This window comes from Topomyia yanbarensis, chromosome 2 (assembly GCF_030247195.1).
Source record: "Topomyia yanbarensis strain Yona2022 chromosome 2, ASM3024719v1, whole genome shotgun sequence".
Classification (NCBI taxonomy): Eukaryota; Metazoa; Arthropoda; class Insecta; order Diptera; family Culicidae; genus Topomyia; species Topomyia yanbarensis.
In genome coordinates this window covers 335,324,799-335,554,222 of record NC_080671.1, presented here as the reverse complement: position 1 = coordinate 335,554,222, position 229,424 = coordinate 335,324,799, and the positions used below count along the sequence as shown (strand labels likewise).

At 40.3% G+C, this 229,424-nt stretch overlaps 13 protein-coding genes, 1 long non-coding RNA gene and 2 pseudogenes across 21 annotated transcripts; 9 read left to right on the top strand and 7 right to left on the bottom strand.

Moving 5' to 3' along the window:
- Positions 1 to 6,333: 6,333 nt before the first annotated feature.
- LOC131684011 (dynein light chain Tctex-type) lies at positions 6,334 to 9,283 on the bottom strand. The gene is made up of 3 exons (XM_058966471.1): positions 9,086 to 9,283; positions 7,330 to 7,495; positions 6,334 to 7,258 (listed from the first exon to the last, which is right to left on the bottom strand). Exons 1-3 carry the CDS (start codon positions 9,104 to 9,106, stop codon positions 7,110 to 7,112), a joined length of 336 nt encoding a protein of 111 aa, XP_058822454.1. The 5' UTR covers positions 9,107 to 9,283; the 3' UTR covers positions 6,334 to 7,109.
- Positions 9,284 to 24,453: 15,170 nt separating this feature from the next.
- LOC131680608 (uncharacterized) lies at positions 24,454 to 27,965 on the top strand. Its single transcript, XM_058961321.1, has 3 exons — positions 24,454 to 24,516; positions 24,574 to 24,747; positions 26,250 to 27,965. Exons 1-3 carry the CDS (start codon positions 24,454 to 24,456, stop codon positions 27,963 to 27,965), a joined length of 1,953 nt encoding a protein of 650 aa, XP_058817304.1.
- Positions 27,966 to 31,897: 3,932 nt separating this feature from the next.
- On the top strand, positions 31,898 to 32,689 carry LOC131684010 (DNA-directed RNA polymerase II subunit Rpb4). The gene is made up of 3 exons (XM_058966470.1): positions 31,898 to 32,135; positions 32,196 to 32,376; positions 32,442 to 32,689. Exons 1-3 carry the CDS (start codon positions 32,072 to 32,074, stop codon positions 32,614 to 32,616), a joined length of 420 nt encoding a protein of 139 aa, XP_058822453.1. The 5' UTR covers positions 31,898 to 32,071; the 3' UTR covers positions 32,617 to 32,689.
- Positions 32,658 to 36,151, bottom strand: LOC131684008 (gamma-tubulin complex component 5). Of its 2 annotated transcripts, none has more exons than XM_058966468.1 (5): positions 36,079 to 36,151; positions 35,889 to 36,024; positions 34,080 to 35,828; positions 32,820 to 34,026; positions 32,658 to 32,763 (listed from the first exon to the last, which is right to left on the bottom strand). In XM_058966468.1, the coding sequence occupies exons 2-5, from the start codon at positions 35,967 to 35,969 to the stop codon at positions 32,720 to 32,722; spliced, it is 3,081 nt and encodes a 1,026-aa protein (XP_058822451.1). In that variant the 5' UTR covers positions 35,970 to 36,024; positions 36,079 to 36,151; the 3' UTR covers positions 32,658 to 32,719. The 2 variants fall into 2 exon arrangements, with proteins under 2 accessions (XP_058822451.1, XP_058822452.1); XM_058966469.1 differs by having other exon boundaries at positions 36,086 to 36,149.
- Positions 36,152 to 43,997: 7,846 nt separating this feature from the next.
- On the top strand, positions 43,998 to 45,096 carry LOC131684007 (uncharacterized). 2 transcript variants are annotated; one of them, XM_058966466.1, is made up of 3 exons: positions 43,998 to 44,271; positions 44,368 to 44,628; positions 44,694 to 45,096. In XM_058966466.1, exons 2-3 carry the CDS (start codon positions 44,429 to 44,431, stop codon positions 45,088 to 45,090), a joined length of 597 nt encoding a protein of 198 aa, XP_058822449.1. In that variant the 5' UTR covers positions 43,998 to 44,271; positions 44,368 to 44,428; the 3' UTR covers positions 45,091 to 45,096. The 2 variants fall into 2 exon arrangements, with proteins under 2 accessions (XP_058822449.1, XP_058822450.1); XM_058966467.1 differs by having other exon boundaries at positions 43,998 to 44,288.
- Positions 45,097 to 45,109: 13 nt separating this feature from the next.
- LOC131684006 (uncharacterized) lies at positions 45,110 to 46,336 on the bottom strand. Its single transcript, XM_058966464.1, has 2 exons — positions 45,980 to 46,336; positions 45,110 to 45,895 (listed from the first exon to the last, which is right to left on the bottom strand). Exons 1-2 carry the CDS (start codon positions 46,124 to 46,126, stop codon positions 45,110 to 45,112), a joined length of 933 nt encoding a protein of 310 aa, XP_058822447.1. The 5' UTR covers positions 46,127 to 46,336.
- Positions 46,337 to 64,075: 17,739 nt separating this feature from the next.
- Positions 64,076 to 86,053, top strand: LOC131684005 (uncharacterized). Of its 2 annotated transcripts, none has more exons than XM_058966463.1 (4): positions 64,076 to 64,173; positions 64,712 to 65,816; positions 65,961 to 68,864; positions 84,576 to 86,053. In XM_058966463.1, exons 2-3 carry the CDS (start codon positions 64,828 to 64,830, stop codon positions 68,818 to 68,820), a joined length of 3,849 nt encoding a protein of 1,282 aa, XP_058822446.1. In that variant the 5' UTR covers positions 64,076 to 64,173; positions 64,712 to 64,827; the 3' UTR covers positions 68,821 to 68,864; positions 84,576 to 86,053. The 2 variants fall into 2 exon arrangements, with proteins under 2 accessions (XP_058822446.1, XP_058822445.1); XM_058966462.1 differs by having other exon boundaries at positions 84,405 to 86,053.
- Positions 86,054 to 97,238: 11,185 nt separating this feature from the next.
- LOC131684003 (probable ATP-dependent RNA helicase DDX55 homolog) lies at positions 97,239 to 99,787 on the top strand. 4 transcript variants are annotated; one of them, XM_058966460.1, is made up of 4 exons: positions 97,239 to 97,355; positions 97,413 to 97,457; positions 97,516 to 97,742; positions 97,917 to 99,787. In XM_058966460.1, exons 3-4 carry the CDS (start codon positions 97,638 to 97,640, stop codon positions 99,651 to 99,653), a joined length of 1,842 nt encoding a protein of 613 aa, XP_058822443.1. In that variant the 5' UTR covers positions 97,239 to 97,355; positions 97,413 to 97,457; positions 97,516 to 97,637; the 3' UTR covers positions 99,654 to 99,787. The 4 variants fall into 4 exon arrangements, with proteins under 4 accessions (XP_058822443.1, XP_058822441.1, XP_058822442.1 ...); XM_058966458.1 differs by having other exon boundaries at positions 97,508 to 97,742; XM_058966459.1 differs by having other exon boundaries at positions 97,298 to 97,457.
- Positions 99,788 to 100,116: 329 nt separating this feature from the next.
- Positions 100,117 to 101,121, bottom strand: LOC131684004 (histone-arginine methyltransferase METTL23). Its single transcript, XM_058966461.1, has 2 exons — positions 100,966 to 101,121; positions 100,117 to 100,846 (listed from the first exon to the last, which is right to left on the bottom strand). Exons 1-2 carry the CDS (start codon positions 101,083 to 101,085, stop codon positions 100,256 to 100,258), a joined length of 711 nt encoding a protein of 236 aa, XP_058822444.1. The 5' UTR covers positions 101,086 to 101,121; the 3' UTR covers positions 100,117 to 100,255.
- Positions 101,122 to 108,436: 7,315 nt separating this feature from the next.
- On the top strand, positions 108,437 to 109,264 carry LOC131681348 (uncharacterized). The gene is made up of 3 exons (XR_009303900.1): positions 108,437 to 108,477; positions 108,538 to 109,035; positions 109,117 to 109,264. It is a non-coding gene; the product is annotated as an uncharacterized LOC131681348 (long non-coding RNA).
- Positions 109,265 to 110,719: 1,455 nt separating this feature from the next.
- Positions 110,720 to 113,857, bottom strand: LOC131680607 (sodium-dependent phosphate transporter 1-B-like; annotated as a pseudogene).
- A 2,864-nt stretch (positions 113,858 to 116,721) lies between these two features.
- On the top strand, positions 116,722 to 141,309 carry LOC131684002 (uncharacterized). Of its 2 annotated transcripts, XM_058966455.1 has the most exons (5): positions 116,722 to 117,158; positions 117,224 to 119,348; positions 137,825 to 139,273; positions 139,338 to 140,051; positions 140,808 to 141,309. In XM_058966455.1, the coding sequence occupies exons 1-4, from the start codon at positions 117,033 to 117,035 to the stop codon at positions 140,018 to 140,020; spliced, it is 4,383 nt and encodes a 1,460-aa protein (XP_058822438.1). In that variant the 5' UTR covers positions 116,722 to 117,032; the 3' UTR covers positions 140,021 to 140,051; positions 140,808 to 141,309. The 2 variants fall into 2 exon arrangements, with proteins under 2 accessions (XP_058822438.1, XP_058822437.1); XM_058966454.1 differs by lacking the exon at positions 140,808 to 141,309 and having other exon boundaries at positions 139,338 to 140,202.
- A 10,470-nt stretch (positions 141,310 to 151,779) lies between these two features.
- LOC131684001 (tubulin alpha-1 chain) lies at positions 151,780 to 154,007 on the bottom strand. Its single transcript, XM_058966453.1, has 2 exons — positions 153,865 to 154,007; positions 151,780 to 153,233 (listed from the first exon to the last, which is right to left on the bottom strand). The coding sequence occupies exons 1-2, from the start codon at positions 153,865 to 153,867 to the stop codon at positions 151,884 to 151,886; spliced, it is 1,353 nt and encodes a 450-aa protein (XP_058822436.1). The 5' UTR covers positions 153,868 to 154,007; the 3' UTR covers positions 151,780 to 151,883.
- Positions 154,008 to 163,540: 9,533 nt separating this feature from the next.
- On the top strand, positions 163,541 to 165,577 carry LOC131683999 (soluble calcium-activated nucleotidase 1). Its single transcript, XM_058966451.1, has 3 exons — positions 163,541 to 164,389; positions 164,451 to 164,734; positions 164,793 to 165,577. The coding sequence occupies exons 1-3, from the start codon at positions 163,846 to 163,848 to the stop codon at positions 165,237 to 165,239; spliced, it is 1,275 nt and encodes a 424-aa protein (XP_058822434.1). The 5' UTR covers positions 163,541 to 163,845; the 3' UTR covers positions 165,240 to 165,577.
- Positions 165,578 to 175,576: 9,999 nt separating this feature from the next.
- LOC131680606 (thioredoxin-like protein 1) lies at positions 175,577 to 177,364 on the bottom strand (annotated as a pseudogene).
- Positions 177,365 to 183,012: 5,648 nt separating this feature from the next.
- LOC131683998 (tetratricopeptide repeat protein 39C-like) lies at positions 183,013 to 228,658 on the top strand. The gene is made up of 7 exons (XM_058966450.1): positions 183,013 to 183,852; positions 212,625 to 212,877; positions 214,633 to 215,096; positions 215,162 to 215,626; positions 215,692 to 216,061; positions 227,646 to 227,797; positions 227,858 to 228,658. Exons 2-7 carry the CDS (start codon positions 212,716 to 212,718, stop codon positions 228,495 to 228,497), a joined length of 2,253 nt encoding a protein of 750 aa, XP_058822433.1. The 5' UTR covers positions 183,013 to 183,852; positions 212,625 to 212,715; the 3' UTR covers positions 228,498 to 228,658.
- The last annotated feature ends 766 nt before the right edge of the window (positions 228,659 to 229,424 follow it).

The window sequence follows — 229,424 nt, the reverse complement described above, 5'->3', positions numbered from 1 at the left end:
GGGAATGTTTCATTTTACTAGATTGCCCTTTGGCTTGGTCAACAGCCCTGCGACTCTGTCTCGGTTGATGGATCAAGTCTTAGGCCACGGGGAACTTGAACCCAAAATTTTCGTTTATTTGGACGACATAGTGGTCGTCAGTGAAACGTTAGAAGAGCATTTGGAGTTGCTTGCCGAAGTAGCCCGTCGGTTAAGAACAGCAAACCTGGCTATAAATCTAGAAAAATCACGATTTTGTGTCAGTGAGCTGCCTTTTTTAGGCTATCTACTATCCACTAATGGACTACGACCAGATCCAGAAAAGGTAAAGCCGGTGGTGGATTATGAGCGACCTGCAACAATTACCAAGTTGCGCCGGTTTCTCGGTATGTGCAATTATTACCGGAGATTTATAGATGATTTCAGTGGAACAACAGCTCCACTCACGGATCTTCTAAAAACAAAAAGTAAGATCATTGGTTGGACAAAGGAGGCAGATGAAGCCTTTGATAAAATTACAGAAAAACTTATTACAGCTCCTATCTTAGTTAGTCCTGATTTTTCTAAGGAATTCTGTATACAAACAGATGCTAGTGATGTAGCAGTCGCCGGAATCCTAACCCAAGAGCAGGAAGGATCCGAGCGAGTAATTGCCTACCATTCACACAAACTAACAACACCGCAACGCAATTACCATGCGTGTGAAAAAGAAACCTTAGCAGCTTTGCTCGCTATAGAAGCGTTCAGAGGGTACGTTGAAGGCACTCACTTTACGCTCATAACGGATTCGTCGGCCCTGTCGCACATTATGACAACGAAATGGAAGTCCGCTTCACGTTGTAGTCGATGGTGCATGACGCTTCAGCAATATGATATGACTATAATTCATAGAAAGGGGAAGGAGAATGTTGTTGCAGATGCCTTATCCCGGAGCATTGCAATGGTATCCGCTAAGGCCTGTGAATGGTACGAGGATACTGTGAAACAAATTCAAGAATCGCCCGACGATTTTGTCGATTATCGCGTGCAGGATAACAAACTTATGAAGTTTGTATCAACGCCTAATTTACCGTTCGATCATAGATACGAATGGAAAACCGTTCCCCCACCAGAAGATAGGGAGGCCATTATTCGGGATAACCATGATGGGGCAATGCATCTAGGTGTCGATAAAACAATAGATCGTATCAAACAGCGATATTTCTGGCCAAGATTGGCCACCGAAGTACGCGAATATGTCCAACATTGTACCACGTGTAAGGAAGTTAAGGGAGCCTCTGTCCCCACCGTGCCACGAATGGGTGAACAGAGAATAACTCGGCATCCGTGGCAGATCATAGCCATGGACTTTATAGGCCCGCTGCCCCGTAGCAAAAAGGGTCATCAATACATTTTAGTGATAGTTGATCTTTTCAGCAAATGGATTATGTTGACTCCAATGCGAAGAATCGACAGTCACTTGCTTTGTATCACAATTAGGGACCAATGGTTTTTCAGAAACTCAACGCCAGAGGTGATAATTTCGGATAATGCAACATGTTTTTTGTCTAAAGAATTCAAAGCCCTACTTGACCAATTTAAAATACGCCATTGGCTAAATGCTAAATATCATTGTCAGGCTAACCCGGTTGAAAGGGTTAATCTCACTATAAATGCAGCAATAAGTACTTATGTTAAAGTAGACCAAAAGTTGTGGGATACTAAATTGGCAGAGATTGAAACTATTATCAACTCCTCTGTTCACGCCGTTACCAAAATGACTCCGTTTTTCATAACTCACGGACACGAAATATTTCTAAAGGGTTCGGACCATAATGAATTGGGGCCAGATAAAACATTTGAACAGTTAGGGGAAAATCAGAGGGAATTGTTTGAGAGCATTTATGACACTGTTCAACAGCATCTCAAGGAGGGACATGAAACTGGGCAGAAACGATATAACCTCCGCCATCGACAGAATGCCAAATCCTTCGAGATAGGACAGCTAGTCTACCATCGTAATATGAAGCAGTCTAACGCGGCACAGAACTATAACGCCAAATATGGATCACTTTATTTGCCATCACGAATAAAATCAAAGATGGGCTCCTCGTCTTATGAGATCGAGGACATGCAGGGTAAATCTCTGGGGGTTTGGCATGGCAGTAATCTCAAGCCAGGATAAACGCTACTAGAACATCTAGCAAAGAATCATAGTTTGGTGTCTATGACCCTTTCCACCTTTCACATCAGAGACAGTAATTAAATTACAAGGGTAACATTCTGAAACCCTTGTGGCGCCCAAAAGGATAATGAGAAAATTAGGAGTTCAAGAAACAATGGTTAGTATTTAGCACTCGGATCCCGCCAATCAAAGGCATGAGGTCGACGAAAGTCAGTAGAAGAAATGAATCAGGTTTATGTTGTAAAAAAAACCTAATATAGCTCAAGAAAGTATAATGGGGAATGTGAGAAGATGTGGAGGTAGATAGTGGCCTCTCGGAAAATTTGAGACCTTTAGGACAGTCTCTCTAGAACCTTCGAAGATAGCTTGGTCTCAAAGTAGCAATTACATGTTAGGTTTAGCTTTAATAGGGTAAGTACCGAGTAAGGTTGTACAGTTAGTTATAAGATAGGATAAGGTAGATAATATGGGTATGAATGAGTGAATGAATGGCGAGGAATGAATGGATTTAATTTGGGGCCCTACTGAATGATTGAGAATGTATGGTTGAACATGAGTGGAATAAAATGAGGTCTGAGTAAGTGCCTATACACAGAGCAGCAAGTTTGATAGGAAAAAGAGGTAGTGTAACAAGAAATCATTAAGGGAGTATCTTTCTGGATGAGAGTGAAGGGGAAAGAGATAAGTAAAGAAAAAAAAAGAATAAAAACGATAAAGTCACATTGATCAAAGCCACAATGAGAACAAGCCAACCCGCGAATAATTATGATCCGGACTAGCTGTCGCCAGTAACGTAAAGATGTCGGGATTAGAAATTGGTCAGTTCCTTAACATACGACAAAATTTTCCCTCTTTAGGTAAATTTTTATCCGAGGAGGGGAACATTGTAACCTTTGAAAAGGTTCACAACCCGAACTTTGAGAATTCGGTGGTGTTTTGGCCATACAAACCTTGAAAGTAAATGTAAATTTTACACAAATACTTAATTTTGCATTATATAAAATTTAATTTAAATAACTTTAGTCGGCAGTGTAGAGACTACATAGTAGGGCATTTGCGTGTTCGAACCAGAGTAGCGTGGATAGGTGGCTATACTGCTTGTTCCCACCACTGAGCAGCGAAGACTTCAACCTCGCTTAGTACAATTAAAAGTACTAAAACCTATGGGTAAAGTTGGCAAACCTGCACCAAAGCATCGTGGGTCATTTTGATTGGTCATAAGATGATGTCCGGTTTCGGGCAAGAACCCAGGCCGGGTTTGTAACAGGTATAAAAAGCCCATCAACCGTAGCTCCGGTCTCTTACACTTTGGACTACAGTGAACAGTAGACGTTGTAATCTGGAAATAAGTTGTGTAATCCAGATCGACAAGCAAGTCGACTGGAATAGTAAAGTGAAGGAAAAAAACCATTTAGACAAAGTGTAGTGATTATGGAAAATTTGGAAGTGAAGTGAACTTTGGCGGCAACGATAGCACAGACAACGCCTCGACCCGGCGGGTGAGCCGACCATTGAAGAGCGGACCACGAACCTCGTGGTGATTACGACCGCGACAAGGACGACGGCATCGGATCGAGGAACGATCGAGCAGTGAGTTAAAAGCCAAAATTTAGTTTTATTTTGATTTTCTTGCAAATAACCTGTAAATAAAAGATTCCGGAAAGAGATTAGTTTGACTTAAGTTTTGTGTACGCCGAACAAACGATTTTCAGGTTGAGAGCTGTATCGGGTTACAATGAGAGAGGTAAGTCTTTCCTAAGCGCAAACGAGCCGACCCTGAGAGGTAAAGACACGCCGGGCAATAAAAAAAAAGTTACAAATAGAGCCCTGGGTAACGCCCGCTTTGACTTCTGTCCTTCGTTCGTCTCGTACAACAGCACTCTGCTGTGGAAGTAGCTCTTCAGAATCTGGCATAGATAGTCGGCAACTCTCATTCTGTGCAGCGCTGCAGCGTTGACTTCCCAACTTGCGCTGTTACATGCATTCTTCTCATCTATCGTGACCACAGCGCAGTATCAATCTCCTCTTCGCTTCTTTTTAAATAGCGTCTCAGCACTCTCGAGCACTGTCCGAATTGCCTCTACTATCGGTACTCCTTTGCGGAATCCGAACTGCATCTTGGACAGTCTGCGCTCACCCTCATTTTTTTAGCCTGTTAAGGATGTTTCTTTCCAGGAGTTTTCCGAGTGTATCCGCAGATATATGGGCCTATACGATGCCGGATGGCCCGATGGTATCCCTGGCTTGGGTAGGAACACCTGCTTCTGTACCTTTCACTTTTCGGGGAAGTTGCCTTCATTTAAACACTTCTACAACACCATCCTGAACATATCCGAATATGCCAGGATCGCAGCTTTCATCACCACGTTTGCTAGTCCATTCGAACTGCGGGGTTTCTTTAATTTCAGGCGCTTCGATACTTCTGCGAGCTCATCGTTAGTCACTTGCCGATCGTCCGTGTTTGCTCCTTCTTTTTCGCAGTATAGTGTCGGTGGCGATAGTTGGATCGTGCCCTAGCTTCCCAAAGCGCTGCCTTGCGCTCTTCTATATCTGGCTCCGATATTACTCTCTGAGCCCGCCTTCTGGCTTTGGGACAAGCAGCGCGTAGCGTACTAAGCTTCTCGTTCCACCAGTAAGCTGGACACCGTCTTTTGCGTTTGGTTTCAATTTTCGCGGCATTGTGGCGTCAGAAGCCGCCACAATCCCTCTTGTTAGGTCAGCCGCATTCGCGTTCTCGGTCCCGTCGTTCGGCCGAAGTGTCTCAACAAAGAGATCTTTGTGAAAAGCTTGCGTCTTCCACTTTCGCTCGCCAGTTATCCATCTCCGTGCTGCAGCAGGGTTCCGTTGAGCTATACGGCAGCGAATCGCCTGGTGGTCGCTATGCATATACCGTTCGCATACTCTCCAATCCATATTCGCTATCAACGAAGGACTACAGAACGAGACGTCGATGATAGACTCCCTCCCGTCTCTCCGAAATGTGCTTACAGAACCTTCATTGCACAATCGTATTTCTAACTTCGCTAGAGCTTCCTCCAGGATACAATTTCTTGTGTTGGTTACTCTACAGCCCTACTGCACAGCCCAGGCGTTGAGGTCTCCACCAACGACTACCGGCTTCCGTCCGATCAACTACTCGATTAATCAAAGTGACATCACACATAGTTTCTGTCGTAGACTGCCACAACAGTTGCTGTATTGTGTCACAAAGATTCAGATTTATCTGTTCTCTACATTAGCCTGCACTCGCCTTCTTGTAGGCAGGGCATTTAAAGCCAGCCGACTGATGGTCATTTCCGTCCACTGGAGCACAAAGCAAGCACTTCGGCCTCTGGTTACAATCTCTCGTTAGATGGCCCTTCTTTCCATATTTCCAGCACATCCTGGCTATATCTGGGCCTTTACATGCCCTTGCCAAATGTTCAAAGCCCAAACACTTGAAATGTTTCTCCGCTTATTTACTCATGGGGCGGCTCTCAATGGGCATGTCAACAATCTAAACGTAACTTTGCCTACCTCTAGCGCCATGTCGGCAGTGGTTACCAGTAAACGAATCATCGTGTCTGAGTTCCCCTCTTTAACCGGATCGTCATATGCACCTCGCCCAGATTACTCTGCTGCTTAAGTGCACCTCTCAGCCCGTCTTCCATCGTGATCTCATCAAGGTCCTTGCACACAATCAACATCTCCGGGTTTAAGGCTTGAACTTCTGCCTTTTTGTCCATTGATTTGGAAATTGTCTCTTGCAAGGTCGAGCTGCTAGTCGTGGGATCCTTCTTCAACTCGAAGAGCATCTCGCCTTTTTTGGTACGCCTGATTCTTGCCACATGTTCCTCAAAGTCCCTCAGCTCTTGCTCATCTCTGACTTTCTTGAGCAACACTGCATACGCCGTCGCGTCATTGGGTTTGACGAGCACGGCTTCTCTTATTGGCACCTTCTGATGAGCTAAGTAGCGGGTGACTCGAGGTATCCCATATCAGCTAAATTGCGCTCCAAAATACGTCAATCGTTGTCAGCGGAAAAAGTGGGAGCGCTGGTTGCTGTAGCTTGACTGAAGTGCGTTGCAGTATCCGATAAAGTCGCTTCCTTACGAAGAAGGGATTTATTAAAACTTATTGATAAATCTTTCCCATCTAGAATAGACTATAAACGAGTACAATTTCGGATCAAACAAATATAGTACAAAGCATTTTATTGATGTAAAAACTACGACTAAAAGTTTATTTTATGACATTAACACACATATCGTACCGTTTGCGAACTGCTCACATATCTAATATTTGTGATAACAAAAACGACCAGCAATCTCCAGCAGAGATGCTGCAAATATCATTTAAATCCATTCATTCGCTCGTTTCGTCAAATCTTTTCAGTTCCATTATCCAAGGCCTAATATTTGGTTTCTCGTCTTACAAGAAAGCCGGATCGTTTGTATGTTGTAACTGGACTTACAGATTAAGGTTAATTTGTTTAATTTTTAGTATCATTTTCTTAAACGAATCTAAAATTACTTCGTTTATCGTTAACATATCGTTTCACATGAAATATGCGAGAAGCTTGTTTTAATGCGAAAGCTATGGAGTTTTGTTTAAGATCAAAATATCGATAGTTTAGATTATTAACAATAACACATTGATCAAGTAAAATAGTATAAAAGAACACCAAAATCAAAATGGACTGTCGAGAAATCGAGTAAGCAGAGACTACTAAAACCCGCTTCGAACGATTTAACATAAAACACGTAAGTTCGGAAAATAGGATAGATTATTTACGATAATTAGTAGTATAACATTGGAATTCATCACCTCCGGTGGAATACAAATAGGGACGATATGATCCAAAATATAGATTAGCATTGGCCAGTCCGGAAAGCACCTGTAAAACAGCCGGGAACGATCGAATCCTGGCCCCTATTAGTAATGTAGTCGTCAAGTGGTTGGTCGTTTCAGGCCGTTGCACAACGATTTAGATCGACAGCCCGAACACCGACACAATGCAATACATCGTTTTGTTCTCCCAGCGAACTGTGCAAGATCCGTCCGTTTCGTTATTCCAAAAGCAGGAGCTGGCCGTATGCAATCCGGCACCGTTCTTCTGCATTATCATACAGGTAACTGAAAGAAGGAATATATTGAAGTTTAGCAACTTTGAGAACAGAAAAGGATTTTTCAATCTAACCACTTACCGATATATTTGTAGGGTTTCTGTAGCTTAGTCAGTACACTGAGGCAGGTCTCCACAACCGCACCGGTCCAGTGATTTACTTTATCGTGCTGGTAGGCATTTCCGCCGATGGTGGTTTCGATTGCTTCCTTGATAATCTTACTGACATCGTCGACCACGAATTGATGCTGGCAAAGAATTAACATGACGTAATTTTTCAATATGTTATTGTTGCCTCCTAACGGTATACTATTACACACTACTAGAACTCCAACCAGTGATATAAAGGGGAATCAAACCATCTACTCGCTCCCGCGAAGGTATGAACGTAGATGGGACTTTACAAGGATTCCCAACAGGCGCTTCAATGAATGTGTTAGCCAAGCATACTTTTTCACTGGTAATAAATTGAACTCGCTGCAAAATGTTGCTAGCTGTAATGTGCGAGGAAGCATAGACGGGAAAGTCAACTTTTACCGGTTCCAGACACGCGATGTGAAAACAATGTCTTCATTTTATTCACAACTTCGCGGATTGCAGGTTATATTGCGGAGACATGAATTTAGAAGGAAAAAGCGATTCTAAAAATTTTGCGTTCGAAGTTTGAGTTGCAGACTAACACAGTTTTAGAATTTCGATGATTTTTGTCCAAACTCAAATGATTTCGTTATGGGATTTGCATGGAAATTAGAATTTCTACAATCTAATTCATAAGCACCTTTTCTGGGTGCTGTTTATGGCCATAATGCACGCAACCAAGATTTGCACAGAAAACACGCCACAACTTTTGCCATAGGGGGAATGTTTGATCAATTTACAAACTACGTCCAGCGTTTGGTGCGAAAACGAGCATGTTTTCCTATGAGACATTAGTCAATATGTACTAGATTATGGGTTTGCAATAATTGAATACATGCTTTAAAAAACGGAAACAGAATCAAAATGTTCTTAGTAGACCAGACAGTATTACGCTCAAACATATTCAGAATTCGAAAATGACAGTGCTACACGTAGCAATCCACCATGATCGATCTGACCTGAAAGACAAGAAATGCCTTCTAGCAGCAGAAATTCCCCAAATACTCGTAGAAATTATTATAATTTGTAATATTATTATAACCTGTAATACTCGAAAATGTTGTATTATATGAAACAACTGGAGATGCAAAATTATTTGACTACACTTTATGCCGATCTTAAGTTAATAAAGCGCAATACATTCCGACAAGGCTAAAAAGCATGTTCTGACATAAAACAAATTCCAGTGCATTCGCTAGGTACACAAGTATCGACTATGCGTGAACTTGACCTTGATAGTTCCATCAACACCTACGAAAAAATTGTTGATGCAAAATCATTCACTACACAAATCCGAACCCAAACCGCAATTGTAATTCTTCGCCATTAACATTGGCTGGGTTCGCGACCTATATTCTAGTTCACTAGAATAAAAATATCTGCACGGCGATTTTCTTTAACAATGAATGCTTGTAGGCAGATATGCACCATCAGCCAATGGGCACACTCAATAAATTTTCGACTATCAAGTTTGGTGCTTGAACCAAGTAAGCACCGTGAAAGTCATTACCATAATCAAACGTAAATTCGGAATGAATAATAGGCCAAAAATGACGCAAGCTTCCTTATACAAAAAAAATCCTACCGCAATCGGTCAACAAGAAGCGACACACAATAAAGCCATGAATTGCAGAGGGAAAATCAACCAACGTCAGCTGCACAAAACAACGACGGGTGGAACAGAATTTGATTTTACATACCTCTTCCCTGCCATCATCCATGATGAACGAAACGATATTTTCCGCGTAAACCGTAGAAACGAACGAATCCGTCGATTTTTTCCAAGGATGAAATCTTGCACAGAATAAACAGAAAACTAGAATTTATTTTCCGTTTAACCTCACAACGCAAAACTATACTGACTGAGGACGAGATCGTTGAAAAAGGCTGGCATAAAAAGTTTGACATTTCCCACCAACAATTAAACAGTGTTGTCAAAGAAACCGACAGTGGTAGCGGGCTCTGGAAGGGGACGTTAAGCGACGGAAACACTAAAAAGCACACTGAAATGAACGACATGGTAGTTTCAACTACATAGCCATGATAAAAATTACCATTTTCAATATAATGTTAAATTTACAGTCTTTTTAATTTAAGCCCCTAATATAGTAGTGTATACCATTGTCTTCGTCTCAGTGTACCAGTGAATTTTGGTAGACAATATATCATGTTTAACCTGAGAATGATTCCTGTCATTCGTACCATATCCATTTTCATATCCAGCCATGGTATGCTTTACTATTTCCTGGTGGTATAATGGTAATTTCTACTATGCCTCTGTTTTTACCTAATAGTCAGAATTACCATGAAAATGGTTGTTTTGAAGTTTGATAGCTGATTGTAATTACTATTGGTTTTTACTATATTATAGTAATACCATAATATAGTATATAGTACACGGACAGTATTCTTCTTTTAGATGAATAAAAAACACATTTTTCTGATTTAATTTATAAATTTCTATTACCTGATAAAATGTTTCATCTCCTACATTCCCTGAAGAATTCAAAGGGAGATGCGGATTAGCACATGCTCTTAGGAACTACTTAGTAGCTATCATGTTTGTCTTCTCTACCGTTTCAACATATCAAGCAAACTGTTTGTGTACGCTTTGGAAGCAGAAACAAGAAACCGTTTGCTTGTCTAGATGTATGCCCCAAATAACCAGATGGACATCGAAAGTTATTGAGCTCCTTTCCATGCAGGAAGAGAATTGTAAAACCGTGACCTGAAACTAATATTCGAAATAAACAGTTTAACCTAAACATACAAGATCTTACCGATAATGATATTACGACCGTCAATTTTTCCAATTTCCAGCTCTAAGCGATAAGCGCATTAAATGCTGGATTTTTGTCGATTTTTGGTGGATGAAGAATAAAATAAGAATAAAGAATAAAAACATACACGGGTCAGAAACACAGTCGTTCCTTCCCGTATAAATAAATACCATTCCCGAAATCTTCGGAACCATTTCCAAACTATTCATATAATACTCACCATATTGGGAATACTACTGATATATTCCACCATTATAATTAAACTGTTTTTCTACCATACCCATTATAGTTACCATTTGCTATACCTTCCGTGTATCCTATATTGGAGATTTGTATACTACATTGTACTTTTGTGCCAGAGGTTAATATTGCTCTGCTGGTCTTTGTTATCCGCATATCTGTTCACGCTGCTCTAAAAACCTGTAGCTTAACATGATCAAAAATCCTCGTCTTACAATATTACGGCGATAGCTCAATTGGATAAAGCAACAGTCCACTTAGCCTCAACGAAGCTCTCTTCAGAAGATTGCGTGTAACAAAATAAAATTTCATCAGATCGTACCAATCACTCGGAGTGATCGGTTGAGTTTACCTTTTTCTCGTTCTGGCCCGTGATTGCCTGGAAAATAAGTGCTCGGCCTACGCCACCCGGATCTTTCCTTCAATCTCGGCCTCAGCCATCCGGCTCCAATCGTATTTCGCTCTCCCAGCGATAGTTCTCGCGAGTGCAGTGTTAATTCTCCCGATCAGTAGTGCGAATATCAAGTGCAGCGAAAGTCGCTTCCCTACGGGTCCGTCCCACCCCAAGGGGCCGCGGAGCCGCCAAAGGGTCACTCCCGACCCAATTTAGCAAAATTCCAAGCCTACTACGGCATTTCCGCGAGAAAATTGGACATCGAAAGTTGTACCAGGTAACAGGAGCGCAGACTCACAAGTAGGTAAACAACTCGCGCCTCCACCGAAACTTCAACTACAAATCGATAAACGCGACCGCGCCTCCACCAAACCAAATATTCAAACTAAGTGAAAAACTTGCGTCTCCACCAAATCGAATTTTCAAACTTAGTTAAAAACTTGCGCCCCCATTAAATTGCCGACCGTCGGCGATTTGTATGAGTGTGAAGCTGCGAACCCTCGAGTCGAACCGGTACTCGCGTGTGTAGTGACTTGTACGAGAGTTTTGTGACGAACCCCACCAACAATAACAAAATGCCGCGCCCTCCTCCCCCCGATTGGGGCGGGGAACCACCCCTTAGTCGATCTCTCCCCGGCTACATGAACTCCGGGGACATAATCGACCAACAGACCCTACTATTAAGGGCAATCGACGAGCCAGGAAACACGGAACAACGTCTCCCCGCCGATCCCTTTCTTATCCTGAAATCGGTACAGGCAGTGCTGGAGACTGACCCCAGAAACCTGGTGAGCGCAACAAAAGAGGCAAAGGGATACAGATACGTATTGAGAACCCGATCCAAGAAAACCTATATAGCACTACAGAAAATGAACCAGCTAATAGGCGGCCAAAAGGTGGAGATCATCCCCCACCCAACACTCAACATAGTACAAGGCGTTATCTACGATCCCGACACAAAAGACGTAGAAGAAGCTAGACTTCTGGAAGAGCTGAAGACTCAGGGGGTCACGAACGTTCGGAGAATTACAAAAATGGTCGACAAAAAACCGACCAACACACCACTGGTTATCCTATCATTCTCTGGTTCCATCCTTCCGGAGCACGTGTATATTGGTCTACTGCGCACCAGTATTCGCCCGTACTACCCACTGCCGATGATGTGCTTCAAGTGCGGGCACTTCGGGCACGGCAGTCGTTTCTGCCCCAACCCCGCCGCCTGCCTGAACTGCAGCCAACAACACGAAACATCAAAGGAAAACCCCTGTGTCAACCCAAGCCTCTGTATCAACTGCGGACAAGGACACCCGACACGTAGCCGGGAGTGTCCCAAATTCATTGAGGAGGAAATGATCACCAAAGCAAAAATCGACAACAACATCACTTATCCCGAAGCCAGAGCCCTAATAACCAAACGATCGCAAATCCCAACCTATGCCAGTACCATCAAAGGAAACACCAAGGACGACGAAAAGGACACAATCATAGCCCAGCTACAAAAAGAACTAGCAACCCTGAAGGAAAGCAAAGCTCAAAGCGCGGAAGACAATAAAGACCAGGTAATCAATATTCTTAAGGAACACTGTGCCAAGCAGGCCAAACAGCTGCAAGCAGCCTCCGCCGAAATAGCCAAACTCCGACAAGCTGTAACCGAGCTCTACAAACATCAGTCCGCTCACTTCTCGGAGAACACCAACGAAAACGCTTTTACGGGAACGAAAGCCAAAAAGGGCAAGTTTATTGAACCAACCTCCGTAGCGGGTACTTCTATCGGCCCATTCAGCCTGTCCGAACCTAGAAGATCCAATCGCCAAAAAGAAAAAGACTCCCGAAAAAGTGGCACTGATAAATCCAGAAGCCCCAACTCCAAAGCAACTCCCGACATGACTCTGCTAACACCCAACAATGACTCCGCAATGTCTTGGTCCCGCTCCAGCTCAACAGCATCACTGAATAACCTAAATCAGGTACCCTCATCGGACCCTGACAACCCATTCACCATCTCGGAATAAACACAACAGCTCGCAAACGCCTAACCCGGCAGTCAGCAAACAACAAAAGCAATTAAATTCAACAGCCGAAACAAAACAAACAACCCTCCCGCGTCGACCCCGACCGGGGACGTTCCGGGTCCTCCCGATGCACCCCCGGCGGCTGTTGACGCGGGCCCGGGTTTTACCCAGGCAAGTACTTTTAGACTAAATGCAACAGCAAACAACCGACTGCCCCTAAACCCTTCCAGCCAACACCTACCAGACGGCACCCAGCCGTCAACCATCGATACCCTGAACTACAATCACTCGCCCGACACGCCAACACGATCAATAGCACACAAAGAACTCAACAACTTGGACTCCACCCCCAAAACCCTAGACCACAGCAACATCAACCGTTATCCCCGCCACCCAAGCCCTATAGCCGGATGCTCGTGGCACCCAGTACGGTTTCACTACGGGAACAGCGATTCGAACGAGCCGCAACGGAACATCAACACCTGTTCCACTAGTTCGTCAGCAGAATCCGTTTGTTTGGATTCACACCAGATCAGCAATAACAACAAAAACGCATACATCAAAAAAGCCCCCCTCCTCGCGCCGCCCCCGACTCGGGAGGTGCCGGAAACATCCGATGAGTCCCCGACGGTTGCCGGCGCGGGGAACCCGGGGCTTCCTCGGGTAAGCTCTACCAACCCCATAACCCGAACGGATCCATCTGTCGCACTCTTCTCCTCTACAGAGTCCCACGGTACAAAATCAGCCGCATCATTGCAGAACGCCAGCGTTACCAAAGAAAGCAACAGACTTCAATCCACCTACAACACAACTTGCTCATCGTGCATCAAAAAAGCCCACCTCCCCGCGCCGCCCCCGACTCGGGAAGTGCCGGAGACATCCGAAGAGTCCCCGACGGTTGCCGGCGCGGGGAACCCGGGTCCCTCCCGGGTAAGTTCCCACCATACTATAACTCACCAGATCCCAATTGCTGTCGCCTCTACCCTTTCCACAAAAGCACAAACAGGCCAAACGCTCCCGATAAGCAAAACACCGGCGGTCCCCCCACCGCCCGTTCTACCAACTTCGACAAGACCCAGTAGTCGACCGGCGAGGAATCGTGGTCCCAACCATAGCTCTGACCCTCTACCCGTACGAACAAACTACACCTTGGCCATCCAGTGGAACACCAACGGCCTGAGAACAAACCTAGGTGACCTCCAACACATGATTGCTCGCTCAGCGCCCATCTGTCTCGCTATCCAAGAGACACACATAAAAGGTGACACGGATCCATCACCGTGGTTCGGGCACCGTTACACCTGGGATTCAGCTAAAGGATCGAACATCTACCAGACGGTCGGCCTAGGAACCAGAGCTGACCTTCCGTCCGAGCTGGTAAAACTGGACACCGACCTGATCGTCGTCGCCAGAAAGATCAACTTTCCCATAAAATGCACGGTGGCATCCATATATATCCCCCAAGAAGTAAAAGACGTCGGAAACAAATTGCGGAATCTGTTCAAGCAACTGCAGACCCCGTTCATACTAATGGGTGACTTCAACGCGCATCACACAGTGTGGGGATCAAAAAGGTGTTGCCATCGTGGCAACGCCATTATCGACGCAGTTGAAGATAGCGATGCCGTGACGCTAAACGATGGCAGTATAACCTTTCTCCGGGGCCGAGCCACATCCGCCATAGACTTAACTATATGCTCTAGCTCCATCGCCGGAGCCTGCGGATGGTCGGTCCTAGCCGACATCGGGAACAGTGATCATCTTCCTATCACAATCTCTCATGGTCGATTGCCCCCATTAACGTCGCGACGCCGCCGTTGGATCTACGATCGAGCGGATTGGCCCACCTACGAAGACAACATTTCGGACGCCCTCGATCGAGACCGCAATTACTCCCCAGAGGAACTCGTAGAAGTTATCACTCAGGCCGCAAAATCATGCATCCCGCGAACTAGCGGAGCACCACCAAACCGGTCGGTTCACTGGTGGAACCCAGAAGTAGCTAAGGCAATTAAAGAACGACGAAAAGCTCTTCGAGCTCTTAAAAATACTCCCCCTGACCATCATCAATGGGATGAGCGATCGGCGGTTTTTCGACATTTTAGGAATCAGGCCAGGCAAGCCATCGCGAAAGCCAAGGAGGCCAGCTGGACAGCCTTCCTGGGCGGGATAAGTTCCGAATCGTCGACCGCGGAACTGTGGAGAAGGGTAAATGCCCTTAGTGGCAAAAGAAGACAAAACGGTTTTGCACTATCGCTCAATGGTACCACGACAGTTGAACCTTCCGAAATTGCAAACGAAATCGGGAAGCACTTCGCATTGATCTCGGGGGACTCTTCCCTCCCACCCTCCTTTCTCAAAACGAAGACGGCCACAGAAGCTACTCCTACAATCTTCACGCCAGATGCGAGTCAAAATTACAACATACCTTTCTCCGGGGTGGAACTTGCCACTGCACTAAGCACAGCAAAAGGCAACTCTGCCGGACTCGACGACGTCGGTTATCCCCTGTTAAGACATCTACCTCCAGTTGCCAAGCGAGCGCTACTAGACGGATTCAACAGGATCTGGGGAGGCGAGCCTCTACCAGACAACTGGAGAACCGCCCTCATGATCCCCATCCCGAAGAAATGCGAAGGAACCAGAAGCCCGAATGACTTCCGACCCATCAGTCTCCTCCCCTGCATTGGGAAAACGATGGAAAAAATGGTGAACAGACGCCTGTTAACCCTCCTCGAGGAACAAGATCTTCTTGATCGTCGGCAGTTCGCTTTCCGAAAGGGACTCGGTACAAGCGTTCATTTAGGCTGCCTCGGCGAAACTTTAAGCGACGCCATAGCCAACGACCTTCATGCGGACATTGCCATCCTTGATCTCGCCAAAGCATACAACACGGTATGGCGCGAAGGAGTGCTTCGCCAGCTACATCAATGGGGCATCCGCGGAAACCTCGGCTGCTTCATAAAACAATACCTTAGTGATCGAAGCTTCAGGGTGGGTATCGGTGGAAACCAATCGGACCTATTTTGGGAGGCAAACGGGGTACCCCAAGGATCGGCGCTGGCAGTTACACTATTCCTAGTCAGCATGAACTCCCTCTTTGCCACGCTCCCGAAAGGCATATTCGTATTCATCTACGCAGACGACGTGATTCTTGTAGCGATCGGGAAAACGACCGGCCGCACCAGACTGAAGCTGCAGGCTGCCGTAAACGCCGTTGGTCGGTGGGCCAACTCGGTCGGTTTCAGCATCTCCGCCCCAAAATGCGCTATTTCACACTGTTGCAACTCTTACCACTTAGCCACCGACCGGCCGGTCAAACTCGCCGGAACAGTAATACCATTCCGTAAAGAGCCAAAAATCCTTGGCGTGATAATCGACCGTAAGATGACTTTCCTTCCACACTTTCGACGGGTGAAAAAGGATTGCGAAAGCAGGAAACGTCTTGTCCGCACCATCAGCTCGAGACACCCAAGGTGGAACAGGCAAAGCGCACTTAACATCAGCCAGGCCCTCATCCACAGTCGTCTGTTCTATGGCCTTGAAATAACCAGTCGTAACTGGGAGGGTTTAATCGATACCCTCGCACCGCTGTATCACGGAGCAATCAGATCAGCCTCAAACCTGCTGCCAAGCACCCCCGCCGAAGCTGCCTGCGTAGAAACCGGCGTCCTTCCCTGTCGGTGGGCAGTGGCAGTAGCCGTTCTAAGACGAGCCATGGGGTTCCTAGAAAAAACATCGGGCGATGAATGCCATCTACTACAGACAGCTAAGAGCATACACACCATGTTTGCCAATGCCCCTCTTCCCACAGTCGCCCAGCTACATCGGGTCAACAACCGCGCATGGCACGAGCGCGGCCCAAACATAGACATCAGTCTGGCTGTATCCACCAGAGCAGGAGATCCTCCCCGGGCTGCCAGAGCCAAATTCCTACAGATGGTCGATCAAAAATACTCAAACCATCTGCACATCTACACCGACGGCTCGAAACTTGGCGAGGAGGTGGGCGCGGGTGTGAGCGGAATCGGAGCGGGCCTTGCCCGTCGTCTACTCTCCGTGTGTTCCGTGTTCTCCGCGGAAGCCGCCGCCATCGTCATTGCGGTGACCAACAAACCTGAAGACACACCCACAGTGATCTTCTCCGATTCCCTCTCAGTCATCAAAGCGCTGGAATCAGGGGAGTCCAAGCACCCCTATGTCCAAGCCATAGAACAATCCTGTGACTCATTAACTACCATATGCTGGGTACCCGGACACAGCGGAATCCGCGGTAACGAGGATGCTGACCACTTGGCCGCGCTCGGCCGGCGCTCTCGCGCCCTGTTCTCTAATGAGGTACCGTCATCCGACATCATCAGGGAATTCAAGGCGAAGACCTCTGAGCACTTCATCACTCACTGGAGGACTCTCCGAGGCTACCCTCAAAAGGTAAAGGGAGACCTCGAAAAGTGGACAGACCGCGAAAACCGAGTCGAACAAAGAGCGCTATCCCGCCTCCGCGTGGGTCATACGAGGCTCACCCATGCCCACACCATTACCCGCGTCGATCCTCCAATATGTACATCTTGCAGCACTAGACTCACGGTGGAGCATCTACTAATAAACTGCAGGGAGTTCGACAACCTACGACGACATCACAACTTGCCCTCCTCGATTCGAGAAACACTGGCAAACGACCCAGTGCACGAAGAGGCACTACTTGCCTTCCTGAAAGATGCCAATCTTTTCGAATCCATCTGAGACAGACCGCGAACCGGCCAACTCCACACCATCCTCTACTGCAACCACTACCACTACTGCTCAGCGGGCCCTCCGCCACACCCGGACCGGGTGCCGGGGAGGTTCTCCCGCGGCCCTTCTACAACCGCAATCCGTCAGACCAACTACTACCACCGCCCAGCGGGCCCTCCGCCACACCCGGACCGGGTGCTGGGGAGGTTCTCCCGCGGCCCTTCTACAATGGCAACCCGTCAGCCCAACTACTACCACCGCCCAGCGGGCCCTCCGCCACCGCCCGGACCGGGTGCTGGGGAGGTTTTCCCGCGGCTCTCCTACAACCGCAATCTGCCAGCCCAATTACTACCACCGTCCAGCGGGCCCTCCGCCACACTCGGACCGGGTGCTGGGGAGGTTCTCCCGCGGCCCTTCTACAACTGCAATCCGTCAGCACTATTACTACCACCGCCCTGCGGGCCCTCCGCCACACTCGGACCGGGTGCTGGGGAGGTTCTCCCGCGGCCCTTCTACAATGGCAACCCGTCAGCCCAACTACCACCACCGCCCAGCGGGCCCTCCGCCACCGCCAGGACCGGGTGCTGGGGAGGTTCTCCCGCGGCCCTTCTACAACTGCAATCCGTCAGCACTATTACTACCACCGCCCTGCGGGCCCTCCGCCACACTTGGACCGGGTGCTGGGGAGGTTCTCTCGCGGCCCTTCTACAATGGCAACCCGTCAACCCAACTACCACCACCGCCCAGTGGGCCCTCAGCCACCGCCCGGACCGGGTGCTGGGGAGGTTCTCCCGCGGCCCTTCTACAACCGCAATTCATCAGCCCAATTGCTATTAACGCCCAGTGGGGCCCTTCGCCACACCCGGACCGGGTGCTGAGGAGGTTCTCCAGCGGCCCTTCGACAGCGACAATCTGCCAACTCATCAATCAGGAACGCTCAACGGGCCTCCCGCCACATCCAAACCGGATGCTGGGGAGGTCTCTCGTCTAACCGCAAATAAGCAAGTCACCCACCACCATCGTTCAGTGGGTCCACTGACATGCCAAAACCGGGCGCTGCAGCTGGGGAGGCTCTCCCTCGGCCCTGGCAAGCTGCCTCCATTCCGGAGCTCAACACCTCATCAATTCAATAGCCAATTGATCTCAAAGAAGAAAAACTAAATCAGTGATATGTATTACAACTATCTCCTTTCTGACGGCGAATGACCCTGTGTGGTTAAAGCCCAATAAATAATAATAATAATAATAATAATAAAATTTCATCAATCGATAGAATTGAAATGTGGAATGGGAAGACGTTTTTTCTCCACCAATATTTTATGCATCGCTAGATCTAAAATATGCATGTCACCATAATCTGTATAGTTCTTGAATGGTATGTTGTCAAAATGTATATGGAAAAAAGCATATTTTGGTATGGTGACCGTTCTTAACAACCCGTTGTTTGTATGGTTGATTATGGAAAAACTACACTGGTTATGTTCGATATTATACCAGGCAATGGTTAGTCTATTGTTGAACGTACCATATTGAAAATGGTTTTTCGACGTTTGATGCAATGGTTGGAATATGGTACAGATTTATGCGGGTTATTATTTCCACTTCCATTAACTTCAACTCTTGAACGTTGGCAGGATTCCTCCTTAATACTGTATTTTGTGAGAATACTTTAGTTACAAGATCGCGGAGAAAATATTTTAGTTACAACATGGCGGAAACCGTCGACAGCAGGTATAAATTACCATAATTTTAGTAATGTTAAACGTAACCCGTGTTCAGCTGAAAAACATTGGTAAATCTTTTCATTATTACCATGTTCGTAGTATAACTGGTAGACGTCGAAACAGCTATAACAAGTCCAGCAGTAGAATTGAACATTTCAGTATAGTTACTTCGACCATGAAATCATGATCAAATTAAACAATCAAGCTCTAATCAAGTAACTTGTATCCAAAGCATTTTTCCTTGTCCTGATACTAGGTGTAAACCAACAGAATACCGTATGCAATAAAATTACAATTACAATTACAATTAAATATGCATAATAGTAAAAAATACCATGAGGTTTTATTCGAGCCGCATGGTAGCTTCAAGTATTTTCTGGTAGTTCATAAAATAATCATGGTAAATTTAACATTATATTGAAAATGGTAATTTTTATCATGGCTATGTAGTTGAAACTACCATGTCGTTCATTTCAGTGTACAGTCTTTTTAATTTAAGCGCCTAATATAGTAGTGTATACCATTGTCTTCGTCTCAGTGCAGGAGTCTCATATGTGTACACTGCAGAAAAAACTGGACAAGTTAACATATAAATACGAGAAATTGTGAATAATTCTCGTTCGAGAGAGAGATTTGAATGATTACCCGCATAAATGAGGACAATAAATGGATCATTTGGTCGGTGTTAAGTCAGAGGGGACTAAGTAGCAAAATTGAAATAATTGAGATAATGATACCATTAGATCAAGAATTATGTCAGCTGCATTTCACTTTCATCAGATTTAGCAAATGTTACCATCAGCGATGATTATGATAAAAACTCATTTTTACTGATCTATGAAAACCGATCATAGTATGCAGTCAGAGTGGACCAAACGTTTACGTCCGTAGCAAGTGGAAAGGGGTCACGTTTTGGTGAAAACGACAAAATGGACGATTTTTCGGATCATTATTCCGATTTTTCTGTATCAGGGGATTCTTCATATCACCCTTCAACGGATACTAGTAAGTTGAGCATATAGAAAAATCATGTTTCGTTTTCCTCGGTATTTTATGTTTTAGAGAAGCTGATTGGCTTTGTGATTTCTCATGTGCAGACAGAGCGAACCATGTGCACAAAAGTAAAAAGATGTAATTACTATTCTTTTCAAAATCGATTGCCAATCAAAATATTATTTTTTTTGTAAAGCTGTAAGGTGGCGTGTTGAAAAGAACCAAAACCCGTTTGTCGGGAAATTACCTATTACCAGTAAATGAAAAATATCACTTGGTTCGCTCTGACTGAGCACGTCATTGAAAAAATGAAGTCCATAGTGTAACCAATGCAAAATTAAACATTTTCTGAATATAACTCTGACACTGAATCAGAAATCGACAGTCTTACTCAAAAATCTTGCTCTACTGAAATTGAAGAATGTGGCGAGTATGGTTACAATAGAGGCAACGACACGACCAGCCACTACATGAAACAAACAGAAGAAAAAATGTTCGAGTCATTTACCGACAGTTACCAGAACATTGAGTCACCCCTCGATAATAACGAAAAATTAATTTTTGCGAAACACTGCTGTGGTTTTCGTATCTTGCCAATCAATAAACTGTTACAGCAAATAAACAAAGCTTAAAAATTTAATAGCCCTAACGCGGAACAAAATTGCTTCTAATGCATTCTTTTGTTTTTGGGATCTACTCCGGAATAATCTAAGATATAAAATCGTCAAAGTGCAGGCGAAAAGCTGTGTGAGGTTTTAACTTTAAAAGCTGCGTGCCTGCTCATCTGTGATGCGAAATCATCAGGATATTATTATATGGTTGGTGGGTGCATTACGGTAGTGCATTTGTTTTAGCAAAATAATAAAAAGTATCCATCATTAGTTAAGCAGAGTTCTCTGAGTATTGGGTTCAAGTGCGATACTGATCCCATCTTCCAGCCCACAAACGAATTGTGTTCCACCGAGAAACAATCTTCAAAATTGACGGCGGGTTTGCTCCAAACCCTTCGACATTGCCATGTTTAATTTTTTGAATCGTGGTTCAATCAATCGTTTGTTGAATGTTTGAGGCATTTTATAATGTAGGGGAAAATTTGGGAATGACAACGTAATGTTTAACAATGATTCCGAACAAGCACTCAAACATCGTAGGTTGATAACAAGGAATGATTTCCTCATTACCGCACACACATAAGTGTAGTCCATTCACCCACACGGAGCCAACCCGACCCATTTTGTCATTTTTTATCTCAAAATTGACATGAAGATTGATTTCACCAATGGCCTGAGGATTGGCAAACGCAAAAAAATGATGAAGTCCTCAGCCAAAAAATAATTTTATTCCCATAACATTTAGAACGAGTATTATTGCAATTTTGTTGTATATTCTAGTAACAGTATATATAATGTGACCAGACGTCTCGGATTAGTCGGAACAGTCCCGGATTTTAAGAACATATCCCGCATGGCACCCCGGAAAGTGTCCCGCGTTTTTCAAATTGCTGATTTTTATTTCAAGGTACCCAATAAATATTAATACTGGACAATGCAGCCAGGATTTGGATCGTGGTATCCAATCTCTGAATAACTTCGGGAAACGTGCAAATTGAGGCTATATAATCTGATTTTAACGATGTCTCTGTCGATTATAAGTATGAATTAGCCCATGAATCTCCGCATCATTGTCTAACGGAAATTGTGCAGAAAACTCGGAAGCGTACAACTAGGTTCCTTGAAAGCGTCCCGAATTTATTCCGAAAACATTATTTACATCCGAACCTTAACTAGGTTCTAGATAGATCACGCCGGCGGAAGTGGCGTTACCCCAAAACATTTTTGTTAGCAAACCTTTACATTCTACTAACTGATCAGCCTCAATCTCGTCCTTAAGGCATTCACAATTTTTCCCTTAAATGTCATGTAACTAATTTTTCCTTAATTTTTCTTTCCATTTACTTTGCTTCATCGATCACTATGCTGCGATTCGGGTGAAGATGAAATACTGCGTCACCATACACCGTAAAATAAATTGGCGACCAAACTGTTCCCATCGGTAGCTACTTTCGCGCGTGAAATATCTCATATGATATTTGAGGGAACAATAATCCAGAAACACCTTACACAATTGCTTTATTATATATAATAAAAATGTATGGGCATGGAACAACAAATCTTGTTTTTCTTAAAAGAAATAATATTATAATTGAATGCCAAATTGCTGCTTTTAGAAGTATATAAATTTTGTTTAATTAAATTATAAATAGAATAAATGCACACAATTATCCATGCAAATTTTGTTTCTGAAGTTCACCTCCTCAAGAACATGGATACTGACTGTCTTCGCGAATCTGATACATGTCGAAAAGCCAGCACATGAACCATTTCAATCCCAACGCGTAGTTCTGAACAATGCATCCACTGATCAATGCTCGGTTTTGTTCTTTCTACTTGTATCCCTCTATTACGTATCGTGCTCCCAGAAACCTTAACGAATCACCAACAATTTCATCTACTTATGTAAAACGTAAATGTAAAATGCTTTTGTTTAGCCGGTGATCTAAACATATAGAATGTTTTCGACGGGAAGCGTTACAGCATTATTAGTTCCTATATATTTGGTCCTTCATTCTCCCTTTTTAACTCTCCGAAATGCTTTTGTCAAACTCGTAAATAGTTCCATCGGAGGGATAAAGCTCTGGTTCAGGCTCTTCAGTTTGAGCAATACAACAAGCAGACACGTTTCTGAATATAGCTGTTAGCTGCGTGTACTTCTTTCCTAAAAAAATCTATCAGTTGGCTGTTTTATTTCTCATACCGCGAAGGGACAGTAAAATCGATATTTACCCAAAATAGTACAGATTGAACAGCGCCAAGTCTCCTTCAATTGGTGTTTGTATCAGTGTCGGGGGCATCACCGGTGCCTTATCACGATTATATCAACGGTCCTATGGCAAAAAATGTTTACCCGTTGGCCTTGTGTGGCAGCAGAAACAACCGCAACATTGCACTGTGTCCCGGTGAATTTAAAAATGGACGAAACCATGTAGGGGCAATAATTACAACTACATTCCAGAACAACTTTTCTTAATAATCGGTCGATTTGTTTTGTTTGTATTTTGCACAGCGTAACCAGGGGTTGCAACGGTATCTACGTACCGGTTATTAGAAAAAATAACAGTTTCATCAGTGCTGCTAAATTCGTGCATTTTTTAACCAAATAGCAAATTTGACAGTTCCAGTTACCGAGTCACTGAGGGGTAGTCGGATTTGCGATACAGTTTTCGAATGCGAGTGTCTAGTCGTGTCGTTGATATAGGTATTAGTCCATTGATCATATTTAAGGAATTCTTCAGTGGATATCACAGATCATGATACAAAAAGGGAAATAATGATTAGTTCTGAGAAGTTTAATGACCGTAAGTTAAATGATGCAAGTTATAATCTGATTAAATTCAAATTTGGCGTACGGTTACATTTAACAGAAACAGAAAGTGATTCAAGCATTACACAACATGGTCCTTCAGAGCGTCCCAAGAAACGAAAATATGCAGAGCCCAGCTTGTGGGAAAAAATCAAAGAAAGAAAAAGAGGAATTCTGGTTTACAATATGTAAACACTCTGGGACGCATCATTCCAATGAAAACCTGCGACGAATTCAACTGCAAATGTCAACTTAAATGTTCGGAAAAGATCACGTTTATGCAACGTCGTCAGAACTTTGAAAGCTTTTACAGCAATGCATCATGGGAAACACAAACAGCTATTCTGATAAGCTCTATCCGAATTAATAACGTAAAACGCAGAAAAGACAAAAATTTGGTTTTTCGAACAAGATACTATTCCCGTCAATACTACCTTCGAGCTGACACGATCGACGTCGAAGTGTGTAAAGTATGTGTTTATCATCTAATAATTAATATTGCTCGCTACAATCATTAATTTCTTCGTATAGGAGATGTTTAAGAACACACTGATCGTCAGTAGTGCAAGGATTCACAGAGCTTTGATGAAAGGTGCCTTAAATTGTATCTCTGATATGAGGGGAAAGCACCGTCCTGGAGTAGCCATATCCGACACAAACATGCTCAAGGTATACCAGCATATTCAGTCGTTTCCATCTTATACAAGCCATTATCGTCGAAGTGACACGCCAGATTCACGCTACCTTTCAGATGATTTGAATCTCACGAAAATGTTTACATTGTATAAAGAGTGGATCGAAAATGAAAAGGAGAACACATCCGATTTGACCGACGTAAGCTTTGCCACATACAAAAGAGTTTTTTACAATAATTACAGTCTTAAATTCAAGAGTCCTAAGAAGGACACGTGCAAGACATGTGACAGCTTGCAAATTCAAATCGAAAGTTTAACCACGCTAAACGATGATTCGAAAACCATCGATGAGCTCGAAAATAAGAAGGACGAACACTTTAAACTAGTCGAATTGATGACCAGCACTCGAGCTAAGGACTCGGAATCGTGTGTAAGTATAGTGGAACAAGATCTCTTAATAAAAGTCAGATTGTGGTAAGTTTTAGTTTGCAATACCAATTTCACCATTGATTCTTCCTATAATTTTGTGGTGATTACTAGGACGTGACACTCTTTTATAAAAATATTGCAGCTGATTTTATATTTTTTATACTCCCCTATATTTATTTATAATTGTCTATAAAAGTTATAACTGTATTCGAATTGTTAAATGTTCGAAGATAAAATTCGAATATAATTCGGTAACCCATAGTTACACGTGTGAATAAAAACAACGAAAAAATGGTGTTGCCTCAACACAAAATGGTAAGAATTCAAAAATTTAAACAAAATTCTGGCCGGTTCTAGTTGGTATCTAATCGGTCGGTAGCAATAACATTCAAGCAACGATTCTGCCATACGGTTTGATGCTAATTCAAAAACAGCAACAATTCAAGCCGATCAGGGTCGAACGGAGAACTAGAATTAAAGTCACTCAGATCAAATTGGTCGCAAATCGCTCAACAGCAGTAACAGGACAAAACCTGTCAGCCGCAAATACAACAGCAAGAGGTTTTTTATTTCGTTAAGTTTCACCCATAAATGTTTCCTTCAATTCTTCATTTCAATATCTAAATACCGATTCACAGAACAAAAAAGTTCTCATCCTCGGTTCTCTGGCACGCTACCGTGAAAATCCGTAACCTAATCTGTAAATTGTTCTCACCATGAAGCTGAACAAGAGCCAGGTAATGTCTCAAACTAGCATAATATCAATTAACCTAACCATCAGTCCGTATTGATTTGGCATTTGCAGGAAGAAGTCCTCCAGGTAGGCGACACGAAAGGGTTAATGGTGGTGAAATCGCAGATCACGCTCACGGAGATTGTTGCGACAGAATTAGCCCGTCTATTCTTGGTAGGGGCTATAATGGGTATAAATTGCTATTTGACTGATTCAATAACAATAAACGGTAGAAGGATAGAAGACTAGGTACGGAACACATGTTGAAATCAACCGCAACAGAGTATTCCTAAAGTTTATTTAGAAAATTATTATAATTGCTATAATCCTATATACGATCCGGTTTTGCCGATGACAAATGAAGTTACCGAGTTAGGAATCAGAATTATATCGAGCACTAAAAAGTTGTAAGTAAATACATGTAAAATCAACAGAAACGATATGAAATAAATAAATGTTTCCAGCTTTAGCTGACCTACACAATACCGTGTGAAAATAGCTGCTGAAAGAAGTTTAGCCGCTCCCAATCTGATTCAACTACTGCTCGTCGTAACATTCTAAAGAACTTTTTAACTAAATCTCGATCACTATCTCTAAGGATTGTGTGTGATCAATAATCAAATGATGGAAGAAAACTGTGGACAGTGCTTATTCCCAGTGGGAAATGATGATAGATTGGTTTGTGCAAAATGCGATACCATATATCATGTATAGGTGCAACGAGTTCGATACCTAATCAAGCTTGGCAGTGTGATACTTGTTTCGCACAGTCAACTTCCATTGACGAAGACAAGCAGATCGACCAACTACAACAACGAACTGCACAGATCATTTTGGATCTACAGCGGCTTGAGGAAGAATTTGAAATGGAGAGGAAAATAATGAACAAAAAGTATCGTGTCTTGCAAGAACACTTAAATGCGTTGAAAGGAGATATGAACAATTTGGAAGGCAGATCAAAACAAAGTCTAGGTAAAAAGATTCCCGTTGCTAAAGTTCCGACTGGACAATCTCTGCTGCCAAATAACAGCAGTGAGCAATTGGCTGAAATGGACATTCGGAAAATGTTTGCTCGTCAGTCGATCTCAGCAGATCTCCCTGTGTTTACTGGAAAGCCAGAAGACTGGCCAATATTTATAAGTAGCTTCAATAATTCGTCCGAGGCATGTGGGTACAATAATGTTGAAAACCTAATTAGATTGCAGCGATGTCTGCGAGGCGCTGCACGAGAAGCTGTGAGCAGCAGACTTTTACTTCCGGAGTGTGTTCCGCAGGTGATTGACACATTGCACATGCTATATGGCAGGCCAGAACTGTTGATAGCTACACTTCTAACTAAAGTACGACAGTTATGCCCGCCAAAAGAAGAAGACCTGAACTCATTAATTGTTTTTGGACTTGCTGTGAAAAATCTCACTGACCATATGATCGCAGCGGAACAGCAGGATCATTTAAATAACCCGTGCCTACTGCAAGAAATCGTGGATAAATTACCAGCTCACTTCAAGCTGCAATGGGCCGTCCACAAACGACGAATTCGATACATCACTTTATCCACATTTAGCGATTTCATGTCAGAGATAGTAGAAGCTGCATGTGAAGTGAGTTCGATAGTGGTAATTGGAAAGTCCGATTCGGAGCAAAGCAATGATGATAATTGTAGAAGGTACAAAACGGACGAGTGTCAGGCTCCATCCACCATGAGTCGCAAGGAGAAACGCAACAGTTGTAACATATGCGAGGGACTAAACCATCGTGTCCACAACTGTGCGGAGTTCAATTCCGCAACAGGGGCTCAACGCTGGGAAATAGTAAACGGTCTCCAACTTTGCTCATCTTGTTTGAACCGGCACCTTCCGTGGCCGTGTAAAACAGCACAATATTGCAACGTTAATGGATGTCGCCTCAAGCACCATCCAATGTTGCATTCAACACAAACAAACTACCCTTCAATGTCTGGAGGATGTTTTTCCAATGCTTCCGCCACCCTCAAGTATGTTCCTGTCACATTATACGGAGCATCTAAAAGCTTGAAAACTCTAGCATTCATCGACGAAGGATCGGACTGTACATTAATAGAAAGTAATTTAGCTAAAGAATTGGATATCGCAGGAGCAAACAAGAGCTGCGAACTTCGTTGGATCAATGGTACAAGATCGAAGGAAATTGGTTCAAAGATTATAAACCTGCAAATATCTGGAGCAGACAAAGGGAAGAGGTTTTCGTTATCTGAAGTTCGAACAATTAGGCAATTGGAAATCCCAGCACAAAGCGTTAATGTTGCCAAACTACGCTTGAAGCATACCCACTTGCAAGATATTGATGTCGAAAGTTATGATCATGCTAAACCTCGTATACTAATTGGACTGCGCCATTCGCATTTAATAACACCTAGTGAAATACGAATGGGAAACTTTGATGCACCGATCGCCTCGAAATGTAAGCTTGGTTGGAGCATCTTCGGCCAGATGGTTTGCAATAATTGACCAAATAAAAACCACACTTAGCTAGTTCTATCGCAAGTATATAAGAGAAACACTTCAGCCGAATAGCTCGTGTTACGGGGGGGGGGGGGAGAATGTTGCGACAGAATTAGCCCGTCTATTCTTGGTAGGGGCTATAATGGGTATAAATTGCTATTTGACTGATTCAATAACAATAAACGGTAGAAGGATAGAAGACTAGGTACGGAACACATGTTGAAATCAACCGCAACAGAGTATTCCTAAAGTTTATTTAGAAAATTATTATAATTGCTATAATCCTATATACGATCCGGTTTTGCCGATGACAAATGAAGTTACCGAGTTAGGAATCAGAATTATATCGAACACTAAAAAGTTGTAAGTAAATACATGTAAAATCAACAGAAACGATATGAAATAAATAAATGTTTCCAGCTTTAGCTGACCTACACAATACCGTGTGAAAATAGCTGCTGAAAGAAGTTTAGCCGCTCCCAATCTGATTCAACTACTGCTCGTCGTAACAGAGATCGTTCCGAAAGTACTACGAGCTAGATCCCTCTCAGCAGTGTGCACTGAATACCCACAAAAATGGTGGAACGCAAGGTGCCTTGTAAACATCTCTCTCGACAAACTTATCCGCTGAACCAGAGCCCAAGGATGCAAAATGCCTACCTTTTCTGCGGCTGTAATTTTTCTGCCTTCATTCTCATTTCTCTTTCGTCGCTGCTGTCGTTCGCTATTGCAGGACGCCCAGCGCTATACGGCAGTCTGTAAGCAAAGCAGTAACATGACAAAGAAATACTGCCACCAGACGCGAGCGGTACAGCTTCTCTTTCCTTATTTTACACTTTTTAATATTTTTAATCTATTTAATCTGTTTTCAATCACAAACGACAAAAATAAATGCGGTTCGTTTGCGCCACGACCGGCATCAACGCTTTCGTGTGCGGGCCTCTCCATTTGACTACGAAGAGAAAAGTGTACAAAGCGAGAGAACAAACTTTACTACGCCACACTCTCACCGAGCAGTCGGAGTACAGCAGCAAAACAAAAATGTATTCTACTGCTCTACGGGAAAATGTACTCGGTTTGGCTACCGTTCTGGCAAGAGCTGTAGTGATACGTCGCTGTAGCGGGTTGTACGGCTTGTGCAAATGTAAATATACCGAAAAAAATGTAGTTTACCAGTACCTTTGGCATCCCTGCCAGAGCCTATTTTGCATTCATAGGTAGATTGGCACAACACAGTGAAATCTTTCCTAATTTAGTGTTGTCCGTTGAAACCTTCCTTTATCTTTTGGCCGGGGCGCTTCATACGTATAAACGCACGCCTCGTTCTGTGCAGTTTTTGACGAAATATGAAATACTTTCATTCTCAGTTTTCTGGTAGAGATTGGAAATCTCATACGTCAACAAAACTGTCTGTACTGCATCTGGAAATTGCCATAATCATGCCACCTGATCCGACCATCATACGGACATATTCGCACTCAACATGAGTTTCACAGGAATATTTGCCGATCGATGCTGACTGGAAAGCTCACCTTCCGCAGGGAATTTCGTGGAAAAAAATTCCATGACGCTGGAGATGTCAGTTAACTCTGGAAGAGTGAAATTATAGTAGATGTATTAAGTACGGTTTTACGACTAGTGTCATTGCTTTTCAGCCCCTACCTGTTCATCCAAAAGTAGTTCTCCCGTGGTGTCGATAATCGGGTCAGTTCCGGATTTCCATTTGTTTGGTACAGGTACATCTGATACTTTCTAGGCGCGAACATAAAGATTTCGATTTTATGTTTCACTTTATATTGGAATTCAACAATGTCAACAATAAAAAAGTCAACCCAGAAATCCAGCGCACACTGAGAATAAGTTCGAAAACAAGTTCGAAAATTCTGCAATGCATATTTGCTTATAAAGTTTATAAAATTATAAGTTGCTCTATAATTTTATAAAAACAATATAATTATATAACAATTTATAATTTATTGGAAGTATCACGCCCCTTGGGTGATTACCTAGTGTACTGATAAGTTTATGTGAGTAGATATGAATCCGAAAATAAGTATTATTTGTAATTTTCATATTAGGCAACTAAGGGCGATTAAATGGCGCGTTCCCTGGGCGATTTGGGAGCGACTTAAGGGCGGGTAGAGCGGCAAAAAATGACGGCGGCAAATCTCCCAAATGTTTTATTTGAAATAGCCCCCTAATTGCCAGCAACTTGCTCAAATACACTCAACCAAAATATCACTTACATTTCATATGCAAAAACATGTAAATATTTTCCATAATACTTTTCACATGAATGTTATTATTTTCACACATAATCTGTTCTCTCTTCCGCCCTATAAAAACCAGTATTGATTACAGATATATCTTACGTGAGGTTCAGTTACTTGCCACCGGAATGCCACATATTTTCTATTTGAAACTTATATACCTTTTATATGATATTCAGATGATTATTAACTGAATGTATAATAGCAATCGTGTTACGTGAAGTGGGTTTATCTAATATTCATGTGATTGTTAGTTGCTTGTATAATAGTATTCAAATGCTTTGGTAGGTAATGTAGCTTGGTTTAATAAATGCGCGGATAATCCTAGTAAAGCTCAGCTGGAAATTGAGCCGGTATTCTGACTGGCTCTAGTTAATAACCGATTCCAGTGACAAAACAATCACTGGAGCCAGGTACTAACTAGAGCAAGCCAGAACTTTGGCACATTTTCCGGCTGGACTTGCTGGTCCGTGTTGATAATTGATTTGTAATGCACTCCATGCCATCTTGGAATCTTCAACCTGGAGCAGAGATAGCGGATATATATGTATTTCTAACGTCTTCACATTTAATTAGAAAAATCAAAAGTCCGGGAGCAATGTATTCACCGCCGTGCTGTTTGTTGACGCCATGTTGAATGTGTCTGATTTTTTCACATTGTATGTACCCGTAATAATAATGTGTTTTACACATAACGCTAGAAGTATGTGATGGACACATAATATGTATGTGGGGCACGCTTGAAAGTCATTCATTTTGTATTTGAAATTCATCGGTGATTGTATAAGTTTTATTTGATGCATATGAATCTGATGTGCATAATCGTTTTTAAAATTTAGGTGTTTTTTCACATGAAACGTACGTGATTTTTTGGCTCAGTGTATAGTTTACTAGCGAAATACCCCAGTCAAAAAGGGCAAGTTGCTGGCTAAGGGGGGCTATTTGCCAACTCGGATGCGCTAATAGCCCTTAAATTTGCCAGCAAATTGCTGGCAATTAGGAGGCTATTTCAAATGCAACATTTGGGCGATTTGCCGCCGTCATATTTTTGACGCCCAACCCACCCTTAAATCGCCCACGGAACGCGCCATTTAATCGCCCTTAATTGCCTAATATGAAAATTAAAAATAATGCTTAATTTCGGATTCATTATCTACTCACATATACTTACCAGCATACTTGGTAATCACCACCAAATTATAGGAAGAATCAATGGTGAAATTGGTATTGCGCTTCAAAACTTATCACAATCTGACGTTCATTAAGACTTTAGGCCAGAGCTCTTGTTCTACTATATACATACACACGATTCCACAATTTCCCACATTCGTTAGCAAAATGAAGTGCACTAGACAAACAAAGTACAAGTGAAAACACACCAATTGTTCAAAAAACAATTTTAAACTTAAACCAAACATGAACCCATGTTTGAAAAACGCGAAAAACAACCAAGTCCATTACAGCCGCCAGAAAATTTGTCTAAGTATTGAAATTGCCTTGAAATCGCATTCGCAAATTGCATTTGTTCCGAGGTGCAATTAGCACAGGTGAGTTGAGTCAAACGTCAAACTTTTTAAATCGCCTGACCATGTTCGTCCGCATTTTTTTGACAGGGAAGTAATGTGTACCAGTCTGAACAACCCCTTCTTGCTGTATGTCACTGTGTCGGAGATGCACTGTCAGTGTGTGTCATCAAATTCAAGAGTTTGAAGTTTTTTCCTATCGATCACTTTTGTTGGCTTGTTTGGCTCTCAATATTCGCAGGTATTTGATTTTCAAATCTCTGAACCGCTGTAACTGGAAAGTAATCACAGGGTTGATCAAAGTAAACTATAAAAAATAATGGCCAACTACAACCCAGTCGATTTGGTTGAAGAGGACGCCGCGGATTTGCAATTCCCCAAAGGTAATTAGACACCGTAGGATGAGGAGGACGCATCACTTACAGCACCAATATAAATTTCAGAATTCGAAAACGCCGAAACTCTACTCATCAGCGAGGTTCACATGCTACTAGAACATCGAAAAAACCAAAATGAATCCTCCGAGGAAGAGCAGGAGTTCTCTGAAGTGTTCCTGAAAACCTACAACTACACCGGTCTTTTCCGGAAGTTTAAAAACAAGGAAACTATTGCCAGTGTGAGAAGGTAGGAAAGGCAGCCGGAAATAACGAGTAACTATTTCTGTTATATAGGAACAAAACTCATTTTAGTCTGCTGATGTCCAAGAAACTACACAAATTCGAATTAGCTGCACTGGGTAATTTATGTCCGGAGGCGCCGGAAGAGGCCAAAGCTTTGATTCCTTCCCTTGAAGGGCGTTTTGAGGATGAGGAACTAAGACAGATATTAGACGATATAGGAACCAAGCGAAGTTTGCAGTATTAGAAAGGTGTTTCTCAAATTTTCGTCCTCGATTACAGAATAACTTAACGAAAGGAATAAAGTTTACTCACCAAAATTTGGAACACTTGATTAAATTAACTTCAGTTTAATAGGGGATGTTGTAGCTGAGGGCATCAGCAAAGGCGGCAACTGTGGGGAAAAATTATTAATAATGAACGCTAACATAGAAAATCTCAAATACTAACGGTGTGCCTTATGTTTAGTATAAACTTCCTTATTCAAAAGCTTCACCAGCTCTTGATGGCACAAACAATAAGTCTGTTCCAACATGCCAACCTGTGCATTGCTAATAAACTCTCCAATCATACTATTATCCTCGATATCTCCGCGTGCGTCCATTTCTGAGTAGACAACATTATTGTTCCATTCATCCCGTACGATGTGTACCAAGTTGAGCAGACGAATGACGCCCTCATGAAACAATTTACTCTCCTCTCGTTGGAAGCAATGTTCGTAGATCGTGCTAATGTAAGACTGATGGACGGCTATCATATCATTAAGATTATCAGCGGCATCCAACCTCTCATCCAGCTGCATGCCAAGCGACTGCAGCACGTGGGTCATCAGATGCGAGTGAATGCACTGGACCGTAAAGATCATCCAAAATTTCAACATCGCCAGTCGCTTCAGATTTAAGTCTAACACACACGGCTCCTCGTATGGCGGTCTACGCTTGTAGCACTCGGGATAGCGCAAAGATTCCAGCGTGCAAAGCGCCCACTTAACCTTCAACAGAAAACGGAATACGCAATTGTAGCTGGTCATTGTTTCTTCATTGATCATATTGCTGAGATCATTGCTCGGATTGTACAGTATTCGGAGTTTGTCGATTGCATCCAACACGGTCGTAGTTTCCGCTTTGTACTCTGACAGAATTTCAATCGTAAATAGCGAGGTCATATCGGTGAATCTCGAAGCCAGGATATCGTTTAGCTGAATCGTTAAAAGATAAGGATTAGCCCAGCTTTCGCCGGCCTCGATGCGACGGAACAAATCACTGTAGAAGTAATACATCAAGTCACTTGCTTCCAACAGCAGCACCTTTCGAATATTTTTCAAATGATTTAGAACGAGAAACTCCTCTTTGTAGATCGTAGTCACGAAATGGTTTGCAGCCTGTCGCTTTGTTTCCATCAAGTTCTTGATAGTGCTAAACAACACCTGCTCTAACGGAAGCATCAGATGGCTCGATATTGAATTGACCCGATTGTACAAGGAATACGCATTAGTAAGACAATCTGCGTTTGGCTCCGATTGAAGTTCAGCTTCCGTTTGTTCATCTGTGCAGGCCAATTGCAAAGAACAATCCAAAGCCATCATTAGCATTTCGTCATCACAAATTTCCTTAATCTGGTTGCGCAGATTTTGCAGTTTTGTTGTGTTGACCGTGTCCTAAAACGACGGACGTCGGATTAAAATTTCTCGGATCAATTAATGAAACTCACCTTTGCAATCCTATCCAACCTCGATACATCATCGCATGTCTCTTCTGCAATCACTCCGTCGTCCGTTCTGAATCCTTCCAGCACTTCCACAATTGTTTCCAGGAAACCGACGTACACCATACTCTCGTCCGATTCGCAACCACTTCTCAAATCGCTAATCCGATCCAACCCATTCAATATATTCAACGTGTAGCCAGCCTCGAGCGAGTGATGCATCAGCAGCTGTATTATCGCATCATTCTCAATCACTTCCGAAATGACAGAACTGACGTAAAACGAGCGCTGCTTGCACTTCGAAAACAACCGTGCGCGATACCCGGTTTCCGTGCTGGCATCTTCGGCATAGGTCTTCTCCACGAGGAATTCCCCCCGCCAATCGTCCAGTCGGCCTCCGGTCCACCAGATATCGATTATATTCATGTAACCTTTCAGAGTCGACAGCAGCAAGGCAAATGCCAGATTAGTCTTTTCCAGGTTGCCACTTAGCTTTACACTTCGAAACAACCCCGAGAGCAAATGAGCGACTGCAATGTGCGCTGGAAATTTAGTCCAGTCTAGCACGGAGAAACGATGGATATCGTTGAGATTCTTGAGAAGTTGAAATTCCGGTTCCAGATCGTGAAACAGTGTGATTATGGTGAATATTCTGTCCGGTTGCTGGGCGATAGCTTGCTTCTCCAGCTCAACAACGGTCGCCTGCAAATGGTCCAGGAAATTGCGGACTGCTGACGCATAGCACTCGAAGCTGTATGGTGCGGGGATGGGGCTGTTTGTTGTTTCTGAAACCCTGAGACAAAAATTACGTAACCGATAGACGATAGTCATATGTTCGGTGAAGTTCAGTAGAAACGTGTGCAGACCACGCTCGGTTGCGCTAGAAAGAGACACGTTTGGGTTTATCCACACTTGATCGTCGTCGATTCGAAAAAACTTGCAGTTGACCGGATTCGTAAACATCCAAAGAATTTCCCGAACCAAACAGTACTCCGAAACGGTTGAAACCGGATCTGGTTTGATGAAGCTATGCGATGCTTTCAGTATGGTTTGGTTCCAATAATCACAAAACGAGGCTCCTTCGTGTGAGCTGTTCACGTCTGCTTTAGCTTTGGGATCTTTCCACCAGCAATTCTGAATGTTCTCCTTTAGCCACTTCTTCGACTTAGATCCGTCGAACTGCTCATATCCTATGTCCCGCTTTGGAGGTTCAACTCGGCTGAAAACGATGACTTCTTTGGTAACGCATTGCTCTTCTATTTTACACGGATTGGCGGCATCTTTCTCTTCGTCATTTTCCGAATCGGACCACTCGCTCAACTCCGAATCGTCATCCGAATCATTCGCTCCAACACTTATATTATCGGCTCGCAAATCTTCCAGCAACTCAATCCTTTCATCGTCGTTCAACGGCACCGCCGGCTGAACATTGACCTCAATCAAAGAAAGCGGAGAACCACGTCTTAGACGTTCCTTCAAAGCGCCAATTGGATTATGTGCCACGGTCATAAGAAATAGCAAAACTGACCACTGTATGTCATGCTCATAATGATTCACACATACCGGATCGTTTGTAAACTGTTCAAACAGCATACGGAATTGTTCGGCTTGTCTTTCCATATTGGAAATCCGTAGGTTCTCCATCAATCCGTCTGCCTTGCGTCGAATTTCATGACTGTTGACCGTGATAAAGCGGTGGTTCCGGATTGTTGCCAGTGAAAACTGCTGGCAGATTGTGAAATTTTCTTCCGTTTCCTACACATAAATTATTTCGGTTCATTATAGACGTCAGTTGCGAAGTTTAACAAAACTTGCCTCGAATCCGGTCAGTAATCTAATTAACTCCGATACGCCTTGCTGAATGGTTGCCTCGCGTCGCTCTAGCGCTTGAGACATTATTGCAAACTTTAGGTTTGAAAACAATTTATGTCATCTAAACTATTTCCTTGACCTGAAATACAGTGTAAACTAACAGGCTTTCGTAAAAATGATAAAATATAAATACAAAATACAAATACTAAAATCGATCGTGATCCGACAAATGGGCGAAACTAACAAATGTACACAAACAGAGATTTCATTAATATCTGAAAGAGGAGTAAAAATACTTTATAAAAAATATAAAAACTCATTTATAAATATTTCACACTTCATGAAAATCAATAAAAAACAAAACGGCGGATCCGACTTTCAACTGTAAACAAAAAGCCAGGCGGGTTACGCCCACCCCGGTGGCACGGTGATAGTTTCCTGAAACCTCCGTTTGTTGTTGTGGTGGCGTTGTTGTCTGCAAATTATTAAGCTACATTCATACTGTTCATACGTATGGCGTACATGCATACTGTTATAAATATTTATTAAAAGGTTCACAATGTTATTCGCATAAATTGAATTTGTTTCGAAACAAAGACTGAGCAGGTGAAATAAGAAACGAGTGGAAATATCGATTGGAGAAGCAGTATATGATAAACCTACACTAGAGTTGCGGTGTGATAGGAAGTTTCAGGGGTATAGAGTAGGCTTTCTAATCTGTAACTGTATTAAGCCCTTTCACCCTCGCTTAACTAAACTGGCTCAACTGCTAAGCGAGAGTGAAGAAACTGGCCCTTAGTGTGTTTAACGATTTGTTTTGATCCACCTACTATAATTTTCTGATAGGTGTAGGAAAACAACTGACCCTAATCAGCCTAATTATTTTTGTAATTGAACCTGAAGGAGCATTTTATGTCTCCGGCTTTAGTTTTACAGGGGCACAGAGCATTTTAACAACATTACAAGTAGGATATGGGACTCAATTCCTATGTTTGAATTGACCATTTAACAATAAAAGTTAGAGAGAAACGAACACCAAGTAGTGTGTGTGTGAAAAATATTGCATGAAACTCTGCATCGGATATCTAACTATCTGATGTGAATTGATGGTTCGAGATGTTATCGTAACTCCATCAAGGATGATTGCTTGAACGAACTTCATGGCAAAAATGCGTGGAGTCCACTACAAATATTATCTAACATTTGAAAAACTTTTACGAATAAGCAATCAAACCTAGCATCTTCAAGACAAGTAAATATTAGGAAACTGAGTATATGCGGATGTGCTCAAGGTGTTTTTATTACGTCCATGCGATTTTGTCGAAGATAGCTCGTAGAGGAAATGTAATGATTGTGCAACTAGTCATTAGGGTGGGACAAAAATTAGATTCCAGCTCCGAGCAACTTTTTAGGTACCATATGAGTCCTAGAACAAGTGTGCAAAAATTGTGCTCGACCTCTGAAACTATATTTTTGTACCCACTGTTTAAAGTTTACATGGGATTTTGCATGAGAAAATTTACTTTCACAAAATAATTCCTCCAGGAGTCACCCATTACTTCCTAAAAATAAATAGTTACGTGGCTTTTATAGGAAATTTAACAAAGAAACAATGTCTCGAAAACCACGAAACGATCTGACGCTTGAGAAAAAAGTTATGGCGAGTGACCGCAAGGCTTGCCAAAGACATGTCTTTGTGAAACAACTAGTTCCATTGTATCTTGCTCGGAAGAAATTGGAACTTGCGGTGACATATATTATGTGACACGCAAATAAGTTTCTAGAATTCCAGGTGCATCGCTGTATTTGGGGAACTGACTTTTCTCTCACGCCCATACAGAACACCAGTGTGGAACCGCCGCATCTACACTTAACATGTACCTTCTGATTGCACGGGTTGCATGGTCCATGGTAACAAATAAAATATATTTATTTTTTCTAGCACCACTGCTATTGGTTGTCCAATTCTACGCAATTTTGTTTTAATCTTCTCTTAATGTGTCTAAATCATTTGTCTATGCTATTTGGCCAAGGCCATTTTGCAAGAGTTTTGAGGGATAAATTGTGGCTTCTTTTGTACATAATAAGAGAAAGTTAAAAATTTTGTAGATAATTCGACCGTCAGAAGTAGTGATGCTATGAAAAGAAAAAAATTCATCAATCTTTAGGGCATCAAATGATTTTTGCTTAATAACTTTTTCCACAGACATCAGATCGCTTAGCAGTCCTCTAGACTTTGTTTCCTTGACAAATTTTCTATAAAAATCAGACATCTGTTTACTTTTAGAAGGTAACGAGCGACTTTTGGAAGAATTAATTTGCAAAATACAATTTCCCCATATGAAGTCCCATGTAAACTTTAAACCGTGAGCGCAAAAATATAGTTTCACCGATCGAGCTAAATTTGCAGAGTTGTTCTGGGAGCTAAATGGAACCCAAAAAGTTACTCGGAGCAAAATTTTATTTTTTGCCTTTCTCATATAGAAAGGTTATGCAATCACTCTGAAAAACGTCAACCTAATCCCGGCCCGGAGGGCCGAGTGTCATATCCCATTCGACTCAGTTCGTCGAGATCGGAAAAAGTCTGTATGTGTGTGTGTGTATGTATGTATGTGTGTGTGTATGTGTGTGTGTATGTGTGTGTGTATGTGTGTGTGTGTGTATGTATGTGCGTATGTGTCAAATAATGTCACTCATTTTTCTCAGAGATGGCTGGACCGATTTGCCCAAACTTAGTCTCAAATGAAAAGTGCTACCTTCCCATCGGCTGCTATTGAATTTTGGATCGATCGGAATTCTGGTTCCGGAATTACGGGTTTCAGAGTGCGGCCACACAGAAATTTCTCATATAAACTATAGGAAAAATTAAAAACTGAATTTTTATTTTTGATGCTAAATGTGTTCAAGGTGCATGAAACGTCGAAATTCGATGCAAACTCGAAAAAAAAATTTGACTGCGATTCACTTTTTTGGATTTTGGCACATTTTTGCCTTTCTCATATAGAAAGGTTATGCAATCACTCTGAAAAACGACAACCTAATCCCGGCCCGGAGGGCCGAGTGTCATATCCCATTCGACTCAGTTCGTCGAGATCGGAAAAAGTCTGTATGTGTGTGTGTATGTATGTATGTGTGTGTATGTGTGTGTGTATGTGTGTGTGTGTATGTATGTGCGTATGTGTCAAATAATGTCACTCATTTTTCTCAGAGATGGCTGGACCGATTTGCCCAAACTTAGTCTCAAATGAAAAGTGCAACCTTCCCATCGGCTGCTATTGAATTTTGGATCGATCGGAATTCTGGTTCCGGAATTACGGGTTTCAGAGTGCGGCCACACAGAAATTTCTCATATAAACTATAGGAAAAATTAAAAACTGAATTTTTATTTTTGATGCTAAATGTGTTCAAGGTGCATGAAACGTCGAGATTCGATGCAAACTCGAAAAAAAAATTTGACTACGATTCACTTTTTTGGATTTTGGCACATTTTTGCCTTTCTCATATAGAAAGGTTATGCAATCACTCTGAAAAACGTCAACCTAATCCCGGCCCGGAGGGCCGAGTGTCATATCCCATTCGACTCAGTTCGTCGAGATCGGAAAAAGTCTGTATGTGTGTGTGTATGTATGTATGTGTGTGTGTATGTGTGTGTGTATGTGTGTGTGTATGTATGTGCGTATGTGTCAAATAATGTCACTCATTTTTCTCAGAGATGGCTGGGCCGATTTGCCCAAACTTAGTCTCAAATGAAAGGTGCAACCTTCCCATCGGCTGCTATTGAATTTTGGATCGATCGGAATACTGGTTCCGGAATTACGGGTTTCAGAGTGCGGCCACACAGAAATTTCTCATATAAACTATAGGAAAAATTAAAAATAGAAATTTTATTTTTGATGCTAAATGTGTTCAAGGTGCATGAAACGTCGAGATTTGATGCAAACTCGAAAAAAAAATTTGACTACGATTCACTTTTTTGGATTTTGGCACATTTTTGCCTTTCTCATATAGAAAGGTTATGCAATCACTCTGAAAAATGTCAACCTAAATTTTTTTTCGACTCGTTTAGGGTTTCTGGATTTTAACAGGGGCGTAGTTGATGGTTTACGGAGAGGGATTACACCCCCCCCCCTCTACTGTCCGCGCCCCTCCTTTAAAAATCTCCTTAAATCACCCCTCAGACCACCACCCCATCCAGCCCTCATACCCCTCCCTTTCAACCCCATCATCTTTAAACCACCACTGTATCACAAAGCATACCAATTTAAGCTGGGGAGTCGTTCGTTCATGGGACTTTCGCCCTCTCCACATACCCAGCCCCGCATGACAAAATGAGTTAGCAAGCAGATAACATTGATCTAATGATGATTAGGCTAATGGAGTATGATATTTTTTTGTTTCAAGTGTTTCACCGTCGACACGTAGCTCATCAAGTTCGTGGCTGGCATGCCATTGTGTATAAGTGCAAAGTGTACTAAGAATCTAATGGACATTTCCACAATTATGTTGAACATAAAAAGCCTCCGTGCCATAGTTTAGAGAAATGAGAAAGGCACAATTGCACCGCTAGGTGGATTAAAACAGGTTTTTTTAATATAACCATGTCCCATCCCAACTATATGAGCGGCCGAAAATAAAAGTCGCAAGGACAGAATATGCTTCGTAAAACCCGTTTCAAATATATTAGAATAAAAAAAATCGGAAATAAGCTTCAAGCGTAAAAATCCGACAGATATCCTTCAGCATAAGAATCGCTTAAAAAGTTCTCACCCAAACTCGGCAAGGATGGACCTCAAGTATAAAAACCGGTTAAAAATAAATAAATCGTATGCAGGAGCATCCGTATATCGTAATGTTCAAGAATAAAAAGTCGGCTAAAAAACTACTTTGTAGTAATCGGATATATTTTTTCCGGTTTTAATATTGAAGCCGACTCTTAAGAAGGAGAGTCCCAGTCCGTTTCTTATGCTTGAAATTTATATTCGGTTTTTATATTCTAACATATTTGAAACGGGTTTTATAAAGCATGGTCTGTCCTTGTGACTTTTATTTTCGGTCGCTCACATTTTACATTTTAACAACATTTTTTACTAACTTTATACTATATGTACTAAGTCAAATCTCAAATACAGTTAATATACTGCAATAACAACGAGTCAGTGTCACGGTTTAGTTGAATGAATTTTACCGCTTCCAAAATGTATTCTTTCACATTCAGTGTATTTTTGACACCGTCAAAATTCAAATGGAAGGATACAAAATGAGGAATTTTTGATGTAAAGAAATGTCATTCTCAAGTTAATTCCAATTAGTGGAACACCCATTGACAGTTTCTTTCTAACTGTAGTAGTTTTTGAACAGACCCAGACATAAGAAAGTACATCTTTTTCGACGAAAAGTCACTACCTCTAGAGGTTCAAACTTGATAACTTACTCTAATTCTACAATATTGAATGTTTGCACAGAATATTAGAATGACAATGAGCCGTTTTCTCCACAAATGGAAAGATGATATTCATGTTTTCGTTATTTTAGTGTAATCATTACGAATCGAAATCGATTTCAAACCCCGAGAAAGATTTGTTTATTAATTGGTACTTGAGATTTTTTGCCCCTGTTTGTGCAAAAATTGTATCGTTGGTTAAACCAGAAAAGAAATTTGCTTGCAGTGGTTGTTTTTCAACAAGTTTTTAAGCTTCGTGGAAAGCCAATAAAATTTAAACACTAAACATATCAATAAAATAATTCACTATTTCTTCAAATGTCGTTGCTCTGCGATTTTGTTACCAACTGCAATCATTTTATACGTTTATTTGAAGTTAAACCATGTTCAGTTAGCATAATGACGGATAAAATAATAAATTGTTTAGTAAATACTTATTACGCACAAAGACGATGTCGTACAAAACTAGATATGAACATAGCTTAAACGCATTTTCTGACAGCCAATTGAACCAAAGAACCAAAATTTTTGGCTTCAAGACAAATGTATGTAGATGACAGCCGTGTCACCGGGGTGGTTACGCCTCTGCATTTCTATGGTAGTGTATACAGGCGAAATTGACAGCATCATTGTTTACAAGATCCGTAAACAGAATCGCCCTAAACAAAAACCAAGTGCTTGTTACGCCCAGGGGGAATAACAAATTTTCCCCTCCAGCGAGCACGGCGAAAGCCACATTTCCATATCAACATTTGAATAGGGCTAATAAGATTTGTAAACAAACTTTTGTTTTGCTGATTTCTCCTAATTTGTTATCATTTCAACGCAGAAAACATTTGAAATTGATTCTACCAAGGATAAAGATGTTGAGTCATGTGTATTTTTCATGAAATTCAACTCGGTAGCGGAATAATGAGCGAAATAAGTTTGTTTACAAAAGTCTCATTAGCCCTTTTGAAGAATTACTATTGATTTGATTTTTGTTTTTTGGCGACACTGCAGGGCGAAATTGAGAGTCGTCAAAACAAGAGGGCGACTCAAAAATGGCCTAATCAACATTTTATAACAACACTCGGCGAAATAATCTGTTTTGAATTTTATCAACGAAAACGTTACTATATAAAACATTTTAGTTATGCTTCCGAAAACTAGTATTGTTTCAAAGTATTTCAATACATTTGAAGGCGCAGTATGCAAACACTGTTAAAATACGATTTAATTTTCTGAACCGAATTTTCAAAGCTATTTTTCTCGATTCGATATCATTGCGACTACGGCCCTTTGGTCGATTCATGATCGAAATGCTAGTTCCTTGACCTGAAATACAGTGTAAACCAACAGGCTATCGTAACAATGGTAAAATAAAAATACAAATCAAGAGTGCTGATTCAAATGGACCTTAGTGACAAATGTAAACAAACTGAGTTATTTGCAGCACAGCATGTGATTACAACATAGCTAACGAATACCGAAAACCAGGATTCATTATACACAGTATTTATCAAAATAACAAGCATTATATAAAAAGTCGCAAAGTTTTCATGATCATATTTTGAAATTTTGCACTTGAGACCTTTTAAAATGAAAGGACCTATGCGCGAAATATTTCAAAACCTCTGCAACTGTTCATAGGCGCCATGCAAAAACGACGCAAGATTCATTTCATTCCATGTTTTCCCTACTGCACATAGGTACCTAGTAAAAACGTCCTAAGCATCAAAATAAAAGAAATTATTTTCTTCTGTTCATGCGACTTATTTTCGAAGTTGAATTTAATAATTATAATAAATTAAATGATAATTGGAAAGCTTAGTTATTCTAAAGTAACATGCCATTCGTTGGTTTTAACCGCTTCCAGCCAATGATTTGTTAATATAAACTAAAGTTTCCCGCATTTTTTTTCTGCAAGACTTCTGTAAATCCAGAGACTTTTCTACGGCTCATGTACGTACACGCCACATGACACAAATACTACATTACAAGCTGGTGGAAAATAATAAACAAAGACGGCAAAAGTAAATGGGTTTGTTTTCAACCAGGAAACATCATTAGTGTTCGTGAGACCGGTCGCAAAGAACTCAAGTGCAACTATTTACCATAGTAATGAAGAACATTCGTATTCCGGTGCTCATTTTGTCGAAAACTTTGAAGAAATTCAATATTCGTCGTAAGAGCTACCTTTGCTGAAAAAAGCCGTATGTACAGCGTCGTATGATTCTTGGGCCCGAAAAGAAGACCTATGTGAAAGGTCCTATAATTTTCAAAAGGACGCATCATTCTAAAGCGCTTAAAAACTACATTAGCACTAAACATTTCATATTTTTAACATTATTTACCTAAAGAGCATAGTCCTTAGACTATATTGGCATAATTGTTCCATCAAAACGCATATTTGTTCTTTAATAGGGATTTGTTTTAGGTCCATGAAACTTCAGCCTCGTTTTTCTCAGTTCGAGCTCAATGTCATTTAGGACCTTTTGAATAAGTACTCTTGTAAATACAAATTGAAAAAACAAACCGATTTTCTGATTGAACGAATTGTTATGAGAAATGAGATTATGCGTAAACATAATGCTGGAGCACTGACGGAACGTCAATGCGATATGCTGGCTATTCGATCATTGCTGGCAATGCCTGTTTAGATGGTTATGAGTGCGCCGAGCGCGCAATAATCAATAGGTTTGTTCCAGTACCAGGAGAAACTGGAAGTACTCCGGAGCAAATAGGGAGAAAATCGTTCCTGTACTATCTTCTTCTCTTTTTTCTTATTGTGGTGGCAAACCGGAGTGAAAAGGAGCAAGAATTTTTTGGAGTAACTTCCATGTACTGGAACAAACCTAATGTTATAAGCATCAGTCAGTGGCAGGGAGGTATACTATGCTATAGTAAGATAGATAACCATAATCTCAGCCCATAACTCATAGTCAACGAAGCAAAATATTTAAGGTGGGTCTGAAAATAAGGTAAAAACACTTTCAGAATTTCGTCGATTCGTCGTAGTTAACTACATATTATCAAAAATTATTATTTATATACCCTTAGTTGCTAATGTACTTTTCTGCTGAAATCGGATGGCTCGTGCTGCAAAGAAACTCCCGAAATTATGCAATTCGTGCAGATGAAAATGATACCATCTAATTTGACCATTCCAACGTATTGCGAACACTACAAACCGCTTATGGTTGAAGAAATAACACTGGTGCAGCATCCCACTATGATGCACTATGGCAAATGTGCTGTAATCGGCTATCGCAAAGGGAACAGTACATCGCTGGACTCTTTGAGGGTTCCTGGTTTACCCGAGTAAATAGTGATAATACAATATTTAGATTATCATCGTCTCTATAATCGAAATTATTTCTTTCTAGGGACCTTCAATTGCCAGACGGAACGTGTCAGCTAGAATTAAGCTTTGATAACTACTACGGACCGTTACCTACCGATTGTAGTGTTCGCCTGTACGGCAGCCTAAAATTGCGGGGTCCAATTGGTACTTCCATGAATTGTTCCAAGGATTTGATTTGTTTCCTACGACAGCTTCACACGGACTTAGAACGGCAAGGTACCACCGATTCCGCTTCAGTCGAGCGTAGATGGCAGGAAGAATTTGATGCCATGGCCGATAGCTATCTTCCCGTACTGGATATCGAAGGGTGTGAAAGAGTGGCACAAGCAAAGGAACTTATTGCCTGTGATCTACGGTTGAGGCGAATTAATCTGCGTCTGGAACCAGCGATACAAAAAATACAAATGGAATTGTCTTAGTTTAAACCTGGTTTTTGATTTATTTCAAATTTATAAATAAGGAAAAGTGAGTTACTAAAACAACAAAATCAACATAACATGAATTTTTAACTTCGGTTAGCAAACTTAATACGAGTGGATCATCCGGATTAATAGCCTCGTTTAAAATAGCGGCGATTGTACTGAGTTTAGGAGAGTATAAATTTAAATATTGACGTTTAGGTAAAGCCGCTTTTACAGTTTTTAAGATAACATTCACCAACGTCTGAATCTTGTCACTGGACGAATTCATTTGTTTTTCCGCTAAACATAAACTAACCCGTCTGAATACTTCCGGTACGCAAACGATCGATGCCAATATTTTGAAGTCTGTATTCTCAGATAGAAAATCAAAATCCATCGAATCGATATTCAGTAAGTTTTCGATCAACTGATCAATCTTACTAGGCTCTATCGTAACTAATTTTGAAACGATACTCGATTTCCCTGTTTCGATGGCGTAATTCCAGATTTGCTGCAGAAAGCCTTTCAAACTGTTGTCAGTACTGAATGATTTGGCAAAGGGTTGTATATGCCCCAGTACCTCTAGTAATCGTTGTTCGTTAGGAACATCGCTAAATTTTAGTTCAGCGAGACCCCAACTCAGCAAAACGGATAATCGACGGGAAACTGCTCGACAATTACACGACTCATTTTTGTTTAAATCGGTTAAAATTATATTTGCTGAGCCGTTTATCTTTTGATGCTGACTGGAATTTAGGACATCAACCAGGTTTTCCTTGGATATAAATGTGGTTTCTTTTTTAGCTGTACTGATGAAGGAGACCTAAAAACGAAAAACAAAATTAACTTCTATTATTTTGACAAATAACAAAATATGCTAACAGTTAAATAACCAAATTAAAATTACCAGCAACTCGTCGCTTTCCTCGTCATCGTCGTCCCACGCTGAATCAATCAATTGGTCCAAGGCTTTGTCTAGTTTTGTCGTTTCCAAAATATCCAGGTAAATATGGCTTTTTAATTCACAACTGCATGTGTATTCATAATTCGTCATTATATTGTATTAATATTGTAATATTATATTATATTATTATTATTGCATTTGCGACAAGCAATTTTATAAATAGAACTTGGGCAAACAAATTATTATTGTAGAGGTCGTATTTATAATAGAATAAAACTTTCTTAACCGGTGCCTGTTTCATTAAATTTTGTTTCGCTTATCTCACTATGCACGTTGCGCTGATAAGCATCAGCTGTTCAACTAAAGCGGTATCAAAGCATCAGTACGAATCAGAACCAGGGCAGGAAATATTCGAACCGAACCTATGTTCGAATACTTTCAAAGCGCGAAGCTTTGCGTTACTGGTTCGTATTCACAAGCTTCGCATCACAATCGCTTACCATCGTAATTGCGGACATTTGGGCGATACTTTTGCATGCTCTTCGGCGAGGACAAATGAAGCTTCTTGTTCATTTCATTGATGTTCGGAAAGATATGTAAAAGCTTTTGCGTAGTTTTCGACGAACACGAGCTAAGCTCTTGGTTCGTGTGATCGATATTTTTGAAACAGTTACACGGAGCTTCGAAGCGATGTTCGCGAACACAGAAAAAAGATTACCTCGAAGTATTTCAGAATCGCGAACACCGAAGGATTATATCAATTTAGCATCGCGAGGGCCATCGCTAACATGTTCGCCGGACGATATTAGTTTTCTTTATTCAAATACCTACCTACTAGTTATGCAAAAAAAAGTATATTCTAGACAGAGGCCTTGTATTAAGGGTGGAATAGGTGAAAAATAATTGTGACAATGTGTAGCTTATGGATGCTGGGGTTAACTGAAAAGTGACGTAACAAGTTTATTTAAGATACCCTACTGATATATTACCAGTAGGGATAAAATCAAGATTTCGTGACAGGGCGGGGATAAATTTTCAAATGAAATAAATTAGGGCTAGAAAATGAAGTTAAACACAATGTACACAACGTATTGAATGGCTCGCTTATCTTAGTCATGTTCCTATGTCAGTTTCTTGAGGATAAAGATATCGATATCCATTCAAAGGAAAAAATCGATTATCAGTTAAATAAATAACGTCATGATGTGTATGATGAATCCTAGAAACGTAAATAAATAACGTCATGATGTGTATGATGAATCCTAGAAATAAATAGGGAATGTCAATAAATTCGACCATTCCCGATTCATATTTGGCAGTTCTGGTCGTTTTGTAAATCTTGTTTTCGACTAACAGTAAAACCATTTTGATTCAGAAGTATGTTTTAGAAGGGCGCATGTTTTTTCGTGCACTTATTTAAAAAAAACGCTTTGAATCCATCTACCAGTGTGATGAGACATTTTTATAACTGTTTTCGAATATTATATCGGTTGAGAACTTTTAGAACATGATATTTCGAGAAATTTTGAAAGTGAAATTAAATCAGTTGTAAAGTTATAGAAAATAGCCTTTTAAAATGAACGGACAATCGAATTATTACTAATACTTTATGAATACATTATCTTCTTCATTCAATGCAATATGTATGCAAAAAGTTAAAAACTGGATTTCCCTTGAGAACTGGGCCAAAACATCGAAAAAAATGTGTTGGCGATCCGAGAACTAGAACAGAAATTGTAACCCTTGGACCTCTGAAGTGCATGCGTACAAAATGCTATAGTCTAATGTTTGTTTTCATTCATTTCATTTAATAATCTTCAGTTGAGCAATTCTGTCGCAAACTGCATTGTGGAGCGAGGGTCATAACTTCCTAAATTTAAGTGTTCCTATTAATTTAGTACACTCTCTTTAACATAAACTACTCTAACGAATGAACGAATGGGAGTTGGTTCGATAAATTTTGAAAGAAGCCGTTAAATCAACCACTTAAGGGATTACACCACCGCAAAATTAAAAAAAAAATCGAAATTGATCTTGATTGATTTTATTATTCCATATCAACATTTGAATAGGGCTAATAAGATTTGTGAACAAACTTTTGTTTTGCTGATTTCTCTTAATTTGTTATCATTTCAACACAGAAAACATTTGAAATCGATTCTACCAAGGGCAAAGATGTTGATTCATGCGTATTTTTCATAAAATTCAACTCTGTAGCGGAAAAATGAGCCAAATAAGTTTGTTTACAAAAGTCTCATTAGCCCTTTTGAAGAATTACTATTGTATTGATCTTAAATATGGGTCTTCAAAATAATATATCAAAATATGGAATGCGACAAAAAGCGAATAATAATGGAAAGACAGTATTCGAAAAAGTTCGAGTTTAGAACGACTTTCATTCTACTTGGAGTTATTTATTTCGCTTCTCATTTTCCGAGATTTCCCTTACATAAAGCATTTCGGCTATAACTGATTCAAAAAAAAAATACAGGGGGCCCTAAAGATTTCTTTCTTTTATTTTTTATTAGTAAAAGTCAAATAAGGGAAGATTACATCATGGAGAAGATAAACCAAATTTTGTCCTTTTCAGAATTGTTTTTGGATTTCCAACCAAAAAAAAATCACTAGAACATTGTTTGTAAGTTCTTTGCGTTTCTCCATCAGTAATTAGTTAACAAATACAATACAAACAAGTTGGAATATCCTTCTCATTATTTATCACAAAACACATGTACAGGAGTCAGGAAATAAATTTCATAAAAGTGGAACATGTAATAAGTTTGACACTTAATTTATTAAGTGAACAGATTCTGTCGAAAATGTTTGAAAATAAATATTTTGTCTCTTGTGATTAGGTAATCAACCAATAAACTTATAAAACAATATTATAAAAATCATTTGGAAGCTTTCCTCTTGGTTTGGTACAGATGCCAAGAAATTATAATTCAATTAATGACAATAATAATGGATTCAAGTATTCATTTGGTAAAATTAAAAATAACATTTAACACACAAATCATCGCATATTATTGAGTGAATATGACTAGCCGATTTAGGAATGTTGCGCAAGAACGTTAGAAACCGCAACAAGTTGAAAACAAAGGCCAATGGACTACGCCTAACTACCCCTCAGTGGATGCAAATAACTGAAGTTCGCCGTCTAACTGAACTCGGACGTCAGCAGTGAGATTCCATCCGAAAATTGTTCTTTTTAGGAAGAATTTGTTTTAGATAGGGAGATTATTAAGAGAGGGGTAATGGTTTTAGCGTTAAAAACACTATTTGCGATTTTTTTTAGAAATTTGGGCGAAGCGAATTGATCAAAACTTTTGTACATTATAATGTATCATTTCATCCAAAAGAGTCATTTCACCAAAAAACATTTTTTCACGATGAAACCCTTACCCCCTTAAACATACTTTATACATCTTCACCTAAACTCCTTGGCAGGGAAAATATACTCCGATTGAAGAAGAAAAGACGAGTTTGCAATCAAAGTAGCTAGTAAACATAATTGTATTCCGAAAAAAAAAAGAATTTGAATTTCACTACCACTACGCTCATTCAAACTCGTGGCTCATAAATTGGTAAGGTATGCGACGCACCTAATCCCTAAATCCTAAATTATAATCTTAAAATAATCCATTTTATTTATACTCAAATTAAGATTTACAGTTTATGATTTTAAGACAGATAGTCATGTAGCGAACATGTTCGCGGTGGCCTCATGATGCTGATGCTTGAAGCGATATAAAACTTCGATGTTCGCGATTCTCAAATAAACGAGGCATTCGCTTTATATGTGTTCACCGAATATCGCTTCGAAACTCTGTGGAAATGTTCCAAAAACGCAAAAACCACGAGCCAAGAGCTTACCTCGTGTTCGACGATATGTGCTTCTAAGGTTAATGTGAACTTTTTCGAACATTGTAAAGAGCGAACTAGATGCGAAGCTCGCTTCGTCCGAGCAGAGATAAGTTTTACCCCTAAATGTTCGCAGCGATTGTGTCAAACTCATCGATTGCAAGTGGTATGCTTGAGAAGGTGCTTCGTGAAGCTTCGAACAGCAATCAATTCATTTTTCGAAATTTTCCTGCCCTGATCAGAACATCGTAAACATACACGGAAACGAAAAACTACCTAAAATTGAGTTCCTTTGACTTAATCTCGTGGTATCGGGGGCGGGGGAACTTAAAATTAGGTAAACCGTGTTAAAGATAGTTTTCATTTAACCACGGCAAAAATTACAACTCATTGATAGGTTTTTTATACTCAAATTTAAGTTGAATCTACCTAATTTTGAGTATACCCCAAACAACTCAAAAGTACATTCCTCCACGGAAGACCTCGACTGAGTCGAATCTCTCGTTTTGTTTTTGACAACACTAATAAGTGCGAAAGCGACGCACAACTCAAAAGTAAGTTAAAAGAACTTATTCTGCAGGTTGTTTTATTTAACCGTGTATTCGACGTATAATATTTTCGAAAAGGGCCCAACGGATTTATTATTTTCGGAAAGGGCCCAAAATCATGCTAAAGACTACTGTACAGTTCTAGAATTAGATCGCGACCCGGATAGAATTTTACAATAGCATTTACCCTACAAACAATCATAAAACAATAAATATTATAGTTATTACTGTTTCAACATTTTTTTTTTTTTATCTTAAAATACGTTTATTTAGGCCCAAATGCTGTAGCTTAACGAGGCCGATAATTCATTTTTTTTATATTACATGTCACATGTTAGTGGGGGAAGGGAAAGCCGTATTTAGGGGCGGCTTGCTCCCCTCTTATGTAAGTAAAGGAAAAAGGTAGGAAGTGGGATACATATTGTGTAATTGACATCGTCGTTTGCTGATTGATCATTGTGGCGGATATGCACACTTTGTTGTAGTGTTGTAGTTTCCAGCCTGTAATCGCAGGGGCGAGGGGAGGGTCGATATTTCGGATAATTATTGGCACTCTTTATCATCTGCATGTGCGGTATGTCATGATGTTCTGGATAGACGGTTATCAAGAAGAGTGTGCACCGAAGACTCGTGAAGCAATGCCATATTGTAGATACAGGGATAGGTTGGTGAGATTCTACTGTGAATGAGAGAGGGTAAAATGTATTAAACTTGGACATCAATGGTTTTCAAAAAGATATAGATAAGAAAAATATAGGGGTGGTCACGGCTTGCCAGGACGTCCCGGACTGGCACATAGGGTGATCTACCTCGGGCCCGAAGGGAATCTATTAGTTGGGACCTGGCAACACAGTACTCTGCGCACAGCCAAACAACATGCTCGATGTCGTGATAGCCGTTCTCACAAACACAATGATTATTTTCAGCAAGCCCTATACGACGGAGATGCGCGTCGAACGAGTAATGGTTGGACATGATCCTTGACATCGTACGAATAAAGTCCCGGTTCACATCCAACCCCTTAAACCAAGCATTCGTTGATACCTTCAGGATAATGGAATGTAGCCACCGTCCCAGATGCCCATTGCTCCATGAGGTTTGCCAACTATCGAGCGTCCTCTGACGAGAGATACTGAAAAATTCGTTGAAGCAAATTGGTCTTTCGTAAGTGTCGCCTTCTAATGCGCCCACCTTGGCTAAAGAGTCCGCCTTCTCATTGCCCGCAATAGAACAATGTGACGGGACCCAAACCAAGGTAATCTGGTAAGATTTTTCAGATAAAGCACTCAGATATTCCCGTATTTTCCCCAGGAAATACGGTGAGTGCTTTCCAGGCTTCGCCGCACGGATGGCCTCAATGGAGCTGAGACTATCCGAAACGATGAAGTAATGGTCTGAGGGCAGGGTGTCAATGATCCCGAGAGTATACTGAATGGCAGCTAATTCTGCGACGTAAATTGAAGCAGGATCATTGAGTTTGAATGAGGCAGCAAGATTTTCGTTGAAGATACCGAAGCCTGTGGACCCGTCGAGAATTGATCCGTCAGTGTAGAACATTTTGGCGCAGTCGACTTGATGGTATTTGTTATAGAAAATATTTGGGACCACTTGTGGGCGAATATGATCCGGAATTCCACAAATCTCTTCCTTCATGGATGTATCGAAAAATACAGTTGGATCAGAAGTATCTAAGAGATGAGCACGGTTGACGTTATATGTACATGAATTGATGTTCTGTGCCATGTAATCGAAGTACAAGGACATGAATCGGGTCTGAGAATTAAGCTCGACAAGCCTTTCGCAATTTGCAATCACCAATGGGTTCAGAATATCGCATCGAATGAGCAATCGATATGAGAGGTCCCAGAATCGATTTTTCAGCGGAAGAACGCCCGCCAGCACTTCGAGACTCATCGTATGGGTCGAGTGCATGCAACCCAAGGCAATACGCAAGCAACGATACTGGATTCGCTCCAGTTTGATGAAGTGTATGTTCGCAGCGGAGCGAAAGCAGAAACATCCGTACTCCAACACTGATAATATCGTTGTTTGGTACAACCTGATTAGGTCTCCTGGATGGGCACCCCACCATGTTCCAGTTATTGTACGGAAAAAGTTGATCCTTTGTTGGCACTTCTGTTTCAGATACCTAATGTGACATCCCCAGGTACCTTTAGAGTCGAACCATACCCCGAGATATTTGAATGTTGAAGCTTGAGCAATAGTTTGATTCATTAATTGAAGCTGTAGTTGCGCTGGTTCACGCTTTCTAGAAAATACGACTAGCTCAGTTTTCTCCGTGGAGAACTCGATACCCAGTTGGAGAGCCCAAGCAGACAAATTGTCCAAGGTATTTTGCAGTGGTCCTTGCAAGTCGACGGCTTTAGGACCTGTAATAGAGACCACACCGTCATCTGCAAGCTGCCTTAGCGTGCAGGAATTGACAAGACATTCGTCAATGTCATTCACGTAAAAATTGTAGAGGAGAGGGCTTAGACATGAGCCCTGGGGAAGGCCCATGTAGCTAAATCGTGATGTCGATAAATCGCCATGCGAGAAATGCATTTGTTTTTCAGACAACAGGTTTAGCAAAAAGTTATTTAAAATTGGCGAAAGACCATGCTGGTGCAACTTCTCATAAAGAATGTTGATCGAAACTGAATCGAAAGCCCCCTTAATATCCAAGAATACTGATGCCATCTGCTCTTTGTTAGCATATGCCATTTGAATTTCTGTTGAGAGCAACGCAAGGCAATCGTTCGTCCCTTTGCCTTTGCGGAAGCCAAATTGTGTATCTGACAGTAAGCCATTTGTTTCGACCCAATTGTCGAGCCGAAACAGGATCATTTTCTCGAACAACTTCCGGATACAGGACAGCATTGCAATCGGACGATACGAATTGTGGTCGGAGGCTGGTTTTCCTGGTTTTTGGATGGCGATGACCCTCACCTGTCTCCAGTCATGTGGGACAATGTTACCCTCAAGAAACCTATTAAATAAATTCAACAAGCGTCTTTTGGCAGAGTCTGGCAGATTCTTCAATAAGTTGAATTTAATTCTATCTGGCCCCGGGGCTTTATTGTTACATGATAAGAGAGCTAGTGAGAACTCCACCATCGTAAACGGTGTTTCGTTCGCGGTATTGTAAGGCGACGCGGCGCGGTAGATTTTCTGTGCCGGGGCGGAATCCGGACAAACCTTCTTGGCGAAATCGAATATCCAACGGTTTGAATATTCCACGCTCTCGTTAGTACTGTTTCGGTTTCGCATACGTCGGGCCGTGCCCCAAAGAGTGCTCATCGATGTTTCTCTTGTTAACCCGTCGACAAACCGGCGCCAGTAACTGCGTTTCTTAGCTTTCATTAAATTTTTCATTCGCTTTTCTAATATCGCGTACACTCGATAACTAGCAACTAACCCGTCGTTCCGGAAAGTTTTATACGCGGCAGCTTTCTCCGCGTACACGTCTGAGCACTCTTTGTCCCACCACGGGTTGGGAGAACGTTTTTGGGTGTTCACGTCGGGTACTCGTTTCGTCTGAGTTTGAATCGCGCTATCGAGAATCGAGTTGGACAAAAACTTATATTCTTCCTCCGGGGGAAGTACCTGTGTTGAATCGATAGTTTTGGATATCTCAGCAGCGTAGCTCTTCCAATCAATGTTTCGTGTGAGGTCATAGGGAACATTGATTGGTGCCGATGGTCTTGAACCAGTGGTGATTGCAATTACAATTGGTAAGTGGTCACTACCGTGGGGATCAGATATTACCTTCCACTTGCAATCTAACCGTAGTGATGTCGAGCATAAAGATATGTCCAGTGCCCTGTGTTCAGAATGGTCATATTGAAGTTGTCACAAAGGTCTTGAATTGTCGAAGATCGATTATCGTCGTATAGACAGCCCCACCCCGTACCGTGAGAGTTAAAGTCTCCAAGAAGCAGGCGGGGCGAGGGAAGGTGTTCAATCACGTTGGAGAATCTTCGATATCCCATCATGGCCCTAGGAGGAATGTAAATAGAAGCAATGCAAAGATCTTTGCCTTTGATTGTTGTTTGACAAGCGACAACTTCAATGCCTGGCGTCGAAGGGAGGTTGATTCGATTGAAGGAGTAGCACTTTTTGATCCCTAAAAGTACCCCCCCATATGAGTCTTCTCGATCCAAGCGGATAATGTTAAAATCGTGGAAGTTGAGGTTTATATTAGAAGTTAGCCATGTTTCACATAGGAAAAATGCATCACAATGATTGTAATTTAGCAAGTGTTTTAATGAATCAATTTTGGGGATAATACTTCTGCAGTTCCACTGTAAAACAGTGATCAGATCCCTGATTCCGTCTAATAAGTTAGCCATCGAAGGATACGATCGCTGTAAGGAGGGGCCATTGTTCAGTCAACTGTTTTAAAAATGTTCTTACTGTTGGTAGAATAGCAACCAGCAAGCTTTTCATAGGATCGGTAATGTTGAAAGCTGTGAATATCCAGTCCACAATGTCAGAAAATTTAAGGAATCCCGTTTTAGGTTGAGTTTCTGACTGTAAAATTGGAGCACTTGGGATTTTTGGTGCCCCGGGGAGTGCTGGGAACTCCTGGTTGTATCTCAATTTCCCAAAACCAGGAGGTATTATCTTCGGATTTGTACCAGCACTTCCAGTTGATGAATTATTTTTATTTTGTACCCTTGTTTGGGACAACCTAGGACCCTTACGAGGAAGTTCAGGTGAGTTTTGATTAGGTCTTTTCCTAGAGTTTCCAAGCGGAGCCAAAGAATGCCCCTCGCAAGGGTCGTTAGAGGCGTTATCGTCAGTTGGCAAGAGAGCGAATGGGTTTTCGGAGATAAGTGGAACAACTCTTTTAAGCATTTCTGCGTAAGAGCGTCTGGAGCGATCTTTGGCGGATCGCTTCAGTTTATCCGCGCGAAGTTTGTACGTTGGGCATGTCAAAAGTGCATGCGGATTCTCCCCACAGTAAACACACTTCTCAGCGGGGCTACTGCAAGTATCATCCGCATGGCGTTCCCCACATTTACCGCACCGTTGCTTGTTGCTACAGTAGGTGGCCGTGTGACCTAGCTGCTTGCAATTGGAACAATTCATGACCCGCGGTACAAACAGGCGTACAGGTAGACGAGCTCCTCCCACTTCAACGTAGCTCGGAAGTGCAGATCCGGCGAAGGTTACGCGAAACGAGTCTGATGGATAGTAATTACCATCTTCGATGGACTTTGAGTGCAATTGCTTGCACTCCAAAATCTTAACTGATTGAAGGTTAGGGTCCTTAAAGCGGCCAGCCCCATCATTCATCAGATCATCGACAGTTAGACCCGCATCACTTACCACACCGTCGATCTCCACATCACGAGAAGGGATGTAGACGCGATACTCCAGCGTAAAGAGGCTATTGCTAACGATATCATTGGCCTGTTTCAAGTCAGTAACGACTACGCGCAGTTTATCTGACTGAACCTTTTTAATCTCGGTTACGGCCGAGTAACGTTTTGTCAGCTCCCGTGCAACAGTTATGCTGTTTAACGGTTTATTTTTGGGCCGAAAGTATACCACCCAAGGACCAGCGGATCCATCCTGGTAAACCTTGACTCGGGGGGGCTGTGAGACATTGGGGGAAAGTGGGGGAAGTGGATCGACCATAACATTATCTGTCTCAGTATCAGATATACGTTCTTCTTCTTCATAATATTCCTCTTCGGAGGGTGATCCTTCTGTTTGTTCCATTTTGTTGCGGGAGCAACACGCTCGACCGCACTGTTTAACTTAAATCAAAATAAAAAATCAAAAGTAATAAAAAGAAAAAAAAAATCGATAAGAAAAGTAAAAAACGAAACACTTCACCAGTTGGTTCCTGACGAGCTGGTAGGTGGATTGATCCTTCGTTTGTTTTATCCGTCACCCGCGTGACCTTCACACAGTAGAGCTGATATAGCTCGTCTAAACAAAGCCGTCTTTCAGGCAAGAAAAATGTTTAGTAACGCACTTCACTGCACTACTTTAACTGATATCGCAGGTAACAATTATCACTCGCGGGACTGTTTATTAGTAATGCTTTACTGCAGCCTCTGCCACAGCAAGCACCTTCGTACCACCGAAAAAACTAAACCACACCGGAGAGAACAAAAAGCACTTGTTTCCCGGTACAAAGTTGGGTTACGAATGAAACCGTTCAGTTGAACTTCAACTTAGTAAAATGTAAAGTTTGCCTTCTTTTCGTTACAGTCTCGTTTATTCAGCTGTGATTTTTATACATTCAAGACCGAAAACGTCCAATGCATAAAATATACGTCTGTTTCAACATTGTTCGATGCCAAGTTCTCACAGTAGATTTACAATGAAATTTAATGTAACAATAAATTTCACTGTTCAGCAAAAAACTGATACAGTGCATTCACATTAAATTTTACTGTTTTCGAGAAAAAAATGTATGGAGAAAAAATGATTTTTTAAATGTTAAGATACATAACCACCCCTCTTTTTCACTGTAAAAGTCTATTTTACATTGAAATTTACTGTAACAACGTTAAAGTTTATTGTTTTTGTATTGTAGCATAACACTAAAACTTACTGTAAATTATTGTAAAATTACTGTACTGTCACAGTAAAAGTCATGGTTTTGTTACTGTACATTTCTATTCGGGGAGATTTAGGCCTGAATTTTGCACCGGATTTTGATCACGGAAAATTTTCTGCCAAAATCACTCCATACTTTCAAACCAAAAGTTCCGCTGCGTCTAAAAAATAATTTTTTTAAACCCTTTCATGCCCATGTTGTTTGTGGACAACAACGTTTTCGAGCTGCTATAACTGTTGATTGAGGTAAGATTTGCTCACAAAAACAAGTAAGGCTAATAAATGTGACTATTGACTTTCATTTGAGTAGTAACAGTTACAAGGATCAGCTCTGGAACTGAAGTTATTGCACTTATGTCGTTTTTGATTGAGAACCTAGAAACTAACCCAGGTTAGTTGCTTCAAACGAACGTTTTTAATGAAACTGAGTTGGGTTCTCGCCAAACAGTGTGAGCGAACCCGAAATATATTTCAGGTTGGAACCCAACCCGGTTTTCAGTTCAGTGGCGCATAACCTAGGTTGGAAACTGGCTTCAAACAAACGGTTTAACAGCAGTTAGGTCCAAAACTGAGTTAGCTTCTGCTTCAAGCGAAAACGACATTAGTCTGATTGAACTCCGATGGAGCAGTGCTGCCAGGGACAGTTTACGTTGACGACGGAAAATGAATTTTTCATATAACTTCGTTATGTTGCAATATTTATGAAAACTGATAAAACTTATCAATTTAGAATATTTTGGCATTTTGGCTACGTTTTCCACGCAGTTGGACTATTGTAAATATTCTAGGAGAATTGTAGTGAGCATTGGAAGGTAAAAATTGAGAAGTTTCTAGCACTGCAAGGGAAGCACCTACCTTTATGAAAAAAAGTTTTTCGAGTTTCTTGACCTCATCGTTTTCAAGAAACAACAGTTTTGAAACCCTACATGCACTAGAAAAAAGTTAGGCATGAAAGAGTTAAATGGCACAGAACTCTAAACCCAATAAATACAAAGTACACATGTTGAATTGTTTCCGGCCCGGTTATTTGTGTGTTCCGCTACGTTTTCCACGATTGGGTGCTCAGATATCTTATGTTTTTTGTGTAGACTTTTTTCCCCGATGGAAAATCTCTGTTTTTTGAAAAGGGCCAATAAGCATACTGTCAAAATTCACTTTGAGTGGAAATTCTGGACAAACCATTAATCGCCGATCATAAATCACAACAGCAGACGAAAGAGAAAACTTTTCTCTTTCATAAAATGTTAACAGCCATTCTCGACGAGCTATGGTTTGTCCGGAATTTTCTCTCAAAGTGATTTTTGACAGCATGCTTATTGGCCGTTTACAAAAAAACACTCGAGAAATGAAAGTTCATCTCCCGTATGAAATCCCACTGAGACGCCCAAAACATTGTATCAAAATCGTTCAACACGGGTCCAACGATGGACGTTTGTGGAACGGTTATTTGGACGTTGTCCAAATTGGTCCAACGAACGTCCTTCATTGGACAATTTTGAAACCAACCGTTCTTAGAGGGATACATGGACGACCAAATCCCGCGATCAGATTAAGTATATGAGGTGGTAGCGGCCCTAATAAACATCTTATGATTCAAGAGCCTAAAGACCTGTTCAGGGTCTCATCCAAACAATATGCGGAATCGTAGGACTATATGGGTTAAAGTTCGCGTGTAATATTTTTTATTAAAGGGGTTGGTCTTAGAACCTGGACTAAGTTTTTCGGTCAAGCAAAAACGCCATATGTTTACGGTACTTTCAAAAATACATCGTTTTAAGTAAAGAAAAATACTGGTTATTCCTTCCATTATCAAGTCTCTTCAAACTTTCAAAGCAAAAGTTCTGTTACTTCTAAAAAATACTAACAGTATCAAAATAGCGCCGAATTTTAAACCTAATGTAACCGTTTTCCCCGGCGGAAACAATTGATATTGAGTTGTTCTAGGCCGGATGTGTAGACTGATTTCTAGCCACGGGATTTAAAATTCCGGGCTCCTTTTAAAATACACAGGGATCCAACCCCCGTGACACGTTTTCCGAACCGAACTGTAAACAAGTCTTTACCATGGTCTTGGTAACTAATAAAAGTTGAAAAAGCTACAGAAAATCGTGCTCAAAAAGCATAGCAAAATCTAAAATTTTAATGGTCATTTCACCAGCGTCTTGCCGCTTACGATTATTTTGTGGTTCAAGTTAAATTCGTCAATAGGTTCTTTGAAATGTCAAACCTAAACATGACGTTTTACTGACATCATAAACACGGGCGTTTTTTTATCGTTGAACGGTATTGTGCCTTGCAGGATACTCGCTCGATATGCGATTATATGAAAGCTCAACTCAGATAGGCGCGTGACAGCCGCCTATATGAATTCATAGGAAGCTTATTCCTTGGAGTTTTCGAAAAGCACACAGCAGGTAGAAAAATGAATAAACAATGCAAGAGAAGACCCTCTACATTCATTTGCAAAAGAGACTGCTTATCACTCCTATAGTTTGCTTATGTTCGATTGTCTCATCAACGACACAACCAGTCACTTCATGTAAAATTGGTCATTGTCTAGTGGCTCCAGTGAAATCGGCTGGCGGGGCAACTGCGGCTATATTTGATGCGCCTTTCAGACGCACGCAATGTGAGATTTTATTATAAGCGCGACAATATCTAAAGAATAAAAGAGCACGAAGGTAACTATGTCGTACCTATCTAAGGAAAAAAATCACGTAGCGAAAATAAACAAAACTTTCACAATAACAATATATCTGCTTTAGAATTTTTTTTTTTTTTTATTTTTCTGTGGATGTGCAAGATGATATTGTGAGAACTAATGACCCAGATAGTTTCGATGATCATCTCACAGAACGGGCTGACCCTGAAATGCGATACAGTCGGGAATCGTTGGTTGGTCCAAAGTCTCTGTCCAATTCCAATTTGATTCGCTAGTTGGACCGACTGCCATATATGAAAAACTATACAAAGGAGACATTAGTATTGTAAATAGTGAACCTCTAATTACTGTCAGATTGATTGTCGAAATAAATTTGGCATGAAATTTTGACATATAGATGCTTTCATGGTCCATCTAACGGAGGTCCAACTAAAAAGTGGTACAGTTAAAAAGTGTCCAACCAGCGAATCACAAATGAAGTGTAAAACAAAAAACTATTTGGAGAAACTAAAGGTATTTTCTGTCGGTTCTAATACCAGATCCAAACCAGATGCGCCGCCTCTATTCAGCAGTTTTCATTTAAGACTGCCATTTTTCTAAATTAAAACGGTGACTTTTCTTGATGGTTGGCATTCCTCGATACATTTAGTTCAATAGTCCACTGTACTGCCGATATTCCTGAAGTAACCAAGTTACAGTACTCTCATAAGTGAAGCACGGAAAGCTTTCGAGAATGTAGATATCGAAGCTGACAATCATGCATCTGTGTGTGATGCTCGTTTGAACAGGTATGACAACCGTCGTTTCCTCAAAAAGCAGCACTTTCGAAACCTTCATGATCTACTCGATGATCTACCACCGATGAAGAAAGAATCTGCCCAAAAGTTACACGAGCTTGTCAAAGAATTTCAATGTCATGTAAGAGCTCTTACTTAGTTGAACGAATCAAGCTGGTGCTGGGATACTTCACTCGTTAGTAATTTCGATTCAGAAACGCTTTGTGCATGGGAGGAAAGGAGCAGTCAAGATATGGAAGTGATCTTCGTCGACATCCTTTATCAGCGAGTATAAATATTGCAATACGTTGCGTCGGTCTGTTATAATGTAACATTTACAGTCGGCTCAAGCAAAGGTGGCCAACCTAAACGCACCTCCAAAGAAGAGTCCATGAATAAAAGCGAATACAGGCAAGTCATCTGTACCTTCTTGTCTTGCCTGTACCGAGAGTCATCTCCAGACAAACATTATGTTGGAACTGCTTCTGCCTCGGTCATAACGCTAGAAGTTGCGCATCCTCAGTTCACGTGCCGCATCTGTCGCGATTATCATCATGTCCACTTCACCAGGCCCCGCAGCCCAATCCACCCACCCTGTAGCATGTGAGAAATCCAGGACCATCCACTTCCCAACTGAGTCAATCTGTCCAATCCCATTCTAGTACAGCTTTGTTGGAAACGGTCGTGGGAAAATCTTCGCAAACAGAGCGTTATTGTATTCCGCCCCGATGTCAAACTTCATATCGAAGAAACTTGCCAATCTTCTTTGGAAACATTGCTTATATTTATTTTCATGCATCTAGGCCTGCGTTGATAATTTTCTTTTTCTCAGAACACACTCAAAAGAAATTTCAAACTGGTGCGCCACCAAGCGGTGGGTGTAGTCAAATCTGAAGATATCGGTGTCACTCATTCTAAAATTGTAAAATGATCTGCAGTCTGCACATTTTTATTATTTTTTTTGTACGATTTACGACTTTATTCTGGTTGCAGTTGAAAACTGGAAGATTCAACCAGCGACAATTGTATTTTCTCTTGTGCTAAGCAACGGAATCACGTCGGAAGTAGTGCGCATTATTCGTAAAATGATGCGCTATAACCCAGTTAAACCCATTCCGGAACCGGTTTGGAAATCTGATGGGGTTTTCGATTAATTGACACCGGTGTAGTGGAGTGCACTGGTTTTGCACTTTCTAGCAGAAGTGTCAATGGAACATATCCAGTTTTCTGCACTACTGCTAGAAAGTGCAAAAACGGTGCAGTTTTAGTGCACTTCACTACACCGGTGTCAATCAATCGAAAACCCCATGAATTAGGCAATCCATGAGACGTTGCTAATCAGCTGATCATTTCTTGTTTACTTCTTCTGACGTTCCTCTGAGGGGAGCGACATCCGACAATATCGTCAGAGACTAATTGAGACGGCGGACTCACGAGTTTTCCGTGGCTCAAGAGGTACTAACTCAGGTAGTACTAGACGGTCCCTCGAAATGTCAAACAGAAAACGCGTTGATCATCGAGGATGCTTTGCTTTTCTTTGCTACGTGTTTTTATTTTTCCTGCTGGGTTATCTGTTGTTTACGAAGCAGTGAAAAAAATAATTGTACAGCTGCTTTTAATGGAACTAACAGAGCTTTTTATGAATCTAACGGTTTTCAATTACGAGTCGCTCACCCCACAAACGATTTTTAGTAAACTTTCCTAGAACCATCCCTAAGTAAAGGTTGATGAATTCTGAACAATTTTTGTTTTCCAAAATATTTTGAAGCAATATGCAAAACACGCAAAGGTTTCATAGTTTTCAAACAACAGTGGCTTGACATTACACCCGGGAGAGAAAACAACACAGTGGCTGAAACATTACAAGAAATAAGATCCAAAAACGAAGTTTATGGTGCATCTTTCATGCACCGAAATGCCTCGGATGCTATGGTACACATTCTTTTTCGAACTTTATGTTGTTAAAAACTTCTTGGGCACAACCGCACTTATAGTTTCAGCAATTTAAATGCATACAAACTGCGATTTGTCATGAAATCCCCGAACGATTACAAATTGGTCTGTGGTTATTGAAAGGGCAGAAAGTGTCGTTGCGCAGATGAAAAACGGAGACATTTTTGCATGTAAACAACAAATGCATGCAGCGACGATTTTAGCAACGGTCAATAAATAATACCTGCTACCAACTTTACAAGCCCGATACAAAGGGGATCACTAGATTGGTTTGTTAAGGTTGGCAAAACTGAAGGGACCGTGATACTTCTACTACTTCTTAAGATCTAGTACAGAGTGTACCACGGAATTTCGATTGTTTCTTCGTCAATTGGTAGTCTCTATTAGTCTCTGATATCGTTGAATCGATCCAACAACAAATGAGTCGTACTAACGAAAGATGTTTGTCGGACGAGTTTTTCTGTTCGCAGAAGTAGATTTGTTGACAGATCCCACCGCTGGATTGTCAACCAAACGTTTAATGGATTGCCTAATGGAGTCAGTATGAATTCCAACCGAAGTTGACTCGATCGGTTTCGGAATCGGTTGCTACATTTGAGCTGGAATCCATACTGACTCCATTCAGGATTCTGAATGGGTTAACCGGGAATGCAGAGACTTACGACGTCCCAGTAAAGTTCAACCGGAATTCCGGCTGGTTCGAATTACTATTCCAGCTCCAGTAACAGTCGCTTGAGCCGGAATACGAATTAGAACCAGCCAGCATTCCGGTTGAACTAAAATGGGGTGATAAATTAGCACCACAGATAACAGACGTTTAGGCTCGATTCGAAAGGTGTGTTAATACCCGCTACTGAAATTCCCAACAAACAATTTAGCTGGATATTGGCTAGAATAGTTATTGTTGAGCTTATCTCCTCGTAATAAATGTTTGTTCAACTTTCGCTGTTTGTTAGGTTCTGAATAAATCGGACTCTGAAACACGTTTGGCAAAACGTGTTTAGGTGGCGCAGTGATCGACGTAATACAGGTTGGACACGTGTAGCAAACAGTTGTATGGATGGCAATAGTGAAGCACGGATTTCCAACGTTTATCAATTTGAAAGTTTACACAGATTTTTTAAGACATTTTGTTCCAACCTAAATGCCTGTTATCTGTATTACACACAGAAAAATAATGTTGGTAAAAATAAGAGTTTTTCACTCTTAGCAAAAAACAACCAACGCATACTCTTAGTTTGAAAATAAAACTTTTATTTTGATAACAATTCTTCATTAGCTTAAAAGGAAAACTTTTATTTTGATTATTATTATTGATTAATTTAAAAAAATTTACTTTCAACCTAAAAGTAGGCGTTGGTTGTTTTTTGCTAAGAGCGGAACACTCTTACTTCTACCAATATTTTTTTCTGTGTGTAGCACTAAACAAGAGAAAAAAATTATTGAATATTAATATCAAATCAAATATGTAAAATAGTAAAATGTGACATGAGTATTTCGTAGACCCAAATCGTATCGTTTAGTTTCTGGTAGTTTTGTAAGTATTCATGGTTAATTTACTTGGAAATTCAACTATTTACTATGTATTTTCTACCAAACAGTATGGTTATTACTACCATGTATTTCTTTTCAGTGTGGGCATTTTGAACCGGGATATACTGGCGTTCGTGGCGAATGGAATATATGCGTGAAAACGTCAACACAGTCTGTCAAACCAGAACTGTCAGTCGGTGAAAACTCAGGCAAGGTCCGTAAGCGAAAACGATTTTATCCGCTGTTTTAATTATTATAAAGGGAGTTAAATAAATCATTCAGGTATGTTTCAAAAAAGTTCGAAATGGCACTGTTAAATAGAAGCAAACCGTCAATCTAAACTAGCAGATATTCGCAATGAAAAGGCTTTTCTCGCAATTTCGCTGACGTTGCAAAACCTCTGATGCTGAAGAGTGTAGTTTCCATTTTCTTTAAATTGCTGCGTATGTTCAAGTTTTATTTGTAATTGATGATAGGGATTCCTGTGTGATCTGATATGTTCTCAGCGTACGTCCTAAACCGGTCTCTAACTGGATTTTACATATTCGCTATTCTTATCTTTAATATCGGCTAATCTGACAGTTATAGTAATGTAAACAAACCTGAATGTTTTTTTTTTTGAGAAAATGATAAGATTATAGTGTATTTTGTTGGCACTTTTTAGCTTAAAGTATCCATTTTTTTGTCTGAGCCAAAGCAGTTGCATCGTGCAACTCCTCAAAGAAACATACATATTCAATCGGCATAACACGCTATCTTCGTGACTGGTACACTTTCTATTCTCCCACACACTGAAAGATACTTTCTCATCAATTCACAGAGTACAGAAACTGCTGCAGCGATTGTTTTGTCGAACAACCGCAACCGACCTGGTGTTCGTTTTTACCAAGGCAATGGATTTGCTGATTTCTGAAGCTCCAGCACTTACCCATTATTATGCCGCAGTATAAGAGTCAACTGGCTGCGCTGATTAAAGGACGTGGACAGGCCGGTTTCAGCGAGTATGAAGTGTTGAAAATATTTTGCGACGTATGTGAATCATTGGCCCAGTTGCACTGTTGCCAAGCGCCGGTCATCTATCGCGATTTGAAGGTGGAAAATGTGGTCCAGAATGATATGGGACGGTTTATATTGGCTGAGTCGGAAACGGCCACGACACGATTCCTAAATCCCATGGCACATGGCAAGAAAATTGTAGAGGAAGAAGTTCAGAAGTACACTTCGTCGTCCTATCGAGCGCCAGAAATGGTTGACTTGAATTCTGGTCACAGCATAACTACTAAAGTTGATATTTGGGCACTAGGATGCATGCTGTACAGGCTCTGCTTCGGGGTGATGCCATTCGGTGAGAGCTCCAAAGCGATTCTACACTGTCAGTATACAATTCCAGAAAATAGTAAATATTCACCGGAGCTGTGTCAGTTAATTCGTTTTCTGTTGGAACCTGATCCCGAAAAACGTCCGAGCATCTATCAAGTATGCGAGTTTGCCTTCAAAACTGCCGGTAAAGATAACCCATTAAGAGTAACACTTGATCGACAAAAATCGCAACCGACAACGGTTTCCAGCAACATTTCTGATCAGTCTGACCGGAGGCTGCAGTACCAGACCATCACGGCAACTATGAGCGGTACTAGCGTCGCCCCAAGATCCAGACCAAAGGCACAACAAACCAATACAGGGTCTGGTTTTCAGCTTGGACCCTTAAACGCATCACCGAAGAATGTCGTTTCTCCAACTTTAGGCATAGAAGCAGTTACTGCAGGAAATGGGCTCGAGAAAAATAATTTTGTCGCTAACTTCAGTGGAAACTTTCCTACGTCAAAGCTGGGTTCTAAAAGTCCGGCGGCCGGAATGGTCAGAGAACAAATGCAGCCCATGGGTAGCGGTGAGCAGCAGCGCAATTCAAACGATTTGAGTTACCGGTAAGTTTAGTCTATCATTGGTATTTGTCATTATATTGTAACCAATTTCGAAAAGTTCTCCTAGAAAGCTCATTTTTGTTTGAGTCTAAATAGTTCACAACTACGTTGATTCTTTTAATCGTAACAGAAATATCTACTTGGCAGGTTTTACCAAACGGACTCCAAACATCTGTTTGTTCCATCAATGGACGCAACTGGCTCGAAGGAAAAATCTACCGCCGCCTCTCCAGCATCGTTACTGCTATCACCTTTCGAACCCGAACAACCTTCATCGTCCTCTTCTTCGACGCGCCCTAGGCCAACAACACTAATGCCATCAACAGTTGTACATCCATCCAAATCATCTCTTCTGCAACAGCAACACGTCCTGAGTAACTCTAACAGCGAAAAATCACTCGTTTCTCCCGTCTCTGGATCGACCTGGAATCCATTCGGAGATCCTTCTTCATTCAGTCCTAATTCAACGCTCACCGAAGATCAATTATTCGGTGCCGAGTTCGATAAGCTCCGCCTTGAAGGCGGTAGTCAAACGTCGATCGTAACATCCCCAGAAGAGATGAAATCTGAACGAGGCGCTACGACGGTACCAGCTGTGTGGCTTCTGCAACCACAACATCAGCGGTTCTCGCTTCCGATCTTATCTCAGGCCGCCTCCACTGGTGCCTTAGCTTCGTCTACCATGCCGAATCATGAAGTTGTGCCCGAAGAGGATCCGTTCGGGTCAGCACCATTCACGCTGCCAAAGAGATTGAAAGACAAAGCAGGTCGCTCGTCCAAACTGACCTCAAAGCTAAGTGAAGTGATCTCCAGTGCTGCAGCTGGCAGTGGCAATCTCTGGAGACACTCTACCGGTGGGGGTAAGGAAAGTTTAATTTCAACATCGGTTGAACATACGGGAGTGCCATGCGAGAATGGCAGCGGGCCAAACGGGGAACTAGAAGGGGTTGATAAATCGGCACTGTTGGGGATCAAGCTGGACGATTTGATTAGTGGTGGCGAAAAGGGATCGCCCAATTTTATAAAGTTGCCGCTCGATGATAGGAACAAGTACGAGAAGTTAAACTCAAACGATGTGACGTCCGATGATAGTGATTCGGAGTTCTATCCGGATTCGGTAGGTGGAGTAAAGAAGCAAAGTTTCAAACAGTTTGTCGAGAGTAATATACCAGAGAAGTTGCAAGCGGTGTATCATAAGGTGGATAAGGGACAGATAAAAAACGTACAGATAGTGAAAAAGTTGCGTGGTAAGGTTGTGACTAAGGATGACGCTAAGAAGAGTCACCAGAGGACGGGTAGGTCTAAAGGAAAACTCGACAAAGGATCGATAGATGAGCGGAAAGAGAAGGGTGGAGAATCTGACGATTCTATTGGATCGGCTAGTGATTTGAGGGCGAACGATGATTTTGTGGAGGGAGAAGAGATTGATGGAGTCAAGGCGACTACTGGCAAACCGGTGAAAAGATTCAACCGCCTTACTTGTGGAGAAGGAAGCGTAGATGATTGTATTAGTGAAAGTATTAAAACGTGCGGATCAAGTGCCTATCATGCCGAATGTGAGAGTGTGACAACAAACGAAGATGACACCAGTCGAATAGTAACAAGAGTACGGGTCAAAAAACGTGAACATGATTCCAAGCATAGCGTTATTGATGAGGACGACTCAGGCGAAGAGGACATGGTTCAAGGCGACAAACCACTGCTTCTCGACGACGAGCTTGACTATGAGTCTGCTCCCGAAAACAACTCTAGCAGCGAGGAAGTACTGATGGATCCTTTTACGCCAGAATCTCTTCCGGACGAATCTGAAAAGCAGACCGAAGAGGATGAAATCGACCTGGATCCATTCGCGATGGCTCCGTTTCGCAAGCCAGCTGTTCCAAAGCGTAACAGTATTAAGTACGTTCCAAACGTTCATCCAATTCCCGAGGCTTGTCCGGCTATTCCTGTTCCTTCATTACCAACTGCCGCCAGCGATTTCTTTACATCTACACCTGTTAAACCGACGCATAATCGATCACAGCCTGAAGTAGAGCTTTTTGGAAAGTCACCGATTTCTAATATTCAACCTGTAACAGTCGTACCAGAAATCACACCTCAGTGTGAAAAATCTCCCAAACCCCGTACTGACATCTTTGGCCTAGAACCGTTCCCTCCACTTATTATTTCACAACCGGTATCGGTCCCAAAGCCGATCCCAGAAAGTGTATCAATTCCAACGGTGACCGTAGAACCGGGATCCGTCGCGTTAACACACATCATTCCAAATACAATGGCAGCCGTTCCCGTTGTTAAACAGGAACCGCTACCGACTGTGGTTCACCACCAGCATCAAAGTTCTCAACTGAATGCCCGATTAAGCTACATTAACTTCAGCCAAGTCTCGGCACAGGGAGGCGGCAGCATTTTGCCGGACAACAACTATGTCAATTTTGATCCCGACGATGATGATGTAAGGAAACTGAAATCGGATGACTATGACGATAGTAGTGATGCGGTTGTGAAGAGTTCCTCCAAAGCTGGTGGTTTTCTCAGTAAGAAAGAGAAGGTTAAATATAATTCCCTTAAAGATAAAACCTCAGTCAATAAGGATGATTCAATAAGTATCTCAACGGGGGCCACTACCACCGGGAATCACGTGCTGGTGATCCCAGCCAAATTAAGCCAAAAAGTTAAAGTAAACGTCGGTGGTTACAAAAAAGTGTCGCTCAAAAGCAGCAAAAAAGATAAATCCAATGGCAGCGGGCTGGAAAAGTACGAAGCCCCAATCGGTAAGCCGCAGTCGTCCAAGGTGAGCAAAAAGATGGGTTTCAGCAACATGAGCTTCGAAGATTTCCCCTCAGATGAGCTAGTCGAGGAGCAACTTTCGCCATGCGCCCGTCAAACAGGCACCGGAAGTAAATTGATGAAAATCGCCCCCTTCGAAGTAGTGCGAAACGAAAAAATGTTACTGGAAGCGGAGAAGAAGTTTGGGTCGCTGAAGCGGCGCAGTAATCCGTTCTCCTGATTATACGCTGAATCTCAGAAACGAAAGAAATAAGCTGAGTGCAGGTAGGTGTGGAGGGTGTATGCTAGTCAATCTAGAGCTATATATTGGTGAAATGCGGCAATTTACTATTTCATTTTTGATGCACTCATCAGTTGTGTTTTTTATGGTTCTAAGCAAACAAAGAGTTGGTACTACATTTCGTCATGGAAATTGAGGACGATTTCGTACTCGATACTGAGCATATGTTTGTTGTCTGTTCAGAGCCGTAGCGTGACCTTTTGTCGCCCTTTTGCAATTTCTCAATTTGGCGCCTCTTCATTCAGGTGTAAAGGTTTAAAGAATTTGGACATGTGAATACAACACAACATACATTGTGTAACATTCGACTGATACAAATTCAAGTTTCAGCTCTATAACACAAAGCTCTTTCGTGAATTTTGAGGGTCAAAGTAATGTCACAATTCAGTCGGATATTTCCTCATTTATAGATAATCACATAAAAAGTTTTGCTGACTTGACAAGACAGTTTCAGTTAAAATTCGTTGGGAATGTCATCCCACATGTTGGCATCACTATCCTTTGACATATCTTTAAATTTATTATATTTCCAGCCATTTCTGTCTCAGCCTATATATATATTTGGCCTGAAAGTTATGCGCTTGGCGCACTATTTTGCATCCTCGAACAAACCGACCAAGTAGGCATCGTTGGCTTCTCGGGGCATCATTATGACTAAGCTTTGTAAGCGTAGCTCGACTTTGCAGTCCTGTACAATCTCACGAACCAGACGCTGGAACGATAGCCTACATATTAGTTGCCCTTTAGTTTGGGCGAAATTCTTGCAGGGTGACAGTTCCGATGAGTCACCAGTAGCTGGGGCACTTTTTCGGACCGTCGTCATTGCCAACTGCTTTCCTTCGGTGGACTGGCTACTAGCTAGTACTTGAACGTTGCCCTTTAGTTAGGGCGAAATACTGACATGGCGACAGTTCCTGTAGCTGGGGCACTTTTTCGGCCTTCGTCATTGCCAACTGCTTTCCTCCGGTGGACTGGCTGCTTGCTAGTACTTGAACGAATACGAATGATGAGAAAAACCGACCGACAGATATTTATATAATCGCGCTAATATGCACTACTATCGCTTTATCGCTCGTTCTCGTGCCGTGCATGAGCCTTTCCTTTCCGTCCGGCTTCTAATGGCCTAACCAAAGGAATATGCCGTCTTTCCCCACCAACTGCTCTCGTCAAGCAACCCAATGCGAATAATCATAGGAACAAACATGTAGTGGACCTATATATAAACTTTTTATTATTTTATTGTTCGGTTGGTCCACCATTGTGACGGCTCTGTGCGGGAAAATTTTCAGTTTTCCGAGTCGTTTACGAAAGATTTTTCAAAACACATTTTTTTGTTATTAGTGCATGTTATACATACTTCAAATTTTAATACAGCATAGAGGAACATATTTTCAACAAATTGGCCTAAAAATCAAATCATTCTGTTAAGTATGATAAAAGTTATTAACGTTCAAAATCTGACGCGGCGCCGCAGCCGATATTTTGAAACGGGACCCCTATATTGAAAGCTTAAATGTATTCTACATTAAAAGATGTTTGCTGACTAGCTCCGCCTAGTGGGTGATATCTAATTTTATCATTACATTATCAAACAGCCCTTGTCGTCCTCAGAAACTTTACAGAAAACATCATTTTCCTAAATTATTAAACTTTCGTGACAAAACATCACCTAACATGTACTGGAAGTAGTATTCTCCCTAGCGCCGCCTAGTGGCTGAATTCTGAAATTATCTATTCGCCTTCGGACAACACTCGACCCGCTGATGAATATTACGTTTGTTCCAGTACACGGAAGTCACTCCGGAGTAAACAGGAGCAAAAAATCTTTGCTCCTTTTTACTCCGGTTTGCTACCAGAAGAAGAAAAAAGAGAAGAAGAGAGTACAGGAACGATTTTCTCCGGAGTACTTCCAGTTTCTCCTGGTACTGAAACAGACCTATTTCCGAAGACACCACACTTTTAACTTATCATGATCTCGAGATATAGAATTTGAAAAATAGTACATGCTCACTTTAATTTGATTTTCCCATAATTGCGTAACCCTTGACCTCCTCTACACACTTAATCTTGTTCTACCGAATTCCAGCTTTTTCGCTGCTTTTACGGAGTTTTACACAGCCTAGCACTCAGCTAACAAAGCTTTTACCAAGATCTCAGTAGAAGTGACGTTTGTTTTGAATAAACTCGGTAAATATATCGCTGAAAATCAGTAAATTAACGACAATTTGCTGAGCTATTAGTTCGAAAATTTTACCGACTGTCCAGCTGTGCGGAAATTACCGAACTGAATTGAGTGTGTAGAGCATTGCCGAAAACACCATCTTTCTAAGTTATTAGACATTTGAGATGTATCATATTCTATAATGTACTTTTAGGAGGTACGCTCATTAGAGCCTCATAGTGAGAGTATCCCAAACTAATCTATCACCATCTGGTAGTCTGATTTCTCGAGCAACTTCACTGAAGACAGTGATTTTTAACAACCTCCTTCCCCGTCGTAGCATTTCGTCACACACCTCTAAATACCCCCTGGAAAATTCGTAGCTTGACGGTAACCCTTCCCCCTTGTCCTCACAAAAAATAAAAAAAGAGATGTTAGATGAAACGGGTAAGATTGTCGTGACATCAGGTCAACCCCAAAGGCCTTAGTACAAAGGTACGCAAATATTGTGCAGTTTGAAACCAGAAAAAGTCTACTTATCGAGCAAAATTCGAATCCAGCTTTGCTGCACAGGTATTAGAGACGGATTCAAGGGGACGGGCATAGCGTAGTTGGTAAATCGATTGCCTTGTACGCAGCTCACCTGGGTTCGATTCCCAACCCACACGTTAGGGTTAGAGATTTTTCCATAAGAGATTTCTCTAACCCGGAAAGAGGCGAATGACCCTAAGGTTAAAACCTCTATAATCAAAATAAAAAAGACGGATTCCAATTGTGCTCGATAGGTAGATTTTTTTACTTCACTCTTTGCGCAACTGTTCTCTATCAACGGTGGTTAACCCCTATTCCCCTTTAAAAAAGCTACGTAGCCTCTTACCCCGAGATGCATTATAGTATAGGTGTTCACATTCGTCATGTTTGAGTGTGTTGGTTTGTTGCTAGTGAAATTAATCATGGCGGCCCAGGACCGCGAAGCAAATAATCAACAAACCGACCAATCGAAACGAAGCTTGTAAGCACGTGGTAAAAATAAGTATGGCGTCCGGGATCGCAAAAGAGCAAATGTTTACATCACTAACTAATCAGAATGAAGTATGGGACCACGTGCTTCTGTTTTCTTCTTCATTTCTTCTTGTTTGACAGCTGATGCACACATAGAAAAAAATGTGTACACCTGTATACACCTCGCTCTTACCCCCCTGCCGTCACACATCATCAGAAAATACAAAACTTCTCCCTCCTCCACATAATGCTACGTCATTTATGAATGATCCCTAAACATTATCGTTATTGAAGCACAATATGCAGATTGTAATTAAATCAAAACAAACACCAATCAATATTCTCTGTTACACCAAGTTTAAAGTTTAGGAAACGTGTCACGGGATTTCGCACGGAATTTGGTCAGGGGAAAATCTAAAGCTCTGCCACTCTAAAGAAATACCAACAATATCAAAATAGCGCCGAATTTTAAACCTTAACGTTTTTTTCGTTTTGACAACAAATTCGGAATCAGTTTCGCGTACGGCGTATTTTGCTATCCTGAATGAGCAAAGCATGTTTGTCAAACTTCTCCATCAACGAGTTTGAAAAACTTTTCCATCAACAAGTTTGACAAACTGCTCCTTCAACAAGTTTGACAAACTGCAGCGTTACGCTGTTTGAAGTTTTGACAAACTGGTCAGTACACTGTTTGACAAATCGACAAATAATCGGCTTGACAAACACGAATAAAAAGTTTGGCAAACTATGTTTGATAAAATATTTGAAGAGCCAGTACACAGCAGTTCCAATTTATTTCACGAATGATATCAAATATTTGACGTTATGACAAACAGTGTACTGGTAGCTTTACCGAAAAATATTAGATACATATTTTTTTATTTCGTCATTAGGGTGTCACTTTCCACGTTAGACTGGTTCAAAAAATCGTGATTTTTCAAAAGTTGATTTTTTTAAATTCATAACTTTTGAACCACTGAACCGACTTTCATTGGTTATAGGTCAAATGAAGGGTATTTAAGTGTAGTTTCAAGAAAAAAGTATTAACTTTAAGAAATATTGAGTTTTGTATGAGCAAAATACGCATTAAATGGATTTTCTTGATTTTCAGTGCGAGGGGCCTTGAATACTCCATACTTTTATATTTTTATTTGAAAGATCATTCAATTCTACACAACATCTCCAAACATATTTTTGAACCAGATCTAGAGGTTTCGGAGATATATTTTTTTGAAAACAAAAAAACGTACTCTTTAAGTCTTCATTTTGCGCACGGCCTCTAGGCCCGGGCATAAATAAAATTTCCTGAAAAGCTCCCGATTTCCCGTTTAAAAACATTGATTGAACTCACTCGGACCATATTTGAGCTTCTTTCGGATCGAAGATAATCCGCTAAGTATTCTAAAGATTTTTAAAGAACTGACGCTGACATATTCAACGACAGCGACAGATATCCCGAAAGTTCGGCCAGATAAGTTCAGAATTGTGATATTCTGTCTAAAACAAGCAAAAAGCGTTAGTGGTGACAAGGCTTGTATGAAGGACTACCGCATCTACATGCCCACTCACAAAGTTAAGATCTACGGTGGGGTCACCGATTCGAAATTGTGCGTAGATCTACTGAAGCACGGGGTTGGCTGTTTCAAGGTCTCTTTGCTTCAATAAGCGAACGTCTTTGAATAGGAATCGCACTGGATGGGACAAAATTGTGTGTCTCTTCAAACTCGTATCGGGTGACATTATATACCATTACTCCTTCTTCGACAAGAATCATCTGCCTGTTTAACTGTTTGTACCGAGAATCATGAGGATGACTCTTGCATTGAAAATGCTAAAAATAGATATTCCTATTGTGGGGAGAGTCCATATGTTCTTTTTGCATGTCCCGTGTACAAGCAGCACCCTAGGAATCTAAATCCCTTTAAAGTTGCCCTAAGCACTTTTGGAGAAAAAACATAACTGAAATCAGCTGGCACTATTAAACGCGTTCTTCACGTCGATCATTCCCACGGTACAGTAGCGATTCCTCCTTCTTTTTTGATTCGATGCTTTCTCTGCGCTCGCGATGACCATGGCGTCCACCGTCGATATCCGTTTCCGGAACCCGAACTGCCTCTACGCTAGTCTGTTCTCACTTTCAGCGTAGTTCGTTTGCCGGGTGGCTCGTGCTTCGGGAAAAAATGCTTTCCACTATAATCTTAATTGTATAAGCGTACATTTCGACAGGCGTCGTTGGACCCTTGGTCCTGGCCAACACGACACGAATAAACATTGCCCCAGGGGTAACAGTCTACTTCCCTGCACAGCTCCTTGTGGTAGGCTCCGCACTATCATGTTGCAAAGCGACCGAGGCCGCCCGGAATGCCACCTTATGCTCTTCTTTGGCTGCCTCAGATTTTCCTCTCTGAACGCGTCTTCTGAGCTTTGTAAAATGAAAGATGTATCCAAATCTAGTCTCAAAATCGCCCTATATCATAAACGGTTCTTAGAAGGAGGTAAAAAGAGGTGCACTCCCCTTAATGACGTTGGCCGTCGTCATCGTATGATCCCGGGGATTGCTTGAGGGTTTCCTCTTCGTTGTACCCTGCGACGCTGTTTTATCTTATTTTCCTCCTAGTCGACCTGGTGGTACTCATGCGGTTGGCTGAAGTAGGCGAGGTGCACTTAATTGGTTCGGCCAAATTGTTTGGCCACGCGCCGACTTTTTTCTTCCGTTACCTTTGCTTAGCAAACTAGCACCATAAACCCGAGAACCGATTCGCGCGATTCCGTCCGTATACACGCACAAAAATCTAAGAAAATCCCGACCGAACTTTCTCCCGAGGCAATATCCAACCCCCTTTTTTCATTACTTTTCTCGAACCGGTTCTTCTTATAGTGGCAGATGTGTGCAAATGAAACTCGTCCGGGCCAAATCATGAGTTTTCCACACCGCAAAATGCTATCGTGAGCGAATTCTGTCAGCTTTTCACCACTATCTCACCAACCTTTCAAAAGGGAGCTGCCTCTTCCACACGCAGCGCTTTTCTTTTATTTCCTGAGAAAACTTGCTTTTTCGCTGGGGGAAATTTGCGGCCGATTCCTTGGCCGTTACCCAAACCCGATGGCACTTGTTTGACCACAACTTCCGGCCCAGGTCTTTCTACTGCACCACTAAATGACCGAACCGGACCGAAAGAAAACGGGCGAACGACACAAAAGGCCGATTCTGTTCGCTCAAACGCGCGGAACCGATCGGCGCACCTTTTCAGATGACGGCCATCCTCTTTCTTTGACTTTTTCACGTTTTTCCTTTCTCCCTTCTGACGATTTTACCTACGTCCGGTCTTTGTTGCCAGACAAATTTTTGCTTATCAAGCGAATGTTTCTAATCGCACACCTTCTTCTGTCAGGTGTGCCGTTTACGCTTATCACAATTACCTCAATGAACTATAATTTATTTTTTAACTTAATTCAATATGCATATTATCTTAACCATTATGTACAAACATAACAGCTTTTAGGCAGACAACACGTAGGATGCTGAGTCTTTCGTTCCATCAATACGCCAGACGCCGGCAGTTTCTCGGCTCCATTTTCATCTACATTGTTACATCACATGCCCTCGCTATTGCTTCCGACAGCTCATCAGCATTCGGTATTAGAGTGAGGCTGCCCGCACGAAGTGCTTCCACCAAAGGTCCTTGTCGAAGCCCTTTATTCTCCACTTTCGCTCTAGTCCTTACTCTTCCCGCTACAATACAATCCCGCCAACCAATCACCATTGGTGGATCGCTTGGTGCTCGCTATGTGTGTGTTGCTCACTAACTCTCCAACTCATGTCGTACATCAGCGAAGGACTGCAGAATGTTATGTCAATGATGGATTCCCGACCCTCTTTACGGAATGTGCTAGCGGAACCTTTGTTGAACGGTCTTACATCCAGCTTCGCCAGGGCTTTCAACAAACTGTTGCCTCTTGCGTTAGTCAGCCTGCTGCCCAAGGGTTTAGTAACGAACTCGCGATAAGTGAAGCTCTTGAAAGAAGGATCCTTCTTCAGTTCGAAGATCATCTCGCCTGTCAGAGTGAGCCTCGTTTTAACAACATTGGCTCCCAGCTCTGGGTCCTCTCTCACTTTCTTGAGAAGAGCGGTGTCTTATCATTCCCTTCGATAATCAGTGCTTTCCCCTTGTACCTCTCCCGAGGAGGCCTGCGTTTCTCTTTCTTCTCTTGTACCTTCTTCTTTTCTTCCTTTTGTTTCCGTTCCTTCCGCTTCACCTGCTGGCTTCCCGCGATCCACCAGTCACGGTCAATCACAACGTTTCTCTTGTCGCTGGTGTCCTCCAACACGCTCTTCTACTCCTTCCTCCGAGCGAGTATTGTAGTGATTTCTTGGTGGCACCTCAGTTTCTGCCACCGCATGTTCTGCGGCTTCCATCAGAGCTCTTTCGGTCGAATCAGCTCTCACCAAGAGCACATTCTACTCGCGTTCAACAACTATTACGGCGGATTTAATACTTGTCACTAGCTGCTTCGTCTTAGTGTGCACGTTGTGCTTGTCCTTCGCGAATTCATAGAGCTCGTTAAACTTTTTATTCACCTCCGGCAAGTCATTCTGGGTGGTGTCGCTACCTGATCTCAGTGTGAACTATCGATTCAGTAATCCCATCTGCTGTGAGTTTCTTCGTGGCTCATTCTGTGGCTGCTGGTACTCGCTGTGGTTACCGGTGATCTTTGCAGCTTACCACTCCTTGCAAACGCAATCGCAGCCTCCTTTGCTCCGCGTGTCTCCAATCACTTTTTTGTATGTCTCCATGCTAGTGGGTCCCAACTCCAGGCCACTATCTCCACTCGTAGTCTACGTAGTCGCCTCTTGTGATCCCATGGTAATCTACGCAAGCAGAGAGCCCATGCTAGGGTTGACACTATCCTTCATCCTTCCTTGTTTAAAGCCGGATCGGCGTAAAATTTGAGGTTCGTCCATCCGGTTTGGCTAGGGTACTTTTATAGATTTCTAAAATCAAAGGATGTGGCACAGACTCGCTTCGTTGGAGCTGAGTTCGGAATTATGGCATTATTGGGAGGTTTAGCAGAGCCCAATGCTACCTCAACTCCACCATATCCTAGCAAATCTCAACTTGCAGTAGGTCCGGGGGGAGGTCATTAAGTCTCCGAGCTCCTGCTGCCCATTTGTATATATGCATAGCTTTTTATTTTTTATTTTGTTTTGCTTTATTTGGTGGTAAAGCTTTTACACCGACTCAGTACACGTTCAGTAGTTACCGATTTCGTCCATCGTGTACCAGAGTGAGGGACTCTGAAAAGAAAAGATAACTCTGAACCCAACTCCTCCAAACTCCAAAAAGGAATTCGACATTTACCTGATCCCCCCGGATTCCATTTAAAAAGACAATTTCGAGAGGGAGGAGAGGAGCTGTGCTCATGCATTTAGCTTGATTCCAGGTCTAGCTGGTCGTGCTAGTTCGCTGATCTCATAACCGCCATATCATCCCTGCATGGCAATATATTTTACATGCGCTTCTCTCTGCGTTGACCAGTTGGATGCTTTGGGCGATGCAGCGATTCCAGTTGGAGGATGGCTTCCGGTTCACTGGTGGCTCGGCGACCCTATACTGGTGGTTTGCCGGATTCGGTGCCACTCGGCGTAATCCTTGGCGGTGGTGCTAGCCTACCTCCGCGGAGAGTACTCTGACGGGCGCGTAATCTTTCTTCGATGAAGTCCGGCAGAGTGCCGAGGTCTGTCCAGGCATTCGGGGTGGAGGATTACGCTCGGTTCACTGGTGCCCCGACGATTCGCTACGGACTACTCGGAATAGTCCCCGGCGGTGGATCTTTCCTACTTCGATGAAGAGTTCCCCGGCAGTGGAAGATCTTCCGAAACCGATTCAACCCGGGCAGATGCCGAGGTCTGTCCTGAAATTCTAGGTGGAGGGCGACTTCCTGTTCACAGGCGCCCCGACAACCATTTGCAGGTGCTACTCCACGATCTACTCGAACTAGTCCCCGGTGGTAAGCCTAGCCTACTCCGATGGAGAAATTTCCTGACGTCGAAAGTTCGCTCGGAACCGTTATATCGATGCTGGTCGATTAGATACCGAGGTCAGTCCTACGATTCCGGTGGGAGGATGACTTTTGATTCTCAGGTGCTCCGTCGACCTATCGTCGACAATGTGTGTTCTCAGTCTAGTCCCGGCGGTGGATCTAGCCTACTCCGGTTGCGCCCACTGGTCTACTTTATCTCCCTTCAACAGATTGACTTGTCTAGTACCAAGGTCGGTTCGGCGATTCCGATTGATTAAGGTATCAGCTTGGGCTCATTTACGGACTTCGCTCGTGCTTCGATCTTTATAACAATCGCTAGCTAGTTGCCTTCACGATGACAGCCAACGTTTCAGGCGGGTTTCAGCCTTTCGTTGCACGGGATTGCAGCTGTTGTAGATATTCGGGGTATCAGCGAGACCAAATTGTTTTTAACCCTTTCTGGGTCAATTCAAGCTGTTATTTGGAGACTACTTGAGATCAGCTTTTGGAACAGTTTGAACATTACACCTGGCGTAAGGACCTCGAGAACGAAGGAATCGTCCGGTAATGAAGTCAATAGGCGAGAATTGAGGCACATCTCTATCTGCGCCAGCAGTACGAGCATGTCCGCGTACGCAACGTTCATGTTGCGGATTGCCTTCAGCAGCACTGATCTCACTGCGGCGGTTCTGATTCCAGACTCATCGACCTTCAGCATGCGGTAGATGCGGTTCAGTGCATTCGAAGCACCTTTGAAAACGGTAGCGTTGTCAAAGTGTAACTCTACCAACTTTAATCTGCGGGTCAACGATCTCGTTGTGAACTGTCTGAGAGAAGCAGACGAAAATAGTCACGTATACATTCGTTGGACCACGGGTACGGACAGCAGACTTCAAGTAGAACGATCCGCAATAGTCGATTCCGCAGATGGGAAACGGTCGGGTCGGTCTGCTCTACTCTGTTGGACTAGTGTGGGCTTGCTACGGAAACAAGGGTGGTAACGCCCACAATCTACAATTTATGACTTGAAGGAGTTGAGGGCCTGCTTCAATCGAAAAAATAGCCAACAGAACAGCCAGCGGATGCTTGGCAGAAACGACATTAAGAGTGCCTTCGGTATCAACGAACAGGTCAACCACTTCAGTGTGGAAGATCTTGCGACAACTCCGCCACTAGCGAGATCGGAAATCATCTCAGCGAAGATGATGACAAGGCGAAAGTTCAACGTGTTGTAGCTCTTGTGCAGTAAGCGGCTGCATTGGGTGCGGATTAACGCTCGGAATGGACAGTGGCTTCTACTTCTCCTTGTCTGAACGACGTTGCGTGGTTCGTTCGCGAAACACATGCAGGTAGCGCTGAACGAAAGCTGCCACTCGGTGCAGCTTTGGGTAGCGAGCGAAAACATCGCTGCAGGAACACAGTTGTGTCATGGTAATGGCGGACTAGCGGTATCCTGCGTCCTTCAACGGACACTTCAGGAGATTCTTTTGCGGACAACGTCGAATTTGATCAAGATTTCGGGGACTTTGATAGCCACGGTATAACAGTCCACCATCGTGTGCGGGTGAGTATGTCGGTAGGGCTCAATTCGCGGGAGAAGAGTTGTCAACTCCAGGAACATGCTTCCAGGCGTTCGAAACCGGGTGATAGGTATATGCGCGAGATCCGGTTTGCGACGAATATCTACCAACGACTCGGGCTACCGGGAAGCTTTTGGAGAACAGTTGCGAAATCCGCCCAGAAATGTACTGTTGTAAGTAGCTTCAACATTGAGTTCAGCTGCATATACAACTGCGTCGACAAATGCGCGGCGCAGAGCTTCGGTCTGGTGATTGTGTGGTGAGTGGAAAGCGGAGCTATCTTAGATTTAGACGGAAACAACTGGATCGAAACTGTGCCGTTCGCTTCGCTTCTAACGTAACACCACGTCCGCGTCATCCGGAGAATTCGATGCCCATTTATTAAGCGGTAATCCAGCGGAAGCTAGCATTGCTAATGTCTCACGGCACCAATTTAATTGTGGATTCTACGTCCGGCGCCCCAGAAACAAAATCGCCGACCTAAAAGTTTTCCACAAGTGGCCCACTCGCGACTGGATGTGACTGCCTGGTACTTTGCTGCAAAGTACGCGCAGCTATGTACGAAGCGCTCGCTGTTCTGTACATTGCTGTCTGCAGTTCATACCTAGCGATAGATTCGGCAGGGTCTGTATGCCAAAGAATTCGATAAAACGGCTGATCATGAGGATGGAGAAATACTTGCCGCTAATGTCCACATCCAGAGCTTTGTGATGTGTTCGAAATTTCATCACGATGGAGAGCACATCTTGCTGAACTACGAATCCGACCAAAGGCGTGGTTCATCGAATATCCTGCCGCCGTCTTGCAGGAGGCTTCGAGCACGACCCTAACCTTCGTCGTGGTGCTCGACTCCTTGAATACGGGATGATGTGTGAGATAACAGTGAGCCTTCACGTTATCTACAGGCTCGTTTGACTGTATTGGGGTACAACCCTTCACAGCGAAATTCGGGAGAGTGGGACCAGTGGAAATCGTTTCTAACTCTCAAAACTTCTGAAGTGCGGCTTCCAAATCTCCGTTGGTAATGGAGAGATTGCAGATCCGGGGAATACACCAGAATGAACCAGAGACCACCTACCCGAATGGCGATTCAATCACCCACGGAAGGCCGCTAGCGAGCGAGATCTTCCTACCAGTGGGAAGTTCCCAGAAGGCCTCACTTCTGATGACGAGGTCAATCCTTCCTGGAACATGAAACTGTGGATCTGCTAATTCAACGTGCAGAAATTTCCACGCCGACGTATCAACCGGCATGGTCGGCAGCTCTATGGATGGCTGCTTCATAATGAGAAATTCGAGTTGCGTGGAGAATGGCTGAGTTCTCGATTTAATAGAGGTGATGGAATTTTTCCACCTTTGCGGTGAGAGACCGATTCCTGCGATCGAAATGTCGATGACTGTGAAGAACCTTTACTAACTGATCAGAGATGGCGTTGGACATCGATGCCGAGATGAGTTGAGCTCGACCCTTGTAACGATAATCAACAACGTTGAGAACAACTGTTTCCAGTAGCACCATGCTACGTGCGGTTTGGACTGCCATGCTGACTTGCGATGGAGCAGAACCCGAACGAAACGAAAGCAGCTGTTGAGCCAGTGGAGTTTGTGTTGATGATCCCGTATGGCAGGATTCGACGACACCCTGGATGGAGGGGAATCGTGTAACAAGGAATAATGCCTTTCGTGGTACGGACGACACATAAATTTCCATACACATTTCTTGGCTGGGTGACCGAAGCTCCAACACAACCGTTTTTTGCGAAACCAGCTATCGGTACTGGCGGGCATCCTTTCCTAGGAACATTAGAGAGTTACGAAGCGAATGGCTGTCTGAATTGGCCATGATGAATCTTGGTTGGACGTAGCAGCTCGTTAGTTGCAAACCTCATCTTCGTGCCCTTACAACCCTGGGGGTCGACCAACTTCGGAGGTGCCGGTTGTTGTATATCTGATCCAACGGAATTGCTCGCACGTGGATTGGTCCAACTTGTACGACAGCATGTTCGCCAGCGGTGTATTCCAAAGCTCCACAGGTTCATCAAATTTTGCTAATGCCCATATATAGCGCTGGGAATCGTCGATCAGACTAAAGGCAGCTCAGTAGACTTCTGCTTGCCCGCAGCTGACGTTTGAGAAAACGGCGATTGTCGTACCTCTTGCGTAGGGCGTATGATGTTGACGCAGAGTTGTCGGCTTCGATGTCACCTGATTCAAATGGTTTCCTTGCGTCTCTGTCAAGCGAAGCTTGACGACCGATGGAATGGCTGAATGCCCAATCAAGTGAAGTGTCCTGAAATCTCAACCAATGTGAGAAATCGCCATCAAATCTCGGTAGGTCAATTTTTTGAAAACGGTGGAATCCTAACAAGAAAGATTGCTGATTTGCCGTCATGAATGTGTTCAACAGTGAGTTGTTCGCTTTTACGGGAACCTTGGAGAGTAGAAAGCACTTCGCAGTGTAGTATCGCTGCTAAAAATCGACAGGTTTCGCCAGTTGTGATGCCAGATATTCCTCCTTGTCCAATCTCGCCATTGCATCATGTGCCTCCATAAACTGCGCATAAGCTCTATCCAGCGACTGTATACGAGTGCTCAACTGACAAGCATCACGTGCAGGATCGAACCGGTGGATGAACTTCACCAATGCATCACGAATCGCCAGCAATTCATTGCGCTGGACTAGCCGGTCTCCCAATACTTTCTCCTCTTTGCGCGGCATCACAACTCACTACGAATGGGTACGGCAACTAAATCGATAGCGAAATACTTCCAGACGCGAACAAACCGACTTACTTTACCGTTCAGACTAGAGCCTTGTTGTCTCTTGCTGTATGCAGAAGCCTCCTCCACTCCACTCGGTCCATCGCTGCTTGTCGCCAGCCTCGCAGTCTTCGAAGGGTCCGATGGTCGTCCTCTATCCGGTCGATCCACCGTGCTCGCTGTGCGCCCCGTCTTCTTGTTCCTGTAGGGTCGCCCTAAAGAACCATCTTCACCGGGTCGTCGTCCGACAGTTTTCCATCTGAACGCCACCATAGATGGTACGCAACACCTTTCGTTCGAAAACTCCAAGGGCGCGTTGGTCTTCCACAAGCACAGTTCAGGTCTCGTGGCCGTAGAGGACCACCGGTCTAATTAGTGTCTTGCAGATAATCAACTTCGTGCGGCAGCGAATTTCGTTCGACCGGAGCGTCCTCCGGAGTCCAAAGTAGGTACGATTTCCCGACAAGATCCGTCTCTGAATTTCTCTGCTGGTATCATTGTCGGCGGTTACCACTGAGCCCAAATACACGAATTCGTCGACCATCTCGATTGCGTCACCGTCAATCCGAACTCGGGATGGGAGGTCCACATTGTCGTCTCTAGAACCTCTTCTTCTCATGTATTTTGTCTTCGAAACGTTGATGACAAGTCCAATCCTACTGGCTTCAGCTTTCAGTCTGATGTATGTTTCCGACATCGTCTCAAAGTTCCGTGCCATTATGTCAATGTCGTCGGCGAAGCCAAGAAGCTGGACGGACTTCCTTAAGATCGTGCCGGTCGTATCTATCCCCGCTCTCCTTATTACACCTTCTAACGCAACGTTGAACAGCAGGCACGATAGACCATTACCTTGCCATAACCAACTTCGAAATTCAAAGGGACTCGAGAGTGTCCCTGATGCTCGAGCAACGCACATCACCCGATCCATCGTCGCTTTGACTAATCGTGTTAGCTTATCCGGAAAACCGTACTCGTGTATTATCTGCCATAGCTGATCTCGATCTATTGTGTCATAAGCCGATTTGAATTCGCTGAACAAATGATGTGTGGGCACGTTGTATTCGCGACACTTCTGCCAAATCGCGAATATTTGGTGCGTGGTAGCGCGGGAACCCATGAATCCCGCTTGGTAGTGCCCCAAGAACTCCCTTGCAAATGGTGACGATCGGCGGCGAACATTTCTAAGCAAATCTGAACAGATCGAGGAGAGAGCTGAAGTCGGCTCTCCACTGTTAGTTGTATGGTTAATTCTAGATGGTTGATCTTTTGAGTCTGTATGCTGTCTGTCGCACAGCATTCCGATGAGAAACGTAAGTGAATCCCAACACGCTTATAAGCCAGCAACTGCCAGCCGAATCCATATATAATAATGGGGAGCGAATCGAGGCAGGTCTTTCAAAAAATGGTCATTTGAGTATTACGAAGAATTGATATCTGAAAATACGAACTTGCAATTATTTACGGAACGTAGAGTTGAATTCAGAACGGCAGACACGGTGACGTCGTATTGAGTCTAATTCCCGATCAACTTTATTTTTATGCTAAGGGTTTGACGTCAATACATATACATTCGCACTCCCAGTTCAGTTATTGTCGCAGACTGGTTGATATTACCCAATCGACGCCCATTCTATGAATCAGATATCATAAATTGACTCACGTGGAGACATGAGATGGGAAACCTATGTGACGAGCTTGATCATTTCCTATAATTTATGGACCAAAAGCATCACACGGTTTAAATTATATTTCTCAGAGTTAATGTGTATGTTAAATTGATCACGTTGATAAAGAAATACCAACAAATCATCTCTGTAATTAGTTAAATGAGTTTCTGGGTTAATGCAGTTTTCTGCGATTCATCATATATAGCTCTAGTATCTACGAAAACACACACCTGTCACACGAAAGAAAAGCACACAAGTTATCAGCTAAGAAATCCCAAAATCGTAAAGACCCGAGAGCTACACACACTATTTATTAATTTTCGTTTGTTTCAGGCTACACAAGTATCTCAGATACCTTTTAAAAGTGGTATATACTAAAATGATTTGTTATTTACTGGTTATGTAAAAGTGCTAGAAATTAGCCCTTGAGCATCTATAGATTTTAAGATATAACGTAGAAATAAGTGCTAATTATGTTTTGGTTATGTATTGTGTATATTACAGCAGCAGCTATTTGGAAGTGTTGAAAGGCAGCGATACAGTGAGACTAATCGTAACGATTAAAGCATCATGTATAGTATAAGTTGATAGCACTATAATTCAGGAGAAATACCCGATCATCAAAATGTCTTGAGTTCTACCAAAGTTATAGTTGGTGAGTGTTATGCCTGTGGAAGTTTTTTGCATATTTAGGATTGCAGTGATGTCCAAAAACCAGTACAAGAGTCGTTGACTCAGCGTATATGACTATTGCAGGAATAGTACAATGATAGATTCAAAATTTGTGTTCTAGCCCACACATCTGTTATTTGTAGTAGGTGCAACAATCCTTCTGTATGTTGCAGCCACACGATTCCTGCTGGTTAGTACTCGAACCATATCTCAATCATGCATTTATATTGAATTTATCATGAGGATCAAGTCTAGGATGCTACCAATTGTTTAATCTTATTGGAGCTGAAAAATTGTTATTTACTTTATTGTTATTAAGCCAGGTCAAAGGAGTTAGGTTTTTTTTTCATCACGAAATACTTAACCTCAACTGGATGTTGCACCGTAAAATATTTTGTTTTCATCACGAAATAATTCAGAGCCTTTTCTTTTTAACCGGAATAGAAAGGTCAATATCTCTTTAAAAGACGTTCATTTTCCTACAAGAACCGTAGCCTCGCTGAACCGTCCATTAAACTCGTCTGTCTTTTTGAAAATACCTTTGCGACGACTACGATATCTCAGAAACCTTCGAATCAACTTTACGCCAAAGAATCTAACTCCTAGCATAAAGAACAGACGTCCATCTTGAGCGTTGTAGTTGTGGTGTGAGATATTACCACCAGGTCACATGGTTATATCTCTGAACTAACCAGATATTCCTTTAAATGTTTACACAATTATAGTTTTATTAATTTATTTGTTCGGTCCCGGATGTCTGGTCTCTGTGACGTAGTTTGACGAGTGAATGTTTTACCACGTGTTCTATCGTATTTTACACTCCAATAGAAATACAGAGATTTTACGAAGCAGAACCTGTCCTTGCAATTTAACATTTCAGTCGTGCATTGGACCGCGTTATTGTAAACAACACTGGTGTTCTTCGTAGTTCGTTCTGGTTTTTGGGTGAACTTGATTATATACAACATTCATGTACACCATGTTGATAAACCTTGATGGTATACCATTTACGGAGATTGTTAAATTTTAATTTTTTGACCGATTCCCATCTATCATAAATGAGAGAACCTGACTGTAGTAGAGGATTAACAAATGTTGTTAAGACTCTTTCCTGGAATGAGTAATTGGACATCACTGGCGGGATTTAGACAAACAAAGGAGTAAACGCTTGTGAATCAAATATTGTAACATTAAACGGCAGTTTTAGAAAAACAAGCATGAAATTCGTATTCTTATGCAGCTATCTCAATGTATACAGTAATCGAAAAAGCAACAAAAATAAACATTCTATATATTTATATTCTATAAAACAGCACCGAATTATTTTCTTTTATCCCTAGTTACATGTTGTAAACGTTAAATATGTGTAACACCAAGATGACAAACCTAGTAAGTTTTTCGAAAGAACATCAGACTAAAAAGGCAAAAACTCTTTCATAACCATCGATAGAGAAAGTTTATGCACGTAACTGATCCTGTCGATGTTTTCGGCTACCATCAGTATAGGCAGAGTCCACAAAGAGGATACAGGTTACGTGTGTGAACTAAATTTGAATGTTTTAGGAGCAGATACTATTTGTATTTAACAATTTGTATTCAACAATTTACGTCCATCTGACAATGAGTCTTAATGAACTAAATTAAAAATAATTAACCTAAGGTGATAACAAACGATTTCTAAACTGTGTAGAACTAATGACGAAGTCGAAGTTGTTGGTAAAATCGTTGAAGCGACGGACCATTGCTAGTATCGGGCTGTTGGCAGCGTAGTCAGTGTTGCGCATTTCAGTCTGCAGCAGTGTTCGAGGACGAAGGACACGGGTTGGTGCGTAGAGGTTAATTTGTGATAGGAGATCGGGAACATCATATTCGGCGAGAAGAAGCTTAGATACGAAGGTGGCTTGCGACGCGTGTCTACGATCTTCTAAAGTGTGCAGTCCTAGTAATCAACAACGGTCTTCGTATGGTGGCAAGTTCAGCGGATCATTCCAAGGCAATTGACGTAAGGCATATCTTATGAATCTGCGCTGGACAGCTTCAATTCTTTGGCTCCAAATTGCATGGTAGGGGCACCAGACGACGTTTGCGAATTCCAACCAGTGAACAATACAACGCTTTGAAGCACAAAGGGTCCCGGAATTCGTTGGATATTTTGAACATAAAACCTAATAGACGGTTAGCTTTGTCAATGATCGTTGGGAAGTGATGAGTGTACGTTAGCCTTTCATCAAGGATGACGCCCAAATCTTTTACATAATCAACGCGTTACAGCTGAGTACCAGCAATGTTGTAGTTGAAAGTAAACATGTTCCTCGTTCGATGGAAGCTGATAACAAAGCATTTAGCAACACTAAGAACCATCATGTTTCTTTTACACCAACTATAAAAGGTATCAACGAGATACTGTAGCTCACGGCAATCGGCTTCTTATAATTAGAAATATTTTCAAGTTGTCGGCGAAGAACAGTTTCCCTCCACGCATTAAGACGAAAACAACATCATTCACGAAAAGTGAAAACAGTAGCGGACAAAGCGTACTACCTTGAGGAACTCCGGAATGGTTGGAAAAGGACGCAGATTCATTGTCACCAATTTGAACAACGACTTTACGGCGAACAAGGTATGATCGAAGCCAACGGCAGAATCGGGCAGTGCATCCAAGTTTATTAAGCTTCGTTAGCAGTATCTCATGGTTAACAGTGTCGAAAGCAGCCTTAAGATCTATGTAGATCGTGTCCACCTGCAGTTGTTTTTACATTTGTTCCGTACAAAAGGATGTGAAGGAGACCAGGTTCGTTTCCACCGATCGACCGGGAAAGAATCCGTGCTGACAAGTGCTTATGTAATGTTTACAAGCAGAGAACAGCACCTCGTTGATAAGCGATTCGAAATTTTTTGACTCGACTCTCAGCGAAGTGATTTCCCGGTAGTTCTCGATGTTGCTTTTATCACCTTTCTTGTGTACTGGAAACATGACTGAACACTTCCAATCATCGGGAAATTTTTGCTGCTGAAATGACATTGAAAAGGTGCGTCAGTGGAATCGCTAAAATATCCGAACATTTTTTCAGAACAGCTGAAGGCATAGCACTTAGTCCTGGGGCATACGACGATTTCGTTTTTTGTATTGCAGAGTGAACCGATTGTTCTGAAATGGTGAATACATCCATATCCACCGCACCAACGGGAACATCACGGGACGCGTTGTCGAGCTCGATGGCAGTTGGCGCATCAGTCGTGAAGACACTCGAGAAGTAACTAGCAAATAGGGAGCACTTTGTCGCCGTCGTAGTCGCTACTTCGCCAATGTAGACCATCCTAGACGGAAGACCCGTTTCCTTCCTCTTCGTATTAACAATAGTCCAGAAGCCCTTCGGATTTCATCGTAAGTTTTGTTGGATGCGGTTCACATATCCTTTTTACAGCAATTTATTATAACAGCGGTACTCATTACTGGATATTGCGAAAAAGCGCTTGAGAATAGGGCATCGTCGATTTGTGTACGCACGTAGAGCTTTGGCACGGATGCGTTTCAGATTCCGAAGCATTGCGTTCGACCAGGGAGGCTTCCTGGGAGGTTGATAATTTGGTACAGATTTTTCAACACAGTCAAGGAGTAACCGATTATAGAGATCAACTGCAACATCTACATCCACTTGAATAAGTAGTACACTCCAGTCAATCAGCCAACAGTGAGCGGCGTAGAGCTACTAGATCAGTTTTGCGAAAATTACGACGATTCACAGCTAAAGCTTCTTCATATAGTGGTGAACTAATGGTGGAAATGGATATTTCTAAAGCGGGATGATAGTTATCCAAAGGAACGATCACACTGGAAGCTTCACTCACAGAACACTCAGGCAAAGCATTCTCATTGACGAAGACAAGGTCAAGAAAACGAGATTGATGGTTGAAAATCGTGCTTACTTGACGTAGTCCGTGAAAAGCCATCCCGTCCAGAAGTAAGCGGCTAGCAGGATTTGTTGTCGAGGATAACGGGTTAGGGTAAGCGTACCCACGTCCAGAAGAAACCCACATGAGTCCTGGTTGGTTGAAATCGCCAAGGACTATCATCACATCGTTTGTATTTGCCTGAGAAGAAGCGCGCTCTATGGAGTTTAGGTGGAACTGCATAATAGAACAATCAAGTCGTTTTTCTGGAGGAATGTAAACAGCTCCAATAAAGTAGTCCTTCGTTTGCGTAGTAATCTTCGTCCAAACTGCTTCAATGCTTGATGAACTATCCACACCAAACTCACAGGAGGCAAGTGCGGAAAAACAGCAATTAAAACTCCCCCGCCGCGACCATGGATACTGTTACGAGCACCTCGATCCGCACGATAAACCGCGTAAGAATCCCCGAAGAGCTGCATCGATGTAATACGATCATCAAGCCAAGTTTCCCTTAGAACAAAGATATCGTAGTCGCCGTCAAGAGCAGCCAAGTACAAGTCCTCGATTTTCGTCCTTAACCCTCTGACGTTTTGGTAATACAATCGCAAACCATCGACGTCACGTGCCAAGCGTCCCGACAAATTGCAAGGACGTGATGTACCCGATGGCAAGCTGGAAACCAGAAGGTTTTCAGGAAGCAGATCGTCATTTAAAGCAAAATACTCGCCTGAACCTATAGATCAGTTCGGTCTATGCGTCGTTCCCTTATCTTCCATCTGCAAGTTAGTGGTCAACCTAGATGAAGACGCTAATGAGACTGAGCTTAAAACGCAGTTCCGTGACGTATTCAAGGTAAACATAGGTCTATGAAAGAAGGCGCAGGTATCACTCAAACGAGATGCACAGCCCGTGTTCAGGCAGAAGAAGTCGGTGGCGTATAGCATGGAAGCTATCGTGGAAGATGAGCTACAGCGCTTGCAAGTACTAAATATCATTACTCCGCCAACGTTTGCCGTGTAGGCTGCTCCCATCGTAATTCTCCGGAAGCCTAGGCCCTATTCTCCCAGTCACATCACTTAGTGACTAGAAGGAAATGTCCTTCTGGTCATTAGGTGACGTGACTGTGAGGTTTGGCCTCTGACCGTTCTGTGCTGATTTTTCCACTGCACCTAGTATTTGAGCCGAACAATCACCCACTTCCACTACCCAAAGACATTTTTGCCATGGCAAACTGCACATTCTTTTTGGACAGATTGACCTGTCTGATGTATATTTACAAGTGGAAGTCGAAATCTGCTAGTTATCAACACCCACGAAGGGTTTTTTTTTCAATTTTAACAGTCTCTCGTGGAATCGACCGGTCCCTGTAGCATTCCAGCAAATAATGGCGATGCTCAGTAGACTGCAATGCTTCTGCCCATATTTGACATCATCATAGGCGAACGCGCCAGGAACCGTTGCAAAACCTGCAACAGGTCTGCAAACGCCTGAATAAGTATGGGTTCGCCGTGAAAATTAGCATTGTCAGTTCTTTATGAATTAAGTGAAGTATCTGGGATAACTGTTGGACGCAGAAGGTATCCGTCTGGATCCGGAGAAAATTGCACCTGTTGTAAATATGCACCCCACGATATCGTTCTACGCAGACTTTGTAAACCAAGTGGAGTCTAATGAAATAGATGAAAGGTTTATGGAATACACCATGAAACATTTCAGCATTACACAAGCAATAGTAGGCAATAATCAACAATAAACAACAGGAAAAAGAACCAGCTTTATTCGGAATTGGCAGATGTAATCTGCCATGACCTTCAAGGTCATACAAAGCAATGTACAGAGCTTACATAAAAATAAGGCAGAAATCCAACGAATACTATCAGGCAGACTTCGTATGCACATCGTCAAGTTTTTTTTGTAAATTGCCCACCACACTCCCCCATACCAAAGAACTCATACAAGAGCCCCCTGGTATTGGACGCAACTTGTCTCAGCCGATTAACAATGGCAACAAAAACAAATAAAACAAACAACGAGCCAAGTTTGTACCTGTGTACCTAATTTCGTACACGCGTTCAACGTCAAACATGCTTCGTCGCGATGTACAGGTTCGACTCGAACATTGAACTGAAGCGAACGATGTACGAACTCAAGGCAAAAAGAGTCAACGCTAGTGATGCTGAGGGTGAGAAAGAGAAAACTGATGCCACGAACCTGTGTATACGCCGTGTACGTAGATGGCGTTCGGTTGTGCAGGCGAACATGTGCACGTGTTCAGGTACGAAATAGTGTGTTCGAGTTCGTGCAAAAATGTGGGTTTATTATGAGCACTGAACCAGAGCGAGCATTGTGTACGATGTTCATTTGAGAAGACTGCTATCAGGCAATCAATACAGCTGGCAATAGCACAGACTAACAGATATAACACTCGCCCGCTGTAACGATCTTTTCAAATATTTCTGTAGTTGGGCCTGTGTTGAAAAACTGTTCCCACGCTTGCTGGTGGGCTACCAAATGGGTGTTTGGGACTGTGAATAAAAAGTGGAGCTAGTGTTCTTGGAAAATAGTCGGATCGATATTTTTTAGCGAATTTCCTCATAGTGTTATGTCTGTTAGTCTGTGGCAATAGTATCAGAAATCTGGACAAATAGCAGCGAAGAAAACACAAATAAGTACATTAGTCTCAAAATATCACATCATATTGAAGTCACGTTTTGACGGATACGGTAGTGCCGGGATTCTTATAGGAAATACAACTTCATATCCATCGCTCTACTACTCTCACGAAAAAAAGAACCGGTTTGTTTTAACTACTGGATACTGAAGTTGAACGTGTCAGTCAGGTTAAGGATCTAAGAGTGATACTATACTCGCAACTTACGTTCAAACAGCACGTCTCCTATAGTTAGCAAAGCATCTCGAATGCTGGGATGCATCCTCAGAATAGCGAAAAAATTTATGGACATTTATTGTCTCAAAGCGCTGTACTGCTCTTTGTCGCAATCAATCCTGGAGTCGAGCCTGGAGTACTGCTGCGAAGCTTGGAGCCCAAACTATAACAACGGTGTTGAGAGAATCCGTATCCGTCCGTGCAACGACGCTTTTTACGTTTTGCGCTTCGTAGGTTGCCGTGGAGAGATGCCGTCCGTCTGCAAGTTACGAAAGCCGCTACCAGCTGATTAGCTTGGAACCCCTGCTTGTTCGAAGGAATACAGCAAGGGCTTTGTTCGTTACTGATACTTTGCGAGGTCATCTGGATTGCCCAGCCATCTTGGAGCAAATTAACATAAATGTCGCACCTCGAACAACGGGTAACAACCTCATGCTCCGGTTGCCATTTCGACGCATTAATTATAGCATGCACGGGGTCATCACTGGCCTACAAGGATTTTCAACCGAGTCGCATCAGCTTTCGACTTTAATTTGTCTCGCCAAACTCTACGTCTATTTTTTCCAGAATCTTCAACGGACCCGCTAAATTCAGCTGATTCCTTCATTGTTGTGTTTTTTTTTCACTGCATTATTTTTATCAAAATTTTTAACGATTTGACTGAGCAATAAGTTTATCATTAAGACATCATTGGGGATTTAAAATGCCTGTAGGTGTACATGGGCATGGGGCAATGAGAAATGCGACAGTAAAGGTGACATTCTAATGGATCATATAAACGGCAATGACGGATCTCCTACGTTCATTCCGCTAGAAATAAACAAAAGGAAAATGGCTCTAGACATCACTCATAGGAAGCTCTGATCTGTTTGCAAACATTACTTGTAGTTTAACAGATTACAGAATCGGCAGCTGGCCATGAAAGGAGTCGTTAAAACTACCTACTATGTTAATCCAAAGCAGCTGCAAAAGGAACTAGGCGCACTAAGAGACACAGATATTAAGGCTCAAGTTACCTTTTTTGAGCTTGTGTTAGAATTGAACGCTGGGTAGTATGGGTAGGAAAAATTGTTTTCAGCTTTGCCATCCGATTATCCATTTAAACCTATTCAGAAACTCTAAAAGAATAATATGAGTCGATTTATTAAATCATCACGATTCAATTCATACAAAATACCTGCTAGAAAAACCATCGGCTTAGCTGAAAGATGCTGTTGAAAAATTGGCCGTGGTTTTTTCATTGCGCAGCATTTAACTAAGCCGATGGTTTTTCCAGCAGGTATTTTGCACGAATTGAATCGTGATGATGTAATAAATCGACTGATATTCTTCTTTTAGTGTTTTGAAAAGGTTTAAATGGATAATCTGGTGGCAAAGCTGAACACAATTTTTTGTACCCATACTACCCAGCGTTCAATTCTAACGCATGCTCAAAAAAGGTAACTTGAACCTTAACTCCATACCAGATTTGAAGCAAAAAGTAAAAGCAAGTCAAAAGAAAAATCGGTTCAAAAACACAAAAATGCCAAAATTTTTGTGATCGATGAGGCATGCACAGCGAAAAAGAAAGGTATAGCTATAGAAGGAATTTCCACAGAGTATCGAGCCAAGAAAACTAGATCAACTATAAGAAAAAAAAAGCAGCAAGCTTCCAGCTACTAAGGCTGTGAACCATTTGGTGAAATTTTTAACATTTAGTTAAAATCTGGCACTTCGAAAGTTATTTGCAAAATAACCCTACTCTGGAGCATGGTTAAAATTGACAGAGCGATAGTTAAATTTGACAGCTCGATGGTTAAAAATTTGCCCATGATGCAGAATAAAAAGGTGGAAACATTTTCTGTACCTAATTGAGGTTGTCAATATTTTTCAATACAAAATTAAGGGATAAAGATGGAAACGATAACGTGTTGTGTTAAGATTTATTTGGGCTATTTCATGATGTGGATGTTTACTTTTCGAGGCTATGACTGTCATACTTAATGTAATAAGAAAAAAACTAATTTTAAAATATCGACAAATGTCCACACCTCTACCAACTTGTGGTTATCGCAGCTGTCAATTCTAAATAACTATCCATATGTCAACTTTTGAAATGGTCGCTCTCTCGGTTAAATTTAAAAAAACTTTAACTTTCGATCTGTCAAATTTTAACTAACGGTTAAAAAAATCGCCAAATGGTTTACAGCCTAAAGCGATTGGAAATGCAGAAAAAATCGACAAGTTCCACGAAGAAGTGGGCTTTTTCACTAGTTCGAAGGAGCTCTGGACGAAGATTGGTCACTTAATGGGACGGAAAATTCAGCGTAAAGACAACTCGATTGTTTTGGAAAATGTGACAGAGGCAGCGATATACCTGGAAATTGCGAATCATGCCGTGCGTTGAATTACGCGCCCATCTAATATGCATCAGCGCGAGTGAGAAAACGTTTTGACGTTTGTTTTTGTTTCGATCGCACTCGAGTGTTTCCAATATAGCAATAACTCGACGAAATGCTATATTATCTCGAGATAGACAATACCCACTTCGGAAGAACGGAAACAGCAACTGTAGAAATCTTTGCAGAAATGATTAAATATTCGATTTTAACCTTGGACAAATGGAATGCAATATCAAATTAAAAAAAACGTCGGTACCAGGTGAAGGTCGCATTAGCTATGAAGATCTGTGCTGCTTGAAACCGGAGGTATCAAAGGTCATAGTGGAAGTCATCAACAAAATGTGGTATACGGAAGTAACAGACGACGAACCAAAAATCATCAAGGTTGTGACCATCCCAAAACCAGTCTTCTCCCGAAGGCAAGAGGCCTATTTCACTCGTGTCAACTATCACGAAAATCGCAAACTCAGTGGTACTGGAACTACTACAGATACATCTAGAGGAAAAGAAGACGCTACCCGACATTTCGTTCGGATTTCGACGAGGGCTATCTACATCAACCTGTAGATCCTATGTGGTAAATGAAGTAAAGCAAAACAAAAGATATAAAATTCTATCCGCACTAATACAGCGAACGGAGATATTGCAAGAAATACTATCTATTATCGTTACAGTTACAACCTGGAAAATCCAACCAGCGACAATTGTTTTTTCTCTTATCTAGTGCTAATGCATGATGTCGGAAGAAGTGCCCTGTATAGCGCACCAATCTACGAATACAGCGCAATACTTCCGATGTGATTCCATTGTTTAGAATCAGAGAAAATACGATTGTCGCTGGTTGGCTTTTCCAGTTTTCAACTGTATTCTGGTTACAGTCCCCAGCGAAATCCAATCATGGATTGCATCATTTTTGCAAAACAGGAAAATCAACTTCCACATGCATAATTGAATCCTCTCTAGAACCGTATGTGATGGACTACCTCAAGGTGACGTATTATCACCGACTCTCTTCAACATCTACTCGCTTTTCTTGCATAAGATCAATGTTAAAGGCGTTGTGCTGGTACAGTACGCTCACGATTTTGGTATCCTGATGGTAGGAAGAAACATCGACGAGATAAACACAGAAGGTCAACAATTTATGAACGAATTCGAAAAAACAGCAACAGATCTAAACTTCAAAATCAACCCGAAAAAGACAACGGTAGTCAGTTCTCTTCCAAAGGAGGAGCAATCAGCCTGCACTCAGGGTCCAACAATGCTGCTAATGTATTTGGTTTAGCAAAGGACAAGTCGTTAAGCTTTGGTGCACATATGAGAACCGTATCAGAAAAAATAAGAGAGAGGACTAACATGGTTAAGGTGCTATCTGGAAAAAATTATAGAGCGCACTCCAAAAGCGTGCTGAAAGTACACAACGGATTGGTTAGAAGCGTCATTGAGTGCGATTGTAGTGTCCATAACAGTGCAAAACCATCTATCAGGAGATCCATTGAGGTACTCAATAACCAAAATCTACGAAAAGTTACCGGAACAACCAAAGCAACTCCTATAAACGCATTATGTAAGAAATCGAAATAATTACCAGCATTCAATGTAATAATTCAATATCTTGTCTCACTTAAATCAAAATTAGTTTGCCCCATTTAGAAATGATAAACTATTTAAGCGCTAAGTGCGTACGCAACTCACAAATCAGGAGACGATATTGATACCAAGCAAACTAATGTAGAATAAAGAGAACAGGCGTAACAGGATCATCTATCTTATTGAGGTTAAACAGGATTATCCGTCTTATTCACCCACGCCTAATTTACATACACAGGCAACTAAGTCCATTCTTTTCTACTTCCTCACATAGTCAGAATGGTAACGTACCTGTAGAAAGCGGTACAAATGCTGCCGCTCATAGGTAGCAGAGAAACCCGTTTAGGGCCAGTGGAAATATAATCTATAAAACCTGCAAATAGAGAAAAACTCCAGGACTAAAAGGGATAAGGAATCGAATAAGATTTTCGCCGCGATATATGAATCGCGGCAACAACACATAGATTTAAGATAACTTCTGTAAATATTTTTGAATAAAGCAAGAGTAGTCTTTGGAAACAGTGCAGCCTTATCACTTATCCGAAAACTTCTTCAAATCTGACGAGAGTTCTTCAGTTTTGATAGTTCTGAACGTTCGTTGTGATAATCTTTTGATTTGAGCCTCGGAGTTTAGAATATATCATCCTAGTTGATCCTCCCGCTTAGATTGAAAACGAACATTATAATTAGTGTTCCATACTCATTCCTCAGGGAATTTGCACGAATTTAGTTGATTGTAAAGGTTCATAGAAGTCTCGCGGTGATTTATCACTGTAAGACGATCTTACGTAAATTAGTGGCAAGTCCTAACTTAATAAAGTCGCCGCCTTCGCACGACTAAGTTGGACTTTCGAAAGCCACGAGTTTACACATTGGTAGCACCGAGCGGACAGGAACCGTTAGCCCTAAGGTTGGAATACATTGCGGCCAGGTAAATAGTAAGGAATTTGTCAAGACACACAGCGGTAACGAAACAGTTACAAGCGTTGCCTGAACTCAATGTAAATGAGATTACAGAAAACTACTTCATTTTCGTAGAATGGATATATTTGGAGTACAGATTTATTTTCGATGCAATATCTCCTATAATCAAATTGGCAGTCATATCTGAAGCCGCAACAAAAATAGTTATGAATAATTCTCGACAAACATATGATTACGGCTTAAAAGCCAATTGTCAAAATTCTCTTTGAATAGAAATTCCGGACAGGGTGGCCAGACCTACCGATTTATCGGTAGTCCTACCGATTTTGGTCTTCCCTACCGATTCACAGACGACCAAGGCAAAACTACCGATATTTTGTTATACCTACCGAAAACTACAGATTTTTATCGATTTTGGACACATCCTACTCAACTTTCCTTTTTTTGGGTTGGATTTGGTCTGAGATCTGTGTTTTCAGTATTTTACAATTCTATGTCAACGATGTCAACACTTCGTTTTTGGGACAACAACCCGGCCTACCGATAAACTTTTAGTGACCCTACCGATATTAAGGGATTCTATCTGGCCACCCTGATTCCGGACAAACCGTTACTCGTCAATCACAGATGTTGGTAGTAAACAAAAGAGAAAGGTTTTCTCTTTCATTAACTGCTATGAACTGTGCTTAACCAGTAACGGATTGTCCGGAATTTCCTTTCAAAGGGAATTTTGACAGTTGCCTTTTAAGCCGTAATCATGTTTGTGAAAAATTCGATTTTGGAAAAATCGCGCCGGCATCACCTATTCCTTTACGACCGTCGCAACTTTTCGACCAAATCGGCTGAACCCACATGTTGACATTTAAGCACGTAAAAGCGAATAAAATAAAAACAAGTGCACGTGCAGCTGTTTTGTTATTTTTTTTTACCTTTTCTGTATAAATTTTGATAACCTGGTTAATTTAATAAATTAAATTTATTATTAAATTTTAGGTATTATTTTTGTGTGGTACTATACTTCGTGTGAATTTCCGAGAGGTAAATATTCGCTGTTTTCGAAAACAATATATAACGAAATAATCCCATAGATTTCCAGATCCGATGTAATTTGTAATTTATTTATCAGCAGAACGAAAACTTGTCAGTTACATAAATTTTGTATCAAGTCAAGTTATAACTAACAGGTTATCGTGATACAAATAAATTACAATAACAACAATGACTAAACCAAGCTCGAAGTGGACTGACTTGCCGAAAGCTCTCAGCACTCCGGTTTTGGAAGTCATTGAGAAGATCGGTTTTTGCAAGATGACTCCGGTACAGGTAAGAAATCATTATTTTTAAAATTCAGACCGTAAAATTTGCACGCTCCTAATGTTATTATCTCTAACCAAAACTACCTTTCCTTGACCTGATGTACAGTGTAAACTAACAGATTTTCGTATGCAATAAAACTACAAATTACAAAATTACATCTAATAAATAAAATAATTTCAGGCGGCAACTATTCCCCTATTAATGTCCTACAAGGACGTGGCCGCCGAAGCAGTAACTGGATCCGGTAAGACGCTGGCTTTTGTTATTCCTCTGCTTGAACTAATGCTCAAGCGCCAGCGGGACTCGGCGTGGAAAAAATCCGAAGTAGGAGCTATTATAGTATCTCCGACACGGGAGCTGGCAGTGCAAATCAGCAATGTTTTGGAAGACTTTCTCGACCACGAACAGCTGAATGTGTTCAAACAAAAGTTATTAATTGGAGGAAGTTCGGTGGATGAAGATGTTGATTCTATTAGAAAAGAAGGCGCGAACATTCTTGTGGCTACACCAGGAAGATTGAAGGATCTCTTAGAAAGAAAGGGTGATCTAAATTTGCCTACTAAGGTGAAAAGTTTGGAATTATTGGTGCTAGACGAAGCTGATCGTTTGCTGGATCTTGGATTTGAAGCTACGATCAATACCATCTTGGGCTATTTGCCACGACAAAGGAGAACCGGATTGTTTTCTGCCACTCAAACAAAAGAGGTGAAGGATTTAATGAGGGCCGGTCTAAGAAATCCAGTGCTGGTTAGTGTTAAGGAGAAAGCGACCGTAAGTACTCCCAAATTACTACAAAATTACTACGTTGTTGTAGAACCAGAGTACAAACTTGCTGTTCTATTAAGCTTCATAAGAAAACAAAAGGTAAACAAAGCTATGATCTTTTTTCCAACTTGTGCCTGTGTTGAGTTCTGGGGAATTGCATTGGCGGAACTACTGCAACCGATGAAAATATTAGCTCTTCACGGGAAAATGAAATCCCAACGAAATCGGATATTGACGGAATTTAGAGAATCCGACAGTGCCCTGTTGCTTTGTACGGATTTACTGGCGCGCGGTGTGGACATTCCTGAAATAGATTGGGTTGTCCAATGGGATCCTCCATCTAATGCAGCTGCTTTCGTGCATCGAGTTGGCCGGACCGCTCGACAAGGCAGCGAGGGAAATGCACTGATTATGCTACTACCATCGGAGGATGCTTACGTGGAGTTTCTCACCCGTAATCAAAAAGTGTCATTGAAGCAGGTGTCGCTTGAAGCTGGTGAAAAAAATCTTGTTAAAGTGCTGAAAGTCCTTCATCGACTACAGATGAACGATCGAGGGGTATACGATAAGGCTAGTCGAGCTTTCGTATCCCATGTGCAGGCATACAGCAAACATGAATGCAACCTGATTCTGCGCGTAAAAGATCTCGATCTAGGTAAGGTTGCTACTAGCTATGGTTTGCTTCAGTTGCCAAAAATGCCAGAAATGAAAGAACATTTCAAACAATCCTTCCGTGGACCGACGGAACCAGTCGACATATTTAAATTGATTTATAAAGACAAGCAGAAGCAAGCATCCTACGAGAACAAGCTCAAGGTCTTTCAGGAGACGGGCGAATGGAAAAACAAAATGAAACTGATGAAACAGAAATCCACTCCCTGGGAGTTGGCAAAGCTGGCCCGTGATGAGCGCAAAGAGACGCGGAAGAAACGGAGAGAGGGCAAACAGAAACGGAAAGCTGCAGTAGATGCAGGTGAGTTGGCACCGGTTAGGAAGAAAAAGGCCAAATTTTCTCAAGAGGAATTGGAAGAGCTGGCAAACGATATACGGGCGCTGAAGAAGCTAAAAAAGAAGAAAATTACTGAAGATGAGTGCGATGACGAGTTAGGAATCGATGGAAATGAAGCAGATGGCGGAAATAATCACGAATAGAAGACAATAAGTTTGAAAGGTAGTGGAAACATCTGATAGAAAACTGAGAATGCCCTTCTGTGGATCATTTTGACCCATGTTTGCAAATTATAATCATCGGCGAATAGTGGCCTTTTATCACTCAATTCTACTTGCACTACCTCTGAAAAGTGGGTTCCGGGGAAAAAGGTATTGTGATAACCGAAATCAATAGTCGAATCATAATGGTCACTGTCACTGTATTTCTACATTACTACAACAAAGCATTGTACATTTCGGTGTAAAATGAGTAAATCAATTACAAATCGCCTAATTATGAGGCGGCCGTTTGAACTTGTAGCAAGCGCCCCTCCAACAAATGATACGGTTCGTTGGTGGCATTACTGTAACCGCTATTATTGCTAAAGGCAATAAACCCAAATCCACGACTCAACCCGGTCGACTTATCGTAAATAACGTTTGCTGATTGGACGTGGCCAAATTTCGAGAAATACGCCTGCAACTCCTTCGAACTGACCGTCCAGGGCAAATTGCCAACGAACAGCTTTTGCACTCCACGTGCAATCACGCTGGGCGCAGACATCACTTTAAACTTACAAACTATCTTACATATATGCACTTGGTTAGGTTCGTCGAGTCACTTCCAATAAATGAATAGTGTGATTTCCCATCAACTCTTGCGGTTCAATTTCAAGGTCGGCACTTAAATTGTCCAAACTAACTACGTTGCATGCAAGACCCCACTTCTTTAGAAGAGTTTCAATACACCAATCCGCACTTCGCTCCTGGTATGTGAAGAGAAACTTGGCAGTCGAGTTGGCTTCCAGCAAAAAAGACACTGTCACCAAAATATCTTCGAAAACGGATGGATCGTAGAAAACGTCTGAACCGATAATTAGATCGATAGAACCCAGCTGAAAGATCCTATCCAAAAATAGACCCCAGGTCAATCCAACTACTTCAATATCTTTCCCTGGGATTAGATTGTTCAATCGACAACACCGTTGTATGTGCTGCAGCGTTTTTGGTAAAGTGCTACAGTCGCTTAGTGTTACGTGAGCACCGCACTTGGCTGCAACTATACCTGGTAGAGATGTTCCGGCTCCAAGCTCCAGGATTCGCTTGTTCAGTAGCGACAGTCGCCTTTGCCACAGAAACCACGCCAAAATCTGTGCTGATGGCCAGGTGTAGAAAGAGTAACCCGGAAGCAAAAGCTGAAATTTTCGGGTAATAAAATATAAACTGACAATAATCCGACACGTTACATGTATTCAGCGATTAGTGATTAATCATTGGAATACACACAAGTGAACTGGTAAACAATGAAACTTACCTCTGGAATTAGTATTTCTAATTTTTCGTTGGTTTCCGACGAGCTTTGTCTGGTTTTATTACCAAAACTAAACGTTTTTATCTGCTCGCCATTGCTTTCCATTTGGGTGAATCTTGTCATTTTTGACGGAATGGAATGCTCACATTATTTTTTTCTTTCACACGCTGTTTCACACGCCTCTCACGAATACATTTATACTACTCAGTTTCATCGATTTTGGTAAATACACAGAGAAAAAAATCATTATAATTACACTCTCCTAATGTAAGATTATACTGTCTGGAAAATGAAATTAAACCTAATTATTTTAAGGGAAAGGATTTTTTGTGTTCTGAATACCTTTTTTCGTGATATGAATTGTAAGCTGGATTTTGCCTCGTTGAAGTTTTGTTTATTTTTCGCCACATTATTCGGTTGCAAGGAAACGAAAATCAAAGCACTTCTGCGTTAAGGTTCAAGTTACCTTTTTTAAGCATGTGTTAGAATTGAACGCTTGGTAGTGTGCGTAGGAAAATTTGTGTTCAGCTTTGCCACCGGGTTATCCATTTAAACCTTTTTAAAACTCTAAAAGAAGAATATCAGTCGATTTTTTAGATCACCATGATTCAAATCATGCAAAATACCTGCTGGAAAAACCATTGGCTTAGCTGGATGGTGCTTTTGAAAAAGTGGCTGTGGTTTTTTCATTGCGCAGTTGTGTTGCGTACCCCAGCTCGGTGTGGTAGTGTGACAAAAAATCAGCTAAGCCGATGGTTTTTCCAGCACGTATTTTGCATGAATTGAATCGTGATGATCTAATAAATCGACTGATATTCTTCTTTTAGAGTTTTGAAAAGGTTTAAATGGATAATCTGGTGGCAAAGCTGAACACAATTTTTCTTACGCATACTACCAAGCCTTGAGGTAACTTGAGCCTTAAAATTTTTTCGTGATTATCGAGGGGTGACTCAATGCATTGTTAATATGTGATAAATGTCTCAGACACCTTTTTATCTGAGTCTTTCATTAAGTAGTACGTCGTGTCGTTGATTATACCAAATATATATTTGATTATACCAACGAGAAAGACAGTGAGTAATTCTGGGTTTTATAGAGCAACTCTGAGTAACTTGTGATTGTGATCAGTCCTCTCCTAGTGTTAATGAAGGCACCAAACACATCGATTCCAGCGTGAAAATTCCACTGGCAGCAACAAAATCAGACAAAGAATTGTTTTGACGGTACCTGTCTGGTTTTGACCCGAAAGCATACACAGAAAACTTGCATTACCTAGCAGTAGGTTATCTTAAATCTGTCCATCCTGTGTCCTCCAACGAAAAACGAAAGAGAGGGAGTCCAAATTTACCCAAAAATAATGAAATATTCCCCAAAGCCGACTAAACTTCATCCCATTAATTTTGAGTAAAAAAATCATTCCTTCTCCCTTGTTTTCCGGCAGTGAAATAAGGACAGCAAATTAAAATTACCTACTGGTAGGTAATGGATTTTAAGTGTAAATACGAAATTAATCGAAGCAAAACCGCATCACCAGCGAGACTGTTGACGTCTGTAAGTTAGTTCCCAAGGGCAAAAATTACACCTCAGCAGATATGAAATAAAAACAACAATCAGCACTACCCTGCTCATTGCATATATCTCGCCAATCGCTAACCCAAATCAGGCGGTACACTCGCAATAGGAATCTTTAATTTGGAAAAGTTGTACCAGTTTTCCATATGTATTGATAGTGGGTATTATTTTTAAACCTTAGTTATTCTTGTCTGACTTATAAATTAAAAAAAAACTAAATTAAATTCAGCCAACAAACTGACAGTTGTCCTACTAAATGACGTATCTGCAAATATCTCGTTCGCCTTATTGTCAACCGGGACAGGATCCCACACAGCATGATGGGGTACTTTTGCAATCCGCTAGCAGCTGTTCACTCTGAATTTGCCTGCAACATCATTCACTGAACATCAGGTACATGCTAATCTTCGGGGGATTAATAATTCCAAGGGTTGGGGTCGGACGGGCTCCAACCATCGTTCATCAAGAAGTGCTCTTCATCTCTGGCGCTACCAGCATCTCTATTATTGAATCGCTCTCTTGCTGCGAATATTTTCCCCAAGAAGTGGAAGGAAGCTTTGATAACTCCAATCCACAAAACCGGCAACCTACATGATGTCACCAATTACAAAAGAATTTCAATCTTGAGCTGCCTCCCCAAAATCTTCGGGAGTATGTTGTTAGATGTTATCTACCCCGCATTAAAACACATCATCACTTCGGACCAGCATGGTTTTGTAAGAAAGCGCTCGACAATTACTAATCTGATGGGCTACGTGACGTCGCTGATCGAAAAATTGGAAAAACGATAACAGATCGATGCGGTGTACATCGATTTCTCGAAAGCTTTCGACCGTGTTCCTCATCAGCTTGTTGTGGAAAAGCTAAGGCAGACTGAATTGCCGGACTGACTGACTAATTGGATCTCCTCGTACCTTGCGAACCGTAGCGTATTCTTCGTGAACGACCTCTGCAGTGAATTGTCGTCGACTAAAGTCATGTATGCCGATGATTTGAAAATGTACCGTATTATAAAAACTATGGTTGACTGTTGCGCTTTGCAAATAGACCTCAAAGGGGTTATGGATTGGTGTGATAGAAACGGCATGAGTGTGAACATCCAGAAATGCAGCATAATCCCTTTCGCACGAGTATTATCGCCCATTGTTTTCGAATACTTGATGTGTTCTGCTCCTGTACAACGATTCGCATCCGTCAAGGATCTAGGAATCACTCTCGACTGTAAACTACGGTTCACTGCACATGTTTTTTCTGTCATAGCCAAATCCTACTCATCAAGCATAACACCCGTAATTTCACTGATGTTACTGTCTAAAATCTCTATACATCGCACTGGTACACAGTATTCTGGAATATGGAGTTACCGTTTGGGCCCCGTATCACACTGTCCACATTAATCGTCTTGAACGGATACAGAAGAACTTCATCAGGTTTGCCTTTCGTCGGCTGCCCTGTCAAAACCGATTACAACTACCTCCATACGAAGATCGATGCGCTCTTATCAATTAATACGGCCAGCATAATCCACTGGACGTCAGCTACCAGCTCTTCAATAACATTTATCAACATTTCTATTTTAGTATAAGAAAAATCTTTTAAATTAAAAATAGTTAGTTTATAGTTTTTTAGTTTGTGCGATGTAATATTTTTAATCGAAGAAAATACATAATCAATCAATCAACTCATGCGCACCTCTTTTCATTTACTTTGCTGTTTACAAAGTTTCCACCTGTTGATTGTGAATTAGAAGAATGTAAATCGAAAAAAGTTATGATTTTTATTAGTTTTTGTTGTCTTTTGACGAACTTTGTTAAATTTGAAATTGCCGGAAAAACAGAGCGCGAATGTTCAAACAAGTCCATTCCACCACAAACTTGCCATATCTGTTGGGAATTATAGAATAAAAGGAATAAAAAAACTATTGCGGACTTCTTTGAGCATTATTGCAGTGATACTTGTATAATAGTTTCCAGTTCAGTCCGGCAATGTAGTCCAAGACATTTTAGCCGCCAAGGTCTTGGCGGTGCTATCACTCATCGGTCTGCTACTAACATCTTTCTGCTGTACTGAACCTGAAGCTCTGACAAACTCCGTTGATTTTATTACTGCTACACTGATATACTGGCCTGTTGCCACCCACACGCAACCGTAGTGTAAACTTTCGCGGGTGATTGCTTAAGATAATTACGCTACCTGGTCACACTACCGGAATCGAATGTATTCCGTTGCGTGTTTATAGTGTTCGCTTGGTAAAAAGCAATACACTTTATACTTAAAGAATGACTGACGTGTTTCAACCAATCTGAACCAACGTAACTGCTTGTATATGGATTGTTAGTTCTTCGTTATATTCGTTGTCAACACTAACGTCTTGCGATACAGTGTCACATTCAATATTGATGAACTCGATGCTCTCTTATGCATTATCTTTGGATAGTTTCTTTGATCGCATCATCAGTTTTGTTTAGTTTTGAATATATCGGAAAGTTGATTATGTCATTGTGCTTATTGATTATGCACAATTTCGCTTCAGTTTCTCGGTTAGTTCTTTTTTTGTGAAATTTACAATCGTTTAGTTGACGGAACAGTTTTTCGCATGGCTGGCTTGAAAGGCACAAAATTTGGAATTGCTCCGGTACTTTGTTATTACGGCTTACTAGTTGTATCTGTAACCTGTTCACAGCCGAAAATATATTCATTCGCCTCGGAATCTGTTCTGATAGTGAAGAACTTACTGGTCAAATTATATGTGAACCTTTTACTCCTCATACAATCGACAAAGCCTCTTTTTGAGTCTGAGGATATTTCTTTTCAGCTTCCATTAGGGCCTTAGATGCGCATGATATAATGCTAGGGGTTCCCACTACATCAAACTGAATCAACACAGCGCCCAATCCGATGGGAGAGGTGTCAACAATCAATTCAGTTTCGTGTTCATGGTTGTAGAACCCCAGTCTAGAAATTGCTTTCAGTTCTTCATGTTTCAGGAAATTGAATTCTTATTCGTCTGTTTACGTCCAGTAAAATACATTCGACTTCGCTTGGTTTGTTAAGAATTTCGTCTTGTCTGCTCTCTAGTATATAAACCGTTCGGAAAAAATCATCAATCCCAAAAAGCTTTTCACTTCCAACTGAGACTGCGGTCTTCGAAAATCATTTATTGCTTTCCATTTTCCTTCCTTGACTCTCCGGTGTATGGATTGATTCTATTTGTGAACGTTTCTTGAATCGGTACATTCAGTCCAATCTGTAGAATACTGTAACGAACTGTAGTATTTTTGGTTAACAGCAACTGGGCATTTATAACAACGTAAAAAATTTTCGAATAAGCAGGGTCATTCCTCAGAAATGAAAAGCTCTGCAGCAAAAGTTGCAATTACTGGAATTTCACTAGGGCTGGCATATGCCCCCAGTGGCCTATATGAACCTTGTATAATACAGAACAATTGAACTCTCACTTGTTCGTTGCTCATGAGCAACTCTCCTGTAATCGTATGTAACGTCAGCACCAGAATCAATCACGAATGTCACAAAAACTTCTGCTATACGACCAACGATAACACCCTCTTCAGTTTTCGTCTTTGGGAGGTGGCTCTTTGCTAAATTCAGACGCGTTTCGCTCTGTAAAAAATTACACTTTCACTACATTGAAAATTAAATTGCCTGTAAAGTTTTTTTATCACATTTCGTATGCTTGAAGTCAAAGGAACAATAAAAAGATCAAATTTACTAAATACGAGTTAGGTTCATTCAAATGAGATCAAGCTATGAATGGAATATTCCATTTATTTAAAAACTTCATGTACGTGTTGCAACAAAACTAAAATTGCAAAGTAACAACCATAATCCACTTGAAACCCAGAATTATTTACTTACTGGTTGGATTTCAATTTGGTGATCTTCATTATCTTATCAACCTAAGAGCAATTTTTTCAGTTTTAAACTCTATTTCATCTTCATTGATGTTTTTTATACTCGTCGCGAGTTGTGTTGACCAGTGGAAACACACATTTTCCTATCAACGTGTACCCTGCATTCGAAGGTGGCAGACAGTGCCATCGGAAATCCACCTGTTAATCATATTCCGGTTGAATGATGGATGCCAAATTCAATACCAACCGCTAGGTCGATTGCGGTTGGCCAGGAATTGATTGCTGGAAGCGTGAAAAGAGAAGAATTGGTTGTTCGAAAAGGACCTTTCACATACTCCGAAGATTATCGTGGTTTTTGTGAGGTCTAGGCGGCAAATGAAGACCTACACGCGGTGCTCCAGCTAAAACGGGAGAAATGAGACTTCGAAACTGTTGGTTTTCTATGAGCTAGAGTTGGTGTACGGATGATTCCGCAACAAACTGTAAGTTGTTTATGGTAGGATGCCGGGCCAATGAAATAACCATGTGATACAGTCGTGATTCGAAAACCATGAAATAACCATGTGATTCGAGTCGTGATTTCTTAACTGGACCGCTTTTTAGTTGGACCTCCGCTAGTTGGAGCATAGTCCAACTAAAAAGCATCTGAACGACAAAATCTCATGTCAAATTAACTTTGACAAACAATCTGACAATATTTAGAGGTGTGAATAGATGCATTTACACTGCCAACATCTCCTTTGGAGAGTTTTTGACATTTGTCAGTCGGTACAACTAGCGAATCAAATTCATTAGTTGGACAAGGCTGTGGCCCAACCAGCGAATCACGACTGTACACAGTCCCAAGTCGTTCACCGCGGCCTTGGAAATTTCGGGAGGATTTTCCTAATGTTGCTGATTATGGTTTCTTATTGTTTCTATGTTTCGTGTTTGTGGGTTTGTTTGAGGAATCAAGTAGTGACTTCTCAGTCGATTTTAAGTGTCGTTTTGGCCTATCGTGAAATATACATCGATTGTTGTTGATGTGTATTTCATGGCCAATCAGAACTAATAAACCATGTGCGGGAGTGGGGGCATGAAGGTTTGCAACAGGTAAAGAGCAGTTATTTATGGTTTTCTACCAACGCGCAACGAACGCCGCGTGAGGATTCTGTTTTCATGATCCTGTATTGCACATTAGGGCATAAGAGTCCTGTATGAATATTCGTCGAAGGTGAGTTGTCTGTTGGTTTGTATTTTTATGGGTTTATTGCTTATGTTTAGTACTTTAGTAACCGATTTCGCCTGTCTTCTCTATCGTTCCAGAGAGCGAGTAAAGGTGCTATACCCTAGGCTCATTAGCCAGGACAGGGCTAAATACTTCTGTCTCATCCTAGGACCAAAGGAGTGACATTGATCCTCTCAGCCAAGTCACTTCCAACGATTTATCAAATCCCCGTCTAATTGAAACGGTCGGTACGGTTGTCCACGTTTCTTCCTTATTCAAGGTTTGTAATAATTCGTTGATCAAATTCTTCATTAAATGAATAATTTAATTGCCGTATAATTTTGAATCATCTTCACTTTGTACGCTGCAAAGTTGGCCTGGTCGCTTTAATGTTTGTGTCACATACCATATGTACCACAAACATTAATATTGACAAGAAAAATTGTAGACGAACGTCTGCAATTTTTCAGGCTTCCATCATGTATTGGCTGTGTATGTGTAGACTAGACTAGACATACACAAAATCATAACGTTAATGTTAATTTCTTCGCCCTCGCTTATTTTTTAAACCAGGTTTATCAATACGTTTAAACTTGGCTTAAACCAAATACAAATTAAATACGCCAAGGTCCCATACAAAAGGGTAATCATTTTTTGGCTCTCCGAAAACTAGATTTAATGAACCCTATGCATGGATTTTGTTTGACAACTAACAAACACTGAAAAGTAATAAGAAATGGCAACACATTTTGATAAATCCGATCAGAGCATGCCGTTTTTAAATTTGATAAATAATTGTTTTTGTTGACATTTGTTTGTGTCTGTGCAGATTTGTGGTACGATATCGTTTAGTGGCCAGAAGTGGTAAGTTGGGTGGTTTCTTTAAATAATCTCTTCTCGCACAATATAATCTCTTCTCGTTAGATTACGATCCGACGTTGGCAGCCGAAACTGAGATGACAAAAGAAGCACAACCTACTCTTAGAAACAAGGATGAACCGGAAATCAGTCGCCTGTTCGGCACTCAACAAATAAATAAATGCCTCAACTGCAACACCGAAAGTGTCAAAAATAATATCCTGGTGTGCAATCTCCTGTATTATACCAACAGCAACAACCGACATGTCGACGGAACATTTGCGTAAATTTTGAAAAATTATATGTCGTTGAAAAAACTACACCGTCCTGGTGTGAGAAGCTCAACTAGTTCACCCCACTAATCGAAAGAGTCGTGTGGCTGATCTGCCGAAAATTCTATCGGTTAGCTGCGGTCTGGAGACGGACAAAGAACTTGAGTATCTAGAAACAAATGCCGCGGCCCTCTGCCTAAGTGTCTAGCGATGGTGCAAACGTAAATAATGGGAAAACGTGTCGTTACGGGATGCATTGCTCTCGGGTAGATTTTCATTTTTTCCATCCGAGGTGAGATTCCTTGAACCTGAATGTTGTTACCACAGGTCCTGTAATATTTTACGTTGTTCGTCTAATCGTCTAATATTACAGAAAACTCCCACCGTCGAATGCGTCTAATCAAGGTCAGCAGAAATCATGCTTCCCGCTAGGCTTCTGAATGACATTGGATGAGAAGAATTTGAAAATTGGATCATTGAAAACTGCTTCCAGCTGTTAAGAAGGTTCTGATGCTCACGAAAGCTGCAAACTAAGCTAGTCAGAGCATATTCCGTAGTAGTACTAGTAACAATTTGAAATCTTCTACATATCAGATAAGCCGTTTCGAAAATCGAAAAGTATCGCTTGTCGGTGACCGTTTGCTACATCAATGACAGAACTCAGCGTAATCAGGTAGCTTTGGTGCACATACCAAAGAGCTATCATGATCTCAAAACGGATCGAAGTGGATTGGAAGGTTCCATGCGTTCTGTTTTATACCAGTACCGCACTCAGGAACGAACAAGGAAAAAAGTAATGTTTGACTCAGTACATAAATCAATTCACAATTGATCTGTTACCATACTCCAAGGAAACCGAAGTGACAAACCGTTGGTTGAATAATAGATCTTTCAATCGGGTGACTTGGTGCCAATGTATGCTGAATTTGTTACTTTGAATCCAGAGGAGAGAGAAATCCGGTCCGATGGTAAAATGTCCACCGTAAAACCTCGTCACATGAGTGTTGCTAGGATCACGTGTATCCGCGGGCAAGGTAAAGATGAACGAGTTCCTTCGTCGATGATTACATCCCCACTCAGGAGCAGATTGTCGATTATCTGACAAAATTCTTCGAAATTAAGCCAGGCGATCTGGATGCTATCTTTAGCAACAAGAGACTGACGACGCTGAAAATGTGTAAATTTATTATTTATGTGTTTTAGGGCCGATTTATTCACCCTCGCTTAACTTTTAAATCAGGTTCACCAGTACGTTTAAACCTGACTTAAGTGCTACGCGAGGGTGAATAAATCGGCCCTTAATCACTGGTTTGAATAAATCTAGAGAAATCGGAAAATAATATGCTTTTATTGCTTGCAAGTAAAAATGTAATTGAAATCGTGGAAATACAAACGTTTACTCGATTGTGACTATTGAAAAGTCAAGTGCAATAACAAGAGATTATAACTACTAGTGGGCGCTACTGTCTCCATGTACTCAAGGTCTGAAACATGGGGTTTCGCTCTATCATATTGTATCCCATTGCTTTGCATTGCCGGGGCAATATGTGTCAAACTAATGGGCCTAATATAGGTAAGAGCAAGATAATAAACCATCAGTGTCAACTCTCAGGCGCTCGCGCCGTTGTATTTAGTTCAACACCTGAATTTCTAGCGAAATCTTTCGGCAACAGCAGCTGCTCATTCAGGGAGCCATTCGCGCGAGTGCTGGAGGGTTAAAAGCGGCATGCGACCTGAAGGTAATAGTTATAATCTTTTTTACAATAGCTCATATCATTCCACATTCCCGGTAAGTTTGTTGTAAACATAATTGCAACTATTCTATTCGTTAAACTTCTAAGTATATTATAGTTCTCATCTGCGTTCTAAATTTTTCTAAGGCATAGTTGTGTTTTCTAAAAACTACTGCCAGCTACAAACTTTCGTTATAAATATTTTTGTTAAATTTGCCTGCGGTTGGTCCACTGATGGCCGATCAACATATGTCACTCGTTATGTTACATTATTTATTTGACTACTGCAAATTATATATTTGTCTAACATTCACCCGCACGTCTTCGCTTCGGTACTAGATCCAATAACCAAACGTGATTGTCATTTGTGACACACCAAACCAAGTTGGTTCCTACGGAAACCTGAGCGGACAGCACACGAATGAAACGATGTGGCGTAGCCACATTAGACAGCGACAATATTTTATTTTTTGTTAATGAGTACTATTCTATTGTTACTAAATAAGACATTGTTAATGCCTAATGCGGCTACGTCACTTCGATTTTTTTCTAGTGCTGTCGGACTTAAACAAGGGTTAGCCCCTATGTTTGAGTATACCGGGCAAACGAGTGGATCACACAGGTGCGATTCCGATGATAAGTAACAAAGCCACCTCGTCCGCCGGATCCTCAACGGCTTTGCGCCGCTTCGGATACGCGGACTCGGTTATGCGGGATAGCCGCATTAAGCTAGCTTCGCCAAAAGCCTTACTTTCGAAAGCACAATAAACATACGAGCAAGGTTAGTAGGTACAATTTATTTTTAAGCTTTTTAATGAATCATTAAAATTTACGCTTTCCGCCCAATTTTTAAGAATCTACAACACTAAATTAGCATATTTTTAAAAGAAAAACATGTTTTCCGCCTACAAGGGAAGAAGTAGAAGTTAATCGTCTCTATGACACCATGGTCCCATAGCGACAGACCTAGTGAGATACCGATGCCACCGTACAGTAGTAATGCAAGCGAAGTTTCAGACTTTTGCAATACTGAGCCTTCCCGGTAGAGTATAAAGAGAGCAATTAGTGGTCCTATCGCGTTACGCACATCGTTACCACTGTGAGCAAAACTTCCGAACGTTGTAGTCAGTATCTGCAGGAACGAAAATAGGGCTGACATTTTCTTATTTTCCTCCTTCATTGGATTGTGTCTGCTCTCTTCCAAACTTTCCTTACCACTAATTTAAGGAACTTTACACGAATTCGGATACAGGGTCGTACTGATTAGTGTATGATCCAATCCAGCTGCATTTTCAATTCTTCCAATATAATTCCTGAGATTTTCGTCGGTACCGTTCAAAACAACATTTGGCGTCACCAGCGTGTAATCGGCTATCGGAAGAGTACTATCATTCTTGGAGTTAGTAGGAGATTTCCCATTAATCGTTGCCTGATACTCATCGATGTAGTTTAGGCTGGATATCGTCAGATTAGTGTTATCCAGACCAATTTGGTTGGCTGAAAGTAGGGTTTTTGCTTTCTTCATAATTTTCGGATCGATCTTGTACGGATTTGGTTTGTTTTTTGATTGCATGCGGAGACGAAAGCTTCTTAATCAATCCGCTGTGCTGGTGCGAAGAGGACAGTTCTACCAGTTCAGTCGTTTCGGTAACAGCTGGTAGAGTTTTTCCATCGCCTATCAAGAAAAGTGGACATTTTGTTCGCCGCGGACTTCCGTTTGACGACGAATCACAATCCGAATCACCGACAATGAATTTAGTGCGTGTGACTTTGTTCTGATTCAGAATCTCGTTCTTCTGCCAAGAAACGACAAAACGCTGCACGAGTACAGCAATCAACAGTCCTACGGAAACACTAATAACTACCGCCATCCAAGTTGGGATATTATCCATGTAGAGCAGCTTCGGTCCATCGTGCACAATACTGAATACGTTAACTGCCATGTGTGGCTCCGTAAAACAGCGGCACTGATAACAGCCCAGCCTTGAGCGGGTTTCTGGCGTTCAAAATGAATCTACAAATGAACCAGAACAACATCACGCTCATCATACCACTGAGCACGGGTCAAATGAACCACGATCCGACGATCGTTCCGAGTAACACAGAATCGACTCAACCTCGGTGCCTTTGTACATTTCACGTCGAAAATGCAAACGAATAACATCGTGAGAAAGAAAAACTTTCACGTAAATAAAAAAACGAATAACAAAAATATCACTAGGATACAATAATAAACAGCTTGGCGTTCTGCGTTGCCAGTTTTACTGATAATTCATCAAAGTATACTGTCACTTTGACACTGTACCTTTCCAGGTACAGGGTAGCGTAAAACGAGTCCTCGAAAAATCATCAGAGCATTCCGTATTAACATATTTGTATTTGCTTAAACGTTTAGCGAGGGTGGAAAAATTTAGCGATCCCAAATAGATCCCAATATTAATTATTCGAACAAATTAGGTTTTAGTGTGCGGTCACACAGCATATTCCCAACTGGTAACCCTATGATGTCCGAATGATGTAATACATATTCAAATACGTTCAACATAACTTGGATTTGCGGGTCTAGATAACTAATTATCAATCAAAGTAGTTTTGACCACATTTGTCACCTATGACGGATCTTGATACCCCCGGGGAGCTCACCGAGCTAATGTCACACCTATTTTTTAGCAAACTCTTAACCGATTTTTACAAACTTGATTTTAAACGAAAGATATAATACTCCCAATGACTACTATTGAATTTCATTCAGTTCTGACTTTTGGTTCCGGAGATACAGGTTGGTTATTGCGGTCACATAGTAATTTCTCATATGAACCGGTACAATCGTAATATTTCATAGGTTTAAAATCTATTGGAATGAACATCAAATTACTCCCATTCGCAGGCCTAGATCACTGATGGCGAATCAAAGATTATTGGAATATAATGTCCACTATCGATAATTCCGGAAGTTCCGGGTTCAGGGCACATTTCAGATTCAAAGCCACTTCGGTGATGACTGAACCAATTTTGATTAACCTAGTCTTAAGTGGAAGCCCGCATAAATGTGTACCGTATGCCAACCATTGCATTAAACGTCTCAAAACCGTTTTCAGTATGGTTCGCTCAACAATAGATTAACCATCGCCTGGTACAATATCGAACATAATCAGTATCGTTTTTCCATACTCGACCATACAAACAACGAGTTGTTAAGAACAGTCACCATATCAAAATGTGCTGTTTTCCATATACATTTTGACAACATCCCGTATAAATAAATACCATTCCAGAAATCTTCGGAACCATTTCTAAACTATTCGTATAATGGTCACCATATTGGAAATACTACTGATATATTCCACCATTATAATTGAACTGTTATACTACCATACCCATTTTAGTTACCATTTCCAATACCTTCCGTGTATCATATATTGGAGATTTGTATACTACATTGTCCTTTGGCGCCAGAGGTTAATATTGCTCTGGTGGGCTTTTTTATTCGTATATCTGTTTACCCTGCTCCAAAAATCTGTAGTTTAAGATGGTCAAAAATCCTCGTCTAACAATATTACGGAGATAGCTCAATTGGATAAGGTGTCAGTCCACAGTCCACGAACCATTCTTCAGAACATGGCGAGAGCGAAATAATATTTCATCAGTCGATAGAATTGTGAAATGTGAAGGGGAAGAGATTTTTTTCTCCAGCTAATATTTTTCCAGAGCTAGACCTAAAATATGCTTGCCACCATAATCTGTATGGTTTCTGAATGGTATGTTGTCAAAATGTATATGGAAAACAGCACATTTTGTTATGGTGACTGTTCTTAACAACCCGTTGTTTGTATGGTCGAGTATGAAAAAACGACACTGGTTATGATCGATATTATACTAGGCAATGGTTAATCTATTGTTGAACGTATTGAAAATGGTTTTGAAACGTTTGATGCAATGGTTGGCATATGGTACACATTTATGCGGGATACCATTCATGAACCATACTGATTATGATGACATGCACATTTTAGATCTAGCGATGCATAAAATATTTGGTGGAGAAAAAAAAATAGCGTTTCATCTTTTCAACTCTATCAATTGATGAAGTTTTATTTTATTACACGTCATCTTCTGAAGAAAGCATCGTTGACACTAAGTGGACTGACGCTTTATCCAATCGAGCTATCGCCGTATTATTGGAAGACGAGGATTTTTGACCACTACAGATTTTTGGAGTAGCGTAAACAGATATACGAATAACAAAGACCACCTAGAGCAATATTAACCTCTTGCACAAAAGTACAATGTAGTATACAAATCTCCAATATAGTATACATGGAAGGTATTGAAAATGGTAACTAATGATGGAAAGTATCAGTAGTATTCCCTATATGGTGAGTATTATATGAATAGTTTGGAAATGATTCCGAAGTTTTCTGGAATGGTATTTATTTATACGGGAGGTATAATATGAAGTTCGGTGTTGAACCCTCCATCTACTCCTCCGCCTCCTACCTCTCAACCTCCCCTACTTCTCTCACCACGCCTCCCTCTCAGACCAACCTCCCTTCTGCATTTCCTTCATCCACCCCGTATACTAAAATAAGTTAGATGATTCCCGACGAATCCTTCCCCTTCCAGTAATTATATCCTTTCCCTTCCCCTTCATGAAGTTAATATGAAGACAACATTGAACTCACGCTGATTAAGTTATATAAATATTATATTTTTGTTTGTTTCAAGTATGTCAGTGTCGACATGTTGCTTGTTAGGTTCGTGACAATCGTGCACTTATATATGCTTATCAAGTGTGATAAGACAGTTTGTCTTCACATCTCGCCCTGAGCAGAAGCAAAAAATCGTCCCGCGCAAGTGAAACAATCAATTCTACCTAAAAATCAATCGGTGCCTATCACACAAGCAGTTCATATAACAATAGCCTATACCTACTGTGCGATATAGTGATGAGTGACGGTGCCCAGCAAAAAGCAACCCAGATGCGGCCGAACTGTGTTGCTGTTGATTTTTCAAAATGCCCCGTAAGACCAGCCATTCGGGAAGTGGAACAGTTATTAAAAGTGCAGATGGAACTCAATCTGGCTGAAGTGAAAACCCTCCAAATGCATCATATCAAACATTGCGTGCTGATTTCGTTCAACAACATTAACCAAGCTGAGTCATTCGCCTCGCAAAACAACATGCAGCACACCGCCGAATGCGGCAATGTTAAATATAGCATTCCCGTATACATCGAGAACGGCGCTGTAGAAGTTCGGGTCCATGATTTGGCTACGCGTACCCCTGACGGCGCGATTAAAAAATGCTTGCAAAAATACGGAGAAGTAGACACCGTTACACATGATACATGGAGGATTTTTTTCTCGGGCATCCCTAACGGTGTTCGTGTGGTGAGAATGCGTGTGACCAAGCCAATTCCCTCTTACATAAGCTTCACAGTGTTAGGAAGGGACGATGCTCTCATTCTACAGACATCACTAGTCACGTACCCAGGGCAAATTCCTACGTGCCAGATCTGCACGAAGAAGCTGCACCTCGGAAAACCTTGCGTAGAAACTGTTAAGGAAAACTCAAATCCAACTGAAATCAGCACACAACCATCTTACGCTAAACCACTAACAGCTACAAAACCAACATCTATGGATCAAGCACCAACAACCAGCAACAACAACAACGAAACGAATGCCGATAACGAACATACTAAAACGACCCTTAAGAGTAAAACACAAACTGGAACATCCGACTGCGAGCAGCAGGAAAGTAGTACGGATGAGGACATGGACGTGAACGATAACGCGAAAGAAGACAAACGAAATGAACCTCAACTTGCAGTGGACAACACTGGCAATATTTCGCCCCCTAGAAAAAGGATCTCAACACGCAGCAGAAAGCTGCGCCTGAACGAGACCAAAAATTTAACATAGCTGTTTTTTTTAATTCATTGTAAAAAACAAACAATCGACCTCGTCGAGCTACCGCATTTGGGCCTAAATAAATTTTTTAATTATAAAAAAAAGTGTGATAAGAATGTAATAAACGTATCCACAATGTTATGTTGAACGTAACCAGGTATTAAATCATAGTTTGGATAAATGAGAAAGGCACAATTGCACCGCTACGTGGTTTAAAACAGATTTTTTTTATTAGTGTACATTTCGTCGATTGTTTTTTGTCGATTTTGTTTGGTATCTCTAATTCACTTCGTCCGACTCTGGTCAACTCTACATGTCGTGAGCGTACGTGCGTTCTGTCTAATGAGGGGAAGGAGAAACTAATAAACAATAATAAGAGTTAGTTAGACATATTTCGTTCAATTTTTGTGGTATTTTTAGCAAAGAATGCAAAATTCCGTATCCGATCGTGCCTGATATTGCACTGAAAGTGTTTCCGCTAGTTAGATTTCCAAATAGTTACAGAATTAGTGGAAAATTTTTCTCGCCGCATTATGACATCAACAAAGAATGGATTTTGCATCGGCAGTAAGTGATAATGGCCGCGAGAGTCATTAGCTGAATGGATTGTCTGATCGCGAAAAGGAAATAAATACCGCTTATAAATGATGCGGTTAAAGCAAGGTATTAAGATGTCCGCCATTCTGGACCAGGGAACGAAACGTTGCCGGCGGTCCGATATCAAGCAGGAAGAGTGTCCCAAAAAGAAAAAGTTGGACCTCTGGAAAAAGGTATGATTTTAAATTCCATAGTTCCGCTCAACGATATTACATTGATTAGCCGTTTTCTTTCTCAGATAATCGCGATACTCAAGAAGGTTGATTCAAAGCGGACTATAGAAGATGAGAGATTGTTAGTCATTCATAAAAGCTTGGTCAAGCAGATTCAAGAACGGAGGAAACGCCGAGTACAATACAAAGAACGGATGCTAGAGACGGAGGATGACCCGGGAGAGATTGAAGGAAAGGCCTTGAAATTGGCACAGGCTATAGCAAAATCACAACATTTGGTTGTTTATACGGGAGCTGGAATCAGCACTTCGGCTAAAATACCGGACTACCGTGGAAGCCAAGGAATTTGGACGTTGTTGGCACAGGGAAAGGACATCGGAGAATATGATTTGTCACTAGCTGATCCAACGTATACGCATATGGCGCTGTTCGAGTTGCACCGAAGGGGAGTATTGAAACATGTCGTTTCCCAGAACTGTGATGGATTACACTTGAGATCGGGATTGCCAAGATTCTCCCTATCGGAAGTACATGGAAATATGTACGTGGAGGTGTGCAAGAGCTGCAAACCAAACGTAGAATACTGGCGCTTGTTTGATACTACCCAATTGACGAATAGATACCAACACAAAACGAATAGACGCTGTAGGAAGTGTGGAAAGCCACTGGTCGATACGATTGTGCATTTTGGTGAGCGAGGACAACTGAAATGGCCGCTTAACTGGGGTGGAGCTACTTCACATACAGAAAAGACCGATGCTATTCTTTGTTTAGGGTCTAGCTTAAAAGTACTGCGAAAGTACACCTGGCTGTGGGCTACGGATAGACCGATGAAAAAACGTCCGAAAGTTTTTATAATTAATCTCCAATGGACTCCAAAAGATAAAGTTTCATCCATCAAAATCAACGGAAAATGTGATGAAGTAATGAGACTGGTAATGAAGCATTTAAACATTGACGTTCCCGAATACAACCGTCTGCAGGATCCAATATTTGCTCACGCAACCTTGTTGCTGCCGGAAGAGCAGCATACGGCTTCTCAACCGATGCTGAAGAATGCGCACAAAGAGGAAGCCGAAGGATGCACTTCCAATGGAGTTAACATTAAGACAGAACTCAAAACGGAAGATTCGGATGTGAAAACTGAACAAGCTCATCAGCAGATTCCATTACTCATCAGTCAGCAATCTTTTCTAACTCCTCAGCAAATGTACATAAACAATCTTCTAATGCAGCAACAAATCAGCTATAATCTACTTTTGAATGCCGCCCAATTGCAGATAAAAAACGAAACGCAATCCAACAACACTTCTCCCTCTGCTGTCAAACTGCCACCGCAATGCGCAGTCCCTCCCCTTGTACCATGCTCGTCCAACGGGTTTCGACCGACTAGTCCCCCGGCTGCAAGATTAATTATCCCTAATATAGCCAACAAACAATCTCCTTCTTCGGTGAATGTGATTAAAATTGATACCACATCAAGTCTGTTTGGAAACCTACGAAACATGTTGAACACCATTGACCAGAATCCATCTAACACCGGCTTAAACCAGCCACAGGAAGCAAAAAAATCACCATTAAACAAAATACACATCGTCATGCAGCCTGTTCTCCCAGCTGCTGCCGATGTTCCCAAACTGGTACCGTTGAAATGTGTGACAAAGGGCAGTCCTCCGAATATCGAACCAACGCATCAGTCGAAAATTATTTCCAACATTGTTGACAAAACAGTTGGTACCGAGAGACCAGAGGTCTTTGATGATCCGGTTAAAGTAAGCGAGAATTTACCGGAATGCATTCTACAGGAGGATTCTAGTGGTAAATGCAAGTCATCTAATTTAGTAGCACGTCCCGGTGAAAATTCAGCGAAATCTGAAAACGAAATGAACAAACAGTGTGCCGGTTCGATTACAACGCGGCCTTCAAATTCAAATGATACAAGCAGCTCTTCCGAAACTTATCCCGATTCGACCGATGACGGGAGTTTAGATTCGAATGTTGAACCTACCAGAACGGTAGCAACTGCAAAAAGTGCTATATTACGGGACGTTCAGGGTCCTCGCGTATTAGGTGGTGTAGATTCGAAAGGCACTGTTGCGGCGGAAAAGGTGGAACAACAACGATCTACGGTTGTAAATTCTCCAGATTCTGCCCCTAGCAGCGCAGAGACAGGAATAGGAGTAGATAAAGGTAAGCTACTTGTAGGATCTAATGGACTGACAAAATTCTGTTTCTAGAGATTCTAAGAATGTTTCGTTGATGGATAAACGTCAGCACGGATTTGTTAAAAACGCTCGACCACTTCGAACTTGATGACATACACAGGTTTTCTAGTTCAAGCTGTCGAGAAGCGCCAACAAATTGATGCTATATATGTTGATTTCATTGAAGCTTTCGACAGGGTGCCGCACAACATTGCTGTTATGAAACTGTAGCGACTAGGATTTCCCCCATTGGTAACCAGGTGGCTACAATCTTTCTGGACGATCAGCTTTTGTTATGAGTGGTGCACATGCTCAGCGTCTTTGAAACGTCAACCGGGTCCCTCAAAGAAGTCATCTATTTTTATCGATCCCTGCACCCGCATCATGTCTGGAGAACTACTCTACGCTGATGATCGGAAAAAATTTCGCTTCGGAGCTCGATTCAGCGGTACCCCAAGAGCATAATATAGTCAATACTTGAGGAGAGGTTCTCGCTGAATCGAATGCAGCAAGGTGATAGTTTTGAGCGCTCGCCTACTCTACACTTCAAGCCTGTGTCATTTTCCTGCGCAGTTCGTTGTTTGGCCCAATGAATCTCGTTCCTTGATCGCTACGCTTCATCTATGCTATCTGCACTGTCCAGATATTCGTTGGCAATGTTTCCGAATTATGGCATCAGCAGCTGCTGGGAACTCTTGGGCATGCTCTTCAGCATTCCGAATTTTGACATGTTGTAATGAGCATGGTGAACACGCTGCCGCAAACGTAGCAACATCTATCAGACACACTGTGGGTTCCATACTGGGGTTATCCTGCCAATTGCGTATGAAGGTCACCCCGTCCAATTTTTACTTGGAGGAACATCTCTTTTAAAACTGCACAGAGAGCCACCCCTCTTTCGCGGAATCCGAAAAGCTCTGGCAAAAGAAGGTTTGGTTCTTTCAACAGCATCGTGTTCAACGAAATGTCATTCACTTTGGCACAAAATGTACGGATTTTCGATGGTTTCTTCGGATTTAGAACGTACCCCTTCGCCTGGTATCGGTAGGTTGCATCACAACACTCACGCCAAACACTGGGTCTATTAAGATTCGTCGCTCCAAACGCTGCAATCGACGAACTGCCATTGAACAGCTATCAGGGAACCCGCAGTAATCATAAAGCCATAGCAGGCCCGCTTCAAGCCGCTAACCGACCCGCTTCGTAGTTTTCTGAAGGATATTGTTCGCACCTTGTACTTTCGGAGATTCGGGACATTCCGCAGCCTCTATACTGACACTTGCAGGTACGGAAGCTGTACTTACGATCCACAGATTTATCTTGTTTCCCATACACAGTCCACCCGAGCCGCAACTTCTCCGCAATCGGCCTTCCAGGCTCGCCATCTCGTATCTTGTGCATGGCAGGGTTGTATACCATTCCCCCGAAAGCCATTTCCCAGAAAGCCATTCCCCAGAATTCCCTTCCCCAGAATGTACCATTCCCCAGAAAGACATTTCCCAGAATATGCTAATCCCTAGAAAACCATTATCCAGAATGCCCCATTCTCCAGAAAGTCATTCCCCAGAATGCCCCATTCCCCAGAAAACTTATGGTTTTTATTCATTATTTGTGGTTAGGTCAAAGGTTTGCGCATACGTAATTAAAAGAACTTATGCGGTGTTAAGCTGCTGAGGATGTGCCGTCGAGAGCGGCGGCCTCTCGCAAGCAAACCTGTTATCCTCTCGTAAAACCGGTTTACTCGAACATAGGAGTTGGATCCTTCTTTCAAACATGAGCAGTTCTTTGAATTTGTACGCCAAGTAACTCTTGCATGCAAACTTGTGATCTTTTCGTCTGCCCGGTTTATTCAAACATATATGTTGATTCCTTCTTTGGAGCTTTGGTTAAATCCATATTAAAATCGAAATGAATGCATATTTTGACAAATGGTTTCGTGGGTTTTTAGAGCATTTATCTTTATTTTGTATTGGGAATGTTTGCTCGGTTTACTCAAACAGGTTGCACTAAATACATTAGAAAGTATTTTCATACCTTACGCCAAATGGTACTTTTACCACAGAGTTAGACATAATACTCGACAACAATTATTCGTCAATGTTAGCGATCATTTTGAATTGAATATATTATTAGTTGGGACTGTTATCGCATTTGCGATTATGGCGCTACTGACATATGTGCAAGTATACGGGGGATATACCAATTGCTCCTGGGCCTGTGGGTTGAGTAATTTGTAAATGAGTGGTTGGAAGCATGTATAAAAGGTGTCTGGTGTTTTGGTCGAACTGGTGCAACGATATTTTTGCGAGGAGCCGCCGCTTTCGACGGCTTATCCGTACCAGCATCATGCATTGACTTAGGTAATGTACAAAGTTTTTGTTTCGCCTTACTTACATAACACTGTTTCATTCTTTTAGATTCTAGGAAGGGGGCTACCGCTTTCTATGGTTTCTGTTGAATGGCACTGAAAAGCACACCTGTACTGAATTTTGCGATTTGTCCTATATTGCTATTGTCTAATGCTGCTACCAGTGCACTTTTCGAGGGGAGCAATATGGGCAACATACTGAAAAAATGTTTTGATTTTCATCAAAAAAATTTCCCACTTCAAAAAAAAATGTCTGGGAAATGGTTATAACTGTGGAATGAACTTATGAGCATTGGTTCATTCTGGATATGGTTTTCTGGAGAATAGTTCTTTCTGGGGAAAACACTTCGGTATCTTACTTTCTGTGGAATGGTTTTTCGGGAAAGTCAGCTATTCTTTATTTAAATTCGGAATATATAATGTCATCCTACCTTCCGGTTTCAACACAACGCAAATCATTTGAAATGTGACCGAATCGAAGAATGTCGTTCGATGGAAGTGGGTACGAGTCTAGGGGCAGATCACTCTAGCAATGTATAACAAATTTGCATCAAATTAGAAAAATGCATTTAATTTCTATTTTTGCATCAACTTTGCACTCCCTCGCAGAAAAGTTTGTTCAACAAACGTCCTACGCTGATACAAGTTGTTCGACGTTTTTTGGAATGTAAGGCTAGTTTTTTCGTAGCGTTTTGACGTCTTGCACGCAACGCAAAAGACATTACAAGCAAAGCAAAATACATTATGAATTTCTATTTTGATGGAAATAAATGCATTTAATTTCGCTGATTTTTAAAAATGCATCACAAGTGATCTGCCTCTTGGAACGAGTAGTACGTTTGAAAAGATCAAATCAATAAAAAAAAGTTAAACTTTTCTGGGGAATGACTTTCTGGGAGATGGTGTATTCTGGGGTATGGAATTCTGGGGAATGGTACATTCTGGGAAATGACTTTCTGGGGAATAGTATATTCTGGGGGATGATATTCTGGGGAGTGGAATTCTGGGGAATGGCCTTCTGGGGAATGATTTTCGGGGGAATAGTATACAATCGCATGGCAGTAACGTGAGCACTGTCGTTACCGATGAGAATATGAGGCAATACGTTCTCGTAAACCTTGATCAGAAGACCTCTCTAATATGGGAACGACTCAGCCAACTCCTCGCATGGCCACTGTTCGCATGCGAACTTTGCCATGTCGGCTTCTCAGCGAATCTTTAACGCAAGCCACTGAGACTCGGGTCTCAATTCAATAATTCAATTCGTTTCATGTTAGCCATCTACTGTAGACACAGGGGGACCAGCGTTCGCTACGACGCATCATCCAAGAAGTTGACACAAAACGTTTGTTTCCATGCAGCTCTACAAGTATAATTCGAAAGAGTGCGACCTTGCCAATGTGGTGATGGTTGGTCACGGCGTTAGATCCTGACGGTTTAAGTTTAAACTTCGCCTGTTTTGACTAAAGCTCATCCTGCTTCTTCTGTGAGTGTAGCAGGGAATGATGTCGTAGCTGGCATCCGTCGATCTCACATACGAATTCACGGCGCGGTCGCTTTCCATGAGTTCCCAAACACATACGGCAAAGTCTAAGCTCCTGAATGGTCTTCCGGCGTTCGTCCAACGTCTTCTTGGCAAGCACACCGCAGATCTTCACCCAACTCTGTGAGTCTTTGCAAACCAGGCATGTTGGATCGGATAAGCATGCAGGCATATCCATTGCCTCATGCTTTCACGACACTTTTACTGGTTCCTCTGTGACGTGTGCACCACAAATATGTTTGTCTTTGCCGCTTTTATCTAGCTTCGTAGACCGCGACTGCTGTTGCAGCTGTCTCGAGTCGTAGTTCTGTTTCACACCATTTGCCGCAATAACCTACGTCGACATGTACTAGGAAAATTACCTGCATTTTTCTTTGTACAATGACCAATCAAGCTTCGTGTGTTGAGTTGAATTGTCCACTAACTGAAACAACAGCATTGGATTGCTCAAAAGCGCCTCATGACCACTGGCTTCCCGGTGATTAAACAGATTTCCGTTGTAAAATTAGAAAAAGGCTAGCTGATCCACAAACGAAAAGCAAAGTAAAGTGCATGAGGAAAGGGAGAAATTTGTGCAGACCGCTCATCCGTCGTGGTTTCCTCGCGTTCCTTTCCTGGGTACAGGAATTCCGGTGTTCGGCTAGAACAGATAATTATCTGCCACTTCCCAAACGATTCTGCTGCTCGCCTAGGTTGACTATCCCCGAGCATTCACTCAACACCTTCGATTTGTTCGCTATTGTTTCACTTCCTCCAGCGAAAAAATCAAACAGCCTTAGTTTAGGTTTAGGAGTTTTTCTCGATATTGAAGGTGCTTTTTGACAAAGCGTCTTTCGAATCCATTTTGGAAGCAGCACGAGGTCATGGAGTACCTTCATATATCACGAACTGGATACACGCAATGCTTAGCAACCGACATCTGCGCTCATCGTTAAGACAAGTAGAGATAAGGAAACTGAGTGTCTGCGGATGTCCTCAAGGTGGTGTGCTGTCACCACTTCTATGGAACCTTATCGCCGATGGCTTGTTGAGGAAACTTAATGAGCTTGGATTACCCACGTATGGTTTCGCCGATGATTATCACATAATGATCACCGGTATTTGCATTAACACATTTTTTGATTTGATGCAACAATCCTTATTTGTTGCTGAGCAATGGTGTCTTCATGTTGGACTATCAGTTAATCTAAATAAAACATCAATGGACTTTTCATGCAACAAAGGATTACACCCGAAGCTCGTCCATTGCAGTTCTGCGACTCTGAAATTATTATCGTCGATCGCGTTAAGTACGTTGGGGTAATTCATGACTCAAAACATAATTGGACAGCTCACATCGATTTCAGGATCAAGAAAGCTTGCATGGCCTTCGGCCAATGTAGACGGGCTTTCAGCAAATCTTGGGGACTCAAGCTCAAGTAAATTCGATGACGATGACTGGTTCAGCGTTCTCGACAACACCTACTGCTGCTCTAGAGGCATGCTTGAACATAAAACCACTACATGTGTTTCTGAAACAAGAAGCACTTTCTTGTGCATACGGTCTTAAGGTTACTGGGCTCTGGAACAGTAACCCAATAGATCGTGTAACTAGCCACACAAGACTGTGGCCCCAAAAGATTACTAGGGTTGAGTATACACTTGCTTTCAGTGACCTTACACTCACATGTAGTTTTCCTTTTAGAACTTTCATTGTGAGAATTTCTCTTCGCGAGGATTCTTTGTTGGAGGGCCAAGCCGGTGCTGGTGTCTATTGTCATGAAATGAGATTAAACCAATGTCATTCGCTTGGTAGATACTGTACCGTATTCCAAGCATCTTTGCCATCCTGTGTGGCGTACAATCAGCACTTCAACAGGAAATTTTCGGTAAAAGAATTAATTTTTGCTATTACAGCCAGGCTGCCCTGAAAGCACTATATTCGGTAGATTCGAGATTGAAATTAGTAATCGCATGTCGAACTCAAATCAAAGAAACTAGCATTTCAAATGGCAACAGCTGGCGCTGCAGCTGACTTCGTTGGTCCAGAACAAGTTCTACCACTGTCGATAAGTTGGATAGAGCACAAGATTCGCTCTTGGGTTGCATCCGAACATGCCAACCATTGGCGTAGCTTGTAAACTTGCGTTCAAACAAAGACTTTTATGCCGGATGTTAGTCCGAAACTGGACATTGCAAACTCAATTATCACATGGCTACTATTCAGCGCTCTGAGTATTATTCATGCGATTTTTGTGAATCCGACTACGGAACATTATATGATTTGATATGCAACTGCCCTGTAATGCAATATCGTATCCGGATATTTGGTTCTCCATACATAAATGAACCTTTATACCTGAAGGATATGCTATTGTTCTTAACCCAGTGTGATAAAGAGCTATAGTTTTAGTTGTATTTGAATTTGAATTTCGGGGTGTTGTCGTTCTGTTATCTCAATATCCCCTCGGGGATGATGATATATCCGCTCACTGCTTAAATAAAAGTTCAAAATCCCTCCGGGGGTTGAAAGTTTAATTCCTGCTAGCACCTGCAGATTGTTCAGCATCCCTCCGGGGGTGCAGAATGCTCTGTTTTAATTGTACTGCGTCGCTATTTTCCTTACCCCCAACTTTACCACTTCCCCTCAGGAAATGATGAGAAGACGATTCTTGGCAAGGCGCAAATCTCCGAGCAACATGGGGAACGTGCCATTTGAGCCAGAGTACTGATTCCTGATTCACTTCCTTAAGCGAAAAAATCAAACAGCCTCTACGAATATCTTAACATCATGTTCACTCGTCCTCGCACTTCTAGCACCGGTTCTGGAACGGGCAAAACGGCACACACAATAACGCCAGAATATTTTACAATTTCAACATTAGCTGTGTGTCACACGATGAATTTTTTCCAGCTGTTCGCTGGGTTTGCCAGAAATCACAGCGGAATGAACGGGATTGTTTAAAGATTTCAACCTCTAGAAGGTTGTCCAAAAACTGAGAGGTTCACACGCTCTCGGATTCACACTGAGTTCCACCAACGTTAGTTCCACCAGTTTCCACTCATACTGCTTTTCGGCTGAATCTCGATGGGCCGTCTGCACTCCACTGGCTCAGACAACTTTTCGACCAAGCGGTTTCTTCCTTGACAGCTCCAGTGCTGCAGTAATCCCGCGACTGACATCCCATCGCGGGTGGGTGCGTTCACGACCTCCTCTCTTTCCGAGTGCGTGCTACACTCTCCCGTATAACATCTCATTATTGCACTTATGGTTCTCCTTTACCCACTTTAAACGTAACGCCGTATCCGATAAACGTGTCGTTCAGTATTGCTTTGGTCCTGGAACGTTACGCACCTTCTGCAGCAATGTGTGGGTTACCAGCTCCGGTCTACCGTACAGCGTCTCAATTGTGGCAATATCATGGGACACAGCTGCCGGTAACAGTAAAATACTTCGTACTACTTCCTTTAAACATCGCTACCATCTTGCCAAATTCTCTGCATCATTATATCAGCACGCTTCTGTCGTGATGACATAAGCGTTGATGAACAGTGGCCAGTCCTCTGGATTTACCGACAGTAGGCAGCCTGGCAACGAGCTACTGCCGATTCGGTCCACCGTGATAAGACAACCGAGGCTGTAGTTCCGTGAGTTTTGAGTTTTATCTTCAAGTAGTTGACGGTATTGCAAACACCCTCTCGCAGGTTGATGGGATTGACGGTATTGTAAACATCATCAAGCCACAATAGATTCAATAGAGTTATCTAAATATAAGGACCTTCGCTCTTTTTAGTTTTTATTTGCACCAAGTTCTACTACTAAAGGTTAATTAGTTCTCATGTTAATAATCCACCAAACATTATGACTACTGAGGATTTGATTTATATAAGAAGCCCGCTTCACGATGTTGATTACAATACGCCTCGATAGTGGTGTGTCGAGGAGGCCGGGAGGGCTGATATGAGCCTTTTTTCTGTTCTATACCTTTCCTCTATTTACCAGCTCATAACCAACAATCAACCAATAACAAATAGATAATTGAGAAAGGATGTGCTATGTGTGGTGATTGGCTATTCAAGTATTAGTAGTGTTTGAAGTACTAATGTATGTCTCATGTGATGATCATAACTTCAGCTGTATCTTGTACCTATCTAATCTATTACGTCTCTCATATATTGTCTTTTATTTCTTCTTTTCGAGTCCTATACTGCCATTATACACCCGCCTTCAGCTGGGTCAACAAAGATGGTGATAGTGAACGTCTTAACACTCACACATTCTCAAACGCGGTCTCAAGCATGAACCTATAAAAAAGCCCTCGCGCACGCGGTTACGTATCGATCACGTCCGGAAGTCTACCCTTGATCCTAGAAGTCTAGGTCCATGCCTTCAGCTGGACCAATTAAGAAAATACGCTCATACCTATTAGACAACACGTCTCATGGCGACATGACCGGGAACCCTATCGATATAAACGATCCCACTCTCTGCCAGAATTCTAACCGCGCACCGAAAATGCAATATCAGACTCACGGTTCGCGCGACCATTCAAGAACACACGTTACAAAATCACGTCAACGCACAAACGTTAGAGCCCCTCGCGATTTTCCAAGCAACCTACGCCCACGAACTCGCAAACGTGATTACACCCCGGTGATAAGGTGAAAATCTCAGCACTCATAAACTTAGCAACACGATCTCAAGCGTCAACCTACAGACTCCCGCGCTCGTGCCATCATGAATCGAGATCGTCCGGAAGTCTCTATCCTCGGTACCAACAATCTATGTCCTTGTTAATTAATAAAAAAAATAAATTTGAAAAATAACTCCCATATCCACTAGACAAAACGTTCCATGGCGACATGATCGGAAACTCTAGTGATATGGGGTAACTCTCTCCCTGTCAGAATGTGATCCGTACACCGAAAGCTAAAGATCGGAATGACGGTCCGCGAATATATGAATGGCCGCAGGGTTTCAAAATCGAATTTATACACGCGAAGTCACATACGCGCGAGCACACGCGACAAACACGTCAACATACGAACACACCTATACCCGAGATCGCGTAAACTTGATAACACTCTGGCAATTGTGTGAACGTTTTAGTACTTACGACGTTACAAACGCGGTCTCAAACGCGAACCCGCAAACGCGCGCGATCATGAATCGGTCACGTCCGGAAATCTTTAGCCTTCATTCTTCTGATACTTAATTTTTGGTGTACGGTTCAGATTCCAGAAGAAAGTGGGTTCTTACATATCATTAGAATTCCCATTCATGTCGCCGTAGAACGCGTGGTCTAGTGGATATGAGCTTTATTTTTTTTTTGATTGATCCAACTGAATGTGAACGGTCCGCGCGCGATCATTCTAGAACACATGCGAATATGCGAAAGGCACACGGTTATCAAATAGAATTTATACACGCGAAGTTCATACACGTTAGCACACGCGACATACAAACGCGTACGCGACATACAAACGCACACGCGACATACAAACGCACACGCGATCTAGCACGTTAACGTACAAATGTTCGAGCCCTTCGCGATGATACACGCGATCGCGAGTCCCTACGCCCGCACATACCTGAACCGTACAATGAATATCACATTCAGAATCACGGCCCGCTACAATTGGCCTGATGCAGTGTTTTATTGGGCGACATTGCCTGTCTCATCTACAAATTGTAGTATGTGATTCTGACGGGGAGCCCTTCCGAGAACCTAGCTCTACAGCTCCAGTAGGACAACTCTCAAAAAAAAAAAGTAGTTGACGGTATTGCAAACATAATTAAGCAGCACCTGACGGACAACAGCTTTCAGATGGTTATTGCATTACGCCTCGATAGTGGTGCATCGAGGAGACCGAGAGGGCTTATGGGCCTTTTTTGTGTTTTTTCATACTCCGCACCAGCCCAAACTAACAGTCAGCCAATAGCCTGTGCACATTGGCGAGGCAGGCTGGTGGATCGCCGTGGATTGGCTTTTTCTGTGGGCTGTGTTTGCAAACATTGTTCAACAGCTTAATGGTAGTGTTTGTAGGCACAGCTCGCAGTGGGGGTCATTGCGTGTCGATTTATTGGTCAGCTTCGTCATCGTGCACAGGTCAATAAAATAAATAAAGAAATGTAGAAGAAGAAACCTATTAGTTAATGTTTAGTACTAGTGTACAATGGTTATGTGCTAGTCGTTTGTCTATCTGTGTGTGTTCGTCTGAGAATTTGTGACAGCTGGATCAGGGAATGGATGTAGAACTGGCGCATATGATAGAATAGTTAGTAAATCCAGTGTTCAGTATGTACATTCGATTCTATTCATTCGGCAAGATTGAATTGGTAACTTAAGGTACAATTAGTACACCGACGCACGTGAATCATCCATTCTCTGTCAGCATAGTATGATAAAATCCTATTTTTGTTGTAGTTTTATTAGTTTGCTTTTCCTCTACTGATGTATACCAATAATAATATCGGTCAATTTATACACTTCTAGTTAATCTCTTTGCATCTTATTTCTTCATTCGGCATGTTCTAAACCCTTTTATTACTATATCCTAAATCAGATTCCTACTAACACTCACTAACACAATTAATTGCACATTCTCTCATATACACTCAAAAAAAAGTAAACGTTATGCCTATTGATTTTACACATAGATTTTTGCAATTAACGGAGGCATATAGACACTATTTGCTGGCACATAAACCTAATGTGTGTATTTACAAGAAATATTAATCTTACATTCACATTTCATAACTATTGGGCACATAAAACCCCATTCTATAACAATATGCACATATAACTTATGTGTGTTCATACATAGTTTATACAGTTGACACATAGAAGATATGTGTGCGCGAAATAACAATAGCATTTCTTCTTCATATGAATTTTAAGCGGTTTGAAGCAAATGGAATTAACGTTTGGATTTTTTTCAGTGTACATTCACAATCGCTCCCATTTCAAACGTACAAACACTCGTTTCCTGCGCGATTACACAAACCTAACCCCAAACACGAACATGCAATTGCAATCATCTACACATATTCAAGCAAACCCACCGCTCGTGCGATCATGAATCGGTCAAGTTCGGAAGTCTACCCTCAGTAATAGAAGCCTAGACTCATACCTTCAGTTGGACCAATCAAACAATGACGCTCATACTCACTAGAAAAAACGTTCCATGGCGACATGACCGGGAACTCTAGTGATATGGGAAAACTGACTCTTCTCGCATCTAGCACTAAAAATAAAGCATCAGACTCACGTTCCGCGCGCAATCATTCAAGAATACATGCGAATATGCGAATGGCCACACGATTATAACTCGAATTTCTGCACGCGAAGTTATACACACGTCAGCGCAAGCGACAAACTCGTTAACATACAAATGCTCGAGTCTTTCGCGATCACACTATCCCCTGGACTCGAACGCAAAAACTCGCACCTTCCACGCACACACCACCACAGGACTCATCATTAGACCAAATACAAATTTGTATTTGATTAGACTTTATATACAATGTCACACGCAATAATTACAGGTTTTCGTCTGGTAACTGGGGGAAGTACATCTCAAACGCAGAACTTATCATTTCAATGATGGCTTTGGATCTGCGTTGCCTGTGTTCAAGGCACCATAGCTTCATCCGTCAGGTCAAGGATGTATGAAACCCGTTAGCAACCACCCTCGACCCTAGTTGCCCATAAAGGGATAAAAAATAAAAAAAGTACTACAAAAACACCGTTAGGAGTACCCGGGAAGAAGTTTCTCCAAGTATCAGGTGTAACGAATGCAACTTCTCTGTATAGCGACATGCACTTTGTAATTAACTCAGGAACGGTACGAGGTGATAGGTCATATAGTCTTACATCTATATAATCATTTTTAATATAAACGGAAATCTTAACTCTTGCGTTGTCACGTTCAACAACGTGTTTAAGTTGCTCTGCAAATCAAAATACGCGGTTTGTGCCAACGTTTTCAATGATACTAACTCTACATTGCGAAGATGATGATAATGGTAGTTTAGCCAACGGATTTGCGCTCTAACCTAGCTGTCCGCCTGATTACCGGTCGGAATTCCTGGCATTGGTGGCGCTCCGAAAGCTGATGAAAACGAGCCGTTGGTGCCGGTAACGATTGACCAGCGGACATCTGCGGTAGATGTCCTCCAGGTTGCCCCGAAAAGGGCTACGGTTCGAATCCTGACCTCGGCATCGGATACCCTCCAGATGGCACAGAAACCGGCTCCGATTTATTGGCTATGGGTGTCAGTTGCGATATATTCCCGGGCTTGGGTCTTAATATTCCAACACTGTTTGCATTCACTCCCGTACCAACAATAATCGGATTGTTTGACAGACTATTTAGAATAGACCGATTTGAGTATTTCTTGGGGCATACTTGAAGAATTCGGTTCATTCTTGGGCAGTGTGAGAGGAGATCTGTGTACCTGTGTAGGTAACAGCATACCACTTATAATCGGTAAGACGGGTTCTAACACTGGTTGAGGTGGATATTTCCACCTATCCAAAACGGTTTGCTATTGCTAGTATACGGCACTCGTGACTAGCTCCTGCCCTGGATGTCATTGTATTCTCCATCTGCTGACCAACCCTAGTTGCTGACTCCGTGGGTCTCATCATAGTCCAGCTCATAACCTCGTACTGGTCACTCCGCCACTACCAGGGTTGTTAATCGATAATTAATCGTCATCGTCGATAACGTTAACCACCCGTCAACGTCATTGGAAACTCCGTTAACGATAATGTATCGTCGGATTCATCGTCATCGTCGATAATTCATCGGTGGTTATCGCGATACATTTTGCGTTACTTCCCCGTTTATTGGAGTTGAAGTTGATGCGGTAAACTTTCAAATGTTTAGAAAAAAATAACTTTTGAAGGACATGTTGTTGGCAGTTGAAAATCAATAGTTTTGGATATTTTATATGCACAGGGGGGGGGGGGGGGGGGGTCCGACGATGTGTCTAAATGGAATTTTTTGTCAACTTTTCGCAAGAGTTTTATATTGAAGGAAAAGTTATTGGCAGTTGACAATCAATAGTTTTGCACATTTTCAATACACAGGAGGTTCGACGATGTGTCAAAATGATTTTTTTTAACTTTTGGGGAAAGTTTATTATATTGAAGAAGTTATTGGTAAGTGAAAATCAATAGCTTTGGGCATTTTCAATATACCGTCGCACAGTGGGGCGAAAGTGAAAAAAGACGGTCAAAAGTCTTTCCTGAGTTTCACAGATGTTTTCATGCTTTGATGTCTTCAGGACAGTTTCCTAGGACTACATCCTAAATCTTTTAGGATAAGCACCTTAATTTTTCTTAAGGTGCAACTGTCATTTAAAAAGAAAGGTTTTTTAGTTCGACGACAAAAAATTTTTTTGCGCGGAATCTTATAGAGTAATTTATTTTGAACAACTTTGATGAACATATCCGCCATCTATATATTTTTCCTTAAGAAATATGTACGTTGCACCTTAAAATCAGTTTTTTATCTTTCTCTTCTACAACTTAATTTTTTCTACATTGGTATGTCCTAGAATGTTTTAGATATCATCAAGACACATAACTTTTCTGAAGACTCCAATGATGAATGACATGTGTTTCGGGATATAAATCGATTTTTCTCTAAAAAATGGTCATTTTCATTACAAAATTTCTCAAAATTGTGAAACATTGTGAACCAAAACTCGGCATGATTAGATTCACCATGTTATGTAGTATATGTAATCGAAATATAGCAATCCGAACTTTTCGGGTTTTTTACTTTTTTGTGCATTATTATACTGCATAATGTGTGGATATTTCACAGTATCCTTAGATTGCCCATTAGTAAATCAACACGTCATAATACAGAATACTAAACTCAATGTAAAATATATCTTCTATTATCAACAATCATCATGTAAAAATAGTGAAAGTGTATAAAGCACTAATTATACATTAGAAGTATTTTGTATTGAATGATTAAAACTAAAACTAAAATCTTGTAAAGATTATGAAATTTTGGCATTATCCCTCTCATTCTTCGTAAGAGTCAGCAGTCCAGTAACTCACGAATCCACAAAACTCAAGCTCTGAGAGTGATTTTAAATGATATTTGCTTTGACGTGTATTTTCTTTTATTTTCAATAATTCACAATAAAATATTCATAACACTAATGCTATTAATTATTGGATTGCTTTTAGCATGTAATATACCCGCGTAAAAAGCAATTTGAGTGTCCTTCGAATGTATAATTATTGCTTCATTTACTTTCATTGATTTACATGTTAATTGTTGATAATAGAAGAAATCACACGTGTTTTTAGGAAAGGCCAATAAGCATACTGTCAAAATTCACTTTGAGAGGAAACTCTGGTCAAACCATTAATTGCCTATTAAAATGTACTCCAACAGAAAAAGCGAAAACATTTCTCTTTCATAAAATGTTAACATCCATTCTAGGCAGTTACGGTTTTTCCGGAATTTTCTCTCAAAGTGAATTTTAACAGCATGCTTATTGGCCCTTCTCAAAAAACACGCAAGATATATTTTGCAATGAGTTTAGTATTCTGTATTATGACGTGTTGATTTACTAATGGGCATTCTATAGATACTGCGAAATATCCATACATTATGCAGTAAAGAATGCATGAAAAGCAAAAAACCCGAAAAGTCCGGATTGCTATACTTCGCTTACATATACTACATAACATGGTGAATTTAATCATTCTGAGTTTTGGTTCACAATGTTTCACAATTTTGAGAAATTTTGTAATGAAAATGACCATTTTTAGAGAAAAAAACGATTTTAATCCCGAAACACATGTCATACATCATTGGAGTCTTCAGAAAAGTAATGTGTCTTGACGATATCTAAAACTTTCTAGAACATACCAATGTAGAAAAAATTAAGTTGTAGAAGAGAAAGATAAAAAACTGATTTTAAGGTGCAACGTACATATTTCTTAAGGAAAAATATATAGATGGCGGATATCTTCATCAAAGTTGTTCAAAATAAATTAATTTATAAGATTCCGCGCAAAAAAAAATTGTCACCGAGCTAAAAAAAATTTGTTTTTAAATTACAGTTGCACCTTAAGAAAAATTAAGGTGCTTATCTTAAAAGATGTAGGATGTAGTCCTAGGAAACTTTCCTGAAGACATCATAGCATGAAAACATCTGTGAAACTCAGAAAAGACTTTTGACCGTCTTTTTTCACTATCGCCCCACTGTGCGTCGGTGCGTCAAAATAGAATTTTTTCAACTTTTCGCGAACTTTTTATATTGAAGGGCAGGTTGTTGGCAGTTGAAAATCGATAGTTTTGGACATTTTCACTTCACAGGAGGATCCACCAGTGCACAGTGTTTCCAAAGTGGCAAAGAGGTGAAAGAAATTCATTGAACCACGAAAAACAATTTTATCTATAGTGACTTCTGCAAAGTTTATTTGTATTTTTTTTGCATTTGAAAAGTTTTAGTTCGGTGATTAATCCCTCTAAAGCTGTGAAGCAAGTTTTTGTTTGGTCATTTATGAAAATAAAAAAAAACTTTATTTGGCAAAGTTGTTGAGAATATCTTAAGTATTAACTTCGCTGAAGAGACTATGTGATTTAAAAAAAAAACTTTTCCTGGTAATTTTGTAAAATTTCGAAATGTCGCAAGATTTTGTTCAGCATAAGAAAATACAGAATTTTTGTAATGTAAGTTTATTTGTATCTCTTACGACTTAGAAGTTATCGAATGTTTTAGTGTTCAAAAAGCAATATTTTGGTATGGAAGCCGCAACGACGCCGTAGACGACGACTAATACGAATCTGTAAAACAAATACTATCAAAATCGTTTGGTGGGCTCTAGCCTACTTTCAAGTCAAATTCGAGTAAATTCATTCTTTAGCATATTTTTCTTATCTTAGAGATGCAAAATATACAAAAATAATAATACTGTACTGTAAGCCCTCCTTAAGGGAAATTTTTACTAAATAATCAGAACGGGTTATGAGGTTTTGTCGAGGAACTAAAGAAGAATATTTTAACCGCTGCGGTTTATTAAAAGAAAAAAATATGTTAGTCCAGGTGTTCGCGTTTTGACTTCGTCTCTTCAAAACCAGAAAAAATATGTGCCGATTTTGTCAATGTCATCGTTTTATCAGCCTAAAATTCGCCTGGGGGCTGAAAAAACGGGTCTTCACTTTATTCAAAAAACGACTAAAACTCTATTATGAGGCCGTTCATAAATTACACTACATATTTAAGGATAAAAGAAGAAAGCATGAAGCATCTTGTAACATAGCGGAGAGAAGAAACGGAGGAGGGGGCTAAAAGCTTCCCAACTAGAAAAGGAAATCAAACATTTGAAATATGCACGTCCTTTTTAAAATCCAAAATCTTCTAGTTTAAATTAAATTGTGAATGGCCTAATAATAGTGGTTTAGTAGTTTCTTCAAAATATGTTTTTTCGCGCTAAAAATAATTACACAACAATTACACAATAGCTCAAAATGTGTTTTCTTCACGGTCAAAATAATTTTGATCACCTTTTGCCGCTTGGAAACACTGTGCACCTGGGACTCTTCCGTGCACCAACTTACTCGAAAAGTTGAAAAAATTCTAGTTTGACACATCGACCTTCTGCGTATTGAAATGTCCAAAATTATTGATTTTCAACTGCCAACAACTTTCCCTTCAATATAATACACTTTCCCGAAAACTTGAAAAAAATCATTTTGACGCATCGTCGGACTCCGCTGTGCATAGGAAATGTCCAAAACTATTGATTTTCAACTGCCAACAACAAGTCCTTCAATAGGTATTTATTTCTAAAAAATTGAAAGTTAACCGCATCAACTTCAACTCCAATAAACGGGAAAGTAACGCAAAATGTATCGCGATAACCGATGAACCGACGATGACGATGAATACGACGATACAATTATCGACGATGACGATGAAGGCGACGATACATTATCGTTAACGGAGTTTCCGATGACGATACATTATCGTTAACGAGTAACGCCGATAAATTATCGTGAAAAATGTATCGTTTTAACAACCCTGGCCACTACCACATTTTGCTGTGCGAGCGTTGATGTGAAATCGCGCTTCTGTCGTCATCGTCCTCGTTTGCCAACTCAATCTGCTCACGAATCCGGAAAGTTACTTCCACAGCTACAGCAGCTTCATTGCAGCGAACTCATTCTCTCGCTTCTCATGTTCCAAATCCAGACGTTTGAGCACTAGCTTCTTCAACGATTCCAGCTTGTCCATCTGCAGTTGAACCAACCTCGATCTGGCACTGGCATTGGTCTCTGCAGAACTGGTTCTGGAACTTGTGTCGCTCTGTGTAGAGGCACGGTCTGGCTTTGCGATGCTGTCGTTGACACCTTCTCAACTGTAGTACCACCACGACTCACAATGGCAGCAGCTTACCATTCTGATATCTGTATCCGCATCGACACAAGCCTGGCAGTGGGTTTTCTTCCTCCGTGTGCTTGGCATCATGACCAATCTTCTAGTTTTGTTGGGGTCGTTCTGGTTGTTATGCTAGAAGTCAAAGGCATTCATTGATTTTGTTGTTTTCTTCGCATTAATTCAGTCACATTAATCACTCTAATTCGTTCTTGCAACAAATTTTCCACTGACAGCTACCTGACCAAAACACACTACTGCAAATATAAACTTATTATTAACATTACTGACTATATTTATCGTCTATATCCATTACCACAACTTCGCTGGAAAAGGTATCGTTTAGCAATTCAATTCAAAATTCACTAATATTTAATAATCAACAATCGAAGCAGAAATCGGTCTGTCGAATTCCTTTTGACAGTTATCGTTTTCGCAGTACCATCAAAATACGTCCGAGAGCTCGTGTCAGTCCTGCACTCGGCGCGTCGCTTTCTCATGAGACTGATGGGTACTCGAGGAATTTTTACGATCCTTCGTAAGAGGTAAGCTAAACGAAAGCAATTATATGCAAAAAAATCAAACCAGTGGCAGGATTCGAGCCTGCAACCCTTGGGACTCCTGCCCAATGTACAAACCCTTAATGCAATCCCTGGGTTATGATAACTTCCCAGGAAGAACACGTGATTATCGCATTGCCGAGACCCAGACAGACTTGTTATTATCGTCTAGTGTCTGATGTGTCTGATTTTAGTTCGTTTCGTATGACTGGATCGAATCATTCGAATTAAATAATTAATTCATTGCTTTTGTTCCTGGAGCGTCATCATAGCCCAGGGATAGCAAAAAAAGTTTATGCTTTGGCCGGAGTCCTAAGGGTTGCAGGGTCGAATCCTGCCTCTGGGGAGATTTTTCACATAATTGCTTTAGTTTAACCAAATACAGATATGTATTTGGTTTAACTCACCATTTCGATCTGTTTTCCTCGTTGCATACCACCAAAACGTCACTAAAACAGTTAGTTCACTTCAAGTCAAATAATACAAGAAACAGCAAAAGCTCAACACATGAGATAAATTGTTTATGAAATTTTATTTTGTATGTGTCATAGGCAAAACGCGTAGTTTGATTATATATTTTGAATTTTTTCAGATCCCGCAATTGAGCCAACACCACCACCAAAACCAGCCACTCAGCCGCAGCCACCGAATACTGTGAAGGTTATCCTCAGCCACAGCTCAGTGTTTCATTTGTACGAAAGCGCTCCCAAATCCGTGGATGGTTGTCCTCCAGCGCTAACGCTTATCAGTCCGTTAAAATTCCAACTGCCAATGTCGCTACAGCATCCAGGTACTGTAACTACGGCCACTGCAGCTCAGCCCCTGGTAATTGGAAACGTTCCAACAAAGATTCTTGGCAACAGCAACAGCAAAAATGTCGTGTCTCCTCCTATCCTCAACCAACCTGACCGCAAGCTTCTAGCTGCGAGCAGAATAATTTTGGGTGGTCAGCAGCCCATTCAACCCCGACTGTTGATACCTCAAACTGCTTGTATGAAAAACTTGCGACTACCAATGACTACACAAGCCGCACCGTTGCGACCAAGTCTTAGTTGCGCAAAGCCCGATATTCCTGGTAAGAAAGAACAAGAAAGCATTCGAACGGGAACTGTTAATATCCCGAAGACGCCCAGTTCATTACCAGTTTCAAACGGTATTCATTGGCGGGCTCCGCTAGTCACGAACGGCACTGCATCCCCGCCACATTTACTGATCAATGGAATGCCAGCAATCATTTCTTCTAATGTAACCAATAACGCCCCAAAAGCGATCCCAGTAAATCCCGCTCAACGGTTTCCGATAGCGTACGTGCTTAACAAAGGGAATCAGGGTGGTAATATTGTTCTACTAACCGCCCCGCCACTACCAATTAGCCCAACCAAGGTGTTGGCCCCTAACGTTCCTTCTGTGGTACCGGCATTCAAAACACCGACAAAATTCCCTCTGACTGCTTCGATCCAACCATCGAAAGAAAAAACAGCGGTTGAAACGTCTCAATCAATGACTGAACAAGCTACAAGTGATTCGACTAAATTGGACGAATGTTCAGACAATGCATCGAATAAAAGTCCAAATCGGTCGAATGATATCGTCTCACAAACTTCAACACCAGAAATAACACCCGAAAAACATGACGAAGCGCGTGCTCACCCTACCCCTGAGTCAACTTCCGAGGATCAGCCCTCGCCATCACCAGGCCGAACACGAAGCTTTCGTATTCGAAAGAAGACTGATTTTCTCAATATCAAACACCCGGAGAAGAAGAAACCACGGAAGGACGCAACGCCGACGACTCCAAAGAAAGATTCTTCCAATGCAGAACCACTAACTCCCCCAAAATCAATAGAGACCCCGATTGCTGTCTCAGTTCCACCTTCGCTTCAGACATTTGTCGTATCGCCAAGTAGTGCTCAGTTGCTTAAAACGCCACCAACCACTCCGGTTACAACGACCTCCGGCATGCCGGTCAGAAGTTTCTTGACTTTCACCCCACCCGGTAGCTACATTCAGCAATTCATCACACCGCTACAAGCCGGTGGAGGTAAGTTTGTTTGTCATTGACACCAAATGAACGTTTGTCAAAGCAGCATTTTCTTTATCCACAGCTGAATCCGCTCAGGACAAAGTGAAACGCATCCTCAGCTACTGCAAGGTGCTACAAGCGCCGTGTGCTGCAACACTGCCCCAGTGGTACGACGTGAACTACGCGTATTCTGGTCTCCATAGTATTATTCATCCTCCCCCACCGAACGTGAACCTTTGGGATGGAGGAGGATCTCCGATCAAGCGCGAACTGCAGATAGAGTGTAAATTCTGCTTCGAAAACTACCGACAGATCGGCTGCCAGTTCTACGCCCCGCAACCGGCTGAGTTTGTAGTAAAATCCAATCGCCGTGGTAAGGTTGTGATCTGCGAGTGCTGCGACTTTTCGGACGAAGAAACAGTAGAGCCTGATTCTGGTAGCACGGAAACCGAATCAAAAGCGCCAAACAGCGCGCTGCAGGACGTGAAGTTGGAAAGCGACCCCGTCCCTTCGACGTCTAAGAATGAGATTAAAAGTGAACCGGAGTCGGATAGTGGGGATGATAAAACGGTATTGGAAAAGCAGCCCGTGATAACGGACAAATCGGAAGAGCACGATAAAAGACCTAAATTCGATGACGAAAAGCTGGGGTTGGCGTGTAAGGAAAATACCAGTGTCGGGATGGTTAAAAAGTGTCGTACGAAACCCGGTTGGTACGGTAAGGGGTATGGTAAGTTGAGAAAAAAGAAAAAACGGCTAGGGTAAGATCGAGCTATCCGGGAATGTGATGCAACAGGTAATCATTTTTTGCATTTGTGATTTCGTCTTTTAGTGTTCCTTTGTTTTTTCGCGACACATTTTTTACGCGTTAGTGTGAAGTACGGCACTAGTTCCGTATGAATTAGTTTTAGGTACCTTATTTAATATATTGTATTCACTTCATTTAAGTTAATAGTAGTTTGTAGATTCCGCAACAATCTGAAGCGTTGGAAGACATCAAAATTCCCTGCCTGTTGTTTTTAGTATCTTTATTTTCCAAATCTTTGTAAGCATAAAATGCTTAGTTTAAGTGCGATCGGGTCAGGTTTTTAGCTGTTTTTAAAAATACGACCAAGAAAAAGCATATTTGCAAGATAGGAAGAATTAATTTAATTAATTTCTTTCTTTGGAACTTTTTAGCCAAGATAAATGCAATCTTTCAACCCAATTGCAGCGAAACGTTACATTCTTCATAGAAAATCCATTGGCTACAATGCAATTTAAACAACCTACGATTTTATTCCTTGTAAATGTACGTGCTTGAGGTTGAACTAAGTCGGTTTCAAGGCCCAATTGCTCTCAAAACGTATGGTTTGATATGAATTATCTTTCGGGTGTTGATTTGGTAGCAACAAGAAAAACAACATTATTCCAGATTGATTGATCAGATTGATCCACTCCAGTAAAAAAATATGTAGTAATTACCACCCTTTCTTTTAAAATATTCCACCCTTTAAATAGGTATAAAAATTTCAAATTCTCTATTACTATAATTATTTATTACTTTATTCAGGTCTTCAGGCCATTCGGACATTTCGGTCTATTAGAAAGACAAGGCAGCTGCTGATATTTCGAACAAGCCAAACATCCAAGATACTTTTGCATATTCATTGCAAACTTCTATTTGCAAACCAAAGGTTCAGATTGAAGAATTGATGCATCATCACATTGGAAACATGTGTCCATTTCAATATTTTTGTTTGATCTCGGTAGTTGTCCAGGATCGTGTAGAACACTCCTATTTAATTTCAGCATACATTTTCTTCGCATAATTACGTTGGAACGACAACAAATATTACTTTAACGGCTTTTTTTGCTAAGTTAAAATTAAGATGAAACGAATCGATAAAATTGTAATAGTGTTAACGCATTGCAAAAGCTGTGTGGGTGTGTTAGAAGTCATTCTGCAGTAGCAGAACTTGAGAGTTTTGTACATTTGACTACATACTGTTAAGATACTAAGTGCTAAGTTTGAAATCGCATTTTCTAGAGTTAATACTAGTAGTAACAAATAAATTCGAAACATGAAAGTGATATGGTAGTCATTTTTGAAATTCCGAAAGCTTCTCATTTTTTGGACAATTTTTAAATTTTATTTTTAAATATACGAGCTCGGACATTCTCATGCTTATTGTAAAACCATTACAGATTCCAGGAAGGAGCGTTCTTGTCAGGTATGGGACGATATGTTATTTTGATGTAGAACACTTACAACGTTTCTATACTGGGGTCCCGTTTTAAAAATTTCTTCTAAGATTTCCCAGTTTTTAAATGCGTAAAAATTCCGTTGTCCTGAATGAAATTGCAATATTTTTGGTTTAAGGTTCAACTGAGAAAGCTAGGAGAGCAGCCATCTTGGAAAACGAAAGAAGCAGTTTTTTCTCACACCATTGAAAAAATCTTCATGAAAATGAATCAGTAATACTCTACCAGTGTTCCAACTACATTGATTCATTTTCATGAAGATTTTCTCAAAGGTGTGAGTTAAAACTGCTTTTTTCGTCTTCCAAGATTATTGAGGTGTTCTCAATCGAACCTTAAATATAGTCAAGTTTGATGATTCGGGAATATGTGTAATCAAAATTCAACCAGCAAGATTCAATCGTAACCGAACGTTGTACCGAGAAACAAGTGCTTTTTGTTCTCTCCGGTGTGGTTTAGTTTTTTCGGTAAAGGTCCTAGGTTGTCCCAAACAAGGGTACAAAATAAAAATAATTCATCAACTGGAAGTGCTGGTGCAAATCCGAAGATAATACCTCCTGGTTTTGGGAAATTGAGATACAACCAGGAGTTCCCAGCACTCCGCGGGGCACCAAAAATCCCAAGTGCTCCAATTTTACAGTCAGAAACTCAACCTAAAACGGGATTCCTTAAATTTTCTGACATTGTGGACTGGATATTCACAGCTTTCAACATTACCGATCCTCTGAAAAGCTTGCTGGTTGCTATTCTACCAAGAGTAAGAATATTTTTAAAACAGTTGACTGAACAATGGCCCCTCCTTACAGAGATCGTATCCTTCGATGGCTAACTTATTAGACGGAATCAGGGATCTGATCACTGTTTTACAGTGGAACTGCAGAAGTATTATCCCCAAAATTGATTCATTAAAACACTTGCTAAATTACAATCATTGTGATGCATTTTCCCTATGTGAAACATGGCTAACTTCTAATATAAACCTCAACTTCCACGATTTTAACATTATCCGCTTGGAGCGAGAAGACTCATATGGAGGGGTACTTTTAGGGATCAAAAAGTGCTACTCCTTCAATCGAATCAACCTCCCTTCGACGCCAGGCATTGAAGTTGTCGCTTGTCAAACAACAATCAAAGGAAAAGATCTTTGCATTGCTTCTATTTACATTCCTCCTAGGGCCATGATGGGATATCGAAGATTCTCCAACGTGATTGAACACCTTCCCTCCACCCGCCTGCTTCTTGGAGACTTTAACTCTCACAGTACGGGGTGGGGCTGTCTATACGACGATAATCGATCTTCGACAATTCAAGACCTTTGTGATAACTTCAATATGACAATTCTGAACACAGGGGAAATGACACGGATTCCTAGACCACCTGCGCAAGCAAGTGCACTGGACATATCTTTATGCTCGACATCACTACGGTTAGATTGCAAGTGGAAGGTAATATCTGATCCCCATGGTAGTGACCACTTACCAATTGTAATTGCAATCACCACTGGTTCAAGACCATCGACACCAATCAATGTTCCCTATGACCTTACACGAAACATTGATTGGAAGAGCTACGCTGCTGAGATATCCAAAACTATCTATTCAACACAGGTACTTCCCCCGGAGGAAGAATATAAGTTTTTGTCCAACTCGATTCTCGATACCGCGATTCAAACTCAGACGAAACGAGTACCCGACGTGAATACCCAAAAACGTTCTCCCAACCCGTGGTGGGACAAAGAGTGCTCAGACGTGTACGCGGACAAAGCTGCCGCGTATAAAACCTTCCGGAACGACGGGTTAGTTGCTAGTTATCGAGTGTACGCGATATTAGAAAAGCTCTTATCATGTAACAATAAAGCCCCGGGGCCAGATAAAATCAAATTCAACTTGTTGAAGAATCTGCCAGACTCTGCCAAAAGACGCTTGTTGAATTTATTTAATAGGTTTCCTGAGGGTAACATTGTCCCACATGACTGGAGGCAGGTGAGGGTCATCGCCATCCAAAAACCAGGAAAACTAGCCTCCGACCACAATTCGTATCGTCCGATTGCAATGCTGTCCTGTATCCGGAAGTTATTCGAAAAAATGATCTTGTTTCGCCTCGATAATTGGGTCGAAACAAATGGCTTACTGTCAGATACACAATTTGGCTTCCGCAAAGGCAAAGGGACGAACGATTGCCTTGCGTTGCTCTCAACAGAAATTCAAATGGCATATGCTAACAAAGAGCAGATGGCATCAGTATTCTTGGATATTAAGGGGGCTTTCGATTCAGTTTCTATCAACATTCTTTATGAGAAGTTGCACCAGCATGGTCTTTCGCCAATTTTAAATAACTTTTTGCTAAACCTGTTGTCTGAAAAACAAATGCATTTCTCGCATGGCGATTTATCGACATCACGATTTAGATACATGGGCCTTCTCCAGGGCTCATGTCTAAGCCCTCTCCTCTACAATTTTTACGTGAATGACATTGACGAATGTCTTGTCAATTCCTGCACGCTAAGGCAGCTTGCAGATGACGGTGTGGTCTCTATTACAGGTCATAAAGCCGTCGACTTGCAAGGACCACTGCAAGATACCTTGGACAATTTGTCTGCTTGGGCTCTCCAGCTGGGTATCGAGTTCTCCACGGAGAAAACTGAGCTAGTCGTATTTTCTAGAAAGCGTGAACCAGCGCAACTACAGCTTAAATTAATGGATCAAACTATTGCTCAGGCTTCAACATTCAAATATCTCGGGGTATGGTTCGACTCTAAAGGTACCTGGGGATGTCACATTAGGTATCTGAAACAGAAGTGCCAACAAAGGATCAACTTTTTCCGTACAATAACTGGAACATGGTGGGGTGCCCATCCAGGAGACCTAATCAGGCTGTACCAAACAACGATATTATCAGTGTTGGAGTACGGATGTTTCTGCTTTCGCTCCGCTGCGAACATACATTTTATCAAACTGGAGCGAATCCAGTATCGTTGCTTGCGTATTGCCTTGGGTTGCATGCACTCGACCCATACGATGAGTCTCGAAGTGTTGGCGGGCGTTCTTCCGCTGAAAAATCGATTTTGGGACCTCTCATATCGATTGCTCATTCGATGCGATATTCTGAACCCATTGGTGATTGCAAATTGCGAAAGGCTTGTCGAGCTTAATTCTCAGACCCGATTCATGTCCTTGTACTTCGATTACATGGCACAGAACACCAATTCATCTACGTATAACGTCAACCGTGCTCATCTCTTAGATACTTCTGATCCAACTGTATTTTTCGATACATCCATGAAGGAAGAGATTTGTGGAATTCCGGATCATATTCGCCCACAAGTGGTCCCAAATATTTTCTATAACAAATACCATCAAGTCGACTGCGCCAAAATGTTCTACACTGACGGATCAATTCTCGACGGGTCCACAGTAGGGTGTCCCGAAATGACATCATGTTAAAAAGTCATCGGGCTCACTTCTTAAATGAAAGGTTAGGGTATTGGGACCATTTTCTTCTTCGGAGTGAGTTTGCTAAAACGCTTCCTACTGGTGGCGACTTTTGATTTTTTGAAAAATGGGCCGATTTTGGATAAAATTTCAAATTTATGCCTTTTGAAGTGGTCCTGAACTGTCTTAGATTTTTTTTCAGCATTTTTCATTTTTCTGGAGATCCAAACGGAGAAGATTGGTTAGTTAGTTTGTACAAATTTTGAATTATAAGAGCGGCAGGGCCATTAAAACTTAGTAAAAAGTGAAATTTTTGGTGTTTTTCAGTATTTTTTCTTCAAAACTGGGTATCTACAAAATTTTAAAAGTACAGAAAACACTTTATATAGTTGAGCCGAATTCAAGGGCGTAATTTTGCTGAAGAAAGTGTACAGCTATGGCTAATTGGGTATGAGTTATTTAAGTTTTTGTTAGATAACCTTTGACATTTTTAGCAATTTATCAAAAATAATGCTGTTCCAAAAAGTAAATCAGTTCAAATGTGCTTTGACCACACATTGTTTTTCGAAAAATAGAAGGAAAATCATGAAAAATGACGTTTTCTGTACGTCTTTAGTATGTCAGGACGAGGTTTAATGAGCATCTGATGATTTTTTTTGTAACTTAAATTATAAAAATAATAACTTTGCTAATGACGCCAAGTCTCTAATTATTTTTTGAAGAGTTAATTCTCCATAATTACTTCTAGGAGACATCTTCAACAAAACGATTGTATCAGAAGATACGCTGTATTCTGTTGTAAAACTTTTTCGAGGATATTTGCCCCGAATTTGACTATTTCGGAATTATGTGATCTAAACAGTAAATATCAGTTTTTCAACACTCACCTCACTCTTCTGCATTTTTCTCCGCTTCAAAGTTCCTAACATGAAAATAAGACTTTATATACAAAATGTAAGTACGTTAATCAATTCAGCCTTCAAATATACGCCATAACCTGTCATTAACTCGACATATTTGTTTAATTTTAGTGATTTTCAAACCCGCTAGGTGGCTATTAGTATAGAAAATATTTTTTAAAACAATCGTCAAATGCTCATAAAAACCGATTCTGATGTACTAGAGACAAGCGAAAAACGCCATTTTTCATAATTTTCCTTCCATTTTCCGAAAAATAATATGCGGACTAAGCCCACTTAAGTTGTTGTATTTTGTAGAACAGTGTTATTTTTTATGAATATCATAAAATGTCAAAAGGTTATTTAACAAAAACGTAAATAACTTATACCCCATTGGCCGTAGCAATACACTTTCTTCAGCAAAATTACGCCCCTGAATTCGGCTCAACTATATAAAGTGTTTTCTGTACTTTTAAAATGTTGTAGATACCCAGTTTTGAAGAAAAAATACTGAAAAACACCAAAAATTTCACTTTTTACTAAGTTTCAATGGCCCTGCCGCTCTTATAATTCCAAATTTGTACAAACTAAGTAACCAATCTTCTCCGTTTGGATCTCCAGAAAAATAAAAAAATGCTGAAAAAAATCTAAGACAGTTCAGGACCACTTCAACAGGCATAAATTTGAAATTTTATCCAAAATCGGCCCATTTTTCAAAAAATCAAAAGTCGCCACCAGTAGGAAGCGTTTTAGCAAACTCACTCCGAAGAAGAAAATGGTCCCAATACCCTAACCTTTCATTCAAGAAGTGAGCCCGATGACTTTTTTAACATGATGTCATTTTGGGACACCCTAGTCCACAGGTTTCGGTATCTTCAACGAAAATCTTGCTGCCTCATTCAAACTCAATGATCCTGCTTCAATTTACGTCGCAGAATTAGCTGCCATTCAGTATACTCTCGGGATCATTGACACCCTGCCCTCAGACCATTACTTCATCGTTTCGGATAGTCTCAGCTCCATTGAGGCCATCCGTGCGGCGAAGCCTGGAAAGCACTCACCGTATTTCCTGGGGAAAATACGGGAATATCTGAGTGCTTTATCTGAAAAATCTTACCAGATTACCTTGGTTTGGGTCCCGTCACATTGTTCTATTGCGGGCAATGAGAAGGCGGACTCTTTAGCCAAGGTGGGCGCATTAGAAGGCGACACTTACGAAAGACCAATTTGCTTCAATGAATTTTTCAGTATCTCTCGGTGGCTACATTCCATTATCCCGAAGGTATCAACGAATGCTTGATTTAAGGGGTTGGATGTGAACCGGGGCTATATTCGTACGATGTCAAGGATCATGTCCAACCATTACTCGTTTGACGCGCATCTCCGTCGTATAGGGCTTGCTGAAAGTAATCATTGTGTTTGTGAGAACGGCTACCACGACATCGAGCATGTTGTTTGGCTGTGCGCAGAGTACTGTGTTGCCAGGTCTCAACTAATAGATTCCCTTCGGGCTCGAGGTAGATCACCCTATGTGCCAGTCCGGGACGTCCTAGCAAGCCGTGACCACCCCTATATTTTTCTTATCTATATCTTTTTGAAAACTATTGATGTTCAAGTTTAATACATTTTCCCCTTTCTCATTCACAGTAGAATCTCACCAACCTATCCCTGTATCTACAATATGGCATTGCTTCACGAGTCGTCGGTGCCTACCCTTCTTGATAACCCTCTATCCAGAACATCATGACATACCTCACATGCAGATGATATAGACTGCCAATAATTATCCGAAATATCGACCCTCCCCTCGCCCCTGCAATTACAGGCTGGAAACTACAACACTACAACAAAATGCGCATATCCGCCACAATATCAATCAGCAAACGACGATGTCAATTACACAATATGTATCCCACTACCTACCTTTTTCCTTTACTTATATAAGAGGGGAGCAAGCCGCCCCTAAATACGGGTTTCCCTTCCCCCACTAACATGTGACATGTAATTAAAAAAATGAATAATCGGCCTCGTTAAGCTACAGCATTTGGGCCTAAATAAACGTATTTAAGATAAAAAACCAGCAAGATTGGTTTGACACCGGCTGAACCAAAACGAAACAAATACTGGAGGCCTGGTGACTTGAAAATAATGACGGGTAAAATGTTATATTGAGAAAGTAGTTGACAGCAGACAGTTTTCGCGTACGGCGGATTCACTCTGTTCGGACAAGCGGAAGAAAAAGGTGAAGCGAGAATTTCGCCGTCGCGAATGTAACACCGGGTAAGTTCACCACATCCCTTGCCCTCTCGGTACCAACCCAAAAATGCATGGAAAAAGACAAAAACAAAAATAAGTGTGGTGAACCCGTTCTCCAAGGGTGGGCTAGCAAAGTCGCCGACTTAGCGAAACGACCAAGTGCAACAGTAAATGCAATCGCAATAGCAGCAGCAACGAGGGCAGCCCAGGGAGGTCATACCGAGCACGAGCGATGACAAACCAATGGGACACCAAGGATAACTCAGGTTTCAGGCTGAGGCAAAACACGCAAAACTATGAATTCGTGGAAAGCAAGAGTAACGTTCACGGACAGAGCGGGTCTAGTGATTAGAATCAAATTCGCCGTAGCAACAGCCGAATACGAACAGATGGCGTTACTGGAGAGAGCTGAAAACGCCGAAAAGACACTGAAGACACGGAGATAGTGAAAGCAGAAGCCTATGAGACGCCGAAGGGTGACCGCTATTCCCGTTCTGTGAAAAGAGTAAGAGAAACACCAAGAGAGGAGGAGGAACCGAAGAAGCCCAAGAAGGTTAGTGGAGGACAATGAAACAACCGACAAATGGAGAGTGAATAGCGAACCGTAGAAGAGAGGAGGAAAAACAGAAAGAAAAGGATGAAAAGAAGAAAAGAACTATGCTATATTTGTGAGAAATTTTGGTGTTTACCCAATTTCCCTCCTTAGGGTGAAATATAGCATAGTGCTTTCGCATAGGCCTGCTAAGCCAAGACAAGTTTCGGCTTCACTGTGTCTCATCGGCATAAACAGAACTGCTGCTCGGACGGGACATCACGTTTGATCAGTCGTTCGATTGAAGCACAAAGTGAGGGATTTGCGTCAAGCCGGCGCTAATCTATTCCGACAAAAAGTTAGTGTCGGTTTCTGATGAGGCGAAGCCGAAACGCACCCGTGTAACAAAGAAAAAGAACAAAGAAGACCTTCGGCCGCGCCTGGAGAAACGCTCTAGTCGTCAAAGCAAACGACGGCGTGACATACTCTGCGGTCCTAAAAAGGGTGAAAAATAGGCGGATCAAGGATCAAGAGCTCCACCTATCGGGAACTCGTGGAGAAGCGGTGGGATTAGAAGCGAATGTGATAGCTTGCCGGACGAATCTCGACGCTCTTCTGGGTAGCTCGTGGGTCGTTGGGGCGCCAGTGAACCGAAAGCTACCCTCCACCCGGAATCGCTACACAGACCCCAACTCCTACTGGCTGGCCCTTTGAGTAGGCTAGATCCACCGCCGGGGACTTGATCGAGTAGAACGGAACACAGAGGGGAGCTAAATGGCTCGCGGAAACGAACATCGGAATCAGAAGAAATCTACCGCTGTGGACTATCCGACCATACCGTGACAAAAATAGGAGCTAATTGGCTCACGAATCAGACATCGCTACCGAGAGAATAATATTGGAGTAGATTTCGATAACGTTGGGAGCTAAACTGCTTATAATCGCAAGTCATTCAGTGTAGATAGAGAATCCCATAGAACATGGGACTAACTTGCAATTGTGGGCAGTAAATGAACCATGGAATTAGCGTCTAAGCGACTCATTGGAAAGTGAGCTAATTGGCGACGTAATAGATGGAGACAAGAAGCAAGAGAAGAGTCCAGAGACACATCAAAACTCAAAGGTCGAGCCATTTCATGGACCAAGTGAGGCTCCGAAATAGAGCAGAAGAAAGAGTTAAACTGTGTTTCAGGTGCCAGACTGGCCAGATGTTATAATCATTATGTGACTCGTTTGTCATGCGCGCAACTCATCATTAAAACGGACATGGACTATTCAACACAATGCTCGAAAGAACGAAATGAAGATCTGGTGTGCAAAGAAACTATATCATCTCCAGATGCTTCTTGGTTTTGTGGACGAGTTTGACATTTCTGGCGATAATCGTACTGATTTTAAACTCTGACAATATAGAGTACATAAGCCAGCTCGAAAGGTGTTGGTGTTCCGTGGTAGAAATGAAGGTTATTTAAGATTGTAAGCCTCCGAGCTATTTGTAAGTTTGCGTATGAATAAATGAAACCTTCCTTTATCAGCAAACTGTCGATTCAGTGAGATTTGGGATGGTTGACATAAACAAATTCTTTGGTAATTTTGAAACTCAAGTACCTATAACGTATGACTAAATTGCACCATGTCACTGAAAATGATAAATAGGTGGAATCTATTTGGTACTAGACTTGATTTAGTCCTGTAAACTGGTGATCTGACAATAAACTAGCGAAACAGACACTCAACATTCTTTAACGGCTTTGCGCAAAGGCTATGGAATAACTAACGATAATTTTCCATCAGCTGTTGCTAGAACCGGTGGACATTTCGTTTTTAAACTCAAAACCTAGCCCAATTCTGGATCGACTGACGCCATGTGCGTTCCGCCACTCAAGCCAACCGTGGCAAACCAGTCAGTCAATATTTAATATGGTCATTGGCGTACTCAGCAGCACTCGTCGCACAAACACGCCCATTTATGGATTTAATAGAAGTTGGCAAGACAACCAAGACAACAAACACGTGGGAGACGATGACTGTTCTCCTGCCGTGTGGGTGTCACCCGTGTCACCACAAACTGGCGACTTTCGTTCGCATTTGAGCATGTTCCTATAGAAGCTGGAAAGTGAAACGAGATTACCTCATCAGTGTTCTCCTCATTAAATGTAAATGCAAATTTTGCGCTATGGTTACGGGATTGATACAAACCATACAAACGCACTATTATACGCGGTAGGAGATGACATCATGTTCGATTAAATTATTGCTTCAACTGGCAAAGTAGCAAGTATATACACATGCTAGAAAGAATGAGAAAACATAAAACGGGAAATATACAACTGCTGCTAGATGCAAATGATAACTTCCTAATGAGCCTTATTCTGCATTATTCAACCTGTCTTCAGTTGGAGGTCAGTAGGTAATTAAACGGAAAAATTAAAAACATACAGTTACTGTTTTGCAACACGATAGTTTGGTGTTTTTTGGCCTTTCCTTAGCGAGTCAAATATACCTAAATAAGGTTACTGCTCCCTAATTCATGTTATTTTACATTTTCCAGGCAAAAATTTTAACTGTACTGCTTCTTAGGAACCTATTTTAGCGCAATTCAGTGTCTCTAAGTCGAGTTATCAACGAAATATTATGACATCCTGACTAATGAGATGAATAAGGGCTCGTCTACCCTACATATGTTCTTCATCCTCCCAATATCGCCGTAACCTGGCCCAAAGCATGTGCAGCAGAGTAGCCAACGTATGCCAACGCATTACGCAAATAAAAGATCTCGATTCACTCAAACATGTTCTACAATTTTGGGCCACTTTTGTCGTTTGTTACATGCGCATTACTTCCCCCGAAAACTAAATTAAGTGCTTAGTCCATCTGCTGTCTGTTCATTTTTAACATCAGTTGGGGTTAGAAAAAGCTTCGCCTCAAGCAAAAATCGCATTAGGAACGGACCCTATTGTTCAATATTTTTCTACTCGTGTAGTCCGCTTTGAAGCTGAGGTGCTATTTTTGAAACCGTCTACTTTCACGAGTTCATTGCCCTAAATTTATGTTCCAGACAAAAACAACCGTTATTAACGGTATATATATATAGAAAGCCATATAAACCAAACAAGCGAAACCAATACTTTTCGGACGGATGGGGGAGAATTGAAAGAAATTAACTTTAATTGATGAATAATTTATTCAACTATTTCGTTTTCTCTGAATCACATGAGCATTCATGCGATTCGTCTGTGAGGCATCTTGTGCGAGTATTTTTTTCTTCTTTAGTATTCCTCAGCACCTTCTCCCTCGCCTTCACCGGAGTCCATACCGACTTCCTCGTAGTCCTTCTCGAGAGCAGCCAAATCTTCACGGGCTTCGGAGAATTCACCTTCCTCCATACCCTCACCGACGTACCAATGGACGAAGGCGCGCTTGGCGTACATCAGATCGAACTTATGATCCAGACGAGCCCAAGCTTCGGCAATGGCGGTCGTGTTGGACAACATGCAGACGGCACGCTGAACCTTGGCCAAATCGCCTCCGGGAACGACTGTTGGTGGTTGGTAGTTGATGCCAACCTTGAAACCGGTCGGACACCAATCGACGAACTGAATCGTACGCTTGGTCTTGATGGTAGCAATGGCGGCGTTGACATCCTTGGGGACAACATCACCACGGTACAACATACAACAGGCCATGTACTTGCCGTGACGTGGGTCACACTTGACCATCTGGTTGGCCGGTTCGAAGCATGCGTTGGTGATTTCAGCTACAGACAACTGTTCATGGTAGGCCTTCTCTGCTGAAATGACTGGAGCGTAGGTTACCAGCGGGAAATGGATACGCGGGTACGGTACCAGATTGGTCTGGAATTCAGTCAGATCGACGTTCAGGGCACCATCGAAACGCAGCGAAGCAGTGATCGAAGATACGATCTGTCCGATCAATCGGTTCAGGTTGGTGTATGTAGGGCGTTCAATGTCCAAGTTGCGTCGGCAGATGTCGTAGATGGCTTCATTGTCAACCATAAATGCACAGTCGGAATGTTCCAAGGTGGTATGAGTAGTCAAAATGGAATTGTAAGGCTCGACCACGGCGGTTGACACCTGTGGGGCTGGATAGATGGCGAATTCAAGCTTGGATTTCTTTCCGTAGTCGACGGATAGACGCTCCATCAGCAGAGAAGTAAAACCCGAACCGGTACCTCCACCGAACGAGTGGAAGATTAGGAAACCTTGCAGACCAGTGCACTGATCAGCCAACTTGCGGATGCGATCCAAGACGATATCGACGATTTCCTTTCCAATGGTGTAGTGACCACGAGCGTAATTGTTAGCGGCATCCTCCTTGCCAGTAATCAACTGTTCTGGATGGAACAACTGACGATAAGTTCCGGTACGTACTTCATCTACGACGGTCGGTTCCAGATCAACAAAGACGGCACGGGGAACATGCTTTCCTGCACCAGTCTCGCTGAAGAAGGTGTTGAACGAATCGTCTCCACCGCCAATGGTTTTGTCCGAAGGCATCTGACCGTCCGGTTGGATTCCATGCTCCAGACAGTACAATTCCCAACAGGCATTACCGATCTGGACACCAGCCTGGCCAACGTGTACGGAAATACATTCACGCTGTGAATAGGAAAAGTAAAACCGTTAGAAATATGACCAGCCACCGTTTCTATTCTATCTAATGCGACTAAACGTATGTTCATCCCTCTATATAATGATTCGCCAATAGAAATGACAGAACCAAATAATTCAAGGGAAATGTTGCTCTAGCCTCATCTGATTAAAGATCGGTTCGCAATGAATAAACAGCAAATTGACCTTTTGCCCAGATAGGCGTTGTTACTCCGTAAAAATATCGATCAAAGTGAGTCATGCCATGCAGTTTTTTTTTGATTATGCGCATGATGGGTAAAGAAAAAATCAAAATGGCGTCACTTTCACCCTTCCGGTAGTTCCGAATTGGGATGAAAATGACTCACAACTGGGCGTGGTACGCGAAAACACCGATATTCTCGAGTAATTGAAAATAATGAAATTTTCTTAATTTCGAACTGGTTAGAAAAGTACAAAACTTAGGAAAATAATTACAAAAAAGAAACATGTTTCCGGTACCAGATGCCGGCATCTCACCAGCGGTCAAGCGATGACGTGGACTTTTCCTTTTAATGTAGAATTTAAACAAAAACTTTCATTTTGCAAATTAAAAAAAAACTACAAATTTATAAATAAAAACCCCGATGCAAGTACTTACCATTTTGAAGAATGTTGGTTTTTCACTAGTACAGAAAAAACTTGAGTTATTTTAAATAGAACGCTTCACTTCAACTCAATTCGGAGCAGCTAACAAGGACGCTTTCCAAACAGAGAATGAGGAAAAAACCGAAGCTGCGAACCTTTTATGTTGCATACTGAAACGTTTGGAAAGTGGACCGATCGTTTTACAACGGTTTTCGTTCGGCTGCAGGGCTACCAGTTTTTTATAATTATTCCAAAATTGACAAAATGCATGGATTATTAAAACTTTTGCTATTTTAAAACATTTAATTATTTTACACCCAAGGGGTTGAGTTCTTCACCCAGCTCTAAATCAAGTTTAATGAACCGTTATAAATCTGGATTTATAGCTTGGGCAAAGAAATATTTTACACAGGCTGTTTAAACTGTGCTATTGTTAGTAAGTTAATAATTTCAGTTTTATTTCATTACGTGATTCGTTTCTGATCAGCTGTTTTTTATACTTCTGACGTTTTATAGATAGGCTGGAAAGTTGTCTATTGTTTTATTCGCGGTAAGAAAGGAGTCCATCACAATATTCTGATTGCAGTTGAAAATCGAAATAGTGAACTTGCGTCTTTCGGTTTTTCTCCTATTTTCAGCGTACGCAACTAAAGCGCAACTGGCGTAGATGATGCGCAACTTGATTCTCTAACATGTACACAAGATGCGCATTAGTTGTCCACTCTGTAAATAGGGAAAAAAGCAAAAGGCGCAAGTTCAATATTTCGATTTTCAGCTGCAACCAGAATACAAACACTCCGAAAACAGCACAGCAAAATAAATGAGTCGTCAAACGCAGATGTCTATTGACAAGAAAATGTTTTTCGAAATGCGTAATTAGTTACACGAAGAAATTAATAATGGTAAAATTAGTTTTTCAAAGAAATGTCTTGATCACCTAATCAAGAAAAATACTCAAAATATAAGCTTTTTATTTTCAAACTGAATATGCGTTGAAAATTTATGTAAATAGCGAAAAATTTATTGTACCAATGAAAACCATCCTCAATGTAGATACTACATATTTATTATGGCAAATTATTGTGTATTTCCCACCGATTCGAACTATGTGCGAACTTGTGTATTAGTTTAATTTGATGTAAAGTTATTTAGTTATTCTTTTTGCTTGAGCGGAGTGCAGAAATAGTTGGTTAAATAAATTAGACATAATGGCAACCCTGGTGCGTCCTTTCGGCGATAAAAATGCGCAGGCTGCGGTGATTCATTGCAATATCTTATATATAGGTGTATCAGAATACAGGGTTTGCTATTCAGCTTTTTGTTGGTGGCTGCGTCCCCAAATGCGCACCCCACTTTGACAAGTCGTCCGTCCAATGTCAATTTTGACAAATCATCAGTCTTGCCAAATTTGACAAACCGTCCTTCAGATTCAATTTTTTGATCGTGGTAGGCGTTCACTTCTGCTCTCAACTAAAATTGAACGTCAAATAAAAATATTGTTTTTCAGTTGAAAAACTAAACTGATTTCGGTACGGATTCGCACAGTCAACTGTAGTCCCATTCAACAGCGGCACTCAACTCGAAATGTGGATACAGAACATTTGCTATTCAAAACTATTCGCTACTCGCAATCGGCAAACAAAAATCGGTCAACCAATATGGCAATTAATCAGTCTTATAATGTAATTGGGCGATTATCATGCGGAGGAAAACCAATCAGCGATACTCAATCTAGTCGTAACTAACAAGACAGGTGGATTGCAACTGATTTCTTCGGTAAACGCAGCTGCAGCTGTAGCTACCAATTGTCAATTCTTGGTGCTAAATTTTGCTACAAATTTGTATCCAAAATCAGGTGTGAACAAACATCGTTTAGGTCTAGGTTTAGGTACTGTATCGTTAGAAGATGCTTTTCCGGGTAGTTTAAAAGCAAGTTTCATGTGCTATTATTAGTCATTTCATGTGATGAATTTTGGTAAGAACAGAGGTTCAAATCGCATAATTCTCTCGACACTTTCAAACAGCTGAGAATATGCTTATAAATAAATTCACGAAGCAATTAAAATCATCGAAAAAGGCGTCAAATTTTAAATTTGACGTTTAACGTTTATTAAGAAAATAAATAAGCAGGATACATGATAGCCGTGAAACTCAAGGCTGATGAGACCGTTTGTCAAAATTGACACTGCTGACGAGTTGTGAAAGTTGACACTGTACAGACAACTTGTCAAAATAGAGTGCGCATTTGAAAACGCAGCCACCAGCAAAAAGCTGAATAGCGGCCCTTACACGCTGAATTTTATTTATGCATCGATAGCATACTTTTCTATCTGCCTCTCGTTTCTTCTGCTGTAAATTTTATGCATTGGACATATTCGGTGTATCCACTCATTGAATGCTTACTAGAAGTATATGCATGAAAATGCATAAAAATCACAGCAGAAGAAAAGAGACGGAAATAGAAAGTATGCTAACCATGCATATTTTTGTTTCTCAGTGTACATCATGTTAACACTACAGAGTTAAAACACGTTATAATAATTAGTAAATAGAAAATTGTCATCAAGATAGCCTCTAAACACATTTTAACTCGTAGTGTGAACGTAATATTAAACGCAAGGGGCGTGACACTTCCAATAAATTATAAAATATTATACAATTATAACGTTTTTGTATAATTATAGACAACATTATAATTTTATACACTTTATAACCATAGAATTTTCGAACTTGTTTTCGAACATATTCTCAGTGTGCGGTGGATTTATGAGCTGTCATTTATTATTGTTGACATTATTGAATAGACTTTTCTACGGCTCATGTACGTACACGGCACATGACACAAACACTACATCACTAGCTGGTGGAAAATAATAAACAAAGACGGCAAAATCAAATGGGATTGTTTTCAACCAGGAAGCTAATGGCGATTTCGCTTGAACCTGAAACTGAGTCAGGTTCTAACCCCAACTGCTGTCAGTTCATACATTTTGACAGCAGTTGGGGTTAGGAACTGACTCAGTTTCGCTTCAAACGAAAACCACATAAGAAAGTGTTCGGGCGACAAGAACTCAATTGAAATCGATCGACAAACGAAAATATCAATCCAACAATGAAAACGGAAGCCTTTGTACTTGTGTCACATACCAAAGCACCGAAACCGACCTGATTACACTGCAGAAGAATAACTACTTGTGATGGAGTAGCAGGTATAAGCAATCCAACAATGATTCCCATCCACGGGTGTCATTTTGTGGTTTACGTGTTGTTTGATTGTCCGATATAAGAAATGAAAAATCTTTAGTGAAATAATGCCGTAAATATGCTCCGCAAAATACCGAACCGAAGACCAATCTGTATTGAAACATCGACGTCTACAGAACGCGCTACGAGCTGGATGAACATTGGGACCTTCGGCGTATTTTCATGGAACGACATCAACACTGAATTCCGGAGGACGAACTCGTATGTTTGCTCAGTGTTTGTGTATGTAGAATTACTACACTTCCACTACTCCCCAGAGACGATGGAACGTCTTAAGCAGCTATTGGACGGGGTTGCCAATAAGTATCGAGCTTCCAGAAGAAATTAACTTCAGCGAACATTCGTTTCGGCTTCGAATGTTGCTGCATCCGAAGTACAACGGAAAGGACCGGAAGATCAGGTTTCTCACAGCGGTGCTCTACTGCGAACGGAATACTCCAGTAAGTTTAAGCATGTGCAGCTTCACATGTCGAGAAATGCCGGAGAAAAAATCTTCAGTGTTTGTTTTTCTTTCAGCGGAAAAAGCAATCCGTCAATCTAGACAACGAAAGCGTCGAATGTAAAGAAATTGACGGAACTGTAGACCGCCGGGTCATATAGATGACTTTAAGGGGAAGAAAATCGACGAAAGCAATTTGGGATTCAAGTAGCTTCAGAAGATTGGTCATTAGGATCTAGGAACGAGGGAATAGTTGATCCCGGGCCCTATTCTCACAGTCACGTCACCTAGTGACTAGAGTAAATTTTGTTCTAGTCACTGGGTGACGTGACTGTGAGAATAGGGCCCCCCATCAATTGTCAAATCAAGATAAGACGCCGAGGTCTTGGTGGTAGATCTGCTGAAACAATGACACAAAACAAGAAAACCGTCAAAATTGATACCCGCAACGAATCCTACGAAATTGATATCAACTTCTATCGGTGGACTATGCAGAATTTTCGAGACAATGGCATACGATTTAGTATTCAGCAATGAGTTTACTAAGTTAGAACGCACATTTTTTGTATTGCAAACGTATTTAAAAACAATCCATAAATACATAAATCGTGCTCTCCACAACTACCTTCGACTCTTCTTGGGATTTAGTTCCACCATTTATCTCCTAATTTTTTAGCATCTTTCTGATCAATCTGTTTTTCTCCACCCAAAGGTATCTCTGTGGGAGAAACCACTGAAACATCAGTATCAATTCGAGCCAATTCTACACCAAAAGGTTCTATCGCGGAAAAAGTTTCATTCTTCAGCTGATCAAATTGTTCATCTCGTTCAGGTATCGTTGATATCGTTTCATGTTTAATCTTTATTCCACGTTCTCCATTAGACGAGTTTAACGGGAGAACCTCCTCCATATAATCTTCCATTAGTCGTTCAATGGGATAAGACACGATTGGTATTGGTGGGACATTCCGGCGGTCTTTTTCGTTCTCCCGAAACGTTCTAATTAAAGAGTCGATGATCTGTTGACGTTCACGCCAAGTGTGAAACTCTTCTAGTTTTGTTAGACATAGCTCATATGCAAAATTGTTGTATACTCAGTCTTGAAAGGTAGTTGAATACCAGCAATTTCCTTACTAAGCCATTTTAAACGACGATTCTACAAGGGTGATGGAAGTGGATGCAGTGCAGACATCAGGGCAATGTTCTCTTGACATAGACGACAGGTTTTTCCATATCCATATATTGGCTCTGCCGTAGGAAGTTACTATTATCTACATTTTCAAATTTTGCATCTACTACATTTAGGAAACTTTCAGTTGTATCCAAGCAGAGGCTTGGAACCCACTCGACATCAGCAAAATCATATGGACTCGCAGTTCTTCCTGTAAAAGTTACTCATAAAATAAAAGAAACAAAACGAATTATGATACAAACCTTTGACGAAATGTTTCTTGCAAATCCAAAGCGATCTTGTGTCCGATTTAGAGGAGAAGCTCGAAGTGGATGAGCAAGTTGCTACATAAGTTGAGGATTGAATCACGTCGACAATATTTGGAAAAACGCGAAGTTGATTAGGTTGCAGAACTTGAAGCCAACGATGTTGTTGAAGCGGTCATTCTGATGATTAGTATCAAATTGAGGCATCGGAGATAGAAGCGGGAACTGCAGAATCGGGATTCAAACTCTGTGGCAGAAGCATAGTTTTTCCTATATCCTGGTCGGATGATGGAAAATCTTAATGTGCTGCTGTGAAATGTTACTGAAGAATGCTGGAATTGTGGTTGTTTGCTGCTGTTGCGGTTGGGATGGCTGAATTATTATCGGCGTTAAGACAGACCTGTTTTGAGGTAAAGAACTTGTAGAAACCAAGATCGGGATTTGACAAAGCTGCGTTTTTGTGTATGGCTCCGATATACTAAACCAGGAGAACCCCCGCAGGTAAGTCCGAGTAAGTCCAGCCAGTAAATGAGCCCGTAATTCTTGCTGGTTCTAGTTAGTGCCCAGCTCCAGTGACACAACTATTCTAAATAGGATCGGTGGTGTAACTGGAGCTGGATACTAACTAAAAACACCCAGAATTATATAAAATATTTGGGTACTTACCATTTCTTGTTTATCCAAAACCATTTTTTCATTGTTTATAATCACTCGCGGTAACTAGGCTACTATGGTAACGGGTGTTCGAATTTTTTTCGAACTTTCTACGATTCGAATACAGTTATAACTTTTATAGACAATTATAAATAAATATAGGGAGTTATAAAAAGTATAAAACCAGGTGAAATATTTTTATAAAAGAGTGTCACGCCCTCGATTAAACGTTCAATATTTTTGTCAATCACAGTATTGGAAACATTGGGCCGTATGAATAAAAGGTAGTAAACTGCTACGATTGTAGTATCTACACAAAAGTAAAATCCACAGAGTAAACTACATTGTTGGTATGAATTAAAACAAATTCGAACATGTAGTTCATGCTACTTTGGAACTTGAGCTTTTGCTATATGCAACACGCAAAATAATTGTCAATATTTGATTCTAAAAATAGTTTATTTTTAGTCGAGAAATTTCTTTATTTTGAACTAAGGAATTTATTGAACTAAACTGAATTTTTAGGTTGGCTCAACTAAAATATCATTTGAAACAATCTTACAAGTTTAGTTATTTGTAATTTTCTAAAATCGACAAAATCAGTAATTGAAATTAAAGCATACTGTTTATTGAATCAAACTTCGGCGACGTCAAGATCGTCCATCAGGATATTAAAGCGTATTCGTGCATCTACTGCGATCTTTCGTCTGGAAAAGCTGAGACTCTGAAACATCACGTTATGGCACATCTACTGGGAAAGAAAACCAAACGACTGTCACCCGTACCGGGCAAACGATCCGTTCAATCAATGGTACTATTCGGCTGGATAAGTTATAATTCATTTCTAAGACTTTATTGCTACATAATGTGTGCCAAGTAAGTGTAAGTAAGTTATTCGTATGCTCAGCAATAAATCCAATTTGATTATCTCTAAAATTATACACTTTACGCGTTTTTTTAATTGGACCAACATTTTCTTTTAGGGAAAGTTCCGTACAATTCGTTATTCGCTAAGGATGGATGTTACTAATTAATTGAAAGACAAAAATCTTCTACTGATGTGATCTATTGGCGGTGAGTATAGGTTTGTCCGAATTTTTTCCTCATAGTAGCTGACTTTTGACCTTTCCAAAAACACACGAAATTATTATAAACAAAATGGGCTATGCTCCCATATTCACAACGCATTGTTTTAAATACTTATTACACTTAAAACAATAAAAAAATACGATTTCAACTAACAGAATTGTTTTTTAATTCAACATCCCCAACAAACATTTCGTGGTTTTATAAACGTTTCAACAGTTTCTTTATTCAGCTCTAGCTGAACATTGGAAATATACGTGAAATCATATATCGTTTATTCCACCCTTAAGCATCTGGATTTGGAGAATTTATTCAGCTTGTCTGACTAAGACACATGAAAGAACAATTCTTCAGCACGTATACAGCCTGAAGAACACCGCAGTTCAGCTTTATCAATAAACCTTTTCGTTACCGCTATTCAGCTGAGAGAATTATCATAGGAAAATTGTTAAAAAAGACATTTATTTCAAGTTACACACACGCCATCAATCTCTTTGGAAGCCATATTCTTTTATTAGTGTTACGTTACAGTTAGAAAAAAATTGTATTACCTTGTTGGATATCATATCACGTACCTGGATCCGAACCAGCAACCTGTTGAATACTAAGCACTTACTTTACTGTCTGCACCAATCTTGCATACATCGAATGCTAAAGATTTCACCAATGTACCGACAAGTCTAGGCTGCTGAATAGAGCCTGTACAAAGGCTACAGTAGCCTTCTATAGATTTGAGTGAACCTAGTTGGCTTGGGTTCGAATCCCAACCTACGATAATTTTTTTATTTCAATTTTTTTTATTTAATAATTTTTAGAACATTCGGGAATTTTAAATTAGATAATTTATTTATTTCAAAAATGATGATTATAGTCGTTTTTGTTTCCAAGGTGAGGATTTATGGTTGTCACAAAACATTTAGATAAGTAAAAATGGGTGTTATATGAAAGTGGTGGTAACTGAATGATGGATTGAAGTCATTTATAATTCTAAGGTGGCAATCTCCTCAATTTATTTACCACTCCCTGCCAAATTTCTTTGCCAAATAAACGAGAGCGCGTGTGATTTGGTAAGCTTGTACATTGAAAAACTGTAAATCGTGTATTTCCCGTGGTGAAAACTCAGTAGATATAAAAAAACTAAATAAACTTTCTTTATTTTTTTTATTCATTTATTGATCTATTGCTCCTTAACTGTAATATATGCAAAACATCTTAATTGGAATATACCGAAATAATAAAAAAAATCCTTCACTTAATAGTAAAAAAATATTGTGTGTGTATTGGGACTCGAACCCAGGTCGGTTGCCATTCCTCAAGATTTGCTAATCGCGCCAATTTTTGTAGTAGTTACAATTACTTTTGTTAAACACATAATTCAGCTAAAAGTCAAAGGTGGTATAACGGCAAATGTAAAGGTAGAAACAACCTTTTGAAGACATGTAGTGCAGCTTAATGATTAAAGGTAATACTATTGGTAACAGCATCATTTATTCAACTCGCAATTCAGTCTAATTAAGATGGTTGAATCAAAGCTTTAATATTATCGCTATTACATTTATTAGCAGTATAGTTCAGCCTAGTTGGAACTGGCGAATACTGGATTTTAAATAGGCTGAATAAACTGTTAATGTTTAAATAGTTCAGCGAAAGTTTTATTCAGCTTACATAACGTTTAATCTGCTTTAAATCAACACGTAGTCTTATAGTTCAGCTCCTAATGTTTGTTCTGGCGTCCATTGATTTAAATCTTTTATGCGTTTAATACAACAAAACGAAAACATTGAAATAACTATGTTGTTTTTTGTTTAGATTGTTGTTATGATAAAATTAACAAAATATTTTTTTGATTCAACTATTTTCCACGTTTGATCTAATAAATTCTTTAGAACTATTTCAACACATTTTTTATTTATATCAACAAGTAATACTCTTTGTCAAAACAAATAGTTTTGCTTTGATTTCAACACGAAAAATGTGTTGAACCAACTTTTCTTAGTTATAGACGTCTCGTTCTGTCACAAATGCTAACAACATTAATTTGTTTTGTAACTAATAAAAATAATTGTTGTTTCAACAAGAAATCTGCATAAGCCCTAGAACAAACCAATAAATTGTTGTTAATAATACACATTTCCTTTAAATTCACAGTACTTTTTTCTGGAACTTACGAAGGAAGGCGTGACCTCAGATTTTTCGCACCTCTGAAAAATCTCAACGACCTCGACTGGGATTGAATCCAGACCAACTGGGGTGGGTGGTGGTCACGCTTACCACCCAACCATCGGCGCCGTCGAAACTTATCTTGACGTTCCGCACAGGTGACGGAAGTCTGATGTATCCCCGTATATGGCACCCCTATCCCGTTTGCATTGAACTGACATAAGTCAACATCTCAGCGGGCAGACAAATTATGGGCCCCACTGACAGTTCAGATTGTTCTGCTCATTTTGCTTGAAGCTCGTTCTGCACTAATCATATACCGTACGGTATAACTCGATCTTTAGATGTTTGTCGAAAAGTGAAAAAAATGGACCGAAAAGTGAAGAAAAGTGTTGTTTTGAACATGTCAGTGAATAACAAAAACTTTTCGCCATGATACCAACAAATTAAATGAGCTGGACCATCACAAAGTTGTGTGGAATGAAATCGATTATGTTTATTGTGGATCGACCTTAACGCGACGTTTTAGATCTTGGCTTTGAAATCATGGCGGCGTAGCAGATACCTGGATGTATCGTGCGAATCGTACTTTATAGTTACCCGGCCCATGCCAATATCTCCCAGATCTATTCATGCATTGACATTTAACGAACCTATCAAAGACAGCAAAGACACGATTTGGTTTTGATTTACTTTTGCTCGTCTTCGGCCAGAATATTTGCATTCGCGAGGTGGAAAAAATTTCATAAAAATAGTGTACAATTTTCATTTACAAGACAAATCACGTCTTAATACACTAAATTAATATGTCCGTTAGCTGTATTTACAAACAGTAAGTGAATGTTAAGCATGGGTGAAATAGTGTAATACATCTACACTCGTTGAATCGTCGAGTCATTTTTATTACCAGCTGGGCGAAGAATATTCCAAGTAAGTTCAACGTTTTTGAGCTAAATGAAAAAGTACAACTACAGTAGGCTCAATCAGCGGGATTTGGAAGGGAATCAGGGCCTCGCATCCACATCGTCGACTTGTGCCAACGGCGCAACCATAATCGACACCGGAATGTACCTAAGGGACTGGCGACAGGCGCTGCGAACTCCACCCTCCTACAGATTGGGCAATCGAACCATCCGGTTGCAAGTGCATTTAATCTGGCCATTAGCAGTGCTGGGCGCGATAGTTGTTCTACTAGTGTACATTATTAGTAGTTCACCACTATCTAGCGGACCAAGCATCAACGATCTGGATAAAAGTACGATGATTTTATACAATCACACATACCCGCTGAGTAGTCCCATTGTAAGCAACGGGATGTATACCTATCGGATAGGAATCATTGCCGATTTAGATACTAGTTCACGAGTCGAAGGGAAGGATGCTTGGAGCAGTTATCTAATGAAGGGTTATCTCAGTTATGTACCTTCATCGGGCACGGTTACAGTTTCGTGGGATGAAACGAAACCCAAAGAGCTGAGATCGAGTTTTTCGTTGAAAGGTAAAGGGATAAATGAACATTACATTGTGTAAATCATTTGATTTATTCAATTTCCAAACAGGTCGCGGCATGGAATTGTCTGAACTGGTAGTGTTCAATGGAAAACTACTAACATTTGACGATCGAACCGGATTGGTGTACGTGATCGACCAAGACAAGGTTTATCCGTGGCTGCTGCTAATGGATGGTGATGGAAAGGCGAGCAAAGGGTTCAAATCAGAATGGGCTACCGTAAAGGACCAAGTTCTGTACGTTGGTTCTATGGGCAAAGAGTGGACCACTGCGGGTGGTGATTTCGAGAACAACAATCCGATGTTTGTGAAGGCTGTTACAGTACATGGAGAGGTACGTACATTAATTATCTAAGTCATGCTTATTGATGGTAGAATATTTTAATCAACAGGTTTACCATCTCGATTGGTCAACCAACTTCAAAGCGCTCCGTAGTGCTATCGGTATTGACTGGCCTGGCTATATGATTCACGAGTCCGGCGTATGGTCAAGCGAATCGAGGCGATGGTTCTTTTTGCCGAGGCGCTGTTCAAAAGAGCGCTACAATGAAACACGAGACGAGCATATGGGATGCAATTATCTTATCACGGCGGACGAGTCATTCCATTCCATTAAACCACTGGAATTGAAACGGAGTAACGTTTCTCCGACGCACGGCTTCTCGAGCTTTAAGTTTCTTCCAAACACAGACGAGCGGATTATTATAGCCTTGTCAACTGAGGAGCTAAATGGTAAAACGTCCAGTTTTATCAGTGTATTCGGCACAAACGGCGATATATTGATGCCGGAAACAAGAATACCGACAAACTACAAGTTTGAAGGGTTAGAGTTTATTTAGACGCATCGAGATTCAAGTGCAAAATATCCAAAGTCGGACTGAATAGGTAAAATGAGTTTGTAAATAGTAAGAAGCATATCTTGATGTGCAGGTATTCGCTGAGAGAGTATATAGAAATAGTATTACGAAGTGTTTGATAGCCACCGAATCATTGTTTTTTGTTGTTTGACATAAAAATAGTAGAAAAATAGAGCATTGTAGTTCACTAATGTCCTTCTTCCGAAGCAATGTTTTTTCAGGTCAGAAGTTTTGCGATTCTTCGTTTGCAATGTGATAGTTACTTTCTAATTTATTGGAAGGCTTCAGTCAAGAAATAAATATCTTTTGTGGAAACTGTGTGATTTGTTTTCTTCATTGTTCAATGGAACGTCCTGAAAAAGAAGCATTTCAAGAAGAGTTTCTATGTAAACTGAATAGTCCTAAAGTGTAATTCTGTTTTTTTGATGATATTGCTTTTAATATCAGTATGGGAGCGTCCTGTGGATTTGGGTAATGTTCACAATAAAACGAACATACTAGTTAGTTCGTATGCCTCTGAGGCCCTATTCTCAGTAGGGTGGCCAGATAGAATTTCTTAATATCGGTAGGGTCACTAAAAGTTTATCGGTAGGCCAGGTTGTTGTCCCAAAAATGTAATGTTCACATAGAATTGTAAAATACTCAAAACACATATCTCAGACCAAATCCAACCCAAAAAATGAATGTTGAGTAGGATGTATCCAAAATCAAAAAAAAATCGGTAGTTTTCGGTAGGGATAACAAAATATCGGTAGTTTTGCCTTGGTCGTCTATGAATCGGTAGGGAAGACCAAAATCGGTAGGACTACCGATAAATCGGTAGGTCTGGCCACTCTCAGAGTCACGTCACCTAGTGACTAAGAGAAAATTCCCTTCTAATTACTGAGTGACGTAACTGTGAGAGTAGGGCCCAGTTATCAGCATCTCTTTTTATAGGTTTGTCTTGTTAGTTGAATAACAACCCATAATCGTCGAGGCCACTCAGAGTGGCCAGACCTACCGATTTATCGGTAGTCCTACCGATTTTGGTCTTCCCTACCGATTCACAGACGACCAAGGCAAAACTACCGATATTTTGTTATACCTACCGAAAACTACCGATTTTTATTGATTTTGGACCAATCCTACTCAACTTTCCTTTTTTGGGTTGGATTTGGTCTGAGATGTGTTTTCAGTATTTTACAATTCTATGTCAACGATGTCAACACTACGTTTTTGGGACAACAACCCGGCCTACCGATAACTACCGATAAACTTTTAGTGACCCTACCGATATTAAGGAATTCTATCTGGCCACCCTGGGCCACATAGCATACACATGGTGGTGGGTGCGAAATAATCCATCCAGCCAGTATTTTTTAGCAGATTACTGTTTCGTTCACATCTCAATTTTCTTACATCTTTGTAAAGAAATTTGAATATGCGGTTAGGTGTGTTGCTGTGAAAATGAGAAGTGTCGGCTGATACTTGTGTGGTATACATTTGGTCCTATAATAAATCTTCAACTGTTGGACGAGAGCTGACAAAACATTACTGGATCGTGAATGAAATAAAAAAAATCACTCAGATAAGCGTATAGTCTCAAACGAGTTGAAACCAGCTTACGGTACTGCTTGAAGTATTCTTTTTACGATATACATAGTATCGTGTTCCTATTACTATTCACAATGTGGAGATTAAAGGTGTGGTCACCAGTGGCGGATCCAAGGGAACAGTTCTGGGGATCCGGACCCCCCCCCCCCCGAAATTTTTTATCTTCTTAAGGTCTGATGATTAAACTATATAGTTGAATTATATTTTGGTTGCTTTTGTATAGCTTTCAAATGGTTTACAATATCGCCTGATGTCAATGGGAAAGTTATAGGAAATGTTATGGGCCTTACGAAAAACTAATTGTTGTTGATAATAAAACATAATAATAAAACAAAATAATTGTGTTGTTAAAACAAAATTTAAAATATCTCAATTACTACATTTCAGAAAATTTTGTTAGAAGCACTTTGATTTAAAATGGCGTTTAGAATCATATTCGAAAATAAAATTGTACTTTTGACTGCAAATTAGTATGAATTATAAAAAATGTCAAAAGTTGTTGTTAGGAAAACTTTTTTATTAAAAGCTTCTCCATGATCCAAATACACTGAAAAAGCATCTTTTATGTCTTTAAAACGATAAACATTAGACTTTCGACAATTTATACTGGGGTAACGCGAATAACTTTTAAAAAGGACATAATTACATGAATTAATTGTTTTTGTTGGAGCAAAATTCCAAATATGTATCTCGAAAACTGTCGCATTTTGGAAGATATTTGTTAAATGCATTTGTAATTTTAATTTTTATCATAAATTTTTGTTTTTGTGAAAAATGACAAATTTTTTTCAGTGAATATTTTTCTCGTGCAGAAGTATTGATTACCTGTAACTCGTTCTCAGATAGTTTTACTGTATAAAATAGTGTAATCGAACAAAAAAATTGAAATTATTGCACGTAGAAACGTTTACGTATTTTTAAAATTAATTCCTTAAAATAGTGGAAATTCATGTATTTTCATGAAGGAATTCGAATCATGCAACGGCCTACTTGTTTTGATAGTGGCGCTAGCATACCATTACCATATGAGTGCCATCGTTGATACATTGTCTCTACTTCCCGTAGATTCTTCTTGCTTGAACCAATATATTTTCCGAAAAATTTACTTTGACTAGGTTTATTGATGATTATCATGAAAAGTAATTCGCAGAGAGATTTTGGACGCGAAACGCTTATTGTTGAATGCTCTCTCATGAGTACTCGCTTAAAAAAGAAAATAATTCAGATAGTTTACGAATCTGAAGAGAAGAAGTTTTATACATGAATAAAAAATACAACAGTTGAGCATCAGAAAATATAACGAATTCTTGCGATTTAAAGTAGGGAAAATTTAGTACAATTATATGTGTTATTCGTATCACGAAGTAAAGTAAAGTAAATAAAGTTAATACTACAAAAAGAGACTGGGTCGAGAATTCGAAAAACCCAAACCCGAAAGTTTAAAATTTGAAAAACCCGAAACAGTAACCCGAGAAATTGAAATTTGAAAACCTGGAACCCGACCCGAACCCGAGAAGTTCAAGTTTACAAAACCCGAACCCGACCCGAAACCCGTCGGGTTCGGGTCGGGTCCGGGTTTAAAGACCCGATCCCGACCATCTCTACTTTCATCGATACGTGTGAGTTTGTGATTCAAGGTTTAATGATGATATGTGCCTGATACGTGCGTATGACAAGAATATGACTTTGTAACTAGAACGTTTTCAGCCAGAATAGAATATGTATATATCAAGCCCGTGCATCAGGTTCACAATCCTTTATATTTCCCTTCAGTGTTCGTTATTATCGCTCGTATACTTGTATTCCAAAAACAATCCGATATGGAAAATAAGAAATATTTTCCATGATTTATAACATCTCGCGCTATCTTTGCCTGTATAATGTGTTATCACTCGGTAGTTTTCAAGCCAATAAATATATCGTAGAGAAGAAGTAACAAATTCCGTTTAAATACTGTTTCAATAAATAGTGATCCGGCCCTTTACGCAGATAGGATTAGCTTACCTAGGCAATACTCCTACGGTCGGCTGTGTGGAGTTCAAATTGCGTTTGTTTGAGGAACATAGGATACTCTCGGTAGCCGGCTGTCCAGAGTTTAAAAAGAACCAAAAACTAAACAAGATCTTTTCTTTTTCGAGTCATCGTGCACTCGAAGACTAACTAAACAACTACCTAACCCTTGTGAAGGCAAGCTAAAATCCTAACATTAAAGGGCAAGCCGGGCCTCTCAGGCCCGTCTAAATTCAAACTTCTTTTTGCCGTTCTCATATAGAAAGGTTATGCAATCGGTCGAAATTTCGACTTTTTAACCGAGACCCGCAGGGCCAAATCTCTTATACCATTTGACTCAGTTCGTCGAGATCGTAAAATGTCTGTATGTGTGTATGTATGTATGGATGTATGTGTGTGGCAAACAATCTCACCGATTTTTCTCAGAGGTGGCTGGACCGATTTGTACAAATTTAGTCTCAAATGAAAGGTACAGCCTTTCCATCGGTCGCTATTGAATTTTTTATTGATCCGACTTTCGGTTCTGGAGTTACGTGTTGAAGAGTACAATCACACAGCAAATTTCCATAGAAACTGATACCACCATGATGTCCAAATGTTAAAATATGTGCAACATTACTTGGCTTTGCATGTCTAGATCATTAATGACCCACCGAAGGCACTTCGATCACATTGGCCAGCTATGGCGGTTCTTGATACCCCGGGGGAACTTACCAAGTTCCTTAGATAATGTCATACCTATTTCTCAGCGAATTCTTTACCGATTTTTACAAACTTGGTTTCAAATGAAAGGTACAGCGTTCCCATTGGCTGCTGTTGAATTTCTAATTGATCCGACTTCCGGTTCCGGAATTACAGGATGATGAGTACGAACACGCAGCAAATCCCGATTTCAGCGTATAAGGCGATAGATGTAAAAAGGTCAATTTTTCCAAAAAGTGAGTACTCGGAAGATCACGTTGACTGTCGATTGGTTCTGAGCTCCATTTCGTTTAAACACGACCAATAAATGTTTCTGGGTTGCTATTAATTTCTTCTGATGCATAACCGGAGTACATATTCAGATTTTTCTTACGAGTCTGCATCAGATTCATCGTCGGAAGCAATATCATTCACATCTTCTTCCTCGCTTTGAAAATCAGTTTCGGAATCGTCTGCTGTTGAATTTGCTCGAATTTCTTCCATTATTTCAGATTCTTTGAGACGATTGAAAACATGGGCATATCGTCTTAAAGCCATTTCAATTTTTTGTTGCTTTTAGATCCTACAATTTGAATAATTACGACAACTATAACACAAAGAATAGACAACAAAAATAGACAATAACGATAGAGTTAGGATATGTTGTATCCAAATAATTGTCAAGTAGACCACAGTGGGTGAAATAAAAGTATTTACCCAAAAAAATATGACACACGTCATTATCGTATGCTATTTTTACATTTCTTATAAAAGAAATGTATAGAATTCGCTCAAACTTTCAAGATTTTTTCTTATAAGAAATGGTAAAAAGATAAAATAAACATGATAAAAATTCCTGCTAATATGAAGATGAACTCATCAAAATGTTTTTTTTAGATAAATATTAATGTATAAAACTCGTGGTATTCCTAGTAAATAATGCATGCACACCGGGCCTGCCAGGCCCGGCTTGCCTTTTTGTGCATGTAAAAAATTCAAACATAGCTGCGCATCACTCCATAGATGAAAATTTCACAATTCTTTTTTGCCTTTCTCATATAAAGAAAGGCTATGCAATCACTGTAAAAATCGAGGGGAACGTCACTTCAGAATGATTGTTTTATTTCGTTCAGTTTTACACGAATTCGTACTTTTTCCGGTTATTTTAGAAAATTTTGACAATTTTCTAACAAATCGAGCATTGTTAAGAAAAATCGAAGAAATTACAAAAAATCTATCCAATCTCAAGCAAATTTTGCTCGAATTTCGACGATTTTGATGGAACTGGCAGCTCTGTATACTTAATGTTTGAATCTTTCAATAATTCTGGCAACAAAATTTATGTTTTTGTTTTGATTTTGTCATGCAGTTATGCTGCTGGAAATGTTTTGTTTTGGTTTCATCGAGCACTGTAGCTGTCAAAACGTGAATTTCGAGCATTTCATTTTGTTTTTCATGACACATTTCAAACCATCTTCGGCCATTTGAAACTATTTTTTGACAATGATGAAAAAGCGAATCAATTTCGAACTAACTAATGTAAATCTTTATCAATCCGTTCAGAAATATAAATTTTATGTTCATTTCATAAACAAATCGAGGAGTGTCGTTCCCCTCGGTAAAAATCGACTTTTTAACCGAGGCCCGGAGGGCCGAGTGTCATACACCATTCGATTCAGTTCGTCGAGATCGGCAAATGTCTGTGTGTGTATGTGTGTGTGTCATTTAAACTCACACAATTTTCTCAGAGATGGCTGAACCGATTTTCGCAAACTTAGTTTCATCTGAAAGGTATAACGCTCCCATAAGCTGCTATTGAATTTTTAGTTGATATAACTTCTGGTTCCGGAGTTACGGGTTGAAGAGTGCGGTCACACAGCAAATTCCCATATAAACTGGTACCACCATGATGTTCAAATGATGTAAAACCTATTAAAATTGATGTAACATTACTCTAGTTTGCGGGTCTGGATCACTAATGATCAATCAAAGCAGCTTTGACCACATTGGCCACCTATGACGGTTCATGACGCCCCCGGGGAACCCGCCAAGTTCCTAAGCTAATATCACACCCATTCCCCAACGAATTCTCTACCGATTTTTACAAACTTGATTTCAAACCAAAGACACAGTAATACCATTGACTGCTGCTGAATTTCATTCGGTTCTGACTCTTGCTTCCGGAGTTACACGGGTATTAGTAAGGATACACTGGAATTTCCCATATAAGTCGGCACAATCGTAATACCTCAGAGGCTAAAAACTATTGAAATGGTCACCAAATTACTTCTAATCGCAGATCTAGTTCACAGATTGCCAATCAAACATTCTTTGAATATATTGTCCACTATGAACGATTCCGGAATTCCGGGCATATTTCACAATTAAAGTCACATCGGTTCTTCGGTGATGACTGAACCGATTTTCTCAAACCAAGTCTCAAATGGAAGGCAGACGCATCCTCCACTCCCACTTTACTAACCCCCCATTCCATCCACTTTCAAACCCATTCCACCAACATTTCAAAATATATTCACATGAAGATAACATTGAACTCATGCTGATTAAGCTAATTAAATATTATTCTTTTGCCTTTCTCATACAGAAAGGTTATGCAATTGCTCCAAAAACCGACTTTCAAATATTTTATATTCTCATATAACATTCGACTCAGTTCGCCGAGATCGCAAAATATCTGTGTATATGTATGTATGTATGAAAGGTATCATATTCCCATAGGTTCCTATTGAATTTCATTTTCAACCGACATCTTGTTCCGGATTACGAGTTGAAGAGTATGGTTACAAAACAAAATTTGTTGATTTGTCCACATCGGTTTCTCGGAATTTTCTGAACCGATTTTGACAAACTTGATTTTAAATGAAAGGTCCATCAGCTGCTGTTGAATTTGTGTGTGAATCCGAGTTCTGGTTCCTGAATTACAGGGTGATACCAAATACAAATTAAACTTTCAATGAACTCGGTCAGTTGCACGGAAAACAGCGCATCAACCTGGTTGCGCTCTCCTGACCGCAGAATCCGTTTGACCTGAGAAAAGTTCTGTTCTCAAAAGTCAAATCCGAGGGAAGGATAACCTGATTCGTAGTACTGGTGGATTACCGATACCCTGTTACGACACTTCGACCGAAAATTTAGATGGACAAAAACAATTAGAATGAAATGTCACAAATTATGAAAGAAAACAACAATGCAATAACTGTGTTGCTAGTTTTAGCATTATTCCATCAAAGTATGCTGTCACTCTGACAGTGTACCTTTATCGGTGTACCTGGGTTATAAAACGTGTCCTCGAAAAATCGTCAGAGCATTCCGTATTAACATATTTGTATTTGGTGATACGTACGATCACGCAGCAAATCCCGATTCTAACGAATTCTGCGATGAATGTAAAAAGGTGATTTTTTTCCAAAATGTAAACACAACTGTTGAATTTGTAGATCTAGGTCACCAACAATCATTCAAAGTCTCTTTGGCCACACTGGCCACCATCGACGGATCCGGAAGCATCCAAATTCAGAATAACGGTTATATTGGTTTCTCGAAAATGGCTAGACCGATTTGATCAACTTAGTCTCAAATGAAAGGTGTTGCGTCCCCGGAAACTGATATTAAATTCCATCTCCATCCGACTTCCGGCTCCGGAGTTACGGGTTGTGGAGTGCGATCACATAGAAAACTCCGATTCAAACCGATACCGCGATGAATGCAAAAAGATTCTCTTATATATACTTCCCAAGTGTGATAAGAATGAAAGACATTTTCATAATGTTATATTGTACGAACCAGCTATTAAATCATAGTTTGGGGAAATGAGAAAGGCACAATTGCACCTCTAGGTGGATTAAAACAGGTTTTTTGTTATATATTTCAAAGCTACTTATCAAAATTTCCATGCCCAAGCTTATACTGCATACACATTTTTTTGTAACTAAAAAATTGTAACGTGCCGGGCCTCTGACACCCGCTTGCCTTTTTGAGGGCTAATAAAATATGCGTTATAGGTCGTATCGCTTGCTTGGAGCGAATCCTAGACCTGATACCCTCCCAAACTACATAGTCCGCGACACCTATGGAAGAGTCTGATGAATCGTCGTCCTTCCGTTAACCCTCAAAAAGGCACTCGGGTCTTCCAGGCCCGGCGGCTATCGATTTCTTAGATAAAAAGCATTATGCATGCAGTAAGAGCTTGATCATGGAAATTTCATAAACTGACGCTAAAATTCATTAAAAAAGTAAGATATTACGGAAATATCACATATGGTGTGATTCATAGATTCGTATAAACTTTTTACATGCACAAAAAGGCATCCGAACAAGTTTGTATTTGGAATGGGGTGTCTGGAGCCAATTACCATGCGATTGAGTGGTGATCCGAGAAAAGTCAATTGTTGTGCCGGTCTAACGCATACTCATGAAGGTATATCACTGTTTGTAACAAATGTTAGGTTCAATCAGAACCTCACAATTTTTCTTCTATGAAATATGCATCTAAAGAATTTTTTTGTGAAAAATCTCATTCAAGAACAGAGTTGCCATTTTTGGGGCCTGTATGGCAGAATAACAGTTTTCGTCTTACCGTTTTATCACATAGCATTGAAGCAAGCTGTGGATTCATAGTTTGGGTAAAATAATGTCAATATACTATCACACAAAGCTGTCATCTCAGAGTATTCAGATGTCACAATGTTACACTGTCTACGATCGCAAATCAGTCCCATAAAGATAGAAAATCCATAGAAAACGGAACAAATATACAATCATGGGCAGTGCAGAAGTTTGAGACATGCGTTTTGAAGAGCAAAATTTTGCTAGGCAATTCTTTTGCTCTTGAGTGAAAACTGTCCAAATTGTAAATTGCCATAATATTGAATTTTTTCTTGCCAGAAAATGGAATGAACGAACGTCGGCCAAGGACAAAGTACTCCATTTTTAGTCTGTGGTAAAACAACATTTGAAAAGTGGTAATTATTTATTCGCATATTTTAAGCTTTTGGCTTCACCCAATGCTTACTCTAGCTAATCCCAAGGGTGAGTATTCATCGGGATTTCGTATTTTTGTGAGAATTTGACTTTATTAGTATATAGCATAGCAAGTAACTACAAGTGTGAGCTTTCATCTTGAATTCTTTAAAATATTCTGAGACAATATACTAGTCCTTCATTTTTCGCTTATATGTTGTTTTACATTGTTCAATAAATTCGAATAGAGAAATTATTCAAACACTCGAAAAGGTTGTATTTCTGAATAAAATTGATCAATATGCTTTGGATTTTTCATGCTTTTTACTGTAAGAAGGTATAAAATCTTACCGGGCCTTAGAGACCCGGATTGCCTTTTGGTGTTAGGATTTTAACTTGCCTTCACAACACTGATAGAATATATTCGTAAATCGCTAGGAATTTGTTTCCTACAGACAATTTTCATAAAATATACGAATTTTTTCGTACATATGATGAATCGTTCGTAGTTCTATTGAAACATTTCTATTTTTTATTGCGAATTTTTCGTGAATAGCACGAAACGACTTTCGTTGGCTTATTACGAAACAGCTTCATTCGGCAAACGAATTGTTTGCTGCTATATACGAAAATCTTTGTAATATTTACGAGTACTATTCGTCAAACCGCCAACGTCAAAAGAGCTTCAATAGAGGTAGAATATGGATTCATTGTTGCTATACGTCAACAATTCATCACGACGGTCTCAGTCTGACTATTTAGTAGCCGTATCCGTGCCCGCCGGTTTCAGGAAGATTTCCTGAACCTCTTTCGTTTCCAGTTGATCCAGAATCCGGAGCTGTACGGATTCAGCTGAGCCATCGCGAACTGCTCGTTGGTTTTGTATGAATAAGATTGAGTTTTTCTCTGCCGTAGCAATATCAAAATAATATGCCATTTTTTCCTGATCATTATTTTATTGAACAATTTATAAGAAGAACAAGTTCACGCGCATCACTATCTTTAGCCTTTTGAGTATACGATCATATATATTCGTCACCGCATCTATCCACCGCCTTCTAACCATCCTTCTCCCGGCGGCTCAAACAATCTAGTGGCTTTCACCCTTCTTCCCAGCCACCCACTGGAAGTCATCCATCTTAGTCGTTGCAATCGGTGACCCGATGAAGGCCAAGTGATCGATAATGGTCGTCTCGTCACCAGAATGGTTATTAGGGTGGGACAAAAAATAGATTCCAGCTCCGAGCAACTTTTTAGGTACCATTTGGGTCCTAGAACAACTGTGCAAATTCTTAGCTCGATCGGTGAAACTATATTTTCGCGCCCACTGTTTAAAATATATATGGGATTTTGCATGGAAAAATTAACTTTTACAAAATAATTCCTCCAGGAGTCGCCCATTACTTCCTAAAAATAAATCGTTATGTGACTTTAAAAGGAAATTTAACAAAGAAACAAAGTCTCGAAAACCACAAAACGATCTGACGCTTGAGAAAAAAGTTATTAAGCAGAAACCGATTGATGCTCGGACGATTGATAAAATATTCATTTTTTCTAGCACCACTGCTGTTGGTTGTCCAATTATACGCAATTTTGTTTTAATCCTCTCTTAATGTGTCTAAATCGTTTATCTACACTATTTGGCCACTTCGCTAGGTTTTGAGGGATAAATTGAGGCTTCTTTTGTACATAATAAGAGAAAGTTAAAAAAAAATTATATAATTAGACCGTCAGAAGCAGTGATGCTATGAAAAGTGAAATTTTCATCAATCTTCAAGACATCAATCGGTTTTTGCTTAATAACTTTTTCCACAAGCATCAGATCGTTTTGCAGTCCTCTAGACTTTGTTTCCTGGACAAATTTCCTATAAAAATCAGACATCTATTTATTTTTAGGAGGAACGGGCGACTCTTGGAAGAATTTATTTGCAAAAGACAATTTCCCCATACGAAATCCCATGTAAACTTTAAACCGCGGGCGCAAAAATATAGTTTCACTGATCGAGCTGAAAATTTGCAGAGTTGTTCTGGGAGCTAAATGGGACTCAAAAAGTTACTCGGAGCCAAATTTTTTTTTTTCATGTAACCATGTCCTACTCTATTGGTTATCCTTCACGAACAGCTGCATATTCTGATCGTTCTGAAATTTAACGAAGTGCAACGGAATCGGCGATCCCGACACAAGATCCTTCTGCCCCAGTACCAGATTGTGCACCGAAACTTGCGATTCGGCCATATCGAAATCGATGGTGTTTGTTTGATTGATGAAGATTCTCACCTTTTATCGGTCCGTGAGAGGGCGGTGCTTTGAACTTGATGGCACTGCTTTTGGCCAGCTGATTGAAGGTAATCGAAATGATCAACTGTTCGTCACAATCGGACACCAGATGACCACCGCTGGAACTGAGCGTATTCACCATCGGGTGGTCGTTCGATTCGTTCAAACATTCGCACTGGTTCTTCTGGATGAAGGTGTTCAAGTCCAACATTCCATGCCCGTAATCTTCTCCAGATTCATACAAGCTGGCGACGTAATGTTTCTGTATTTTGGCTTCAAGTCCATTAATATCTGCACTCTGCATCCTTTCAATCTTTATTCTGGCTCAATAGAAAATAAACATTGGCATGGTCGACATGCCCTGGGACGGCGCCGTTTCGGTACATCTGTCGACGTCCACCTTGAGAAACACAGCCTTTGGATATTTCGCCGGAAGCTGATCGAACAAATGTGACATGTTTCGGCACGGTCCACACCAAGCTGCGGTATAATCCACAACGACCAATTTTCCTCCTGCTGCGGCTAGTTCGGTTTGGAAGTGAGCTTCATCGGTGATTGCTTTAAGGGACCATTCATAAATTACGTAACGCTTTTAGGGGGGGGGGGGGGGAGTACGACGAGTTGTGACAAGTTGTGACATAGGGGGGAGGGGGTGTTAACTAGATCGTTACGTAACATGTTTTCATCGAAGAATAAAATTTTTTTTCTTGGAATTTGTTACGTAACAGGGGAGGGGGGATGGAAAAAATTGTGACAATTTGTTACATAGGGGGAGGGGGGAGTCAATTTTGGGCAATTTTTGCGTTACGTAATTTATGAATGGTCCCTAACATGCTGTATGGTTTCTTGCGCTGCTATCGGTTGGATGAAGATTCTAGTTACAGGGCCACTACTTTACCCGGAGAAATTAACTACTTAATTAACTAACTTACTCCTCACAAAATTTAACTAATCGAGAATAACGAGAGATGAACGATGAAAGATGATTACGAAAACTTCTCTTAGGTGAACGAAATGAATTCGTGCGACCAACGAGATTGTTCGTAATATACACAAATGTTTATTAAAATAAGCAAAACATTTCGTTTCATTCGCGAAAAATAATGTCGTTTTCAACGACAACATTCGTGCAATGTACACTAAATAAGTAAAATTTACGAAAACTTTCGTTCATCAAGCGGCCATTTCTTCACACCACAGTAAAATCGATTTGGCCACATCGATTTTTTTTAAATTAAAAAAAGATGGGTGAGAAATGTCTAGGATATAACCGGAGTGTCGTGACTATTCGTTTGACTTGTAATTCAAATCGAATGATACTCAATGATATATGTGGGAATGTTTCAAGTTATTCTTTATAATAATTATGGTGGTTCTGAAAAGAATCTTTGTTGTTGGCGTCTGCGTTGATAGGGGATGCGCTGGATTCTAAGCTCGTTGAGACATTCATTCATGAAATGAACAATCCTTCGAGTTTGTAGATTAGAAAAACATTTTATTATGATTCACTGTAGTGCAGAAGTACAGAATTAACAAGCGCAAACTTAGTACTAGTTAATAAAAGAAACTTTCTAATTAAATTCTTTTTCCATTTTGCATTCGTCCTAATAAGAACGGTTTGTAGATAACTATGTTGATACAAGACGAGAATCTTTTGAAACAATTCAAATCTTGCCGACGATTGTTTTTACTGCGTACATACATCTTTCCCCTTTCGTAGCTCACACCGAATGAGTACGCTTTGCAGCCTTCGATATTTTGGTGGCAATTTTAGTGGAAGTTACCGCCTTTTCAGTGACTGCGTTTCTTAGCCTCTGGCTTTTTGGCCTTCTCACCGCCATCAACGTTTTTCTTCTTTCCGGTGGTAGCCGATTTGATTGGTCGTCCGATGCAGCTTCTCACGACCACGCACGTCTGTTATGCACTGCGTCTTACACACGTCTGGCTTTGAGAAAAGCTGCGACACCCCTATTTATAGGTTTTATCATTAATGTTGATTCTCATTTAAATTAGTTTTTGAACTATTTAAACAAATTTTATATAGCAAACAACGTATCGGTAGCAAGCGTTGAACGTTTTCCTTCCGATTTATGAAACAAGATTGGCAATCCGTTTAGTAGAAGAAAAGTTATTAAGCTTCAAAATGTACGTAACGCTTTCGCTAATATGCACTACTATCGCTTTCTCGCTCGTTCTCGTGGCGTGCATGAGCCTTTCCTTTCCGTCCGGCTTCTAATGGCTTAACCAACACTAATATACCGGCTTTCCCCCACCAACTGCTCTCGTCAAGCAACCCAAGACGAATAATCATAGGAACAAACATGTAGTGGACCTATATATAAACTTTTCATTATTTTATTGTTCATTTGCTGCACCATTTTGACGGCTCTGTGCGGGATAGGCTGAAAATTTTCACTTTTCCGATTCGTTTTCGAAAGATTTTTCAAAACACTATTTTTCCGTTGATAATGAATGTCCTACATATTCCTAAATTTAATACAACATTGGTACAAATATTTTCGACAAAATGCCGAAGAAATTGATTAAATCCATTCAGTACAACAAAAGATATAAGCGTTCAAAATCTTACATCATTTTTCTTCCGATATTTTGAAAAGGGGCCCCTATATTGAAAGATAAGTCGTTAGTCACGACAAAAAGCGAAGTTGTCAAACATCGATCCCAAAAGATCGACTGAAAACAATAAGAGGCTAACAAATACGAAAACTTTTCTAAAATAAACGAAATGAATTCATGCGACCAACGAAGTCGTTCGTAATATACGCAAACATTTATTGAAATAAACGAATCATTTCGCTTTATTCACGAAAAATAATGTCGTTATCAACGATAACATTCGTGCTATGTACACTAGATAAGTAAAATTTACTAAAACTTTTGCTCCTCAAGCGTCTATTTCTTCACACCACAATCTTTCTAGTCCTCAATAGAGGTGAGCAGGTTGAAATAAAATCGATTTTGCCAGATCGATCTTTTTAGTTAGTTAAAAAAAATCGTTGTTGTCAAACATCGATCCTAAAATATCGATTGAAAAAATAATATGCTAAAGAATACGAAAACATTCGTAAGATGAACGAAATAAATTTGCGTGAGCAATGAAATCGTTCGTAATATACACAAACGTTTATTGAAATAAATGAAACATTTCGTTTCATTCACGAAAAATAATGTCGCTATCAACGAGTGTACATTAAACGTGTAAAATATACGAAAGCCTTCGGTCACCAAGCGGCCATTCTTGTTCATGAAATAAACGAAACCTACTATTTACAATGCACGAAAATACTTCGTTGCAGAAAAGGACGAATGAATTCGTGCTTTGCACGATCGATTTCATTATATTTACGAATTTATATTATCAGTGAAGAGTTAAGTAGGTGGAGCATCAACACTTGTTGTCTACCTTATCCTTTATCCTTCCCCGTGAACGATGAAGATGGGGGCGGCCGGCAATGATGGCTATCATGCTGTTGAGGTTTTAATATGGGTCGGATTGGTATGAATTCCTACTTACCATTTCCTAAGCAACTCTTATTCGATAATCAGCAGTCAAACATGATGAAGTCAGTGTGCAATCCGCCAAAATCATCGTCACAACGCAACGCAAGAACGTTTTCAGCCAGAATAGTATAGTACAGCGTCATATTAAGGAAAGGTATATTTCGATGGGAACTGAAAATTGCTCAATGGATATCAACCGTACACTAGAAAATAGTTGTTCGCAAATCAAAATCTTTGTTCATTGGTATAAATTTGTTTGAAAAGCGAGCGTCGTTGTATTCACCAAAATCACATCCTTAATTCGGCCCTGGATGGCTTGAAAGCTATGTTGCTTATATGCATCATTTTCTAATGTATTGGAAATAAAATCTCAACCGACCCGAAAAACCCTTTCTAAGAGTCAACCATTAAGGCGATTTATGTCACTAATTTACGATTAATGTGTGTGGGATCATCCATAAATGACGTAGCATTATATGGGGGAGGGGGGAGTTTTGTATTTTGTGATGATGTGTGACGACAGGGGGGTAGGGGCTCATGTCATGCTACGTAGCTTTTTAAAAGGGGAATAGAATAGAATTTAAAAAAAAAATGCGGGACAAGGGGGCGCAGAGTTACCGTCAAGCTACGTAATTACCTGGGGGGTATTTACAGATTTGTGACGAAATGCTACGAGGGGGGAGGGGGGTGTTAAAAATCGCTCAAAAAATGCTACGTCATTTATGGATCATCCCTTTTTTGCTTGAACAATATTGTATTTCTAATATGTTTTGGCTTTGCTCATAATTTTTTTTTAAATGCGAATTTGGTTTCACCAAGAGCGCGTGAAATAATAAGTAGATTAAAATATCACTCGATAGGCTCTGATCCGCAGTAAAATTTGATGCTTTATTGGTAATTTTTGATATGAAGAATGATAAATTAAATAAATTAATACATTATTAATAAATTATCAACGTACATTTGGACTTGGTTGTCATTTTTATTTCCACTGGTAACATAATTTTAACATATTTGTATGAAAATATATTACTTTTCAGTTGCAATTGACAGTTCAGGTGAACGGCAAAAGGGTATGATTAAGAAATCTTGTTGCGACCTATATTCAACATGTTTACAACAATATGATTTCATTTAGCTATATTCGCATAGTTATTGCAACGAAAAGGAAACATGTTTTTACTGTTTTGATTAATTATAATTATGTTGAAAATCGGCCTAAAACTGCGCTTTTTGGGTCGCGCTGGAAGTTAGATGTCAGTCTCAACAGCACTTATTCTTTGTTGCCAACTGGTTATGAAATGTTGTTGACACAAAAATTGCTACTTGGGTATCCCATTATGAGTACTTGCTCCACGGTCCATTCGTGACCTGGGAGTGCTGTTTGATAGAAAACCTAGCTTCTCGGATCATATCACCGCAACATCGCCGAAGGTATTCGCAACACTTGGTTTCCTGAAGCGAAATACGACGATTTCTATGCACTAAAATATCTTTATTGCGGATTGGTGCGAAGCATTTTGGAGTATGCTGTGCAAGGGTGGACTCGACATCACAACGGCCAAACAAATGGGTAAGAACGCGCACAAAAATGTTTCGTGCGATGTGCTCTAAGAAATTTGTCGTGGAATAACCCTGCCCATCACACATCTCACGAAAACTACATATGACATAAAGAATATTGCGACGTATTTGTCTATTTCATAATAGGATTTTACATGTTTTGATATGTAAAATAAATATTGTGTTTCTTTTGATGTAAAACTCGGCTGTTAGCTTTTAGGAATTATTAATAATTCAGAATTTATATGGTGAGTTCTATTTTATATAATCAGTACGTTATCTATCAAAGATCGGAACAAATAAATGCAAATAAAAAAATGAGAAAGGCAAAATTACACCACTTGATGGCTTACAACAAGTTTTTTTTGTATCAAGCGTGTCTGCGTCGATATGTTGCTCATCAGGTTCGTGGCAGTCGTGCGCTTGTATATACGTACATTTGGCACGTAATGGACATCTTCACAATTATATTCAAAATAACCATCTATTCAATCATAGTTTGGATAAATGAGAAAAGCACATTGCACCTCTAGATGGATTACAATAGGTTTTTATAAATTTGGGCTCGGATCTAGTCCGAGTTGTACAATTTTCAAACGGATTCGAAAAGAAATGAAACCCGACCATCTTTAGTGTAGGCTAGGAAAAATTCAGGAGATATCAATAAGAGCTTATATTTGCTTAGTTGATATTTAAATTATTACACCATTAAAAAATCCTTTCAATAGTTTTCAATGTATATCGATAGAAGGTGATAGTGTCTAACATATTAAGCAAAAAGCATAGGAGTAAGCATAAAAGCGATCTTGATGTCAACGGAAGAGAGCATTAACAAAGCGAAGAGAGATTGGCCCCGTTGACAATTTTCTCCAAAATAATACTTCTCCAAAGACCCACGCGTCAACGACACGTGCTTCGGAAGCCGGTTATAGTTTGCTTTCCATCCTCATTTTCCGACAACAACCCAAACCAAAACATAAACCGGCAAGAGAGAAACAACTAGTGAGAGTTTCACCAGCGACAAAGACAGTTGAGTATCAAGAGAGAATCATGTATGTATATTCTAGTATGCTTCGAATAGTATTCAAGTTTCTGGCGATCCTTGCTCTCATTCGTGGCTCAAACGTCCTTAGCGACTGACGGACTGGTTGGTGTTCGTGCGATCCGCAGTGCGGGTAAACTCTTTCAGTGCATAGTCCCAACATGGCAAATGGAATTTCCATTTGAGGTTGACTTTCTGCTTTGTTGTTGAACGCTGGCAGGGTGGATATCCTCGGTCAATATTGTTGATTGATTATCCCTGAATATTTTTCATATGTGTGTTACGAAAAACTCGTCAAGGTGCATCGTGGAACGGGGTAGTGCAAAGTTCAATCGAAACGAGTGCTGCTTTTGTTCTATATTGTTAGTTGTGTTGACGCCCCACTTATCGACGATTTGTGATAATTGAAGTGGAAAAGTTAGCCCGCGGTCGACGACCGATGACGCTCCGTCACATGATTGCCGTTTGTGTGCTGTCTCTGGTGCTGCTTTCAACAAGGAAAGCTAGTTACACAGCTGTGCGTGGGGCCATATAGATTGTGGGATGCGTCTTTATACGATTCCGTTTCCGTGTCTCTAACATCCGCACGCCACAACACGTCTGTGTGTTTGTCGCTGGTTGGTGTGCTTTGGAGCAGAAAATGAATGAAAGGATCTGCTGTGTAGGGTAGATTATCTCTTATTCATCTAATTAGTAAGGGTGCAACATTGTTTTGTTGCTTACTCGGTCTACAATGAATGTGTTGCGTTATAAGCGGTATTAATAACATTGTATCAATCCTGAGAACTGGCGTGAAAAATGTGAAATCCTCGTCCAATTAGTTGAAAGTTATTCTTGTAACCGTTATCGTGTGATAAGTACAAGATACATTTGAGACTTCAGAGAACAAGAGGACTAGCATTAGGGTAACCTGTAGGTAGAGTCTGGTGAGTATACATTTAAGCATGGGGAGTGGAGTAGCCTATATAATACTTACAACAATTTTAAATCTTATAAAACTTTTTTCTGGCTAAAATAAAAGATCAAGGAAGTACACCTCTTTTTTTAAATTTTAGTACGATCCTGTCAAATTAACTGCCCATAAAAGCATAGGAGTCCCATATGGATTTTTGTCGAAAATGAGTTATCTGGTGGATTGTATTCTGTATCACCACTGAATCACAATACGCAAATAAGATTACCAGGTTTGTTTAGAAAAGATCGAAAAAAATACCAAAAATTGTTGTCCCATCCATAAGGTTCACTGTAAATGCAAATTTTGAACAGCGTTTTTCTCGGCTTGCTGTTTTTCAATATGGGACTCTTATGCTCTTACGGGCAGTTAAGCATCCAAAGGTAAAAATTGAATCATTCCATTCGGCACAATGCGTTTTAATAATGTGCTACCATACCGGCCAAAACGTTGAAACGGGACTCGGTAGAATGATAACTCAGGGATGATGTAAAAATAGGCTTGACACCTTGTCTGATTCTCTTCCTCGCTTCTTTTATTATTTAGTTTATTCTGGAAACCACATTTCAACAAGAACCGGAGTCTTATCTCTTTATGTTTATGGACTATTGCGTCAGGATGTGGTCGTGTTAATATTACTTGTAACGAATACGACGAGTTATGTATTTAAGTCAGGTTTATCGGGCAAGAGTCGCGCACATGCCGAGCTCAAACCGAATTATCTTTCCGTAGATAAATTAGAATTAAAATCTCAAACTTTTCGAATTTGATCTGAGGACTCCATTATCAGAATTATTATCAGAAGAAGAAAAAATAATCAAACGGCATTTTATGAATGTTATGAGAAGTAAAGGTTATCAATATGATTGCAACTTAACGGAAAAAAACAAAACACAATTTGGTGAATTCAAAACAGTGTTTATGGTTTACAGTTGATGTTATTGTCACAGAGAACAGACGTCCATTACGAGCGTTGAAACTGTGTATAATTTGAGATCTATTCAACAGAAATTGGAACGGACCCATTTGCTTTAAACATGTCTTTGATATTGTTAAAAGACAATCATAATATTCAAATAATGAGCTTATGTCGAAGTATCATCGCCCATTGTTATCTAAATATGTCTAAAATGTAGTCTGCCTTTAGTATCTTAATAACTAATTAACTAGGTATACTCCGATAGTACGTACATCCTCGTTTCGTTTACGTACATCCTCGTTTCGTTTACCACGCACTATCGAAACGTAAATTTACTATCGAATAACAAAAAGATGTTTCAATATGTTGCTTTGTATTTTCAAAACTTGAAAATGAAACTTTGCAAAATTAATATTCATCACTAAATTAATCCCCACATTATGTGATAAACTGTTCTAATATAGCAGTTAATTTCAGAAAATGTTGACTTTCATCATCTAGAATAGTTGGAAAAGGCTTGTAAAATTTTTACTTGGTCTCGGACAGTTCCTTGACGTTTGTAGAGCTTTTCAGAAGTTTGTAGAAAATCTCTAAAATTCGAAAAAAAAAAACAGACCAAAAGCAATAAGACTTCTCTGAATATTGTGGGATCTCTGTGAATTTCGGTTAAGTCCTCTGAATTTGTAGTCATACTACTGGAAAAATTGTGTAAACCAAATCGTAATCTTGTTGCTTAAGAAATGTTGAAGAGCGGAGTTATCCATGATGCCGCGAATCGCTTCCTAGCAGGATTTTCCGTTTTGTTGACGCGGTAGCTTTAACAATTCTTGTTCGTAAAATGGTTACATTTTAGCCTTTATCATATAAAAAATTGTTAGTGATAACACTACTAAAATCGACTTTCCAACCGGCCTACTGTAATAAATATACCATTCGATTCAGTTCGTCGAGATCGCAACATGCCTGTGTGTATGTGTTTTAAATGAACGGTATAACGTTCCCATAAGCTGATATTGAATTTTTCATTGATCCGACTATCGGTGCCGGCGTTACGGTTTGAAGAATGCGGTCACACAGCAAATTCCCATATAAACTGGTGACAGAGTTGCAAATTTTCAACAGGTGGTTTTGAACTTGTAAGAGGAACGAATCTCAAATCATGCCCTACTATGTTAAATTTGCAGTTGTTCGTTTGCATCATTCGTTCAAACAGCCGAGCTGCTCAATCATTTTCCATTCATTTTCAATTTCATTGATTCTGTGAATATCTCTCTACTGTAGTATTGACTAGATTTTTCAAGCAAAACTACTCTGAACATACCTCTTACTGTTCATGTAAGCTTGAAAACGCAAAACATGTCAACATTTAACCAAAACTGTCCTCTACAGAGCAGATGACAGCTTTGGTTGGTGAAAAAGTATCAAATTGAAATGAAGACGTACGGTTTAGTTATGAAAATCCCGCCAACTTAAAACTACGATTCAAATTCAAAGCCTCCCTTAATCAGGCTTTGAATTTGAATCGTAGTTGGGGTTGAATTGACCTGAAAGTGGACTTTTGAAAATGGAAATTTGCACCACTGACTGGTAACACTATGATGCCCGAATTATGTAATACATATTCAAATGGATTAAAAAAATTACGCTTATCCACGGAGCGTTGGGGTTGTGCTACAAGAATTGTCAACGTAGTGTCCTCATTTTTTTCATGCATTTCTATAAAACTTTAAACGCGTTGGCAACTATTATTGCAAAATCAATTCAAACTTTTGCTTCCATAAACATTTGAATCATTATTCTGTATCATTATAAAAAAATCCATCATTCTTGGATTTGAAAGCATGTTGTTGACATTATATTATAAGATATTATAAAATAAAAATCTATGAAAACCTAAAAAGTTCGGTGGACAAAGTTTGGACGATTTTCATTTAATTCTAACGGTTATAGCAAATATCAGCTCTTGAGGATACAGCATTTGGAAAAATGTCTATTTTTCATCAAATTGCAAAATCTTTTTTATGGGATTACTGGACAAAAAAATATACGTGGACATTGTGTGAAGGGGTAGGGGTACTGGATGTTTCCACGCTTGTCCACGAAGGGGGTCAAAAACGAGGGTTTTTTGGTCAACGTGATATACGAACAGCCTCTAAGCTTAAAAGGTTTCAAAAGATTGGCCTGTAATACATTGGCACCAGGTAGGACTCACTTTCGTGCCTAACCTACAAAAACAGTCCTTACTTTTCTTACTTCCTTTTGCCCCACGAGACTGCATCAAACCGTTACTTCGTGGAGAGGCTGATTCGATCTTGAGATATAGCGATCTGAAAAAATTGTATGATCACTTGGGCTACCCAGGGGTGTGTGAGTCATTTAGCTCCCAGTTTTGTCGCAATCTACACGGGGAGTCCATAAATATTACTCAACGGGCCAACCAGTAGTTGGCAATGTCGCTTAGTCTGCACCGAATGGAGCGTAGCTTCCGGTTCGCTGAACCCTCGACGACCCACCATTGGCGCATCAGACGACCTACTCGATCTAGTTCCCGACGATGGAACTAGCTTGCTCACGGACGGCGGTCCGGTGATTGCAGATGATTCGTGACGGCCGGTACGCTGGCGTCTCGGCCAAAGCTGTGTGAGTTACCCTTAGCATAATCGATGAAACAATTAAAAGTCAGTTGGTCGTCGGTTATCACGTCCATTAGCATAATCTCACGCTTTGAGTCGATGATATATTCTCCCACCGCGATTTTCGCCTGTTGCTGGATTGCTCCCCAGCCCCACTGTTAAAAGCATTCTACGCCACGTAATAGCGATATCCCCTTCTCTGCTGTATCCGTAGCTTCCACAACCGTTCGGATGGCATCCACAGTAGCCGACCTATACGCTGAAAGATCTCCAGAATGTTTACCCAGCATAGGCTGCAACATCAGCTTCCGTCCCTTTCAGTTATCTGAACATCCTAAAAATATATCCGGGATCTCCTATATTGCTTTTTTTCAGAACCAAGTTTGGCTGGTCCTTTCATGGTTCAAATCAATCAGTTGTTCGGAAGGACCTTTCAATGATGACCTCCATCTTTTCCCGGCACCTTTCAGCTGGGCCTTTTATCGTTGGCATAGCAACTTTGTAGGCGTCTCCTCGAGAAATAGCATTGGCTTTGTGGCAAAGCTCTTCAATGCAGGTCCTCTTGCTCAACTTGACTGCTTTGTTGAGAGCGATTCTTGCAGTTCGTTCTCCTCCTCCGATGTCGTTACGAGCCCTCTGGTTTCTTCTTCTAGCTCGGAGACAACTTATACGTAGATCGGCAATCGTCATATTTCATCAGGCGATCATTTCACGGTTACCCATTTCTCTGTATGGTCGCATTGCACGCCAATGTTAGTACTGCCGTCCACTCGTTCGAAATTTAGGTTGAAGAAGATGCTATCAAATTTAAGTTTTTCGACGAACACGTCTTTGTCAAAGATGTTTTCCATCGATCCAGAAATCAACCTGTATTAGTCTTTCCACGAAACGTTTGATGTTAGACCGGATCGACGATTTTATTCGGACCCGATAATTATCAAAACACAAAAAAAAAATTAGATATCCGGGATTTGAATTTCCCGTTCCATGAGGCGTACGGGAAATTCAAATCCCGGACGGTTTTTTACGATATGAGGACGGTTTTTTACGATATGCTCTCAGTCAATGTACACACCTAGAAAAAATCGTGTAAATTTACGTCTCCTGACCATGACATATACGAGCGTCAAAAATGGCAGTTTTAGGCTTGATTTAGATTTTACATGTTGTAGAATTTTGCGAGTCACGTAATTTTACTTCACTTATGGCGTTTGTTTAAAATGTTGAAGAGTGTAACTTTATGGAGCTGTGCATGTAAAGTACATCTTCCATGTAAAATTAAACAGAACACTGTTATATTTCGTCAATTACGGTTTGTTAGATTGTGGCAAGTTTATAATTACGCCAACGATAAAATTCAGAATTTTTTGGTGTGTATGATATAACAATGAGGGAATGTAATTTCTAAAACTACACACCAAAAAAATCTGAATTTTATCGTTGACGTAATTGCAAACACACATCAAAAAATAATGAAATTTAAACGACATGTAAATCAATACGAATGTAAACATACAACGATTCAATCAAAAATTTGATTGAAAATTACGTTAAAATCAATTGGAGCATCAAACAGCATACAATTTTACACTTTCATTCGTGTAATATTACATGTCATTCATTTTACAGCAGTTTTCGAGTAAAAAATACATTGAAGTGCATTGGTTTTCCGTTTAAAGAAACTGTAATTTTCAATCCACGTGTAAAATTCTAATAAAATTCGTTGAAGAAAGCACGACAAGTCGTGTGTATTTGTGGTGGAACTTAATTTTACATTTATATTCATGCTCCAAATATGTGCATGAAAATAAACTTAAAATTACACAATATTTTTTTCTGTGCATGACACAATTCAACAAACCGTAATTTACGAAATGACAGAACATTACCGTGTTCCATTTAGTTTTACATGAAACATATACTTTACATGCGCAATGACATAAAATTACACTTCCTACCATTCAGAACAAACGCTGTATGTGGAGTAAAATTACATGCTTTACGAAATTAAACGTCATGTAAAATTAAAATCCAACGTAAAACTAAGTCATTTTTGATGCTCGTATATGTCATGGTCAGGAGACGTAAATTTACACTATTTTTTCTGGGTGTGTACCATAATAATGTTCAATGACGAAAAACAAAAGTATATGAGTTATTATTGTTTTATAAAACGTGAGCGAATTTTTTATTTTGCTTATTAGAAAAAAAGATGGGTGGGTAATGTCTAGGACATAACCGGAGTTTCGTGACTACACGTTTAACGTGTAATTTAAATCGAATGATATTCAATGAAATGTAATTCCTTATAATAATTATGGTGGTTCTGAAAAGAACCTTTGATGTTGGCGTCGGCGTTGATAGGTGAAGAACTAGATTCGAAGCTCGTTGGATGCTGCTGGCTTCTGTCCTCTACGTTCAAGCTGCTCCGTTGGTTCATGATAACGATTCGGATATGATTGGTGTAGCTGTAGATAATCTTACTGCAAAACGGTGAGTCGACAACCTTGAAGGAGCGTCCAACATAGCTCTGGTCCTCACAAGTCCCTACCTCATGCTTCCCCGGGTCATATGATTACAACGACCGCCAGCTAAGAGTTGTGTGCTTAGCTGGTAGTGCAGCCTGGGCACTGTTGTCCTTCTGACTTCAGCTAGATTGAGGAGGTACGTCCCGAGCGTCTGTTCACCAAGGAGGTGCGGCTCAAACAGCGTCTGTTCTGGCATCCAGCGGCTGAGTATGAAATGCTGTATCGCGTCAGCTATACCTAAGGTGGCAGCCCCACCAGCGCGATGTAGATAGCGCGACCCCGGTAAGGTAGCCTACCGAACCCTCCCACTTACCACGAAAGGTGAAGAAGAAAAGATCATCATCATCCGGCTATAATTTTTTTTTCAAATTAAACCACTGGATCAATCAAACAAAATGTTGGTCTGTGATATGAAAGGTACGAAATATATATTCAGATTTCTACATTAACGTTTCCGGGAAACACGAGATCAATGCGAATACCTCTAACCGTAGCTTGTGAAGGATCAGAGATAAAATGGAGCCTAAGACATTGATTTATGAAATGAACAAATTTAATATTTTCTTGCTTTGAAATGTCAATGTTAAAATCTCTCGAAACAACCATTGGCATATTTTTCCTAGCGTACGGAGACAAATTATGATCGAAAAACTAGGGGTGGGTAATGACCGGGACATAACCGCGGTGTTGACGTAGGACTATGTGTTGGCATATTATTAAAATTTTGCTTGTATCTCTTTCAAATCTCTAAATTTACACATTAGGTTTGATTCGTTTAAATTTCTGCCGAAAAAAGCTGACTAGTTCAGTTATTCGAAATTTAAATTTTGCGAGTTGCTAGTAAAAGTAGCATGTTTTAGTTAAGATTTTTAAAGGTTACACAGAAAACTTTCACACAAAATAAATGTCATGCTTCACCACCCTGGTTATGATCTGCACAGTACCCAGTCTTAATTCTTCTGGTTTTCCTCAAATTTTCAACTTTTAATTCAAATATTTCATATAATGATTTCAACAAACAGACAATGTATTTGTAGTATAGGTGGAAGTGTTTTGAAGAGATTTTAGTGGAGGTGACAACATAAAATCACAGGGTTAAGTTGCTTTAAAGAGATAAAAGATAGTTATTATATGATACGCTAAATAATATTCCTACGTGAGCCCCGCGGGTATCTGTCAAACTTTAGCTTTGGTAGTTCAAAAAGAAACCGTTTGTATTTCGCTGATGCCAAATTGCATTTAGCCAAGAACAACAAATCAATGATATATGCCGAAACAAATCCAACAAACCAGTAAAAAATAACACTAAGTTTTAACAAAGCAATCGCGAATGAACTCTGAAATTATTTACGATAAAATTACAACTCCGGGCAGAAGTAGCATAAAAAGCCAAATTTTAGGCAAAGTGCTGTACTATTTTTTACGCGGCCTTCAATCGATAGAATGCGTATAAACTACCATCAGACTCTTTGGAACCTTTCAAAGAATCAATATAATAACGAAAATGGCCTGTGGATGGTGAAAAGTATTTGTTTGAGTTTGAGTATTTGTTTGAGCGCAACGCAACGAATCGTATGCTATCGTTCAATATGGGATATAAGTTATATCATATAACTGGTAGACGCTTGATGATAATAGAAATAGAGCGAAAATAGACTCACCACGCTATTTCGTTCTGAAAAATGAGCCATTATAAGGAAGGCCGATTAGTTAATAGCAGCAAATTCTCTTCATTGCCCCCTTCGATGCCTGCAACTTGAGAAGAATCTTTTTCCCGATCTTGTGAAAAGCTTTCGAGTCTCAAATGTGCAGAAAGAAAGCAGTATCTGGCAACAACAATTACGACATACACAATTGTCGAAGCGACGCAAAGTCTATTCTTTTTATCCATCCTGTAAAAGCAAGACGGATACAGGTGTGCACATTTTTTTCTGTGTGTGAATGCGGTTGTCATTTTTCTTTGATGAAACCTAAAAAGCAAGAGGATATGAAGAAGAAAAGCACAAACAGTTGACGTAGCGGGCCCTTCTGTTGCCATAAGTTTCGTTTCGGTTCGGCAATAGTTAATCTAATCGGTTTTTTTCGAGGTAAAAAGTGTCCATAAGTGTTCTAATCGATAGATCCGAAGTGAAGCTCGGCCTTTTCTCACTTTTCATCGTGCGCCAAAGAATCAGGATGCTCGTTCGGATGTTTTTTTTTTATAATTATTAAATTTATTTAGGCCCAAATGCGGTAGCTCAACGAGGCCGATTGTTCGTTTTTTACAATAAATAAAAAAAACAACTATGTTAAATTTTTTGTCTCGTTTAGACGCAGCTTTCTGCTGCGTGTTGAGATCCTTTTTCTAGGGGGCGAAATATTGCCAGTGTTGTCCACTGCCATTTGAGGTTCGATCCGTTTGTCTGCTTTTGCGTTGTCGTTCATGTCCATGTCCTCATCCGTACTACTTTCCTACTGCTCGCGGTCAGATGTTCCAGATTGTGTCTTACTCTTATCGGTCGTCATTGTATGTTCGTATTTTTCGGCATTCGTTTCGTTGTTGTTGTTGCTGGTTGTTGGTGCTTGATCCGAAGATGTTGGTTTTGCAGCTGTTAGTGGTTTAGCGTAAGATGGTTCTGGGCTGATTTCAGTTGGATTGGTTAAGTTTTCCTTAACAGTTTCTACGCAAGGTTTTCCGAGGTGCAGCTTCTTCGTGCAGAACTGGCACGTAGGAATTTGCCCTGGGTACGTGACTAGTGATGTTTGATGAATGAGAACATCGTCACTTCCTAACGCTGTGACGGTTATGTATGAGGGAATTGGCTTGGTCACACGCATTCTCACCACACGAACACCATTAGGGATGCCCGGGAAAAAAATCCTCCAAGTCTCATGTGTAACGGAGTCTACTTCTCCGTATTTTTGCAAGCATTTTTTAATCGCGCCGTCAGGGGTACGCGTAGCCAAATCATAGACCCGAACTTCTACAGCGCCGTTCTCGATATATACGGGAATGCTATATTTAACATTGCCGCATTCGGCGGTGTGCTGCATGTTGTTTCGCGAGGCGAATGACTCAGCTTGATTAATGTTATTGAACGAAATCAGCACGCAATGTTTGATATGATGCATTTGTAGGGTTTTCACTTCAGCCAGATTGAGTTTCATCTGCACTTTTAATAACTGTTCCACTTCCCGCATGGCTGGTCTTACGGGGCATTTCGAAAAATCAACAGCAACACAGTTCGGCCGTATCTGGGTTGCTTTTTGCTGGGCACCGTCCATCATCACTAAATCGCACAGTAGGTATAGGCTATTGTTATATGGACTGCTTGTATGATAGGCACCGATTGATTTTTAGGTAGAATTGACTGTTTCACTTGCGCGGGACGATTTTTTGCTTCTGCTCAGGGCGAGATGTGAAGACAAACTGACTCGTTCGGATGTTGATGTTTACTTCAAGGGCCCCGGCCGCCATGCTTAGTTTTGCAAGTATAATACTAATACACTCAAAAGTGTCAAATGTTCCCACCTTTCTCTCCATCTTGCTGTAAAAGTACGCAGGCTGGTCTACTCAATAAACATATGCAGAGCGATCAAACATCGTCAAACATTGTCAAACATCGAACCAAAAAGATCGGATGCAAAAAATCGATTTTTCGAAAACAAAAAAATGAATTTTGCAGAAATCGCATCGCCCATTCCTAGGGAGTATTCCGGAGCAAACAAAAAAAACCGTTCCTGTATTCTCTTCTCTTTTTTATTTTTTTGGTAGCACACCAGAGTAAAAGTCCAGTACAGTTTAGCCGAAAATAAGCCGGAATCGGAATTCGGAATGCTGTTTATAGTTAGTATTCCGGCTCCAGTGACACAACCGATTCCAACTAGAATCGATTGATTCACTGGAGTTGGTATACGAACTAGAACTTTGCTAAGAAGGAGTAAGTATTTTTTGCTCCGGAGCAACTTCCGTGTACTGTAACAAATCCATTGCCTGCCAGCATCAGCAACAATAGCGCCATGACCCATAGTGAAAACATTTTTATTGTTTATGCGAAGAAAATAGACGCCCTGAAAAGGGCGGTGTTTTCTTTGTTTCGGAAAGAAAGTTTGCTTTTAGTTGCGCAAACCTTCTTTATCACGGGCAGCATTTCCTGTCAGCTTCGATACGATGACAAGATATTCACTGCTGCCATGTAGGAAACCGGCACTAATCAAGCGGAATTATTGCTTTTTCTACACCTATCCTCCAAACCGCGACCGGACAAGCGTATGTTGCCAGTACGAGTGCAACACACGAATGATGCATGCACTCGCATACGACCCCTGGTTTTGTACTTGGTTCAGTGTGCGCTCGAAGCTAAATGGGCAGGTAATCGAATGAAATCCATTTTGCTTCGATCGACAAAGAGGAGGAGCTTCGAACAAAAACTTCACGATTTGCGTCTCGGTGCATGTAATTTGCGGGAACCATTGAGGAATGATCTTCAGTCAGATGATTGAAAATCGGGTTTTTCCGTGTATCGGAGAGTGTTTTTATTTCCGACGGGTCGAAATTAGCATTGGGGGATGAAGAGATTTTCAAATTTCATTCTTGGTCGACAGTTCGATAGCGCTGATAAGGGCTAATTAGTTTTCCAAAGAAAATGATTACTGGGTGGGAGATGTAATTAGCGGTAACTAATCAGGAACGAGCTTCAGTCGGATGTTTTAAAATCGGTTTTTACCATATGTATGCATCTTTCTACCGACTGGAAATATAAATAATGGTTGGCGGACGAAAATATAAAGTCGGTTTTTTCGTGAGTATGCTATCTTCCATCCATGGAAAATGAAAATGATGCCTATGGTAGTAGCACGGAACAACACAAACCAAGCGTGTACAGCTCACAAATATTTCTTTTTCGGTATTGTACCTCTGTTCGCCCGAACCAGCCAAGTACGAATGATAATAAAAAAATGTGTGCGGACCAATATTTAAAACTTTTCGTCATTTTATTGTTCGGTTGGTGCATTATATTGATAACTCTGTCCGAGATGGGTTGAAAATTTTCACTTTTCCGAGTCGTTTTCGAAAGATTTCTCAAAACACTATTTTTCGTTGATAATGCATGTCCTACATATTTCAAAATTTAATACAACATTGCTACACATATTTTCGACAAAATGCCGAAAAAATTGATTGATTCCATTCAGTACAACAAAATATATAAGCGTTCAAAACCTTACATGATTTTTCTTCCGAAATTTTGAAAGGGGAACCTTGAAAGGTAAGTCGTTAGTCACGACAAAAAATATGCCCCCTTATTTTTTCAACGATTTTGATGGGAGGGGGAGGAGGAGATGACTTTTTTTTAATTTGTGATGATCTTACTATTAAGTATAAATACGAACTGAATTATTATAGGAAAAAGGAAACATGTATTTCTTTTCAAGAAGAAATCATGATGGATAATTATAGTTGTCTAAGGTTCATAAGCTCCAAATTTTGTTAACCTGGGAAAAAATCTAAAAATCTAAGTGTGTTTCCTCTTTACTGCAAATTTCTGTATTAATGCCAATTTTCTAAGATTGTGCAAACGTCCTCTGCATAAAAATAGACTTGAGTGTAAAGCGATGATTGATCACAGTCTATAAGCAAATTAATTAGATCGAAATATGTGCAACTTTATGCATTGGCCGATATCATCGACTTCGGTCGAGTTTAAAAATAGTATGAGCTTCCAACAAAAAACAATCAATAAAATTTATATATCATACAACGTAGTGTTTAATCGACGACTGAAGTGCGCTTTCCGCGAATGATGCAATCTAGGGTGACTGTTGTATTTCGTCATTGAACTTGAAACCTGACATGTTTTCCGACGGCAATGTAATCCAAACGTAATGTACAAGTTCGTTATGGTGAAGTTTTGATGTCACGTTTTGTACCTGTAAGGTGTGTCTATGTAAGCAGCATCATAGTACCCGCACTGGCAATTTCGATTCCTTTCAAATGGGTCATGATATTGCATCTATCTGTTTTGTTGTCTACAGTACAGAAGCAAACCCAACTTTGGGCGAACCAAAACATTGCGTTCCAAAACATCAATATGTGTTCAACTAACTTTTCAGCCCGCGCTAACTCCAACCAAAACTATTTTTGCAATGGATTTTGCGGTTTTGTTAGAAAAAGCTTGAATGAAAAGAAATGAAGATGAGCGGAAGTTTGGGTAAATAGTAACGGAGATGTGTGGTAATATCAAAGTATTTACCATCATATGCAGACACAACAAAAAGGAAACTACGTGACTAATGGTGGCAACATGAGCGCAATTGAAATTGCTTTCCTGCAATGGCCTTGCTCCTCTGCCTTATTCGCATATTACAGGTTCACGTTCAGCCCTACATTTTTCCAGTAGCTGTCTGTCACGAACGGCAATGAAGTGTAGGACAATTTATCCGCAACTATGCACTAACAAGCCACAGGTCGAGTACCTGTACCCCCAACCAAGGTTTGTATTTGTTTCGTTCCTACAGTACCTACAGATATATGTAAATAGTTGCACGTGTTTGCAAAATCGAGGTTCTTTCATCCATGTAAGGATCCCTGAAACCAGGCGAAGATTGCTTTTTCCCGGAACACGTTTCTATAAATTTGTCAATGAAATAAAATAGGAATAGCGATCATTCAGAAATACAATAAAGTTTATGTGCGTGTTTAAATTTACAAGACTCATTAGTTCTACGTAGCAGAAATCTTTAAATTTCATGCATTCTGTTTTTAAATTAAACTAGAATCTTTCTATCATTAAACATAGGGTCTGTCCTAGGTCGACCACATCTTCAAGACTTTATGGTGATCGCCCGTACAAATAGATACCATTCCAAAAACGTTTTGAACTATTTCCACAATATTGCGAATATTACTGATATATTCCATCATTGTAATTCAACTATTAAACTACCATACTAATATTAGTGTACCATTTCCAATATCTGTCGTGTATACTATATTGAACAATTGTATACATTGTACTTTTTTGCCAGAGGGTAATGCTGCTCTAGTGGTCTTTGTTATTCGTACATCTGTTCAAGCTGATATTAATATGACAAAAAACCTTTTCTTACAATATTGCGGCGATAGCTCAATTGAAGAAAGCGACAGTCAACTTAGTGTCAAACGAAGCTTTCTTCAGAAAATGGTGCGTAACAAAATAAAACTTCATCAATCGATAGAATTGGAAATGAAAAAAGTTTTTTTTCTCCACCATAATATTTTAGGCATCGTTAGCTCTTAAATATGCGTCACCATAACTTGAATGGTTCATGAACGGTATGTTGTCAAAATATATATGGCAAAAAGCATGTTTTGGTATGGTGACCATTCTTAACAATCCGTTGTTTGTATGGAAATACGATAATGGTTATATTCGATATTATACCAGGCAATAGTTATTCTATTGTTGAACGAACCATATCGGAAACGGTTTTTATACGTTTCAAAAAAATGGACATATGGTACACACAGGCCCGACGAGAGGGGGGGTCAGGGGGGGCAACTACCCTGGGGCCCGGGTCTATTTTGGGGGCCCGCATTTTTAACTGAATTAAATTTATTTTAATTTAATTGATGAAGTTTATTGTTTCTGTCGACACTGCAAATATATTACAATCAACTACTTCAACTTTAGCGGCATTAATTGGGTTCGCAATAATACATCATTTCTGTACCCAGACTCATCACACTCATCAACTAACACGTGTATCACTCAGCTACTCGACGGTTACAGCACCGCGGGGCTAGTTCAACTATGTGACGTCACTAATGACAACAACTGTATTTTGGATCTTTGCTTTGGAAGCCAGGAGCTATCCGATCACTTTGCCGTTTGTCGTGCTCCAGCTCCTCTCGTTAAACTATGCCAACACCACCCTGCTCTTCATTGTTTTCTCCGAAAATGTGTACCTTGTACATTCGAAGATACCGCTGAGAAGCTGACATATGCCTATCGCAAGACAGATTTTCGGGGAATGCACCTTTTCTTGTCTCGTATCAATTGGAATGAAATCTTGCCACAATCTGATTCAAACGCAGCGGCTGAAATTGTTTCGAACGTACTGATTTATGCTATCGACCAGTTTACTCCTAAAAAACTCAATCATGGCTGTGAATATCCTCCATGGTCGAATCATACACTAAAAAAGTTTAAATTGGCCAAAAGGTCAGCTCTAAAAAAGTTTTCGAAATACCGATATGCTAAAGAATCAGAATCTTCTTAAATCATTGTTACAAGAGACTTAATAAGTCTCTCTTCAATTCCTACCTTCATCGTATTCAGAGCCACCTTCGTAACAATCCAAAAAAGTTTTGGAATTACGTTAATGAACAGAGGCGTGAGTCAGGTTTACCCACTTCTATGTCGCTGGGTGATTTAGAAGCGACTTCATTGCCGGACATCTGTGAGTTATTTCGCCAACAATTCAGCTGTGTTTTTACCAATGATACTCTTAATAATCAACAAGTCTCCGCAGCAGCCGACAACATTCCCCGTAGGACTAGTATTGGACCTAATTTCACGATATCTTCCGATATTGTACAAAAAGCTTGCATAAAACTCAAGTGTTCCAACACTCCTGGACCTGACGGAATCCCATCATCTATCATTAAAAAATGCTCGTCGTCGCTTTGCCTACCTCTGTCCGTCGTTTTCAATATATCGTTAAGTTCCGGAGTGTTTCCTACCATCTGGAAATCATCTTACGTTTTTCCGGTTTATTAAAAAGGATCCAAAAGCGAAGTTCCCAATCACCGAGGAATCGCATCTTTATGTGCACTATCGAAATTATTGGAGCTCATCGTTCTCGAGTTTTTGACACATTGTTGTTCTAGATACATATCAGAAACTCAACACGGTTTCATTCCCAGGCAATCTACTTGCACTAATTTAGTAGCCTACACCTCATTTATCGCTCGCTCGCTACAGGATCGATTGCAGGCTGATGCAATATACACCGATCTGTCGGCCGCCTTCAATAAAATCAACCAATGGCTTCGATCTTACTTGTCAGGCCGTAAAATGTCTGTTAAAATCGGGAATCATTTATCCTCATCCTTCGACGTAACGTCCGGCGTACCTCAAGGCAGCCATATCGGTCCTTATATTTTCCTTCTATACATAAACGATCTGGATTCATTGATTAAGTGCTTCAAGGTGTCTTATGCCGATGATTATAAGTTATTCCATATAGTTAAAAGTTACTCTGATGCTTTGTTTTTGCAATCTCAGTTAGACATTTTCGCTAATTGGTGCATGACTAACAGGATGGTTTTGAATGCCTCGAAGTGTTCTGTGATTACGTTTGCACGAAAACGCTCCATCGTAACATTCGACTACACTATCTTGCAAAACAAATTAAAAAGAGAAACTACAGTGAAAGATTTAGTGGTTCTTGTGGATTCAAAGCTTACATTTAAGGATCACATTGCTTTTATCTCGTCTAAGGCTTCGCGTAATCTAGGAGTTATTTTTAGGGTTACTAAGCATTTCACTAACGTACAGTGCTTAAAATCGTTGTACTGCTCGCTCGTTCGTTCCACACTGGAATACGCCGCCGTTGTTTGGGCTCCTTTCTAGAAGAACAGCATTCAACGCATCGAGAGTATTGAGCGTAAATTTGTGCGTTTTGCGCTGCGCCACCTGCCTTGGAGCGATCCCTACAATCTGCCCAGATACGAAGATCGTTGCAACCTCATTGGTCTTGAAACACTGTCTTTGCGCCGCAATGTGACCAAAGCGTCTTTTGTCTCTGATCTGTTATTGTCTCGCATTGACTGCCCTGATTTACTCCGTCTTCTCAACATTGATATTCGCCTCCGAAACCTTCGTTCCTACTCTTTTGTCCGTCTTCCAGTGTCTCGTACTAATTATGGCAAAAATGAACCCGTCAGTAGCATGTGTAGAGTGTTCAATCAATGTTACAATGTCTTTGACTTCAATTTGTCTCGCACTTCTTTAAAAAAATTGTTTTCGCGCACCCTTTCCCAAACCTGATAGTGTTAGCCAATTATTTATGTTAATGTTAATACTTTACCTATGTAAGATAGAGTTTAAGAAGTGTTTATTTTAAGCAGTGTTTAGTGTTAGTCATTGTATCATTTGGTTTGTTTGTTAAATGTTGATACCTAAAAGATAGAGGTTTTGTGCCTACGGGAGAAGGAGCTTTTGAAAATCCACTCCCGCGGGTTTTTCCCTCTCAATAATAATAACTACGTTCCAATCGTTCCGGTTTTCTGAAGTACGTGAACGTAACCCAATTAGATTCATTCAACAGTGCAATAGAACCATTCTGGTTTCATTTATCGCAAGTGTTTGTCAAAGTGTACAGTATGAAGTTGTTTACAATTTATCATATACTTAGCTAATGTTACTAATAAAAGTTGGATATTTTCGGAATGGGGTTGACGAGTAGATGACGAAAATCAATGAATGAAGCCACTTTGAAAACCAAGATGGCGAATTCCAGTTAAGACATCTCTATAACCTAAAATATTGACATTTTCGAAAAAAGATAATCATAGAATAGATATAGGTATATTGATTTGTGATGCGGATGATATGATTATAGAAACCTTCTCTGAACCAGAAGACGCTATATTGGCCTTCAAAAGGGCATCGCTCATCTACTCGGCAAACCCGCTTAAAAATACCCTCATAGTTTATACAGATATTGTTTGAAATAGCTCCAAGGTACCATTTCTATCATCTACTCATTAAGCCCGTTTCAAAAATTCCCAAATTGTTAGGGTTATCGAGATTATTGTTCAATCTGAAGTCTCCATTCTGGATTTCAAAAAGGTGCCAAATATCCATTTTCATCATGTACTTGTTAAGCCCGTTCCGGAAATACCCATATTGTTAGGGTTATCGATAATGTTGCTCAACCAACGAATTTTGATAAGAATGTGAAGCGAATTTTTTACGATCTAAATCCCAAAAAACGAACTAATTCAATTTACGAACCCTTGGCTTGGTCCGTAAATAGAGGTTCCAGTGTACACATTTGATGCAGAAAAATGTGGGAATTGAACTAGATACTTATTCTACCTATTAGTACACTCAAGTTTTTTTTTACGCGGTTTTTTTTGCGCGGTATTTTTTTACGCGGTTTTTTTTTACGCGGATTTTGAAATTTACGCGGTTTTCATTTACGCGGATTTTGAAATTTACGCGGTTTTCATTTACGCGGATTTTGAAATTTACGCGGTTTTCATTTACGCGGTTTTTGAAATTTACGCGGTTTTCATTTACGCGGATTTTGGAATTTACGCGGTATCCATCAATGAGGTTCCCTTTATCGCGGATTCTTAAATTTAAGTGGTCTTCATTTACGCGGATTTTGAAATTTACGCGGTTTTCATTTACGCGGATTTTGAAATTTACGCGGTTTTCATTTACGCGGATTTTGAAATTTACGCGGTTTTCATTTACGCGGATTTTGAAATTTACGCGGTTTTCATTTACGCGGATTTTGAAATTTACGCGGTTTTCATTTACGCGGTTTTCATTTACGCGGCTCGTATCCCCCGCGTAAAAAAAAACCTGAGTGTATTCACCAAAAGTTGAAACTCTTTCTCTCACAACTCTCTGTCTCAGTCTTTCTAACAGCAGACTTCGCTGTTGGATCCCATTCATCGCATTCGGAATGTTTTCTCTCTGAATGTTGGCGCAAATGTAACAACTGATTCCAAAACCGATTTTACCATGTTCAGAAACCAATAAAGAAAATTCGTTCAGGTCATAGTGACAACTGCAATAGCTGCATCCAGTGCCTCAAAATCATCAACATGTACCAACAATAAGAAACAAGGCAGCATCGGTGGTGCGAAATTTTACATTCAGTTGCCTATTTCTGATGAATTTGCTGAATTCAATATTCAGTTTCAATGCTTCCCTCATTCATTCACTTCCAAACTGACTGAAATTTTATGCAGAATCGAATGGTTGAGTGCAGAGGAAATATAAATTCATTCACAAACCAAAGCATTCATTTGTTATTATGTGGACAGTTTGAAGGCAGAAGTTCTTTTACATTTTCGAGCATAACTGAACTGCATAATCTATATCTGGTGCACTTTTGCTTGATGATCTCAGAGCGGACGGACGAGGAAAACAAATAAACCTTCGATTCATCGCGGCGGGCATAAATAGAATTTTATTTCTCTTTCAAGCTCACGAAGGGTGGTTAATTTTTCTAAGCTCGGATTCTGAGCAGCATTAACGATGGTAGCATTAACGTGCGTCAAGGGAGCATGAACGATGGCGATATGGACTGTATGGCAATGTCGCAAAAAAGGTTTCCAATTGCAATGGCAAATCGGACGCAAGTCATTCTAATGGCCAGCCACAAAAAAATATTCCTTTATTATTTTTATTTTTTCATCTATTACTTATTTAAAATACTGACGACTCTGGTAAGCTAACGCATTGAATCGTATCAAATAAACAATTTTCATAAAAAATAATTTAATTGAAACGGTTGCATTTGTATAGTTCCTCTAATCGATGTTGAAATAAGAAGTCATATATGGTACGGCCCGTCAGTACTTCGAACCCCGGGGCCCGGCGCGGCTCTCGACGGCCCTGGGTACACATCTATGCGGGCGTCACTTCAGCTTGCTCTTTGTGCATTTGTGCTATATGTTAGTATAATGGCCAATGAAACACCACTTCTAGAAGGTCATATGAGCAGTTGCAATGGTTTTTAGCTCGCATTGTTATCAAATGCCACAGGTGAAATATGAACTCGTCGACAAACATACCTCATTACTGATAACTTATTGATTATTACCGGTTTCAACCTTCCCGGGAGTTCACCTTGTAAACCGTGTTTTGTTTACTGCGTGAAACTTCAAAAGGAACCAATAACACATTCATATCATCGTTATTTGCTTTGCATACACGTAAGACAACACATCGTGTGTGTCTTCATCATAGATCACAATATGAAATGTTTGTCAATTGTTTATTATATTTGCTGGTTGGCACATGTATGCTCACATTGCTTGCCATTCGTACATTGTGCCTCCAAATGGGAATTGAAGCCCACTATGACATTGATAACACTGACTCACTTCTAATATCGCAAGAGGTGACAAAAATGGGAGTTTTCTTCTTTTGTTTGAATACGTTCATCTACTCTTTGTTGGTGTTGAAATTTTGTATCAAATAAGCTCATTAGTTTCCATCCGTTCTTCGTTAATCAACCAGTGTTCTTTAAGGTTTGTTGGCTAGTTTGTGAGATTCTCCAACAATTACCTGATGCGGGACAGCATTTCAATCGAACGGTACGAGTTATGATCGGAGGCAGTATTTCACTTGCCTCCAGTTATGCGGGATAATATTCTCCTCTAGAAACCTGTTGAATAAATTGAATTAGCGTCTTTTCGCAAAGTCAAGCAGATTTATCACCAAGTTAAATTTAATTCTGTATGGACCCAGAGCATTATTACTGAATGACAGGAGTGCAATTGAAAATTCCATCATTGTCAAGGGAGAATCGATACGGTCGTTACTTATGGGAGAATTGTTCTTCGCTTTCATTAGTAACATTACGATGCCGCATTCTTCTGGCTGTGTTTCAGATAGTACTCATTGATGTTTCTTTAGACAAACAATCAACGAAGCTTCTCCAATAGGTTGACTTTTTGGCACGACGTGGATTGTTGAATTTGTTTTGCGAAATCGTGTTTTTTTAATGTAGAGTAGAGTGGGGTCAAATAGGTCTGTTTTTAGGCGAGCTCGTGCGATAGTATTTTTACACTGATTTTGACATAAAAGCACTCGTTGGAAAGCTTATACATCTGGCAACGTTTTGGCAATAATGGTTTTATGCTTGGTTAAATATTTTTCAATCTATATCCAATAAGGTGAAGGTACTTTTTTCGATGTTTTTAAAATCTGGAAGTACGATAGGTCAATATTCGAGGTTAAATTAAACAATGTACACGCCTGGAAAATCAACAGTTCAACTTTTATTTTAAGAGTATTAATACTGCAGATTCTTCAAAAATTAAATTGACGTTATTCAGATAAGAAAATTAGAGGTGAGAGTTTTTTCACATGTTCACATGTGAAAAATCATGAAACCACGAAAGGAAATGTTGAAAAAACGTGTTTTTTCCAGGTGTTTGCGTTTCGACTTCGTCTCTTCAGAACCACGGCACTTAACCAATGCACCGGGCTGACGCTAAGTCTAAAATTGGAAACACTACTTGTGAACACACTAAACAACTTCTAACTTGCGATGTCCCGTAGGTGAAGAGGTTCTGTTCGCTTATTAGACCTACTGAAATCGAAACTTGTTTTCAGCTAAACAGGCGAATGCTAGCAAATGCTATAATACCAGGGCCTTGCCTCTAACGATTATTTTTTGGTTCAATTTGGAATCGCCAATAAGTAACTCACGGTCCCTCGAAATGTCAAACCCATCTATGACGTTTTGCTGACATCAATTCACGGGCACTCATTTCTGTATCGATCAATAGTATCTAAGGAAAAAAACAACTCATAGGTATCTAGGCAACAAACAATAAACGAGCCAGATAAAAACATTCTCAACTACAGAAAGCTACCAGTTTGTATACCCCTTAATGGGAGAATTCATTGTTTAATAATTCGATAACTTTTTTATTGTAGATTATCCAACAAATCAGATACTTTTACTCGCTGATGATGGCAGAGTTTGCCTTCTTAGCTCATGACCAGCTGATGACCCTCTTAATGTTTCTTTTTCAGCGTTCATTGCATACGAGGCGATGAAGCGTTATGACTTCGATAAGCCAGATACATCCAACATGGATTATAACGCGGTTATTGTTAGTACAAAATTTATACTGCGTGTACAATTTTTATATATTTGACCCGAATGACAAAACCGAGTCATTGGAAAGCGTGTATCATCGGTTCAACGTCACGTATCCAGATGATCTGGAGGCGGAAAAATTCTGAACTAGATTCGCTCGTATAGTCTTTTGGTATTGTATGGAACAGAGTTGAAATGGGTGGTGGATTAACTCGTATCTACAGCAATGAAATTCTGAAAATTGATCAATCCTAACTACAGCACCTGCTGCATGCGTGGCTTTGTGGTAGACCGGGATTGGTATATTGCTTTCCGTTCATAAGTCGATCGCATTCCCAAAAATCTTTAACGGTATCGGTACCATTCAATATCGGAAAAATACGTTCATTTCTCACCAATAAAAGAGGTGGTAGAGAGTTCTATTTAAGCAATCACCATCATAACTGAAATTGAAATGGATTTGGGACGTGAGAGCTTGCGATCCGGCCGAAAGATGCCTTAAGGTTTTCAACAAACAGCAGCATAATTTGCAAATCAAATGTCGTTGCGATGTTCCTGGTCTCCCGATGGGTCATATGAAGTCTAGCGGGATGGTCACACAGGGGCACATCACAACGTATTCCGTACAAACTTTCTGATGATACCGGTAGCGTGAACGATAGACTATTTCGGTTGTCACTGCGGCTTTAAATGATGTTATACTTTGAATAAATCGATGGCTGTTATGTTATGTAAGCTTCAATTTGTTTTAATCGATTTGAGCTTATAGCTGACTGAGAGAACTGCTAGTGTTTAAAGTAAGTGGTTTTTTTAATTTAAAAGAATGTTTGATAGAATTGTAAAATGTTTGTTTTATTTCGATATGTTTACTTTTGCCCCTTTTTAAGAGTTAATATTGCAATACCCAACCCTCCGGAGAATCATGAGCAATCATCCTTCTCTTGGGACCATATAATCAACACCATAAATGGCGTACAAAACCGAACAAAGAATAGCAATGATGTTAATGTGATGACATTCGTCGTATGTTGGCTACATCTTCTCCTGTTAAAACTTTGCAATGGTATATTTCCCCTTCCCCTGACGCTCGAACCTGAGTGCATATAAGGAGAGTGACGACACTGTCAAAATTGGAACAATTATTGTTTGTCAGTGTCATTCCAAACTAGTCAAATTCATGTATTTTGACAGGTCGTTTGTTCGTTTGGAATATCACTGACTGATAATCTTTATAGTTGTCTTCACTCTCCTTACATACACTCTGGTTCGGACAATCTTCAAAATCTTCCTTGTCCTGCTGACCAGCGCTCCATCCTCCGGTTTTACCTAGGTAAAAACTTCCATGGATATTTCATTTAAATCCGGACTCCATTAGTCGATCCTTAGATTCTGCCGCATACTAGTAAAACTTACTTAACTCTTCCTTGTTCATCACTCCATGCCTTAGAGCAGTTGCCATGATGACACGTACGCCGAATCGGTCAGTACTTTGTCAACACATTTTCATCTCCGAAACGTAAACTTCATACTTGCATACTCTGAACTGAGACTTGTAATAGCATGTGAGTTGGCTACGGGTTGACTGGAACCGACAATCTGAAAAAAATGCAGCAAATTCGATGAAATAAAATTTTAATAAAAGTAATACTAACCTCCTACTCGATGGTAATGGGTGTCCATAGCTTTCCAGCTTTTCTAAAAAATTATCCAATTTGGAACATATTTTGGTAGAAACCTGTTGTTCTGTTTTCGAACGAGCGATCTGCAAAATATTGAACACAGAGCACTGCTGTGAAATCCACTGCTGTGAAATCCAAGAAAATTGTACTTTTCATCGTTACAGTCCGGAAAACGTGACACGGGATTTGCGTCCCTGTGTATTTTAAATGAAACTCGGGATTTTAAATCCTGTGACGGGAAATGAGTCTACACAAAAATGAGTTTTCATGAAGTGTAAACCCAACCGCGGGAAACATCACGGGAATTTAAAACTCTTCACACAGAAATCCGGTCGGGAACAATTCAACGCAAATTGTTTCCGACGGGGAAAATTGTATTTTTATTAGGTTTAAAATTTAGTGATATTATGATACTGTTGGTTTTTTTTAGAAGCAGCAGAACTTTTGTTTTGACAGTTTGGAGAGATCTCGGCGAAAAATTTTTCCTGATCAAATCCCGGCACAAATCCCGTGAACCATTTCCCGAACTGTAAACTAGCCTTAACGGAAATATGCCATACCTGAACAATACCTCAAACGTTGGCTAGTACCGGTCTTTTTACAAACGAAACTATCACCTTTTCAGGTACTTTTTATCGAAGATGATGCGAAGTGCGGATAACCTGCATCGATGCTAGACTGGGCCTGAAAAACGCGCCTTGCAGATATCCATTGAAGCTGCGAGTTAGTAGAAATCGACACAGATCTTTCATTAGGGCCTATGTCGCAATGTACTCAAATGGAGAAAAATCAGTTTCAATATTCGGCGAAGCTTTTCTAAATGTAGTTTTTATTGTAGGTATAAATTACTTTATGACCGTGTTTTTCTGGAAGCATTTTTGGTTAAACCTTATGACAATATAACAAAGAATTTAATTCCTATGTGCTTTTAGTGGGTAGAAACTAAAAAAATGCTTACGCCCAATTTGCATCCCAGTCGTGATTTCGCCCTTCAGCAACCACCATTTGCGGAAGGGCTAAACCGTGTACATAATTTTCAGAAGGGCGCGGTAAATGGGCTAAACTGACTCTATCTTGCTGGGTAGGGCTGGGTAAATGGGCGAGCTTGACAGTATACTTTTTAATAGGGCTCAGCAAATGGGCGCATAGAAACCCAATGTAAAAGAAAGGGCGCGTGAATCTTTTCTTCAAATTTCATGAAAATATCGAAATATTCGAATATTTATGTGCAACAACTATCGAGTAGACATGATCATAGTAGATATTGCTTATCATTTATATAATAGAACCGCCGTTTATTCTTTTATTTGTGAATAATAACCGTACGCCCGCTTCTGTCTAAAAATGTAAGTTTAGCCTTTATATTCCATATGAGAAGAAGGGCCTAAGTTGAAATCTCGAAGAAAATGCATGTTTCGCCGTTTTGTTTTCTTTAATTATACATCGAACTAAAAACCATTTTAACTAATTTTCACCTCAATCTTGTAGTATTTTTGTTGCATAATGTCGTAATAGCGAAAACGCAGTTTGTTTACATTTGCGATTTAAGCCCTAATGAAAAATCTATGTCGAAATGGATTAGTTCTTCGCGGAATTTGAAATAGAACAATACTCGACAAACATATGATTACGGCCTAAAAGCCAACTGTCAAAATCCACTTTGAATGGAAATTCCGGACTTTTAGGCCGTAATCATATGTTTGTCGAGAATATAAGTTTCGTCGCCCGGTGGCACACTTCCGGCGGCATTCGAAAATTGGTAAACTTTTTTCAAAGACGACACATACCTGAAAAACTGATGGTTAGCGTATGTAGTGGTTAAATAGAAATCAATTTAATTTGTCGGGTACTTACCATTTTCGCTGTTTTGATTGACACACGTAACTAAGGCGACTACGGTATCCATAGAACTGATTTTCTGCTTGCGTTGATAGTTGTTAGTTTTCAGGCGCCATCAAGTGGTGAGTGCAGTCAATTCTAAAGGAACCGTAGTCACTCATTCTAAGCGTAGAATAGGCCACAAATTTTCGAGAGGTTCTTCGAATGATTGACGTCTTTATTATTTGTCTTTGATAATACTCTCTATGGAGAAAATTGGTTTAAAACCGTCTTTATGCATGAAGGGCACAAAACCTAACTATAATTAGTCCAAGTGGTTGCGTTTCGACTTCGTCATAACTACGGCACTTGACCAATGCTTTTTCGGCAGCTGCATCTGGCTGTACTTGCGAATGACTTCTTCGGCGTCACCAGACTGTGCAATTGAAATTGTGCATTCCGGTTTACGTAATTGCTTAGCTGTGAGGCGAACATTTCAAAGATAATGCCCCCTAAACCTATTGTGCCCCCATACCTATTTGACCCTATTCTACTCTACGTGTCAGAAATTGCTTGCAAGCGATTTGCCCAACGATTTGGATCGGGTCTATTAGTTGTCACACTAGGCATTCGTTTCGTTTGAGCTTGTCCTGATACTTTCAGAATCAAGCTAGCGATAAGGTCATATTCTTTGAATTCATTTGTGCTATGTCATTGGCATTTGCAATAATTGACAAATGATCGCTACCGTGAAAATCAGGAACAGCCTTTCACGTACAATCTAATTGAAGTGATGTCGAACAAAGAGATCAATCTAATTGAAAATCGCTTAAAAATGTTAATCTTTTTTGGATTCCACAAAAGAGTACATATATTGAATAGGCTAACGACAATATTTATTCAGTCAAAGCACTTTAAGTGCGTTTTTCTGAATTATTGTTTCTCATGTAATTTGTGTTTTGTTACAAAGTTCAAAACATCTTTAAACTTTCTATTATTCCGAGGTTTTTCGTGATGTTTCGAAAGTGTATTGTTCAAGTCTCATACAAATCAGTTTGGGAATATAGGATTGAATATATTTGCAAGAGTTTGTAAACAAAATTATTTTTGCCATTTTTTTCATTTCTCTATGTTGACGTGACTGACTGACGCTACTAACGGTGCCCCGAAACTGTCCTTGTTTTTGTTGCGTTTGTTTTTTTTCTGGGCTAAACAAAAATAACCATTATCACAGAAGTTTAATGTTCTACTGAACGGTGCACAGTGGCGGGTCTTCAAACAAAAGTCGGACAAAACCTCAAATGTTACCTAATTTTGCTGAAAATCACAATTTTCATAATTTTGAGGTGCTGAGCTCATTATTGATGTCAAAAGTCGTAAAATATTAAATGCATTTTTCCATACAGTGTCATTGAACCTTTCTTATAACTAAGATTCCGTTTTCATGATAGATTTTCCGTTACTGTTCACCAATGTCAGCAATATCATAAAAAATGAAGAACATTACGTTAAATCCATTGTATAACGTGTTGGTTTACTGTAGATTGTCTAACTATTTTACACAAAACACCATGCGCCTCCATATCAGCAACAAAGCTTCAAAACCTCCGTAAACCTTTTTGTGCGCCTGAGCGCAGAACGAGAACATGATATTCGAAAAGTAGAGGTTATTTCCCATAGAATGTATACTATGTGACCGTTCCGAAATTTGTACAGAAAACATTAGTGAAAAAAGTATTTTTGATCTGACCACCTCAAACATATTTAAACTAAAAAGTCATAGTTTCAAGCAAATTTACCAAATGTATTTTATTCACTAACCAAATTCTTTCATTCCTCTACATAATGAAACTAGTTGTGCTAAAATCGGACCAAAATTAAAACAGCAACATGCATTTGAAGTGAACAGAGCAATGGTGGTTTCGGAAATGAAAATCATTAAAAAGTCCGGACTTTGCTACGTTTAACTCATGTTAAAAATCGTGTTCTAATCCAATGATCATAAAACTTCGAATATACATCATTCAATACATGAGAAATTTAGGAAAAATATAAAATATCAATATTTCAAAAATAAATTTTTGAGGTTTTGGCCAGCCTCCAGCCACTGTGCGGTGTGTTTTGATTTCTGCACTATTTGAACGCAAACAATATCAACGATTTTGTTCTACCAAATAAAATTAAGAATAGGATTTCAACAAATGTTTAAGTGTTTCAAATTATCTATTTAACTGCAACTTTATCTTCTTCCCGAGTAAATCGTGAAAATCTGATTGTGTGGCTATGTATCCAGTTCCCACTGACTGATGGATTACACTGGTCGACAAAAAAACAACTTGAATGTGCTGTGTGTGTGCTAACCATCCTATCTCCCACTGGCCGGGAGCGGTTTACAGAAAAACGTAATTTCCAAGCATTTATACACATACCTGAAAATAACTTGATCCAGGATTTAGGTAGGTGCTAGCTCAATTCATTTTCCGATTACCCGATTTCGTATACAGGGCAAACCGTGTTCCGAGGTAATCGTTTCATTAACCAGTCCCGCCTTAACGAAATGTTTGTATCAATTGGATTTTAACACCACAATAAGACTTTCCATTCCTTACATGAGGTAAGAAATCGACACGTATTTAATATATTTAATTGAATATAATATAATTCAAATATAAATTAGAATATGTTTATAGAAAAATATTCCAGTTTTTCTATGAATACCAATAATACACTGAGAACTACATCCAGTTTTCGACAGTATATTTCTCTATCCACCCCTCGTCTGCCGCGCAGCTAACCGCATTCATTGGACATACTCGGTCCATACACTCATCGAATACTCACCACAGGTACACTCCAGAGAATGAATAAAAATAACAGCAGAATAAAAGAGACGGAAATAGAAAACATGCAAGCTCGTTCTCGTCAGTGTGCAACGAGAAACAAAAACATACAGAGCCCGCTCATCGCTCACACTCCGCTATGATTCCCACGAACACCCTAGAATACACCTCCAGTATGCACTCAATGAGTGAACAGGCCGAATACACCCAACGCACAAATTCCACAGCAAAAAAACGCGAGACAGGCAGAATAAACATGCCGTCGATGAAGCTCTTCGTGTTATGTGCATACGCAATTTTCAGTGGGTTTGTCCGTCTCACTTTCGCAACAGCTTGATTCTTCTCACACTCTCGTACGCAGCAACAGCGTCCGTATAACAGTGCTGAGCAGCGGGCGCGGCGAGGTATTCGTTCGCCCCGCTTGTTTTCGCTTCTGACGATGCTTCTGCGGGGAAGAAAAACCTTCGAGAAGCGCTTTTTCGAGTCGTCCCACCTCAGGAATCAATTTCCTCCGGCGTACTCCACAACATCCGACCATCCGACGATCCTTCGATACACTTTTTTTAGCAAATAAACGCGCAAAAATGTCCCGAAATTACTAATTTACGGAAGAGTTTCCACTTCACACACGACGAACTAACCAGCCCGCCATTTTTTTTCGAGTCCCATAATAAATTTTTTTTGAAATGCTCATAAAAACCGATCCTGATGTAGTACAGTCGAGGTTCACTGGTGGGGCCACCGCTTCTGTCCAATAAACGAATTTGTTTCGCTTGTTGGACCGACCGACAGATATCAAAAACGTTAGTAGTGTAAATGCATCTGTTCACATTTCTAATAATTATGAGATCGATAGTCAAAGTCAGACTTCCCATGAACCTCAACAATTTTGTACCTGTGTACAAAATTTCGTGAACGCGTTCCACCTCAAACATGCTTCGTCTCGATGTACAGGTTCGCCTCGAACATCGAACCCAGGCGAACGGTGTACAAACTCTAGTTCAAACATCCGTGTACGTACACCGGGTGCGTACACGAGAACGATTTGTACAATGCAAAAAGAGTCGACGCTAGTGATGATGAGAGTGAGAAAGAGAAAACTAGTGCATCGAACCTACGTGCACGCACGCCGTGTACGTACATGGGATTCGGTTGTGCAGATACGAAATAGCGTGTTTGAGTTCGTACACGAAGTGTGGGTTTTATATGAGCCCAGAACCAGAGCGAACATTGTGTGCTATGTGCTTATGGGAAGACTGGTACATTTGACATGAGATTTTAGTATTCCGATGCTGTTTAGTTAGACAATGGTTCAACTAGTGGAGGTCCATCTAAGAAAAGTGAATCATGACTGTAGAAATAAACAGTAAACGTTATTTTTCATAGTTTTCTTTCTACTTACTTCAAAACTCAAGTTAGTTTTTTCGTCGAACAGTGTTATCATTCGCGCTTTTATCCCTCACGTTACCCGTCTCTAGTTTTTTGTTCTATCTGTTATCTTTCTAGCATAAATCACCCAACTAGACCAGCACCGGCCCTTCACATACAATCGCGGCTCTGTCGTTGACATTGTGTTAATGCAAACGTTAGCAGAAGGATGGCAACATTCGATGACAAAAGCGATCTGCAAGACTGGGAATACGTCAAACGGGGAATTGCACTGTGGCTCAACAATCAACCGAAAGCGGCCGAAGAGAGCTTCAGCAACCGCAAGTCTAGCATACACATCGTAGCAGGACATACCTTCATTTCTTTCATGGTGAGTTGAAAAAAGTTCGTTTAAAAACGGACGAGTACGTGCAGGCAACGTTGTTTCAACTGAACTATCAGGGGACCTATAACATTTAAAATCAAGATAACGGTTATCGCATCAACTTAATTAGGTTAACGTTAATGCAAAAGAATATTTAGACCTACGGTAAAAGTATATAAAACGTGTCACTGGAACAGCAAGCTCCTCTCACCATTATTTAAAACAACATATAATTAGTCGTAGCTTTTAATTGGGTCATTCAGCCATGTGTCATGTCATAGGACCGATAGTACATTTAAATATACTGCCATTGAATTAGTTATGGAATTTTCGTTTCGACTTGGTTTGATCAGAATCCGACACTAACTTAGCTAATCAAGCGTGATGTCCTGCAAGATAAGGAGTTCTGATTAAGCTGATGAGAACTAGTGAAATCGAAACTTCGTTCGGTTTTGCAAGGCAATGCAGTATGTTACATCAGAGTGACGAGAAAATAATGCCCCCTATCGGCCCACCCCTGAGTCAATTCTTAGTTCCACCAGGAGTACTTGTTCCAAATTTGAGGCAAATCGGACAAGTTCAGCTAGTTAATCCGGCTTTGTTAAAAGAAGTTATTAAACTTTTAGCGAAGTGATCTGAGTCACAGGCTGTATAAAACTTCTCATTTATCTGACAATATTACCTGTGGAAGCTCACCTGAGCATGTAGTTTCCTTGAAATTTAAAATACCATGAAATTTACTAACCAAATTCGCGTAATACCACTGAATTGTTAATAGTAACAAAATGCCAGACCAAGCTAAAACAGTTAAATTGATTCACCATACCCACAAATCGCCTGCCAGATCATAAATTTCTGCGTAAATTTTACCATTCTTTACCCTCGAGCCTAATCTGGGACGGTAAACTTAGACTTGACGCTGAAATATTCTTGTTCAGTTAGTTACCGGCCTTGTTGTAAATTCCGTCATCTATAACGATGGAACGCTGGCTCCTATTCTCACAGTCACGTCACCTAGTGACGAAAAGAAAGTTTCCTTGTAGTCACTAGACGACGTAACTGTGAGAATGGGGACCACTATTTGATGAGCAGAGCAACTGCGGCTTGAGTGTTTCTACTTATTATGATTTGGTATCTTCTACAGCTTGTGACCCTGTAGTTCAGAACATCTCGAATTTTGTAGTCTTTGTATTGGAATTGTTTCACTAATAACCTTTAAAAAATTCGTTCAATTTTCAGTGGTTATCTTTGCTCAAAATAATTAGTACATTTATGCATTCGATTTTTAAGCCCCTCCTGAAACAGACCCGCTGCTACAGGCCTGTTTTTGATCTTGGTAAAATTATAACCACCCCAACTGTTGTGTAACAAAAAGAACTACAAAAACTCTTACAAAAACAGCTTAATCTTTTTTTAAATTTTGGTCATAGAGGTTTTAACCTTAAGGTTCTTTGACTTTGCCTCTTTTTTGGGTTAAAAAATCTTCTAATAAAAAGTTCTAACCCTATGTGCGGGGTTGCGTCCATAGCAATCGATTTACCAACTACACTATGCTTGCCCCGCTGTTAATTGTAGTAAAAAGTTAAATTCCTGCTAAATTTGCATTCTGGACTACTGTGCACTAGTTCAACAGCACCTAAAATGAATGGTTTGGCGAATTTTCCCCGTATATTTGTATACATTTAATGCGTTCCTAATATATTCAACATGCTAAACACGATTTTCACCCACACTGATTATTCGCTTTACTCGTTTCTCTAGAATGCGGTAATATCATGGGAAACGGATAAAATGAACGAAGCCCAAACCATGCTAAGGGAGCTGGAAAAAAAGTGCGCCGTCGACATTGGCTGGTTGAGGACGGTGCGGACGAAACTGTTTGGAAGCTACGAACCGCAAAAATCACTGGCGGAGACCTTGGAGGAGCAAATAATTCTGGCAGATACCCAACTGTGCCTAGCCATTCTGGTGTCCCTCAGCCAAGACATCGGTGGCTTTGTCAAGGGCGGCTGGTTGTTACGCAAGGCTTGGAAGGTCTACCAGCACACGTACAGTCAAATCTATCAGCTATATACGAAATCGATTTCGGGTGACAAGATTCCTCAGGCGCCGCTGAGCCACAACCTTCACGGGTCAACATCGGTTGAGTTGGGCACGCCAGGGTCGGTCGATTGGACGGTACCCAACTCGGTACTGCAAACGCCGGATTCATTAGACGATAGACAGTTGAGTGATTGCATTTTAAAGAGTTAGTTTCTAATTAATAAATTGCCTATTATTATACTCTCAGAATTGGTCTCAGATTTGCTCGTTCTTCTGCTGAAAGTTTACAACGAGAGACCACTGAATCTTCATCACAGTGTCTTACACAGGCAGTCAGCCAGGAGCCAGAGCAACAGTTGGAATGTGGAAACAGTAACACGAGTTTCAACAACACTGATATTTTTGGGGGTTTGAAGAAAAGTCAGACAACACAATTTGAAGGAGTTGGTTCGATAAAGACGGATTCTAGTATCAATAGTTTACAAAGTGCCTTGAGTGTATCTAACAATAAACCGATTGTTGAACCAATTGTGGTGCCAGTTGATGCAAGTCATTTGAATCGTAGTCGAAATGGATTAAAGTTAAACATTGAAGGTGTTGATTCCAGGCTACGTACACGTAATGGCTTGAATGGGCTGAAGCCGAGACCACCCCCGGAACCGGCGAATCATGAGCCTGGCAGTGATAGCAACAGTACAACCAACGATACTAGGTAAGCATATGTCGGGGAAAGTTACCAATGTTGAATGCAACTAAAAGTGATTGTATGTCCTGCAGGCAAATCGATGCCGACGATGTGCGTCGTTTAATGGGTGCCGCCAGTTTTGGTTACGGTGTGTTTCAGCTTAGCATTTCACTGCTTCCGCCCAGCTTATTGAAGTTGATCAGCTTTCTGGGCTTTGAGGGAGATCGCACAATGGGAATTGCTTGCCTGATGCATTCCAGGACCAGTGTGGACATGAGAGCACCCCTTTCTACGTTGGCGCTGCTGTGGTATTTTACCATCGTCACCCCTTTCTTCGCTATGGATGGGTATAATCTGCAGCACGAGATCTGTTCCGCACAGGAGTTAATTGAAGAAGCGAGCTGTCAGTTTGATAAGTCTTCTTTATTTCTGTTCTTCAAAGGACGAGTCGAGAGATTGAAGGTAAGTTTTTTTATTATTTGAATACACACAGGATGGGATTTCACACATGATTAACTGTTTTCTAGTGCATATAGGGTTCCGAAACCATTTTCCTTCCTCTCCCTCCGTGGACAGCTGTGAACCATTCCTGTACTCTTACACGCTTCCAAGATGCTCATGTGGACTTTACTACCCATGATCGCATATTTGTCCTGTTTTCTATGGAATTTCCTATCTATATGGGACTGGCTTGCGATCATAGGCAGTTTACCAGGTTTTTTATCGAGTTATTACGTTATTAATTTCCTTGACCTGATTCAAAGTCTGTACTAACAGGTTGTCGAGCTTAATAAAACTACAAAATTACTTACAATAAATTACTTACAATTAAACTTTTAACGATGTGATGTCTGAGTCAGTTTTGCATGTGGCCTAGCATTAGTATTGGTGTGTATCAGTACTCGATTCCCATGAAATGCACATTTTGTTAATGAAATAATGGTTTAGCTCAATAGTATGATTAGAATAATTGAGCGACCGAAAATAAAAGCCGCAAGAACAGAACGTGGTACCGTCTTTACGCATGGGCACACTGGGCAAGGCCCTTTCTGATAATTTGGTATAAATTTCCCTCAAGGGGGTATTACGGTGCAAAATAAAAAGAACAACGTTTTTTTATTTTGCATCTACAGTAGAGTGACAGGAAAAAATGACCCCTATCGGCCCACCCCTGATTCGATTCCTAGTCCCACCAGGAGTACTTGCACCAAATATGAAGCAAATCGGACAAGTCTAGCTACCGGACCAACATGCCTGAAGTTTGTATGGGATTTTTTGACAATTTACATGGAGAAAACCCACTAAATCGCATTTTTGCCGCTAGGTGGCACTGTATCTATAGCATTATCACTGTAAGTGAAAATAAGAAAGACAATTTAACTGTCTACAACTTTGCCGAAGACTGCTAGTGAATTCGGCTTTGTTAAAAGAAGTTATTAAACTTTTAACGAAGTGATGTCTGAGTCAGTTTTGCATGGAGCCTAGCAGTGCATGGTTGTGTATCAGTACTTGATTTGCGCAAACTAAACATTTTTGTGAAATAACCATAAGATTTAGCTCTATGGTATGTTCAGAAGAATTGTAGTAAATACTACGAGACATGTTTTGGTTACAACGTTTTAGTTCCACATTTTACCACATAGAGAGCGCCAATACTAACTTTTCAACGGAAAGAGATAGAAATTAGGTGTCTTCCACAAAGTTGTAGAACAGGCATTTTCCAATAATTCTCCCAAACATCTTGATATTCTATCTCTCTTCTATGAAAAGTTAGTGTCGGCGCCCTCTATGCAATCACAGTTTGAACTAAAATTTTCCAACCAAAACATAACTCGTATTATGTCTTATAATTCCTCTGAACATACTATAGAGCTACTTCTTACGGTTATTTCACTAAAATGTATAGTTCGTGCGAGTCGAGTACTGATACACAACCATGCACTACTAGGCTCCATGCAAAACTGACTCAGACATCACTTCGTTAAAAGTTTAATAACTTCTTTTAACAAATCCGGATTCACTAGCAGTCTTCGACAAAGTTATAGACAATTAAATTATCTTTCTTATTTTCACTTACAGTGATAATACGATACATGCACTGCCACCTAGCGGCAAAAATGCGAGTTAGTGGGTTTTCTCCATGTAAATTGTCGAAAAATCCCATACAAACTTCAGGCACGTTGGTCCGGTAGCTACAAATCTAGTCTAGCGATTTGCTTCAAATTTGGTGCAAATACTACTGGTGGGACTAGGAATCGAATCAGAGATGGGCTGATTGCTTTTTCAAAAATTCATTATTTTTCTGGACAGTCTAATCTACAGGGTATTTGGTTCATGGTTAAGAACCTCTGGAGGGGTGATTGACTGTCATATTTTGAGAAAAACACATACCATCAAATCTCAACCGTTACAGAGTTATTGAAATTTTTGTGTAAAAAACCTATTTGTCTTAAAATACCTCTAACTCAAAAAGTATACTTTGCATTTCAAATCTTTTAGTTCCATTTGAAAGGTGAAAAATTTTCCTATTGAATGGTGCTCTCATATCTTTCAGTTAATTAGTTTTAATTACCTTTTAGTTGTAAAGTAGTTAAAAGTTAGTGTTTTTGAGGAGGATTTTGTTAATTTTCTCAAAATAATGAATGATGATTACAGCAATATCTATTATCGAAAAGGTGGATTTTTGGACGGCTCATAATTTGTTCTTCAACATCATATTGCTATCTCTTCTCATTTTTTGGAATTTCATTACTAAACTTTTCTGTAATCGACTTTCAAGTGCTTTAAAGACTCTAATCTAAAAAATATGCTTTATATCGTTATTTCCAAAGTTCCATTGGAAAGCTGAGAAAATTTTCTAACGATGTATTAACAAATATCTCTTAGTTAAGGGTACTTAATGACTTTTTACTAGTAAAATAGCCCACAATAGGCGTTTTTCGACGAGTTTTGTAATTTTTCTTATCATAATTCAACAAAATTTATCGCTACTGTTGTTCATTTGGTGCCCCTCAACATTCTCTATAACTTGTTATTTGACACTTTATCCATATCTCTTTTCAGTTTCGCTGCTATTTAATAGTTAACATAGCATTACCTCACCATAAATGTAGTGGGTTCGAAATCGTTGTTTCTGCATATGAAACGATGTGATAAAAATGCGTCGAAACAAAAAGAGATAATTGAATAGAATCAAAGAAAGAATTTTAGAACTTGCTGAGATGCATTATTTCCATAATAATAATGATAATGTTTATTATTTACTATTTTAAGAAAATTAACGAAAATGCTAATAATAACACTAATTTTAAACCAATTTCCTTCTGGAAGAATGCTAAATTCACTTAACTGAAAGGTATTAATACATTTTCCTCTGTAAAATTTTCCTGGCTTTCGAATGAAAAGAAAAAAAATAAAGGGTTGTGTACAGGACACGACCACGGTGACATTAAAAATGTAGCTTTTTTCAAGAGCGTGCAAATGAATTTTATCTAGGGTGATGAGCCTATTTTGGCACCATTAGGGAGAGGGTCGCACTATTTTTTGAACAATTTTAAAAGAAGCCATATTATCTATAACCTTTCTCAGCATAAAGTATCAGTGTACTGTTTCTTAAACATCTATATAATGCTTATTTAGCAGAATTGCCTCAATTTTCAGCATAAATGAAAATAAATGTTCCATTCTGTGCATCTATTCCCACCTCAACGATCCAATTATCGCCTCATGGGTGTGCCAATTTCCACCTCATCGAAAAACAATCTACTTGAAACGCAATGCCTCATATTCCATTTGCGTCGATTCTAACTAGGTATCCAGATCATGGACGCCAACGTGTGATTTGTAAAACGAATCATTCTGCTTTTTTCAGCCGATCAAAACAAACGTAAACATCACGCACATCAATGAAACTCATCAGCTGTTAGTAGAAGAGCGCCCAGAATTGCGCACGCAGAAAAAAACCATTCGAAGGTTAGCAACTGCAATGACAAGTTTCACATCACATTGCTTTCTCCCGATCCGAATTGTATGTGCAGATGAAAATAAAATATCTGCAATCAACAATTAGTTGAATAACTTGAAGTAATTGATTACTTATACCTGAAATTGCATTACATTATATTTACAAGTTCATGTTTTGGTTTGGCCGCACTGGTGATTCTTCTCTGTATGATGGATACAAAAAGTTGGTTTTGATTGTGGTAGTGTATCAGCAAAACATGCCAATAATAGGAACCCCCGTATTTAGTTTTATCCTATTATAACACTAGGCCTATTCTAGTGTTTGACGAGTGATTTTAAAGTGAAATTATCGTAAAAAGCTTCTCCAGCTAAAATAAAGGTATGTATCAGTGCAATGTTTAGCATATTTGTGCTGGAATAACGAGATATGAGGCGGTAAATGCTGGCTCGTAAGTGTTTATTTTGCTAAGCGCCGTTGCATCCAGTTTCGGTCCACTACGTGAGTGAGGCGGAATAGTAGATATTTCAATAAGGTGATTTTGTTTTAATTAAAAGTTGGATTTAGAGGATAGTTCTAAATACATATGTGCACAACAAATAAAGAATATAACTTGAGCTTATTTTTTCTCACCTGCTTTAGCCAAATTGATAGTGTCATTATCTCATATGCTTGATTCGAAACCAAGGGGTACGAAATAGGGTCACAATAGGCTCTACTGCCATAATAGGCACATCACCCTATCACACATATCGACACGTTCTTGCTCACTCGCCTGTTTTCATATGTTACAATTTTCTATATACCCTTCCCATTACAACATAATTTATTGAAGGTCATTTAGCGGTAATCTATTATTACAATTAATCAAGTGTCTTACTAGGTGATTGGCGTTATTTGGCTGATCCATCTAGTAAAAATAGGCTAAAGGCCAGAACATATATTCAAAAGAAAAGTTCCATATTGAGAACTGTGATGAGGAAGCCCACGCCCGCCAACGGAAATATACAGATTCTCCATGAAATATGAAATTTCATTTTCCATTTAAATTTTCAATAATGTACTAATGAACTTAAGTAAACAATCTTAAGGTTAAGTATTTCTTGATAGATTAGTGGTGGAAAAAAGGAAATTATTTGATAAATTACATTGTTATACAACGTTCGCACTACCAGTTAAAACGGGTTTTTATGCTATCTTGGTGACATTTTTCTTGTTGCTAATTATTATTACATGTTATAACTCTGTAGTGTAAACATTGTATTGTTGAACCAATTCTGCAGCGTTTTATGTTATATAGGTGTTTTATGTGGTAATAGGACTGACATAATTATATCTTCAGTACAGCGGTGTGTTTCATAATGTAAAACAGAATTTTTTTAAATTTAAATTAATATACCCAACCGTTCTATTAGTTGTAAACTTTAAAACGCAATTAGAACTGTGTTTTAAATACATAGGGCAGGACAGACACTCTGACTGGATAAACTGGGAAAACAATTTTAAGTCCAGTAACGCTTAAGACATGGCTTGAATTTGAATCGAAAAAGAACACCCGCTTAAACCGCTGCTGGGACGGTAAGTTCTGTTTTAAAATTTTCCGTTGTGTGCAGTACGAAACAAAAGTGTTTGAAATTAGAAAACAAAAAGTTTTGCTGGGAATGTGATTGTTTCCGATGCAATTACACTCAGATTTTTCACGCAGGGGATACAGGCCGTGCAAATGAAAACCGCGTAAATTTCAAAAAACGCGTAAATGATACGCGGTTTTCAGTTTCAAAATTAGCGTTAAAAACCTGAGTGTACTCTCCTATATAAAATACTACGCGGCTGAACAGTGCAATAACTACAGAAGCACGTTGTCAGATGCCTTACTGATAAAAAAACATAACGGAAAAATATATATCACATATAACCGAAATATGAAACATATGAAAACCAATAGGCTCTTTACCCTACGCAGCTTCAAAGCGCCGTAAACATGGATTAACAAGTTACAAGGCACACGCATGCATAAAAATAAATATATTTTTTTCAAACGCAACACTCTTAAGCAGCACACACCGTATTGAATTAAATCCAAACCACCCCACCCACCCACTTTGCAAATCATTCTGTGACACCGTGCTGGTACCCGAAAAATCCGCACACGGCCACCGCTGCCGAAAATGCATAGCGTCTACTGCTTAGTGTAGTGCCTAGACGCTGCAGCCATGATCTTACCCGTTCGACATAAGAACAAAAACTGATTCAAACGGGTACGCGTCACCTCTATGTATAAACTAACCGTATATGGTTTAGTCACTTAGGTGCGAGTGTGTGCGAATGCCAACGTTGCCGAAAATCGATAGCGCTTATTGCATCGCCCGGAGACGATGTTGCTCATATGGGATAAGAGCAACAACTGATTTAAACGGACATGCGTTGCTTCTATTTATGACTTTTCGTTTGTGATTGAGCCACTAACCTACCCTCTAATGACGGCTGTGTCTGAGAAATCTGCATCACGAATGGTAATTTTCCCTTTTTCGTGAACTTTTTAATTTTACCAATTTTTAAAAGTACTTTTATTGGGGAGATATTAAATTACTACCAATATTTAAGTTAGGTGTTTCTGAATCGGTTGGTGTATGAATGATTAAAATCCATCTAGTAATATCGGAGTTATAAGCGTGCAAACCTTACATAGTTTCGTTACATGGGAGATAGTTTAGATTTTAGAATGACACCTAGCCCCAGATAGTGGAGTAAGACATTTTTAATGTCAAAAAAGTACAATAAGTGCCGTACTTTTCCAATTAGAGCTAGTATTAGTGAAAATGAGATAAAAATGTCCAAGTTCAATAACCCACACACATGAAAACAAGAAAAGATAAGTGTATCAAGTCAAAGAATGAATTATGGAGCTATTCAAGACTAACAATCTGAATTATTAAGATGATGATGTTAACTATTGAGATTTTCGAGAAAGGAACGAAAACTCGATCAAAATTGTTAAATTTTAATTAAATTACTTTGAAAAGGCTACTTAAACTCATTAGATGATACATGTGAGGACATCACTGAATGGGAAATATTCTCACCTTCCCAATGAACTTAAAAGATTTGAAATACTAAGTATACTTTTTGAGTTAGTGGTATTTAAGGACAAATAAGTTTTTAACACAAAAAGTTCAATAACTTTGTAACTGTTGAGATTTGATGGTATGTGTAGAACGATTTTTTTTCCAAATATGACAGTCAATCACCCCTCCAGAGGTTCTTAACCATGAACCAAACACCCTGTATAAGACAAGAAAAGTATGCTCCAGAAAGGGTTTACTCGAATTTGACTAAATAAAAATAGGACTAAAATGTTTTTTTTTTCATTTTAGGCTGACAAAATCGGGTCTTCACTGTATTCTCGATAAACTTAACAATACGGTATTATTGGAACGGGCTTGATAAGGAGATGATGAAAATGAATGTTTTGCGTCATTTGGAAATCTAAGTTGTCGACTTCCGGTTGAGCAATATTCTCGATAAACCTAACAATATGGGTATTTTGGGTACTGGTTTGACAAGTAGATAACGGAAATGATTATTTGGAATCTTTTTGAAATCCAAGATGGCGACTTCCGGTTTGGCAATATTTTCGATAACCCTAACAATACAGGTATTTTTGGAACGGGCTTAACAAGTAGAGGATGAAAATGGACAATTGCAACATTTTTGAAATTCAAGATGGCGACTTTCGGGTGGGCAATCGCCTCAATAACTCAAACAATATGAGTATTTCTGGAATTGGTTTGATAATTGAATGATGAAAATGGAAGTTAATTGAATGATGAAAATGGTAGTTTGCTGCCACTTTGAACTCCAAAATAACGACTTCCAATTGAGCGAAATTTTGAATAACCGAGATATTTTTTAAATGGGCTTGGCGAGTAGATGACGGAAATTGATGAGTGACGCCATTTTGAAGGCCAAAATAAAAACTTCCGGTTAAGTAAAATTTCCTAACATATGCGGAATATGCTGCCGTTCTACGCATAATTGTCCCATGTATATAGGGAATCCCATAGAACATGGGACAAATATGCTTATAACGGCAGTATAATTTGGACAAAATTCAAAGGGCATTTTTTTTGTAGAAAACCTTTTATTAAATGTTCTCTCTATATGATAACATCAGTTAGCTTATTAATTTAATGTAGAAAAAAATCGAGCCCATTCGAGAAGCTTTACGACAGTTTGCAGGAACTTTTTGCAAAGAGAAAATATACTTATGCGTATGAAAAAGAACCCATAAACAAATTGTAAGTTTTCTGCTCTTTTGCGACCATTTATGGTCCAATTTCACATAATCTATGGATCAAATCGCCCTTTTGTATGAATCATTCACACTGTTTTAGGGATTTTCAGTTTTGTTTTATGGAACATGGACAACTTTTTCATTGATCGTTTTACATTTTTTTTATGGATCATTTTTATTGTTTTAGCGGCACAAACTTAGGGCTGCCATTCCTAAATACAGAAAAATGCTAAACAAACACAATTGTTCTTCTATTTGTTCAACGTACTGATTTGATTCGAAAATCGTATAGCTGACTTATGACATGAATTATACTATCATACTGGGTAGAAGTATATTGATTATATTGATTAGCATAAAACAATTTTACGTGTATCTGTTCTTTTTACTTATTTGGTTGCTAAATACATCTGAATAATATATATGTCCAAAATATTTTCATAAAACGCTTTGGATGTAGTTAGGTTACTAGGACTATGTAGTTAATGAAAATTGTCAAGAAGGGTTCGGTTCGCGGTGACATTTACTTTTTCCGCATTGCACGTCCTGTTCCAGGTTTCGCATGGGGCCAGAATTTCAAAATTCTTGAATCAACAACTCTGGTAAAGACAGTGTACTTCTAAACAGTCGCAATCTTTAGATTCAGAAATCATGAATATGCAATTTGAATTTTTTGATTTCGGGCTCGGGTCGGATTCTGGTTTTTCAATTTTCAAGCCCTGACCATCTCTAATGGAAACCCGACCATCTCTAATGTGCACCTTTCATTTAAAATCGAGTTTGTCAAAATCGGTTAAGAAAATTCCTAGAAACCGATGTGGACAAATCAACAAATTTTGTTTTGTAACCATACTCTTCAACTCGTAATCCGGAACATGATGTCGGTTGAAAATGAAATTCAATAGCAACTTATGGGAATATTATACCTTTCATTTGAATCTTAGTTTGTAAAAATCGGTTCAGCCATCTCCGAGAAACCGATGTGGACATTTTGTTAACAAATCCGCACATACACACACATACCTACATACATACATACATACATACACACACACACATACATACACACAGATATTTTGCGATCTCGGCGAACTAAGTCGAATGTTATATGAGACTCGGGCCTTCGGGCCTCGGTTAGAAAGTCGGTTTTTGGAGCAATTGCATAACCTTTCTATATGAGAAAGGCAAAAGAATAATATTTAATTAGCTTAATCAGCATGAGTTCAATGTTATCTTCATGTGATTATATTTTGAAATGTTGGTGGAATGGGTTTGAAAGTGGAGGGAATGGGGGGTTAGTAGAGTGGGAGTGATGAGTCAGAAATTCTTCATCTTATTTCGGTATACGGGGTGGATGAAGGAAATGCGGGCATGAGGGTGGTCCAAGGGGAGGGGAGTGATGAAGGAGGGAAGTGTAAGGGGAAAGCCGGGGGGAGGGGCGGCGACGCAATACTTAACTGCAAATTTTGTCTTCTATTTGAGACTTGGTTTGAGAAAATCGGTTGTCATCACCGAAGAACCGATGTGGCATTAATTGTGGAATATGCCCGGAATTCCGGAATAGTCGATAGTGGACAATATATTCAAAGAATGTTTGATTGGCAATCAGTGATCTAAATCTGCGATTAGAAGTAATTTGGTGACCATTTCAATAGTTTTTAGCCTCTGAGATATTACGATTGTACCGATTTATATGGGAAAATCCAGTGTATCCTTACTAATACCTCTGTAACTCCGGAAGCAAGAGTCAGAACAACAACGAATGAAATTCAGCAGCAGTCAACAGTATTACTGTATCTTTCATTTGAAATCAAGTTTGTAAAAATCGGTAGAGAATTCGTTGGGGAATGGGTGTGATATTAGCTTAGGAACTTGGCGAGTTCCCCGGGGGCGTCATGAACCGTCATAGGTGGCCAATGTGGTCAAAGCTGCTTTAATTGATCATAAGTGATCCAGACCCGCAAACTAGAGTAATGTTACATCAATTTTAATATGTTTTACATCATTTGAACATCATGGTGGTACCAGTTTATATGGGAATTTGCTCTGTGACCGCACTCTTCAACCCGTAACTCCGGAACCGGAAGTCGGATCAACTAAAAATTCAATAGCAGCTTATGGGAGCGTTATACCTTTCAGATGAAACTAAGTTTGCGAAAATCGGTTCAGCCATCTCTGAGAAAATTGTGAGTTTAAATGACACACACACATACACACATATACATACACACACAGACATTTGCCGATCTCGACGAACTGAATCGAATGGTGTATGACACTCGGCCCTCCGGGCCTCGGTTAAAAAGTCGATTTTTACAGTGATTGCATAGCCTTTCTTTATATGAGAAAGGCAAAAATGTTTCTTTTGCAAGTTCAATTTATACAGAATAAAGAAAAAAATCACTTAAACTTCCCTTTTAGCGAATGAGAATTATCGGGCCTTTCTACCTTGACATAGGTTTCGCCATTTTGTACCACACAATCAAACCTTATCAGTTCAGTACAGAGTTAAAAATATTCAAATTCATTGAATGAAAATTGATCATATTCAGCCGCATTCATTTTCAATATTCAGTTACGCAGCTGAAAAAGTCACACGATCAAACCGCCCATTCATCCATGCAGATTTTCATTCGGTTCCGATTATTACACGAAGCGACCGTGCAGCAACGAATCAAACGCATCAAAGTAGACCCTGGCACAATGCAAGCGAAGATGATTGTTGTTTCATGTGCTTTATCAGCATTTGAAAACATTTTCCTAGATAATTAGTGTAATGAATGTATTGAACGATATTCAACTGAATGAATAAGATGGATAGTTGAATGAATATTTTTAACTCTGGTTCAGTATCTTCTCTTGGCTACTTGTTTTGTTTGTTGTCGCGGTTTGGAGTCACTACCTTCTTGTAAGTCAACAGTCCGGCTCGTTTTTAGTACGATGTACGGTTATACACAACACTTCCAGCTTGCTTGAGGTTCTGCTTGAAACAGCTGATCACTTTTTTCATGGTTTTTGCGGCCTCCGGCTTTCGTTTTGGCCCCTATCCAGTCTTCTTAGCTGCCGGTAAACGTTTTTCGAACACTTTAATTACGGTGACAGTGGATTTGACCCCATTCAACAATTTTGCCAACTTTGCGTGCGAGTAGTTCGGAAACTGTTCACTGTTCACAACTGAAGAGCAAATGTCAAAAGCAAACAGTAAAAATGATGCTACAGACACATCTTTATTGAGTTCTACAAGATGACGACACGAATGAACTCATGATGAATTAAGTTCATGTTTGACAATTCTCGGTGGTTTGTTTACTTTGTTAGTTGCGGGAGTGCGAGTGCAACAGGTGCTCATCTGTTACATTCAAACTCACGTAACTCCTAAGTAAACAAACCATCGAGTATTGTCAAACGAAGTTCATTCGGTTCATTTTGTGGGGTTAGGTCGGTTGATGTAAAACCGAATAATGAGGGGTGTGGATAAAAAAAACGTCAAGTTGAAGTTGATAAATTTTTGATCGTAACAATCTTTATGGGCTTATCGCCGTGGAATATATATTTCCTCGTAACCGATGGTGTTTTATATGCATTAGGATTAGATTAATTTCAAGGCAGAATTAGCATTACAATTGTATGTTGGGTGTACGCAAATGTTGAACTTGGTAAAGGATTGTGGTAGTTTTTTGCTCAGAACTTTATATCTTAGACCCCAACGTAGTTTCAAATGCACTTAGAAATTTTGTTTTAAATTTGTTTCTCGATTTTTATTTAATACCTATGTATCATTCTGTTTCCAGTCCAACATCAAGGAGGCCATTCAAGCTTATGAGCTAGCATACCGATCATCTCCTCAACGAGAAATTAAACTACTCTGCCTGCATGAAATCGGCTGGTGCCGGTTGATTCAACTGGACTATGGTTTGGCTATGAATAACTTCAAAGATTTACGGTATACTGATTGTATGTAAGATTACTGTGTTCAACTACTAACGATTGTAAATTGTTTTAGCCGATGTAGTCAGTTCTCCAAAAGCTTCTATGCCTACCTGACGACTATTTGCCAGGGAGCGCATGGCTATTTTGATGAACTGGTCAGATGGCGAACGGAAATCACCGACTTGCTAACCAGATCCAGCCAAAAGGAGTCACAAATTGAGAAGTACATCTTCCGGCGATGTCAAAAAATTCCCCTAGACGAAACGGAAGTGAAAAAGTATGATTGTCTCTACTGGAAGTTGCTTGTGTATGAGATGTTGTTCATGTGGAATGCACTAAATAGCTGCAGTGAAATGACACTGACCGCCATCATAGCAGATTGTGATAAACCAATATTGGAATTGAATGAGCCTTCTCTCGGATTAGGTCGGCTGATTTTGGGAGCCTGCCTAGTTTGTGTGAAACGAATCGATGCAGCTATCGAAGCGTACCGAGAATGCATTGCACTACGGGACGGTGAATCCCAGCACGATATTCATATATCTGCCTTCGCCCATTACGAGCTGGCCGTGTTACTGCTGCAAAAACCGCAGCAGGAAGCGAGAATAGAGGCCAAACAATTGCTACTTGTTGCTCAGCAAAATTACCGCGGCTTTGATTTCGATAATCGAATCAACGTTCGGATACATTCGATGCTGAAGAAGCTTAATTAGAGATAAGTGAGAGTGATTGGCGCTAATCGCTCTAGGAGTACTCAATGGCTCCCATACCGACAAATATACATTTGAATTGTGATATGATTAGATATTATATTTAATACTTGATGGAGTGTGGATTACTGATAAAGTACGAAATACTGATTTCAAATGAACAATTTGGTTATTTATGTTATTTCTGAAATATATTTTATGCTTTCTGACCAGGCTGGTGGTATTCCAAGGATTCACTAACATCTTAAATATTAGCAGCGTTGACCGCTTAGTAGTGGAAGAGCACTTTTTTAAATTTTTGACAGAGTTAGCTTGGCTCATTGCGATTGTATTCATTTGATCAGTTTTTATACTTCATAGCATTCCTTTAATGATTTTTTTTACAAACATGTATTATTCTACGAATATGTTCACTAGACAAATACTTTCAGCAATACACTATTGGTCAAAGTGGTATTTTGTAGGAATTGGGATTCGAACCGGTATCCCGTAGATACAACCGATCGTTACCAATACCGATACACAGCTATTAAGGACCATAAATGGAATCAACCGAGCCTGGTGTAGCGGATAGTAAAAATTTGATCCAGTCTAGTGTATGGTTAATTACCTACAGGACTAGGGTGTGATATACGCAACGCAATGTTCATTTAAAAAAAATGCAATGTTCATTTTTAAAAATGCATCGAAAGTGATTATTTCCTAGGATGGGATAATGCATACACGCAGAGATCGCACCTTTCTTAAGGCGAAGCGATGCCAAAATCACAACAAAGGTTCGGTTATGCTCGGGTATGTTCGGGTTACGTTCAGCATCTGTGTGCGGCTAGAACGTACTATACCGATAGGAGATGGCACGCACACAAGTGTATCGTTCAGCAATCAGCTGACTGATTTTTGTACAACGTGTTTCATTTGTTTTGAAAAATA

What these genes read in the sequence shown, in the direction of transcription:
- LOC131684011 (XM_058966471.1), bottom strand. Translation starts at nt 9,106, where the DNA reads ATGGATGATGGCAGGGAAGAG. An exon ending in TGGATGATGGCAGGGAAGAG is followed by an intron (nt 7,496 to 9,085) that starts GTATGTAAAATC and finishes ATTCTTTGCCAG; the next exon opens with CATCAATTCGTGGTCGACGA. An exon ending in GAAACCCTACAAATATATCG is followed by an intron (nt 7,259 to 7,329) that starts GTAAGTGGTTAG and finishes TCCTTCTTTCAG; the next exon opens with TTACCTGTATGATAATGCAG.
- LOC131680608 (XM_058961321.1), top strand. Translation starts at nt 24,454, where the DNA reads ATGTTTACATTGTATAAAGAGTGGATCGAAAATGAAAAGGAGAACACA. An exon ending in ACACATCCGATTTGACCGAC is followed by an intron (nt 24,517 to 24,573) that starts GTAAGCTTTGCC and finishes CTTAAATTCAAG; the next exon opens with AGTCCTAAGAAGGACACGTG. An exon ending in CTAAGGACTCGGAATCGTGT is followed by an intron (nt 24,748 to 26,249) that starts GTAAGTATAGTG and finishes TGTTTCGCACAG; the next exon opens with TCAACTTCCATTGACGAAGA.
- LOC131684010 (XM_058966470.1), top strand. Translation starts at nt 32,072, where the DNA reads ATGGCCAACTACAACCCAGTCGATTTGGTTGAAGAGGACGCCGCGGAT. An exon ending in GGATTTGCAATTCCCCAAAG is followed by an intron (nt 32,136 to 32,195) that starts GTAATTAGACAC and finishes TATAAATTTCAG; the next exon opens with AATTCGAAAACGCCGAAACT. An exon ending in ACTATTGCCAGTGTGAGAAG is followed by an intron (nt 32,377 to 32,441) that starts GTAGGAAAGGCA and finishes AACTCATTTTAG; the next exon opens with TCTGCTGATGTCCAAGAAAC.
- LOC131684008 (XM_058966468.1), bottom strand. Translation starts at nt 35,969, where the DNA reads ATGTCTCAAGCGCTAGAGCGACGCGAGGCAACCATTCAGCAAGGCGTA. An exon ending in GGTTGGATAGGATTGCAAAG is followed by an intron (nt 34,027 to 34,079) that starts GTGAGTTTCATT and finishes CCGTCGTTTTAG; the next exon opens with GACACGGTCAACACAACAAA. An exon ending in TACTAAACATAAGGCACACC is followed by an intron (nt 32,764 to 32,819) that starts GTTAGTATTTGA and finishes TTTTCCCCACAG; the next exon opens with TTGCCGCCTTTGCTGATGCC.
- LOC131684007 (XM_058966466.1), top strand. Translation starts at nt 44,429, where the DNA reads ATGCAATTCGTGCAGATGAAAATGATACCATCTAATTTGACCATTCCA. An exon ending in AGGGTTCCTGGTTTACCCGA is followed by an intron (nt 44,629 to 44,693) that starts GTAAATAGTGAT and finishes ATTTCTTTCTAG; the next exon opens with GGACCTTCAATTGCCAGACG.
- LOC131684006 (XM_058966464.1), bottom strand. Translation starts at nt 46,126, where the DNA reads ATGACGAATTATGAATACACATGCAGTTGTGAATTAAAAAGCCATATT. An exon ending in AGGAAAGCGACGAGTTGCTG is followed by an intron (nt 45,896 to 45,979) that starts GTAATTTTAATT and finishes TTTCGTTTTTAG; the next exon opens with GTCTCCTTCATCAGTACAGC.
- LOC131684005 (XM_058966463.1), top strand. Translation starts at nt 64,828, where the DNA reads ATGCCGCAGTATAAGAGTCAACTGGCTGCGCTGATTAAAGGACGTGGA. An exon ending in TCAAACGATTTGAGTTACCG is followed by an intron (nt 65,817 to 65,960) that starts GTAAGTTTAGTC and finishes TCTACTTGGCAG; the next exon opens with GTTTTACCAAACGGACTCCA.
- LOC131684003 (XM_058966460.1), top strand. Translation starts at nt 97,638, where the DNA reads ATGACTAAACCAAGCTCGAAGTGGACTGACTTGCCGAAAGCTCTCAGC. An exon ending in GCAAGATGACTCCGGTACAG is followed by an intron (nt 97,743 to 97,916) that starts GTAAGAAATCAT and finishes AAATAATTTCAG; the next exon opens with GCGGCAACTATTCCCCTATT.
- LOC131684004 (XM_058966461.1), bottom strand. Translation starts at nt 101,085, where the DNA reads ATGACAAGATTCACCCAAATGGAAAGCAATGGCGAGCAGATAAAAACG. An exon ending in TAGAAATACTAATTCCAGAG is followed by an intron (nt 100,847 to 100,965) that starts GTAAGTTTCATT and finishes CGAAAATTTCAG; the next exon opens with CTTTTGCTTCCGGGTTACTC.
- LOC131684002 (XM_058966455.1), top strand. Translation starts at nt 117,033, where the DNA reads ATGATGCGGTTAAAGCAAGGTATTAAGATGTCCGCCATTCTGGACCAG. An exon ending in AGGAATAGGAGTAGATAAAG is followed by an intron (nt 119,349 to 137,824) that starts GTAAGCTACTTG and finishes GAATTTTTTCAG; the next exon opens with ATCCCGCAATTGAGCCAACA. An exon ending in ACCGCTACAAGCCGGTGGAG is followed by an intron (nt 139,274 to 139,337) that starts GTAAGTTTGTTT and finishes CTTTATCCACAG; the next exon opens with CTGAATCCGCTCAGGACAAA.
- LOC131683999 (XM_058966451.1), top strand. Translation starts at nt 163,846, where the DNA reads ATGAAAAAGTACAACTACAGTAGGCTCAATCAGCGGGATTTGGAAGGG. An exon ending in ATCGAGTTTTTCGTTGAAAG is followed by an intron (nt 164,390 to 164,450) that starts GTAAAGGGATAA and finishes ATTTCCAAACAG; the next exon opens with GTCGCGGCATGGAATTGTCT. An exon ending in CTGTTACAGTACATGGAGAG is followed by an intron (nt 164,735 to 164,792) that starts GTACGTACATTA and finishes TTTAATCAACAG; the next exon opens with GTTTACCATCTCGATTGGTC.
- LOC131683998 (XM_058966450.1), top strand. Translation starts at nt 212,716, where the DNA reads ATGGCAACATTCGATGACAAAAGCGATCTGCAAGACTGGGAATACGTC. An exon ending in GATTCATTAGACGATAGACA is followed by an intron (nt 215,097 to 215,161) that starts GTTGAGTGATTG and finishes TTATACTCTCAG; the next exon opens with AATTGGTCTCAGATTTGCTC. An exon ending in AGTACAACCAACGATACTAG is followed by an intron (nt 215,627 to 215,691) that starts GTAAGCATATGT and finishes TATGTCCTGCAG; the next exon opens with GCAAATCGATGCCGACGATG.